Below are 288,358 nucleotides of genomic sequence, written 5' to 3'. Positions count from 1 at the left end.
ATGACGATTCTCAAGGTTCTAGCCGGGCTCGAAAAAGGCATGGAAGATATTAGAGAAACCCTCTCAGGAGATATAAAAGCCCTTTCTGGAGAAATAAAAGAACTAAAATCTAACCAAGTTGAAATCAAAAAAGCTATTAATGAGGTGCAATAAAAAATGGAGGCTCTCACTGCTAAAAAAATGAGGCAGAAGAAAGAATTAGCAATATAGAAGACCAAATGACAGAGAATAAAGAAGCTGAGCAAAAGAGGGACAAACAGCTACTGGACCATGAGGGGAGAATTCGAGAGATAAGTGACACCATAAGACGAAACAACATTAGAATAATTGGGATTCCAGAAGAAGAGGAAACAGAGATGGGAGCAGAAGGTATATTGGAGAGAATTATTGGAGAAAATTTCCCCACTATGGCAAAGGGAACAAGCATCAAAATCCAGGAGGTTCAGAGAACCCCCCTCAAAATCAATAAGAATAGGTCCACACCCCATCACCTAATAGTAAAATTTACAAGTCTTAGTGACAAAGAGAAGATCCTGAAAACAGCCCGGGAAAAGAAGTCTGTAACGTACAATGGTAAAAATATTAGATTGGCAGCAGACTTATCCACAGAGACCTGGCAGGCCAGAAAGAGCTGGCATGATATATTCAGAGTACTAAACGAGAAAAACATGCAGCCAAGAATACTATATCCAGCTAGGCTATCATTGAAAATAGAAGGAGAGATTAAAAGCTTCCAGGACAAACAAAAACTGAAAGAATTTGCAAATACCAAACCAGTTCTACAGGAAATATTGAAAGGGGTCCTCTAAGCAAAGAGAGACCCTAAAAGTAGTAGATCAGAAAGAAACAGAGACAATATACAATAACAGTCACCTTACAGGCAATACAATGGCACTAAATTCATATCTCTCAATACGTACCCTGAATGTTAATGGGCTAAATGCACCAATCAAAAGACACAGGGTATCAGAATGGATAAAAAAACAAAACCCATCTATATGTTGCCTACAAGAAACTCATCTTAAACCCAAAGACACCTCCAGATTTAAAGTGAGGGGGTGGAAAAGAATTTACCATGCTAATGGACATCAGAAGAAAGCAGGAATGGCAATCCTTATATCAGATCAATTAGATTTTAAGCCAAAGACTACAATAAGAGATGAGGAAGGACACTATATCATACTCAAAGGAACTGTCCAACAAGAAGATCTAACAATTTTAAATATCTATGCCCCTAACGTGGGAGCAGCCAACTATATAAACCAATTAATAACAAAATCAAAGAAACACATCGACAAGAATACAATAATAGTAGGGGATTTTAACACTCCCCTCACTGAAATGGACAGATCATCCAAGCAAAAGATCAACAAGGAAATCAAGGCCTTAAATGACACACTGGACCAGATGGACATCACAAATATATTCAGAACATTTCATCCCAAGCAACAGAATACACATTCTTCTCTAGTGCACATGGAACATTCTCCAGAATAGATCACATTCTTGGTCCTAAATCAGGTCTCAACCATTATCAAAAGATTGGAATCATTCCATGCATATTTTCAGACCACAATGCTCTGAAGCTAGAACTCAATCACAAGAGGAAATTTGGAAAGAACCCAAATACATGGAGGCTAAACAGCATCCTTCTAAAGAATGAATGGGTCAACCAGGAAATTAAAGAAGAATTGAAAAAATTTATGGAAACAAATGATAATGAAAACACAACGGTTCAGAATCTGTGGGACACAACAAAGGCAGTCCTTAGAGGAAAATATATAGCGGTACAAGCCTTTCTCAAGAAACAAGAAAGGTCTCAGGTACACAACCTAACCCTACACCTAAAGGAGCTGGAGAAAGAACAAGAAAGAAAGCCTAAACCCAGCAGGAGAAGAGAAATCATAAAGATCAGAGCAGAAATCAATGAAATAGAAACCAAAAAAACGATAGAACAAATCAACGAAACTAGGAGCTGGTTCTTTGAAAGAATTAATAAGATCGATAAACCCCTGGCCAGACTTATCAAAAAGAAAAGAGAAAGGACCCAAATAAATAAAATCATGAATGAAAAAGGAGAGATCACAACGAACACCAAAGAAATACAGACAATTATAAGAACATACTATGAGCAACTCTACACCAACAAATTTGACAATCTGGAAGAAATGGATGCATTCCTAGAGACATATAAACTACCACAACTGAACCAGGAAGAAATAGAAAGCCTGAACAGACCCATAACCAGTAAGGAGATTGAAACAGTCATCAAAAATCTCCAAACAAAAGCCCGGGGCCAGACGGCTTCCCAGGGGAATTCTACTAAACATTTAAAGAAGAACTAATTCCTATTCTCCTGAAACTGTTCCAAAAAATAGAAATGGAAGGAAAACTTCCACACTCATTTTATGAGGCCAGCATCACCTTGATCCCAAAACCAGACGAGGATCCCATCAAAATAGAACTACAGACCAATATCCTTGATGAACACAGATGCAAAAATTCTCGCCAAAATACTAGCCATAGGATTCAAGAGTACATTAAAAGGATTATTCACCACGACCAAGTGGGATTTATTCCAGGGCTGCAAGGTTGGTTCAACATCCGCAAATCAATCAATGTGATACAACACATTGATAAAACAAAGAACAAGAACCATATGATACTCTCCATAGATGCTGAAAAAGCATTTGACAAAGTACAGCATCCCTTCCTGATCAAAACTCTTCAAAGTGTAGGGATAGAGGGCACACACCTCAATATTATCAAAGCCATCTATGAAAAACCCACCGCAAATATCATTCTCAATGGAGAAAAACAAAGCTTTTCCGCTTAGGTCAGGAACACGGCAGGGATGTCGGTTATCACCACTGCTATTCAACATAGTACTAGAAGTCCTAGCCTCAGCAATCAGACAACAAAAGGAAATTAAAGGCATCCAAATCAGCAAAGAAGAAGTCAAACTATCACTCTTTGCAGGTGATATGAGTCTATATGTGGAAAACCCAAAAGACTCCACTCCAAAACTGCTAGAACTTGTACAGGAATTCAGTAAAGTGTCAGGATATAAAATCAATGCACAGAAATCAGCTGCATTTCTCTACACCAACAACAAGACAGAAGAAAGAGAAATTAAGGAGTCCATCCCATTTACAATTGCACCCAAAACTATAAGATACCTAGGAATAAACCTAACCAAAGAGACTAAGAATCTATACTCAGAAAACTATAAAGTACTCATGAAAGAAATTGAGGAAGACACAAAGAAATGGAAAAATGTTCCATGCTCCTGGATTGGAAGAATAAATATTGTGAAAATGTCTATGCTACCTAAAGCAATCTACACATTTAATGCAATTCCTATCAAAGTACCATCCATTTTTTTCAAAGAAATGGAACAAATAATCCTAAAATTTATATGGAACCAGAAAAGACCTCGAATAGCCAAAGGAATATTGAAAAAGAAAGCCAAAGTTGGTGGCATCACAATTCCGGACTTCAAGCTCCATTACAAAGCTGTCATCATCAAGACAGCATGGTACTGGCACAAAAACAGACACATAGATCAATGGAACAGAATAGAGAGCCCAGAAATAGACCCTCAACTCTATGGTCAACTCATCTTCAACAAAGCAGGAAAGAATGTCCAATGGAAAAAAGCCTCTTCAATAAATGGTGTTGGGAAAATTGGACAGCCACATGCAGAAAAATGAAATTGGATCATTTCCTTACACCACACACGAAAATAGACTCAAAATGGATGAAGGATCTCAATGTGAGAAAGGAATCCATCAAAATCCTCGAGGAGAACACAGGCAGCAACCTCTTCGACCTCAGCCGTAGCAACATCTTCCTAGGAACATCACCAAAGGCAAGGGAAGCAAGGGCAAAAATGAACTTTTGGGATTTTATCAAGATCAAAAAAAGCTTTTGCACAGCAAAGGAAACAGTTAACAAAACCAAAAGACAACTGACAGAATGGGAGAAGATATTTGCAAACGACATTTCAGATAAAGGGCTAGTGTCCAAAATCTATAAAGAACTTAGCAAACTCAACACCCAAAGAACAAATAATCCAATCAAGAAATGGGCAGAGGACATGAACAGACATTTCTGCAAAGGAGACATCCAGATGACCAACAGACACATGAAAAAGTCCTCCACATCACTCGGCATCAGGGAAATACAAATCAAAACCACAATGAGATATCACTTCACACCAGTCAGAATGGCTAAAATTAACAAGTCAGGAAATGACAGATGCTGGCGAGGATGTGGAGAAAGGGGAACCCTCCTACACTGTTGGTGGGAATGCAAGCTGGTGCAACCACTCTGGAAAACAGCATGGAGGTTCCTCAAAATGTTGAAAATAGAACTACCCTAAAGATACAAACGTAGTGATCCGAAGGGGAACGTGCACCCAAATGTTTATAGCAGCAATGTCTACAATAGCCAAACTATGGAAAGAACCTAGATGTCCATCAACAGACGAATGGATAAAGAAGATGTGGTATATATACACAATGGAATACTATGCAGCCATCAAAAGAAATGAAATCTTGCCATTTGCGACAACATGGATGGAACTAGAGGGTATCATGCTCAGCAAAATAAGTCAATCAGAGAAAGACAACTATCATATGATCTCCCTGATATGAGGGAGAGGAGATGCAACATGGGGGGTTAAGGGGGTAGGAGAAGAGTAAATGAAACAAGATGGGATTGGGAGGGAGACAAACCATAAGTGATTCCTAATCTCACAAAACAAACTGAGGGTTGATGGGGGGAGGGGGGTTGGAGGGGTGGGGTTATGGACATTGGGGAGGGTATGTGCTATGGTGAGTGCTGTGAAGTGTGTAAACCTGGCAATTCACAGACCTGTACTCCTGGGGATAAAAATATATTATATGTTTATAAAAAATAAAATTAAAAAAAAAAAGAGAGAGATTTAGGTAGACATTTAATTCTTTTTTAGTTCTTACGTCTGATGGCAGTCCTAGGTTGAATTCAAGCTTTCTCTAGGAAATAAATGGATTGTCACTCTCTTGCTTAAAATTCTTCAGTGATTTTTCATGATCCTCAAGACATAATCCTCACTTTCAAAACTGGTGAACATTATCCTGTAGCTTTGTACCTTTCATCTGCCTTTATAGTGTGTCTTCACCCTCCTTCTCACAGTCTGTATTCCAGACCAGCTGCAGGAAGGGCTTAGCTGGCACTCTCTTCCTCCAAGCTCTGCACATGCACATTTACTTAGTTGAACTCCCTTCCTCAGGTTTCAGTTTAAATACCACCCCCTCAAGGAGGGTTCCATGACCCTAACACTCCAATTATACTTCATTACAACCATATTTTCCCTTTTAAAACATTCATCATACTCAAAATTATTTATTTATTTCAATCTTACAGTCTCTGAGAAGCTGAAAATTTTATGAGGGCAGAGAGGCATCTGTTTTTTTTATTACTGTATCCTTAGTGCTTCATGTGGGAAAGGACAGTTTTAATGGTGGGGTTATCAATCGCAAGGAAGTGCACAAGGTAAAATATGAATAACAACTAAATTATGGATACTTTGGGGGTAGAATTGGAATATGAGTAACTTACTATAAATAAATATGATCATAGTTAACACTTCAGTGATACTTATTCCATGCCAGATATTATTTTAATTCTCAACAATCTAGAACAGTCCATTTATGTGGAATGGATATAACAATCCATTATATTTCTTCAGACATAGGAACTAAACAACACAGGGTTAAATAATTTTCCTAATTTCGCATACTTTTAAAGTATTAGAGCCAAAGATTTGAAATTGGTTCCTATTCCAGGGCTCTTAATATAATATTCCATCAGACCATTTTGTACTTTATTTTGCCATCCATGCCCATGCCATCCATGGGCACGTAGTAATTACCCTGATCTCCTGTTAGCTGTGTCTGCCTTCTTTTATTCACTGAGGGACTGTACAGTCAGTATGAATGATTTAACAATGTCTTTTATCATTACATAACATAGAGATTAAAGTCATGGGATCCAGCAGAGGTCAACTTGGGTTCAACTCCCACCTATTTTTGGACAAAACGAATTTGAACCTTTTTTATCATTTGTAACCAGAAATAATGATGATGATGATAAAGCTTAATTATAAGATTACTTGACAGATAAATAAGTATGGTACTTGTTACAGAGTAAGAAATTGACAGAGAAAAAAGGCAATTTTATTTTTTCACTCTCATCCAAAATGTTTCCATGCTACTGGTTGTACCAACATAGAACTGCTTGTTGTAAAATAATAGTAGTTAGGTTTATGTATGGTCAGTTGCATAATGGAACTTGAAAAAAATTATCATCAATGATCATCAATACTATGGCTCTCTTGGCTTATGCTTATAAGTTTAGGGTTCAGTATTACAGTTAAGGGTTCACCTGAGCAATGTGGTTGCTAGTACTTTTATGCTTGAGGTAAAAATAACAAAGGTTGTCATAACCCTGTTTTCTATTCACACCTATCAGACTGTGAATCCAGTGTAACACTTTGGAGTTTCATTTGGTCTTGATTAGTTTCTTAAAATTTTTTTAGTATCTTTATGCCATAAGCCACAGTACCATATTTTTTTGTCAATTCTGTTCTAGCCTAAGGCCAACCATTCTCCCATCAGGGTCCATGGCACACACTGCTTATCATCCAGCTTTTCTTTCCAGCTGAGCCTTGACAGGTCCTCCAAACCCTTTTCAAGCAGCCAAACAACGGATTGGAGTTGGCTTGAAAACCATGTGTCATTCCAGGAATAGGAAATCAGAAAAGTGGTATTAGTAACAGATAGAATTAGGTAAGATCTTATGAGTGAGGTCAGAATTTACTTTGGCCTTGACTTGTAAAGATGGTGTAGAAAAGAAGAGCTTATTTCAATATTCGGATCCTAGTCTGTACCACTGTGCAACATTTATGTTTTAAAATATGCCATCCAATATTTTGGTTTCCTGTTCATATCTCTAATAAGGGAGTAAGACAGATTTTATACTAAATTATTATTCATGTGTTCCTACCCTAACCAATTTAATTTTGATTTTCATCTCCACCACATATGGGAATACTCATTATCACGGATTACAAAAGGAGAAAACATACATGGCTTTCTTTAACTAATTTCTAACATCTTTTTGAGCAGCCAGTTCATGCTTCCAATAGTGGGAAATAAAGACAGAAGACAAAATATGGGACTTTGGGAGGGCTAGATGTTAGAGATTTTAATTTTGTACTTCTTTAAGGGTCTCCTTTCACTCTGAAAGGCTGATGAAAGCTGTTGACTCTCATGCCAAGAAATACATACTTGTTGAGACTTTTAAAAGTGTGTGTATGATTTCACTGACCACCAGAGGCATCCGTGGATTACAACATTGTAACCTTTGCTAGACCTGTAGCTTCCCAGAATAAGAAAGCAGTTAACTAATGGCCAACATTTGAATAAGAATATGATTTTTCTGGTTACATAGCATCTTGGGCTATATGTTGGATTCTAGGTGAATTGGAGCTTCCTCAAACTATTAATAATTTTAGAGCACTATTTTCCACATTTTATCTATTTGTGTCCCACCTTAATGGTTTTTCCTGATCTGTGCAAAATAAAAACATTCTATAATTTAATAATCCTCTTTATTAATTTTCTAACAAATAACCTTAAAGTATAGATTTTGACAGTAGATCTAAAACATATTTTTTTTCCTTATGATTTTCACTCCCAAAGGGATATTAAGAAAGAGAAATAGGGGCACCTGGGTGGCTCAGTGGGTTAAAGCCTCTGCTTTCGACTCAGGTCATGATCCCAGGGTCCTGGAATCGAGTCCTGCATCGGGCTCTCTGCTCAGAGGGAGCCTGCTTCCTCTCTCTCTCTGCCTGCCTCTCTGCCTACTTGTGATCTGTCTCTTTGTCAAATAAATAAATAAAATATTTTTTTAAAAAAGAAAAAAAAAAACAAATAATTATCACCATGGTACAGATGTGCAAACTTGCATTAGTTTCCATTGCAAATAAGTGGCAGAAGTAAGATTCAAGTACAGATATAAAAGACTTTAAAGACTGCTCTCAACTACTGAGTTTGTTACTTCTTATGTTTTCAATAGGTTATAAAACTTAAGATATGTAAGTGAAGAAATTTAAAGAGTATGGAAATTTTCAGTAACAATTTGGCTATAATTTGTTTCTTTCTTTTAAAAAGTTAGGATAAGAACCCATAAGCCTGTTTATAAATATCTCAGCTAAGTTCAAAAATTTTAACTCTTTCATCCTTTTTCTTCCTTATTACAAAAAAAAAAATAAAATCAAAAGAACTTTAAAAATCTCTTATATTGCAAGAAACTTAAAAACTACTATCTGGGGATAACCACTATAACATATTTATTTCAGACTTTTTTCTCATCCATAGAAGTAGCTGCTATATCCTACTTCACAAATTAAAGTTGGGTCAGATTTAAGTTGAGGTGCTTTTTTATTTAAGTTATAATTATTCTCAGCTTTATGCTGTATAACTCCTGCATCCACAGAAGGAAGTTCCATTTCTCCATTTCTAAAATTTGAATAACTAACTGGCCAGAAAATACAGGTAGACGGATGATGTCAGGAAGATGGTGGGATAGGAATATCTAGAGTTTATCCCCTCCCAGAAATATCAATTTATTTTTATTTTGAAACCTTATGTACTTTATTTTTTTTTACCATTTTTTAAATTTAATTTCTTTTCAGTGTAACAGAATTCATTGTTTATGCACCACACCCAGTGCTCCATGCAATACATGCCCTCCATAACACCCACCACCAGGCTCCCCCAACCTCCCACCCCCCACTCCTCCAGAACCCTAGGATTATTTTCAGAGTTCACAGTCTCTCGTAGTTCATCTCCCCCTCCAATTTCCCCCAATTTCCTTCTCCTCTCCATCTCCCCATGTCCTCCTTGTTATTTCTTATGCTCCACAAATAAGTGAAACCATATGATAATTGACTCTCTCTGCTTGACTTATTTCACTCAGCATAATCTCTTCTAGTCCCATCCATGTTGATACAAAAGTTGGGTATTCGTCCTTTTTGATGGAGGCATCATACTCCATAGTGTATATGGACCACATCTTCCTTATCCATGCATCCATTGAAGGGCATCTTGGTTCTTTCCACAGTTTGGCGACCATGGCCATTGCTGCTATGAACATTGGGGTACAGATGGCCCTTCTTTTCACTACATCTGTATCTTTGGGGTAAATACCCAGTAGTGCAATGGCAGGGTCATAGGGAAGCTCTGTTTTTAATTTCTTAAGGAATCTCCACACTGTTCTCCAAATTGACTGCACCAACTTGCATTCCCACCAACAGTGTAAGAGAGTTCCCCTTTCTCCACATCCTCTCCAACACACGTTGTTTCTTGTCTTGCTAATTTTGGCCACTCTAACTGGTGTAAGGTGGTATCTCAATGTGGTTTTAATTTGAATCTCCCTGATGGCTAGTGATGATGAACATTTTTTCATGTGTCTGATAGCCATTTGTATGTCTTTATTGGAGAAGTGTCTGTTCATGTCTTCTGCCCATTTTTTGAGATGATTATCTGTTTTGTGTGTGTTGAGTTTCAGAAGTTCTTTATAGATCCTGGGTATCAGCCTTTTGTCTGTACTGTCATTTGCAAATATCTTCTCCCATTCTGTGGGTTGCCTCTTTGTTTTGTTGACTGTTTCCTTTGCTGTGCAGAAGGTTTTGAATTTTTTTTTAAAGATTTTATTTATTTATCTGACAGAGAGAGATCACAAGTAGACAGAGAGGCAGGCAGAGAGAGAGAGAGAGAGAGAGAGAAGCAGGCTCCCCGCCAAGAAGAGAGCCCAATGCGGGGCTCGATCCCAGGATCCTGAAATCATGACCTGAGCCGAAGGCAGCAGCTTAACCCACTGAGCCACCCAGGCGCCCCAGAAGGTTTTGATTTTGATGAAGTCCCAAAAGTTCATTTTTGCTTTTGTTTCCTTTGTCTTTGGAGACATATCTTGAAAGAAGTTGCTGTGGCTGATATCGAAGAGGTTACTGCCTATGTTCTCTTCTGTGATTCTGATGGATTCCTGTCTCATGTTGAGGTCTTTTATCCGTTTCGAGTTTATCTCTGTGTACGGTGTAAGAGAATGGTCGAGTTTCATTCTTCTACATATACTTGTCCAGTTTTCCCAGCACCATTTATTGAAGAGACCATCTTTTTTCCACTGTATATTTTTTCCTGCTTTGTCAAAGATTATTTGACCATAGAGTTGAGGGTCCATATCTGGGCTCTCTATTTTGTTCCACTGGTCTATGTGTCTGTTTTTATGCCAGTACCATGCTGTCTTGGTGATCACAGCTTTGTAGTAAATCTTGAAATCAGGTAACGTGATGCCCCCAGTTTTGTTTTTCTTTTTTCTTTCTTTTTTTTTGGAGGGGTCTCTTCTGATTCCATACAAATTTTAGGATTATTTGCTCCAGCTCTTTGAAAAATACCAGTGGAATTTTGATCGGAATGGCATTAAAAGTATAGATTGGTCTAGGCAGTATAAACATTTTAACAATGTTTACTCTTCCAATCCAAGAGCATGGAGTGGTCTTCCATCTTTTTTGTGTCTTCTTCGATTTCTTTCATGAGCATTCTATAGTTCCTCGAGTACAGATCCTTTATCTCTTTGGTTAGGTTTATTCCCAGGTATCTTATGGTTCTTGGTGCTATAGTAAATGGAATCGATTCTCTAATTTCCCTTTTTGTGTTTTCATTGTTAGTGTATAAGAAAGCAACTGATTTCTGTACATTGACTTTGTATCCTGCCCCATTACTGAATTTCTGTATGAGTTCTAGTAGTTTGGGGGTGGAGTCTTTTGGGTTTTCCATATAAAGTATCATGTCATCTGCGAAGAGAGAGAGTTTGACTTCTTCATTGCCAATTTGGATACCTTTTATTTCTCTTTGTTGTCTGATTGATGTTGCTAGGGCTTCTAATACTATGTTGAACAAGAGTGGTGAGAGTGGGTATCCTTGTCATGTTCCTGATCTCAATGGGAAGGCTGTGACCTTTTTCACATTGAGGATGATATTTGCTGTGGGTTTTTCATAGATAGATTTTATGAAGTTCAGGAATGTTCCCTCTATCCCTATACTTTGAAGTGTTTTAATCAGGAACAGATGCTAGATTTTGTCAAATGCTTTTTCTGCATCAATTGAGAGGACCATGTGGTTCTTCTCTCTTCTCTTATTGATTTCTTCTATCACATTGATTGATTTGTGAATGTTGAACCATCCTTGCCACCCAGGGATGAATCCCACTTGGTTATGGTGGATAATCTTTTTAATGTGCTGTTGGATCCTATTTGCTAGGATCTTGTTGAGAATCTTAGCATCCATATTTATCAGTGATACTGGTCTGAAACTCTCCTTTTTGCTGGGGTCTTTGCCTGGTTTGGGGATCAGGGTAATGTTGGCTTCATAAAAAGAGTCTGGAAGTTTTCCTTCTGCTTCAATTTTTTGAAATAGCTTCAGGAGAATAGGTGTTTTTTCTTTGAAAGTTTGGTAGAATTCCCCAGGGAATCCATCAGGTCCTGGGCTCTTGTTTTGGGGGAGTTTTTTGATCACTGCTTCAATCTCGTTACTAGGTATCAGTCTATTCAGCTTGTCAATTTCTTCCTGGTTCAATTTTGAAAGTTTGTAGTTTTCCAGGAATTCATCCATTTCATCTAGGTTGCTTAACTTATTGGCATATAACTGTTGATAATAACTTCTGATGATTGTTTATATTTCCTTAGTGTTAGTTGTGATCTCTCCCTTTTCATTCATAATTTTATTAATTTGGGCCTTCTCTCTTTTCTTTTGGATTAGTTTGTCCAATGGTTTATTGATCTTATTGATTCTTTCAAAAAACCAACTTCTAGTTTCATTGATGCGTTCTATGTATCTCTAGTTTCTATCTCATTGATCTCTGCTCTAATCTTGATTATTCCTTCTTGTTGTGGAGTTGGCTTAATATGTTGTTGATTCTCCAGTTCTTTAAGGTGTAGAGACAGCTGGTGTATTCTGGATTTTTCAATTTTTTTGAGGGAGGCTTGGATGGCTATATATTTTCCCCTTAGGATCACCTTTGCTGTATCCCACAGGTTTTGAACTGAAGTGTCTTCATTATCATTGGTTTCCGTGAATTGTTTAAGTTCTTCTTTGATCTGGTTGATCCAAGCATTCTTAAGCAAGGTGGTCTTTAGCTTCCAGGTGTTTGAGTCCCTTCCAAACTTTTCCTTGTGGTTGAGCTCCAGTTTCAAAGCATTGTGATCTGAGAATATGCAGGGAATAATCTCAGTCTTTTGGTATCAGTTGAGCCCTGATTTGTGACCCAGTGTGTGGTCTATTCTGGAGAAGGTTCCACGTGCACTCGAGAAGAATGAGTATTCTGTTGTTTTGGGGTGGAATGTTCTTTGTTTCTATAGATTGTCTCCATATATTTCTGTTCAATAATATTCTTGGGATTTTTCCTCTTTTATAGAACCCCCCTTAATATTTCCTGCAGTGTCGGCTTGGTGGTCGCATGCTCTTTTAAACCTTGCCAGTTTTGGAAGCTTTTTATCTCTCCATCTATTTTGAATGTCATTCTTGCTGGATAAAGTATTCTTGGCTGCATGTTCTTCTCATTTAGTGCCCTGAATATGTCTTACGAACCCTTCCTGGCTTGCCAGGTTTCTGTGGACAGTTCTGACATTATTTTGATGGGCTTTCCTTTCTACATAAGGAATTTCTTTGTCCTAGCTGCTTTCAAGAGCTCCTGTCTACAATTATGATTCATCATTTTCACTATCAGGTGTCTTGAGGTCTTTCTAGATTCTATGATCTTGGGAGTAGACCTTTCTGCCTCTAGTACACGAACACTAGTTCCATTCGCAAGATTGGGAAAATTTTCATGGAGAATTTGTTCAACTATATTTTCTAGTCTTCTTTCTTTCTCCTCCCCCTCAGGGATTCCAGTAATTCTGACATTGGAACATTTCATGGCATCATTTATTTCCCTAATTCTGTTTTCATGTTTCCTAAGCTGTTTGTTCCAGGCTTCCTCCTGATCCTTTTTCTCTATCTGTTTGTCCTCCAGATCACTAATTCTATCTTCTGTCTCAGTTACCCTAGCTTTGAGAGAATTTAGATTAGATTGGAACTCATTGAGAACATTGTGAACATCATCCCTGTTGGCTTTCACTTCTGTCCTAATCAATTGCATTTTGTCATCCATGGCTTTCTCCAACCTAGCTATTGCCTGGATAATTGTTAGCCTGAATTCCCTTTCTGACATATTGTCTATGTCCATATCCATTAGCTCTGTTGCAGAAGGCCTGGTCTCTGAATTTTTCTTCTGTCGAGCATTCCTCCTCCTAGTCATTTTGGTGAGAGATGGCTGAATGGATGTGTAGCTGAATGAATCAACTGTGGTGTAGGCAAGGTGCATCCTGGAACACTTCTGAGCAATCAAAAGTCCCCACCCAAAAGAAAGAAAAAAGAAAAAGAGAGAGAGAGGAAAAAAAAAGAAAGATAAAAGAGAAGGCCCAGCCCAAATGGGCCCCAAGGTAAGATTTATGAAGTATACAAACAAAAACAGACAAACAAAAAGACTGACAAAAGTAGATGACAAGAGAAAAAAATATGTATATATAAAAACAACAAAAAAGGAATCTCATCAAAAAGAACCCCAAGTATAAGATTTATATACTACCAGGACAAAAACAAATACACAGAAACACTGGCAGAAGAAAAAGATGGGAGAGTGGTTATAAATTCTCAGTGTGGGCGAGGAAGGTTATTTTGATTCTTCCTGAATGTATCTTGATATCTTTGTTAAAGGACTCAACTTTCCTAAGATAAAGGGGGATTAAAAACTGGTTTACGTATGGGGTAGAATTGATTGGGGAAGGGATTACCTTGAAGCTTAACTCTATATGAATATTTAAAAAAAAAGAATAAATGAAAATTAAATTTAAAAAATTAAAAAATTGAGGGGTGCCTGGGTGGCTCAGTGGGTTAAAGCCTCTGCCTTCGGCTCGGGTCATGATCCCAGGGTCCCAGGATCGAGCCCCATGTCGGGCTCTCTGCTCAGTGGGAAGCCTCCCTCCTCTTCCTCTCTCTCTCTCTTTGCCTGCTTGTGATCTTTGTCTGTCAAATAAATAAATAAAATCTTTTAAAAAAATTAAAAAATTGAAATGCAAAAGAAAAACACAGGTATATGTATCAAAAAGTTCAGGTTAAAAGGTTATTATGGAATTTGATGTACTGGACATCTCACTGTGATGGTAAATAGGTTAAAAAGTTATATATATATATAAACAAAATGAACCAGAATAGTGGGAACAAATTAAAAAAATAAAAGTTGTATCTATGAAGTAGTGGTGGTTGTCCTCTTGTTTTTTTTGTTTTGTTTTGTTTTGTTTTGTTTTTTTTTTTTTGGTTGGCTTTTTGGGAGAGGGGCCTGCCACATGGGTTTTCAGGGAGTCTTGCTGGAGTTAAGTCCTCCTGCCCCCATCAAGGGGGTAGGCTCGGAGGAAACCGGTTTTTCAGGCTTTTGTTCTCTGGAGGTTTTTTTGTTTCTTTGTTCATTTGCTTTCTCTCCCCTTGGCAGCTTTTGATGGTTTTTGGAGGTTTAGAGGAATGCAAACTGCACCCAGACCTCCCTCTCAGATAGAAGCCTCAGTCTGTTCCCCTCTGGGTGCTCCAGAGCACATAAATTCCCCCTCGGCCACTGGCAGAGCTCGTTCCCAGTCATACTCTCTGGGGTCACAGGAACTCCCACTGTATCCAAAACCACGATAGCCAGGGCTGTCTGGGCAGCTCCAGACCACCAGAGAGGTCCCAAGCAGCAATAGCACACTGAGATTTTCCTGCTGGCCTAGGCTGGGAGTGCTCAGATTCTCCGGGGTCCGCGAGATCCGGGGCTGGTGCCTGCACACACCTCTTTCAGGGGAGGGTGTGGGGCGTGACTCAGACTCTGATAGCCTGGCGCACCGCACTTGGGGAGTGCACAAGGCTATGGTTCTGCTGGCTGGTGAGGCTCCCTCTTCCTCACGGGAGCTGCCACCCAGAGGCTCTCAGGCGTGCTCATGGCTCAGGGACCAAGACCTGGTTTCTTTGCCACCCTCTCTCTGGCTCAGTGCCAGGGGTGGCTGTCCTGGGTCCGGTGACTTAAGCCCCTGTCCCTAACTGCCCCAATTCCCACAATTTCCCCCCATGATCCTTTGCTCTTTTTGAGTGCTTTCAACCAGACTCCAAATTAATGCTGGTCCCTAATCACAGGGCACTCTCGTATTGGGGTATTACTTTCCAATGGGTCACTTCTGGTGGCTCCCTCCCCCTTTTGTTTATCTTCTGATATCAGTCTGATGTTTCCACTCCGTTTTACCTGCCCACTGGCATCTTCTGCCCCCATAGAGATCCAGAAGTGTATAATTCTAATCTCAGGCTGATTTCATGGGTGATCAGATTTCTTTGGTAGGTAATCAGCTCACTTTAGGGTACCTGTTGAAACGACGTCTCCTCTTACTTTCCCACCATCTTGTCTCCCCCCCAGAAATATCAATTTGAATAACTATCTCTCATGAAAATACCTGCACAAAAGCTAAGAGTTCCAGGTAAGATTATAGGCCTTGGGTAAAGTACAGAAGTAAGGAAAGACATTGGAGAGGGTAAGAAAGACAATTTAATATTATGCCCATTGCCCCTGCCCCAAGCCTGGGCAGCTTAGTGTGGAGACACCTTCCCCATAGCAGAGGGAGAGATGTAAGCCCCTGACCATTGCAGACCCCAGTTCACTATAGCACCAGGTCAGCTGTTGTGACTCCCGATGGCTCCCATGGCTCCAGACTTTAGGTGGGCTTCCAGGAAACAAGGTTTTTAAACCACCCCAGCACCAAGGCAGTTCCCACAAACCCAGGGTCCTGGTGGGCTTCTGTGAAACCTGGTCCTCCCCAGTGCCTAGACTAGTGTCTTACGGACCTAGATACATGAATGCCAACAGGTACATGAAAAGTTGTTAAAGGTTACTAATCGTCAAGGAATGCAATGCAAATCAAACCACAATGAGATAGCACTTCCCACCAATTGGAATGGCTATTACCAAAACAAAACAAAACAAAACAAAACAAAAAACCCATAAAAAAACAAAAAAGAGGTAACAAGTATTGATGAGGATGTTGAGAAAAGAGAACCCTTGTACACTGTTGGGGGAAATGCAAATTGATATAGCCATTATGGGAAATAGTATGAAGATCCCTCAAAAAACTGAAAAGAGAACCACCATATGATCTAGCAATCTGGCTTCTGGGTATAGATCCAAAAGAAATGAAATCACTATCTTGAAGAAATGTCTTTACTTCCATATTCATTGCAATGTTATTTTGTAACATAGGTAGACCTTGAGAGCATTATGTTATATGAAATAAGACAGAATGACAAATGCTATATGATCCCACTCATATACGCAAGTTAAAATAAGCCAAATTCATAGAAACAGTAGAATGCTGGTTGCCATGGGTTGTGAGATAGGAGGACTGGATGGATGTTGGTCAAGGTGTACAAACATCCAGTAATAAGATAAGTACGTTCTACAACTCTAATGTATAGCATTGTAACTATTGTTAGTGATATATATTATGTATTTGAAATTTTCTAAGAGAGTAGATTTTAAATGTTCTGGCCACACACTCAATGTTAATTCGATGATGGAAGTGTTAACTAACCTTAAGGTGGTAATCAATTAACCATATATATGTGCATAAAATATCATCACATGTATACCTTAAACATATACAATGCTATATGTCAATTATATTTCAATGAAGATCAAAATAGATATAAAGAGAAAAAATATATAGCAGAAATTGCTTAAACTGTATGTTCGTACGGTACTTTCTCATAAATACATGCAATGACATTTAAACAAAAATTGGGTTATGCTTTCAGACTTATTCTGATTTTTTTAAATTGATGTTTTAAAGATTTTACTAATTTTTTAGAGAGAGACAGAAAGATCATGCAAGCAGGGGGAGAAGAGGGAAAGGGACAAGCAGACTCTGATAAGTTCAGAGCCAGAGACCAGACTCAATCTCACCACCCTGATATCATGACCTGAGCCAAAACCAAGAATCAGGTGCTTAACCAATGGAGCCACCCAGGTGCTCCATAATTTTTTTTTTTAATTATCTTTAGTATGGAGTTTTTTTTAGTTTTTTCATAACATTAGCTATTAGATATAAATTTTGAAAACTTCTTTCATGATTTCCCTAGATTATGAACCAAAGGTTGGTTTCTTGATTGAAGGAATGCTTATTTTTAATGTGTCTGATACAAGTGATGAGCCTCTATTTATTAGCAACAGTCTCTCTGCTTTTGGCATATATCCTTGTGAAAATGTCAGTTAAGGTTTCCTGCTTTGCCTTAGAAAAATAATGGTCATGTGACCTAAGGCAAGATGATCAAATGTTACCTCTTTGAAATGTAAAAATGAATAGTTGAGTCAAAAATACTGCTGCTTAGACATGGTTTATTTTATATTTCATGTCAGGTTCCCTAAGACACATTCATTATTCCCTTCTTCCTATTCCTCCACAGGGTGCTTTTTTGGCTCTAGCTGAACCTTGTCCCTTCAGTTCTATGAAGTTTGAGCTATCCTAAGATTAAAATCCTTATCTGCCTCTTTTGGTTTGAGTCCGTTTCTAATGCCTCAAACAATGATTCTGAAGGACAACATTCTTGTTTTTAAACTTCTCTCCAACGGGGTCAAACCAGCTTCCATTACCATCACTAGTATGTGAAAGTGTTCAGGCAGGATTTTGAAAGAAACAACAATAAAAAAATCCAGATGACAAATGTGAACTGGCAATGTTTTATTTAGAATTTGCTTGATCAGAAACAACATTCTCTCTTCTTTCATTGAAAGTAAATAATTCTGGGCTTACAGTTAATATCACAGTAAATAAATGAAATCTCAACCTCAAAATTAGATTCATTTTGTGATGGGGGCATAGTTCCTCAGCAAACACAAATGTCCTTATTATGCTCTGTGGAGATTTTCTTTTTAACAGTATGCTTGGATCTCCTTTGGAGTTACTTTGAAACCTGTCCAATCTTGCCAGCAAGTGATCATCAATTAGATGTTTCTGTGAATAAACATCCAATTTATTGCAATGATTTGCAGATATAATTTTGCCTCTTTCTGTGTATCTTTCTTTATTCAACTGTATATAGCAGCAATGAATGTATGAACATAAAAATAACAAGGTATGTATTTTAAGTGGTAATTAGGAAGCAAATTACCTGTGAAACTGATGGAATGATTGTTAGGGTCTAACGGGCTTGAATAATACCATTTATATTTGGAGTTAAATAAATCTAAATGTAAAAGAAGAAAGAGTTTAGCCAAAAGAAAATGAAGGTATTTAGGCTTGAAGATGATGTGGTTACTAACACTGAGGTTGAAGACAGTTGTTGAGAACAGATTAAGATATTACCTTCCTTGGGAATGGAGGCAGAGAAGGAAATCTTTAATTAAGTCATGTGTGGATATGTGCAGAGGGTACTGGGAGTCTCCAACAGCAATAAATCTTTTAAAATAAAACAAATTGACTGATTCAACTCAAAACAAAACAGATGGTGTTTAATCACAGTAGTATATATTTAGGATTATGAGAAATAAGTATACTTATAATTATTCGAAGGAAAAAGTATATATTAATTTGAAATGTTGGCAATATGGAGGCAGGGGGAGTTTACTATCATTTCAGTTAAGGAAATATTGAGCTACACAATAAGTTATATACTGAGATAATTCCATTGAAAAATATATTCAGTGTAGAAGAATATATGGTAGAGGGGATATGTATGTAGGTTTTGGCAACAAAGTACCTACATTTGAATACAAACTCCACTGGTTATTAACAAGTTAGCTAATCATCTCAAGTCTCCATTTCCTAAAATTTAAAGTGAAATCTAATGCAACTAATCTTTGTATTTTTGCAAAGTTTAAATGTACACAGTGGTTTAACATATAATAAGTAGTCTGGAATGGTAAACTCCTATTATCTTAAAACAATCAAATTATTTTCACTCAAGTATTATGTTTTACAATTTCTATTGCTGTGAATTAAACCACTATGTTTCAAACCAGATAAACTGCTAATTTACATCAAGATTTCTTATTAATGATACCATTAACATTTTGTATACTTACCTGTTTTGGAGTGTTGTCCTATGCATTACAGAATGCAGAATGTTTACCAGCCTCCCTGGCCTCTACCCACTCAATACCCATAATAAAGTTCCTTCCTTCCTTACCATTCCCTTCCCATCACGATAATCAAAAATGTCTCCAGCTGTTGCCAAATGCCCATTAGTTGAGAACCACTGTACTAGATCAAATGGTTGGTTGATGGTTTTTGGAGAGTGTTTTGAGGAATTTTTTAAATTATTTTGATGATCACATGAATCTGTTCATTCACATAGACGAGTATTCACTAAAATTTTCTAGTAAATAAAAAAATTTACTGAATTGTAATATGATAGTAAACACCTGTGGAGGCAGTTGCCCATCTTTGAGATACTATTGTGGTTGAAACTGAAATGGAGAGTCCAATGTGTATCGCATGCTTAACCCCTTCCATCCTCATCTTTCATGGTACTTGAGGGATCCTCTGTAGAACACAAATTGAAAACTACTGGCTCAGCAGAAGGACCTAGAGGACGGAAAGCTAGGTGATCATTAGAAAGCAACTGAGCTAAATCTTAAGTATATCCTACGTATAAATGAAATGCTAACTTTTCATTGTGAAACCAAGGCCAATGGATTCCTAGCATGATTGTTCCTATACTTGTTTATTTTTAGTTGCTGAACTTCTCTTACTAGAGAGGTCACCGCTGCCCCAAGTATTGTGCTAGAGATTATCAGTACGGAGAAATTTTCATCAAAATCTTTGATTAGTAGCATGGTAGGGGATTCATATATGTATCTTTTTTTACTATATCCAAAGGCACATTGAAGCCTGTACATGACACATTAAGTACATGAAAAGTATTTGTAGGATACATGAAATTTGAATTTAACTGTTCATCCTATATTTTTACCTTCCAGTTCTGGCAACCCTACCTGGAATCCTTAATCAATCTTCTCTGCCCATAAGCTTTCCCTCCTCCTAGAATCTTCTTCCCTCCCACTGCACCCTTTCTCTTTTCATTTACCTTTCCTTGTCTTCTCCTACTAATTTGTGAAGTCTCAGCATAAATACTCCAATCCCATGAAAATCTTTACTGCTTCACACCAAATTTGACTCTCTACATTATATGGCATAATAGCACCTTGTAGTCCTTCATGATATGTTTCATAATCAAAATTAAATGATTACATATGCATTTATTGGTTTACTATGTTTGTCTCAAGCTAGAGTTTAAACTCCATGCCAACAGGATCAGGATCCATCTTACTAAATGCTGCAGCTCCAACACCAATTTTTAGGAGCTCCATTATTAGTGGAAAGAATACTTTGATGCTGTTCATCTGGAATAGTTCTGCTATTGACCTGATATATTATTAGAGCAAAACAAAAGATTTTTTTTTTTTTTTGCATGGAATGGAAAATAATTTCTGCATAGAATGAGATACCCAGGGGTGGGTGGCTCAGTGGGTTAAGGCCTCTGCCTTCGGCTCGGGTCATGATCCCAGGATCCTGGGATCGAGCCCCATGTTGGGCTCCTCTGCTCAGTGGGGAGCCTGCTTCCCCCCCCACCCTCTCTGCCTGCCTCTCTGACTACTTGTGATCTCTCTCTCTGTGTCAAATAAATAAAATCTTAAAAAAAAAGGGATATCCAAATATTCATTAATATTTTGATGTTAGTGTTCCATATTGAAGCATGGAAAAGAACTGTTTTGAGTGTAAGATCAGAGACTATTCTCCCCACATGCTATAGAACAGAATGCCTAGAACTTTTTCCCTTGATTGATTAAAAAAGAGATAGATTCTACAAGAATCAATTTATTCAGTCAAATATGCATGGGAATTAGTAGCAGCTACGTATTGCACTAAAAGTGGGCAGTTTAATTTGGTATTCAAATAGTTGACCTTTTACTTGGGTCAGTCTCAGGTCCCAACAGCTATCTCCCTTACCACTGAGCATGAATCAATAAAAGACACTATTAGGGCTTGAAATACCAAAGAACCATAGTGTTTCCCATTGGAAGAAAACTTAGAATCATCTACCATAGCCTTTCCCAAAGGAGATATGGTAAGACATCCCTTCCAATGGGTTTTGTTAAAAGGTATCTGAGGGATGCCTGGGTGGCTCAGTTGGTTGGATGACTGCCTTCGGCTCAGGTCATGATCCCGGAGTCCCGGGATCGGGTCCCGCATCGGGCTCCCAGGTCCATGGGGAGTCTGCTTCTCCCTCTGACCTTCTTGCTCATGCTCTCTCTCACTGTCTCTCTCTCAAATAAATAAATAAAATCTTAAAAAAAAAAAAAAATAAAAGGTATCTGAGGCCAAGTAATTTTGGAAACACTCTACTCAAAGCCCATGGGGACATTCACTATGAACAATGATTAATGAGAATTCTGCAGCAAAGAAAGTTGTTTACCTGATATCAAACCCACCATTACTTAAGATTATGTCACTGAGTAATTCCTTTTTTTTTTTTTAAGTTTCTTTTTAATTTTTTTTTTAATTTGTTTATTTGACAGAGAGCTAGAGAGAGAGCACAAGTAAGCAGAACGGCAGGGAGAGGGGGAGAGAGAGAAGCAGGCTCTCCGCTGAGCAGGGAGCCCAATGCAGGGCTCGATCCCAGGACCCTGGAATCATGACCCGAGCCGAAGGCAGCCGCTTAACCAACTGAGCCACCCGGGCGCCCCAGTAATTCCTTTTTTTAACATTTACAAATGTCCAAAAAAATTTGTGAAATGTTTATCTGTGTGAGAAAATTGAGGCATAGAATGGGTAATTAACTTTTCCAAATTTATGCAGCTATATATAGTTAGGAAACAAGTCCCCAGATTACCTATTCCATACTCCAGCCATCCATTCAAGAAATTGACATTGGGAATTATTTGAATGTGAATATGTTTTTCTTTAAGACAATATTAACCATGATATTACTTTAATTTTCCCATGTGAAGTGCTTATGAGATGTATGGTTTTTGGTTTTCTCTTCTAGCATTACAGTAGAGATAAAAATAAAGCTAAAAATCTATTTTGGATGATCAAGCACAAATTTCTAGAGGGAAAAGACACTTAAAAATATTTCTTCTTCTTTCATTTCTTTCTGCATAAATGAGTCAACTCCAACAAAAAATAAGTATCTATTATGTGCAGAGCACTGTTCAAGAAATAGGAGATACGGTTTTAAGAAAGAGAGTCAAACTCCCTTTCCTCTCTAGAAAAGAGACATTTTTTAAGTGTGTGTGTGTGTGTGTGTGTGTGTGTGTGTGTGTGAGAGAGAGAGAGAGAGAGAGAGAGAGAGAGATTATCTTAGAAAATGTTATGACTCACAAAGACTATTAGATTATGGCAAAGGTAGCTAGTGTGTATTTGAAATAGCATGGTCAGGAATGACCTCCATAAAGTTAACATTTAAATAGACTCTTGGTTGAGTTTAGGCAATTAGTGAAGGTATCCTTGCTGAGGGAGCCACAAATGAAAATGCTCCAGAATGGGAGCTTCTGAAGATAAAACAGGAAGCTGATGTCTCTAAAGTTAAGTAGAAGAAAGACAGTAGTTGGTGATAATGTTGGGGAATTATATAGGAGCAGATCTTACAGGTCTGTCAGATCATGATACTGAATTTGAATCATATTTTAAAAGGGACAGTGAGCCATTTGAGTCTTTTGATCACAGAGTCATGGTCAGCCATTTCCTTGTTCTCTGCATCTTTTTTGTTAGAAGACAGTGTGCAGTCAGCAGTTGGTGTCCAGCTTGTTCACTGCTTAGACTCTTCTTATCTAGCATGGCACATATATAAAGCATCAAGCACTGATTAAGCATCTGTAGAGTCTAAATGAATATAAATATTGTTCCACAATGTTAGTGAAACTGTATTTCTGCTATGAAGGGGCAAATACTAAAGAGATTAGAATTTAGAATCAAAGACATGTATTTGTACCAAAATAGATGACAGGGGCAGTATTCTCTTTCCCACTTGAGCATAAGCCCTCCTTATTTTCATAAGGGAAATCAACCAAGGTGCAAATGCTATTACTTCAGGCTGTGCCTTTGTAGACTAAACTTTGTCCTTCAAACAGAGTGCTCTGTTTTTGTGTGTGTGTTTTTTTTTTTAATTATCATAGAACAGTAAGGAATATTAAAGGCTTAAGATATTCTGTAGGTTTACATCATCAAAATACATCAAATTGAATATTTGACAAGTTTCTCTTTATAAGTGAGTTGGCTCAGCTTTCATTGAAGATAACACATTAAATACAAAGTAAGAGACTTTGCTTCTGCCTGAAATCTGCAAAAAAATATTAATCTAGATTTTCACAGACAATATATAAGGGAACTTCATTAATCAAAATGAAACTGTTATTAAAGCCCCTCATATTTACATAGCTTTGTGCTAAATGTCAGGGAAACTCTTTCATGATTCTGTGCTGTTACTTCTGCCCAGAAATTTCTCTTCCTGACCCCTTCTCTAATTTTTATCCTAATAAACTGCTATTTATTCTTTAGAACCCAGGTTAAATATCTATTTGGGCAAAATTCATTGCCCATACTTTATGTCCTCAGAACCCTTTTTTTTGTTAAAAGATTATTTATTTATTTATTTGAAAGAGAGGGAGAGAGAGTGAGAGAGGGAATACAAGTAGGGGGAGTAGGAGAGAGAGAGAAGCAGGCTTCCCACTGAGCAGGGAGCCAGTGTGGGGCTCATTCCCAGGACCCTAGGATCATGACCCAAGCTGAAGGCAGAAGCTTAATGACTGAGCTACCCTGGAGCTCCTACCCACAACTCTTTATCCGTAGAACTTCTTATATCTTCCTGAATTCATCAGTTCACTAATCCATCACCTCCTCTTGATTGAGAGCTTCCCTAGACAATGGATTCAAATGCATCTTCTCCATATCCTCAAATATTAGCCAAGGTCTGGCATGTAATGTGCTCTCATTATATAGCAGCTCAAAGAGGGGCTGTGGAGGTTATGTGGTAAAGATACTGTTCTTATTTTCAGAGAGTTTCTATCATATTCAAGGATAAAATGCTGATGAAATAAAGAGAAAAACAGGTACTAAACATTCTGGCTACAGAAGTTCAGAAAAGAGATTATAATTACTGCAGAAAAACTTTATGAAGGAAGACAACTTGAGGTGATTGTCTCATTACAGAAGGTAGAAGAGATTTAACAATTATCAGTGAAGGTTGTTATAATAATTGTTACTTGCATGCAATGTAACTGAACAAGTAGGAAATGACTTTGATACTGGGGAGAGTAACAACTGATAGGAATGATACCTACTTGGAATTCACTGTTCTAATAATTAAACAGGGGCTCTTTACTGAGTCCATTGAGGGAGGAATTGGACTACACACATGTTGTATAGATATTTCAACAGATACTTTAACTGGGGCCAGTTTTACTGGCCACTAGCAATTATTATGCAGATTAATTTCTCTTGGGGAACAAAAAGGTGTTTGGAGAGAAAAGTAGCTTCAGAGCAGAACAAGGAAGTGACTTCCTGCCACATGATTCCTTTTCTTTGCATGGTTAAGAAGGCACTGTTTAGCAGCTTAGATTCAATACCAAAATTTAGAACCAAGGTACTACAAATTAAGTAAAGGGTTAAAGAAATCAATTGTGCACATTTGTATAACATTTTCTATTTGTCTAGACCAAGGTCCAGGTCTTTCAGTTACCCTGGAAGGATAATGCTTTTTTCACATTCATGGATAATTTTATTCTTAATCTGGAAATGAATGAACACAAGAGAATGAGAGAATAAGTTAGCATTTATTATGTTGCTACGTTCTATATTGACCATGATGGCTGACCAAATTAGCTAGAGATAAAGCTTTTTCAGAAAAGAGGGTATGAACTAATCTTTTATAGAATGAGATGACAGGGTGTTTGGTGCATGTGGATCCCTGTAGAAACTATCTTTAACTAGAGTTGAGGGTCCAGTTGTACTGTGAGGCTAATTTATAATCTACAGGATTGGAATAAATAATGCAGAGTTAAATGTTTTTTAAGGACAGGAAGAAAACAACAACTTAATCTGGAGATAGCACTTTTATATTCACTAGTAGAATTTGATTTAGGGTGGGGGCTCCATATAATTAGGCTGGGAAATAAAAATGTTTGAACCATTTGTGGAAAGGAGAAAAGATAAACTGATTTTTAAAGGTATTTTTTCTTTGTCTTTTGATTTTTTTTCCTTTTTCCTCTTCTTTTCTTTCTCTTTTTTTCTCTTCTTCTCCATCCTCTCAACCCTTCTCCTGGTTTACTTTGTTTTCTCCTGAAAAGTTATGATCAGAGCAAAAATACTTAAGGGCCAAATATCAATGTCAACTGCCTGCATGACAGATTTATATCAAATTACTTAGGGGAAAGATATATAATGTTCCTTTGACATAATGATAAATCAGATTTTGAGTGCTCTATGTAACATACTGGTAATTGAAAAAAACATATTTTTGAAGAATATTTTCAAGAAAATTCACTTTTTCTCTTAATTTGTTACGTAATTGAGAGCTTTGGTGATGTAAATTCGCTTCACTAATACAGCGTCATAAAGTTCCTTACCTTCTTACTCTTCACTCGGCTCCATTGGAAGGCTTAGCTGACAACTGTGATTTCCCTAAAAATGGCAACTGGTCAAGGAGAAAGTCTCAATCAGCATTGTTGCCATGACATGTTGTTATCAGTGAAGATTCATGGGGTGCTCTTTTCATGGGCAGATGAATATGTGCATGCTGAAGATTGGCCCTGAAGGAGATTGACATCAGTTCAGCACCTGCCCTTCAGCAACGTGCTGGGCCCTTTGATTACTGGAAATAGCTCCACTGAGTGGTCTGGGATAGCCTGGGATGAGCAGCTGCTGTGTTCTTTTCCTCCCTTCAGAAGAACATAGATGACTATGTTTTTGAGAGGGGTCTGAGTAGAAAGCAGATTTCTCACTTTACTTTTTTCTTTTTTTCATTAAGTTCACCATCATCATCTACATAAAGAGGTAGGCAAAATTGGCCATGACTTGGAACACTCTTAAGAGGTTTATTAAATTTAAAGAATTGGTTTATGACTTCAGTACCTGAAACTACAAAGGGTATGGTGAGAAGCACTTGGAATGATATTTGTTCTTCCTATTGTTATTTCTGATAAATTAATGAGTATCCAGACCTTCAATACCATCCAAACCAATTTTACATGTAAGGTACAATGCCTAGGACCATGAAGCTTTTGGAGGGCTCTGAAAATGTTTTAAATAATATATAAAACTTATATATACACATATAAAAACAAAAAAAATTAAAATTAGTAACTTAAGTTGTTCATAAATCATTTTCTGGCAATTAGACAAGTACAGTTCCAATGCAATTCTTACATAGATATAAAAATCATAAAGTATAATCAAATTTAATGAGGTAAAAATTATTAAAAATGATGTACTTCATAAGGTGAAAATTATAAAAATTAGAACATTCTACTTTGATTTATTTATTAAAATTATGACTTCTATGGGTTTGTGGGTATATTTTAATATGCCTAATACAATATAGGGTAAGACTCCCAGCATAGAAATATATGGACTAGAAAAGTCCTAAATGGCCTACTATCATCTATTCACATGGAAATTGAGTTCTTTTTCTTTGTCATTCATCCATTTATGCCTTTCTTTTCCCAAGACACCAGAGTCTACTTTAACACTCTGTCATCTGAATCACTCCAATTTTCTAGCAATAGTTCTTCCTGTTCCAATAGTTCCTCTCTCTTGAAAATAATAATAAAAATATTATTAAAAAATAATAACTACAGCTTCATGTGATCACCCATGAAACTCTCATCTTATTCTTTCTTTCAGTGGCTTTCAGTGCTGGTAGGGTAAAATCCAATCTTTTTAAAATGATAGAAAATAACTTCCCAACCAACCCACCTCCCCAGACTTCTCTTTTTCAACCTCAACCATTGTCTTCTCTTTTCCTTTCCCACATATAAACACTATCGTTTATTTCATCTTGAATTTCTTGCAGTTCTTTAAATAATCAACATTTTTGTCTCCTTTGGGCTTTTGCATATGACATTCTTTCTAATGGAAACATTTACTTTTTCACCTTCCACTATGCGAGTGGATAACATCTCTTCATCATTGAGATCTTAACTTATAAAACATTTGTTCTGCTTCCCAAGATAAATTGGGTGGTGGTTTTATTGGCTCCCAAATCTCTTCCCTTTTCCCTTCTTGAGCCCTCCTCTCTCCAACCATAATACTCTACTGATGGTTCTTTTTTGTTTGTTTGTTTCTTTCTTTCTTTGTTTTGGTTCTTTTATATGTTTTAGTTTTTTTTATACAGGTCTCTTCCTGTATATTTCTTTCATACTATTTTCCTCTTTGGAATTCCTTAGCTCATTCTTTTACTATTTAACTTTTATGCATTCTCAAAAGTCTTTAATTCATACCACCTCCAAGAAGCCTTCTCTGGTTACTGCTCTCCACTGTAACAAGAAATAATTCTCAGAATACGTAGCATACATAATGTATTTAATTTATCCAACACTTGCCATATACTTCTCCAATATATCACTGATGTCTTATCATATAGTTTATGAGCTGGTATGAACTGGTATGAACAGTTCTGATAGGAAAAGAATCAGTTGCAAGTTCTTATAAGGCAAAAATTCCGTGTATCCCCTGAAACACCTATCAGAGTGATCTATCTACATACTGGTAGTTGGTAAAAAAATTAAAATAAAGTAAAATAAAATGATTGAATGAGTAAGTGCATATGTGACAAAGTAATAATCTTGTTGAATAAATAATAATGGCAAATGGGAAGGGGTTATTTTATAACAGTTGAAAATCAAATTATGAAGAGTTGTTTAAAAATCCGATTATAAGAAATGTCAAGCTATGAATCTTTAATAAATGTAGCTCAGAGTAATCAGTAGTGATAACTTGCTATGAATTCTTAACCAAAATAAAATTGTCTATGGTGGGAATCTTAGGGAAAAAAATTTTGTATACAACAAATACAGTGTTCTGTGCACATATCCACATTTTCTTAGTTGCACATTTTTTTTCATGAGCTTAGTCTTCTTTTATATCCAGAATTGAAGGGATTAACATAATGCAACATCTGCTGATGAATTGTTATTTGATTTGCCAGTGTTTTAACCTCGGAACACAATATTGTGGTAATTGCCACCTGTTTTTACATTTCAGTCAGTAAAATACTGTTGTAACCTTTAGCCCTCATGTTTTGTGAAGATGATAAGTAGTGTACTGCTGTGTTAAACACACCAGAGGAATTAAAAAAGCAATTAATGAACATATTCTTGATACTTTAGAGCATAGGCATTGTGATTATACATGCTACTAATATTACTTTGAGTTTAACATTTAAAAGTACTAAGAAATAATAAAAGAAGAAATTGAGATTTGAGAGGGAAATCACAGAAGTCTGTTGTATCACTTTTACTATCCCTACCTGAGGTTTTCTTTACATATACTTTCAGAATAACAAATAACACCAGCAATAAGAAACAGAAAACAGAAACAGAACTATGAAAAAGAAAATAGGTCAACAGGTTTTAGTTTCTGTTCTTTTGTGTGTGTGTGTGTGTGTGTGTGTGTGTGTGTGTGTTGTTGTTGTTGTTGTTGATTTACTTTGTTTTGTCTTCACCAAAGAAAAAAATAAGAGTGCCTGTGTTGTTCATTTTTCTGCCAGTTTTGTTGATAAGATGAACCACAGCTTTTTGAATCGTAGAAATCACCTTATGGGAGATTTTGTCTACTATCTAAAATGGTACACTGAAAGAGATCTAGCTGTCCACCAAATATTTTTGCTTATTCTATCCATCATGTACAGCTATGGCTGACAAGTGGCTGATTAGCTAGAAGCTGCATCTAAATTGAGCCGCATGACCAGTTCTTGTAAATGGAATATGAGCTATAGTGATGTATTTCAATTCTGGACCTAGTTGGTTAACAAAAATGGGTATGCCTTCTCTATACTTTTGTTCATTTCCCATCTGATTGCTGAATGCAAAGTATCTTGAGGCCTTTGCATCCAGCAGAGATTGGAGATGGTTCAGCCAGAAGAGTCCCTGAATTTCCAAAGGAAAAGAGCTACTCAATGCCCAGGAACATCTGCTCAGAAATTATGTGAGCAAGCAGTAAACTTCTAGAAGTAAGCTTCTGAAATGTGGCAGTATGTATCTTCATGGTAACTAGAGTCATCCTATGATCATTAACCCTAGACCTGAGATCTAGATGGTACTGCTGCTATTCACATTTAGGTAGTTCTGCTGCCAAATTTAATTGCATACTACAAAGAAGTCTTACCAAACACAATTCTAAAGTTAACATTCTTTTTAATCATTTTTAAAAATTATCTGTCTATGATATTCAGCGCCTTTGATGATAAAGCACTAGCGATGCATAAATAAATAATTTAGGGAGTGCATCTGCTTCCAGTCTAACAGGAAAAACAAATATTACCCAATTAATCACAATTATAATAAGTGCTATAAAGGAAAAACAAAACAAAACAAAACAAAGTGAGCTATGATAAAGTAAACTCAAGATCTTATTCTAGTCTAGGGGAGGCAGAATCAGGTAAAAATTCTGAGAAAAATATATTTATGGGCCAGATAAAGAGGGGTAATAGAGAAGGGAAATGAGAGAGAACAGCATGCAAGAACTGCTAGAAATGTGGAAAAGCTTTTGGTGCTTTGGAATTTTGTGGTCATTCAAAGATATTCTGTGTATTCAAGTAGTATGGTAGTCCCATGGATTAAGCACTATATTGCCACTTAATCAGTAAATAGGAGTGTGTACAGATCTGTTACTACATACTTTGCCCACTCCTTGGTGAAATAGGGGATGTAACCATATGTAAGGAAGGTCTCTGACACATGAGATGATACAATCTGCCAGGAAGGCAGTTAACACAAATATAACATAATCATGTTTGACTTCCCATTTATTGCTGACATTCATATACAAACAGAGCTAAGGCGGGTACTTCCTTGGATTTATACACAGACTTTGGGACAAAAACAAACAAACAAGCGGCTGACTTCCTTCCAGTGGGGTAACTAAACTGAAATGCTGTGAGTTCTGATTTACTATTGGTTGATTGCCATGTAAAGGAGGCCAATGTGCAGAGGAGAAGTGGAACAGAGAGTTGGGGGCATAAGGAGAATAAACCAGATGATGGCAGTGTTTAAACTCCAGGATCCATGTGTACCTAATGCAAACTACCTAATTCTTAATTCCCTTCTTTCTCCTTCTCCCCGTTCCTCTTCCTTGTTTCCTCCCCCTTCCCCTTCTTCCTCTCCTCCTCCCCCCTCCCTCCTCCTTCTTCCCTCCCCCTCTTCTTTCTTCTTCTTCTTCTTCTTCTTCTTCTTCTTCAGGCTGGTTTGAACTGTGTTAATTGAAAGCATGCTCACTAAAACAATGACAGGCTCTATAGGGCCCCTATGCATCAGGAAGGGGATCTCAGGGATTGCAGTTAGGCATAGAAAAGTAAAGTTGGGGGCGCCTGGGTGGCTCAGTGGGTTAAGCATCTGCCTTTGGCTCAGGTCATGATCCCAGGGTCCTGGGATCGAGCCCCACTTCGGGCTCTCTGCTCAGCAGGGAGCCTGCTTCCCCCATTCTCTCTGTCTGTTGCTCTGCCTACTTGTGGTCTCTCTCTGTCAAATGAATAAATAAAATATTAAAAAAAAATAAAGTTGGTTGTCACTTAAGTGGGGGTTAAACTGAAGTATAAAATTAGGTCTTCAGGAGAATGTTCCCCATTTATGAAGTCCCATTAGTGAAAAAGTTTGGGATCAGAATAATGAATTTTATGAAATTTGTTGAGGCATAGCAATGTTTCATAGAAATTCTTGGATTTATTAATAGTTACATAAAACTGCATGCATCTTTTAATTAAAACTCAGAAAAATAGAAGTGCTGAGGCATTTGATCCATGAAATATAAATGAGTTACAGTCAAAAGTTTCTTTCATTCTTTCCCATTTTTTTAATGACCTACATATTGTAAAACAAAAATATATGCCTCCTGGAACCTAAGCCTAATGGACAATATTTCGATCAATTTTTGAGGCATTTTTAGCTAAGTTTTAATTATGACTCAAGCAGCAGTTGTGAAGGATTGAAGGCTAATGTACAGAGCCTTAAGCCATACCATAACAGGCTCTACAGAAAGCCAAACTTGGCTCACAGAAAGAATGATAATGAATAACATATCACACAGATTCAAACATAAGAAAGCAAAATTGAAGCACTAATACCTTGACTGTGAGTGATGCCAAGCGTTCTCTTCCAGTAAAATCATAGGTTCTAATCTATGTAGCAGGGATACAAGTTTTCCCAGTTAACTGATGCTCTTCTTACTGTTATATATAAAGTACTGATTTTCAGTTATCAGTACACTTTATGCTAAAGTTCTTTGGAACATTCTTCTCATCAAAATCACTCATTCATATATATTAGATATATTACATATCAAAGGTATACTATGAGGGACTATAGGTTTCTCTATTCAGGACATCTACCCTCAGTGAATTTCACTGGAATTAGCTCATTAGCCAAAGGTGAGTTGAAAGACACCCTCCTAAAGGCTCTGTCTTCAGGGAATCCACTTCATCTCCACATTTCAACCTTGCCAATGACTATTTCCTGGAATTGCTTCCAAACTCTAGCTGCAGATATAGTTTCCTTTACCTGCCAACTTCTCATATTTTATCTAGTGGAATAACCTTTTCTAAGTCAGAATAGCCCATGATGTGGACTTTTTTCTGTGCCTTAGTCCACATGGGCACCCTTCTCCATTCCTGACTCATAGAACCTTAACGTAGGCCCCTGTTTTTCAAAGAGGAAAGTTTAAACAATTCCAGAAGACTCCTAGAGACAGAAGACAAGCCAAAAGATTGTCTAGATAGATAAAAGAAGAATTGGTGATTTGTAGAATTTGAGTTTAAAGTCAGATAGAGTGATCTTCTAGGAAGACCAAAGTGATAATCTGAACACTGCAAAAACTCTTTTTCTCTTTGTTTTGTGGCTTTCCTCCATTGGACTTAGTCATTATCTTCCTACATGGAAAACCCAAACTCTATTAGGCTTATATGGGATCCTTCTCTCAGTAACCAGTCCCAAAGAATATCTAACTTACCCTGTGGTCAAAGTGTTATTTCTTCTTTATACTCACTATGTTTGACCCTAGAAATTGCAATGATTTGTCTAGAAATTGCAATGATTTGTAGAGCTCATTGTCAGCTAGTCTTTTTCTAACTGTACTCTCTATGGACCTGTGATGATTAATCCAAATCTGAATGTATCTCTGAAGGGGTGATGATGATTGTACATCAATCCTAAGAGAAACATTTCTAGTTTAAACAGTCCAAATAATCACAGTGCCATTTTCCTAAATTCAAAGAGCTTATCCATCAATAGTGAGCTGAAGCCAAACTCCTCCTGTGAGACTAAATGCAGAAAAGGAATTGATTTTGTTGGGTTTCCTATTAACACTAATTACCATTCTTTGATGTGCCTCAAATGTTTCTTGACAAGGAGATATTCTCTTTGTGGCAAGAAGCCAGTCATTTTCATCTGTAATGAAACTTGTCTTTGTCCTGTATATATATAGCCTAGTTAAGACAGTCACACTATTTGAAAAATGTGTCACCTGATTCCTAGGGATGTTGACAAAAGTGATCTTTTCATTTTTTTTTTCTTCAGAAGACAATTGGATAAACTTCAGGCATACCTTGGGAGTACTGACTGGATTGTAATGGAACAAAATGGGGGCACAATCAAATTATGGCTTGGGCTGTTAATTAGGATGTTAAGAGAACTAGTAGATACATAATTTATAATCTTCATAAGATCAGGAACCTTTGTGTTACCCGTGGTTGTACTTAGGTACTTAAAATGATAGTGACTGGTACATAATAAGCACTCAAAAATATTGGTGAACAAATAGGTTACAAGATAAAGTAAAAGAAAATTCTAAATCAGTCCAAATTATAAGTCCTATTTAATTTGGTGAAAAATGTACAGAAACTTAATACTCAATCCAAACTCAATCCTGAAATTCAATACAACATGGGAATAACAAATTACTTAAACAGGTCACATAGCTAGAAAATCAATGATTTGAGCCCAGGTATGTTTAATTCCAGAACCTACTCTATTTATTCTTCTATTCACTTTGTTGGCACAGAAGATTTTATACCTGAGGAGCATGAACTCCAGAATAAACTGCTGAGGTTAGACTGTGGCATTCCTCTGCTCACTAGTAGTGAGACCTTGCAGGAGTTGCTTAAACTAGGTTTCATCTCAACAATTGAAAACTGGGTATAATGTGACAATTATAAATACAATATTTTAAAGTGATTAGAAGAGTATATTGTGACAATTATAAATAGAATATTTTTAAGTGATTAGAAGGATTCTTGACTCATAGAAAATTCTAAACATTTTCTTAAATAAGTTCCAAAAACAACTGTATTTTTTTTCTTTCTTTTTTTTTTTTTTTTTTTTTAGAGAGAGAGAGAGCTAGATCACAAGTAGTAGAGAGGCAGGCAGAGAGAGAGGGGGAAGCAGGCTCCTCGCTGAGCAAAGAGCCCGATGTGGGGCTCCATCCCAGGACCCTGAGATCGTGACCTGAGCTGAAGGCAGAGGCTTAACCCACTGAGCCACCCAGGTGCCCCCCAAAACAACTGTATTTTTCAGAAAGAAAATTCCATAAGAATAACCAGAAACAAAGGTCAATTTTTATCAAGTTACCCTGTATGTATTTTATTAGATTTTACTCTAAATCAATGCCAAAGTCAAGAAATAGAAAATATTTCATGATCCCCATAGTCTTATTTATGAAAACATCAGAAGGTTTAATATACTTGAACAGATCTAGTCATGAATTCCTGCTTCTAACGATATTTTTTTTCCAATTACTTAAGAGCTCCCTGGGATGGTTCTCTACTCTCTTTTATACCTTTAATCTCCACCATTTTTCTTTGATATTCTTTTTTTCCCTGAATACAACAAAATTCCCTGAAAATTTAGTGCAGTCATATTTCCACAAATATTTTTTGATTTTGCAAAGGATTTTAAAGTTGAAACTAGAAATTTTTATATTTAGGATTTCTGTCACTGATTAATTTTCTCTGCCTGTTCTAGCCTTCCTTTGGCTTTGGATCTCAGCCCTCTCCTACCCTCAAGACTCCACTCACATTTTTTTCAAATCCTCTGTTTTGACACTCGCTCCTTCCCATCTTTATTAAGCCAAACAATTTGTATCTCCTTACTTGGCTCTGGACCCTCCTTTGAATTTCTGTAGACTCCTTAAAGTACTCACCTAAGAGCGATGAGCTTTGCATCCCACATTTTATGTCTGCAGGGGGGGTTTGACATTTCTGTCTTTCTTTTAACCCTTTCCTATTGATATCTATATATACAAAAGATCTAATTTGCCACTGATATGAATTATGCCACCAATTCTCACCACTTATGCAGACCCCTTACCTGGTAGTTTCAATTTTAAATAAATATGTCTCACTATTTGTGAAGGGTAAAAAGAGGGAGATACCATATCAATAATTTTGCTCTGAGAGGTTAAAAAAAAAGTTACCTGCAACATGTTAGATGTCAATACCTCCACTAGCAGAGGAAGTTCTTGGGTTATGCTCCTTAATATGGCAGCCATTGGCCACATGTGGCTATTTTCATTAGTTAAATAAAATTAAACAATTTAATTCCTCTAATAACACATATTTCATATGCCCACTAGCTATATGTAGCTACTATATTCAGTAGTGCAGACTATACAATATTTTCATCACCATCTATAAGAAGTCTTCAAAAAATGCTGATGATAGAATTAGTAAATAGATATTTTGAAAAATGGCATTTTACCATGTCTTTTCTTATAACTTGCACATAGGGATTTTGCAATAAAAATGGGTTTTTCATCTTACTATAATACTATTTTCAGCCAAGGTTTTATAGGGGAACATAACAGTTATTCAAATAATGTAGAATAATGGGTAATTTGTATTGGAATATTCTGATAATTAAAAAATGTTCTTTCCCACTCTACAATGGTATGTATAAATTGTACTATTCCTGCAATTTCTATAGTATGGTATTTTTCAGACTGCAGATTGTAGTTGATTAGTGAGTTATGAAATCATTTCATTAGGTGAAAAATGTTTTTTTAAAGAAAATGACTTAGAATTACATCAGAGAAAAATAAGCATGTATCAAACATAGATAAGGAAAGTATTGTTTCATTAAACCTCTTTTTAGTTTTACAACATTGAGTCATGATGTAAAATAATTGCTTACTCTAGCTCATATTTTAATATGCTTGAAATCCGTTATGGAAAAATCCACCAAAGTTAGCATGTCCACAAATATAAATGTTACATTTTTGTTTTTCAGCTTTCAGAGAGGATGCAAAGTGTGTCTAATTCCAAAGAAATAAAATTTTAGAGCTATTTTTTCACATTTCTAATCTAGACGTATATATTTGTACAAACTAGTAGAGAAAATAAAAATCGTGATATTTCTTAAGTCTTTTCTTGCACACAATATATTGTGAAATCCATCAGACAGCTCAAATCATACTGAATTTTTCTCTGACATTAACTTGTGTGTTCTAGTGAATCCTACAGCTTTCCTTATCACTTTACTTACTACACTTTTTAAAAGTCTCCATTTCTCTCTTTCTCATCTCGATGCCCATTATAAAATACAGTTACACCCTCAACCCAACAACATAAATCTCTGTTATGGGCTGAATTGTGTGCCCCCCCCAAATTCATAGGTAGAAATCCTAAGCCCTAGCATTTAGAATATGAGTGTATTTGGAGTTAGGGTCTTTAGAGAGATAACAAAGTAAAATAAGGTCATTAAAGTAGGCCTTAATTTGACTGGTATCCTTATAAGAAGAGTATATTAAGACACAGAGACACAAAGAGAAGACCACCTACAAGCCACAGAGAAGCCCCAGACACCTTGATTTCAGACCTCTAGCCTCCAGAATCATAAAAAATACAGTTCTGTAGTTGAAGACCAAGTACTAGTCTATGGTACTTTGTTAAGGCAGCTCTTACAAATAATAAAGTCTCCATGTTACTTGCACATTTTAATTTGTCCTTTTATGTTTTAAGTGAATGTATAAACTTGTATATTAGCTAAAGTTCTTTAGTTTCAAGTAACCCAGACTGGTTCTGCTCAATTAAATAAATTGAATTTATCAGAAGGATATGAATTAGATCTACAAAGAAAAGAAAAGGAAAGGAAAAAATTTACAGAATGAGGTCTCCAATAGGACAAGAAACAAAGAAGCTCTTTAGACCTGGGAAGCCAGGACTAATGGAGACTCTCAACTATTAGTTTTCTGTACCTCCTTCAGTCTTACATTCCAGGGAGAAGATATTTGTCCTGGCTTTCATGAAGTATTTATCCGCAGAGAGAAGTACAAGGTCTTTGACAGCCCCACCAAGATTTCATTTAATGAGGAAAGTGTTATACCCAAATAAAACAAGAATTTTCTTACCACAAGAAGGGGAAGTAGGAGTTGGGGCAAAATACCAGGTATATGTTACTTTGGGTTTAGTTGCTTAACATAGACCATTAATAATGTAGGGTGTATTATGTTGAATAGACCAAAATATAACATTTTCTATAATTAAAAAAAAAAAAGTGTGTAGTTTGAATTTTTCGTTTAAATGGCTTTAGGTTTCTACAAGCCAAACTAAATTCTCTGGTGTAATTACAGGTGTGGGGGTTGGGTTTGGGGGAGGGCAGGTGGAAACAAAAGCTGCATAGAGAAAAAAAATTTCAGTATAGCTAATTTATCCTAGATACCTATAAAACATTAGGAAATTTTTGAAATAGCCATTTTCATTACTTCATAGTATTATATTCTTGAGATTCAAATAATGGGGGGCCAGAATATTTGAGGATTATCATCTGTGAAAAGGGAAGATAACAATTCCCAATAGTTTCTTTTTCTTTTTCTTTTTTTTTTTTTTTACTAGTTTCCTAGTTGAAATTGTTATAGTGAGTATATCCTCTATTTTAATGATGTCAACTACTTTCTGTGGCTCGAGAAAAAAAAAAAAGTAACATACATATTTCCCTAAAGGCACTATAAATTGGAGGTTTCACTTTAGTATCTAGTATCTGGTGTATTTTCTGCCTTAACCTAACAAGCAGGTATGAGGCTATTCACTGATTTAGAATACATAAAATTACCATCTACCATTCCCAAATGGCTGGAGTGTCACTGCTTAGTTGCCATTTTTTCATATCTTGATGTTTTCACTAATTCAATTAACTGAGATGTGTTAAGATACAATAGTAAAATATCTGTTGTCCCCCAAGGAGCTTAAAATTTAACAAGACAGACACATTAAAGGAAAATAACAATATAGCAAGAGAAATACTCTAGTGGTTATCACAGGTTAAATATATATATATATGTATATAAGGTATGTAATGATTATTAAGGCTTAAAATATTTTTTAATGGGGACTTAGGAGAGAAAAAAAGTCCTATGAGGCAGTGCTGTGGACAATTTTTAAAAGAGATTAGACTGGAGCTTGGCCAGCATGCAATCAATGTAAATTTTTGCATATATAATTAAGCTTAGAGTATTTACACTAAACAGTTAAAATAATTCATTACTCAAAATCTTTGAATAATTCATCAGATCTTCACTTTATATACAACTTTTTGAAAAAGCCAATACTAAAACATGTGGTAGTAGGACTTCAAAGAATGGTAAGTACAGGTCCACTTTCAGTTTAAGGGCTTTAAGCAAATAAAAATACAGGATATCTAGTTAAATTTGAATTTTAGATAAATGATGAATAATTGATTTAGTATAACCATATCCTATATACTGTTTAGAATATACTCATACTAAGAAAATATTCATTTTTTATTTGAAATGCAAATTTAACTAGGTATTTTCTAGTACATCTGGTAATCCCAGTCAGGCTGGAGGGGAAAAAAAGAATAGCCTTTGAACGTGAGAAGAAAGCAAAACTTAGGAAAAATACTAACCAACATGTATATGTGGGAGAGGTAGTAGGAATATCTCTTCTTCAAAGTAATATTATTTAATATCTGAAGATATTAGGATATTTTAAAAAATATTTATAAGTAAAATGGGATATTTTTATGCCACACTTTATAAAAATGGTCTGTTTCTGAGAAACTTCAGGAAATGTATCTTTTTGCTATAGATTTAAAAAACCATCTCAACTATGGCACTAACCAAAATCAAAATCAACATAAATATTAAGTTTTCTGATCTTTTGTTTGCTTGATCTTGGAAAGATTGCAGTGTTTTATGTGGACTCAAATTCTGATTGCATTAATTCTGGAGCAATTAGGACTCTGAGAATTATGTCAGTAATTCACATTAAGCCTTAGAATTAATAATCAGAATGTTGAAAAAGTTATTTTGGTATATTTAGGGAAGCTCATAGGCTTTTCATCCCTGCCAAGTTTGCTCTTGTACATACCTTAATTTTAATCAACATTTTAAAATATTTATTTAAGTAATCTCTGTATCCAACATGGGGTTCAAACTCACCACCCTGAGATCAAGAGTTGCATGCTCATCTGACAGAGCACCAACGTGAGACCTTAATTTAAATAAGTTGTACACTGATATCTTTAGTAATAAGATGTTTGTAAGGAACTAATAGAAACTATTCTATGGTACTTTAATTAATGTAGTGTCCTTGCTTCAGATGTACATCATATATTATCACCTAACATTAAAACTCCCTCGGGGCGCCTGGGTTGCTCAGTCAATAAGCATCTGCCTTCAGCTCAGGTCATGATCTCACAGTCCTGGGATCAAGTCCTGTGTCGGGCTTCTTGCTCAGCGGGGAGCCTGTTTCTCCCCATGCTTGTGCTTGTGCTCTCTGTCTGTCTCTCTCCTTGACAAGTAAATAAATAAAATCTTTTAAAAAAATAATATTCATATATATATATGTATATATATATCTCACATCTTCTTTATGCATTCATCTATTGATGGACACTTGGGCTGCTTCCATACTTTGGCCATTGTAAATAATGCTGCAAGAAACATAGGGGTGCATTATCCCTTTCAATTAGTGTTTTTGTATTTTGGAGGTAAATACCCAGTAGTGTGATTATTGGATTATAAGGGTAGTTCTATTTTTAATTTTTTCAGGAACCTCCATACTGAATTCCACAGTAGTTGAATGTTTAAGCCACCAAGTCTATGGTATTTTTTTTTTAGCAGCCCAACATGACTATGGCAGCCCTGAATATATACTTTCAAATGAATGAATAGAAGGATTACTCATGAGTTCTTTTTCAGTTAAAAAATGTCATAGCTCTACAATAAGTTGCTTTATGATTTTATTTCCATTTGCCTTTTCCTACTCTCTCTTCCAAAGAAATCATGGAAGAAATTAGTTATTGCTTTAAATTATGATTGTGATATAACTATTTTACTAAAGGTTTTTTGAAATGCATTTGTAGGTACGTTACTTATAGTGACTTTTGTATTGATTAAATATAGCATATGAATAAATTATTTTAAAGTGCACAAGTAACAGCATAGGAGATTTTATTCTTATGCTATTTTCATATTAATAAGCATTTTCCAAAGCAATAAAATTAAAAACGACCTTTACATTTTTCCATATGACCCCTGAAGATTAAGCATAAGAGAGGAGAAGTAAACTGCTTTACTTAAATAGAGTGTATAATTAGGGACCTCCCTGAGCCGATAGTGAACAGAAATTATGGCATACAAAAATAATGTGTTTGTTCTATCCTGACTTTTATGAGGCTCTTAGTTAAAAATTGGGTAAAACAAATGTAATGGATACTTGTCTATAGTCCTTTCACTTACAAAGCCCATGCACACTTTAGTTTTTAGAGAAACTAAGGGAGTTTTTGTTTGTTTGTTCGTTTTTAAAGATTATTTATTTATTTGATAGAGACACAGCGAGAGAATGAATGCAAGCAGGCAGAGTGGGAGAGGGCTCAAACTCCCCACCCTGAGATCAAGAATTGCATGCTCATCTGAGCACTACCATGAGATCTTCATTTGAACAAGTTGTATACTGCTATCTTTAATAGTAAGGTGGATGTAAGGAACTAATAGAAACTCTTCTATGTTACTGTAATTAATGTAGTATCCTTGCTTCAGATACACATTATATATTATCACCTAACATTAAAACTCCCTTGGGACACCTGGGTGGCACCCACGTTCATGTATCCTGAAATTAACAAATAAATGGATAGCAAAAATGGAAAGGCATGTTCTCACTGTTGGAAAGGAAGTTTACAGATAAGCAGTGGGAAGAGGTTAAAATAATACATGTGGTAATAGATTAGAGGATGCTTCAGTAGGAAAGAAAAAGCCTAATACCCAGATTGTATTTCTACTGCCATTATCAATAAAAGGAACCAGCACTCCTTAGAGAAATTGGTGATTCTAAGACTGAGGCAAGACGTACACAAGGTGAGTCTGAAACATCTTATATAGCCAGAAAGTAAAGAAATGACTTTAAAAAATCAAGGGAATGGATCAAAGGAATGTAGGAGCCAACTACAAGAGCTATCAATGCAAAAGCTAAGTAAAAAAAAAAATGTAGAATTGGTTTATAAATCAAAGTATAAAATGAATATTCATAGGTCCATACTGACATAAAAATTGAATAAATAAACAGAAGGAGGGGGATAGATAAATCTTTTGTGAGGAAATATCTCATAATTTTATACATATTTTACCCTGAATGAAGTGGAATACAACTTCCCACTCTTTAAATATGGAATAAGCATAGTAACTTCTTTTTAAAGTGTACAGTAGTGAAGGAAAGAAAAAGAGTAATTTTGCATTAGACAGACCTGACATAAACTCTCTCAGCTATCTCATCAAGGTCAATATCAACAGGGATAAGTCATGTTAATAGTATGTACTCTTCATGTGCTGTGATGAGAATAGCACTTTACTCGTGATCCTCCTTCCCAAAGTCTGTAACTCTAGTCCATTAATGAAAAAAAAATCAGACAAATATCAATCGAGGGGCATTCTACCAAGTACATTGCCAGGACTCCTCAAAACTGTCAAGATTATAAAAAGCATGGGAGGTTTGGGAAACTTTCATGGCCAAGAGGAGCCAAAGGACAAATGACAACTAAATGTAATGCGATATTCTGAGTGGGATCCTGGAACAGAAAAAGTCCATTAGGTAAAACTAAGACAATCTGAATAAAGTATGGATTTTAGTTAATAGTATGTATCAATATCTGCTCATTAATCATACCAAATATGCTGTGTTAATATATTATGTTAATAAGGAAACTGGGTGTGGGATACATGGGAATGCTCTGTACAAGTCCCTATTGTTCTAAAAAACAAAATGTAGGTGTTTTTGTTTTTTTTTTAAGTTCTGTCCCTGTGAAGGTTACATGTTTGTGGAAAAAGAAACATAAATAAAAATATGAGAGATGGTGATAAATATCATGGAAAAAATAAGACAGACAAGGAATAGAAAAATATTGGCTGGATTGGAGGTGAAGAGTTTACCTCATTACTTATCCTCAGAACTCTATGCAGATTGAACTGGAATTTAAGACGACCTAGATATACCAGACTTTCTAGTGGTGACTGATGTCAACAAGATAAAAGAAATAATAGTCCTGGAAAATGTCAAAGTAAATAATATTAATAACAATTCTAGAAGGGGAGGGAAAAGTAGAAGTCTTGCCAGGAACATGTGGAATTCACCTGGACACTCCTTTCCTACCAGTGACAATAGGCAACTGAGGGAAGGAATGATCTATGATCAATGTAGAACATTGGGACTCTCTCTGTACCCTGATTCAGAAAACAAGTGTAATTTTTTCCTTTAATAGATGGGAAATATGAGACCAGGGAACTCAAAATAATTTTTTCCCATACTAACATAGTTACAAATTTGTGGGCCAGTACCCACGCTTTTGATTCCTAAACCAAAAAACTTCAATATACACAGAATGCTTTCTATTGATGGTAGTTAAATGTCCCAGAGGTGATTGCCATTGAGAATAGTCATATTAAGGAACTATCTAAAATGAATATACCAGCTTTCTATCTAAGTGATCAATAAGATCATATTTTGACTCATGTATTTTACTTGGGTTTCTTGGTTTTAGTATTAAAATTATTAAGAATATTTTTGTTATAAAATAGTACATACACTTGTGACTTTAACTTGTGCATTTCAACTTATAAACTTAACCCACTGAGCCACCCAGGCGCCCTCAACTTATAAACTTAGTTTAATTTTTGTTTCTTAGACTGTTTAGATTCGACTTAGATTGTTCTACCAGTATTTGGAATCAGCTTCTTGAATTATGTTAGATTCTGCCATTCTTACGTAATAGCCACTTGAGTACAAATAACCTCAAAAGGAAAACTGAAGAAGTAGAAATTAGAAGTTAGCTGATTCAAATGTCAAATGAAAATCATCTAATTGGGATATAGTTGAGATTTAAAAAACATAATGAGAACCTACTCTGTGCTTGAACTTATGAGTTGCAGTCACACATGACATCACTTTGATCCTCACCTCAATGCTTGCCCACAGTAAACATTGAATTAATATCTATTATTTGAATGAGTTGATTTTCCATACCATGACCTTGTTCTGAAGATTATTATGTACTAAATAAACTAACCCATTTTGTTAGTTCTATAATTCTTTCAGCAAAATAAATTCCCAAGGGAAAAGCAGAGATGAGTACATATCTGTAACATTTCCTTAAGTATATCGTATTTTGAAATTAGTAAAAAAGAAGAAATAATAAAACTTTGGCATGTAATAAGTTCAAATGAATAGAAGGAACCTGAATGGGGAAATCTGAGGAATTGAATTTTTGTTTAGTTTAGAATAAATAAGACAAAACTTCTGTGTTCCTGATTTTGATTGTGAGACAAAATTCATTTAATATTTTATACTGGGCAATTATTTAATCTCAGATTTATTATTCTGAGCTTCATTTTCAACAGAATGGAGTACTAGGTTCATATCTATCTATCTATCTATCTATCTATCTATATATATAGAGAGAGAGAGAGAGGAATTCATAGAATAGATTAAAACATAAGTGAAGATGTCAGGAAAGTTGTCCTTTGTAAGATGCGCATAGGTGCACTTTGTTTTTCATGCCATATTTCTGTTTCTCTTGTCTGAACTTACCTCTAAAAATAGACTGCCAGGGGCACCTGGGTGGCTCAGAAAGTTAAGCATCTGCGTTTGGCTCATGTCATGATCTCAGGGTCCTGGGCTCAAGCCCCACATCAGGCTCCCTGCTCAGCGAAGAGTTTGCTTCTGCCTCTCCCCGCTGCTTGCGCTCTCTTTCTCTCTTTCTCTCTCTTTCTCAAATGAATAAATAAAATCTTAAAAAAAAAAAACAGACTGTCAAAAAAAATCAACCTTTTCTCTCAAATTTCCAATCAACTTCATTTTCTGGGATTCAAGTTTTATTGACTATTAATAGTGACTTAATATCTAATAAGATATTTTTAGAAATCTATCTTTCCCTTTATTAATATGTGCCTCACACACTTAATCCCATAATTCGTGAAGGAGAAAACAAAATCTTTTATTCATAATACGAACTCATGAGGCATAATTAATTTCATTGTTGACAATCTGAGCATTCAGAAAACTCCAGAAATCTTTTTTTTTTTTTTTTTTTATTTGCCAGAGAGAGAGAGGGAGAGAGAGCAAGCACAGGCAGACAGAATGGCAGGCAGAGGCAGAGGGAGAAGCAGGCTCCCTGATGAGCAAGGAGCCCGATGTGGGACTCGATCCCAGGACGCTGGGATCATGACCTGAGCTGAAGGCAGCTGCTTAACCAACTGAGCCACCCAGGCGTCCCGACTCCAGAAATCTTGAAGAAAAATACTGACCATCTCTTTCTTTTACCCACACATACACACACTGTGTACAGAAACACATATATAACATTAGGTGGAGGAAATTTGGCTTGACAGAAATCCATAGTAACAAAGCATGAGCTTTTAGCTGAGGACAAGTCCATAGATATTGACAGTGTGGAATGATTCTGAAGACTCCTCTAATGAAACTTTAGGATGAATACACAGCAAGGGAGAGGATTATCACCTTGTGCTTCATATGGATCAAATGGCCTCTGGGGGCACAGTGCCTAATTCTCTAGAGATCTCTTTAGAAAGAATGTTGATAAACCAAACTCCTGAGAAAACCTGGAGATATTCTAGTAAAGAATAAAGTCTTTTCTAGCAGAGGGGCATTTAGTGGCTACAGACTCTACAAATCATTGCTATAAGAGAAATTAGATTGGAATGTAATAAGAAATCTGGCTTAAGAACTTCATATGTTGTTAGTCATAGAATGGTATAGTTTGGCATACAAATTAATGAGATCCATCACTGTTAGCAGATGAATGTTACAAATATTTTGGAAAGTGTCTTACACTGAAAAACCCTATCTCAACTAGATCCCTCAAGGTCCTTTGTAGACCTCCTTATCCCCAGTTGCTTCTATTGCCTAGGCTCTGATAAATATGTTTCTTAGTGTCCTCATTTCTTTGCAATAGCAGACATCCAGCCAATTGCATCTTGATGTTTTATCTTGTTTTGTTAGATCAGGTGACTAGCTTGAATCCTGGCTAATTGAAAAAGCACAATGTATGGTTTCCAAGAATAGGTTATCAAACCAGTGGTAGCATTAAATGTACTTAAAACAGAAGGCAGATTTTAGATTCTGATCAGAAGTGGGAGCCATGGTACATCCACTTACTGATGTATGAGCCTGCAATTAAATGAAAAAATCATTTTGCTCAGGACTCTGAATAAAAATATATTGCTGGTCAAACTTTTTTTTTTGGTATTTGAAACACTACATCTAATTCTTGTATCCAGCCATTATGAAAATTAAATCTTTCTGTATATGTAATCTGTCCTGAAGTTTCTGATTTTTACCATTTCATTAGGGCCATTACAAACCGTCTGTTGCACCTAACAGCAAATTGCAAGGATGATATTAATCAGAGCATTACTTTTAGGATGAAATCAAGGAAATACACGATTGAAATGTTCGGCACAGCATACATTTGGGAACAGAAGGTCATTTCACATTCCTAACAAATGCTGTTATTTCTCAATTTCTTAATGCAAGTGAGCCCTCCTTTAAAGTGTTGCTAGGTTGGAAAAGAAGTCCTAAAATAAACCTGTATGTTATTCAGGAAACTTACATTCAGCTATGGAATTATAGAAGACTCTTTATCTGTATTGTTTTACATATCAGTGTAATTGCAATATCAATATATGTATAGTCATGAAACTTCTATGTGTTGAATAAGCAGACTACAAAAAATAATAATAAAATAAATTAAGACCAAGACAATAGAAATGTAAGTGAGGACTGAAAGCATATTTGCAGAGACAATTTTGGGAGAAGCAGTTCTAAAAATAGAAATCTAGAAATTATTTCCTTGGGAAAGTGCTTCGCATCTTTTCAAAATACAGTTCTCCAATTTTTTAATCATAAGAATTCTCTTAGCTGACAAGTAAGAGTGCTGTATTTCCAGTTCCTAACCAAGGCAGACTGAATTTAATGTCATTCCTCTGTTAGTGTGATTTTGTTTTTCCTCGCAGAGAAACTGAAGCTGTGTTAACAGATTATCAAGTCTGTCTTGCAGGGAACCAAGTACTGGTCTGAGCCATGCAGTAAATAACAGCCATTTTAGTTAATACTTAAGAAAAATTTAAAAAGATGACAAATAGAGATGTCCATACATGTAAGTGGCATCATGAATATAAGGCTATTCATATGAAAAATGGTATTAACAGCATAAATGAAAGAACTTTGCTCTTACTGTGTTGAGAAAAAGTCAGAAATTTTATCTTTGCAGGTCATCCCAGAAATGTTCACTTAGCCATTAGCTTCTGTCACAATATAACAATAAAATGGTTTGGTAGACAAAACAACAGCTCAAATATTTTGTGCCTTCTGCAATGAAGTGGTGAAGTCAGTTTCCCCTTCGCTTGAATTGAGCTGAAATTAAAATTTGCTTTGACCAATAGAATATTGGCAAAGGGGCATCGTGAGTCCAGAGCTTAGACTTAAAGAGATCTAACATTTAGTTTCACCTTCTTGGAGTGCTGCTCAGAGCCACCACATAAGGAAGTTGATCTAGAATATTAGACGGTGGGGCATCTGGGTGGCTCCATGGATTAGGCGTCTGCCTTCAGCTCAGGTCATGATCTCAGGGTCCTGGGATCGAGTCCCGCATCAGGCTCTCTGCTCAACAGAGGGCCTGCTTCCCCCTCCCTCTCTGCCTGCTTCTCTGCCTACTTGTGATCTCTCTCTGTCTAATAAATAGATAATATCTTAAAAAAAAAAGAATATTAGATGGTGACAGACATGTAGAGAAGATTTGAGTTGCCCTGGTCATCAACCAGTGTTAATGCCAGAGAAGCCGTTGATACCATCTTGGTTCTTCTAATGCAGCCAATTCTTGAGCTGCATGAGTCACATATATGAGCCTAGGAAAAATGAGCAGAGAAGCCATCAAGCTAATGAAGAAAATGTAAAATAATGAAGTGTTGTTTTAAACCATAGGTTTGCTACATAGCAATAGATAACTTAAAAAATGGTTTATTAGATTAAGTTAGAGGTCATTTCAGAATTCTTTGAAAGTGGCTTATTAGATAATTATAATAATATCAATAATAATTTCTTCTTTTTAATAAATGTGTATTACATTTGATGAACAGAATTAGATATTTTACTGTTTTCTGAGGACAATATGTACTAAGTTGGTGAGGCCAGGAAACTAATAATAATAACCACCCTTTTTTTCATTTATTTGCTTTTATTTTATAAATTATCACACAGTGAAACTGACCATTATTTTAACACATGTATGAAATAATGCAGGCACCACCAAAATCAGGAAATAGAATAGTTCCATTAACCCCAAAATGTCCTTTTGCTATCCTTTACACTCACTAACCCACTCTTACTCCCTGAAAGTCTCTGATCTGTTCTTGATCATGGAAGTTTTGTTTCCAAGAATGTTGTAAGTGAAATAATGCAGAATATAATATTTGGCACTGATTTCTTTCACAGTGTAATCTTTGAGATCCACCCAAGTTTCTGTGTGTATCAACAGTTCCTTTTTGTTGCTGAGTATTATTCCATCGTATATATGTCCCATAATTTCTGTACCCTGTGCTTGGTTTATGGCATTTGGGTTATTCCAGTTTTTGATGACTGTAAAAGAGGAGCTATAAACATTTGTGTATAGGATGTTGAATAAACATTAGTTTTTATTTCTGTATGGTAAATACCTAGGAATGAGATTGCTAGATCATTTAAGTATATTTTTAGCTTAATAAAAAGCTTCCAAACCATTTTTTAAATTATCTGTACTGTTATACATTCCTACCAGCAATGTAAGGAAATTTCCATTACTTTGTACCATGATAGGATTGGGTGTAGTCAATATTATTTTATTTTAGCCCTTATAGTAGGTTTGTAGGAGAATATAACTATGTTTTTAATTTGGATTATCCTAGTGCCTAATGATTTTGATAGCTTTCTATGTGCTTATTTGTCTATGTATTTTTAATTTGGTGATCTGTCTGGTCAAGACTTTGGACCATTTTTTAATTGCTTTTTCCCCTTTTCATGAGATACATACAGTAAAGTTGCAGTGGAGAACACTGTTAGAAGTGTATGATAACTAGCTTCAAAAATGGCTACAACGATTCTCATCATGTGATATATTTACAAACTTAGGTGGTCACCTCTCACACTGTGCAATGCACATTGGCTTATGTGACTAATAGCCATAGTTTGCTGATCCTTGATCTTCTTAATTTTTTTCCATGTACTCTTGAAAAGAAATGCAATTTGCTCTTGCTGGAGTATTCTGTAAATGTCACCTAAGGCCAGTTTTTCTGTGGTGCTGTTTTATTCCTCTATCTCCTCCCTGATTTCATGTCTGCTAATTCTATATATTACTGAGAGAGGAGTATTGAAGTCTTCTTTATATGTTTGTGTATTTCTTTTTTTTTTTTTTTAGTGAGTTTTTGCTTCATATGTTTCAAAGTTCTTTTGTTAGCTGTAAACACACTTAAGGGTTTTTTCATCTTCTTGATGAATTAACCATCTTATCCTCATATAATATTCTTCTTTATCCCTGCTAATTTTCTTTGCTCTGAAAATTAAACTTTGATATCAATAGAACCATTCTAGCTTTCTTTTTGATTAATATCTGCATGCTATATCTTTTCCCATTCTTTTACTTTTTTTTTTTTTTTTAATTTTATTTATTTATTTGTCATAGAGAGAGAAGCGAGAGTGAGCACAGGCAGACAGAGTGGCAGGCAGAGGCAGAGGGAGAAGCAGGCTCCCCGCTGAGCAAGGAGCCCGATGTGGGACTAGATCCCAGGACGCTGGGATCATGACCTGAGCCGAAGGCAGCTGCTTAACCAACTGAGCCACCCAGGCGTCCCCCCATTCTTTTACTTTTAATTCACTTATATAATTATATGTGGAATGAGTTTCTAATAAGTAGCATATAGGTTGATAATTTTTAATTCATGTATCTCTTAATTCGTATGAATCAACATTTTGCATTTAATGAAATTAATGATACATTAGGGTTTACATTGTTATGAACCAAATTGTGTCCTTCCCCAATTTCATGAAGCCATAATGCCCCAGTGTGACTGCATTTGAAGATAGGACCTAGAAGAATGTAGTAAAGATTAAGTGAGATCATAAGGCTGAGACCTTAGTCTGATAAGGAAGAGGAAGAGACACCAGAGATCTCTCTCTGTCCTCTGTCTCTTCTTTTGAGTACAAAAAAAAGTCATGTGAAGACAAAACAAGGAGGTAGACATCTAAAAGGCAGGAAGAAAGATCTCCACACAAACTGAACTTCTAGCCTATAAGAAAACAATGAGAAAATAAATGTCTGTTGTTGAAGCTACTCAGTCTGTGTTACTTTATTATGGTAGTCTGAGCAGACTAACCCATGAGTTTACCATTTTACTATTTGCTTTTTGGTTTTTAAAAAAATTCCCACTGGTCTTTTTTTTCATCTAATTTTTGGATTATTTAAATGTCTTTTCGTATTCTACTTTGATGTATCCATTGTGTTTTTAACTATATATCTTTCTATACTTTTTAGCAGTAGTTGGTCTAAAGATTATAATACACATACTTAACTTCACAGTCTTTCAGAGTCAACATTTCACAACTTCAAGTTGAATGTAGAAATTACCAGATAGGTCTTTTTAACACTGCTTTGTTTCATAGTTTTCTTATATATTACATCTGTGTACATTAAAATCATCCCCCCGCCAAAAAAATTCTGACACCAACTGGTATACTATAATTCAATTCTGACACTAACCACCTGGAGTTTAGCACCAGACTCCACAGGTTTAAGGACATGGTCACCAACAAGACTGCCCCCATTCTGGTACCACCACACTTCAGAAAGCCCCAGGCTATCCACACTTCTGACTAACTAGCTACAAATTTAAGATTTCCCATGACCTTCTCAGGTTAAATAACTCACTAGAATGACTCACAGTATTGAGGAAAGTACTTTATTTAAAATTAGTGTTATTTTAAACGATATAAATCAGCAGCAGCCAGATGAAGGGTGAAGTCTGGGAGGGTCCCAAACTACATGGAATCAAGGAAAGTCACCCTACATGTTCTAACCAGGATGTTCCACTAACATTTGGTGTCCAGAGTTTTTGCTGATATTTTATTACATAGCTGTGGCTGATTCAATGGCCTATGTGACTATGGCCAATGGCCACATGACTGAACTCAATCTGTAGCACCCTTTCCATTTATATAGGTAAGACCACCTCAAAGACCCAAACTTCTAACTATATGTTTAGCCTTTTAGGCACTGTTACTCCAATTCTGAAATATTTAGGGGCCTATCATGAAGCATCTCATTTTTATAAACTATCAGGTAAAATCCAAAGAGGCTCATGAATCATAAATCACTCCTATTGCTCAGGAAATTATAAGGATTTTAGGAGTCTCATGCCAGGAACCTGGGACAAAGACTAAATAAATTCTTTATTATACTCCTGTAATCTTTTGTTTCAATAATCAAATGCACAAATCTCAAGGGAAGAATAAGCTAATATATTTACTCAAGAGTTTACCATTGTGATGCTTTTTTGCATTCATGGTATTCCAAGTTTGTTCCCCCCCAGTACTATTTCTTTTATAGCTTAAGATTTTTAATGAATTATGCCTTTACATCAGTTTCATTGGAAACAAATTATCTTAATTTTCCTTTATCTGAGATGTCTTTATTTGTCAAAGATATTTTTGCTGGATATAGAATTTGGATTGGTATTTTCTTTCAGGAGTTTAAAAATGATGTGCCACTTTCTTTTGAACTCTATGATTCCTGACAAGAAATCTGTTATTAAAATTCCTGTTATACTTTTTATATACATTATATATAAAAAGTATAACAGGAATTTTAACTGTCTTTTTCTGTCTTTGAGCATTGTTTTTGGGTTGCCTGGGTGGCTCAGTGGGTTAAAACCTCTGCCTTCGGCTCAGGTCATGATCCCAGGGTCCTGGGATCAAGCCCTGCATCGGGTTCTTTGCTCAGCGGGGAGCCTGCTTCCTCTTCTCTCTCTGCCTGCCTCTCTGCCTACTTGTGATTTCTGTCTGTCAAATAAATAAAATCTTTAAAAAAATTGTTTTTTATCTTTGGTTACATGCAATTTGATTGTGAAGTCACCATGACTCTTCTTTGAGTTTATCTTGTTTTGAGTATCCATGCTTCTTTAAATCTGTAGGTTTATGTTTTTCACAATTGCAAAGAAGTTTTCAGATATTATTTTCTTAAAGATTATTTTTAGTTCCACATTCTTCTATCTTTCTGGGAGTTTGATGACACAAGTTTTAGCTCACTTGTTATTGTCCAGTAGGTCCTTATATTTTTTTTCTCTGTTGCCCAGAGAATGATTGAATAATGCTGAGTAATTTCTATTGCTTTATATTAAAATATATTCTTTCCACTTCATCTCCATTTTTAACTGAGCCATTCAGGAGACTTTATATATTGAGCTTCCTAAAATTTCCATTTGTTTAGTTTATACCTTCAGTTATGTTTTTGCTCAGATTTTATATTTTTTAAAATATGTTTCAATAGTGTTCATAATTGCTTGCTGTAGCACTTTAATAATAATGGCTTTAAAATATTTGTCAAGGAATGCCAACACTTCTGATATATTATCATTGAAATCTGTTAATTGTCTTTTCCCCTATGATTTTCTTGTTCTTTTTGTGCCAAGTAAATCTGGAATGAATATTAAATATTTGGAATATTATCACACAAGATTGAGTTTTGACTAATTTCTAAAAATAATATGTTTGTTTTAATAGGCAGTAGACCAGTTTAGGTTCAACTACAGTTTCCAATCTGTGGTTTTCAAAGCCATTTCTGTACTCTTCTAATCTGTTCCACACATGTAGCACCCAGTAACCAGTCTGGGACCTTGGTGTTTGTGTATCTGTTAATTTAGCTCTTAGTATCTTTTATATGCTAAATAATGCTGCAACTATACATGCACAGCTTAGGGTGAGCCTAGGAGTTCATAAAAACTTTTCTTGGACTACTTTCCAAGCTCCTGCCTCTTTTCAGCTAACCTAGGTAATTTCTTTTTCCCTGGGACTCCTTTTCTTGGTCCTGTAGGCAGAAAGTTGAAACTCTCTTTAACTTGTTCTTTTGTGTACCTCACCAAATGATCCCATGTCTGGTGCCAAGCCGCAAAAGAGAGAGAAAGTAAAAGCAAGTAAAAGGATATACCCCAGCATCTTGGAACTGTAGCTCCACTGATCCAAAAGAAAGAGTCCCCTCAACCAGAGTTCTGGTTGGTGTTGTATCCTCTTGCCTATAGCTGTCACCAATATCACAGGAATTCTTGAGACCTGAAAGAAAACAAAGATCTGTGATATTTCTGAAATCTAATGACTTCCTTTTCCACTGTTGAACCAGAGCTAGAGAATTTTACTATGCCTTGTTGCTCATATCTGGTGCATTGAGTTATGGCTGGGGTTACTGAAGTGAAAAAAGAAAATGTAAACTCATGGACATATCAGTAGTATTTTGAATTTTGATTTTCCTCCTCAACCTTTGTGCTATTGTTTACTTTCAGAAAACTTAAATAACTCCTCTGTGCATTCTCTCCAGGTTTTATAGATATATTTAGTGGAAGAAACAGGATGGAGTGTTTATTTCATTTAGAACCAGAGCCTAGTTTCATTGATAACAAATATTTATAGAGTAGATTTCTTAGGACAGGCCCTGTGATAAGTGATTTATCTAGATGATCTCTTTATCACTGGCAATAAGCCACTGAGGTTGGTTAAGCTTTACAAATGATGAAACTATGTATTTGAGAGGCTAAGTAACTTGCTCACGGTCACACTGTTACTTAGAGCACTCTGTGCTTAGACTTTAGACCTACTGAGTTTTAGAGCATAAGCATTTTCCAGGAATAACCTCATCTGGAGCAATAACCCAAATTGAGAATGGGATTCTAGATATAGAGAAATTTGTATGAAAGCTCTAAGAAGCAAAACTCAAAAGAAATTGCATAAAGAATGCTGAAGACTAATTTGCTTCTCATTTATTTTTTTTAAAATATGTATGTATGTATGTATGTATGTATGTATGTATGTATGTATGTATTTTGGCTCTAGTTTTACTAGAGCCAAAGTCTTTCCAAGCTCAGAACTATGGTTTCCTGAGAAAATATGCTTGACAACTTCTTAAAGCTCTAGAAGTCTGAGGTCAAAAGAAATCTTCAACAAAGACTTGCAAAATAAAGAGAACATTGAGATGGAAAAAAACAATGAAATACTTCCTTGATAGCTCTTTGGCTTTTTTCACTGGTAGCTTAGATTTTTGTAATAGTTGCATATTTAATATGCAACTATTTTGTAATAGTTTGCATATTAAAGAAATGCTACTGGCATTGTAATAGCCTGGAATCTTGATATGCACACATAATATGTAAAAGCCAACAAAAACTTTTTATTGAGTTGATAAAAACTTAACATCTGGAATTTTGAAAAATATCTGAGATTTCCTCAAGGATATTTTTTGCTTTGCAAATGCCTGAGGGAGTCCCAAGAAATGAATGGTTAACATAATTTGAAAGACAGTGGAAAGATAAATACATTTTCAGATAATCTGATCTTGATTTGGGACCTAGTTAAATCTGTCATCATTTAACTTCATGAAACATGCAGTTTTGTACAGTGTTCTGTGGTGTTCTTTTTTCTGCACAATTTCTGGGTTTTTTCTTCCTTTCTTAAGTAAATAAAACTGCAAATTAAAAAAGCAAATTGAAACAAAGCAAAACATTGCCTAGACTCAGCAGCTGTGTTAAAAAACAGGGTAAAATGTTTATACCCTAATTGTAAAAACGTTTATACCCTAGTTCTAACCTCTTCCATTGGACTGAAGGATTACATGTGACTATTTTGGGGGTCCTCAAATTTTTATATATATATACAAAATAAGATTTAACTGAGGAATATATATATATATATATATATATATATATATATATATATATATATGATTTGACTGAGGTCCCCTTGCTTGCTTTATTTAATTTGTTAGCTCCTCGGTGTTGTTGGAAGTAAGTGTAGTCCTGTGGTAGAGACCATGGACATATATCAAAAATTAATTTCCTCATTCTGTTTGGTAATAGGTACATCTCCTAAATTAAAGCTTGCCGAAACAAGGCCATCTGACTTTGAGGCCCATAGGGAAGGGGTGATAGAAAGTTTGCCCTATTCTAAATAACATCCATGATTTCTAACTCAGTGATGACTTAGCTACTCAAATACATTGTTTTGTTTTACTTAGTAACACGATTTTAATTGAAAGGCAATTGTATTATTTTGATAGGGCTGCCATAACAAAATACTACAGGAAAGCTGGCTTAAACAACAGAAATTTATTTTCTCTTAATTCTGAAGGCTGATAATTTGATATCAAGGTGTTGGCAGGTTTGGTTTCTTCCAATTCCTCCCTCCCTGACTTCTCTCTATAACCACCTTCTCCTGTGTCTTCATTCTATGACTATCTGTATCTTAATGTCAGTTTCTTATAAGGGCATTGGTTATACTGGATTAGAGCCATTTTAATTTACTTATCTCTTTAAAGACCTTATCTCCAAATATAATCAGATTCTGAGGTACTGGGGAGGTATGACTTCAACATATTAATTTGGGGAACCACAGTAATTCAACCTATACTATAGATATATAGAGTTAATGAATTATCCTATATACCTATGTGTTATTGTGTTTGTGTGTATGATTCACGTGTATATGTTTAAATAAAGAATTAAAAAAAACATGCTAAATTATTTTCTCTTAAAGTGACAAGATCCAGTTGCATATGACTTGTATTTGCACAAGATAAAAATTGCTTAATTTTTACTTGGTTTTTAAACTTCTACTCCTAGTCTACCAAATCTTGCTCACATACTATGGCATTTAGAAAGGCAGACAGAGAATCCTGTGGCTCTCTTGTGTCTAAGGACAGATGCTCATGTGTGAATACCGTGCTCAACCGAATCACTTCAATTATTTAGTTTACTTACCTGGCCTTTAGGCATTTGGGTTTAGAACAGATGTTCTGACCACTTATAGACCATGTTAAGCTAACCAGACTGATTTCAGGCCTTCTCTTCCTGGAGGGAAGGAATGGTGTTTTGATTATATTATTTAACACTCAGAAGCTTCTGAGAGCATGGCTTAAAGTTTATAGCTCAGCATCAAGTAAAAAAGATTCAGTATCTTTGATGTTTCCTTCTTTGGTTGGTTTTCTTTGTAAATATATTTTCAAACATAGATTGGATCTCTGATGCAGCTCTATCAATTCAGTTCAATTAAAAGTGTGTCTATATGACAACAACTGAAGTGGTATCTGAGTGGTTCAGTCAGTTAAACTGCTGACTCTTGATTTCAGCTCAGGTCATGATCTAGGGGTCCTGGGATAGAGCCCTTCCTCTGGCTCCAAGGGAGGGAGTCTCTTTGAGCTCTCTTCCTCTCCTTTTGCCCCTCCTCTTGCTCACTTGTGCTCTTTCTCTCTCTTTCTCAAATAAATAAATAAATAAATCTTATTAAAAAAATCAAAAAGTGAAATTTTCAACCTAACTTCTGTGGTCTTGTAACTTACAATATGCCATAAAATTAACTATTTTATTTATGCACTTTTCAATAAGTTGACCAAGGTTATATGCATAATTAGCTATCTTTTTAGAAGGAAATGAAAAATGCCTCTAAAGTGTGTGTGTGTATGTGTGTGTCATATAATTCTGAAAAAGCTGTTTAGATGATTGAATTTTTTTTTTTTTTTTTTTTTTTTTTTACTCTTCACTGGGTCGGTACTCTGGGATAAACAGGAGCACAGATATCTAAATAGCGTATGTTCTATGAAAGCTGGAAATTGGTGAGTATGATGACCAGTTATAAACAGAAACAGATTATCATCACAAGAAGAGGTTATCCAAGTTCTAACTCACACAAGCACTCAAGTAAATAATAGTAAATGAACCTCACTGTAATTTCACAAAATATTTATTACACACCTAATTTCATGGAATTTCAGGTTTTATCTGCTTTGAATGAATTTCATACAGACCAATTTCACTCTTCAAGTGATTTACATATCAGGATACATTATTCTAAGTTTCTTCATGTGTTAAACCACTTATGCATTTTAAACAGTCAAGGGGCTGCCTGGGTGACTCAGTCGGTTAAGTGGCTAGCTCTTGATTTTGGCTCAGGTTGTGATCTCGGGGATGTGGGATGAGCCCTGCGATGGGCTTCATGCTCCATGGAGAACCGGCTTAAGGGCTCTCTCTCTTCCTCTCTCTCTGCCCTTTCCCCTGCTCACATGCTTTCTCTCTATCTCCCTAAAAAAAAAAAAATCTTTGAAAATAAAAATAAGTCAAGTGATGCATACACAGCCAAGGTCCCCTCAGTTCATAAAAAATGAACATACTCGGATATTTTCCTTCCTAACTGCCATCTTTTTCTTTTTATTATTACTATTATCACTGCCTTCTGATAATTTCCTTACAGCAGATACTAGAAGGCCAAGCCTCCCCCTCCTATTCAGCGCCTGTACACCTCCATGTTTCTAAGTATATAAGATTTGCGTTGTGACAGAACACCTGGGAGAAAATCCACTGGAGATTCTATTTATCCTGAGCCATGGTTTGCATTTTACTAGCATCCACTTCTATTTTTGTTTATTAATTTTCTCATTCTGGTTACACAGATTTGCCTTAGCAAACTGTGAGATAGAGCGAGGCAAACAACAAAGCCAACCAAGCCTTTGGTTAAGTTTTCCACTTGTCACTTCCTGCAGTTATGTTGTGCCTCAGGGACAGTCACTTCTAAAAGATCTGTGAAGTGTTCCAAAAATGCCATGTGAATTCTACAGTGACCTATTGTTGTTAGTCTTATTTTGAGTATTCACCTGATGAACTTCACATGGTTTTGGGATACAGGAACACTACCAGGACCCCAGAGACCGTCACCTTATGCCTGCCCATCTTGGCAAACTGAAAGTTAACTCGGTGTCTTATTTCTGTATTGTGCCGCTGAGCTGAAAGCTGTTAGCTCAAGCACACTCCAGCAGAAGACTGGAAGACTAAAGCCCAGGGCAAATTTTTTTTTAAGAGATAATAGTGGAAGATAGGGTAAAGAGTAAGATCCAGCTCTAGCTTGAAAGAAAGCATTTCTTAGTGATCTTGACATGAGCCCAGAGGCTCTGGCAAAGAACAGAAGTGTGACCTTTGTGATTTGGTAAGCAGGCTGGCACCTGTCTTGGCATAGTCTAGAGAGATTCCCTGGAGAAGTACAAATACTAAACTTCCCTTGCAGGACTGGCTGGAAATGAAAGCCTGCACAACTGACTTTCTGCTGGTGGTCACCTGATTTTATTTTTGCTGATTAATTAACATCCAACTTAATTGCCCACTTACTGTTCTTAAACTTATTTACAGCCTTATACTGTTTGATTTCTCTTCTAAACCCTCAGAGTTTTAACCTCTTACTAGTTCCATCCCCAGCTGACAGTTGTTTTTCTCCCTAATCCCCACATTTTTTGTGAAGCTGGTGGTTTCAAATGAAAGGTGATCTTGAGAGAAGAGACAAACTTCTTTATAGTCTCAGCAGCACCTCCAGTCAGCTCTTCATTTCTGATTCAAGGTGACTGCTTTTTGTGTTACATTTCTTATCTTAACATTCTGTTTCAGGAGCTGCCAGAACATTCATTTCATTTTCAAAATGAATGCAAAAATCCCCAAAGCCTCTATAAGACCACTGAGGCTTACTAATTAGATTCGTTAAACAGTACTCAAAAGCAAAGGGAATTTGTCTCTTACTCTGTTATTTTTTTTTTCTGCCCAGACTACCTCTCCACACTGCTTTATTAAATAATATGCTGTGTTTAATGGTCCCTTTTGTTAAAAACGTTGGGTTGCAAAGTGTTGTTTCATTAGACTTCACGTCAATGCAAGTTGGTGTATTTTCCCTCCTATGGCTGCATCTGGTATGCTGGTATTCAAGAGATTATAAAGTAGTCAAAAATATGATTGGCATGTATGTCTAATTTTGGAGCTGTGAATGTGCTAGAGGAAATAGCATAGAAAACCTTTTTGAGGATTCTTTTTCTTTTAAACCAGAGAAAAAAAGACTATTACTGCAGTGGCTTTAAAAATTGACATGAAGTAAAATTCACATTTTTATTATATATTTCTGAGTTTTAAACTCAGAATCTGTAAACTTACATAACAACCAATACAACCAGGACACAGAATAATTTCAACACTCCAAAGAATTCCCTTTAGCTGCCCCTTGGCTATCAAAACATTTTCCAACCCTAACGCTAACCAATGACCTTCTCCATTGTGGTTATTTTGTCTTTCGAGAGTTATCTATAAATGAAATCATTCAGAATGTAAACTTTGAGAGTGGCTTCCTTTAATTGGTATGCCTTTGGAACTCTTTCATGTTATTATGTGTATCAATTGTTAATTTCTTTTATTTTTGAGTAGTATTGTGTCATATGTTTGTGCCAGAGTCTGTTTATCCGTTCTCTCATTCAAGGTCATTTGAGTTGTGTTTGGTCTTTTGGTAATTATGACTCGACTGTTGTAAATATCCATGTACTGCTTTTGTGAGATTGTGATGGGTCATATGGTAAGTGCAAATTTAACTTCCTAAGAAATGATTAGACTTCTGCTTTCTGGTCGGGAATGTAAGGAGTTTAGCAATTGCCACTGTCCTAACAAGTAAAAAGCTGAACAAATGGAAAAATCAACAACTCAACTTTTATTCCTCACAGAAGTGAGGTCACAGGGCAGACTGCTACTCTAAAATTAGAGAGACAGACAGGTAGATTCAGAGACTTGCAGCTCACTGGAATTGAAAACTCCATGGGATCCAACCAATTCAAAGTAAAATTGAGGGATTTCTGGAGGCTCACTGTGGGCAAATCAGAATTAAAAGCTCCAGGGAATCCAATCATAGTGGGACCCCCAAGCTTTTGTGAATTTTATATGCAGGAATTCTTCTAGGTTCTCATGGAGAAAAATCCCCTTGTACTTTTATGCTTCCTGCAGGCGTAGGAGAAATCTAACCATTTTGAAATATACCAGAGCATTCTGTTCATAACAAGGTCTACTTCAGAAAAAAAAAAAAACAAAACAGTTTTTCTGAACCAGTTTCAGGGAAACAAACAAACAAACTCTAACCTGCTAGAGTTTTACCACTCTAACCTACCTGTGTTTAGGAAAATACCCAATATACCAGCCTGCTCCAGCCATCTTATCTCACCTGAGTGAGGTGGTAGTGAGAAAACTGAGAATCACTGGCGGAATTCACAATGCAGGGGCACATGCTTACCCAAAGACTGAGACCTAATCATGGAACTGTAGAGAACCTCCCCTCCTGTGACACTTTACCACTACCTTACTAAAACCTTATTTTCTACAGTTACTTGTATCTAGAACATCTAGAACTTGTATCTTGTCCATCTTTCAACAGAAATTACAAGACATACTAAAAGGGAAAAAAAATTTTTAAATATCTTAAAAATGCAGTTAAAAGAGACAGAGCAAGCATCAGAACCAGAATCAGGAATGACAAGGATGTTGTAATTATCAAAATGGGAATTGAAACTACTATGATTAATATGCTAAGGTTTCTAAAGGACAAAATAGACAGCATGCAAAAATAGATGGGCAATGCCAGAAATTATAAGAAAGAAAGGAATGCTAGAGATAAAAAAAATATGTAACAAAAATAAAGAATGCTTTTGATGAACTCATTAGTAGACTGGACACAGTTAAGGAAAGACTATCTGACCTTGAGGATATGACTTTTCGAAGTAGAAACTTCCAAAATGGAAAGGCAGAGAAATAAGACTTAAACACAAACAAACAATAACCAAGGACGGTGTGACAACCACAAAAGGTGTGACATATGCATGATAGGAATATCAGAAGAAGAAAGAAAGAACAGAAGTAATATTTGAAGCAGTAATGACTGAGAATTTTCCCAAATTAATGTCTAACATCAAATTGCAGATCCAGGAATTTCAGAGAACACTAAAGCAAGAAAATGCCCCAAAATACTACACCTAAACATATCATAATCAAACTTTAGAAAACCAAAGATAATAAAAAATCTTGAAATAAGATGGAGGGAAAAAAATCTTTGCTATAGAGTAATAAAGATAATTTCACTTGACTATTCAGAAACTAAACAAGAAGAGAGGAGTGAAATATTTCATGTTGAGAATAACGGTGAAACTATTTTCCTGCGTAGCTCTACAATTTTCCTACCAGGGATACATTTCTAGTTGTTCTACTTCCTAGTGAACATTTGGTATTTTCGGTGTTTTTCATTATAGACATTCTAGTAGGTGTGTAGTTGTATGACAATGTGGTTTTAATTTGCATTTGATTAATGACTAATAATGTTGAGTGTCTTTTCACATGCTGATTGACCACTCATATACCTTCTTTGTTAAACTGGCTATTCAGATCTTTTGCATGTATATTTATTGGGTTGTTTGTCTTCTTATTCTTGAATTGTAAGAGTTATTTATATATTCTGGATATCAAATCTTGTGTTGAACATTCAGCTGGAATATGTTTAAGAAGTCTTTGTCTAACTTAAAGTTTTTCCCTATGTTTTCTTTTAAGGGTTTTATAGTTTGACATTTTATAATTTATTATAGAAGCTATTTCGAGTTAATTTTGTGTAAAGCATAGATTGTGGTACTTTTTTTTTTTTCCAGGACAGAAGGATAAACAAATGTCCAAGTGTTCAAGGACCATTTGTTAAAAGAACTATCATTTTTACATTGAAGTGTTTTTTTTTTGGTTTGTTTTGCTTTTTTTTAAAAGATCACAAGTAGGCAGAGAGAGACGGGGAAACAGGCTCCCTGCTAAGCAGAGAGCCCAACACGGGGCTCGATCCCAGGATCCTGAGACCATGACCTGAGCGGAAGGCAGAGGATTAACCCACTGAGCCACCCAGGCACCCCTGAAGTGTTATTTTTGTTTAAAAAAAATCAATCATATTTATGTAGGGGTTTGCTTTGTTTTATTTTCCTATATTCTCTCTTCTATTTCATTGCTTTATATGTCAGTTCTTTTCCCAATAACACACACTTTTGATTGTTATACCATAAATTTTTTGGTTGGTTCTTTTGCCTTTCCACATAAGTATTAAAATTAGGTAGTCTATGTCTACAAAACATATAGGATTCTGGTTGGGGTTAACATCTTAATTATACTGGACTTTCCACTCAATAAACATTAAATATTTTTTCATATAGTGGACATTATTTTATACCTTTCATCACCATTTTGTAGTTTTCAACATGCCAATACTATGCAAATATTGTTAGATTTATACCTATGTAATTCCTTTTGGGGGGACTCATAAATGGCACTTAAAAAAATATTGGTATGTAATTGTTTATTAATAGTATACAGAAATAGGATTGATTTTATTGTGTTCACATTGTATTCTATGACCTTGGCAAACTCATTTGTAAGTATTAGGAGCTCTTCTGTAGCTTTTCTGTTTTTTAAAAAGAGGGGAAGTTAACATTTCTATCTTTCTATTTCAATGATTTTTATTTCTTTTCCTTTCTTCATTGTGATTAATAGGATTTCTGTACCATGTTGACTAAGAGTGGTGAGAATAAATGTCCTTGCCTTGGTCTTTATTTTTAGGGGAAGTATTTAATCTTTCACTATTAAGCATGAGGTTACTCATAGATTTCATGTGGCTGCCATTTATTAGGTAAATGAAATTCCCTTATATTCCAAGTTTGCTAGATGTATTTTTTTTAAGTCATGAATGAATGTCAAATACCTTGCCACATACTTTCTTTCATCTACTTATGTGACCCATGTGGTTTTTCTTTTTAAACCTGTTGATGTAGATTACATTGATTGATTTTTTAATAATGACTTTTAATATTACATTAAATATTAATATTATATTCCTTAGATTAAGTTCACTTGGTCTTGATATTTAATGCTTTTTGTTTATTGCTGGATTAATTTTCTAGTAATTTATTGAGGATTTCAGCATCTGTATTTATACTTCATATTGTTCTATGGTTTTATTTTCTTGTTGCTTTTGTCTGTATGAGGACAATTCCCAAATCATAAAATGAGTTGGTAATCATTCCTTTTTCTTCTGTTTTCTGAAAGATTCTATGCAAGATTTGTATTACTTTTTCTTTAAACATCTGATAGAATTTAGTGAAATCATCTAGACTGGACATTTTTCTTTCAATAAGGCTTTTATCTATGAATTCAATCTCTTTGTTAGATATAAGACTATTTAGATTTTCTATCTCTTGAGAGAGTTTTCTCAGTTTATATGTTACAAGAAAATAGTCCTTTTTCTTTAGGGCAAATTTATGTTCATGGTGTTTATGATAGACTACATGGTTATGACTCTTTCAGATTCTTATCTTGAAACTTTCATTCCAATGTGTTGGTATTTGGAGATGGGGCCTTGGGGAATTAATTAGGTCATAAGGGTAGAACCTCCAGGAATGAAATTACTGCTTTTAAAAGACCAGAGAGCTAACTGGGTCTCTCTTCATCATGGGATGATACAATAAGAAAACAGTCATCTGTAAACCTGAAAGAGAGCCCTTACTAAGAATCTAACCATGGTGGAACCTGATATTTCTCAGTCTTCAGAACTGTGAGAAGTAAATTTATGTTGTTGATAAACACCCACTCAGTACTTTTTTTTTTAACAGAAGTCCATCCTAAGATAGTGCTGTTCATAGTATTCCCTTGTTAAATTTTAACATCTACAGTTTATAGATAGTTCTCTTTTATTCCTGTTACTATAACTTTATATTTACTTATTTTCTTGGTTTTATCAACTTTATTGATGTTTACAAAGAACCAGCTTTTGATTTTGTTTTCTTTATTGTTTTTCCATTTTCAATTTCTTTGATATCTGTTCATGTCTTTAATTCATTTTCATTCATGCTTTGGGTTTTATTGCTCTTTTTTTCCAAGATTCTTAAGACACAAGCTTAGTGATTTGAGGTCTTTATTCTTTTTTTTTAATATATGCATTTAATGCTATAAATTTCTATAACTCCTGACTTTGGTGCATCCTACAAATTTTGATATGATACATTTCATTTTCATTCAATTCAGAATATATTTGAATGTGTCTTGAGCCTTTTCTTTTTTGGCACAGTGATTATTAAAAGTGTGTTGTTTAATTTTCAAGTATATAGAGGTTTTCCAGATATTTTTCTGTTGTTGATTTCTAGTTAAATTCTATTACGGTGACAAGACAAATTTTGTATAACTTTATTTTTTTGGTTAATCTGTCATTTTTTTTTCCTGTGACCTAGAATATGTTGTATTTTGGTGACTATTTTATAAGCATATAAAAAGAATGTGTATCTCCTGCTGTAGGGTTGAGGATTCTTTATATGTCTTTTGGGTGAAAAGAGTTGATGGTTAAAGTGTCTGACTCTGATTCTATGTCTGATCACCAACTAAAAGGTTCTGCACCCAATTCCAGTATTTGTAGGAGTGGCATTTTTTCTACACCAAGCAATTCTCCAGAAACCAGCATGGTATCCTGCAATGCAACTGAATTCTGACACTATCTACCTGAAGATAGTATCAGATCCCACAGGTTAAAATAGCATCAATCCCACAAACATCACTCATGCTAACTGAAAGTCCAGATTTTCACCTGGGCTTCTGATCCACAAGTTATAGACTGGAAGTTCCAACAACCCCCTCCTTATACCCAAATAACTTGCTAGAGCCACTCACAGAACTCTGAAACATTATACTTATTAGATTACTGGTTTATCAGGAAAGGGTATAACTCAGGATCAGCAAGATAGAAGAGATGCCTACCTAGGACAAAGTATGGAGAAAGGAGGAAATTCTGTGCACTCTCCAGGTATACCACTCTTTACAGATCTCCATGTGTTTACCCATCCAGAAATTCTTTGAATTCCCTCCTTTGGATTTTATGGTGCTCCCAATTACATAAGTATGATAGATTAAATCAGTGGCAACTTGCAATTGATTGACTTTTCAGCTCTCTCACCTCCCTGGAGTTCAGGGCAGTAGGACCGAAAGTTCCAACCTCTAATCATATTCTTGGTTCTCCTGGCAATGAACCCCTATCCCTTAGATGTGCTTTAAAATCACTTATTAATGTAACAAAAGACACCTTATTGCTCTCAATTCCTAGGAAATTCTAAGAGTTTGGGGAGCTCTGTAACAGAAACAGGGATAAAAACCAAATACATTTCTTATTATAACTCACAATATCACAAAAGAATTGTTCAAGTCTTCTACTTCCTTGGTGAGTTTCTATCTACATGTTCTATCAACTATATTCATGTGAATGTTGATGTCTCTAATGTACTCACAGGTATTTTTAAGTTCTTTTGTAAGACACATACAATTTATACTTAATATATCTTCTTGGTGAACATTCCTTTTATCACTATATAATATCCCTCTTTATCCTGTTAATTTCCCTTTCTCTAGCCACTTCAGCTTTCTTTTGATTAGTACGTGCATGGTATAACTTCTGCTCTTTTTTTTTTTTTTACTTTATTCTGTCAATATAATTATATTTAAAGTGAGTTTTGCATAAACAGAAAATGTTTGAATATTTTTAATTCAACCTAATATTCTCTGTTTTAAATTAGTGGTCTTTTTTATGTATTTATTTTTTAAGACTTTGAGAGTGAGATAGTAAAAGACAGAGAGATCACAGGCAGAGGGGAGGGGTAGAGGGAGAAGCAGACTACCCACTGAGTGGGGATCCTGATGTGGGACTTGATCCCGGGATCCTGGGATCATGACCTGAACCTAAGGCAGATGCTTAACCAAATAAATCAGTGGTCTTAAATAATTTTTTTTTTTTAAGTAGGCTGCACACAGAATAAGGGGCTTGAACTCATGATCCCAAGATTAAGATTTGCTCCACTGGCAGACAGCCAGTCATCCCTAGATTAGTGGTCTTATATTTTTTATATTTAATATAATAACACATTTGAATTTAGACTGCCTTTTTATTATTTTCTATTTCATCTGTTCCTTGTTTTTTCTCTTTCTTGACTTCTTCACATTATGAGAATGACTTAGAATTCCATTTTAATATAGCAAATATTTCACTATATATATTTTTTGGATTCATTTTACTGATTGGGGTTTATGTATACACTTGCCACTGTTCATGCTTAATACAGAATCAATACTTTACATCTTTCGTGAAATGTGGAGCCCTTACAACCTTTTACGTCTCCTTACCCTCCTTATGTTATAATTGTCCTGTGTGTTGTATCTGCATAAATTGAATATCCATCAGCTAGTCTTAATTATGTGTTTTCCACTGTCACACATACTTAAAACATTTTAGAAGAGAAAGATGGTCAACTATATTTACAAATATATTTACTTTTTTTTTTAACTTTTCTCTTATTTTGTATTTATCAAGTTTTCTTCAAGTATCATTTCTCTTTCACCTTGAAAAACTGTCAGCATTTCCTTTAGAGCAGTGTTGCTACAAACAAGTTATTTTAGTTTTCCTCATCTGAGAATATTTTTATTTTACCTTAATTTCTGAGGAATATTTTTGCTGGATATAGAATTCTTAGTTAAGAATCTTTTGCTTTTGGCACTTAAAATAGTTCAACTGTCTGCTAGCTCCCATGGTCTGTGATAAGAAATCAGCAGTCATTAAAATTACTGTTTCCCATCAATATCACATACCATTTTTATGGCTATTTAAAGCTGTTAGTGAGGTTTTTATTGTTCTTATTGTTTAAATCTTTGGTTTTAAGCCATTTGATTAGGATGTGTAAGGAAATTTTTTTTAAGACATACTATTTGTAGTTCACAGAGGTTCTTAAATCTGCAGATTTTTATCTTTCATCAAATTTGGGAAGTTTTAAGATACTATTTCTCCATTTTCAGAGAAGAGGGCACAAACCTTCTTCTGTCCTTACATGACTACAATGACATATATATTAGGTCTTTTGGTATTGTTCCATAAGTCCCTAAGGTTTTGATCATTATGCTTTTCAGTCTTTCTCCTCTCTGTTTAAATTGGACTATTTGCATTAATTTACACCCAAGTTCACAAAATCTTTGCTTTATAATTTACAATCTGCTATTGAGTCCCTCAAGTGAGGTTTTTATTTTGGTTGTTGGGTTTTTCAGTTTAGAATTTTCACTTTTTTTTTTTTAAAGATTTTTTATTTATTTATTTATTTGACAGCGAGAAATCACAAGTAAGCAGAGAGGCAGGCAGAGAGAGAGGAGGAAGCCGGCTCCCTGTTGAGCAGAAAGCCCGATGTGGGGCTCGAACCCAGGACCTGGGATCATGACCTGAGCTGAAGGCAGCGGCTTAACCCACTGAGCCACCCAGGCGCCCCTAGAATTTTCACTTTTTAAGTAACTTTTACTTCTAAAATGTTCAAGTTTCCCATTTGTTGCAGGAGTTCTTACCCTTATTTCAAGAAAGTTGGTTATAATAAGTGGTTTTAAATCTGTGTCCAATCATTCCAACATATCAGTCTGTATGTTTGGCTTGTGTTGATTTCCTTTTACCTTGGATATTGTTGAAATGTTCATGTTTCTTCTTTATGTTGATTAATTTTGTATTGTGTTTCAGACATTTGAAATATTATTTTTTTCAAAGTCACATTAAAATCCTCTAGAGAATTTTGACTTATTTGTTGGTTTTAACAGATAATCTTGTTTCATTTAGGTTTTAACTCTTGTTCTGTCTTACATAAGCTGTGGTTCTTATGTTCGTTCAGTTTTTAAAAGAGTTTGGTTTGCTGTTTGAATTCACCCTACTTATGGGCCATTCAGGGACTTGTCTGGGACCTGGATGATGGCCTACACAATACATTAGTTCTCAAAGCATTTGGTTTGGGGATCATTTCCACAGTTGCATAGATAGAATTTAATATGTAGCTCTTATTGATCTTTTGGCCAAATTTCCTTTCACCATCATTTGCGAATTTCATTGCCTTTCAGAGCTTACTGTTCTTGTTCTCTGGCCACAGAGGCAGGATTTTAAGTTCCCCACACTGTTGTAAATTTCCCACAAGTATTTATTTTTCCTCCAGGGCAAATAAGTGAACCTGGTGGCTGGCACCAATTCCTACATCACAGAATTGATGTAGGCAAAGCTGGGAAAGAAAAATGAAACAGAGTATACTCATCATTTTCTCTGTTTCTGAAATTCACTCTCCCAACACTCTAGCCAAAGAGAGAGAGGGGTTTCAATAGCCATACTTCATGCAGTCACACATTCAGACTGCTCTGTGTCCAAAAACAATTGTAGAAGGGTAAAAGGGGGGAAAAAAAAGCTGGCTACTGTGCCAGTCTTTCTTCAAGTTTTTATTTTCCCCTCCAATATACCAGCTATTATTTACTTTTCAGGGTTTTGGAATCAATGTTTTATATACTCCATCCAGAGCTTTAATTGTAATAAATGGAAGAGGTAGGATGTTTACTCTACCTTAACCTTAGCAGAATCTTGCTGTATTGACATTCAAATATATATCTTAACAATCTTCTTTTCCCAGAAACTTTGAGAATTAACTCGAAACTAACAAGATAAGCAGGGACAGACAATGTTTAATTCAGTTACACGTCTATATGAAGAAAACTGGAATTAATTGATCTCCATGATCTTTGGGTTCCTACATTATATTTCATATTAATGCTAAATGAGGTGAGGGATCACCAGGGTTATTTGCAATCACAAAATTAATTAAAATTCCGCTACCTGGATTTCAAAGATATCCTTTTGTTTTGCCATTTGCATAACCTTACCTCCCCAAATAGATTCAGTCCCCACTGCGGTGGAAAAACACAAACTGGACACTTTTGTGTTTAATTATGAAAGAGAGCACCATATCCAATTACTTTTCTAAGCAGGAATGCCCATTTTCCTACCATGGAAGCTGCTTAACTTTGTTTTTTCCCATTTCTTGGGTTTTCCAGATGAGATTGTGTGGGGGATTGTCAGTTTCCAATACAGGGAACATCCCCAAATAGATTCCCATTTGAAGGAGCTGCAGGAGGCTGGTGTCAATCTAGCATTTATTAAGGAGGCAGCATATGTGAATTGCTATATAGCAGATGTATGTATATATGAGACTCAATTCAGTAGAACATTTGTACAATTTTTTTCAAGGGGTGAAAAAGATGAATTTTTTAAAAAGCAAACAAACAAACAAAAAACAAAAAACACCCTAACAATTGTTAAACTGAATCACTAAAAATAGCAACCCAGTTTGTTCTCCAAAAGCCTCCAGAAGCTTTATTTGGAAAATCTTACTGAAAAATGCTTTTCAGACAGCATTTCTCCCTTAGAGTATGATATCTATATCAATGTAGATATAGATATAGATATATCTTATCTACTCAGGTAAAAGATCTTTAGTTATTCATTTAAATAATAAATTTTCACATATAGATCTCAAGTGATTTCACATACAAATCTCAGGTTTATAGGAGAGGCACTTGGGTGGCTCGATGTGTTAGGCCTCTGTCTTCGGCTCAGGTCATTATTTCAGGGTCTTGGGATCGAGCCCCGCATCAGGCTCTCTGCTGGGTGGGGAGCCTGCTTCCCCCTCTCTCTCTGTCTGCTTCTCTGACTACTTGTGATCTCTCTCTCTCTCTGTCAAAAAAAAAAAAAAGAATTAGTTTATAGGAAAAATGATCCCAAAGACTTTGGTCTAGAGTAGGAAGCAACCTTGACATTCTTTTTCAAATCTTCATAGAATATATTCATTTTTCTGAGATTCACAGAATGACATGCTTGACACTTATGTTAATAACTTATTGGTGTTATCATTTTTGTTAATAACTCTTATGAAGCACTTTCTATTATGCTGGGAACAGAACTAAATCCTTTATATACATTTAGTTCTCATAATAATTGCATACATTGTATACTATTGTTAATTCCACTTTTAAGAAAAGTATGTGAAGCTTAGAGAAGTTAATTGCCCAAAAACTAATAGATATAGAGCAGCAAAGCCAGGATGTACATAAAGTTCTATAGGATTCCTGTGTTCATGCTCTTTTAACTGCAATAGCGTTCCTCCTTTGAATTAATATAAAGAAATTAGACTAATAACTTAATTATTGACCTACCAATAACATGTCTTTAAGCTTATACCAAGTTCTCAATACTGAAAGCCTAGATGGCCTGGTTATTGAGGCAATTTCAAGCAGGTTGGTAGCTGATACAATTTAAGTTAGAGGTTTTTTTTCACATCATAAATACCACAAAGTTGACAATTACGTTTATGAATAGGTTCCATCTTGGTACTAATACTATGTCAAATCCCCAGAACTGTGTGATATTGCACAGGAAATCTATCCCAAATCAATGTGGTTATTTCTATGGATATAAATTAATCATACTTGTGTGGTTGAGATTATACACATTTAGTCAAGAATTTATCAAATATGGGGGCGTCTGGGTGGCTCAGTGGGTTAAAGCCTCTGCCTTCTGCTCAGGTCATGATCCCAGGGTCCTGGGATTGAGCCCCACATCGGGCTCTCTGCTCCACAGGGAGCCTGGTTCTCCCCCCCTCCCCCGCCTGCCTCTTTGCCTACTTGTGATTTCTGTCAAATAAATAAATAAAATCTTTAAAAAAAGAATTTATTAAATATGAATTTTAACTTAGCAATATGTTCAGTAAATGTGATTTAGTAAATTATACCAATATTTAAAAATGTAGGAAGGGAGAGAGGGAAAGAAAATAATGAGAGAAGAGAAAATATCAGTATGCATTATTAGAGCTCATTACTGTTTCATGAAATATTTGTTTCTATTTTAAGTACTAATTTTCAATCGCTTTAGCAAGACCAGCTGAACCATTTGTTACAATAATGAAGTATTTTTCTATAGTTGGTAGAAGTCAGGGACTCCAAAGACCCTTAGAGCCCTTTGACCCCTGGACACAGTAACAACCCTGCCCCCCCCCCATTAAAATCCTTCAGAATTCAAAAGCTAAAGGATTTTCCTGATGTATTAAGGTCTTCTAGCAATACTACTACTGTCTGTTTTGACTCATCAGTGTCCATGCCAAAATATTTCATATATATCCTCATTTACATCTATATGTGCTTTTGGATACCAAATTGTGACTTAAAATGTATATTGTACTAAGCATCATGGCACACACACACAAAAAAAATTAGATCCTCCATGTTATCCATGTTAGTTAATATAGTCTGTATCAGTGATTCTCAATCAGGAAGAATTTTCCCTCCAGAGGAACATTTGGCCATGTTTGGAGACATTTTTGGTATACCACAACTAGAGATGGGAAATGGAGAGAAGTGTCACTGACAACAAGTGGAAACAGGCTAAGAATGCTGCCAAAAACCTACTGTGCACCAGAAAGCCTCACGTAACAAAGGAGTGTCAGAACTCAAATGTCACTAGTACCAACAGTGGAAAACCTTGGTCTATCAATACAGAAATGCAGTCTTCCATTTTCTTATATATAACATTCTATAATTATCATTCTAAATTGTGGGGTTGAAATAAAATCACAAATAGATTTTAATTTTCTGTGTGTTCTAAATTACCCTCCTTGAGCGAGCCATTTACTCTGAGATTTGGAAAATTTTGTTCTTGACTTGTATATAGTTTTAATTTTATTTGTATCTAAATTGTGAAATGTCTTTCTTCTTGATTGAGTTCTGATTTTCAGGACAGTTCCCACAAAATTATAGTTATTATAATCTGATTGGTTTCAAAGGATTTTCATCACCTGGATGGGGAATGAGAGTTTGTTTTCCTGATAAGAACTGTGAGTAACCATGCCAAGGCCACTTCTCAGTATATTGCTGAATTTATAGGCTATGACTGGGTAAATATTCACAAATTGGCAGTGGATTACTCTATTCTACTATGCAAATTGTAATGTTAGGTTTAGTTTAACTGGCTATTTTATTGTCCTGTAGTTTCCATTTAAACATGTCTTATTTTTTTTTCTGAAAGTAATTGAAATAAGCAACAAATTTCAAAAAGAAAATTAGTCTCTGATACCTCTGTTGTTTATGGTATTACGGTTTTGTTGCCAACATGCTTCTTTTAACTTAAAAAATAAAATAGTGTAAGTGATGGACAAAATGCAAACTATGCCACTAGTGAATTTCTAGGTAATTGATAGTCTACAAGTTGAAAAATTACATTTATTTTACAAAAACAGGTTCATACTTTTAGAAAAATGTTTTTAACCTTTTTGAGTTAATACATCTTAGAGATTTTTTCATATCAGCATTATACATCTATCTTACTTTCACATTGCAATTATATCATTTAATCACAAGTTAATCACAGCGTGAGCATATCATTTTAATATACTATGTCTCTCTTATTTTAAACAATGCCTCATTAAACAACCTTTTACATTTATTTTTTATTAGTTAGACATATTTATAGAATGTTTGTAATAGTGAAATCAATATGTGAAATGGGATACACATTAAATTTTGATAGGAATTGTCAAGTTGATAAAAATAGGATTTTTGTCACTGAAGTTAGTTAAAACATTAACAATACTAGAGAAGGAACAAATGTGTGTGGTTGAAATAAAGAAAAAGTTGAGAATTAGTTTCTTTATCTTTAGATCTGAGAGAAAAATTGAAGTCTAATAGGATAATAATAACAAAGAACATAAGGCTCTGAGAGGCTTTTTGTAGTTTTAATTTTTATGTTAAAATCTTGTAGTATCTAAGTTTTCTACTGTTTTTTCATTTCCTTGTTCTAAGCTTGTTCTAAGCTGTGCTTTTTTGAATAGGTACTGATATTTTCGTTTACTATTCCATTAAATGGTGTTAAGTAGAAGAAAGGTAATAAATTACAATCATACACTCAAGTTAAGATTCACTTATTTGAATATGAATTGTATTCAAATTCAAACCATTAAGCCCTACCCTGGGCACCATTGTTCTCTAGTTGACAACTTGACCAAATTATACAAATAACATGCAGGAGGAAATGAATCACCTCATGTATGTCAGAATATTAAGTGATAGCAAGCAGAATATTTAGTGATTAAGTATTTTCTTTTCTAATATCAGTGATGTACAATTTAACAATTGACTTCTAATTTCATTAATGGTTGCTTAGTATAAGATTTGTTTTTAATAAAATGTTTTCACAGTTTGGTATGTAGGAGGTATATTTACTGGAAACTAAACTAAGATAAACAAGACTGCTATCTTTTTTCCTCTCCTCTGACTCAAATATTTGATAGTGTTTGATGACTGAGTTTAGTCCCAATTTGTTAAAAAAAATTATAAATCTATTGACAAATTTATCAATCCAAATCAAACGTACTAAGGAAGTTAGGGATAAAGGTTAGATCTGTATTCCTTCTAACCATGAATGGAAGGTACAAATGCGTTGAGTCTCAAGGATGCAAATTCTTTTTCAAAGCAAGGGGAACTACAGAATGACTCCGAGTGGTGTTTATCAGTGCATTTTATTCATTTTCTTTACTTGATGTCACAGGACCAGTCTTATTCTTGCTGGATTTGTGAATAAGACCTAGATTGTCCTTGATCATCCTAGAGTTTTTGTTTCATTTTTACACTTATTTTTCCTTTTTCTTTTGCATTCTAATCTAACTATTATACTTTCAGGATCTGATTTCTATTCCTTATTGGCTTTTTAAAATAATCTCTACATATTTATTTCAGCAGTCCAGAGTTTATATTCATTATTTTACTGTACACTTTTTATGACTGAAATCTCTCAATGGGCTACAGTTTTGTTGCTTTAGATTTTCTGCTTTGTGCCTAGTTTTATGTCCTTTATCAGTTGGCACTTCATTAATTATATTTCATTATGAACTGTTCACAATTCTCGAAGAGAAGGACAAATTAAGAGGTATGATTTTTTAAATTAATGGTGTAAACCACCACCTTGAAGATTCTGAAAATAGAGATTAAGTTGAAATCACAAGGAATGTAATATTTTTTCTAAAGACTTTATTTTTTGGAGAAGTTTTAGGTTCAGAATAAAATTAAATCAGAGGTACGGAGTTTTCCTTATATCCCTTGCTCCCAGTCAAGCATAGCCTCCTCACATTGCCAGCACCCTCCCACAGTTGCTACAATTGATGAACCTACACTGACACATTATTGTTACCCAAAGTCCATAGTTTTTGGTAGACTTCACTTTTGGTGTTGTGTATTCTATGGGTCTGGACAAATGTAAAATGACATGTATCCATCATTATAGTATCACACTCAGTAGTTTCACTGCCCTAAAAATACTTGTCCTTGGCGTGTTTGTCTCTCCCTCCCTCCTAACCCCTGGTAACCACTGATCACTTTTACTCTCTGTATGGTTTTATCTTAACTAGTGTGTCATAGAGTTGGAATCATATAGTACACAGTCTTTTCATTGGCTTCTTTTACTTAATAATATGCATGTAAGTTTCCTCCATGCCTTTTCATGGCTTAATAACTCACTACTTTATAACCCTGAATAATATCTCATTCTCAGGATAGATCACTATTTATCTGTTCACCTACTGAAGGACATTTTGATTGCTTCCAGGTATTGGGAATTATGATAAAAGCTGCTATAAACATCTGTGTGCAGACTTTTGTGTGAATGCCATGTAGAGTCTTTTCATGTACTTATTTGCCTTATGTATATCTTCTTTGTTGACATGACTATTATGATCCTTGTCCACTTTTTAATTGGGTTGTTTGTTTTTTTATTGTTGAAATTGAAGCATTTGTTGTGTCTTTTTGACAGCAGTCCTTTATCATGTGTGTCTTTTGCAAATATGTCTTTCAGTATATGGCTTATCTTGTCATTATCTTGATGCCACACTATTTTGATACTATAGCTTTGTGGTAAGTTTGAAATCAGGAGTTGTGTCTTCCAACTTTGTTCTCCCTTTTCAAGATAGACATAATTTTTTTTCTTTAAATAGTGTGGATTTTTAAGGTGCAGATTGCAGCTTTAATTTGTTTAATGTGGTAAGCCATTAAAATATTGACCATAAAAATGTCATAGACTGTAATTTTGAGTGACGAAGGAGGCTTTAAATAAGGTAGAGAAGGAGATGAGAAAAGATATAACAAAAACTAAAGCAAAGATGATTGCTTACAGAAATTCTTTGCTTCTTTTTTTCTGCTAAAATTACTGAAATATTTATGGTAAGGTAAGGTTCACCGTAATAAAACACTACTTAATATAACCTAGGGAATCATTAAGACTTCAGTCTTAATTCATTTCTTAGAAAAAAAAGAGAGAGATTGCTACCTGAGAGTGGCAGGTGATTTTTATCAAGATTTTTATCTTCTGCAATTCTTCAGAAGAAAGTAAGAAAATAAGATAAAAAGAAGTAGGCACAGTATAACCTAGTTATTATTGGGACAACGTTGTTTTTGTCTCAGAGTTTCTTTTAAGATTCATGTGAACCATTCATGAGATTATGGAATCATTAAATTGGAGGACATGTTGAGTTCCCTTATGTTTTCCTTTTTGAGTGTATTTTTCTTTAACTCTGTAAGGGTAAAGGAAGGAGTCCTGGTGTCAGCCTCAAAATTTAGCTCCCCAGGAAGACTGGTGAAAACAGGGTTAGAAAATGGTCCAAAGATAAAACAAATGTCAGGAAATCGAAAGTTGCCAAATCAAGGTAGACAGCCGACAGAAGTTGATGTCCAGGAATCTGCAACCCAGGATAGCCAAAGGTTAGATGTGGGTTTGAGAGAATTAACAAAGTGGAGCAAACAGAACACCAAGGAATACTTATATCCCTATTTTTTGTTCCCATCCAGGAGGGCATTTTGCTTATGAGTAGATATTGAGACAATTTATATAATAGCCTTAGAAGTAAGGCATCACTTTACATTTTCACAACCAGTCAAGCAATCTGACACTGTGTATTAGAACACAATAATACAATACCACGTGAGTCACAGATCTACCACTCCTTTCTGACTTAAGTCTCCTTAACACCTCCTTCCCATCATTTATTCACGTACAAAATGGGATCCTAATAATAACCTTATAAAATTTTTAAAAAATTAAATGATCTTGTATCTCCAGAGACTTTAGCTTTTTGTCTAACATATATAAAGCACTTTATAAACATTAGCTCTTACTTGCAGTCCTACCATATGCTTATATATGTTCCAAGTGTAAGCTCTGTGAGTATGGAGGAGAGGAGGAAATGCAAAATACCTTTATTAGTTTATGAACCAAGAGTTGAGTTGGAGAAGGAGCAATATTAAGTATGAATGGGATAACCCCTATTCTCAGTGTGGGCATCCTAATGCTAGACCCACAACAAAGTCAATGCTCAATAAATATTTATCAAATGAACATACAAAGTTACATATAATAAAGATGCAGACTAACACACACACACATGCACACATACACACATATAACCAATTCCCAAAAAGATATAGATAATCAACAAAGGATACAAATAACAAAGTATATATTGTTGGGTTGAGCTAGGGGGTAAAAAGAATGGATCATTCAAAAATTTAAGATTTGAACTAGGTGTGAAGTGGTATAAAAATTATAATAAGAGATTATTGTGATAATGTATTGCATCCCAAACTCTGATAGCTATTGGTTATCTATAAGTATGTTGCACAGCAATCTCTGCCCTTTAGTTGCCTAGAGAGGCAGACATAAAAACAAAAATTGAAAATATAATGGATCAGTTTAATAATCCACATGTTCTTTTTTTTAAGATTTTATTTATTTATTTGAGAGAGAGTGTGCATGAGTGAGAGTATGAATGGGGAGAAGGGAAGATGAAGAGGGAGAAGCAGACTCCCCACTGAGCAGAGACACCCTTAAGGGGCTCGATCCCAGGACCCTGGGATCAGGGCTGGAGCTGAAGGCAGCCATTTAACTGACTGAGCCACCCAAGTGCCCCAATAACTCACATGTTCATTGCTATTTATTTCTTACACTTATTAAATGTCTGACACATTGTAGATGTGTAACAATTTTTGATGCATGAATTTAAATAAATATATAATTAAACAACAAAACCAAAGCAAGGAATGACTAACTCTGTCTGAGTTAGGAAAGAATTCACAGGGGAGGTGATGTTTCACCTGGGCCTGGTGGGTCAGCAAGCATTCAGTGGATATGCTAAAAATAGTGCTCAGTTGGCTTTGTATTTTTTGCTTTGTCTCTAAGTGGTGAGTTGAGCATAATATACCACTAAGAAAAAGTCATAATGCCAGTCCCTAAATATGTTATTGAATGTGGCTCTTTCTCCTTTGAACTACATCTTTATAAAATAGTAGTATTTAAGACTTAGGCTCTTTCTCCTTTGAACTTCATCTTTATAAAACAGTAGTATTTAAGACTTCTAAATCATTACATTCTTTACTGCTAATATTAAAGATCAGCTATTAATTGTCTTCATGTAGCCCAGATTGTTGGTTTTGTTCTCTGCTGCTATAGTCTTTCTTCTTGGTTAGCTATAATTTAAATTGTAAATTTTCATTTTGCCACTAGGAATAGGAGTTTAATCTCAGTTTATTAGTAATCAATTTCTCTAGGCTCCAGGATGCATTTAACAATAGGTAGTGGGATCAATTATTCAGTCTCCTTCTTCAGGAGTTGGACTTGCTAAGTAGTCAACTACCTAAGGCTTTATGATTAGGAAGATTTATGTTTAGGGATGCTGCTGTTCCCACATCCAGTCCTTTTCCTCAAGTAGATGATTTGGAAGCCTGCCCCTTTCTCAAGGAACATCTTCCTACTTTAGACACTTAATCCATTCAGTTGTCTTTGATTTATTTTCTGAGTCTCATAATCATTGACATTCTAAACTTTAATTCCCTCATATTCTTACTGATAAGCACGTACCATGATTATAAAAGAAAACCTTGAGTACAAAATTTGCCTTCATTAACCATGGTTACAAAAAGTTTCTCTCCTAAGAATTTTCAACGAAAACCCTCAAACAGCTACTCATTTGTACTTTTAGCATTTATGTAAATTTCAAGTTATGTAATACCAAGTGCTCATGGATTTTGTTTTTCCCCATTGAAGATAGTAGAATGAAGTTGCTTGCCCAGAGTCACAAGGATGAGAATCCATGTCTTGAAGATCTTCCACTGAACCTCAAAATAACCATCAACCCAAGCTCAAACTCACCCAATCCTGCATGCTCCAAATTTATGCAACTCAGTGTTCATAGTTACATAGATCTAGGCTGGTTTCATTTTTCTTATGTCTTCCTAAACTTAGCTTTTCTAGCCTCTGAATTTAGTTATCAACTTCTTATGCAACTGCTTGTGTTACTGATTTCAACCAGAGAAGATAAACTGGGTCTTGCATAATCTTTACCTTTCTAGGAACAACTTAATATCCTGGCTGTCTCTGAAATCCTAAAACTGTTGATTATGGTTGACTGTCAGGTGACTTGTTAACTATGGTAGAATTTGTGGTGACTTGTTAACTGTGGTAGAAATAGTGTCAATGACTGTTTCCAAGAAAAGAAGCAGAAAAGGATTTAGAGGAGACAGAATATTCAAAGAAAGGAAAACCCTCTCATTTAATGAAATATAAAATTTTATCTGTAATTTGCATTTTTAATCAAATATTAATTATCATTTGAAGGGGGAAAAATCCTTTGGGGAGGTAACTGTAAGATGATGGTGAGGATGATCCAAATTAAATACTGAGATGGATGATTCTATTCAAGGTTTTTTGTTTCTTTCCCTTCTTCCTTGCTGCTGCTTTCCTTTCATTTTAAATTCTAGAGGTGTGTGACATTTCACTGTATGGAAAAATGAGGAAAAAGAAATCTTAAAAAGAAATTTTCCATTCAAGGGGAAACAACCCTGAAGATCTTAAAAATTCTTCACAGTAAAATTACTATATATATAATTATTACTGATGTATCTTCTGGTGATTTGTTCCTTTAGAAACACTGACTATATTTATCTGTTTAATTTTCTGAACTAAACTCTCCCTTCCCTCTATTTATATACTATAAGCAATTTAATTTGTATCTTTTCCTTGATACATGTGTCTGAGCTTCTGACTTGTTTGTTTGGTATCCAGTGGCAAAGGTACAAATATCTGAGATATATTTTTCTTAAGAATAATTGAAATTTTATAATTTTATTGTTTATTACTATGGAATAATAAGAAATCAATGAGTCCCTTCAGTTATTTCACAAACTCCATTGGTAGTTAGGTAAGATCAATTAATTTGGATTACCCTTTTGCTGAGTTACCTCTTTATGGGAAAAACAATAAAAATTTGAAAATAAAACAAAATGTTGCTTATGTGACTTCAATATGGTACTAGATAATTTTCCAGTAAGCTTATCTGGACAATATCTGATGCTCAGAAAATATAGCTTTGGCTAATGAATGGAGCTTGGATGTTTTACAACCCTCTTAAGTTAGCCATTAACTTGTAGAAACTGGTATCACATAATGATTTTTTTCATGTCCAATAGAGATGATTATCCTAAAATCATGGTTTACTGTTTTATAGGATATCAATTATTTTCCATTAGAGCAATCATATCTGAGCAATGCTTTCCCCACTAAACGTATATGCCACTTTCTCAAAACCTTTCCACATTATCTTTTCTTTTCTGTTGATTCCCCCCTTAGTGACTCAGAGAAAATTTTGGTATATGCTTAGTCTTCATTTGTATGAAATTTATGTATTTAGCAATTTGAAAATCAATATCTAATATCTTTAGACATTGTGGTAGAGTACATAAAGTTTTTCAAAAAATGTAAGCAGTTCATGTAAAAGACAGTCTCCGTGTTTATAATCTCACATTCACTTGGAGAAGCTGTGATAGAAAGGTTAAGCATGATTTTTAAAAATTGTTTCTACTTTTGGATATGAATTTAGTATGCTGAAGGGTCTGTTTTTTCAGATTTCTGGTCTTAGGTAGGTAATATAGATAAAAATTCTCCTGCTTCTAGATCACATAGGGCCAGACAGCAGAGTTATTACGTTTCGTACGCACACCCATCACTACCTGGTGGCTGTACATAGTAGATATTTTGCATGTATTAGGTTTTTTTAAATTATGGGGTAGTGGTTAAAGAAACTATAACATTCTTATTCCATGGTCTCAGAGCAAATTTTATTTTAGTTGAGAGAACAGTTTCTCCATCTGTTAAAATCTGCCATGTAACAAATTAAAAACAAACTACTTGATATCTCCCTAAAATTGAAGGGCAGGTTAAGTCTCTGTCCTGTGGGACTGGCTGAGTTGAAAATGATTCAATAGGGTAGACTATAACTTATATAACCTATATAGTTATATAAGTTATATAACCTATAGGGTGGCCTATAACCCTATAACCTGTATGGTTATAGGGAGACAAACTAAGAGTACCACAAATGTGTGTGTACCACAAATGACCTTTTAGTTTGTCTCCCTATAACCATATAGGCCACCCTATTGAATCACTTTTGAATTATGAGAGAAATGAGCTCATTAATCATTATACTTTCAGTGGATGGGTGTGTTCTTGTCTAAGTTAACTCAATCATTCTTATGCACATAGGGCCTCTGATTACAGCTATAATATCCTGAGACAGGGGATCAACTAAAGAAATACGAACAACCCATGGTAGCATAGCCAATGACAAGAACATAATAAAGTCAAGTGGTCAGGGGTACCTAGGTAGCTCAATCAGTTAAGCATGGGACTCTTGATTTCAGTTCAGGTCTTGATCTCTGGGTCATGATTTCAAGCCCACATTGGGCTCCACTTAGAAAAAAAAAATGTTGAGTGGTCAGTTGAGAGAGGAATACTGCCATTGACTTCCAGTCAATTCTGTGGTTATTTCAGGAGTGGAGGTTTTTAGCTTCTATTCCTATACTTTTGATCATTTTTAATGTTTTGCTTCATTACTCAGGAGTCTTTCCATTTTAAGTTACACTAATCTACCTCAAAGCAGTTTAAACCAAAAAGTAAATGTGTGTGCCCATTGAACAGACAGGTCAAAGGCAAGTTCTTTTGACATACTTGGATTAGTGAGTTCAACTAGTGACAACAATAGTGTCAACAGGGTTCTCTCTTTGTCTCTTAACTCTTCTGCTTGATTTCTTTCTTCTTAGGTACATTCTTTCCATTTGTCAGTAATAGGATACAGATAGCCACAAACCTCCATTATCCAGACAGTTCTTTATCTGAAAAAGATACCATCTTTACTGACAGCTGTGGCAAAAGTTTCAAGAAGAACTCTGATTGGTCCACTATGGGACCGGCAGCCATCCTAAAAGCTATAATTTTGGCTAGAGGGCTTAAGCTCTCTGTATGCCAGAACTATGTACCTAGCTGAAAACATACTTATGGAGAATAAAATTCCAGAGAACAATCCATGCAGACTAAGGTAAATAAAATAAAAAATATTTTAATAGGAGTTTTAATTTGAGTAGTTATAATATTAATTCTGGCTCTGGCAACTTTCAAAGGTTTTTTTAAAATTAATTATTTTTATTAACATATAATGTATCATTTGCCCAGGGGTACAGGTCTATGAATCATCAGGCTTACACATTTCACAGCACTCACCATATCACATGCCCTCCCCAATGTCCATAACCCAACCACCCTCTCCCTATCGCCCTCCCCCGCCAAACAACCCTCAGTTTGTTTTGTGAGATTAAGAGTCTCTTATGGTTTGACTCCCTCCCAATCCCATCTTGTTTCCTTTTCAAAGGTGTTTTGAAAGAGGACCATTTCCTAGTTGAAAGTAAATAGATAGGGGCACCTGGGTGGCTCAGTGGGTTAAGCCTCTGCCTTCGGCTCAGGTCATGATCCCAGGGTCCTGGGATCGAGCCCCACATCAGGCTCTCCGCTCTGCGGGGAGCCTGCCTCCCCCTCTCTCTCTCTGCCTGCCTCTCTGCCTACTTGTGATCTCTCTCTATCAAATAAATAAATAAAATTTAAAAAAAAGAAAATAAATAGTTAAATACTTTTGTGAGTCTGTGTGTTATACAGATATATCCATTTACACATACATGTACATACACACACACACACACACACACACACCCCTACAGATATCTCTAGCATCACCTGGTAAATAGTAGGTATTTCATAAAGATTCAGACTCATTTTTACAAAAGAAGTCTGAGATCATGGTAAAAGTAACCATAGCATTCTTACTTTACCGCTTTTCAGGAAGAAACAGATCTTTTCCTTATTGTCTGTGTGATCTTGAACAGGTCACATAACATTTATAAACCACCATTTTCTCATCTGTAAAATGGAAATAACCATATATGCTTTACTTTGATCCTAGGATTCTCTTTTGGAACTGCAAAGTATTACATAAATGTGAAATGATAGTAAGTTCCTTTAAAAAAAAAAAACATTTCCTTAATTCCTTTTAAGAATTTAAGAGATATTCTGCTGTGGCAAGATTGAATTTCTAACCTGTATTTATTTTTTGTGTCCTCACTCAATTGGACTTACATGAGACTAAGTAAAGGCAAAAATAATTGGTGAGTATACAAACACATTGAAATTATACTTTGAGATGAAGTCAAAGAAGATAGAAAATGCTTCATTTTTCTTGTATAAAGTTACCCTCAAAACTCTACAAGACTTTTACTACATCCAAAATGGAGGATAAAGATGTACTTCTGCCTTTCCAGGCAAAGCCCTAGGGCAAGAGTCCAAGGGAAACTGAAGGGAGTAAAGAGAATGACATCAGAGAGAGAAGGGGTTTATTGAAATTCATATGAGTTAGGCTTCTATGGACTGTTTCCCATCCAAGTACTAACCAGGCCCGACCCTGCTTAGCTTCTGAGATCAGACGAGATCAGGCGCGTTCAGGGTGGTATGGCCGTAGACCTATGGACTGTTTCTACACCATCTGTACTCTATATGCAAGACTGCCTCTCACATATACAGTGCCTTCATGGATTAGGAAAAGGCGTTTTTCTGCCTCTTCACTTCATGAGTTACAAAAAGGTATCTCCTATTGGTTTTGGCAGGCCCATGAATTACAGGTGGTGCAGGAGTGTGAGCCTGAATTTCATCCCTCATTTAGTCCCTTGGCCATGCAAGTGCAAAATCTACTGAAGTTTGTGTGAGTGTCTCTGATTGACTAAAAAATACACTGTCTTTTTAATGCAAAGGATCTATACTTATTTGCTCTCCCAGATGTCTTAGAATAGCAGGAAGGATTTGTGCAGTAAACAATTTAATCTTACCCAAGGAGAAATCTGGACTTTGCCCTAGGTTTCTGGGAAGTATCATGCTTGATAGATTTTTGTTTTCCTGGAGGCCTGGGTCACTCCAGAGAGTTTAAAGGTGTGATTGAGGGTGGAGGCTAAAGGTCATGTTGTATCAGCTCAACCTCCAAAGGGACTGGAGACTGAGAACAGCCACAAGGAGGGTGGTGGTCAATCCTACTTAAATGATGGGGCCCCAATAAAAATTCTGGGCTGGGGCGCCTGGGTGGCTCAGTGGGTTAGGTCTCTGCCTTCAGCTCAGGTCATGATCCCAGGGTCCTGGGATTGAGTCCCGAATCAGGCTCTCTGCTCAGCAGGGGGCTTGCTTCCCTCTCTCTCTCTCTGCCTGCGTCTCTGCCTACTTGTGATCTCTCTGTCAAATAAATAAATAAAATTAAAAAGAAAAAAATTCTGGGCTCAAGGCTTGAGTGACCATCCCTGGATGGCAATATGATACACATATTGTCACATGTCAAATACTTGGAAAGTAATACTGTCCATGACTCCATGGGCATAGGACTGGAAGTTCTTCATTTGGAGCGTTTTTGGACTCTTGAGCTCTGGGCCTCCTCTCTTGCTAATTTTAATCTGTATCCTTTCACTGTGACACACTGTAACTGATCATAACAACTTCAATGAGTCCTGTGAGCCATTGTAGCTAAGTTTTGAAGCTGAGGGTCATCTTTGGGACCCTCAAACATGTAAATAGTGTCAAAAATGATATGAGTCTTATGGATTATGCTCCCTCTAGCTTTGCAAGATTTTACTTAGAAAATGGAACCAAATACTTTTTATGGCTTATTTGCTCTAATCCTTCCCTTGCTTATCTCCTATGATGTTGCACACTCTAGATTTTTTATGCATACAAGCATGTGTAAAAGGTATATGTGTGTGTGCGTACATATATGTGCAAATGTATATGTATGTGTGTGAGAGTTTACTTCTTATTTTTGTAAATATTTCAAAATGGTATCAGTGGTCTGTAGCTTCCAGTATCCCTGCACTCTTTAAACAAGTCAAGTGTAGGAGGGAAAGCACATGGGAAATTTTTAGTGGGGGGACCTGGAAGGACCACTCATGACTTCTGATCACCCAACACTGAGTAGAACTTAAACCTGTGTTCATACCTAAGTGAAAGGTAGTCTGGGGCATAAAGTATGTCTGTGTGCCCAGGGGAAAAAAGAAATAGATGTGAGAACAGCTAGTCACTGTCTGCCTCACACATTCATATTTTGTCTTCTCCAGTCTTCTCGGACTCACCAGGCTATCAGTGGTTAATATGATAAATAGGTTAATAGTTATGTTTTAATTGATGATTGTGTCTTATTCATATATTGCACATTTGTAATATCCTAATGTCTCAACTCACAGAAACAAACATTTTTAGACATACAGCTGCCAGCAGGGAGGACTTTGGAGACTAGTGTCTAACTGTCCCACCTCATTAAAGGATGGCTGCAAGGTCAATGTTTGGGCCACCCAAATTTTGTAATCACACTGTTGAGGATGACCCCATCATTCTGCTCATAAGAATGAAACCTCTTAAATGTAAGAAATACAGTAATAACGACCATTTATTTAGTACCTACTATGGAAAAGGCATTATATGAAGGGTTGTGTAGGCATGATTTCATTTAATACTGACAACAACCCTAAATAATAGGTATTACCTAGGAATTGTTGGTGCTGGAACACTAGTCAGTGTAGCTGAGCTCAAGAACCTAGCCACTATACTCTGCTACTTCTAAGTTCATTCAATGGCCTATGGGAACTTGGCTTCTCTTAACTTTTCTCCAAGTTAGACAAAGTCTGCATTTTCTGTAGTGAATACATACCCTGTGTTAAGAACAGTATTCATCTACCTCTTCAGTTTCCATTCCTCTGTTGTTTTTTTTTTTTTCCCTGCATATCCTACATCCTTTCAATTCCCTTGCTTCAAGTGCCACCTGCTCTCCTGAAAATGAAACGTGGCATTTGCCATCTATATTTGCTATGCTCAGCAGTGTCCTGGAAAACAAATATAAAATGACAGCTCAACTCCACGCTATCTCTGGGCTTCACACTTCTGTTTCCCTTTGCAAATTTGGGGAAAATTCAGAATTCTTGTGAGAAAAATTGTTGATGGAAAATGCTGCTTCCTATTTTCTGACCTTTAGAAGACTCCTGAAGTACCTATCTCTTGAGCAACAAAAATGCAAAATGAAACAAGTGCACTGTTCCCTAGAGAGAAAGGGGAATTTTATTATGCCTAGTCTGTCATCATTATCATCACCAAATAGTGTTTGCTAAGCCTCCAGGAGCACGAGGCAGTGGGGTGGTTAAATTGGCATCTTTTCCTCTTCCCAAGAGCTTGCAGTTTAAATAGAAACTGAGCGGCAAAGACAAACATATACAAGGTCAGGCTGAGACCAATACTAACACATTAACATACTCATTAAAATAGAATAGGGCTCATTATAATTCAATAAGAATGGAAGGCAGTAAGATGAGATATGAAAATGCTAAACTAGGAGTCCCAAGGGACTTTGCAGCCTGCTGGTGTATGGCTTTGAGCAGGTCACCTCCCCACCTTTGAAATGGAAATGCTGGGAACCTTGGAGGAAGGTAGTTTGGGAGGTGAAACAAACTGACTCTGGGGTCCTGAGGCCACCCAGTTTCTGTAGGCATGACAAAGTGATTGAAGCACCCTTTATCAGTTTGTCTTCCTTGCAAAATAAAAGACTTGACTTTTAAAAAGGAAAAAAAAAACTGGTGCTACAGAAAGACAGGCACTTATTGAAGCATCATTTGATTGGAAAGGGCAGAGGCAAAATAAAGCTAAGGACAGAGGGGAATTTAAGGGATGGAATTACAAGAAGTTGGCCTCAGGGAAATTGTGAAGTGAATATATGTATATTCACATATATTCAGCCTGATTCAGATTAAGCACGGGCCAGAATAATTATTCAGGATATTCCTCAACAATTTGTAACACTTCCCTTTCCCCAACTCTTTGAATAAATAATACAACAAATAATATAAATATTCTGGATCTTAAGAATGTTAGCATGTCCTCAAGTTGTACATTTTTAATTATTTAATTTGGCCCCCAATTGTAAAGAGGTCCTACATGTGTTACTAAAAAGCCATCACTCTGTAATGGTCATCACCAGTAAAGCCTTTTTTATCTTTAGTTGCCTATAGAGATCGCCATGTTTTTTTAGGATGACTATGGTATGTGATCAGAAACATTATCTCTAAGAAACGATAGGCTCGGAATTCCATCTGTCCTTCTGTCTAAATGTCAGAAGAAAAATATTAGCTATTTCTCCTTTTTTTACCATGACTATTTCTATAACAGTTTAATTCCTTACCATCACCTTGACCCTATTCTGAGGTAACTGGATGCTTTGGACTCACCAAGGAAAGTGTCAAACGCATGGAGATGTGAATGGAAAATGCACAATGATATGTTTTTAAATATACAATAAACTCTTCTGTTTCTCTCAAGAATGGCCTGAGAATATGGGAAATTACAGCATAAGGTTACTCTTTCCAGGCAGTGGACAGGCAGGTCTTCAAAAAGGGGATGCTTGTGGGGAGAAAATGGTGGGTATTCGAGGTTTACAGTGTGTTTTTCTTAATAGGGCCTAATATAGCCAAGTGATTGGAAAACTCATAACCCTAGAAATCATCACATCTTGTGCTAGATTTTGCTATTAAAATTTGAATCTCATAGGAAAATGTCAGACCATGAGAAATTTGGGCTTATCCCTGTATTTATTAATAGACAATCATATGTAATTAGAAGTTTAATTAAGAGGTTTCTAGAGCAGGATCAGTGTGGAGGGATAAGAATATATTGGAAAGGGTTGGGGTATCCAAAAGAAGGACAGAAGTTGAATAGTTGACATTCATATAAAGGATTTTGCTTACTTCACAGTTGAGAACTGAGCCAACTGAGCACCAAACTCCAGGATTCTGAGCAGTAGCCTTCCTGTTGGTGTGAGAAAGTTATCAGCAGCAATATTCTTCCTCCAAAGAAATTAGAGCCAAGGGACTATCTGATAAGAAGTGGAGAATGCAAGTCCCTTAGGCTAGCAGGAGCAGACCAATTAGCATCTCATTTTCTACCACAGCTAATTAAGCCATGCCTGCTGCCTTCTGCCTCAGCACCCTTCTGTCTCAGAACCATGTGCCTGTTGAGCCTGAGGCTGAAGGTTGTGCTTTACACTCACACTCGGCCTTTCTTCAGCTAGGACTCACTTTCCTCCTTGAAATTAATGGGCTGAGACAGGTTCCTGTAGTGCCGAGAAATTTATGTGAGGAAATCCTTTCCTAAGGGTGCTCGTTCCACCAGAGATTCAGAAATTCAATTGAGAATGGGGCAAGAAGGGAGATAAAGGGCAAATTTGATGTTTAATTCTGGGAGACCACCTAACCCTTCAACAGCAATAATAATAAAAATAAAGTTGATTGAATGTTTAATTAATAGGAATTAAACACTATACTACTTTACATTTATTATTTTATATGACCCTCGTAACCACCCCATGAGATAGGCATTTCCACAATTTCACAGAGTAGGAACAAGTTCACAGAGCTAGGAAGTTATAGCCTGAACTCAGACTCAAAACAGACTGAGCCCAGAGCCAGTGCTCTATCCATTACAATATGTGATCTTGGAATAATTATGTGTTAAAATACTTTTCTCCCAGTTTTCTTTCTTCTTATCTCCTTTTCTCCCTTTCAGTTTCTAATTAATAAATAGCTAATATTCAAAAACTAGTAAGCCTACTCTATCAAGGCTCTCTCTATATATATTTATTTTTATTTTCTATATATATAGAAATTTACTATATACATTGTTATACATTATGTAAATTATATATTATATGATATATATATATATAACATAATTTTTTTTCCAGTCAATACATTTTTAGAATTAAGAGGTGAGAAAATGGGGGCACCTGAGTGGCTCAGTCAGTTAAGTGTCTACCTTCAGCTCAGGTCATGATCCCAGGGTCCTTGGATCAAGCCCATGTCAGGCTCCTTGCTCAGCAGGGAGTCTGCTTTTCCCTCTCCCTCTCTGTTCTCTCTCTCTCTCTCTCCCTCTCTCTCTCTCAAATAAATAAATAAAAATCTTAAAAAAAAAAGAGGTGAGAAAATGGCAGTAACAACAAACACAATTTTCACATAAGTAGAAAGCCAGTTCATTTCATTTCACACCTCTTCTTCAGAATAATCCAAACTCACCTTCATAATGATGAGTCTCTCCCAAATATTCAATCATCAAAGTACTAGATTTCTTTGAAGAAATTCATTATGATAAGACTATATGGTTTATGAAGATTTTCAATTATAATTATTGAAAACATATTTATCGTTTTATCTTCAATACTCTTACAGTCTAATTCCCACACTCCATTCCTAAACCATTCTAGAAAATTAGAGTCTTCTGCATATAATTTCTGATGTGTTTAAAAGTCTTTCATCATTGCGTGCCTGGGTGGCTCAGTCGGCTAGGCGTCTGCCTTTGGCCCAGTTCATGATCCCGGGGTTCTGGGATCGTGCTCCACATGGAGCTCCTTGCACAGGAGAAAGCCTGCTTCTCCCTCTCCCTCTGCATGCTGCTCCCCCTGCCTATGCACTCTCTCTCAGTCTGTCCAATAAACAAATAAAATCTTAAAAAAAAAAAAATCCTTCATCTTTGCTCAAAATGTTTGTGAATACATACACATTAATGCATGTATAAAGAAGTACATCTATGTGCACATAATAATTAACAGCCTCAATTCGAGACCATCAGATCGCAGCATAAACCCTACTTATTTGCTGGGTAAACTTGAGAAAATTCCTTAAACTCTCCAACCCTCACTTTCCCATATCTGTTAGAGCTGTTGGAAGGATCAAACAGAATAACTGCATGCAAAGCACTAAGCATACCGCCTTGGCTCATGATAAGCAAACCCTGTGTAGTTGCTGCTCTTATAAGTCTCCTCTGGAATCACAGCTTGCTCAATTTCTCCATCTTATGTATAAGAAGCTGGAGAGGATTACAAAGCTTTCTGAACTTTTTTTTGAAATTTCAAGAGTAATGGTATTCAATTTCAGGAGGATGGTATCACTCCTCTTTTTTACCTTCATCATCATTTAAATTATTGCCAGTTCTCTACCTGTAGGGATAATGAGTTTTGGTATTGAGCGTAAAGGAAAAAAGCAAATTAGGTATGAGTGTATTAATCATATCTTTGATTTTTTTTTTGTATTCTGAGGCTTTGACAGCAGGTGCCTTGTTGACCTTGCAGGGCGTGCCTCTCCCAGGGTTAGCCAATTCCCAGAGATAGTAAAAAACTTGCTCAAGATCACCTGTTTCAAATGCGTAACAACCAATCCAGAGACCACACCTTTAACCATCTCCTTTGTGGGACTCTCACACTGGTCCCCCTGCCCTAATTATGCCAGAGCCAGGGACCAGACAACTAAAGTCAGCCCCTATACCCTGGAGTCCACTGAAATTATTCAAAGTAGCCATTCCTAAGCATGCAACTCTGCCTCACCTTTCCTTCCCATAGAAACCACTGCAGAGGCCTTTGCCCACATTTCTCTCCCCACTCCCTATGTCTCCTGACTGATCCCAGTGCTTCCTTATGTGCTACCCATGGTGTGACATCCTCATTCTCATGGGGTCTCCGTGTTTCAGAGATTGCTTCTCTGAAGCAATTATCTTCTGATTGTTGGCTTTACCGTACCTAAATAACACTAAAACCCATATTTTAAAACAATGAGTAATTCCAAACCGAGTTAGCAAATATAGCTCTTTTTCATTTGACTGTAGAGGCCCTGAGAACAGAGACCATGTCTGCACCAACCAAGTGATGCTCGGTAATTATTTGTTGAATGAATAATTTATTGTATCTCTAACACGTGCTTTTATGTATATTTAGAGAAATTGTGTGCATTGTTAAAAGTTGAATGAATATATACTCTCATATTATATGTCTCCTAGCATGTTTCCTAACAGGAATTTGTTTGGTTACTTAAATGCACATAAATATGCTAATTTGATATACCAATGGGAAAAACATGACCCAGAGTAAAAGGACAGTCCTTTTAGGACTCTGGAATACTGCCCAAATAGGTTAAAGAAGGGGTTCAAGGTTAGGCGTCCTTAACTTTTTGATGGAGGACAGAAGATACATCATATTCCATCAGCTACCTAATGCTGTTGGCAAGCTTCCTGAGGCTTCTTTTTTACTAAGATGTGATTTTTTTTTTTTTGCTTTAACAATTTGCATGCCATTAGGCAGCCTCTTTGGCAAGAGACAAGCATTTCAGATGAATCCTTGGCTCAGGGAGTATCAAGGATTTAGAACGAGGGTGGATCTTGCCTTTCTGGAATAGCAAACAGTATGGAAATAACCCAAATTCTAGTTTGGGGGAATTACCACAACAGGCGACCCTTGGAAATATTAAAGACTAAATCCAACATGTCTTTCTGCTTTGCCTAACATCTGCTCTGGCAGGCTGAAAAAATAATATTAAATGAACTTACTTTACCCAGACTAACTCTGTTTCTGCCTTAAAGAGCTTTATTTACAAACTGAATTCAATAAATATGTTTAAAAAAATTATGCATTTAACACATGAGTCTGTGTTTAGATGCATCTTTTCTGCTAAAGTCTCCGAGGAAATACCCAATCCATTAACCTTCTCTTGCTAAAATGTTGGAATTTTTCTAAAGAAGCCAAATTTATATTCATTTTTTTTTAAATCTCACATGTACATCAGGTCATTTCCATAAAACTATGAGCTTCATTTAAAAACAGATTCTAATATAGGGAAGAATTATGAAAGACTTTGGAATGGACTAAAAGATTACTTACTGACTGGGCTGTCTAGTACTCCTCTTTGTTTTTCATTGTTTTTGAGCTATTTTACACATCTTGAAGTTACAGAAAATGAATAATTATGCAAAGACTCTTGTCCATAACAGTGTGAATAATGTCCAGTGGAGATCCAGTTGATTGTTGCCCTGGGGATATTGACCCGTTGGGTCCGTTCTGCGTCTCTCAAGCACATTTACTTCAATATTCCCAAGGGGCTGATGGTCAGCTTCCCTTTAAAGATTTTCTTTAGAGAATCTAAAGTGACATCTTGCTGGTCTCTCTTGGTAATTAAATACAAGTTTTGACCTATGCTCCTTTTATATCTACATGATTATACCCTCTTTTGAAAATGTTATCTTTAAATACTAGTACTCTAAAAAACAAAACAAAACAACATCCCTGGGGTGGGGGGGGAGGGTTTAGATAAATAGCAAAGGCATCACCTCTGGAACTCCTGCCTATCTAAAGGGCTAATTTGATAAATGCATGGCTTCTCCTAAGGCTCAGCTCAGGAGTATTTTCTAGTACTAGATAGTGAAGCTTTTCCTCATTCCTCCAAGAGAACTAAATTATTTCTTCCATAGTTTCTTTTCAAGTGACTCCCTGGAGCTGAGCCCTACAGCTTCCTTCCCAGACTGTAGCAGTTTCTTTGGTGCTTCTTGAACCACTTCCTTCCAACCATATGAACAATTTCTACAATTACCTTGCACTTAGACTTTCCAGTCTAAAAAAAAAAAAAAAAAAAAAAGTATACAATGCATTGCATTGTTTTGTGCATAGTACCCTTACACTTAAGCACATAAGGCAACAATTACCAAATCAACTTCTCTAGCATATGAGCTTTAGAAATGGAACATCACGGCTTTTGTTTCTGCTTTTTATGGAGTCTTTTAAACCGCTGTTGTATTCCACTCAATTGTGCTTGTGAGTGCCTATGACGATCATTAATGCTTTATGAAGTGGTGCATTATTTGTTCAATGAAACTCAAAATCTGTTCTAAACAATTTCAAATCAGAGGTGACTGACTGCCTGGAACACTGACAAGTATCTCTGTCTTAAGCTGGTTAAATGAGCAATGAACTAGACAGCAACCTCTGGGCAGAATAAACCACATTTCTCTCAAGTAAGGCAAGTGTTTGCCTTAAATAGACAAATAATTGAAGTAAATTTAAATCCAAACCAGCTAAGAGGGAGACGTACTGGCAACTGCCAAAATGAAATCCCAGATAATGTGATTTATTTGCTATATGCTGGTTGGGAGATAGAGGACTCTGACATTGGATAATCTTAGATTTTGTTTATACACCTTGAACTTACTAGCTGTGAGATATAGACCAGTTTCTTACTACTTCAAGTATCAGATTCTTCATTGTAAAATTAAGATAATGATATTCATGAAGTTTTATGAGGGTGAACTTACATAAGGCATGAAAATGCTTACTGTAGTGTTGACATATATGGAATATAAAATAAACACCAGCTATTTTTGTTTGATGTATTAATGAAAATTTCAGAGCTTGAACTGAAGTCTCTGATTAGGTATATGCATTGATTTCTAATGCCAAGTACAGTGCCTTGCACACAGTAGAACAATCAATAGTATTTCTTGGCTGAATGATTTATTCCATTCCTAAACATAAGAATGAATTCCATTCCTGAGTACAAGAGGTTTAATCAATGATGATAACATTAAAAGAAGAAGTAAAGAGAAAATGAGACTAAATCCAGGTATGAAAAACAAACCTATAGGTTTGCATTGGGGCTGGAGGTTGATTTTCCCCAATTATTTATTACCTCAGGATGATTACATGTGTCAGAAGTCCTTTCAGAGACAAGATAAAAATGTGAGCAAGAAGTGGGTAAAAGAGAAAACAAGGAATGAAATACAAAGTATTTCTATTCTCTGGGTGAAATGCTAAACAGAAAATGGCTAACTAAATTTTTATGGACTTCACTTGGAGCAAAAATAAATAAGTCTATTAGGTAAATGAGTCCTATATGTTAAAGCTGGCAGGGTTAACAGTGACCTGCCATGCAGGCAGGCTGGGTCTGAGGATGGGAGTGTCTGGGAGACTGGAAAGGAGAGCAGAATGAGTCTCATCGTTGTTGAGGTTGGAGGTTTATATTGGAAAGGGCTCTAGGGTATGTGTTCCTTTAGGAATCCAGGGTAGGGTCTAATCAATAGCAAGTGTCAGGTGAACAATAGGTGTTATTTTATAAATCATGGAGGATAAGAGGTATTGATGCCAATGTCAGCCAACGTTTGTTGGCAGCTAATATCCTGGATCATGTTTGGGATCTGGCTCTTCTTAGGTGTTACCAGGTGTTTGGGGCTTAGGACAAAACTCAGTAACTAATTTTTCTTGATTTCCCCCTTGAAAGGGGAATATGGCTTCTTGGGCTTATTCAGAGGCAAACTGTGGAACATGAGTAAATAGGGCATAGCAGAAAAGCAGCAGAGACTGAGCCTTTCTGAAATGGAGTCCCTTCAGCTTCCCTACCTCACCTGCAAATTCTTCTGCTTATTGAGTTTGTTGAAGGATGGTCTCATGTTCCCTATCCTGATGAGAACACAAAGGTAGAACATTAAGTAGAGTGTTAATAAATTAAAAAGCAAAAAAGCAAAGCACTTAGAGTAATCAGGAGCTTGTATCATGAGATAAACTTGATAGAATAACAGATATTTAACTTGAAGAAGAAAACACCCAAGGTGATATAACTATCTTGAAAAGGTTCTTATTGAATAAAACTTGATTATACTTATTCAACAAGACTCCTGAGAGGTAGCTGAGAACGATGGATATAATTTAAGAACAGATGAACTTATAAAAATAAGTGCTATCCAGCACTGTAATAAACCTACTCATCAGAGAGATTCAAACAGAAGTTGGACTATCAAATCTTAGGGATATTACAGACTTGGAATAAATTTGAAGACCAGTCCAATCCCAAGACTCCGTGTTTTATGATGCTTAGTTCCAGCCATCATTACCAAATTTCCAGACTCAACATTGGTACTGCATGCATCAGAAAACTTTGAGACAAATTTAGAGCCCAGAAGTTATTCTACTTACTCTGAGATGACAAGCTGACTTTTCCCTTCTCAGTCCACCCAGACCACAACAATTTTGTTCTTATAACTGTTACTGGTTCTTCCAGAGAAACCCACAGATTCCTTTTCCCCATGACTGATATTACTCAATTTTATATTTAGACACATTCTAGGCTATCTCATAAAAGTTTTCGAGCCTGGTAAGAGTGGAATCTTACCAGACATTAGCTGCTAATAGGGAACAAGTTTGGGACAGTTGACAAAATAGAGAGTGATAGATTCAAGAGAGAGTCCTGACCCTAGCTATTTGAGCAAATTTAGTGTCAGCAACTTCAATTTTCTAAACTTCAGCTTCTTTCTCTGTGCCATGTGATTGTTTCTGCCCTGATTTTTAGTGAGTAATTTTGATGTTTAAATAAGCCAGTATATTTGGGAAAACGTCCTGTAAATACATGTTATTGCTGAATATAAAGAGTGCAAAAGATAACAATGATTGTTTGGAATATCAAGTCAGCTCATGAATGTGTTCTGTACAGCGTACATGAGACATACCTCAAAGTTATATATGTGTGATTGTTCTTGTTCCTTCTTTTGAGTTGAGCTTGTAAGGGTTTGCATTAGGAGAAGTGCCCTCCAATCCTAGGTCTGCTACTCTGTGATGTTGGACAGATCCCCTACTGTTTCTGGACCTTAGTTTTCTAACCTATATTAGGTGTTACCTTACTGAATTTTAAGAACGGTTATGAATGTCAGTAATGTGAAACATTTAGCACAGAGCCAGGCATATAATAAGTGTTTGGAAAGTAACTGTTAACCCTTGAATCTGCAGTTTTAGCAGCAGTGCATATCATTTGTAGCAGTAGTTGGTTTAAGTCCTTCAAAACCCCAGCTTGTTTTTGATTTTTTTTTTTCATTTCACTAGAAGCAGGGTTATGTACTATTCCCTTAACTATTCTTTCCAGACATCACTAAGACACTAAGTATTCTGTTGCTGGTTTTTTAATTTGGTCAATAAATGATAAGATGACTTCTTAGATGCACAGTGAACTAATGAGGTGGCTTGTTGCGTTCGTAGTTTCCAAAAGACGGGGAGAGACTTTTTCCTGGTCCCTGAAGACACAGTGCCAAATTTGCAATGTAGATAAGTCTTCCCTGTCCACTCTGCACTTCTTTTCCTTAATATGCATTGATTTCAGGGAAGATCCTGGCAAACATCAGGCTGTAGAAAAGAATGATAAAAGGCAACCATAACAAAGAAAATGATGTCAGGAAGTAAAACTATGTCCCCTTCTGTGGGTGGGGGGGGGCTCCTCTTGCTCCATCCTTTTTCAAGAATACCACAGCCTGTCAGGGAGAAAATTTTCAGTGTTAATAATAATGGCATTATTATTCCTGTGAGGTGTTTTGATCCTTTGGATTTCTTCTCTTTCTTTTATTGGGGTAGGTAGGCAAAAAAAGAACAAAAAACAAAATACAGCCTGCCTGGTTCTCAGTTATATTTCCATTGTCCATGTCTAGGTCCTAGTAAGAATGCAATACTATTGAATAAGTGAATGAGTGGATTGGCAGTGCTTTGTCTCCAAACAGATGAAGCAAAAAGCAGGAAACCATGGGGCGCCTGGGTGGCTCAGTGGGTTAAGCCTCTGCCTTCGGCTAAGGTCATGATCTCAGGGTCCTGGGATCGAGCCCCGCATCGGGCTCTCTGCTCAGCAGGGAGCCTGCTTCTCCCTCTCTCTCTCTGCCTGCTGCTCTGCCTGCTTGTGATCTCTCTCTCTCCATCAAATAAATAAATAAATCTTTAAAAAAAAAAAAGCAGGAAACCTGTTCCAGATGGACTCCAATAGTTACTGTTAGAATCAAGGTTACTGCCTGGGACTTTTTGTCAGATTTGCAATGCAGAGAAAAGTAGGGGACCTGGGCAAATTATATATTACAGTCCACAAGCAAACAAACGAACGAACAATAAATAAAATAAATCCTTCCATCCTGAAGAATCAGAGGAAGACTTTGTATCTAAAAGAGATTTTGTTAAAAACAAGAGGAGATTATAAAATATGTCTAATCTAGGATAGTAAAGGAAGCATGTGTGAAGTGGGGGAAACCTAAAATGAGAAAAATACATTTGATGAGAAATACAATGACTAAATTACAAATGAAGATAGAAAAAAAGCAAACAAATATAGAAGACAAAATTTAAATTTTTTAGATTTATTTATTTGGGAGAGAGAGCACAGAGAAGGAGAAGCAGACTCCCTGCTGAGCAGGGAGCCTGATGTGGGGCTCTCCCAGGACATTGGGATCATGACCTGAGCTGAATGCAGATGCTTAACCGACTGAGCCACCCAGGTGCTCCAAGAAGACAAAATTGGGATATTTACTGAGGTCGCACAAGATAAGGATAAAGTATTATAATAGTTTAAAGACATGGATAAATTCAGGAGTTTCAGTTTCCATGTATGAGGATTACTTGATTTTGGGAGAAGGTCTACAGTGTTGCAAAGAATGGACAGAGAAGAAATATTCAGTGAAATAACAGAATATATTTAAAATGTTCCTGAAAGCAAGGTTTGAACATGCAGGTCAAAAAAATTCACAAAGTTAAAGCAATTCAGAACTACATAAGTTATTTCAATTTTGCTTAACTCAAAGAAACTATAACCTTTAGATATCAAGGATATAGGGATAGGGGAAAAATCACTCTCTTAATCTTTGAGGCTGTAGTATGAAACACCAGAAAGGATGAAATCATGCTGACAGTTTTGAAGAAAAACAATTGTAGCTCAGGATGTCTGTAGGGGGTTTAAGTTGTCATATGCAAATATGGGCATACAGAAAACATGTGTTTGCTTGCAGAAATATGTGTGTTTATTTGCAGAAATCTTTGGGATAAACAAAAGTTTTTTGAGGAAAACTCTGTATCTGTTATAAATCCTTTATGATGGAAATACACATACGCATACACAGCTTTCTAAAAAACTAAGGGATGCGTGGGTGGTGCCTTTGGTTAAGCATCACACTCTTGGTTTTGGCTCAGCTTGTGATCTAAGGGTCGTGAGGTGGAGCCCTGCTGCAGGCTCTGCTCTCGCATGGAGACTGCGTGGGTTTCCCTCTCCCTCTGCCCCTCTCTACTGCCTCCAAAATAAATAAATCTTTTTAAAAATAAGTAACTTAAAAAATTAATGAAAAAATTCAAAATTAGGTAATGACAGTACAAGCATTTCATAATGCCCAATGAAGCTAATTATCTGAAGTGCAATGTTGTAAAACTGAATCTTCTCTGAATACAACTGTTTGAAATTCAAGGGAATGAAGGAGAAAGGTTCATTTCAACTTTGGGCTTAAGCCAACTTCTCCAACATTCAGAAGCCCTTCATTTATCAAATCAGAGAGGGCTGCTCTAGATTAATAAAGTAAAATTCTTTATTTTTATTTTATTTTTTTAGAGAGGAAGGTGGGGCGGGCAGAGGGGAGGGAGAATCTCAGGCAGGCTCCACACCCAGGGCAGAGCCTGAGGCAGGGCTCAGTCTCAGGACCTTGAGATCATGACCTGAGCCAAAATCAAGAGCCCATGCTCAGCGGGCCGAGCCACCCAGGTGCCTCATAAAGTAAAACTCTATTTCCCATTTGGATATTTATTCTTGATTATATGTTCACCTAGTCTTACAGGCCCAGAGGACAGAAGGATTGAGTGGTGACCCACTTAATTGCTAATATGCAATTAAAATGGGGCTGTTCTTTTGGAATACAAGGTCCATGTCATTATTGAGTGAAACCTCTCTCCATTTCCTCCATTTCATTTCCAATGTTAAGAATAAATCATCAACATTTTTGTAAAATAGATTTTTAAGTTACGCATTTTGAAAATACAATTTCCTCAGCCTCCCTGAAACTTTAGGGGTCTTGTCATAAGTAGAGCTCTTTAGAAGGATAGGAGGCATTAAAAATGCCATCTTGACCATGCTTTGGCAGCTTTGTGAAAAGGGGCTTTTAGATGTATTTAAAGTAAAAGATTGCTGTGAGAAAGCTTTTTCACTGTACTCCTTAACTGGGACATTTGTAAGAGGTTACAAAACAGCCTAGCAACTTTTCCAAATGTTTTGCATGCATGGCAACACCATACCAGCCTACAGAGTGTGAGATTTCAATCTTCCTTGGTCATGTAAAGAAATTTGGGGTTATTTTTGAAGAGCTAAATAAATAGGGAGAGGTATACTAATTTTGGAATCCTGAGAAAGCAATTACTGCAAGGCTTCTGTGTTTTAAAAGAATTGCTCTTTAGAAAGAAAGAGAAGGAGAGGGAGTGGCGGGGAGAAGGGTCCCATTGGTAAAGGTATATATACCTTCAGTTTATTACCAGGCTATGCTTGACCCAAATCCAAAATAAGTACTTTAAAGCTGGGTTTCATTTAACTCTATGAAAACCAAAACTTACTGAACAGAGTACCCTAAACAAAATGTGGATGGAGAAAAATTACATTTTGTTTCATATACTTAATCTTTATAGTTTTAAAGGGAATCCTGAGCTGCTTCTTCATGAGTCTTTTAATAAACCAGAAGGTTACCTCTTTCTAATAATGTTTCTTGGCATCTGCTAAATTTAATTATGGTTGAGCAATGCTGAACTCATTGACAAATGATACTGATACTCTTCAATGTGAGATCACTGATTGAATTGCTCAGCTGCTTTAACCAGATGGGTTTCTTCATTGTTCATCCAGCACCTTGTCATCATGACACTCTTGGAGTGACCCTGTTCTTCCTCCATTTGACCAAATAGTAGCTATTTTTTAAGGTTCAAGTACCTATTCCTCCATAAAGCTGTCTCCTACTTTATCCCACATGGACTTTTACATTCTCTTATCTCTTAGTTGCAGGTATCATATTTTAACAATTAACTGACCTCCCATTAACTCAAGAGAACTATATCCGTACCCTGGATTTGAACTTAATCTCTACCACTTACAAGTATGTGATCTTTGGCAAACTACTTAATCTAAATGATCTTCTATTTTTTTATTTTTCCTCACATTATTGTTCTTTGAAATTGCGTTATATTTATATTTATGTATTGTCTCTAGTCCAGTACATGCACAAAACCTTCTGGTTCTCAAACTCTTCCTCAATGAACAAAGATACTAATTCATGTATTTTATTGCTGGGTAATTGGGTTCTTGACAGTTAAGTGCATTTGCAGATTAAAAGCTAAATGAGAAAAGAGTAATGGCATTTTCTTTAGAACGGGGGAAAAAAAGAACCAGAACTAGAAAAAAGTAACTCTTCTGTTTTCATGATAGACTTTATATAAAAAGAAACAGAAAAGCAAATGGTGAGACTGCTTTTGTATTAAAACAGTTGTGTCAAGAAGGTGTAATCTAGGAGACTAGGCTTTCTTTCCCATTCTGTCAAGCTAACCCACGAACTAAATGCCCTACTACAGCCTCATTTAAATGTATGGTTAAAGAAAATCAATAGAGTTAAGAATATATTTTGGGATTTTAAAGAGTTTTAAAGTGTTTTTAAAATAAATTAAAGAATTTCAAAGTATTTTAAAATACTTCTGGAGTTCTTTAACAATGTTTTTCCTTTTAATAAATTGTCACGTTTTTATGAAATCTGAAATGGAGACTCTTAGTAATGGAACTCCCTTCTCTTGTTTTCCCACAGAACAAATAATTTTTAAGGGGACAATAGTTTGTCAAGCTGCTTGTATGAGAGGAAAGTTCCTGAAGGGGTTTGCTCAGGTAATGATGGATGGTCACTAAACTGCCCTTTTAAGAGGGTGAATGGTTAACTACAGAGATTTAACTTTGCTGAGCAGGATAGGTCATCAGGGGCCAGAGAAGACATGCTTGCAGAGGAGGTTTATTGGCTGTATGAGGAGGGTTGACAAGGAGAGTGAGACCATTGTGGCTGAGGGCAAAGAAAAAAATTACAAAGCGAACAAACATACCTAAACCATATTTTTAGTAAGTGGTCAAAATATAACATGAGTCTTTTAGGTCATCTCCTTAATAAACCTTTTTTCAACTCTGTAGGCACTGTCATGGGGGTTTTAAAGCTGACATCCAAAGAAAGACGGCTCTAATATAGGAAAATCATGACTCTTGCAGTCTCCTTTATGTCTCAGCTTTACAAGGATGTGACAAAATTCTACTACTTCAAGGTCAGGGCAATCAAAAGTAGAAACTGACAGTGGGTGAAAACCCAGTGCTAACAATAGTTTGCTAAGGTCCAAGGGAAAAACACAATACAAATGAAAAATTTTATAGGGTATTTTCCCATAAGTATCTCTCCCAATATTCTTACCTACCTTTTTTATATTGTACTACAACTGAGGATGCTATTGATGAGTACTATAATTATTATTATAATACTTTTACTTGCTACATGCTAGGTACTTTTCTAAGTATTTTCCATGTATTCAAATGGTTAATCCTCACCATTCTTTATAGAGCTGAGCATCCATCCATGGGATTTGGTCTTGCACTAGAACCTATTCCCCACCCTCTCCCATCTCAACAGGAAATCTATGAAACACACATACACACATGTATACACACACACACACACACACACACACACACTAGCAACCAATTCCATCATCCAGAAATACATTTCCCTAAGGTAGGGTTATTTAGAATAATATCATGGAATAGTCATGTAAACATCTAAGGGACCTTTGCACCTAAGGTCTTACAGACAGACCAGGATGTTAAGACAGGCAATAGACTTCCATTAATACTTCTAAGGAAATTCACAACCCGGAAGTTAATGATTCAGATGAAACTTTTAGGCAGAGGAAATAAACTATAAAACCAAAGTTTTGCTTCAAATTTATAGTTACAATATTCCTACAAAGAGCTGGAAAGTACAGTTATAAAAAACACATGATAGCAAACATCTCCATGTCAAAATTTTCCCAATGTTTCCTATCCTCAGTGCTTTCAATGACTCATTCATTGAGTATTTTCTAGAACTTTGTATTAAACCTAAATAAAATAAAATATAAGAAATGTTTTAGTGGGAGGTAGAGCTGACCTTATTTGAATTTTCTGAATGAGGTACTGGCTCCTCAATAAATAAAAATAACATCTCTGATTTACACTAAAGGTTAAGCTGTAATTACTTTATTATAATAAAAAATATGATAACCCAGGGTAAAGATATAAAAATATAAAACAAAAAGAATAGGTGTTAAAAAGAGACAAAAATCTACTATGTAATAGCAGTAGCATTTATTTTGTATTTATTATATGCCAGGAACAATACACTGAAATCAGCTTATAATCTGAGTGGAAACTAAATCATCAGTGTGGGAATGGGAAATATTGACCACCTTCTCATCCAGTATAGTATCCCTTTAAAGTCCGTTCATAGTGTTAATATTTTCTAGAACCAATGGGAGAGTGTCTGACTTTTTATTGAAATCTATCACTGACCATCAAATGTGAGACTGGCATTATGTACCTTGAAATTGGACAAGGAACCAGTGGATGAAGACCAAATGTAGGATCTCAGCGTTAGCCAAAAGAAAATTTTTCCTGGCTCCAGTCCTAGTATTTTTCTTGGCATCTATTATTCTTCAACCATTGAAAGTCTCCATTTAAAACTACCTGGCTTTCGTCCTTGAACATATAACATCTAGCGATAATACTAGCTGTGCTAGATCAGTTTTATAGGGCTATAAAATGTTTCCTGATGGTTAATTTTATTGTTTGGTGAGGTCTATGGTATGTTTTGCTCTAACATGATAATTCTACAGAAGAGGAGAGTAAAACTGACTCTGTTTATCCAATGATATCCCTGGTGGTGATAAGTAGGTTTAAATATCTATAATATGGATTCAGGAGAATGAGAAAGGTATAATAGAACACCCTTCGCTGTGCATATGCACACACATGGCAGGAGGAGGGAAGAAGAGAAAACTCTTTAACTGTAGACATTCATAAATGTCTTTGGAAAGATTTTCATAGGCAGTGCTATTTTAAAGGTTGAAAAATAACTAAGTGGATGCTTGTGATTTAGTCCTCTTTTTGATTCATGAATTACCACTGAATAGCTTTCTCAGGCCCTCTAGATTATCTTTCCCTATTAGCCTGCTCTCTGCTTCCCAAAGGCTGACCATTATGGACCCCTTGCTCTCTTCCATTGGGTTGACAACTAGCAAAAGAGAGAAATGGTGTTCAGGGTATTTATTTTCCCAAGTCTGTGGTTTCTCCTTGGCCTGGCTGCATCGTTTAACTAGAGGTCATATCTCCTCTCCAGGTGGCCATCTCCACATGACTCTCTTTAAGAATTTCTATAAATGCTCTGTCCACTCACCCCTTCAGGGGTGCAAACAGTCCTGGTGTTGACCTGGTCACATCTTTGTAAATAGTTCCTTTATTAAACTCCCTTGAGTTATCCTAATTTGAATGTGCCATCTGTTTCTTGCTGGCACCCAGACTAAAATATACATGACCAGATCTCAAAAATTAGTAACACTAAGTACCTTCTGACAATTGAATAGCTTTGTTTGACTAATTCAAAAACTAATTGTAAAAGGTTACTTCTATTTCATGTCACAACCAGTACAGCAAGTATCTGCTAGCCTTCCTGGCTACAATTAGATAGTATCTTCATGTTCTCCTTATTTTGGTTTTTATAGGTTTTGTGAAAGCAGCTCCCTCTGAAACGAAGAAGAATTGAAAAACCTACTTAATGTCTTCTTACACAATACATAGGCCCTACACCCATCCTTCACTCTTCTTTCTCTTCCTTCTTCATGGTCAGTTTGAATTTTTCCACCTTCGAAAAACCATGCCAGGTAGCATGGTATTGAGAGCTGTGCCACTTTTCTGTGTTTCTTTAATACCTTACATTTACCCCAACACAGAGTATACTACAAAATGTTGAAATTGTCTATTTAGGAGCACCCCAGGTGGCTCAGTTAGTTAAGCATCCAACTCTTGGCTTCAGGTCAAGTCTTGATCTCTGGGTCCTGGAATTGAGCCCAGTGTGGGGCTTAGCATGGAACTTGCTTGTCCCAGTCCCTCTGTTCCTCCCTGTGCTCACTCACTCACTCTCTCTCTCTCAAATAATTAAAAACTCTTAAAAAGAAAAAAAAGAAATTGCCTATCTAATTGCTATCTATATCCACATATTTAAAATAATATCTTGAAAATAAGAACTTTATCTTGTTTGATCATCCATTATAGATGTATCTATTATACAGATATATCCATTATAGATATAATGGATGGCACCCCAGTGCCTCACACATAGTTGGCACTCACTATTGTGGGAAAGCACCATGAACATCATATGATAATGTAGGAATAGGTTCACCTAGCATTGTGCCTACAACCCAAATTATTTCCCCAGATTTGAGAAGACACAATGGGGATTATAAAACAGCCCAGTTCTCTATGAAGTAATCTCTCAGACTCCTCATGACTTGTATAATAATCAAATAATAGTCAATGTTTATGTGTTGAGGGTCAAGGCTAATATTATGAATATAGTTTATTGAACTGTTAAAGCAACAGGGAAAGTATAAAGTTTAAATGATTTTAAAATAAGATGGTAATTTTATTGCTGCTATTCCAAAAAGTATATCAGGACTCCTAGATCTATTTTATTTCAAATCTCCACACAATATATTAAAATATATTTAATCCTTAATGGAATTTCTTCTTTCAATAGCTCAACAGTTCATTCTGACATGTACTTGTAAAATCCCTATTATTTAATTCACTTCGGGGAAAGCAAAAGATTATGTGTTCTAAGAACAATAATATTTTGCATTTAGATGATTTTAAGAAATGGCTTATAATACTTAGGATCTTGAAATTATTTCATAAGTCCTTATGTACCTAAGAAATTATTTAAAACCAACCTAAATATATGAATAAAAACATATAAGTGGAATGAATGAATGAATGAATGAATGAATGAAGTTTATAGATGAAAATTTGCAACAGCAGATTCCTAGCAAGTATTAATTTGCCAGGTTATGTAGGAACAGAGTGAGACATTGATATTGTGCTGGATGAATATTTAGACACCTCTTGAGTCTGCTACAGTATCAATTATGATAATTCTCTACCCTCTAAATATCTCCAGCTGAAAAGAACCCATAGAAAAAGCTTGCAATTTTTATAGTGTTCTCTAACATAATAGATATTATAATAATGTGAGATTCACATTTACAAACATTTAGTAAAGAAAAAACACTTTAGTAAATATCATGTGGTACAGAGATAAGAATGTATAGTACTACCCTTAAAATGGAAAATGCCATCAGACAAATAAGTGTTTTAATAATTACTCTTTGAATGAATAAAAAAGCAAAGAAATATCATTAATAACAAAACATGTTAATTACACCTATAGGTCTTACATTATACATGTATTTGTTTTATTTTTATTCTTAGAACTTTATAAAGCAGTTATTATTACTTCAGTTTCACTAATTAGAAAACTAGAATTAAGGAAGCTAGTAATTCTTTTCAAGGAATACTGATTGGGAGCCATAGTATCATGGTTTGAATTCCTTTCCATCTGAGCTCAAAGCCTGTGTCTTTTTTTCCATATTCTAAATCACTCCTAGAGGGCCAGAAAGGGCCCATATGCAAATGAAGAGGTCCTGATACCTATCCAAACAATAGGTAAAAGTAGTTGTTACCCAAAGGGTAGATTTGTTGCTATTTAGTAGGTTTGGTGGAAAAGGACGTCAGATTTCAGAGGTTTAAAAACAAGAGTAATGATGAAAACAGCTAATTTCTTCTCATTATCTTACTATCTCCAGGATGTTAGATTCTTTGATAAGAATCCAACTTGATTAGAGGTATAAAAATAGAACTAATTACAATAATCAATGTTACCCATACGCTTCCAGCTGATTATAGCACAGGAGATTGAGGTTGAAAGGAAGAAAAATGACATTAATTTTAATGTTTCTTCACTCATCTTAGCAGAAACATCTCTTCCTTCCATAACACAGTGTGCAAGAAGCCATAGAGTCAGGTGTTGCACAGGGAATTTAGAGTGGCTGTAGGGTGGGAGATAAGTGGCAGTCAGCAGGAGTCTGTGCTGGGCCCCAAGATGATATTGTTTAGCTGGGAAATCTGCAGAAGAGGTTGTTTAAACTTTTTGCTGGAAGCAGTTGAATAGGTTAAAAGACAGAATATCACAATCACCTCTGGAAAAAATGAACCACACTGCCTAAATATCAATGACATCTGAGACAATTTTGAGTACAGCTGGCTAGGGAATAACTTAGGAATCTTGGTTGGTTGCCCAGCTTGAGTTAAGGAATTGAAAATTATTGCTGGGCTGGAATAGCATTTGGGTATCTTGTGAAAAAATTAGCACAAATAAGAACCAGCAATTGAGGATAAATACATTTGGAGGCATGCCTACTGGCTGGGACTTCCTCTCACAGTAGACCCAGGATTAAGATGGTGCAGTTGGGGAGATGTGGCAAAGAAATTGTGGACAAGAAAATTGGGTTAACAGTGTGGTTGATAGAACTTGACAATGATGTCAGTGAATATATATGCTGATTTTATTTATCATGAATTGCCTTTTTTAAGTGCCAAATATATACTGATTATAATTTAAATAAGTTCTGTTGCCATTAAATTCATCTTTAGAAAATGTGCTAAGGTCAGTAATTATTAGGTTGGAAGATGCCCTCCTTCTTCTTGAAAATATGACAATGCCTGACTTGTAGGGTTTTTCAAAATTATTTTTTTCAGGAGAAATAATTTAAGATTTACTTGAAATCACCACACTGTGAGCTTTAAAAGATAGAGAATGATTTCTCATTATTTGCTCCTCAAAGCCTTACACAGTGTTCAGCATGGAGTAAGCTAAGCCCCCAATAAATGCCTTATGTGGTGTTTGTTTTGGATTCTATTCTGAGGAGGATGGTGCTATTCCTCCTCCTTCTCTACCTATAACTTCTTTTTTTTTTCTTTTTAAGATTTTATTTATTTATTTGACAGAGATCACAAGTAGGTAGAGAGACAGGCAGAGAGAGAGGAGGAAGCAGGCTCCCTGCTGAGCAGAAAGCCGGGTGCGGGACTTGATCCCAGGATCCTGAGATCATGACCTGAGCCAAAGGCAGAGGTTTAACCCACTGAGCTACCCAGGTGCCCTACCTATAACTTCTTAACATTTATTGAACCCTTACTGTTAACCATGTTGTATAGTCTATTAATCTCTTTATCTGCAGGGTCTCCTTTTATTTTCAAACAACTATATGAGGAATGTTATGTTGTATCTAAACATGTGATAAGACAATCCATGTTTAGAAGAATTAAGTACTAGTCCATGGTAAATCATTCGTAAATGGCAGATTAGTCTAAAAACCTCAACCACCAAAGTGCATCATCATATTTTTTATGCTGTAATGCTTACTCTCTAGGTTTCTTGGGGCTACTCTCTCCTACAGCAGCAATGGGCTTGGCTTCAGTTTCTCTCAGACTTCATTTGTTTGTGTACAACCTTCATACTTTGTGTAGGAATCATTAATATTGCAAATAGTTAACACTAATATACCTTGGCTACACTATTTCTATCAATATTCTGAGCATTATCTGTATTAATAAATTTAATTGTCCAGTAGTCCTATAGGTAAATATTAGCATCCCTACTTTTTACAAGTTAAGACCCAAAGAAATTAAATGGCAGAGCCAGAATTTATACTAGAATCTGGCCTCAGGATTTAAGTTCTCAAATATTATACAAATATTATTATTCAGTATTATCAAATTACTGAATGCTTTTCTTAACTAAATTCACTGTGCATACATTTATTTCTAAAAAGAAGCTTTATTCACTGTCATATAAATACTAGTTATGTATTTTCCTAATACATCTTATGGTAAAATATTTGTTAACAAGAATTTTTTTAAAAAATTCATATTATTAAAAATCTGCATTTGTGGATGACATGAGTTTATGTGTAGAAAATCCTAAAGACTCCACCAAAAACCTGTTAGAACTAATAACTGAGTTCAATAAAGTTTCAGAGTACAAAATCAACATACAAAATCTGTTTTGTTTCTGTATACTGACAACTATCAGAAAGAAAAAAAAATTTTTAAATCCAATTTACAGTTGCATCAAAAAGAATAAAACACCTAGGAATAAATTTAACCAATTTAACCTTAATTTTGTCATAGACTCAACCAGCACAATCCCAAACCCCATAAGAAGTTACATTCAAATCCTTTTACTGAGATGTCCCATCATTCTTTCATAGTAATTTTTCCCTCACTATAAGGTAAATAAATTATTTAAATATTAAATCTATACAACTAAACTTAAATATAACTTAAATATAAAAATAATATAATTATAGGTATATACATAAAATGAATTTATAGAATTTTTGCTGTGAATAATTTTTATCATAGAAACTCTTGCTATAACACACATATAGTGCCAAATAATTAATTTAGATTGGCTTTAAGTTAAAATTTCATAAGTAGATTTTTTTGTTAAAGAGTCACAGAAACATGAATCCATAAAACTCATTCCCTACCCCTAAGTAAGGTGTTAGTCAATAATTTTTGGTGCTGCTTCTCTTGGAGCCTCTCCATATGTATATAGTACTAGCTTGCATTTTTTTTTAAGATTTTATTTATTTATTTGACAGAGAGAGAGACAGCAAGAGAGGGAACACAAACAGGGGGAGAGGGAGAGGAAGAAGCAGGCTCCCCGCTGAGCAGAGAGCCCAATGCAGGGCTAGATCCCAGGACTCCAAGATCATGACCTGAGCCAAAGGTAGTCGCTTAACAGCCACCCAGGTGCCCTAGCTTGCATTTTCTTTCTACCTCATATATTACATGACACAAATTAGATACTAAGGTTATAATTGTAATCCATAGCATGCAAGATTGATATTTAGAATATTTTGTGCCATAGATGTGAAAGTACAAATACGCACTAATGAGCATTAATCAATAAAACTATAGTAATGACTATTTAGTTGACAATTTATTTCTCAGGATTTCTTAATTTCATTTACAGCAAGGATAGCAAATGGGCTTCAATTCCTATTTCGGTGCTGATTACTTTGATATTGTAAGCTCATTTTCTCTTGTGTGCTGTTCCTAAAACCAGTATTCATTAACATGCCGAGTACATGGTATGTGCTCAAGAAATACTTGTCGAATGAATGAATGGATGGATGAATAGTGCTTAAGACAGAATTATCTTGAGAAAGATCCTTTTTTTTTTTTTTTTGGGCTGTCCTCTAGTATCAGTGTAAAAGAGTGAACTTACCTTGTTACCAATGCAGAAATAGTGAAATATGAACCCCACACATTTGTCAAATTTGTAAAGTAATGCTTTTCCAACACATATATACAAGTAGGTAACTTGGCGATCATATTAAAATGTAGATTCTGAATCAGTAGGATTGGGAGGGGACCCAAATTCTATTGATCTAACAAGTTACCATGGGATTCTGATGTTGTTAGTTTTCTGGCAACACTTGAGTATCATGGAGCTAGACTGAACAGTGGTCTTGTTAAAACCCAGATTGACCACCCACAGAATTTCTGACTCACTAAATCTGCGGTGGAGCCGGATACGTTGCTTTCTTTCTTTCTTTCTTTCTTTTTTAAAGATTTTATTTATTTATTTGACAGACAGAGATCACAATCAGGCAGAGAGGCAGGCAGAGAGAGAGGAGGAAGCAGGCGCCCCGCGGAGCAGAGAGCCCTCGAATAATTTGCAGTTCTAAGAATATACTAGGTGATTCTGATGCTGCTTTCTCCATTACACTTTGAGAACCACTGATCCAGAATATTCTCCACCCCCCGCCCCTCAGTAATGAAACATGAACTGACAGGTTTTAAGGCACGTAAAGTCACTTTGTGTTTTAGAACAAACTTGAGTTATTTCCCAGTGATGTTGCTTCCTTCTAGAAAGAGCCCTGGACTGTCATCTATTTAAAACATTTTTAAGAAACAGTAACCTTTGCAAAATAACTACCGGTGTATGTCATGCGGGATAAAAGAGGAATTATTTTCTCCCTACCTCACATATTTAAATATTATAGAAATTCTCTGGGGTTTGAAGCTGAACCAACCTGTCCCTATAAAGAGAAAAACTAGCTGATACTATAGATGTATGTCAGGCACAACTCACAACACTTTTCCCTTGCTGAGAAACGTAAAACAAAACAAAACAAAACAAAACAAAAAACAGAGTCACGAGCATGATTATACCTGGCAAGTATTCATAATGACCAACGTACAGCTGAATTGAGGTATTGACTAACCTTTTATAAAAGTTTCATTTATCACTCTCCTATGAACTGTGAAATCACTTTCAGAATTTGGTGAACCTAGCTCTATGATGTATCATTGATCACCATGATAGTGGGGAAAGAAAGACTACTTTGTACCATTTGAGTCCCCAGAAAATATATTATAGACCAAAGGAGAATGGGATGATTTCTGAGAATATAATTAAGTAGGTCAAGAAAAAAATACCAGTTCAAAACTCAGGAAGCAAAGGATTGGAGTATGTCTTATTCTTGTCAAATATGGTGTTTATAATAGAACAATTAATCTAGAATGAAAAGAAAACATCTGACTTTCTAGAAGTACAATTCTGGTCTCTGTTACCGTTGTTAAAAGATAAGCTGAGGCACATTAAATTTTTCAAGACCTTATTTGAACCTGCACTGATTTGAATTAAGCAGCACCAGAAATAAGGGTGGCTAGACATGCTTGCTCCACTGACAAGGAGTTAGGAATAAGGTTTTGGCAGAGGAGACACTGCAGCAAGGCAAATAAATTAGTTGATTGGTTAAGCTCGAACAGTGCCTGATTTGGTAAAGCCTATATGCTGTTTGTGATTATTTGTTCTTGAGTTTTACTTTCTCAGATTTAAGTGCATTGATTCTGGCTTAGGGTTTGGTTTGTTTACATAGGTTAGTTACCAAGGCATTAGAATCATCCCAGTCTAATAGCCTCCTTGTTTAAATACTTTAACAACATTATCAACAGCTAATTTATGTGAAGCTCATTCCATGACTTTAAAAAATAGCTTTGAGTAGTCAGAAATAAATAGTACATTAATAGCTATAGAGTGGATGGCATATAACTGGACTAAAGAAAATATTTTTATTCAACTACAATTTTCTTGATGGCTAGGGATATTCTTAATCCCAACTTTATCTCAAGATTTAATGAGGTGTCAGTATGGTATAGACACTCCTTAACTTTTGTTATATAAACTTCAGACAGTGTAATTTCCTTTGGTATGCTTCACTTGTTCTATATATATATTAAACATCTGACGGATACCCCATAACATGGAAAAAATGATTTTGAGAAACATGATGAGTTATCACATATTTTCCCCTAATTGCTTGTGGGTTTAAAAATAATAATAATGTATTTTATTCAATGAGATAGATTAGCAAATGGGAAAACCGAGATGTAAAAATAGATCTTCTGATTATATACTAAATTTTCTTTCCAAAGTTATATGTAAAGAAGAATGAAAAATTTTAAAAGTTCAGATTTTTCTCAAAAGGAAATTATTCATTGAAATCTTAATTAATTTCTCACAATATCTCATAAGGTTATATTAATTCTTAAAATGAAAAAGAAACACAAAAATAGAAACTGATTTGAAAATTATATTATTTAGGATGCTCACAAAAAACTTAAGCACAGTATGTGGCATTTTAGAATAGCCAAACTAAACATTATTGAACTCTAGGTTCATTGTTTTAATAAATACATATTTATTATTTCTGTTACACATGTTCCATAATTAGTATAACTGCTATATTTCACAAAGAGAAGGCAAATGTTCTTCAAAATGGTTTTTGCTAACTCATTACTCTTCTCAGAAGCGTTCAGTGACACACTGTCTTCAAAAACCTGGTTACCTGGGGCGCCTGGGTGGCTCAGTGGGTTAAAGCCTCTGCCTTCAGCTCAGGTCATGATCCTAGGGTCCTGGGATTGAGCCCTACATTGGGCTCTCTGCTCAGCAGGGAGCCTGCTTCCTCCTCTCTCTGCGTGCTTCTCTGCCTACTTGTGGTCTCTGTCTATCAAATAAATAAAATCTTTAATAAAAAAAACAAAAACAAACAAACAAAAAACTTGGTTGCTTAACATATCAGATCATCCCATATTGTATGCCTAACATTAAAGATTCAGAGTACTTCTTCAAATACCCTCTATTTCTCAACTTATCCTCACGTCTTTCAACATCCTTTATTCCCACAAAGCTTATTTACACCTAACTTCACATTTTGTTCATACAGTCTTCTTCCTCTACCCGATTACATGCTCACTATTTATTTTGACACCTGGCTAAAAACTTGCCCAATTTGAGATGAATTTTTTGACTAACCTTTTCAGCAGACTCGTTTCAATAGCTTAGAATTCTCTGCCTTTCTTGGAAAATCCATATTCTGATTGCCAGTGTGGAGCTGAACAATTCACTGTTCTCAATCCATATATTTCTGGTAACCAAATGTGGTGATCCAGAAAGAAACTCTAGAAGAAGTAATACTTAGTTTGATACCTGAATGATAAGAACAGTAAGTTCCCTGGAGATTTAAGGAGGGCATTCCATGCAGGCAAAAAGGAAAGGGCAAAGGCTCTGAGGCACGAATGGAATTTGCAGTTTTGAGCAACCAAAGACATAGTAGGTAAATTATGTAATGAATGGTAGGGGACTGGTGTGGTGATGAGGTTAATGTTTGCAGGATGAGACCCCAAGAGGATGCACAGTGTTTTCTGTGTTTTTGTTGTTGTTGCTATTATGAGTTTTTTGATGTTACAAGTACTGAAAACTACTGGAAGACTTCAAATAGAAAACCTATAAGATCAGTGTAGTTACCATCTGTCACCCTACAGTTATTACAATATTATTGATAATATTCCCTCTGCTGTACTTTCCATTGCAATGATTTGTTTATTTATTTATTTATTTCTGTTCTGTATTTTAAACTTTTTTTTAGTTTTTTATAAACATATAATGTATTATTAGCCTCAGGGGTACAGGTGAACAACAAGTAATGTATATAATTACTGAACCACTATGTTGTACACCTAAGACTAATATAATATTGTATGTCAACTACACATTAAAAAAAAAAACTTTAGAAGAAGAGAATTTTCATGATTAAATGACATGTAGTATCTTCAAATGATAGCTATAACTCTCAGCTTGTTTGAACAAATTCAAAATGGATCAAAATGTCCATTTAATTAACCATGAACATGAACTACATGAACTAAGCATCATGATTTAAATTCCTGTTTTGGATAAACTTTCTTTTTCAAACTAAAAAAATTTAAAAAAAGAAAACCTATAAGATCAGGTATGGATTTAAAAAGTCATTTTGGCAACTGAGGGGAGGACATGTTGTAAGTCTGCTCTGTGACCATGAGTGAGCCCTTTAGTTGGCATCTTCAGCTATCAAATGGAGATAACATCTTCAGTGAATAAGGAACAAATAGGGTCTTTTATGAGAAATAGTTTAAGAATGTGGTAAAAAAAATAGATATATTAGGAAAAAAACTTGGGACTATAGGGGGAAGAGCCTAAAGTTAGGAAAGGAGCATAGTCTATTCAACAAATCAAGCAAGTAGATAACAACGGGAATAAGTTATTCAGAATAATAGAGAAGCAAAGGAGAATAGTATTTTCCATTGAGCCACCTACCTATCTCAATGGTTTCCATTGTCCTTGCTTTTTTCATTCTCTGACTTCAAGAGTTAGTTTTGGCTATTTCTTGCTCCCAGTGTCACCTTCCTTATTTATTAAATTATTCATTAGATATGTTCGGAGACAAATACAGTGGAAGTGGGGAATTGGAGTCAAAATTAAAAGAAAGAAAACTGGGTGCCTGGGTGGCTCAGTGGGTTAAGCTTCTGCCTTTGGCTCAGGTCATGATCTCAGGGTCCTGGGATCCAGGCTCACATCGGGCTCTCTGCTCAGTGGGGAGCCTGCTTCGCCCTCTCTCTCTGCCTGCCTCTCTGCCTACCTGTGATCTCTCTTTAAGAAAAGACAAAAAAAAAAAAAGACTAAAAACTAGAACAGAGAAGAAGAAAAATGGTTATAGTAGCCTTTTCAAAATTGCTTGAGATATTCATCTAGCAATTGTATTAAATCTCCCCACTTCTCCCTTTGCTGCCCTCATTCATGAATCATCAATGGAATGTGCATGGCAAGGAGAAGACAGTGATGCAGCCGAGTTGATCTGCTTACAAAAGCTCATATTTTGTGAATTAGAAGTGAGATATTATAGGGGTGCCTGGGTGTTTCAGTAGGTAAACCTCTGCCTTTGGCTCAGGTCATGATCCCAGGGTCCTGGGATTGAGCCCCACATCTGGCTCCCTGTTCAGTGGGGAGTCTGCTTCTCCTTCTTCCTCTACTTCTCCCCACCAGTGTGCTCTCTCTCGTACTCTCTCTCTCTCAAATAAATAAATAATCTTTGCGAAAAAGTGAGGTATTACTATAGGCTTTCTTTGACACAAGTGATATACAAAATATCACTAGAGTGTTTTTTAAAAATTAACATTAATTTTGCATATTTACCCTAGTGTTGAAGTCATTATGTGAGAGAGAATTAAAATATCCAATCAGAAATGACAATAAATTTGGATCTCTGTGTCTGAGGAAGCAGAGGGTGTGTTTGTCTAAATAATGGAGAATACTTGTCTCTTAATGACCATTAATACAGGAAATTTTTCAGATTTTCTGTTCCTCCTTTTGGCACATGATTTTCAACTGTTTTAACACAGTGAATCAGCAGTGTTATAGAAGTTTAGATCTAAATGTAGAACCATTCGTTTGACTTCAGATAGTTTAGTGATCCTCCAAACAGTTTTCCATTCTGTGTTAATATTTTGTTTCACAAGTAAAAGATAAATAGATTCTCCTTATAAGAATATTAATTTGTTTCCAGGGCTACATTTTACTTCCCCCATTATTTACAATATTAAGCACCTCTCTTCACCTTGAGGTAACTACTTGTCAGTCATTTCATGAAAAACTTCTAGCCATTTTTTTTTAAGATTTTTTTATTTATTCATTTGACAGATAGAGATCACAAGTAGGTAGAGAGACAGGCAGAGAGAGAGGAGGAAGCAGGCTCCCCGCTGAGCAGAGAGCCCGATGCGGGGCTCGATCCCAGGACCCTGGGATCATGACCTGAGCCGAAGGCAGAGGCTTTAACCCACTGAGCCACCCAGGCACCCCGCCATTTTTTAATTTATATTTATACTCATGCATTATATTCATTTATATAAATAAACCTACTAAATATATAGTACTTTTCATATAAATGTTTTTTCATATAAATGTTACCAGTCCATACATATTGTCCTGAAATTTTATTTTAATTTAACACAGTCTCTTGGAAATTACTCTGTATTCATACAGGTTCTTTTTAGCTATTTACAACAGTATATTATTATATGAAATTTTTTTAGTGAGAAGAATTTAAATGCTTATAACTAGGGTAATGAATAAATATTTTCCAGACCAAGATGGACTCATCTCTCTAAATGGGATTTCTGGAAAAAAAAAAAATCATTTGACAAAGGAAAATATCATACTTAATGTTTATTTCCCAATGATATATTCCTAATGATAATGAATTAATTCAGGGTCCTAATTTAGGTTTAAACCATTTTTTGCTTCTATAATGGAGTCATGAGAGTAATCCAAAAAAATGCAATGAATTTTGCAAAACTTCAATTTTCTCATCTGTAGAATGGCTGTGCTTTTGGATCTGCTGCCTTCATTTTATTATTGAGAAGAAGCATTGGAATAGTAGATATGAAACTGTTTGGAAAGTTATTATAGATTATACCAAAATGGCTAGGAAAAACACAGGTTTTTGTTTTTGTTTTTATTTTTACTCTTTACTACATGATTAGTTAAGCTATTGCTGATTTCCAAACCTTCTCCAAACTCAGTGGTTCAAAATATATTTATTATTTCTTGTGCATCTGTATCTTGTCTGTGGTTAGGGAGATCTAGACTGTTCCAGCTGAGGTGGTTTTCTTCTATATGACTCTTATCCTCTTAGACCATCACACTAACTAATACATGTTTTTTCTCACCTTGATGGTAAGCATGCAGAGTGAGTGAAAACATGCAAGTTCCCATGAGCCTTAGGCTCAGTGTATGTACCCTGCCCTTATGTCTTTTTCTGTTGGAAAAAGAAATCCCACAAAAAAAAAGTCAAGAGTTAGACAAGTGGGAAGAATTGCAAAATCACAAGTAAGAGTGTGAGTACAGGGAAAGAGGAATAGTGGTGGCCAAATGTGCAATCTACCACACCAGGTTGGTTTGTCTTTGTGTCTCGGTGTCTTCAAACACCAATCACATCTTAGCACACTTATGGAATTTTTTTGTATCTGCATAGGTTGATAAATTGTTTTATACTTAGTATTTTAACCTGTTTTGAAAGGAATTTCAACACCATAAAGATGACCATGAAATAAACATATATCAATATTTATCATATGATTCCATGTTAACACTACCATTTTGGGTAGCATCTGTGGTATACTACTTGAGAAACTCTTCATCTATAAGAAGATCAGAGAGTGGTAAATACTAATGTAAGTGTTCTATTTGCTGGATTATTCATAACTAATTCTTCGCCACAATTCAGCATAATCCTGGCTATAGAAAATCATGAAGAAGAATTAGTTAATAAAGTCATTATACTACCTCAGGCACGAGCTGTCTCAAATGCTAGATTGTCATTAGTTCATTGTTGAATTCTGTGAAGACACCAGATATTCTCTTCAAATAAATTACATTTCTAGAGGGAAAAATATGCCTGTCAGCAAAGTTTCTTTGTGAAAATACAGACAAAATAAGGAACATGATGATAACTTGGTTCATAATTTATCTTCTTGAATAACAGTAGGACAGGGAACTTTTCCAGATGGCAAAATGGTTGGAGCAGATACCTTTTTAAAACTCTTCTCAGAACTCATTGTAATTAAAATAGCTGAAACTAATTTCTTTCTGATAAGAATAAGGAGAACATAAGACAACTTTTTCCAATAAGTTACTCTTTTGCCTTTCTATGTTTGGGTAATATACATTAATATCTAACATGCTACATGATTGGAATACTTTGAGAAATCACCTATGAAATAAACTGTTCTGATTAGAAACTGGAGACTGAAACATTCTCTTACCAGATCATACTTAGCCTTTCATCTCACTGGACACACTCTGGGCATGCAGCTCTGAGCCCTTACAAAGAAAAACTGAGTCAGGGGTGGTTTCATGATGGGTTTACTAGAACCTGGACCAACTTACTTAGTGTTAGGTAGAGGAGAACTGTTTTATGCTGGTGCTCTCATGACCTTGTACAATATAAGCCACATAGGCAAGACTCAACCACAACTGACATAAGCCTTATCAGAATGCCCTCTGAGCTTCCAACATCAGTAAAGATAAACAGTTTTGTCAGGAGCTACTGCAAGGCAATTTGTCACTTAATTCCTTATCTTGAGAGATGTTTTCGTGGGGAAGTTTCTCATCTCTCTAATACTGATAGGATAGGGAGCTTTCTGCCTTGTCCCCTCTTAGGTTATAGCTGCAGATTATGAAATTGCTTAATTGAAGTATGTAATTGGCTCCTCAGAACCAAGGTGTCTCATAACTTATTTGCATGTCAACTGGTCCCTTTTGCTTCAGTGTCATCCTGTGTCATGGGGAGCTCACATCATTGCTGATCTTGTTTTTGCTTGATTTTACTTATTTACAAGTAATAAATTGTGAATCTAGACTTAAATTTTCTTTACTAGTTCAATTTGTCAGCATTCTTGAAAAATTTGTTCCCGGCCTTGGCTAGTAAAGTCACAATGCTCTTTTGGAAGAATAACAACTGGAGTCCTTTGCGTTCATTGGTCAGGTATGGTACTGTGTTGGGTAGAAGTAGATTTGGTTGCTGAAGTGTTCAGTAACAATGGAGACAACCTGTTCTGAATAATCTTCCCTGAGATGACTGATGAGTTGCGTTGGTGTTTAGAATTAGAAATAAAGTAGGTAGAAGACTCTGATGCTAATGAGAGAGTATGGTGGTTGTTGCTCACTCTTCTGCACCACTGGCAAATCAGAGGCACTTTCCTCCAACTAGTGGTTGTCTGAAGATGAGATACTTCCTGGAGTATGTTAAAGCAACTAGTTTTTCAGAGAGTTAGTTACTGTCTGTGCTTGTAGTACTAAAGGATAGAAACTACAGATCAATCTGGGCAAAAGCCTCATGAGACTACAGAAATGTGACTCTTTCTGGTTAGCAGATGTGGGAGCTACAGCTAAGTTTGCTGGATAAGAAGAAATAGAATTCTCTTAGTTAATGATCAGCCCTATGTTCCAAGCCACCCTGGACACAACTGCCTTACTCAGTGACATGGACACAGACGAGGAACCTGCAAAGACAAATCAGGACTTATTAGAATGAGTTTTCACATATATATGAAACAGTGGCCTACCCAGGATGTGTTTTTATTCTGTGATAACTACCCATGGAAACTTGTAAGAGAAGTTATAACCTCCCTTAGAACCACTATAGCTTCAGCCTGGACTAAAAATAGAGACCATGAACCTCTAGATAATGAACTAGTCACCTAATAGATTATATTATTCCTCAATTTCAAGTCATGAGAAGGACACACAACTTGAAGATCTGGGAAGTAGCAAAAGAAAATCCGAGCTAGCTTTGCCATTTCCTGTGGGCAAACAGGAAGTGAGCCAGGAAGATCTTGAACCCCTTTGACTGAGATACGTGCTATTCAGGCGAGCATTGACCTGATGCTTTTGATGTCACCTCTCTACCTAGATTTTATCCTTTTTAAAAGCAAACAGGACTAGGATAGAGACTAAGGTTATCAAAAGAGGTCTAGAGGCCTTATTCACTGGTTAAGTGATGTGTTGGGGATTTTATGGCAACAAAGGTTGCCAAACCTTTTTATTTAGTCCTGTGGTGCTGGGAAGCATCTATGATTTGATTAAAAATAATAATAATACTTAATTTGAGAAAACTCTGATTGGACAGTAAGCTCATTAACTTTGTGGGTGGATCCCTTTGTGGCAGTACACAATTAGTAACTGATAATATTGAATATATTGTGGCATTTAGACATATTAAGGATGTACAGTCTGTTCTTGATTATAAGAAGTGTTCTCAATGGGGAAATAACAAAATGAGAGCAGGGGTAGTAGAAAATTTCATAACTGGGGGCCCATAAGTCTTCCCCTGTCTAGTCATCTGGTTGCTGTGAAACAGTATAGGATAACCAGAAGGGCATGAGTGGGAGGAAATCATGGCCTTGATCAAGGTGCTAGTTGAGGAAGAGCTGCTTAAAGAAACATTGTCAACTTATAATAGCCTTGCGTGACCAGCGAAGACTAGTACTTGCTTCTCTTTGGGTTACTGTAGTAAGCTCATTGTGGCCATAATCCCTCTTGCTGTTGAAGTTCCAGTTAGAACAATCTGAGTCCTTTGTACAGACTGAAGATATCGGTACACAGTTGTGGGCATTCCCAATGCCTTCTTAAGCACCCAGTGCATCCAGATGATCAAAATCAATTTGCCTTTTCATGGTTTCTGTTACGACATAATTTTACTGTGCTCCCTCACAGCCATCTACTCCCCCATGACTTGTCTCCAAAAGGCACAAGTGTAGAAAAGCTTAAGATCCTACCAGAAGTGTCTAGGTACCATCATACTATATATAGTGGCATTTAGGGTTAGAGACAGAGTCTAGGCTGCCTTAGCTAAAATGTTTCAAATTGGAGTAACTAGGTCTGGAAGATTAATACTGACAAGTTAGAGGAACCAGTCACTTAAGTGGAGTTCTTGGAACCATACAGGCTAGTGCTCAGAGGAAAATTCCCAAACCAGTTAAAGTTTGAGATTAAGCTTAAATATTGCAACAAACTGAAAGAAGCATCCGCACATTTAATAGGCCTGTTTGGTATTGGAATTAGTTGGTACTTCATACGGGGATATTAGTCAGTTGCATAAGAACATTGAATAGAAAGTCACTTTTGAGAGGAGGTATGGGCCACTGCAGGACTCAGGATCTATCTACCAAACTGTACACACTCTAAGGAGCCTTTGAGATAAAAACATCAGTGACTAACAATTATGTCGATTGGAACCTATGGTGAAAAGTTGTTGCTACTAAGGCCCCGGTGCTCTCAGTTTTTAGACATGCCATTTACCCTACTCTGTTGCCTGGTGTACCTCATTTGAGTTGCAATCGCTGGTTCGTTAACTGGGTGTTGGCAGCACTGAGTTAGTAAGCAGCAGCAAATTTATGCCCTGACATCCCTGTCCTGAAATGACTCACAATGAAAGTAGTAATAAAAAGGGTACTGCCCAATAAGCGTCTATTTTTAAATGAATACAGTATGTCTAGGAAAGAAGTAAAGCAAAAATTAGTTTGTTATTTATAGTAAATAATTTATGTGTGTGTATATATATATATATATGTGTATATATATATATATGTATATATATATATATAATAGTAAAACAAAAATTAAATAGCTTCACAGCTACACAAAAATGTGGTCAGTTACTCTTAAATGTGACGATCTCAACTTTGGGGTCTGTACCAATATCTTTATTTTCTGTGCCTTTCTTCTCCATTTGTATGACTCTCCTCTGCCCTATCCCTCCCAGATGAGAAATTTGCAGGTATACTCCTTGACCCCATCTGCCTTTCCTGATGGCGGGGGCCTGTCTCTGATAGTCCTACCACCCCCACTGAGGTGATTCTTTCCCTGTCCTATTATCTCAGGGTACTATTCTTTGTTCCCTGGTGAGTTGACTTAATTCATGGCAATTTTCTTGGTAATGAATGTTAACAGTTCCAATGTGTCACCCCATCTGTCAAATCTGTGCCTCATTAGGGCCCTTAGGACTAAACTAAAGTACTAATGTGGTACATTTTAGGTCTAGTTACAAAGCTGTAAGAAATTTTTTTTCTCCCATCCATAGAAGGAGACAGGAGTACCTTCCTCTATTCCATGCCTGTTTTCTATTATATAGCTATATGTATAGTAAGAAAGAGGAAAAAAACAAGAAATTTTATAGAGAAAAACCCTGGATAGAATTATATTCAGAGGGAAGGGGAGGAATATAGTTTTCATAGGCAGAGTCAATATTATATTATTGCTTTGACTTCTTTTTAGAAAGAATATTAGCATGTATTCAGTAACAATAAAGGAAAGCATGACATTTTAATGATTCTAAAGAAGCCAGGGCATGTGTTTAAAAAAATTCTAAAAATGAAATAAAACAAACTGAGAAAGGCTCATTCTGAAATGGCTAAAGAAAGAATTGAAGAAGGAAGGATTAAAATGCCCTGTGGACAGAACAATTTAGAACAATGTATAGACATTAAACAGATGGAGAGTGAAGTGTCTGGCTAAATATTAGGTCTTCGGATATTGGTTACAACACTGCTATTGTAGGGAGTCCTTCTTTGATTATAACTCTAGGACAGACCCCTATCTTCTCTCCTCTCATGGAAGCCTTCATTTTCTTTCCTAAGGTTCCCCCTAGTTTGTAATTATATCTTGATTTGTCTGATTATAACATCAGTGTCTATCCTTCCCATTTGACTGGATGCTCCTTGAAGTTAGGAACCATGTTTTGCAGACATAGCGTGGTGCCAGGAAATGCCCTGGGCATTAATTTGATACATAGTTGTTAATGATTAAATGGGAGCTAGTTCACCAGATTTCTGGCCTTACTCTACTGCTTGGGATAGAAAGAAATTATTTGGATTATTGGTGGTGTGTTTGCATCATTGGAAATGCTCATTTTTCCTTTTACCATCTCAATCAATGATTCCTGATTTGGAACAAATTTACCCCTACCTCAATGGAACATTTTGGAATATCTGGAGACATTTTTGCTATTATAACTGGAGGTGCTGAAAGTTGTTCAACATATGACATAGTGTTTATATGTGTGTGCACACATACATAAACCTGCACACATACATACACTGTAGTCCACGCTGAATATATATGTCATTCTAAAAGCAGAATGTGGAAACTAGTAGTAGTCACTTCCAGGAGTAACAGTGAGTATCAATTAAATACAGGTTAAAGAACTGCCCAACTGTTAACCACTGTATCGGTCTTGTGGTGTCACTGTATGGGCACAGCCTCCTAGTGAGGGCATGCTCTAATTATACTTTAATATGAAGCATTTATCACTGCTTATAAAGTGTAAGCTTAGTATATAAACTCTACTAATAATGGTTTTTTAGCTATAGAATGTAGAGTAGTAATTTTGGTAGTTGTTGTAGATGGAATGGTAGTATAATATCTAATAATGCCTAAGGGAGCCACTGGCATGGACAGTTAATGGGGAAAGTAGTAGTTGTGGTTGTTGTAACACTCCTAGTAGTAATACTAATAACTCTTACTCACTGAATGCTTATTGTGTACGCTACAGTTTGAGTTCTAGAAAGCAACTCTGAGATGGAGTTTAGGAGGCCAAACATCAATTTGAATTAGTACTTATGCAAAGGAAGAAGACAAATTGGGGTGGAGAAAAAATGTGAGATATGATGCAGTTTCAGCATATGCCTCCCCCAAAGTAGGAGGCCTGTTTAGCCCTGAGATGGCCTTTAGGAGTTGCCCTAAACTGGGAAAAGGGATTGGGCCTATATACCCATGTTGATCCATCACTGATGCAAACTACCCTAGGGAGGCATAACCATGGATGAGCAGCCTGCTTCAACTGAGGCATTCTCCTAAGGCCTGGAAGCTTTGCCAGCTGTCTTCAGCCAGCAGCTCAGGGACTAAATCCATTCTTTCATCTTGAAAAGCCTCAGGGAAACTACAACAATGTACAAGAAACTAGTGTGCATTTTCTTAAGCTTTCACAACATACCAGGAGGTTGGTGTTATTATCCCAACCATACATATGGAAGATAGAGTCTAAAGAGATTTCATAACTTTCTCAGGAAACACAGCATGACATGATTCATTTTTATAAATAAATTTTAGAGTGTGGATAAGTGTTCCTATTTACCCAGATAATCTCAACATATTTATTACTTGTGTCTCCTTCACTCTTAAGAATGTCCAGTTGAGATGATAAAATAAAAGGTCACCCTAAGTAGGGCCAGCACTGAAGATACCAGAGGGCAACTCACCAAAACTCAATGGCAAGGTAGTGTCAGAGGCCTAGGCCAGAAGAGGACTCAAAGAGGGTGAGAGTAGAAATTAATAGAACAGACGGGAAATTCTTAAAGTCAAATCCCTTCAATCAGAAACATCAGCATATCTTGGGAACTTATTAGAAATGCAAATTATTGGCCTCCACCTAATAGCTGTTCAGTCAAACAAGCTGGTACAGGGCACCTCTCCACCACATACAGTTTCAAGGAACCTTTCATGTAATTCTGATGCTTTAAAGAGTTTAAGAATCACTGGGATAAATTCGTAGACTGGTCTTTCTTTTAATTTTGCAATGCTTTTGACTGTAGTCAAGTAGGATTAGTTTCCAGCTAATAGAGGAGAAATTCCAGGAAGAAATGCTGGTTTTAAAGCTAAAAATTTTCCACACTGATGTGACTTCAAGCCTAATATTCTTCACAGGGTTTTCCTCTTTCCTCTTATTTCACATAGGAGCTTTTCCTTTGTGTTAACTTTGAGACTCAGCTGTGTCGCCTCAGAAGCCTGGTTTCTGGTGTAGTCTGTCTCTCTGTCTCTCTCATTATGTAATGGATATGTATACTAGAAGGATTAATATATACATACATACATATGTATGTTATATATATAGAGAGAGAGAAAAAAGATTAATACCTATTTTATCTCTCCCACAGATCTTTCATGAAACTGAAATAAAATCATACATGCAAAGTTATCTATAAACTATGAAGTGCTATGCAGTCATAAAATGGGAATAGTAATAGTATGATACTTAGCTAGACTTTTATCTCCCAGAAAGCACAGTATTTACCTGATCAATCCATGTGCAATTTTTGTAAGATCTCATTAAAACAGGAGTTTTTACTGTCAATATCTTCACATACTGAGATAGAGAATACGTATAATTTAAAAAGGCATTCTTATGTAATAAGTCTAGTTTTCCTTCTGCCTTTGAGACCAGGAGCTACAGTGTTATCTTTGGTTTTTGTTTCTTCCTGGGCACCTCAGTTTCCTCTGGGGGATTCAAAAAATGCCACTTGGGAAAGGCAAGGATGAACAAATAAAGGACTGAAAAACAATCTCATCATATTTTTGGATTGTATGAGTTCTAGTGAAACCATCCAAGAAAATGAAAACTGGTCTCTTTGGACTCTTGAATCCATGTCAGTACTCACCAGGCCCTTCCCAAAAGGCAGACTTATCTGTTGGGTGCTGGGACATATATTTCAGCAACATTAATTGAGTTAGAATATAACTGATCCTGGCCCTGGCAAGAGAATGGGTAAGTTAGTTACTGCCAAAACCAAACTTAGGATCCTGACTCCTCCCCCCAGGATTAAGTCCATCTGTAATGGTTTTTAAAAATATGTCCATTAATTGTTTGATACTTGTCCTTGAATTGGTCTTGACTCAGTATTTTGCTTCTCATGAATAGAATAGTTACTGGTGTGTGACTCTGAGGTTACCCACAAAGGCTTTAGAACTTCTTTCTTGGGTCACTTTCTCTGGGGAAGCAAACTGTCATGTTGTAACCAACCTTGTAGAAGAGCCCACATGACATGGAACCAAAGTCTCTAGCAAACAGCCAATGAGGAACTGAGCCTGCCAACAACCTGTTGAGCTGTGAGATTTTAAAAGTGTGTTGTTTTAAGCTACTAAGGTCTGGGGAAATTTGTTACACAGCCACAGATAGCTAATATAATTTATCTGTCACAACCAAAGGATTGTTTATCTTTTGCTTTCAGTGGATCCCCAGATGACTAGAGAGATATTTCATAAAGAAAATAGAGATGGAAACTTGTTCTTATCCAGTTCAGGGGTTTTTTTCTATAAAGTGTTTGTATTGATTTGATTGTAAAGATGTGAACCTTCAAAACTAGCTTAGGACTATTTTTAGATCGATATTAGGTTCATAGCAAAACTGAGAGATCTCACATATACCCTCTACCTTCAAACATGCATAGTTGCCTGCATTATCAACAACCCTCACCAGAGAGCTGAATTTATTACAGTTGGTGAACCCGCTTTGATGTGGCATAATTACACAAAGTCCATACTTTCTATTGGAGTTCACTGTTGTACATTCTATGAATTTATACAAATATATAATGACATGTATCTGTCATTATATAATCATACCATGTAGTTTCACTGCCCTAAAAGGCCTTTGTGATCTTCCTTTTCATCCCTCCCTTCCTACCCCCTCAACCCTTATAACTACTGATCTTTTTATGGTCTCTGTAGTTTTGTCCTTTCCAGAATGTCATATAATTGGAATCATTCAATGTGTAGCCTTTTCAGATTGGCTTCTTTCACTTGATAATATGCATTTAAATCCCTTCAATGTCTTTTTGTGACTTGAAGCTCATTTTTTTTAGCATTGAATAGTATTCCATTGTCTGGGTGTACTAAGGTTTATTTACCCATTCATCTACTGAAGAATATCTTAGTTACTTCCAAGTTTTGGCAATTATAGATAAAGCTGCTATAAACATCTATGTGCAGGTTTTGTATGGACATAAGCTTTCATCTGCTTGGTGTATGATCACTAAATTGTATGATAAGAATATATTTAGTTTTTTAAGAAACCACTGTACTGTCTTCCAAAGTAACTATACTATTTTGCATTCCTATCAATGATGAATGAAAGTTCCCATTGCTCCACTTCTTGCTCAGAATTTGGTGTTGTCAGTGTTTTGGATTTGGGACATTCTAATAGGCATTAGTAGTATCTCATTGTTAATTCACATTTCCATGATGACCTATGATGTGAAGCATTTTTCATATGCTTGTCATCTGTAAATCTTTGGTGAGGTATCCGTTAAAGCCTTTGGCCGATTTTTAAATTGGGTTGTTTCTTATTGATGAAGGTTAAGCATTCTTTGTGTATTTTGGATACAGTCCTTTCAGATTTATCTTTTGCAACTATTTTCTCCCAGTCTGTGGCTTCCTATTTTCTTGATAACTAAGACTTCAAAAAACATTCTGCTAACTAGTCAAAGCCAAAATGTGGGTCTGGGAGTTCATAGTTACATTGCTGCAGCAAAGATTTTTCTGAGCACATATTATGTGGTGGGCATGCGTGTAGACTTAAGGATCAGAATGAATAAGACAGCTTCTACCATTCATTCACATCAGCCATCTGGTCTGAATTGCCCTTACCTGCTCACTGAATTCCTAGAAATTCCAAAACAATTTTGAAATAAAATCTCTGCCAGATCCTTCCTCCATTTCTTTTACCCTTGCTTTATAGGAAAATAGTCTTAAGAGAGGAAAGGGGTAATATTTCTATTAACTAGGGAATATGAGCATCAGATAATAAAAGAAATTGTAAAAGAATGACTTTTTTTCTGAATGCAAATGAAATAATGATTACATGCTTATTTTATTACAAAAGCAAGTATGTATGTTGCTCCAGAAAAACATGATAAGTACAAAATCAATTTTCATATATAACCATACCAAAAATGAGAATAATTATAAGGCGATTTATAATCGGTATCTCTTTGTCTTCTCATTCTTAATGTGTGTGTCTGTGTTACGTATATGTATGTATATATGCAGGTAAAATATTCCAGTGAATGCTTATATTGACATAATCCTTGACATTTGAAATTTTTGCTTAAATAGGCTCCAGTTGCTCAGTAAGTAGATGGACTGTGAAGTTGTTAGGAACGGAGAGAGTATCTTGAATATTTTCCATGTCTATCATGGTGCCTAAAATGGAGCATGGATCTAATAATTGTTGACATTATTCTATTTTTTATGGTGTAAAATGACTCAGAGAGACAGCAAAAGGCTTACTCAAGTTACATGGTTGGTTCTCAATAGATTTGGGATAAAGAGCCACTATAATGTAAGTGTAACTTTCTCTTCTATAAGAAGATACATGGCCATCTTGGGAAGGCAAAACTGCCCTCTTGGGAAATGGATGGGTGGAGAGAATGACCAGATACTGAAGACCAGAGTGCAGTTTTCCTTCAAGCCTGGCTTTCCCTTGTAGTTGTGAAAACCACAGTTTTGTTTTATCTAGAGCTGATGAAGGACCAGGTCCACTGGAAATGAAAGAAGGTGATAGGTGGACCACACCATTGGAGTTTGCAAAAAGCGTGGCTTCTGGAAAAGTATGCTTTTCATTTCCAAATTGTTGTCTTCAGACAGTACAGAGAAACTTTGACTTTTTAATATTTTCCTGATGAAAAGACTATTTCAGAAACCAACTCAATGCTGCTTGCTCAGTCACTCATCCACACTAGGCAGAAATTCTGTCAGAACTTGTCACATTTATTTAAGCAAGGCCCTAACGTAGAGCAACTTTATTCTAATCATACTCACATTCAATTTGACAGTTTCAGATATCTTGTATATCCATTGTACATGCTCAGATAGATGATTTATCACCAAACATTTCTCTTTTGGCAACTCTGATAGATTCTCACCTTCTTTTAGCCCAATTTCTGGGGAGCAAAAAAGCCTATATTAAAAACATAACAGTTTTCCAGTTCTCTATAGACAGTGTGAGAAGTCATATTATAGAAACAAACACAATTTATTTGTTAGGAGAACAACACAAAGCCAGTGGAAAGTAGTATTTAAAATAGAACATTCACAGGGAATTGAATCCTGAACTTTTTTATTTTTTTCCTTTTTAAATTTTTTTTCCTTCTCTCAAAGGAAAAGAAGACCATCAGGCAGTTAGTTTTGTGGGATTGCAAAACACCTTAAAATGAATTTTTAATTTTAATTATAATATTAATAATGACATGAAAACTGAACCTTCTAGCCACATCTAACATACTAACCTTAAAAAGATTAAAGGTCAAAAAAAAAAGATTAAAGGTCAGAGAAGGACATTACTGAATAATCTGCTTAAATGGTACTGCATGAAAAACTGTCACAATAATACTATTAGCATTTCTCATTTCTTGAATGTGTATTATGGCCTAAGCATTCTTTTTGCTGTGTATACACTATTTCATACAACCCTATATCAGCCCTCTAAGGCACTATATCTTTTTGCAGAAGAGGAGGAGTCTCGTGGTAGGCAAGCATTTCATTCAAAGTCATCGTAAAGAGATCAGTTCAGGGAAAAGACCATCTATGAATTTTTTGTAAGACAATTAGGTAACTCCATATTATTTTTAGGATATGTGAGAGCACAAACTTGTGTCTCAGGGTGAACTAGGGGAAAATGATATAAATGGCCTTTGACTATTGGCCTTTTCAAAAAGTCACATCTGTTGAGACTTTCAGTAGATAAGGAGAGTGAAAATAAGTGATTTCACAGGTGTGGCAACACCCAGTTTGCACAGGTTGTTAGAAATCAGAGTCCTCTGGCTAAAGGCATGGCTGGAATCTTTGGAGAGGTGAATTTTATTTGGGCACATAACTGTCTAAAGAAAATGATAAGCAGAAGTTATTTGTTCTCACAAAATATTCATGTCCTCTCCTCATGACCTAGTCCTCCTTGCATTTGGTTAGAGTTGTATAATGAGTTCTGGGTCTGAGAAGTGACCTGTGTCAGTTCCAGACCAAAGCAGTTTCAGAAAAGGACATTATTGAACACATTGATGGAATTCTGGTAAGACCTGTAGTTTAGTTAGTAATATTGTACCTAAGTAATTTTTATTTTAAATTTAAAACAAGGTATGCCTAATAATGTTAGAGTTAGTAATGGTAGTTATTAGTATTGGGAGAACTGGCAGCAGCAAAAGAGTATCTCCTAAGTTCCAGACACTGCAAAATACAACATGGAAATTATATTTTTAAATTCTAACGTACAGCAACCCTATGAGGTAAGATAACTTTTAATATGTGAGAAATTAATAATTCCTTCATGTTACTGAAATACTCTCAGTGGATCTACCCAAACTTCTAGGGAAAAAAAAAATCATTAGATTTGGCTAACACTGACATTCTCCAAGTTTATATAAACAGTGGACTTACAATATTTCTCCTGCTTTTCTGCTTTCTGTAATTTGCTGGTTAGAATAAGGTTCTATCCCATTTCTCTAATTTGTCAAATGAGGGAGTTAGATGAGATAAATATGTGAATTTCTCTTCACAACTGAGTTCTCTAAGATTATTGTTATAATGATCCATAAATGATATTTTTTTTTCTTCTTTGTGTGCCTGAGTCCATTTGAGAGTTGAGCTGATGGCCACAATCCCTTCTGTGTAAGAAAAGTGTGACTATAAATGAAGACATGGACAGTAGTCAGGGTTCTATATGTGGGTTGGCAACAATAATAGTAATAACATAACACATACTCTGCCATATAAAAATGTGCCCATGGAAGCTGAAGTTCCATTAAGACCTTGCCAGTTGTCTGTGTCATGGCAAAGTGAAAACAAAAAGCTATTAAAAAATTAGCTTCTTGACTTAGAATTATGTCCTACTACATAGACTTCACATTCATTTGGAATATGGGTGTTCTGGAAATAAGGTCTCAGGAAGAGATGGGAAGGGGATCGGGAATATCCATAGCCTGCGATAGCATATGTTCAAATACTATTTTTCTAGCATTTTCTCTAGCATTTTAAATTATTACTTTTAGATTTTTCTCTAGCATTTTAAATTATTACTTTTAGACTTTTCAACCTGAGAATTAATGCCCACTCATCCATTGAGTGTAATATCATGGCACTCCTTATGTACATTGTGTTCTGCCAAACATAGGGAATATTTTGTTTAAGACAGAGTCTAACTCCATTTTTGATGCATGACTGCTGAGGGCTTTTAAGCCAGTTCTCTTTCTGCATCACATCTGGGAAATGTAGGGGTAAAGCTTGGGTACTCCTTCCTTTGGGGCCAGAGAGAGTTAGAATCATACAATACTTGGCCTCTGCATCTTAACCCACATCCTCCAGCCTCACTCACTAGCCAGCATTAAGCCAGTCTTTCCCTACTCTCATTTTTGGACCAGTTGGAAATCTACTCCTGTTCTCCTCAGAAAGACCCATTATGTGTAGTAAAGCTTTTCATGCCATCACGGTGCATATGTAACATTATCAGTCTCAAGACCCAAACCAAAGTCTGGGGTGGAGGTGGGGGGTCCATCCTATCTCTGTGAGATAATTAGAACATCTTATTTCTAAATGGGGGTGGTTTATTTCTAAAATGGGACAATAATATTCCTTTACAGTTATTAAGAAGGGGAATAGAAATTCAGAAGAGATTTACACATTGTCTAAAAAGTCCCATTTCTTACTGCAAAGTGGCATGGACATATGCAAGATCTTTGGGCTTTCAGATAATAGTCTCCTAAAAGTAAATTACAAAGAAATAATAAAGGAAATCGAGTATTTATAAAAACGTTAACTGAAAAGATTAACAGTAGAACAGTTGTAGACTATTGCTAGTTCTACTTTAATGCCACAGAATAGAAGCAAAGTAAAAGTAATGAGCAAATTTCCAAATTACATCTCCATATCCATCATTTGTGAAGCCTTAAACTCTAGTGGTTGATTTTGGCCTTTCATTAAATAGAAATTATGTGTGTATTCCATTGTTTTTTCCACTGATTTAATTAAGAATCTTCATGAAAAACTCTCTTGTTAAGAAAAGCACTAGAATGGTATGAAGGGAACATAACAACCAGATTTTACATAGTTAAAAAATTAAATCCTCATACCTCCTTTTTATTGCATTGTTTTACTTATTTTATTTTATATTTTATTTTTTTTTCAGTATAGTTAACCTACAGTGTTATATTACTTGCAGGTGTATGATATAGTGATTCAGCACTTCCATGCAACACTTAGTGCTCATCACAAGTGCTCTCCTTTTATCCCTATCACCTGTTTCACCCACCCTCCCATCCACCTCCATTCTGGTACCGTCAGTTTGTTCTCACTAAAGAGTCTGTTTCTTGGCCTTTCTCTTTTTTCCTTTGCATGATTGTTTTATTTCTTAAATTCCACATATGAGTGAAATCATATCGTATCTGCCTTTTTCTGACTGACTTATTTCTCTTAGCATAATACTCTCTAGCTCCATCCATGTTGCAAATGGCAAGATACCATTCTTTTTACGGCTGAATAATATTCCATTGCATATATAAATATGCCACATCTTCTTTATCTGTTCATCAATTGAGGGCCCCTTGGGCTGCTTCCATGACTTAGTTATTATAAAGAATATTGTTGTAAGCATAGGGGTGCATGTATCCCTTCAAATTAGTGTTTTTGTAGTTTTTTGGTAAATACATAATAGTGCAAATACTGGATCCTAGGGTAGTTCTACTTTTAACTTTTTGAGGAACCTCCATATTGTTTTCACAGTGGTTGTATCAGTTTGTACTCTGACGAGCAGTGAAAGAGGATTCCTTTTCTCCACATCCTCGCCAACACTTGTTTCCGGGGGGTGCCTTGGTGGCTCAGTCATTAAGCATCTGCCTTTGGCTCAGGTTGTGATGCCAGGGTCCTAGGATCGAGCTCTACATCTGGCTCACTGATGGGTGGGAAGCTTGCTTCTCCTTCTCCCACTCCCTCTGCTTGTGTTCCTTCTCTTGCTGTTTCTTGTTCTGTCAAATAAATAAAACATTAAAAAACAAAAAACAAAACTCACTTGTTTCCTATGTTTTTGATTTTAGCCATTTTGACAGATGTAAAGTGATATCCCATTGCAGTTTTGATTTGCATTTTCCTGATGATGAATGATGTTGAACATCTTTTCATGTGTTTGTTGGCCATCTGGATGTCTTCTTTGGAGAAATGTTGTTCATGTCTTCTGTCCATTTTTTAACTGGATTATTTGGGTTTTGGGTGTTGATTTATATAAGTTCTTTATATACTTTGGATGCTAATCCTTTACTGGATTACAAATATCTTCTCCCATTCAAGAGGTTGTCTTTTAGTTTTGTTAATTGTTTCCTTTGCTTGTACAGAAGATTTTATTTTGTTGTAATCTCAGTAGTTTATTTTTTCTTTTATTTCCCTTGCCCCAGGAGACATATGTAGAAAAATGTTGCTATGGCTGATGTAAGAGATGATTGCCTGTGTTCTCTTCCATGATTTTGATGGTGTTCTGTCTCACATTTAGGCCTTTGATCCATTTTGAATTTATTTTTATGTATGGTGTAAGAAAGTGCCACGTTTCATTCTTTTGCATTATATGACTAGTTTTCCCAATGCCATTTGTTGAAGAGACTGTCTTTTTCCTACTGGACATTATTTTCCTGCTTTGGAAATTAATTGATCCATATATTTGTGGGCTCTTTCTGGTTTTCTATTCTATTCCATTGATCTGTGTGTCTATTTTTGTGTCAGTACCACACTGTTCTGATTACTACAGCTTTGTAATATAACTTGAAGTCTAGAATTGTGATACCTCCAGCTTTGTTTTCTCTTTCAAAATTGCTTTGGCAATTCAGGATCTTTAGTGGTTCTGTATTAATTTTAGGATTTTTTGTTCTAATTCTGTGAAAAATGCTGCTAGTATTTTCAATAGGGATTTCATTAAATGTATAGATGGCTTTGGGTAGTATAGGAATTTTAACAATATTTGTTCTATAATCCACGAGCATGGAATGTCTTTCCATTTCTTCACACCATTTTCAATTTCTTTCACCAGTGTTGTATAGTTTTCAGAGTACAGGTTTTTTCCACTTTGGTTAAGTTTATTCCTAGGTATCTTATTAGTTTTGGTGCACTTGTAAATGGGATTATTGTCTTCATTTCTCTTTCTGATGCTTTATTAGTAATGTAAGGAAATGCAACAGATTTCTACACATTGATTTTGTATCTTGTGACTTTACTGAATTCATTTATCAGTTCTTGTGGCTCTTTGATGGAGTTCTTAGGGTTTTCTATATAGACTGTCATGTCATCTGCAAATGCTGAAAGTTTTACTTCTTCATTATCAATTTGGATCACTTTTATTTATTTTTGTTGTCTAATTGTTTTGGCTAGGATTTCTGGTCCTATGTTGAACAAAAGTGGTGAGAGTGGACATCTTTGTCTTATTCCAGACCTTAGGGGAAAGCTATTCTTCACCAGTTCTTCACCATTGAGTATGATGTTCACTGAGTTTTTCACAGACAGCCGTTATTGTTGAGGTATGTTCCCTCTAAACCTACTTTGTTGAGGGTTTTTTCATAAATGGATTTTGAACTTTGTCAAGTGCTTTTCTTATCTACTGAAATGATCATATGGTTTTTATCTTTTCTTGTATTGATATGATGTATCACACTGGTGAATATTGAACAATGTTTGCATCCCAGGAATAAATCCCACTTGATCATGGTAAATGATCTTTTTTTAATGTATTGCTGGATTATGTTTGCTAGAATTTTGTTGAGTATTCCCACATCTGTGTTCATCAAAGATAGTGACCTGTAGTTCTCTCCCTCTTTTTTTTTTCTTTTTTTTCTTTTTTGTGGTGTCTTTATCTGGTTTTGTTATCAGGGTAATGTATACCACCTTCCTAACACCCTTGGGAAAAGTATCATAAACTGCTAAATTATACAATGTCTTTTAACAGTTATCTCTTTAGAATTTATGTACTAATAGTGTAAGACATGTACTAGTGAGGCAACATAGTTGAAGTAAGTGAAGAAACTTAACAATTTTAAAAAGTGGGCTTGTGATTTTACAAGAAGTAATTTGGTAATCCTTACAAATTTTACCCAGTAGCTCACCTGTTACTGTAAGTTCATAATGCCAGGCAATATATTTCACCCTTGAACAACACAGAGGTTAGGGACACAGACTCAACTGCCCCCCTCAACACACCATGCAATGAAAAATCCATGTATGAGGGATCCTGGGTGGCTCAGTCTGTTGACTTTCTGACTCTGGATTTCACCTCAGGTCTTGATCTCAGATTTGTGGGATCAAGCCACATGTTGGGCTCCACACTGAGCATGGAACATGCTTGGGATTTTCTCTCTTCCTCTGCCTCTACCCCCACCACCCCAGTTGTGCTTTCTCTCTCAAAAAAGAAAAAAAAATCCATGTATAACTTTTTAATAACCCAAAACTTAACTACTAATAGCCTGCTATTGCTCAAAAATCTTACCAATAACATAAAGAGTTAACACATATTTTATATATTATATAATTATATATTATATTCTTACAGTAAAGTAAGCTAGAGAAAAGAAAATATTATTAAGAAAATCACAAGATTTTCTTAATACTGTACTCTATTTATAAAAATAAATCCACATACAGTGGACATACACAGTTCAAACCCATGTTTAAGGGTCAACTGTTTATTTCATGCTTTATAGTTTTAAAAGGCCAGGAAAACAACCAGATAAGCAGGAAAAATATTGTAAGAATAACAGTCTTTTTATATTTATTTCTCCAATTTAGTTAATATACTTTGTTTTAATTGTAACAGAGATATACAAAATTATTGGATATATGGTTAAATTAAAAACCAAGAACATTGCAATCTGGCAAATGAAAATATGCCTTGCTTTCTTGAACTCTTCATCTTTGAAATTGCTTTTCTCAATGAAATTACATCTAATCCATCAATTTGATTAAGCCATCTGGTGTCACATTACTTGGACTGAAATGAAAACCGTTTTCTTCAAGGAAGTTAACTCTCAGTGCTCTACTTCTAAACTGGTGTAGTCTTCTGAAGTAGGTGGTTTCTTGCAGGTTGTATGCAAAATCCCAAAGTAATCTTGCCATATCTTCCTGGAAGTTTCAATTCCATTCAGTTTTGGGAAAAATAAACAAAAGAACCACAAGGAGATGCATTCACTAGAATGGCTAATATTAAATGACAACAAATGTTTTATGGATACAGAACAACTGGTATCCTCATACTTTTTTTATGGAACTGTTAAGTCTTATAACATATTTGGAATACTTCTTTTTTTTTTTTATATAAAATTAAGCATATATCTACCTTATGACCTAGCAATTCCACTACTAGAAATATACCCAAGATGTATGAAAGCATATGCCCACAAGTGATTTGAAAGACAGTGTTCACATATACTTTATTTGTAGAAGACTTAAACTAGAAAAAAATTAACTTTTCATCAAAAAGTAGATTAACAAACTTAGGTATATTTTTATAAGAGGGTACTATTCAGAAATATAAAGGAATAACTAATGTATACAATAACATGGATGAATCTTAGAAACATTATCCAAGTGACAGAAGCCTTACACAAAATAATATACATTGCATATTTCCTTTTATCTAATATTCTAGTAGTGGTGGAACTCAACTATGGTGAATAAAGTCACCAAAGTGATTGTCTCTGGGGAGATGATGGATAGAATTCCCTGGGCAGGGACATGAGGGAACTCTCTAGGGGTGATAATGTTGTATCTCTTGAAATTGGTTTGCATTACACAAGTGTATGCATTTGTGATATAATGGCACACTCATGATTTGTGCATTTCCCTGTTTAGAAATTTTACCCCTGAAAATGAGTATGGATTAAGATAGTGATGGATAGATGAATTATAGGTTGAAAAGTAAATACAAAAATATATAAATCATATTAATGTACATTAATTGAAGGGGAAAGGGAAAGAAGGGGTATGACTTTAAATAGTTTTCAACATGAAATTACATAGAAACATTACTAAAAGTTCTGTCTCTTGTGATCTTAATGTCAAATTAAAATTAAAGTACAATAACTTAAAATTATGTTTTCAATGAGAAACATGGGCCAAGAGTTTGATACAAAAAACTGGGGACTATTAGTTTAAAACCAGCAAAAATTAAATAGATAATATGCTAGGAGAAAATTCAGATATTCTCAATAATTTTGGTAAGATTCTCTATTATAAAGATAAATTGAGAAGAAAGGATATCATAACAGTGTTACACTAACAATAAAATAACTGGTCTTTGTAGCACTAGTTTAAAACAAAAAACAAACAAAAAGCCTGTGTTGTTCTTGTATGCTTGCTTACTTATAATTTGATTTTAACATTGTAACATTGCAAATGAACCTAGATTTTTATGTCCCATGTATATGAGAACATACTATTTTTCAATTATACAAACCCACTGACTTCTAATTCTGACCTGATCATAGCTACAAACATCTTGAAATTCTGAATAACATAAATTACTTTGGAGGCAAAGTCAGAATTAAAAGAAATAAAAAATCTATAGGTGACATAAAGAGTAAACAATAGCTACACAGCAAGAGGGGAATGGGGACCAGAGTTATCTATCATTTTAATCTAGGACAAATGACCCAGGAATAAGAGAGAAGTCATTGGTCTAAATAGGAACTAAGACCCCTGCTTAAAGTCATGTCATAGGATGGACTATTTTTCCTAGCTGCTTGGGATACTCTGTGGAAAATGTGTACGTCCCTGAATGATCTTAGACATACTAATTTTCCCCTTCTGAGTCTCCCAATTTCCTTATTCTCAAAATGGATGTTGTAGTTACCAATAGTTGGGCAGTTTTTATCAACAGTGGAATCTCTTATGTTGGAGGATAGAAAGATACTAGATTTAGTAGGTAGTCCTAGAATAATCAGCAGTAAACTCAAGAAAGCTTAGGGAGAGAAAAGAAGGCTGGACAGAATATTGAAATCCTTATAACCACAGGAGTGAGGTAAATGAGAGTATAGACAAACGGCTGGTTCTTTTGAGTGGCTGGTCTTTTATAGGCTACCAATCAAAGTTGGTGGCTCCATACCACCTGCCTCTATGAGTTACTTGTTCTCATATTTTAGTCTCCCATTTTATGCCTTTGAATTTCCTACCAGTGTCTTAAATATTTTTATTATCTTTTTTCCCCATCCCATCATACTTGTCCAAATGTGTCAACAAAAGATTAAGGTCCAAAATCCTAATGGGTTCAAGTCCCTTCCTCATATAACTAATGGTTCCCTCCCTGCTTTGCCTACTGCCCTCAGCCATACTGCACCTGGAGTAGCCAAAGTCATAGACCTTGCTCTTTCTGCTCCCTCTGCCCTTAACACTCTTCCCATGGATTTACTGCAAGACCCTCACTCCCACTCAATAAAGGTTTTTACTCAGATGTCACCTCATCAAAGAGGACATTCTGATCACACCAGCTTAAGTAACATCTCCATTGCCTTTCAGTACAGTTATCCAAAATTAATGGAGTCAATGTTTCAGCATGTATTCTATTAACGTAAGAGGAGAACTCATCTTTCTTGGTTTTTACTTGATAATAGTTACAGCCATGTGTGTGATTATGAAAATTGAGATATACCCATCTGATTATATAGATGGTTCCTGTCTTCCTTATGGTACAAATAAATCATGCTTGTTGTATACTATTAAAGGCACATGTACTAGTAGAAAGAACAAAGTGAGCATTCCTCTTCTCACTGAACCTCTTCCCTCACACCCATCTATCAGCCCTCCTCCTTCCACCCTCTTTCCTTTATTCCTCTCTCATTTGCCCTTCCTCTCTTTCTTCCTCATACCTCAAAGATGACATGTAGTGATGAGATCAGCATTCTCAAGAATTTGTGTAAACACTTCCGTGTTTTAAAATTTAAATTTATTATGTATCTGTATATATATGGCTCTTATATGTATGCTTTTTTTACATAAGGAATACAAACACCAAATGCAACTTGGTGACTAAATCTGCATGTCTATATAATTTTGCAATGTGCTTTTCTCACTTAGCAATATTTTATGGATTTTTTAGAATTTTTTTATATATCAATGAGCTTAGATCTGTTTCACTATTTCAGCTGCTCCATGGTAATCTATTACATGGATATATCAGGCTTATAATAATCAGTTTATTTAAGGTTGCTTTCACTTAGGTTATCTCATATATATATATGTGTGTGTATATATATATGTATATGTATATACATATATATATCTGTTACATATACATATATATCTGTTACAATTAAAATTAGGTTATCAAATATATATATATGAGATATCTCATATATATATCTCCAATCTTATATATATATCATGTGTATATGATATATATATCCAATATTATATTAAAAAATGCAGCAGTACATACATTATATATTATATAAAATTTTACAGGTCCTTTACAAAATTATATTATGTTGCAGTACTACAATAAATGGATCAGAATAGAGATTTCTGGAAAGATCAGATAGGTAGATAGATGGGTAGATGATAGATTACTTTATGGCAGAAGTAGCAGGCACTTTAATGTGACAAATAACTGATTAGGGAATCATTTTTGTTGGGTTAATTTTAAGCATATGAAATAACTTGGGTCCTACTTTAAATCACAGGAAGTTAAATTCCAACTAGAATAATGACTTTAAAGTAAAAAGAAAAGTATAAAAGTATTGCAATAAGATACACAAATGTGGTTTTAAACTACTGTTTAAGGAAAACTTTTTGAAGGAAAAGTACACAAACAACAATTATGAATTAAAAACTTCTGTATGCTTTAGTAATCATGAAGTTTAAAAAACAGTGGGTAAACTGAAAGAAGGTAAATACAACATCTGTGCATCGACAACAGAGGCTAAATATGATCACCGCAAAATAAACACTTACAAATGAGTAAGACTGAAAAAGAAAACAGAAAGAATGAAAGAGGTAAAGGGTGAAAAATATGCAGAGGATATGAATAGTCAATTTACAAAAGAAATGTGAATGATCACATAGGTAAGGAGAAATACTGAACCTCATGAACATGAAAAATGCAGTTTATTTTTATTTATTTATTTATTTTTAAGATTTTATTTATTTATTTGACAGAGAGAGATCACAAGCAGGCAGAGAGGCAGGCAGAGAGAGAGGAGGAAGCAGGCTCCCTGCCGAGCAGAGAGGACCCTGAGATCATGACTTGAGCCGAAGGCAGCAGCTTAACCCACTGAGCCACCCAGGCGCCCCGAAAAATGCAGTTTAAAGCATGGCAGCACAATTTCACACCTAGAAGATTAGAAAAAGTATTAAAAGTCCTAAAGTAATATGTATCAGCAGGAATAAGAAAAACATTTTTCTCTCATATTTTTCTTGTGGGAGCCTAAGTTGATTTAGCCACTTTGGAGACAAATGTTAGTAGATAGGAAATCTAAGAATAGGAATAGGATGAACACAACTACCCAGCATTTCTTTCTGATTATATACACTGCAAGCAGGTTCTTCTTTGATTTATCTGAGTTGGAAAAAAAAAAAAACACACATCAGTTCAAAGGATTTATAGAATCCCTGAAATCTCTTCATTAATATTCTAGGTTGTCCATTAATGTCTGCACCAGTGACCTCTGGTGTAGAACTTTCTTGTTTGCAAACTAACATCATGTAATTACTATCCAGTGACTAACAGAGCCCTCATAAGAGACTGAGAACAACTTAGATATCTCAGAGCTACTTGTAGAGCAAGAAATGGGGCTTTCTCTGTTAAAATTTCACCCTTGGTGAAATTCTAGATGAGAGGTCGATGATTGACTTGGGCTATCCCTAGTGTTCGTGCCCCTCCAAAGTTCGTATGTTGAAACCTAATCCCAAATGTGATGGTAATTATAAATGGGACATTTGGGAGGTGGCTAGATCATGAGGATGGAGTCCTTATGAATGGGATTAATGCCTTTATAAAGGCATTAGGTTTGTGCGTGTGTATGTGTGTAACACCTATTCTTTAATGCCAACTAGGTCATTGCTTCTCAAATGCTTCATAAATTAGATCTTCTTTTTCATACTAATTACTTAGAAGATTATAATTTTGGGCCCGATATTCAAAGATTCTGATTCTACAGATCTGGACTGGTATCTGGTAATCTGTATAATTTAGATGTATTCTGTGACCTTTCGCTATAACCATCTCCATCAGGATTTACCCCTCCCTAGACCTTTTGGTCTATCAGGCACATTATAGTCTTCATGATGGACCACCTTCACATCTCACCACATCTGCACCAATCTTTTGCTCCTTTTATCATGATATTAAACATGTTTTTCCTTCACCTATGGATCTCATTGCAGTTAGTCTCATTAAGAATCTGGATCATGGGGCGCCTGGGTGGCTCAGTGGGTTAAGCCTCTGCCTTCAGCTCGGGTCATGATCTCAGGGTCCTGGGATCGAGCCCCGCATCCAGCTCTCTGCTTGGCAGGGAGCCTGCTTCCCCCTCTCTCTCCCCCCTCTCTCTCTAACTGCCTCTCTGCCTACTTGCGATCTCTATCTGTCAAATAAACAAACAAACAAACAAACAAAAAAGTCTGGATCATTAGTGATACAATTTATTTTCTTTGTCTTCAACTTTTTCTTGATGACTCCTTTCCAACAGTATTTAAACATGTAATATTCTCTCCCATCTTTAAAAGATAAAAACTTCTCTTCGCCTCTTTTAGACCCCCTGGAGCTTTTTCTTATCTCTCTCCCTCCATTCACAACCAAGTGTCTTAAAGGAGTTGTCTGCAATTGCTGTCTACATTCTTTCACCTTCTATTTGTGCTTTAGACAACTACAATCTGACTTCTGCCACCTCTACTCAGCTGAGACTGTTGTAGATAAAATCACCATTGACTTCTTTGCTACTAAATTCAATGGAAACTTCCCAGTCTCAGGTTTAGGTAAACTTGTGTGGAACTTGATCTGTTCATTACCCTCTCCTTGCATTGCACTCTATTTCAGAGGAGGTGGGTGCTGTGACACAGCACACTTCTTGCTGAGTCCTTCTGAGCCTTTTTTGTTGGATTTTCCTTTTGTTTTCCTCATATTTATATCCACTTTTTTTTTTTTTTAGATTTTATTTATTTATTTGACAGACCACAAGTGGGCAGAGAGGCAGGCAGAGACGGAGAGAGGGGGGAAGCAGGCTCCCCGTTGAGCAGAGAGCCCGATGCGGGGCTCGATCCCAGCTCTCTGGGATCATGACCTGAGCCGAAGGCAGAGGCTTTAACCCACTGAGCCACCCAGGCGCCCCTATATCCACTTTTTTTTCTTTTTTTATTCTGAATGTCATCCCTCAATAATCCTGTCCAGTCCCTGATCTTCATGTACGGTTTTCTAATAATGTAGACAATATTTCCAGTCTGTATCTCTCTCTTTGACTCCAATCTAAATATCTGAGTATCTATTGCAAATCACAACCTGGATGGTAATACTGCCACTAAGTATAGAAATCATAATAATTGAGAAATAACCGCAAATCAGGGTCTCCATTAAACCCATCTCATGAATTATCACAGCCTCATAAAGTAGGTTTAAAATAATGTCCCTATTTAAAGATGAGCAAACTGAGGCTTAGAGTTATTTAGTAAATTATTCAACATGTACAACTAGAATCCTAGAATCCAGGTGTGTTTAATTCTTAATCCCACACTGCTAATCATTTTTTTTTCCATAAGGTTAAATATGTAAGAGATTCTCCACAAAATCTCAAATCCAGCAGGTTCTAACCTGAAATCTTCCATTTGGCTTACTATCACAATGATTTTCCACTTCTCCATCAATTCATACAAGCAAGAAACTGGACTTCTTGGCTTATAGAGCATCTCTAATAAATAACAAATTTTATAACTTCTGTTTTCTTAATATCTTAAAAATGTAGGAATTTCTATCTACCTCTCCTCACTGTTTAAAACACAATTACCGCTCTCCTGAATCAGGGGAGTAGCTTCCTAACTGGTGTCCCTGCTTCAGGTCATGACTCCTCCAATCTATTTTTCACAAGGCAGTCTGAATGATTTTCTGAAGTCAAATCCGATCATGTCACTTCCTTGAAGCCTGTCACTGCCATTCCACTGCCCTCAGGATAAACTCCTTACCAGGGCAATGCAAGGTCATTAGAGAACTAACATTTCCTTACATCTATGGCTTCTTCCATCCAAACTACTCTCTTTATTCTCAACGCCAACCCAAGCAGGCTGTGCTTCATTTCAATTCTAAAATTTTAGCAGATTTTTTTCTCCCACTTAAAAACTATATCCTTCTTTCCCCATTCAGTGGGCCCTTCACAATTCAACTTTGATGGAGCTTCCTCTTGTAAGCCTTCTCTCTCCTACCAAGATCCTACTACATTCTCCCAGAGTGCATGGTTGTTTCCTTATAGAATTCATCACACTGCCTTATCATTAGTCATTTTCTTAACTGACTCTGTCACTGAACTTTACATCCCTTCAATGGTGGCATCAGGACAGTAGTTTAGTTTAGTTTTCCCCAGAAGCAGGGTCTGAGGGAAGGAATCAAGTACAAATTTTGGAGGTGATCTCTGGACACACTGGAGGCCAAGTAAAGAAGTGAGAGAGGGAAGGGAAGGTAGACAATGAAAAGCTCAAGTGCATTACCATTGTAGGTTAGTGGAGTTTAATAATCTGAGGTCCTCTGGGAGCCATTGTAAAATCTGTATCTCAGAGTTATCCCAACCTAGGAGAGAGTTTGTGTATTTACATACTTTCATAGTTTCCCTGAATGTGAAGTGGTAACACTGACTACCCCTCAATCCTAGACAACCCAGAGTGGTTAATCACCCTGACCACCAGCTCCTACCAGATAGTTGTTGAAGGCATCTAAGGGAATGGCAGGTGAGTGGAGGAGCGAATATTAACTCCCTGACACTTCTAGCTTGTTGTGTAGACAACAAAATTAATTCCACTGATCCGAAAGCCCTCAATCAAAGAAATTTAGGAGCTGGCAATTGAGGGTAGAACCATTACACACTGGATATGGGTGATGAATAGGACTCTCCATAGCAATTGCTTCAGCCTTGTTTACTATTCTAGACTTAATGCCTTCCAGTATCTGGCACATAGTAGGTACTCAAAAATATTTATTAAATAGGTTTATATATAAATAAGTTACATATATGTGTGTGTGTGTGTGTGTGTGTGTATTTATATATATAAATTTAACAAGGAAGCAAATTTCTGTGATTTGTTTATTGTTCTGTCCTCAGTATAGAGCATTAATTCTAGTTCTTAGCAAATGATTAATGTTTTGAATGAATGAGTAATTAAACAAAGGTCTTACTGAGTGAAGCAGATGATCCTTAAGGTCCTCGTAAGCTGTGAGATTCTAGAATATTTAAAAAACCAATATGTACCTTCCACAGTATCTTCTTCAAACACATCACGTTATCTCTGTGGGTACTGTGGAGAGCAAAGCACACTATTTAATCATCCTTAACCAGTTCACATTAGGGAAGTGGAATGTTGCAATGTTCTTTCATCAGCCTCATAGTGGAGTGACTGTGACTAACTGAACAATGACCCAATTTTTGGGCCCTGCCACTTCAGAAATATTTAAAAACACACTGTGGGATGGTGGAACATAGATCGACTGTTGCCACCTGAGCTCCACTAATGACAGAAGTATAAAGAGAATTCCAGTATCCAGAGCTATTATTCTGGTGCTTCCTATGAGCATTTTCTGTATTTTAAAAAAAAAAAAATGGAATTGAAAAGGAGGGGTGGATGTGGAAGAAGCTGAGTCTTCAAATAGCTTTCTGAAATGCCATCTGAACAGGAAGGGCTTTGAGGAAAGGACTGTGGGAATGTGTTTAAACAACAGTGGAAAGTGGGTGCACTCTATTTCTGTTCTTTAGAACATTTAGCGTTTTAAAAATATTTTTTGTTTATTTGTTTTTTGTTCTGGTTTATTGTCTATGTACCACTGTCCTGTGCATTCCTGGTAGGGATTTTTTAGGTAGAATTTCTTGTTCTCTAGGAAAGCTCTTTCTTACCCTGACCACATATAATGTATTCTAAAAGTTCTGATTTTTATCATAGCAATTTTCTAGTTTAATAACATATCCCTTTCCTGATTATTAACTCATGTGCACAGCTAAGGATTTTAGAAAACTCAGAGGGTGATTTTATTAGCATTTTTTTCTTATATCTATCATCTACCTATCCATCCATCATTTCATAATTATATATTCTATCTACCAAATTTGGAAGTTATCTTCAGGATTTTCTGACTTAAAATACACTACAGTACATACTAAAAATTTATTTTGGGGACCAAGAGTTAGAATCCCAGAGAAATTGCTGGTTGTGAGTTCCTTTAAAAGTAGTGACTTCGTAGCTCTTCTTAGATGGGTGGCAAAGCACTTGATTCTTATTGGATAACACTTTGGGAGCTGGCTTTTAAAGCATCTGAGATCTAGTCACAGCTAGAGGGTCGAGTGACTCTGGTCAGAGGACATGGACCCATAGCTACTAGAACAGTGAATAGAGAAAACAATTTCAGGTCACATGTCAAAAGGCAATTAATTATTATGTACCTAGTTCTCTGTCAGCAAATGTATATAGCACGCATGAGGGAAAATAGCATTTAGAATTTCCTCATTTGGTGGTGCTTGGCTGGATCAGTCAGGATGACTCCTGACCTCAGGGTCATGAGTTCAAATCCCACATTTGGGGTAAAGATTACTTAGAGTAATAAAGTAAAGTGGCAAAGGTTATGTATACTTACCCCAATTTTTAAAAAATTTTTTTAAAAAAAAAATTTCATTTGGTGAGGGTTCATGATTCTCTCCTTTTTTTTTTTTTTTAAGATAGAATGCACATGCCTCATGCATATACACATGAGCTGGGGTGGAGTGACAAAGGGAGAAGGAAGCAGACTCCATGCCCAGTGTGAAGCCCAATGGAGCCTTGAGGCAAGACTCAATCTCAGGACCCTGAGATCATGCCCAGAGCCAAAATCATGAGTCAAGCGCTTAACCAAGCCACACAGACATACACGATTCTCTTAAATTAAGAAATGAAGGCTACTGTGTGAGTACAGATATACATATAGGTATATTTTCCACAACAATTGGATTATTCTGTTCATACATCTTATGGAATATTTTCCAACTATTAACATGTAAGTTTTTCTACTTGCAATTACATAGTTAGAACTTCTCATGCACTTAAAAAATGCATTTAGTAACGTAACCAATATAAACTTAAATAAACATAACAATGGGTCTACTGATACTCCAGAAAGTTTATCCATTCCCTTCATTTTTTTTTTTTTAAAGGCAGTGTTTATACTTGGGATGTTATGTGAAATTCTACTCACATCTTATATAAGTTATAGAAAGTAAACCTGGAATTAATGTGGTCCAAATTTTTCCTGAGTATATTCTGAGTCTTTTTCTCTTTTCCTTGAGGTCACAATGCTGATTAGTTGCAAAAACAGAGTTAGAATAAAACTGATTTGATTTTCTTTGAAGAGTCTTAATATTGTGCCTCTGGCTTAAAATCCAACAGTTACATTTTATTTTGATGATATATTAATATCTATAGATATAAATGAACATAGAAAATGTATATATGTAATTATATCCCTTTAGGTATTTTTGAGTCTTTCCTAAAATAACTACATAAACTGAAAAGGACACTGATCAAGTAATTTTCACAAAATGACCTATCCATGTACCCAGAATACAGAGCAGAAAATTGTATTATCCATTCCCAGAAGCCTCTCTTGTGCTCAGGAATCTTCTCCTTTCCCATCCCCATAAGAATTTTCCTTCATTACTATAGATTAGTTTGAATTCTTTTTTTGAAATTTATATAAGTGAAACTCAAAATATTCTCTTTTGAGTTTGGCATTTTGCTCTATATTATACATGATTATACATGTGGATTCATTCATGTTGTTATTTGTAATTGATCTGGTTGTCATAAATTATGTAGTATAGAATATGCTGTTGTGTATATTCTACAGCTCTTTTTAGTCATTCTGTAGTTGATAGGCATTTGAGTGGTTTCAAGACATAAGCTCTGAGGGGTGCTTGGGTGGCTCAGTCAGTTAAGCGTCTGCTTTTGGCTTAGGTCATGAACTCAGGGTCCTCGGTTTGAGCCCCATGCAGGGTTCCTGCTCAGCAGGAAGTCTGCTTCTCCCTCTCCCACTTCCCATGCTTCTGTGTGTGCATGCTCTCTCTCTCTAATAAATAAACAAATCTTTTTTTAAAAAAATAGTGCTCTGACTAATCTCTTTCAAAAATAAAAATATACACATATGTACATATATGGGTATTTTAAATGAAAATTTCACAAATCATAGTGAGTAGCATTCATTTTACAGGTTTTATTTTGAAAATTCTCCTTTATCTCTCAACTACCTATTATGGGTGAGGGCTTCTTTACACTTTAATAAAAATTTGGAGGTAAAAACTGTAGCCCCCACTTTTAAGATGTTTATAGCTTTACAAGGAAGGCCATATCATGTATACATTTTGTAAATTTGGGAGGGGTAAGGATTTTGCTACCAGATCTTTACTTCTGAATTAATGGTTTTCACTTGCATAGTAAATTTCCAATTTAATACCTTTTTGGCATTATTTTATATGTGGACCATGTGCATTGGTTTGTAATGTAAAATAATTTTTTAGCATAACTCATTGCAAGCCTGAAAGCCATAACTTTCATGGCAGTAGAAGGAATTTTTTTGCTTTAATAAATAGTGCCAATTCCCTACTGCCAAACTAGGGAGGTGAATAATATATTTTTGTGTTTATTCATTTTTTTTTCTAGTTTTCATTTAAATTCTAGTTACCTCACATACAGTGTAATATTAGTTTCAGGTATACAATTTAGTGAGTCAACACTTACATACAATACCTGGTGTTCATCACAACAAATTCTCTCCTTAATACCCATCATCCAAGTAATCCATGCCATGCTCACTTCCTCTCCAGTAACCATTGTAAGGGCCTATTTAGCCAGGGTGGCTCCATCTTGGTTGAACAGCCATTTTGTTGTTTATGCAGTAAAACTTAAACTGACCCTGTACACCCCCCCACCCAGGGGACTTAAAAGCAAGTCCAGGAAACCAGTAAAATATGGTGGACCAGTCCCTGATAACAGAGCCCAAATACAAGGGTGGGTCAGGTCAGGTGGAGATAACAGAGCCCGAATGTAGGGATGAGTTGGGCCAGGTGGAGACATCCAATCTTTGGAGCGCACATACTGTCTCCCTAGCTACCAAGGAGTGTGGGCCCCACCTTTTGGGCTCCAGTTCTGACCAAGGTGATAGGCTAGGCCAAATATCTACTGTAGGGTAAATTGCAATTCAACTGGCCACCCGTGTGTGACCTAGCATGACTGTGCAACTTTCTCTGTGTGTTACAATCTCAGTGGCCACCTGTGTGCGGCCAGGCTCAACCACATGGCCTTTGCCCTATAAAAGTTAGTCTGTAAGGCTGGGAGGGGTCGATCTCTCTGTAAGAGGCAGCCCCAACCAGTCGGTTTGATTCTCGATGCTTGGAGTGGGATAAAGCTTTGCTTGACCTTCACTTTGTATCAGCCTCGCTCCTTTGATCATGGACCCTAACAACCATCAATTTGTTCTCTGTAGTTAACATTCTGCTTCTTGGTTTGCCTCTCCCTTTCTTCCTCCAATGATTATCTATTTGGTTTCTTAAATTCCACCTATGAGAGAAATCATAAAAATATGGAATGTTTAACAAATTTGTGTGTAATCCTTGCATAGGGACCATGCTAATCTACTAATCTTCTCTGTATCGTTCCAGTTTTAGTATATGTGCTGCCAAAGTGAGCACTGGAAGTCAATAATTTAATATAAAACATCCTTCAGAGCACTTTAAGATTCTCTACAGTTTAGTTGCTAGGTAATGTCACTGTGCTTAAAAACCAACACATGTCAAAAGAAATGCATGTTGGCTATGTAACTTCATATAAATGACAGAAATGACAATTTTGAAAGAAAAACTGATTTACTACTCTATTAGGTACTAATAAAGATTCTCTCCTTAACCAAACCTTGGTCCAGCTTCTCTGAGCCCTTTATTTCAAATAGGCTCAAGTTTTGGACTTGTGTATTCATCTTTGCAGTGCCCAGTTTCAAAAGAATCCTGTTGAGTCAGTCTAGCAAAAATTTCCTCTAAGCCTTGATGTGTCCTTTTTGTAATTTTCCATCCACTGAGCCCTACTGTACTCCATGGCCATAAATTCCTACTTGTCCTTGTATTTATGTTTGAACCCAATCTTTTCCCCCACTGCACAGCCCCCACTGCAATAGTCTCTCTTGAAATAGACTTTCACGGGGCGCCTGGGTGGCTCAGTGGGTTAAGCCACTGCCTTCGGCTCAGGTCATGATCTCAGGGTCCTGGGATCGAGCCCCACATCAGGCTCTCTGCTCAGCCGGGAGCCTGCTTTCCCCTCTCTCTCTGCCTGCCTCTCTGCCTACTTGTGATCTCTCTCTCTCTGTCACATAAAAAAATTAAATTAAAAAAAAAAAAAGAAATAGACTTTCACAATGTTGTTAACAAGTGTCCTGAATAATTATATTCTAGTGGGGATTTTTAAATGAAAAATGTATTATCCTGGGGAAACCCAATGATCCACCACCTTCTAGTCTTAATTTCTGTCTATATGTTATAAATACAAATAGATATAGACAGAAAAGATATAAATACAGTTGAAATTTGTGTAACACAAGTTGGTTCTGTTCACGTCCACTTATACACAGATTGTTTTGATACAGTTCTGTAAATGGTGTCTTATGATTTTTAAAATAACATTTTTCTAGCTTTTTTCTAGTAAAAATACAATATAAAATATGTATGCAAAATATATTAATGTTTACATTATCCGTAAGACTTATTCAACATTAGTAGGCTATTGATAGTTAAATTCTGAGGGGGTTCAAAGTTATATGTTTATTTTTATCTGCACAGAGAGTCAGTACCTAAACCCCTGAATTTTCAGTGGTCAACTGTATATTAAAATTAATGAAAGAAACTAACTTAAGTCCTCCTCCCCATATATATATGGGGATTTTTTGATTAGCTCTTTCCTCTTACATTAATAATTCTCAACACTTACTGAATTTCAAATATAAAGTGGTTTTATTTGCTTGTTTGTTTGGCAATACAGTGTAAACTCTGTAAGGACAAAGCCTTGCCAATAGTTTTCACCATGGTATCTCCAAAGCACAGTGCAGTGCTTGGTGGATGGCAAGTACTCAACATATGTATTGAATCAAATCATGTCTGCATTACTTTACAAAGGCATCAAGTGTTTGGGGGGAAAAAAGTAAAAGATTAAAAGAGCAGAGACAGAGTCAATAGAGGCTTAAAAGAGAAAACTAAATTTAAGTACGAAATTTAATGGCACTACTATACAGCAAGGTTCAAATCTGGCCTTCATGAGGATTCAGTTCCTTCTCATTTTCAAGAGAGCCAGAGCACTGTTCACTAAGGAAGTCGTAGTCTTGTACCCTGTTGGACACTGGGTTCAGAGAGTCTATAAATTGATCCATTTTCCATGTGGTTTTATTTGTAGTCACTTTAAGTTAAATTGTATCCAATAAAGTCTCACTTATCCCTATAGTCATTTTATTTACAGAAATAGGACTCTGGGTTTGCTAATTTTAGCTTCAATCCAATATAGAATTGTACCCTTGGCATACCCCTAACTCAGAAGCCATGTCTCTTTTTAAAGTGAGCAATAGCAGATGAGAAATATTGCCTCAAAAGGTCCACATTTTGTTAAAATAGCTCTAGGCTGCTTTACCCTATAAATCTCTTACTGACTTGGACATTTGCCATCAGGCTCACCAGAGGGCCATAGCTATTAGCCCACATTAACTCCCCAAAAGCAGTTTCCTGAAAGCCACTTCCTTAACTGTTATAAAGCCAACTGGAAAATTGTTCATGGTGAACAGAATACACAATGTAAAACACATCAGTTTTTAGTACTCCAATGTGATTCCATTTAGAGTCTACTTTTTTTTTCATGGATTAGGTATCAATTGAAAAGACCTAAATTTAACCTTTATAATCAGAGTTTTGATGACTGTGATGCAAACAAAGAGGCTTTGTCATGCACTACATGCATTAGTTTTTGGAGATTTGCTGGATAACTTCTTTTTCTCTAGACCCGTTCTCTAGCCTTCCTTATCTTGAGGTATATCCCATGAGGCTAATCTCTCTAAGCCACACTGTCTGGGTTTCCTTGCCCTCTTGTTTCCATTTAGTTTGACCAGTGGGATGCTTTAGGTAAGAGAGGAGAGAATTCTGGGTGTTTGTTCCCACCCTCCCTCCCTGCCTGGTCACTGTTTGGCAGTGGCTGTATCATCTATCTAAAATCACAGATCTTGTTAGGCGGCTTCCATTCTATGGCATTTTCTATGTTCCAATACTCCTTCCTCTTGCACTTTCAGGACTAAAGTGGCAGAATAATGACACCCCAAAGATGTTTATGTTCTAATCCCTGGAACTTTTGAATATGATGCCTTACTTCAAAGGACTTAGAAGTACATCGAAGAACTTTGATGATGTGATTAGGTTTAGAGTCTGGAGATGAGAGGATATCCTGGATTATATAGGTGGGCGCAGTGTAGTCACAATATCCTTATAAGTGGGAGGGCAGGAGTCAGAACTAGAGGTATCATGCAGGAAGCAGAGGTTGGAGTGATTTAATCGCTGACTTTGAAGGTGGGAAAGGGCCACTGGCCAAGGAATGAAGGAAGCTTCTAGAACCTGGAAAAAGCGGAGAACAGATTCTCCCTTAAAGTCTCCAAAAGAAACTTAGCCCAGAGAAAATCTTTAGTTTAGCCAGTGAGATTACTGACTTTGAGGTATGGTCATGAATTTGTGTTGTTCTAAATAACTGAATTTGTGGTAATTTGGTACAGTGGCAGTAGGAAACGAAAGCAGATAAAAATGGTTTTTCCATGGTACTACACACTCCTTTCATTGATGAACCTTAATATTGCCTGCATCTTTGTGAATAACCCCTTCATTAATTTTTCTTCATTTATTCTTTAAGTGTACCATCTATTTGTGCCAAGACTCTATTAAATGCATTTATTTTATGTAGTAATCCACTTCTAGAGAGTTATTCTAAATAGTGGGAGATATACACGGTATAGTGGGAGATATACACGGTGCCTGAGGTAAATAGAGATATTCATTGTATCATTATTTGTAACAATAAAAATAAGAGATAATGTAAATTTTTCAAATAGGAACTGGCTAAATAAATTATGGTACAGCTGTATGATATAACAGAATGTCAGAAAATGTTTGTTACATATGTACATACATAAATGTATGACTGTGTGAAAATATTAGGCTATTTATAAAACAGATCTGTATCCATTACTTATATCCATATCATGTTTATACCTCTATTATCTATCTCATTATATAAAGAAAAAGATAAATGATGCTTTTAGTGGTTAACTCTTGCTAGTAGATAAAGGTTATTTTTTTGCAGTTATTCATGTTTTTCAGAATTTCTAAAAAATTTTCATTAGTGTTCAGAAAGTTTTAAAGCAGTAATAGGTCCTCTTCACATATGGTGGAATGCTTTGTATTACAGAGAAAATCTTTTCTAGTTTTCACCCAGTTAGAATAACAATTTCTTCTACCTGTAACTATTTAGTGCAGCTCCATTATAGTTACTTGTATTCTTATCTGATTCCCCTATCATATTATGGGCATTTTGAAGCAGAGAATGCCTTAAAATTTATTTCTTCCTATACTCACAGTCCCCTTTGCGAAGCTCTTGATATGTGTTTACTGAAAGCTTTATATTGATTTAATTGATTTTATAGATGCTTAATCAAAACTTCTTTGATGAGGGACCCATAAAAAATACAAGTAACAGAAAAAACTAAAAGGCAAATTTATATGGCAGGGAGATAGAAGATAAACAACCTGAGTTGAGATGCAAATGGTGCTGAATTATTTGTATCAGGTTCTTGTCACAGAATTTTTCATAAAAAATTTGTTTACTAAGAGGATTGAATAAATGTAAGTAGTTAGCTGAACTGAACATTAGGATTAGGCTACTCAACAATCCCATTAAGTACTACAAGAAATAAAATAGCCTATCACACTTTAATCAGATTGGAAAGGCTTCATGGACTAGGTAGAATTTTTAATTAGCAACTGTTCATTGTGTGAGCAGAGAAAGGCATTCTAGTATTATGGCACTATTTTGGAAAAGACTCAAGAAGGAAATAGACAAATGAATCAAGACAACTGTGTGGAGAAATGACACAGTTTAAGAGAGTCTGAATGTTAGATGGTATCAATAACATTAGCAGAGTAATAGAATTAAGATGAGTTAGGAGGGAACAAAATTGGAATAGTCAGGAAAACCCTCAGATGTGGACCTGGGTGGCACAGTAAGTTAACCATTAGACTCTTGGTTTTGGCTTAGGTAGTGATTCCAGGCTTGTGAGATTGAGTCCTGCTTAGGGCTCTGCTCTCAGTGCAGAGTCTACTTAAGATTCTTTCTCCCTCTCCCACTACCCCTCCCCATCAAGTTCTCTCCCTCCCTCTCTCTCTTTCTCTTTCTAAAATAAATAAATAAATCTTAAAAAAAAAAAAAAAAAGAATCCCCAGATGTGACTTGAATTTTCTATCCCTGGCCCTGACATTTTTTTTCTTTTTTATGGGAAGGGCCCTCAATTATGAATGGGAGTCCTCCTGTTCATTTCATTAAGGATCTTATAAATTTAGCTACAAAATAATTTATTACCTTAGTTATGTTGGAAAAACATACTATATTAAAATGTAACTATACAGCTATTGATAATGTCACTTAATTTATTTAGCAGTCCAATTAAGCATTTCCATTTTTTTTTAAAGATTTTATTTATTTATTTGACAGAGAGAGATCACAAGCAGGCAGAGAGAGAGGAGGAAGCAGGCTCCCCGCTGAGCAGAGAGCCCGACGCGGGGCTCGATCCCAGGACCCCGAGATCATGACCTGAGCCGAAGGCAGCGGCCCAACCCACTGAGCCACCCAGGCGCCCCAAGCATTTCCATATTTTTAAGCAAAAATTATTTTTCAGTTTTTAAAAGATATCTACATGTATATCTTTATATGTATCATCTATGGCAATTTAAATGATACTGTTCCAATTGGAAATAGTTATTCACCAATACTTGCCTCTGTAATTTTCTTTATGTACATGAAACAAGCATGGTATATCAGTAAAGATATTTATTGTTTAGGGATGCCTGGGTGGCAGTCACTTAAACATCTGCCTTAGGCTCAGGTCATGATCCCAGGGTCCTGGGTTCGAGCCCCATGTTGGGCTCTGTTTAGCAGAAAGTCTGCTTCTCTCCCCCCCTGCCTGCCCCTCCCCTGTTTGTGTTCTCCCTCTCTTTCTCTGTCAAATAAATAGATGAGATCTTTAAAAATATATTTATTTATTATGTTTATTCCCAGAAAGTGGGAATATATAGTAATTCACTTCATAAGTGATAATTATTATTCTTTTTAAAAAACATTATTTATTTGTCAGAGAGAGCACAAGTAGGGGTAGCAGCAGGCAGAGGAAGAAGTAGGCTCCCCTGCTGAACAGGGAGCCTGATGCAGGACTCAGTGCCAGGACCCTGGGGTTAGGACCTGAGCCAAAGGCAGATGCTTAACTGACTGAGCCACCCAGGTGTCCTGATAATCATTATTCTTAAGCAAGGTAAATTATGACCCTGTGACTTTTCTTTTCTGACCTTTCATATATGTGCTAAGGAAAATTATTAATATCCACTCTTTCTTTGGTATTAACACAGTTACTCCTTATAATAAAACTGAGTTATAAACCATTATTATTCCCATTCTCAGGTATAATAGGTCTTGACAAGGCCTGGATTTGAACCTAGGTAAACCGGAACAAGAACCTCTTCTTTGCCATTTTGTTATACAAATAATAAGGGAAAACCCTTATTTATATCCCAAATATGGCAGAAGAAAGTTACAAGTGAATTTACAATTGGTCTATGATTTGGTCAGAACAAGTAATAATAAATCCTACCACTTTCTTGGTATAGTAGAAATAATGAGCGTGTAGAGACTAGTCATGGGAAACACTTTTGTTTTCTATTATCTCAAACCCCAAGGGGCAAAGGCCAACTCTGGGTCTGGAATTTTTCAACTGGAGATCTCTTTTTTCAAACAGAATTCTAAAAGCAGTAGGTAACACTGACTATGGATTGATCATTACTTTAGATAGAGAATAAAAGAAATGCAAAATTTATAATCTCTTTTCCTGGGTATTCTAAAATTTCTGTCTCCTTGCGATAAAATAAAGTGAGGACAAGATCAAAGAAAGAAAGCATCTTCAAGTTTGGCAGATCCTAAAACATTAACAGAAAAAGTATTCCAGAATTTTACTTCCAAACCCTGGAACACTGTAAGACCCAACAGAAAAAGCAACGGTCAGATGCCTCTCCCAGGTGTGCCATCAACTTGCTTTGTGACCTTTGGGCAATTTAACCAGCACTAAAAAATACAGCAGAGCTTTTGGTCTAGGTCATTCTCCCTTTCTCCTACACATTTGACAAAAATTCATAGTGACAAAGCATAGAGACAGCAATTTTTGACATAATCCCCAAAGACCGCATCATTTGGTTAATTTAATTTGACCTTCATCACAGACAAAAATTGTTGCTACTAGTCAGAATAATATTGAGCCTTAAAAAGGGGGACCAAGGCCATACAATGAATATGCACTCAGCTAAAGATAAGGGCATTGGGTTAGACAGAAGTCAAAACCTAACTGAACGCTATTTTTTTTAAACATGTCTAGAAGGTGAGAAAGAGATGTTTAAATTGGATGCAGGCAGCCATGAAGAGCCAAGAGAATGACAGGCAGAGGAAGGTTAGGGCAGCTGTGCTTGTAAAGGATTATGGTACTTTCTTTTGAGAATTTCAAAGGACTTCAATAAAATATGATACTGTCTCTGGAGCATGTCTCCCTATGCCTTTAAGTTTAGGTGTTACAGATAAAGGTTCTTTTTGGCCTTAAAAGTAATTAATATGTAAGATTTCCTCAACAAGAGAGTCTCAGATCTTCAACCTATAGTTTAACAGAATATTTGCAATACAAATACTCCTTAAAATGAAACCTCATGCTGTGGAATCACATTAAGACATATATGAGTATTGCTGGATTTTTTAAAGAAAAGCTGATTTGTTGGAGGTGGGAGGATCATGGCAGCAGAATATTAGAGGCCCTAGAAGTGAAGGAAGACACTTCTGACCACTTGCTGAGTGCCACTACATGGGGTGGCATAATTATACCTTTTAGCTGGTAAAATGGAGGCTTATAAAGGATGAATTGACAATAGTCAAACAACAGGTAAATGGTAGAGTTGGAGTCCCCATTATGTCTGACACTAGTGTCCATGTTCTTAACCACACCACAAGTTTTGGGGTTTAAGCTTTACTTACTTGGTGACATTTCTTCCTTCCATTTCCATTCCATACCCCAAATATATCAATTTCTTTGAAGTGAGGAACATCACTGCATAATACAATCATACTGCTCACAAATAAAGCTCACATAAAGGGAAGGCAGCATTGAGGAATGCTACAAGAAAGTGGAGTCACAATCTTTACAACAAACAAGTCCAGCCAGACCACTGACATGCCACCATCAAATAGAATGCAGCATTTTTATTGTAAAAGTCCACATATTAGGTAATTCCCTTTGTGAAAAGGTTTTTCAAATACATAGATGGGGAGCAGCTAATAATTAAGAATTAGATTACATATAATATATATTCATATTGCCAGTACTATGCACACATTGGAAAGCTAGCTTTTTTTGAGTGTCCCCATTACAGAATACATTTCAAGTTGACAATAATGTGTTTCTTACCATTGAAAATTTGCCAACAACTCTCCCAGAGTCAACATTAAATGTTAACAATTCAAAACATGAAAAAATCCTATTTACATGTGTTTGAGGTTATATACTAGAGCACTGATATATTAAAGGTTTGTAAAATTGGCAGCTAAATGTGTTTCAAGATTCATCCAGATGACTCAATGAGGACCTTACATAGTTTTATAACAAAGCCACTCTTTCTTTTCTACTCTTTTTAGGTTACCTATCTAGTTAATACTGGTTATGATTGAGGTCTTAGAGAAATGATTGGCATAAGAAAGAACCGATGAAGGGTGCTGTTTTAGAAAAAATAAGGATTCAGGATGAGTACATGGAGGTGGAGCTCAGTTCATTGTGTTTGAAGTCGGGACAACCTCTTCATGTGATTATCACATAGTTGAATGAGGCCACAGTCATAGGATCAACCTCCATGTAAGTTGTTTATTCTTTCAATTTTTAAAAATTAATCTTCAGTACTTTTTTAACAGAGTGTAGAATACAACATTCTGAACACCAGTCAGGTATGAATCCTGCTCTTGCCTATCATGTCTTCAAGTGGAATTGTGGATGGGCCAAAGCTAACTCATCTCGAAACCTGGAAAAAAAATATATAAATCCTAAATAATGCCTTAGTAGGCCCATTTCTGTGCATAAACATAGGACTTCAGTATTGTTTTAAAAGAAGTATGGACTTTGGTTACTTTTGTTAATTATCATAAATTTATTTTAGGCCAAGATCTTTGGATCCTTCTGTTAATTTTCACAAGACCAGATAACATTTGACAATGCCTATGTGAAAAGATGAATCACTGGTTCTCGCTGGCTCAAAGAGAGTCACAGAAGCATATGAAGCCAGTTCGCTTCAAACCGTATCTATTGAGCACCAACTACGTGCCAGGCACTATATAAGGTGCTGAGGATCCAAAGAGGAAATGATAAGGATTCTGCCCACAAGGCACTCACAATCACTAGAAGCAGATCTTGAGATGGAGAATAAATTCTGTTATAATCTATCAGTCATCCTAAAAGGAAGAAAAAATAGCTGCAAGCACATACAATTATATTCTATGAAATTGGGCATATTTAGAGGTGGCAAATGTCAATTGTTCAGTCTATATTTTACTTAAAGTGTTTTAATATGTCCTAATGGAAAAAAATAAGCTCTTCGAATCTTCATGCGTGAGGGAGAAGATAGAGAAAATTCCTCCCTCCAATTCCAAACCCAAACCCTTATAATTACATTCATGATTCTTTTATAGCCCAAAGACACAGAATAAAGACAATGCTTTATGATGTTAACTTCATTCCATTTATTTTGGCTCTAAAGAGATGCATGCATTAAACTTGAAGCAGTCTACGTTACTGAAATATTTACATCATTGTACATGTGAGGTGGAGGAAATTTTCTTCCTATCTTGAGATAGAGGTGTAATAGATTTCTAGTCTAGACTCATATTTAAAGTGACTTGTGATTTTTCTCAAATGAGGGAGATAGCCTACTGGGACCAAATTTACTACAACCTGCCCCCAAATGAACACAGGGTACGGTTTTGGACCTTTTGCGTCTAATTGTATCTTGAATTGATTAAGGACACCACCACTGTAAGTAGTCATGGTTTCCATGATTTCAATCATTGTAGCTGAAAAATATCTTGTTGGGTTTCAGTGTTCTTGCTCTAATTTCACTTTGCCTTATAGGTTTGAAACACAGCAAACATTAAAGTTCAAATTACATTTACCACAGGAGAGTTGGGCGCAAACAATATGACATCAATACAGTTTAGCAGGTTAGAACATAGAAACAAATTCAAATTATCATAAACCACACAGGGGATTCTTTAAGTGGACTTAGAAAGGACATCTTCTCTCCATGAGATTTAGTGAATAAGACCCACATCAATAAAACCCATACCTCTTTCACAGGTAAAGGTAGGAAACCCAATAAACCAGATTGAATAAGCAGAAGGCAGTGGGGAAGAAGATCCGTGCATATGAGTCCATTTTGGCGATACGAATATGTATCCTCCCATGTCTCCAAGCTCCTGTTCGGCAATCTTCAAAACAGCAGAAGAAACTGGCACAGTCCTTGCCATCCAGACACTCATACCCATATTCTTCATCTCTCTCTTGAAGGTGAGTGGCATTGTTCATTTGAATGGTTGCTGATCTTGGGCGGATATCAATGGTAGGTGCCTGAGACAAGGGTTGGGAATAAGAGTTAGTTATACTTGATAAATCCTAGATTAGGTCTCCACAATGTCACCAAGGTGAATGATGAATCTGAAAATGAGTACTCAGGAATTGCTATGAAATCGTGATCTACAATGGTAAAATTGAACTTAGAAGGAGAGCACATTTGCAGATTTCAAATTTTGAGCTTAAGCGGTGCAGCTGAAAATAATACCATAAGCTAATAGCTATAGCAAGAAGATTGAACACCAAAAGAACTCAAAGTTTAAAGATTTAAATCAAACAACTACATGGAATCTTAGTCTAGTAAATATTAGATGTGAGGTTGGTTACATGAAGGCATTTAATGGTGTTGCATGTGAGTAGAACAGAGAAATAAAATGCATCAATTTTGAACTCAAATTTTGTGTCATGCTTACCTATAGGCAAATAGTAAACCCCATTACACTGAGCAAATGCACTAAATGCTATTAAAAGAAAATGTTAAAATATATATAAATATAGGAGTTTTCTGAGTTTATACCACAAGTAGTATGGCTTATGTTTTAAAGATATATAGTGTTTTGTCTATCATTCAGCAGCTAGAAGCTTCAGAATGTCAGCAATGTTTATTCAGAAAAAAATGCTACCACCTTTTTACTATGTGAGAAGAAACAAATACCAATTAATTGAATGATAATTTAATCTTTGTTGCCACATTAATTATGAAAGTACTATAAATCTCAATGATTAATTTGGGAGAGTTAATTTTAGGATATTATAAATATGAACCCCAGTGTCTCTGAGTAAGTTATCCCAATTCAACTGGGAAAAGAAATATCAATGCATTATTGAGTGATAGAGCCAAAAGGTCCCTGGATTACCCTAGGAGGGAGGGATGGGTATTTTAACTTAAAGCATTTCAAAGAGAGTATTACTTTTAAAGAACTGGTAGGTTCAGAATTCAGAACAATGGAGATTATTAAAGTTACTTATCAAAAAACAATCCCGTTTTGCATTAGGATTTACCAAATTACATTTTAAGAGCATTTATGGTATATATGGTAGGTGCAGTCAGTGAATTTTATCTGAGAAGGGAGGATAAGTTTTGACTTTGAAGTTTAAAGAAGACGTTTTTCCTAATGACATGTCCTAGAGCTTATAGCTTTATAAGATTGAACCTCTGAGAATTAGTGTAGGGTTGATGACTCAACTCTAGAAATCTATAGAACTTTCTTCATCTTACCTCTCATAGAATGCTTAAATATCTACTCACTAAAAAACAACAACAAAAAAAATTGAAACACCATGTAAGCGTTAATAATTAAATTCAGCAGTTGCATGCAGTGAATTTTCATTCCAAAAACATTATACCTTGAAGGAAAACATCCGAAGAAGCTTTGGGTTTGTAGACAGAAAAGAGAATTGCATTTTTTTTTAATTAAAAGAAGAAAAAAAGAAAAGAAAAAGACAAAATAAGATAAAAACACAGTTTAAAAACATATTAAAATGAACTGAAATTATAAACACAGAAGGACAATTCTGGGCTTGGAACAAAGTACGTGCCTAAAGTTGGAAAATGGAATTTGGAGATTTCAATAAATTAACCCACAATTCTCTAAATGCAAAAGCCAGTGTTGTCCATTTGTGAGGAAGCTTCTTTCCATTGCCTGACTGCCCTGTATGAAAGTACTTTGATTTTATTTTCTAATTAACATCAAGGAAGCCTTACTAGGTAAGTCTTAACACAATGAACCAATAGGCATATTTAATGGAAAAATGAAATTTCAGCTTCTCATTCATAGCTTAGGCTCTTTCTAGTTGTGATAAATCATCTAATTGGCTTACAAGAGGAAAATCCAAAAAATTTTCAGGTAATTTGATTTTTTCAGTTTCTTTAATCCCCTCGGCAATGATATAGCTATTAGGGCATAAGGGCTTTTTACAAAGGACTCTTGTTTAAAAGCTCACCCTCACATTCTTGTTAATACTGGCATGTAATAACGCTGAGTGTCACAGAACCCTCTTTTTGAGGAAAAATGTGATGGAAAGTGAAGGATGGGGAGAAATAATAATTTTTTAAAAACACAATAAGGAAAATAAAATAAGGATAGAAAAAATGCAAAGATAGAGAGGCAAACAGACAGGGAAGGAAAGGACTGCATAAAGCATAATGAATATTTGGGAAATTAAGGATAAGCATTTCTTTTTGTATTAATCATCAAAATTAATGCTTTTTTTCTTTACCTGTTACAGATTCTTACATTCAGATAAATATATGCCATTTGTAGAATTTCACCAGGGTTCTTGGAGATCCATCAGGATACAACCTAGAATCATCTGTATTTCCTCGTTAAAATATAGTCCCCGCCAAAATTGGTGGGTCAGAGAGCTACCACTATCAAGGACCTCATGGCCTTTATGACAGACCAGGAAGGTCTATAAATTCAGGAAGCTAGGGTGACTTCCTTTGCCCCTCTGTTAGAAAGGAATGGATCTTAACTTCCATGGAGCTTCCTAGAAGCCAGACAGCCACTACACTCATGTGTGTAAATGGGTAGCTACTCGTTCTCTTCAACATCCATTTTAAAGGATAATTGCATGAGACCTGTATATTTGTGCCTTCGCATCTCTACTTGAAGTTTGGCGGCAAGATGAAGTCATCTTACCTTTTCCCAAATCACTGAAATCAATCCAAGTTGGTAACTGTATAAATCATCAACATCAACCATCATCATCACTATTAATGGTAAGGACTTTCATTTGTAAGGTGCCAGGTAATGCTTTTTACCTTTATTACCACAGCAGCCCTTTAAGATATGTATTTTTTATAATACTAGTCTTATATATGAGAACATAAAGACATAAGGAGGCTAAGTAACTTGCCCAAACAATAGATGATCCATTTCATTTAAAAACAAAATAATACATTTTGAGTATGAAACCAGTCTTAGTCCTCTGGTGGTAAAACACACACACACACACACACACACACACACACAATTACTTGCAAAAGTGTGGTGATCTTTTGAAACTTCAAGAACATTGTGGCTGCCTAATGGAAAGCCTTGAATGAAAACGTTAATTTAAAACATCAATCATTTAAGAATGTTACAGTAAGGGAGCAGAAAGAGGACAATCAATGAAACCTAAAATAACAGCAACTAGAAAATAAATGCATGTCTCAACAGTGTTTGTAACCCCTATGAAATAGAGTAAGAGTCTGCCTTAGTGAATCAGGCCTCTTCCAAGTAAAAAATGACCAAAATTAATTCTTATGGCCTGGCCAAACTCATACACTGTTTTCATTTTGGAGCCCAAAGTGTTGAGCCTTAGCCTGCAGACAGGCTAAGACCAAACAAAAACAAAACCAGGAGCCCTTTTACATAAAAATTTCAGTGGTCCCAATGGGAAATGATACATACAGGGTTTTTCTTCTTTTTGTCTTTATCCTTGCTTGGTTTCCGGTTGCTGACAAAATAATGCAGGGTGCCGTATTCCACCAAAGCAGAGAAGACAAAGATGAAGCAAACAGATACAAAGAGATCCATTGCTGTAACATAGGAGACCTTGGGGAGTGACTTCCGGGCAATAGTGCTGAGGGTGGTCATTGTCAGGACAGTGGTGATACCTGAAGAAAGGTACAGTAAAACAGACCTCATCAGCAAGTTGGATAACTGACTCACTACTGAAACCAACATTATTTTGTGACTTCTGATAAGCAACCTCAGTAATGAAGGAGACATAACTGTAATCCATTCACTCTGTCCACAAATATTTATTGCCTGCTTGCCAACTATCAGTTACTATGACAAACACTGAGTGTATGTTGAAAACTATCCCTGACCTTACATACCTTATATTTTAGTGATAGAGAACACTACAAATCAAGTGAGCAAAGAAAAGTATAATCACAAATTATGGTTTATGTGATGGAGAACAGCAGGGACAGTGAAACCTAATTAGAATACTGAGGGAAGACATCTTTGTGGAGGTGATATTTAAGAAGTTTAAAAGTTAGAAGACACCAACTTCTGACTAATTCCAGAGTATATAAAGGAAGACACTGAAGAAGGGACACATTATCTTCTTTAAAAAAATTGGAATACCTAGCATCTGGGGATAGACCAGGGTATCAAGGTGATGCTAAGATAACAGAAGTTATATCATGCAGAGCATGCAAAGGAGTTTACACTTTAAAGTAAAAGGAGAATCCTTTTAAGGGTATTAAATAGAGGAGATGAGCTAAGTGACATGTTCTGGTTAATGAACTTTTTGAAGACTATTACAGAAAGAGAGAAGATGGTGTTGTAGAAGGATCCTGAGCTCACCACCCCCATAGCTATATCGAGGTGTAACAACTACATATATTGCAACTCACTCTGAAAATGACCTGAAGATTGGCAGAACATATCTTCTGTAACAGGTAACGTCATAAAAAGAAAGCCACATCAAGAAGGGTAGGAGGGAAGAGGCATGGTTAGGAACCAAAGTACTGCTGTAACTACCCAGAAGTGGGAGGGATAGGACAAGCATGGAGGCACAAGGGGGTGGGCAACCCTATCCCTGGGTGCCTGCACTGAGATGAGCTCCCATAATGTCTGGCTTTAAAAATCAGCAGGACCTAACTCCAGGAGAGCCAGAAGGTCATAGGAAACCAAGTCTCCACTTTTAATTGAAGAGCCAGCATGCTATATTACTCACTGTGTATGCCAGCACAGAAGAACCAGTTTGGTAAGTGCCTGGGTTATACAAGGAGATTTGTTGACTGATTTTTGAACATGTGTCAGAAGGGCAAGAATCTGCAAAAGCTTTCTCTAGGAACAGAAGCGCTAAAGGGTACCCTTTTTCTTACCCTATTTCAGCCTAGATGGCTATATGCTTGCAAAAGCCAGTTCTGAAACTCTCCACTTGCTAGCAGTACTTGCCTCACCTCATCATTCTTCAACAGATCCATCTTACATATTCTGGCCTACCCAGTACGCTCCAAAGGACTCCTGTCTTGCTATAATTGGCCAGGTTACCTCAGTTGGGAACAGCAACCCCTCAAAGAGACTACTGCCCCCACAATACCTGGCAGGTGGCATTTGCTGGAATCAGTGTCCTTCCAAAGCAAACCCTGCCACAGGGACTGGGGAGATAACCCCACACATCAGCATGCCCAGAGGTGATATAACAAGGCCTCTCAGCTAACTGCACTAGGGGCAAACCCTACCCATCACTATGCCCACAGCAGTCACAGCCACAACAGGAGGGTGCACACAGCCTACACGGGGGACATTCCTAGAGCACCTGGTTCTGGTGACCAGGAGTGGATTGTGCCATAGGGCACCACAGGATGCCTTCAACTTAAGCCCACTACTTTCAAGATCAGGAGATATAGTTGATCCACTTGATAAATAAAAGCACAGAGACAAAATGAGGAGACATAAGAGTATGTTCCCACAAACAAACAAGACAAAACCACAGAAAAAGAGTTAACAAAATGGAGATAAGCAAATTATCTGACAAAGAGTTGAAAGTGCTGGTCAGAAAGATACTCACAGAACTTGAGAGGTAAGTGAATGAACTCAGAACAAAGAAACAGAAAATATAATAAAGAACCAGTCAGAACCAAAATACAAAAACTGAAATTAAAACTACACTAGAGGCAATCAACAGAAGATTAGAGGATGCAAAATGGATAACTGAACTGGAAGACAGGATAATGGAGAACAAGTATGCTGAACAGCAAAAAGAAAAAGAAATTTAAAAAATAAGTTAAGGGATCTCTGAGACCACATCAAGCATACTGACATTCATATTTTCATCTCCAGAAGGAGAAGAGAGAAAGAAGAGGGCAGAAACTTACTTAAAGAAATGATAATTTGCGAGAGGAGTCAAGATGGCGGAGAAGTAGCAGGCTGAGACTACTTCGGGTAGAGGAGATCAGCTAAATAGCTTATCTAAAGATTGCAAACACCTACAAATCCAACGGGAGATTGAAGAGAAGAAGAACAGCAATTCTAGAAACAGAAAATCAACCACTATCTGAAAGGTAGGACTGCCGGAAAAGTGAATCCAAAGCGATGGGAAGATAGACCGCGGGGAAGGGGCTGGCTCCCAGCGAGCGGCAGAGCAACGGAGCAACGGAGCAAAATCAGGACTTTTAAAAGTCTGTTCCGCTGAGGGACATCGCTCCAGAGGCTTAACTGGGTTGAAGCCCAGGCGGGGTCAGCGCGGCCTCAGGTCCCGCAGGGTCGCAGAAGGATCGGGGGTGTCTGAGTGTCGCAGAGCTTACCGGTATTGGAGCGGGGAAGCCGGCTACAGAGACAGAGCCGAGGAGTGACTCTCAGCTCGGGGTTCCCCTGAACCGGTCGCAGGCTCGGTCAGCTTGGAGCGCGGCCTGAGGCCAGGGTGACGGGAGTCATTGGGCGCTGTTCTCTGAGGGCGCACTGACGAGTGGGGCCCCGGGCTCTCGGCTCCTCCGGGCCGGAGACCGGGAGGCCGCCATCTTCATTCCCGTCCTCCGGACTCTATGGAAAGCGCTCAGGGAACAAAAGCTCCCGAAAGCAAACCCTAGCGGATTACTCAGCGCGGGCCCCGGGTAAGGGCGGTGCAACTCCGCCTGGGGCAAAGACACTTGAGAATCACTACAACAGGCCCCTCCCCCAGAAGATCAACGGGAAACCCAGCCAGGACCAAGTTCACCTACCCAGGAGTACAGTTTCAATACCAAGGAGAGCGGCGGAATTCCAGAGGAGAAGAAAGCAAAGCACGGAACTCATGGCTTTCTCCCCATGATTTTTTAGCCTTGCAGTTAATTTAATTTTTTTTTCTTTTTCAATTTTTTTTTCTTTTTCACTTCTTCTGCTAAATTTTTTTAACTTTTACCGTTTTCTTTTTTAACGTTTTTAAAATAGTTTATCTAATATATATATATATATTTTCCTCTTTTTATATTTTTTCTTTATCAGCTTTCTTTTTTTAAATAGTTTCTTTTTTTTTTTCTTTTGAACCCCTTTTTATCCCCTTTCTCCCCCCTCACAATTTGGGATCTCTTCTGATTTGGCTAAAGCATATTTTCCTGGGGTTGTTGCCACGCTTTTAGTATTTTACTTGCTCCTTCATAAACTCTTATCTGGACAAAATGACAAGGCGGAAAAATTCACCACAAAAAAAAGAACAAGAGCTAGTACCAAAGGCTAGGGACCTAATCAATAGAGACATTGGTAATATGTCAGATATAGAGTTCAGAATGACGATTCTCAAGGTTCTAGCCGGGCTTGAAAAAGAAATGGAAGATATTAAAGCAACACTCTCGGGAGATATAAAAGCCCCTTCTGGAGAAATAAAAGAACTAAAATCGAACCAAGTTGAAATCAAAAAAGCTATTAATGAGGTGCAATCAAAAATGGAGGCTCTCACTGCTAGGATAAATGAGGCAGAAGAAAGAATTAGCGATATAGAAGACCAAATGACAGAGAATAAAGAAGCTGAGCAAAAGAGGGACAAACAGCTACTGGACCACGAGGGGAGAATTTGAGAGATAAGTGACACCATAAGACGAAACGACATTAGAATAATTGGGATTCCAGAAGAAGAGGAAACAGAGAGGGGAGCAGAAGGTATATTGGAGAGAATTATTGGAGAGAATTTCCCCAATATGGCAAAGGGAACAAGCATCAAAATTCAAGAGGTTCAGAGAACCCCCCTCAAAATCAATAAGAATAGGTCCACACCCCGTCACCTAATAGTAAAATTTACAAGTCTTAGTGACAAAGAAAAGATCCTGAAAGCAGCCCGGGAAAAGAAGTCTGTAATGTACAATGGTAAAAATATTAGATTGGCAGCAGACTTATCCACAGAGACCTGGCAGGCCAGAAAGAGCTGGCATGATATATTCAGAGTACTAAATGAGAAAAACATGCAGCCAAGAATACTATATCCAGCTAGGCTATCATTGAAAATAGAAGGAGAGATTAAAAGCTTCCAGGACAAACAAAAACTGAAAGAATTTGCAAATACCAAACCAGCTCTACAGGAAATATTGAAAGGGGTCCTCTAAGCAAAGAGAGACCCTAAAAGTAGTAGATCAGAAAGAAACAGAGACAATATACAATAACAGTCACCTTACAGGCAATACAATGGCACTAAATTCATATCTCTCAGTACTTACCCTCAATGTTAATGGGCTAAATGCCCCAATCAAAAGACACAGGGTATCAGAATGGATAAAAAAACAAAACCCATCTATATGTTGCCTACAAGAAACTCATCTTAAACCCGAAGACACCTCCAGATTTAAAGTGAGGGGGTGGAAAAGAATTTACCATGCTAATGGACATCAGAAGAAAGCAGGAGTGGCAATCCTTATATCAGATTAGATTTTAAGCCAAAGACTATAATAAGAGATGAGGAAGGACACTATATCATACTCAAAGGAACTGTCCAACAAGAAGATCTAACAATTTTAAATATCTATGCCCCTAACGTGGGAGCAGCCAACTATATAAACCAATTAATAACAAAATCAAAGAAACACATCGACAAGAATACAATAATAGTAGGGGATTTTAACACTCCCCTCACTGAAATGGACAGATCATCCAAGCAAAAGATCAACAAGGAAATCAAGGCCTTAAATGACACACTGGACCAGATGGACATCACAGATATATTCAGAACATTTCATCCCAAAGCAACAGAATACACATTCTTCTCTAGTGCACATGGAACATTCTCCAGAATAGATCACATTCTTGGTCCTAAATCAAGTCTCAACAGGTATCAAAAGATTGGGATCATTCCCTGCATATTTTCAGACCACAATGCTCTAAAGCTAGAACTCAATCACAAGAGGAAATTTGGAAAGAACCCAAATACATGGAGACTAAACAGCATCCTTCTAAAGAATGAATGGGTCAACCAGGAAATTAAAGAAGAATTGAAAAAATTTATGGAAACAAATGATAATGAAAACACAACGGTTCAGAATCTGTGGGACACAACAAAGGCAGTCCTGAGAGGAAAATATATAGCGGTACAAGCCTTTCTCAAGAAACAAGAAAGGTCTCAGGTACACAACCTAACCCTACACCTAAAAGAGCTGGAGAAAGAACAAGAAAGAAAGCCTAAACCCAGCAGGAGAAGAGAAATCATAAAGATCAGAGCAGAAATCAATGAAATAGACACCAAAAAAACAATAGAACAAATCAACGAAACTAGGAGCTGGTTCTTTGAAAGAATTAATAAGATTGATAAACCCCTGGCCAGACTTATCAAAAAGAAAAGAGAAAGGACCCAAATAAATAAAATCATGAATGAAAGAGGAGAGATCACAACGAACACCAAAGAAATACAGACAATAATAAGAACATACTATGAGCAACTCTATGCCAACAAATTTGACAATCTGGAAGAAATGGATGCATTCCTAGAGACATATAAACTACCACAACTGAACCAGGAAGAAATAGAAAGCCTGAACAGACCCATAACCAGTAAGGAGATTGAAACAGTCATCAAAAATCTCCAAACAAACAAAAGCCCAGGGCCAGACGGCTTCCCGGGGGAATTCTACCAAACATTTAAAGAAGAACTAATTCCTATTCTCCTGAAACTGTTCCAAAAAATAGAAATAGAAGGAAAACTTCCAAACTCATTTTATGAGGCCAGCATCACCTTGATCCCAAAACCAGACAAGGATCCCAACAAAAAAGAGAACTACGGACCAATATCCTTGATGAACACAGATGCAAAAATTCTCGCCAAAATACTAGCCAATAGGATTCAACAGTACATTAAAAGGATTATTCACCACGACCAAGTGGGATTTATTCCAGGGCTGCAAGGTTGGTTCAACATCCGCAAATCAATCAATGTGATACAACACATTAATAAAAGAAAGAACAAGAACCATATGATACTCTCCATAGATGCTGAAAAAGCATTTGAGAAAGTACAGCATCCCTTCCTGATCAAAACTCTTCAAAGTGTAGGGATAGAGGGCCCATACCTCAATATTATCAAAGCCATCTATGAAAAACCCACCGCAAATATCATTCTCAATGGAGAAAAACTGAAAGCTTTTCCGCTAAGGTCAGGAACACGGCAGGGATGTCCGTTATCACCACTGCTATTCAACATAGTACTAGAAGTCCTAGCCTCAGCAATCAGACAACAAAAGGAAATTAAAGGCATCCAAATCGGCAAAGTAGAAGTCAAACTATCACTCTTTGCAGATGATATGATACTATATGTGGAAAACCCAAAAGACTCCACTCCAAAACTGCTAGAACTTGTACAGGAATTCAGTAAAGTGTCAGGATATAAAATCAATGCACAGAAATCAGCTGCATTTCTCTACACCAACAACAAGACAGAAGAAAGAGAAATTAAGGAGTCCATCCCATTTACAATTGCACCCAAAACTATAAGATACCTAGGAATAAACCTAACCAAAGAGACTAAGAATCTATACTCAGAAAACTATAAAGTACTCATGAAAGAAATTGAGGAAGACACAAAGAAATGGAAAAAATGTTCCATGCTCCTGGATTGGAAGAATAAATATTGTGAAAATGTGTATGCTACCTAAAGCAATCTACACATTTAATGCAATTCCTATCAAAGTACCATCCATTTTTTTCAAAGAAATGGAACAAATAATCCTAAAATTTATATGGAACCAGAAAAGACCTCGAATAGCCAAAGGAATATTGAAAAAGAAAGCCAAAGTTGGTGGCATCACAATTCCGGACTTCAAGCTCCATTACAAAGCTGTCATCATCAAGACAGCATGGTACTGGCACAAAAACAGACACATAGATCAATGGAACAGAATAGAGAGCCCAGAAATAGACCCTCAACTCTATGGTCAACTCATCTTTGACAAAGCAGGAAAGAATGTCCAATGGAAAAAAGACAGCCTCTTCAATAAATGGTGTTGGGAAAATTGGACAGCCACATGCAGAAAAATGAAATTGGATCATTTCCTTACACCACACACGAAAATAGACTCAAAATGGATGAAGGATCTCAATGTGAGAAAGGAATCCATCAAAATCCTCGAGGAGAACACTGGCAGCAACCTCTTCGACCTCAGCCGTAGCAACATCTTCCTAGGAACATCACCAAAGGCAAGGGAAGCAAGGGCAAAAATGAACTTTTGGGATTTTATCAAGATCAAAAAAAGCTTTTGCACAGCAAAGGAAACAGTTAACAAAACCAAAAGACAACTGACAGAATGGGAGAAGATATTTGCAAATGACATATCAGATAAAGGGCTAGTGTCCAAAATCTATAAAGAACTTAGCAAACTCAACACCCAAAGAACAAATAATCCAATCAAGAAATGGGCAGAGGACATGAACAGACATTTCTGCAAAGAAGACATCCAGATGGCCAACAGACACATGAAAAAGTGCTCCATATCACTCGGCATCAGGGAACTACAAATCAAAACCACCATGAGATATCACCTCACACCAGTCAGAATGGCTAAAATTAACAAGTCAGGAAATGACAGATGCTGGCGAGGATGCGGAGAAAGGGGAACCCTCCTACACTGTTGGTGGGAATGCAAGCTGGTGCAATCACTCTGGAAAACAGCATGGAGGTTCCTCAAAATGTTGAAAATAGAACTACCCTATGACCCTGCAATTGCACTGCTGGGTATTTACCCTAAAGATACAAACGTAGTGATCCGAAGGGGCACGTGCACCCGAATGTTTATAGCAGCAATGTCTACAATAGCCAAACTATGGAAAGAACCTAGATGTCCATCTACAGACGAATGGATAAAGAAGATGTGGTATATATACACAATGGAATACTATGCAGCCATCAAAAGAAATGAAATCTTGCCATTTGCGACGACGTGGATGGAACTAGAGGGTATCATGCTTAGCGAAATAAGTCAATCGGAGAAAGACAACTATCATATGATCTCCCTGATATGAGGGAGAGGAGATGCAACATGGGGGGTTGAGGGGGTAGGAGAAGAGTAATGAAACAAGATGGGATTGGGAGGGAGACAAACCATAAGTGACTCTTAATCTCACAAAACAAACTGAGGGTTGCTGGGGGGAGGGGGGTTGGGAGAGGGGGGTGGGGTTATGGATATTGGGGAGGGTATGTGCTATGGTGAGTGCTGTGAAGTGTGTAAACCTGGCGATTTGCAGACCTGTACCCCTGGGGATAAAAATATATGTTTACAAAGCTGTAAAAAAAAAAAAAAAAAGAAAGGATGAATACCCAAGTTTTGTAGCAACATGGACGGGACTGGAAGAGATTATGCTGAGTGAAATAAGTCAAGCAGAGAGAGAGTCAATTATCATATGGTTTCACTTATTTGTGGAGCATAACAAATAGCATGGAGGACAAGGGGAGATGGAGAGGAGAAGGGAGTTGAGGGAAATTGGAAGGGAGGTGAACCATGAGAGACTATGGACTCTGAAAACGATCTGAGAATTTTGAAGGGGTGGGGGGTGGGAGGTTGGGGGTACCAGGTGGTGGGTATTGTAGAGGGCACAGATTGCATGGAGCATTGGGTGTGGTGCAAAAATAATGAATACTGTTATGCTGAAAAAATAAAAAATAAAAAAAAATAAATAAAAAAGAAATGATAGTTTGAAATGTCCTAATCTGAGAAAGGAAACCCCCAACAAGTTAAACCCAAGGAGGTCCACACTAAGACACATAATTAAAATGGAAATATTTAAAAATAAATAATCTTAAAAGTAGCAGGAGTGGTACCAACAATTACATAAAAGGGAAAAGCCTCTACAGCTATCAGTTGATTTTTTTTTTCTTTTGTAGCAGAGAGTTTGCAGGCCAGAAGGGATTGGCTGCTGAAAGGAAAAAAACCTACAAGCAAAAATACTTCACCTGGCAAGGCTATCATTCAGAATTGAAAGAGAGAAACTTTCCCAGACAAACAAAAGTTACAGGAGTTCATCACCATTAAACTGGCCTTACAAGAAATGTGAAATGTAAAAGGGACTTCTTTAAGTGGAAAATAAAAGGTCATAACTAGAAATGAGAAAATTATGGCAGGAAAAAAATAATGGTAAAAGCAAACATACATTAATGTTAACAAATTAATCACTTATTTAGTTAGTATAAAGGGCAAAACACAAAAATTGTATAGTTGATTATATCCACAGAAATTAGTCAAGGAATACATAAAATAAAAAAGATTAAAACATGACATCATATACATAAACACGGAAAGGAGAGTAAAAATATAGTGCTTTAGACTGTGTTTGAACTTAAGCAACCACCAACTTAATCTAGACTGCTATATACTTAGAATGTTCTTGGTAACCACAAATCAAAAACTTCCAATACATTACCCCCTGCCCCAAAATAAAGTGAGAGTAATTGAAGCATGACACTAAAGAGAGTCCTCAAACTATAAGCAAAGAGAGCAAAAGAATATAGGAAGAAGAACTATAAAACAACCAGAGAACAATTTTTAAAAATGGCAATAAGTATGTATCTACTTATAATTACTTCATAAATGGAATAAATGCTTCAATTAAAAGACAAAGTGAATAGAATAAAAAAATAAGACACATCTATATGCTATCCTACAAGATAATACTTGAGACCTAAAGACACATACAGACTGAAAGTAAAGGGATGGAAAAATATATTCCATGCAAATGAAAGTAAGAAAAAAAAGCTGTGGTAGCAATACCTTTATCAGACGAAATAGACTTTAAAACAAAGACTGTAACAAGAGACAAAGAAGGGCATTATATAATGATAAAAAGACCACTGCAACAAGAAGACATAACATTTGTAAATATCTCTACACCCAACATAGGAGCACCTAAACATATAAAGCAAATATTAACAAACAAAAAGGGAGAAATTGTCACTAATACAATAATAGTAGGGGATTTTATCAGCCCATTTACATCAATGAATAGAATATCCAGACAGAAAATCAGTAGAGAAACAGTGGCTTTAAATGACGTATTAGACCAGATGGACTTAAAGATATATACAGAAAATTCCATTTAAAACTAGAAGAATACACATCCTTTTTCAAGTGCATATGGAACATTCTCTAGGATAGAGCACATGTTAGGCCACAAAAGAAGTCCCAATAAATTTAACAAGACTGAAATCATCATTTCCAACCACAACAGTATGAAACTAGGAATCAATTACAAGAAAAAAAAAAAAACTGGAAGAAACAGATATGGAGTCTAAAAGGCATACTACTAAGAACAAATGGGTCAAGGAAAAAATCAAAGAGCAAATAAAAAATACATGGTGGGGTGCCTGGATGGCTCTGTCATTTAAGTGTCTGCCTTCGGCTACGTCATGATCTCAGGGTCCTGGGACTGAGCCATGTATTGGGCTCCCCGCTCAGTGGGGAGTCTGCTTCTTCCTCCTCCCACCTCATTTTCTCTTTCTCTCTAATAAATAAAATCTTTTTTTTAAAATGTGGAGACAAAAGAAAATAGAAATATTATGGTTCAGAATCTTTGGGATACAGGAAGTTTATAACCAATATAGGTCCACCTTAGAAACAAACAAAATCTCAAACCTAATAATCTAAATCTAACCTTACACCTCAAGGAACTAGAAAAAGAACAAAGCCTAAAGTTAGTAGAAGGAAGGAATAATAAAGATCAGATTGGAAATCAATGAAAATAGACTAAAAAAGAAAGATTAACACTAAAACCTTATTCTTTTAAAATAAAATTACAAATCTTTTGGTAAGACTAATCAAGGAAAAAAATAAAGTGGGGGGCGCCTGGGTGGCTCAGTTGGTTAAGCGGCTGCCTTTGGCTCAGGTCATGATCCCAGGGACTTGCTTTGGGATCCTGCTCAGCAAAGAGAGAGCCTGCTTCTCCCTCTCCCTCTGCCTTCTGCTCTGCCTACTTGTGGTCTCCTCTCTCTCTCTCTCTTTCTCTCAAATAAATAATAAAATCTGGAAAAATAAAAAAGAACTCAAAATCAGGAATGAAAAAGTTGTAAGTGACAAGACAAATATAAAAAATAATGATATAAAATTATATAATAATATAAAAATTATATGCAACAAATTGGACAACCTAGGAAGAAATGGATAAATTCCTAGAAATATACATCATCAAAGACTGAATCAGGAAGAAATTAAAAACTGAACAGACCAATTACTAGTAATAAAATTGAAGTGGTATTCAAAAATCTACCAACAACAAAAGTCCAAGACCAGATGAATTTCATAGATGAATTCTACCAAACACTGAAAGAAGAGTACTACCTATCTTTCTCAAACTATTCAGAAAATGGAAGAGAAAGGAATGCTTCCAAATCATTTTATGAGGTCAGCATTACCCTCATACCAAAGCCAGAAAAAGATACTAAAAGAGAGGGACCAGAGAATTGTAGACCAATATCTCTGATGAATATAGATGTAAAATTCTCAACACAATATTAGCAAACTGAGTTCAACAATACATTAAAAGGATCATTCAACACTATTTAGTGAGCTTTATTCCAGGGATGCAAGGATGGTTCAATATGTGTAATCAATCAGTGTAATACATTACATTAACAAAATGAAAGATAAAATTCATATGAACATCTCTATAGATGCAGAAAAGGCATTAGACAGAATTCAAAATCCATTCATGATATAAGCTCTCAACAAAGTAGGTACGGAAGGAACGTACCTCAACAAACTAAAGGCCATTTTTGAAAAACCCACAGCCAACATCATAGTGGTGAAAAGCCAGAAAGTTTTTCCTCTCAGATCAAGAACAAGACAAGGATGTCCACTCTTACCCTGTTTTGTTCAACATAGTATCCAAAGGTCCTAGCTGCAGCAATTACACAAGAAATAAATGACATCGAACTGGTAAGCACTAGGTAAAAATGCTATTTTGCAGATGATTGATATTAATATATAAAAACCTAAGACTCACCAAAAAACTATTGGAACGAATAATGAATTCAGTGAAATTGTAGGATGCAAAATTAATATACAGAAGTTTGTTGTGAAATCTCCAATTTCATCATAAAGAATAAAATACTTAGCACAAATTTAACCAAGGAAGTAAAGACCTATACTCTGAAAACACAAGAAATGGAAGACAACACAAATAAATTGAAATATATTCCATGAATATTATTTGGAAGCAATATTGTTAAATATCCATATTATCCAAACAATCTACAAATTCGGTACAGGTCTCTATCAAAATACCAATAGCATTATTGCAATCCTAAAATTTGTATGGATCCATAAAAGACCCTTAATTGCCAAAGCAATCTTAGGACAAAGCTGGAGGTATCACAGTCCCAGATTTGAAACTATACCAGAAAGCTATAGTAACCAAAACACGTATGGTACTGGCATTAAAACAGACATATAAATCAATGGATACAGAATAAAAAAAAACAAAATAAATCCATGCTTTTATGGTAAATTAATCTATAAGAAAAGAGGCAAGAATATGCAATGGGAAAAAGACAGTCTCTTCAATAAATGGATGTTGGAAAAACTAGACAACTACATGCGGAAGAATGCAACCGGATCACTTTCTTACATCATATACAAAAATAAACTCAAAATGGATTAGAGACCTAAATTTAAGACCTGAAACTATAAAACTCCTAAAAGTAAACATAGCTAGTAAACTCATGGACCTTGACCTTTGCAATATTTTTTCTGAATATGTCTTTCCAGACAAGGAAAACATAAGCAAAAATAAATAATTGGTACTATATCAAACTAAAGAGCTTTTTGTATAGCAAAGGAGACCACTACCAACAACAAAAAAGACAACCTATGAATAGGATATTTGCCAATGACTTAACTGATGGGGTTAGTATCCAAAAGAGATAAAGAACTCCTACAACTCAATACCAAAGTAAATAACTCAACTAAAATAGGCAGAACACCTGAATAGACATTTTTCCAAAGACTCACAAAAATAGCCAAGAGACTCATGAAAAGATGCTCAGCATCACTGATAAATTAGGGAAATGCAAATCAAAACAACAGTAAGATATTACCTCACACCTATCAGAATGGCTAGTATCAAAAAGATGAGAAATTACAGTTGTGGCAAGGATGTGGAGATAAGGGAGCTCTGGTACACTGTTGTTAAAAATGTAAATGGGTGTAGGCACTCTGGAAAACAGTATGGAGGGTTCTTCAAAAACAAAAAATACAGGGGAGCCTGGGTGGCTCAGTCCATTAAGCCTCTGCCTTTGGCTCAGGTCATGATCTCGGGGTCCTGGGATTAAGCCCTGCATCAAGCAATGCATGGGGCTCTCTGCTCAGCAGAGAGCCCGTTTCCTCCTCTCTCTTTCTGCCTGCCTCTCTGCCTACTTGTGATCTCTGTCTGTCAAATAAATCAATAAAAAAATCTTTAAAAAAATACAAATACTGGCGGCGCCTGGGTGGCTCAGTAGGTTACGCCTCTGCCTTTAGCTCAGGTCATGATCTCAGGGTCCTGGGATCGAGCCCCACATCAGGCTTTCTGCTCAGCAAGGGAACCTGTTTCCATTCTCTCTCTGCCTGCTTCTGATCTCTCTGTCAAATAAATAAATATTTTTTAAAAAATACAATACTATATGATCATTTCACTTCTGAGTATTTACCTGAAGAAAATGAGAACACTAATTCAAAAGTGATATGCACCCCTATGGTTACTGAAGTAACATTTAGAATAGCCAGGTTATGGAAGGAACCCACATGTCCACTGATAGATGAATGGATAATACGGTGTACACACACACACACACACACACACACACACACACAATGGACTATTTCTTGGCCATAAGAAAAAAAATAAAAATCTTGCCTTTTGTGACAACATGGATGGCCCTAGAGGGTATTCTGCTAAGTAAAACAGATCAAAGACAAATGAATCTAAAAAATAAAATGTTCAAATGAGCAAACAAAAAATAGAAACAGACTCCTGAGAACTAACTGGTGTTTGCCTGAGGGGAGACAGTTAAGGGTAGAGGCAAAATAGGTGAAGGGTATGTATGAAGAGGTACAAACTTCCAGTTACAGAATAAGCAAGCTCCAAGAACCATTTGGCTTTTTGGGTCGTTGTATCTTAGTTTATTATCAAGTTTCCTCAGTGTTTTTTCTGTTATGAAACTCCCAAGAGAGGAAAGATTGGTGTTGGTTGAAATGACTTCACAGAAAAAAGTAGCTTTTCATTGAGGAGAGGGAGAATCAAGGAAACTGCAGCTGTAAATTATAATCATAGCCTCCTTCCTATATTATTATTAGGGAAGAGCTCATCTCTCTTTCTAATCTGTAAACTGTGACAACAGGAAAAGACTCTATCTTAGATTCCTTTGTGACTTCATAGATAAGTATAGTGCTGGGACTCCATCAAATACCCTTTCGAATGCAGAAATGAAGCACTCAATGAATAGTGTATAAATGATAGGTCAAAGAGACTCATCCTGATCTGAAAATAGGAACCCCTATGGTGACTTGTGGGAGAGAGAGTTTTAACTGTATGTAACAATAGCTAACATTTATGGATCTCTTTCTTTGACCAGGTACTGCCTCAAGTACTTTATATGTTATCCCACAAAGTCCTCACAATGAGGGTTATCACGGTTATCCTTTTTTTGCAGGTGAAAAAAACTTGAACACAGAATGAATAAGGAGTCTGTCCAAGATAGAAAGTGAAAAAGATGAGATACAAGCCTACAAAGTCTGACTTAAATGCCTACGTTTCTGACCCACACTGTTATATTCCCTCTCTATGAATATGTACCTAATATGCAGCATGAAGCACCAGCCACTTGGAAGCTAGTGTATTTTCCTGATTCAGCATAATAAGGACTGTGGGTCTTCCATATTGTCATTGTAGAACCTTAGCAATGGTCAAGTTTCTCACCTACAAACTGGGAGTGGTGTGGGGAGGGGCATACCTCAGCAGGTTCTTATGAAGATTAAAATATGTAATGTTCATTAAGTATCATTTCCTAGTAAAATATCAATAAATGTAAGATATTTAGAGAAGAACAGTCTGTTTCTTGAACTAAAAAAACTTCACTCAAGTTGTCCATGCAATAATTCATGAACAGTTATAACTATTTGTAATTATACTTGATAATATTTTGGGGGGAGAATTTAAAAACTAAACTGGCCCTTGGCCTTCACTTCACATTCAGGCCTCAAACCACACTTGACCTATGGAGGAGTGAAAATGTCATCATTTACGGTAGATACCATAGACAAGTTTACTTAAGAAAATCTGACATATCTAACATGTAACTTAAACATTTATCTAGCAAGTTGGGACGATGGAAGTTCATCACAGCCGTGTAAAAGAAAACTCATGAAAAACCGCTTCATGGTATTTTCAGGTTTCTGGTTGGAGCCGCAGGGAGTGAAAAGTGGGTGGCAGACAAGTGATAGTTATAACTGATCCACCCACCAACAACATGATAGCTGGGGGTGGTTTTTAAGTCCAGTTTTGCTAAGGAAAGAATTAGACTTACCTGGGGTAGATGAAAAATATGCATAGGTTTTATCAATTCCTCCAGTCTTAGCATCAAGTAAGCTTTCAGGCATGCTAGCTTTTACTCAGATTACTCAGGTGAAAAATACCAACTGGTGTTTTTATTGTTTCATCCATCAACATTGAACCATGATTAAAGCTTATCAGCTACCACCTGTGTGCCAAACTACATTCAAGCGTTAGAAGCCCCACGATGACTGCTTCCCATGCTCTTGTGGTCTGAGCTCAGAAAGCAAAGTCTGAGCCATATAGGTATATTTATTTCACTCATCTAACAACTTGGCTTTATTCTGTGACAAGAAACTTTAGGTCCACAGGTGTTTAGGGTCATCTGGTTTTTTTTTTTTAAAGATTTTATTTATTTATTTGACAGAGAGAAATCACAAGTAGGCAGAGAGGCAGGCAGAGAGAGAGGAGGAAGCAGGCTCCCTGCTGAGCAGAAAGCCCGATGTGGGGCTTGAACCCAGGACCTGGGATCATGACCTGAGCCGAAGGCAGCGGCTTAACCCACTGAGCCACCCAGGCACCCCTAGGGTCATCTGGTTTAACTCTCGATTGTAAACACTGGAAAAGGTAATGTGATCACACATTAGAATCATCTGGGGATTTTTTTTTTTAAACCTGACATGCAAGCCAAGCTCTCAAAATTTAAATAAACATCTTCTGGGATTGGACTGAGGCAGCTATATAAATGTGCAGTTGAATTTAAGACGCACTGATCTAGAGAAGGGAGACAACAAAGTTAACACAGAGAAGCAATCTCAGCGCCTACCTTTCCCCACAACTGGCCTTCAACAAGGCCTCACACACACAGCAAATCTAGGCCCCATTAACCAAGGTGCAGATGGACTACCCGTTGGGTGTGTGACCTTGCAAATGTCATTTAACCTTGTAGCACCTCTGCTTCCTTAGCCCTACAAAAAGAATGTGGTAATATTTTTTATTATCACTACAACTTCTACATGTAGTTGTAAAGAGTAGAAAAGGCATGGGGACTATATTAAACATGTGTGACGTATAGTAAAAGATCAACAAACAGGAGCACCTACCTGTTACTTGTTCAGGGGCCTCTCCCTCATTCCTCATTCTCTAGCTCACTCACCTTGATCCTCTCTCCTACAGCGGTCTCTTGCAGTGCCCTCAACTGGTTGAAATGAATTACCAAAGTAGCCTTAAGAGGGGTTTTGACCAGCAGAATTCTGGACTTCAAGAGAAGACTGACTTGAAATCTTTTCCTTGAAATATTTTTGGTATGGGTAGATTGGAATGTATTAATGCATTTGTTCCACCCATTCGTAAGAGCATACATTACTTGAATAATCAATGAGGTACCAGCTATGTGCCAGGCACTATACTGGGAATGAAAAAAAAATCTACATTATGATGTGAGAGACAGACATATAAGCTTATAATGCAATACATTCTACTCACAGTGACAATTGTCCTAAAGTAATAAGCTCGACATACTTTGGGTTTGTTTCAGCTGGTAGCATTAAACTAGATATTCTAATTGTTGAATAGGACTTGTAACAATGTACTGCAAATAATAGAAAAATCCAAACAAAATTATTTTGAAACAGATGGGAGACTAAATTAGGTTTGGAAGAGGACAAACATGCAAATGATGCCTTATTCCCAGCAATCTCTTTGCCCTCAGTTTTAATAACCTGGTTCAAAGCATTTTGTCAGAAAATGATATATAGTTGACCCTTGAACTACATGGGTTTGAATTACATGGGTCCACTTATATGCAAATTTTTTCAATAAATAAAGCACAGTACAATAAATGTATTTTCTCTTCCTTATGAGTTTTTTAATAACATTTGCTTTTCTCTACCTTACTTTATTGTAAGAATACAGTACATAATGCATGTGACATACAATATATATGTTACTAGTAAGGCTTCCGGTCAACAGTGGCTATTAGTTTGGGGGAGTTCAAAGTTTTATGTGGATTTTTGACTGCTCAGGTGGAGTTAGAGCCCCTAAGCCCCACATATTTCAAGGGTCAACTGCAGTTGCTAACATTTCTAATGCTTTACTATGTTTTCATGCATGTTGCATGGAATACCTTTTTTCTTAAGTATTTTCTATACTTAACTCATAAAGCATTTTACAGGAAAATGCTATGTTTCACATTTTGAGGAAAATATGATTTACATAAATTAAAGAGCATTTCCAAGGCCATACTATACATGGAGGATGAAATCTAGATTTATTGGATTTCAAAACCTGAGCTCTTCACTACTGCATTATATTTACTCATTAGCCAAAGAGCGAGCAAGAGATGGTGTTCTAGTTTTTCACATAGCTGATAAAAGAGGACTGTGATTATATAATTCATCTTTCAACAGCTTTGTTTTAAGTATTTAACATTCATGGACCTAGACTCCCATGTCCCTCTGAGTCTATAACTTTTTAATACTTTCTGGGGATATTCTTCCTCACATGAGGAAAAAGTTGTGAAAATCTAAGATAAGTGTCTCTGTATACATCAAGAAAGATGCAAATAATCTTAAAAGTTATATGTTTGTGGTGGAGAGGGCTGGTGTTTCCAGAGCATCACGGGTATTTTTCCAAAAATATTTTCAATGGTTAGAGCCAATTGCTGTGTATGTACATCTTCAAATGTCATTATGAATAATTACGGATGTTGGAATTAATCAACAGCTAGTCATGTGCTGGTAAATGTGTAACAGTTGACTCTAGGGAAAGAAAGGCAGTCTCTTGGTTTTCTAGTGTTTGCCTATTTTCATGATGTTTAATACTTTCACCTTGGCGGACTTCAATCTATCAATGTGACATCTCTCAATATATTGGAAAGTATAAACAACAATAGCTCTCATGAGCTTGTGTGAGCTGCTCCTGCATATAACTACCCAGAGACCAAACACAAAATCTACTGAATTAGAAGTTTGGTTTTTTTCCTCCTTAGTCAAACTTAAAATTTATTAAAGAATTTACTAAAGAAAGCAAATTGAGGTAATTAAGGAGAACTAGAACTGGAAACTTTTTAAACACTTTTTTAATATGCTAGTTTCTTTAAAATGAAATAATGACATTCTACATAATTGCTGACTGAATTAAAAACAAATCAACTTAGAAAGAGGAATGAAGATTCCTGATACTGGATACTTATCTTGGAATACTTAAACAAAAAGAAATGTGTCTTACCTAAAGAAGTTCTGGCTGGAACAGCATCCTTATTGATCCAGAAAGATACCCAGGATAGGACAACAATGAGCGTGCAGGGGATGTAGGTCTGGATCGTGAAGTATCCCATCCTTCTGCTCAGGTCAAAGTAGACAGACATGACCACTATAATCTCCTGGAACGAACAAAGATAGCACCATACGTACCCTTATCAACCTGGAAAGCATTTAGAATAGGGAGCCCAGAATATAAACACATGTTTATATGGTCAATCAATGACAAGGATGCAAGAATATACAATGAGGAAGAGACAGTCTCCAATAATGGTGTTGGAAAAGTTCGACAGCCATATGCAAAAGAATGAAACTGGATGACTAAACTATATACAAAAATAAATTCAAATCTATTAAAGACTTGAACGAAAGACCTGAAACCAGGAACTCCTAGAAGAAAATATAGCAGTAAGCCTCTTCGACATCAGTCTTAGTAATATATTTTTGGACCTGTGTCAGGCAAGGGGAACAAAAGCTAAAATAAACAAATGGCATTTATATCAAACAGAAAAGCTTTTGCATAGTGATGGAAACCATTACAAAATGAAAAGGCAACCTACTGAAATAGGAGAAGATATTTGCAAATGATGTCTTTGATAAAGGGTTAATATCCAAAATATATATAAAGAACTTGTATAACTTAATATTTAAAAATCCATTAAAATGAACAGAGGGAGGCCGCCGGGATGGCTTGGTAGGTTAAGCATCTGTGTTCAGCTCAAGTCACAATCCCAGGGTCCTGGGATCTAGACCTCCATTGGGCTCACTTCTCAGTGGGCAATCTGCTTCTCTCTCTGCCTGCCTCTCCCCCTGCTTGTGTTGTCTCTCTCTCTCTCTGAATAAATAAATAAAATTAAAAAAAAAAAATGAACAGAGAACTGAAAAGACATTTCCAAAAGACATACATATGGCCAACAAGCACAAGAAAAGATGGTCAACATCATTAATCATCAGGTAAATGCAAATTAAAACCACGGTAATATATCACCTTATACCTGGTCACATTTTTCTATTATCAAAAACACAAAAAAATAACAAGTGTTGACAAGGATATGGAAAAAAGATATCATCCACAAGCTCTGTTGCTGAGAAAGTAAACTGGCATAACCACTATGGGAAACACTATGGAGATTCCTCAAAAATTATTAGTAGAAATACCATACAATCCAGCAATTCTACTTGAAGATGTTTACCTGAGAAAATAAAAAGACCAGTTTGACGAGATGTATGCATCCTGTGTTCATTACAGGATTACTTACAATAGCTAAGATACGGAAGCAACCTAGGCATCCACCCATAGATAAAGATGTAATATACATAAAATGAAATATTACTTGGGGCATCTGGGTTGCTCAGTGGGTAAAGCCTCGGCCTTCAGCTCAGGTCATGATCCATGGGATCCTGGGATCCTGGAATCAAGCCCCGCATCAGGCTTTCTGCTCAGCGGGGAGCCTGCTTCCCACTCTCTCTCTCTCTGCTTACCTCTCTGCCTACTTGTGATCTCTGTCTGTCAAATAAATAATAAAGTCTTTAAAAAAAGAAATATTACTCTGCTATAAAACAAAGAATGAAATCTTGCCACTTGTGACAGCATGGGTGACACAGAGGGTATATGCTAAGTAAAACAGAGAAAGACAAATACTGTCTTCACTTAACATGTGCAAACCAAAAAACAAAATGGAACAGACTCATAGATACATGGAAACAAACTACTGATTACCAGAGGGGGAAAGGGCTGAGGATAGGTGAAATATTAAAGGTGATTAAGAGGTACAAACTTCTAGTTATAAATAAGCCATAGGGATGTAGTCAATAATATCATAATAATTTTGTATGGTAACAGATGGTACTAGACATTGTGGGGATCGTTTTATAATGTATAAAAGTATCAAATTACCTGACATATGCCTAAAAACAATAGGTTTATGCTTCAATATGTCAATTATACTTCAATAAAAACTGCAAAGCACTTGAAAATAAGCATATATTCAGTTCTCATGTTCACACATTTAAATTGAGAGTTCATACAAGGAATATGTTGAAAGCTATCTTCTACCCCTTTGGGTTAAAAAAAAAAAACAAAACCCAAACTAAACTGAATTCTGATCCTTTTATAAGTAATGTGACTATCAGATGGGAGGAAACATTTTGAGTATATTGATAATATTTTCTTCTTTCAAATGTTCTGGAGGGTGCCTTCTTTGCCTGCTTAATATACACAATATAAAACTTTTTGTCTGGTGGGAATAGAGGGAGACAGTGTGTCTACACTGTGCCTCTCTTACCTGCAATGACCCTAAAGTTTGTAACAATTTCCTCCTGTTCTCAGGACCTTTCTCCATACAAGCCACAGAGGAATATACTGGTGCCTAACACTAGTAAATTCCTCTTTTACTCCATTTATAACCAAATTCCTATGCTGAGATATTTTTCTAATGTTTTCATTGAATCATACAGTTTTCCTTCATGGCACTTAACTACGATTCTTAATTTCTTATTTGTGTGGCTATTTTCATAAACTCTCTCCCATTAGGATTTATCTACATGAGTTCACAAACAGTGCCTATTTTAGCATCCCATTCCACAACTAGTACTTAACATCCTCTTTGACTCCCAATAAGTATTCAGTAATATTTGTTAAAAAAATGATCAGAAGAAAGAATGCATTTATAAATTTAAACATGGGGGAAAAAAACACAAAAAAATCAAGAAGAGGTGTTCTAGAACACCGGGTTAAAAAAGGAGTTTATGTAAATAACCCCTGATAGGAAAGTGAATAAAGAATAACCATATGGCTATGCATGAGAACAATTTAATGTGACAGTAAGTACCTATTATTGAGCAACAACCCCTGAAAATTTAAAGGTGGGAATTGCTTGCTGGGATTAAGTAGATTTTGATTGGTTCTCTGATATTATGCTTCTCTGTGTTGATTTAGTTGGACTTAAGCTACTTAAAATCATGGCAGTTCATAAATTAGTTTGGTCTCTGCTTTTCTTCTAGTTTAGAATAGGCACAGGCTATAATTATAGAATAAAGACATTTAATTTGAGATGATCCCTATTAATGTCTGTCTGTTTCTTTCCTGTTTCTTTGAACAGAATACTACAGACAAATTCAAGGTCTCAAATTCTAGATAGGGAAAAATGAGAGGTTTCTTTTTAAATAATAATATTCAGTGCACTTTTTCTCCCTATTTTCAGAGTCCTTGAGAGTTTTCTGCATATTTTTAACATGTGTTTGAGACTTTACAAGTTATAATATTTTCTATCTAGATAATTTTAGTAACTTCTTTTTACTTCTTATCACATAAGTGAATGAGAATCTACACTTTGGCATTAATGATCTCTTTTAAAGGTGAACTTGAATTTTCTCTCAAGTTAACAAGATAATTATCTCAATTCAATACTCCACTTCCTTTCAGGTCAGATTCTAAACTTCCATAGCCTATTTACCCATCAATTTCTATTTTAAGGTAATAGCTTCCAAGCATCTTTCATCTTTGCCAGCAAATCCAAAGCTTTTCTACCACTAGATTATGAATTCAAACTTGGAAAGGCCATTTAAAAGCAAAGCAGCTTCACTGTGACAGCCTGATGCCTGTCTTATCTCTAAGGCCACATCCTTTTTTGTATTTTTAAAAACTCTGGGCCAACGAACCTATAAAATCAAATCCCCTGAAAGTACCACATCAGTGATTCCTAAGTCCAAAAGGTTTAAATGCCAACCAAGTCAAAAGGGGTTATTCCAGTCACTTCAAATATATTCCTTCTATTGATTTAGTCTAACATATGATATTTAAAGTCATAGCATTTAATAAATTAGTTGGGTCCCTTTTTGTGTTTTAATTTAGAATGTCATGGTCACAGGTTATGATTAAAAAGAGAAGACATATAATTTGAATAACACCCACTAATGTCCATTTTTCTTATCTTTTATAAGCTTCTCATGTGTGGTTTTCAGAAGAAACACACTGCCAATATTAATGACCAATGAATTCCAATTTTTTTAAACTGTGGTGTGAAACTATTTCCTAAAAATTTCCAATGGTAGAAAAGTCTTCTACCCTGTGAACACCTGACATAATGACAAGAAGAATTTTCTGGTTACCTAGAATGAGAACTACTATATACAGAGACTAGGGCTGAATGGATGTATGCATATATTACCCCTTATCATCAATACCTGTCAGGTTGGTGGAAAAAAAAAAAGAAAGAAAGAAAACAGATTTCACTTTGTTCCTCACTCATGATTCTTATTCTACTTAACTATAAACTAGAGGATGTATTATTCTACTAGGTTGACTTGAAGGCAAAATATTGTTTATGCTCTCCTCATGCTCATAATAGTGTTAGTGTTGTGCCCTTCTTTACATTTGTCTAGTTTCTTTGTTTAAGTCAACAAATATTCTGAATCACTGCTCTGCGTACAGCCCTCTCGTTTAGGGAGTATGGATATTAAGACCTATGGAATCTCATAATTGATTCTAGATTAAATAGATTAAGAGGGAACAAGATAATTTTCTGACTACAATTCAGACAGAGACATGTGTTGAGACAATCCATTAGATCTAACTCTGTCAACACTTATTAGAAATACTTGAATCTGTGGTATACTTCTATGAGGTTGCTTTGGACCACAGGAAAGTAGAAGAGTTGACTGGCTCCATCTTCATTTGGGGGAACATAAAAAGCATAAAGGAAAATTATTTACACATTTAGCAATGGAAAACTTAGAACTCCTTGGTAGAGCATGCAACTCTTGATCTTGGGGTTGTGAATTCAAGCCCCATATTGGGAAAAGAGTTTACTAAATAAATAAATAAATAAACATACAGCTTTTTAAAATGTTGAAAGAAAGAGACTGCTTTAGATAATTTTAAAAGGAAAATACAAATATCTACAAAATACATAAAAATCATTATAAATAATTAGTACAGACAAGATGTGAATGAAGAGCTATACACTCTTGGTAGGGACATACACTGACTTTTTGAAAGATAATCTGGAAATCTCTCTATTTTGTTTTTTTTTTTTTTTTAAGATTTTATTTATTTGAGAGCGAGGAAGTACACAGGGGGAGCAGGAGAAGGAGAGCGGGGAGCAGGCTCACCACTGAGTAGGGAGCCCAGTATGGGACTTGATCCCAGGGTCCTGGGATCATGACCTGAGCTGAAGGCAGACACTTAACCAATGGAGCCCCCCAGCTGCCCTTGGAAATATCTTTTTATTTTATTTTATTTTATTTATTTATTTTTTTTGGAAATATCTTTTTAAAGATATATTTAACTTCAAGATATCTGGAATAAACACTGCCCCCAAAATGCTTTGTAAATACAACCTTTTAATTGGCACCACACTTTTCTCCAAATTTGCTGTGTTCCCAAAAGAATGCATAGAATACCTAGTCCTTGGGCAGAATCACAGTTTCTGAGTTTATGGAGTCTAGAGATATGGGTAAGTAATGACTTTCAAGTTTAATCAGTTGCTAACTTCTATACATGCCACTCCCATGTGTTTCTGCACCAGTCACCTGCCCACCATTCCCAACAGTGTCTGAGGCTCCTATTAACTTTTCTAAAATTACATTCAACATTGTTCCAACAACTAGGTCCTGGGACGTCAGAAGGGAAAACAGCCAAACTCTAATTCTTGTCATCAAGGTGTTCTCAAACTAAGAAAAACACAAGGCTATAGCATCATTACTCAATGGCACAAGGGCTCTAACAAAAAATATAGATGCTAATTTATCTTATATACCATAATTAAATGAAGTTTCTGACAAGCACATTTCTGAAAATTCTGCTTAAATAATTCCAATCTTTGCAAATCTTAAAGGGATCCATGTTCCTCTTCACAAAAAGTCCAAGCCCCTTAGTCTGGCATGGGAGGTGGTCTATAATCTGAATTTAAACTAGACCTTTCTCATTATTCCTTTCATGTAGACAAAGTAAATTAAATATTTTCACTTGTATGATTTTTCTGTCTTTATTCTTCCTGACCTCTCTCTCCCAGATTCCTAGCTCATCTCCTTTTCCTCATTCCAACTTCCAAATGTCCCAGCACCACCACACTATCACACATACATACTCTGTACTATTACTAGATTTGCGCTAAGATGATAGTTACCTTAAGTAAAATACAAAATTAAATAAGATTTAAAAATCTATCCCTCCAGGGACGCCTAGGTGGCTCAGTTGGTTAAGCGGCTGCCTTCGGCTCAGGTCATGATCCCAGCGTCCTGGGATCGAGTCCCACATCGGGCTCCTTGCTTGGCAGCGAGCCTGCTTCTCCCTCTGCCTCTGCCTGCCACTCTGTCTGCCTGTGCTCACTCTCGCTTCTCTCTCTATGACAAATAAATAAATAAAATCTTTAATAATAAAAAAAAAAAAAATCTATCCCTCCAGTTCATCAAGAGCACTTCAAGTGCTCAGTATCCACATATGGCTAGTGAGTACTATATTGTGATAGTACAGATTACAGAAAAGTTACTTCACCATAGAAAGCTCAATTGGACAGTGCTAGTTTAGACCAATCTTTCTGAAGTGCACTTCTGCTCATGCCATTCCCTTCAAGTTTCTCAGTATAAAATCCGTACTGCTTACCATGTTTTTTCTGGTCCATTTTACCTTGATCCATCCCCGCTCTATCTCACACTGTTTATGATCTCCCCCCTTTAATGCCCATCCAACCTGATTTACTCTCTATTCTCCTAAGGGGTACTGCTCATTCTTTTGTCTTCATTTGCCATGTTATCTCCAATTTTAGGAATATCCTCTGTTCCTATGTTCGTGCCACACACATATACACTGCTCCAAACCCTTCAATAAGTGTCCATTGATATAGGGATACACTAAAACCCTTTAACTTTTCCTTTAAGATTTTGTACAGTCTCTCCTAATTACATCTCTAGCCTCATCTTAAATAGTATTTCCTCACACTCCAACTGGTATTCTTCCGGTTCTTTAATAGTCCCTGTTGCTTCTTGCATTAGGATCATTTCACATGCGATTTCCTTGGCTGAAAATCTAATACCCTCATCTTTACTTTTAACTCCATCTTTTTTCAGATATCAATTTATTCCATCATCAAAGAAGTCCTTGAGTAGACCTAATGTCTTCAGTAAAACCTCATAGTATATGGTATGACAATTAGAGAGCTGATCACAGTTTAAAGAATACGACTGGTGTGAATATTAGATTACAATCTACAATTAGTTCATGAGTTCCATGAGGGAAGTAGCTATACTTAGTTAGCTAATTTACTCTCAGCATCTAGGACAGTGCCTGGTATGCAGGAGGAGTCCAGCAATTATTTGTTAAATGAATAAATGTTTTAGCTTAAAAAGCAATGAAGAAAACCCTGGGAGAACCCTATACTAAAAACATTTAAGACCAAGGCAGAGAGCAACATGAGTTTATGAAATATTAAAACTTCGCTTTAGAAATTATTGCTTCTGGAAATATTTTTATTGGATACCTTGCTGAACTTAATCCCCAGAGGTGTGACTATAAGGTCACAGTGAGCTGTTAGCAATCTTAACTGCTTGCCAAGGGGAAAAAAAAAAAAGGGAAGGGAAATCAGCCATATCAGAGTGATCCATTATGCTTATTAAAGAATCGATTGGTAATTTGAGTTTCTCAGCCAGATCCAATTAATGAGAGGATAAAACAAAGGGGCTTGGCTGCTGAAAGAGATCAATCAGTCTTTCATCTTATGTCTAATAGGTAGGTGTGATTTTGTTTCAAAACCACCATTTTTATTTCATCTGTTATTTCTTTAAGCTCATAGGTTGAAAAAATAGCAAGTGGAAAAATTACAATGGAAAGTTAAAAGTGTAATTTATAATTTTTTTCTAGGCCAAATCTATCTTTTAAAGATTTCCTCTGACTTCTCCACTGAGCAAAGAGAGCATAGAATTGTGGTGAAGACCAGGAGCTGCAGTTAGTTAGGTTCCCTAGAAGTAGAGGTGGAGTTAAGAATTCCTGCAAGGGTGGGCGACTGGTGGCTCAGTGGGTTAATGCCTTTGCTTTCGGCTCAGGTCATGATCCCAGGGTCTTGGAATCGAGTCCTGCATCGGGCTCTCTGCTCAGCAGGGAGCCTGCTTCCTTCTCTCTCTCTGCCTGCTTCTCTGCCTGCTTGTGATCTCTGTCAAATAAATAATAAAATCTTAAAAAAAAAAAAAAGAATCCTGCAAGGGTGAGTGACTTATTGGGTTTAAACTGTTAGAAGAAAGGGAGTGAGGGAAGGAAGCAAGAACCAGCAGTGGAAAAAAAGCTAAGCAAAAGTAGGGGAACTTCTAGGAGGTTCTGGAACAAATCGTACCACAGAGTAAGTGCCACCTTGAGGCAAGAGCAGCAGTCAGTTGCGCTCTGTAGGCTGTGGTGAGTGATCTTAATCTCTTAGTTGTGATGGTTCTATTTTGGTCAAAGCCAATCTGTAGAGAAGGAGACAGTGGTGGGCTGTCAGCAGCCACCTCTTATAGCACCTGGAGGATGGGTACTCCAGCTCAGAGAAGACGGGAAGGTGGGGTCATCAAAAATGTCCACTACAGGAATGCCTGGGTGGTTAAGCATCTGCCTTCTGCTCAGGTCATGATCCCAGGGTCCTGGGATGGGGTCCCCAGGCTCCTTGCTCTACAGGGAGCCTGCTTCTCCCTCTGACTGCTTTGCCAGTCACTTCCCTTGCTTGTGTGTGCTCGCTCTGACAAATAAATAAATCTTAAAAGAAAAATGTCCACTATAAGGACTGTGATGTCAGACTAGCTAGGTTCAAAAGTCTTACTTCTATCACTAATGGGTTGTGTGATTTGGGGAAAATGTTTAATTCTCTGAGTCTCAACTTCCCTATCTGTAATAGGAATAATAAAAAAACCCCACCTCACAGGGTTATTGTGAAACTAAACTAAAAAGAATTAATATATGTGAAGTGCGTAGTATAATTCCTGGCCCTTAATAAAAGGCCCATTAATGTCATATATTATTAAAAAGTAGCATATCTTTGTAATATTATTAACACCATTCTGGCATATATAACCATGGAAGAAATAGTACTCCACATCCAAAGGAGAATCCATTAGAAGGGTCTTAGAATTTATCCATACCAACCAATTTTATCCTCTTAAAGACCATCAAAGATTATTGGTATTTTATCGAAGGACACAGAGCTATCTAGTGGCAGACCCCTGACTCTTGCCTCCCAAAGCAGTACTCCTTTTGTAGTAAATACCCTGTTCATTTTAAGCCAGTGGTTAGGATCATGGAAATAAAGGTGGGGGCGAGGGTGGGGTAAGGAAAGCAGAAAGTTGAGCAATTACTGAATATAATTAACACAGAAAGCTGGTTTGGATAACTGGGGGCCCCAACCATAAAGAGAAAAATTCTTTTCATTTGCTCTTGAACCTTATGTGATAAGCGTATTACTTTTAGGAAGATGGAAACTCAACTCTACTAGAGTTGTCCTCCTGGAGAATAGCTTTAGATAGAAGGAAGCTTAATATTTGTAAAGCCTCCAGAGATTAGTGGTTTCCTCTAGGTTTACACAGTGAACCTAACTGTTTGCTAATATTTTAGTTTTCTGCATTTCTGTACTAGAAAATTCTCTTACTAGATTTACTAGTGTAAATCACTTCTCTTTTCCCCTTGCTTTAGAAACAAGTTTCATAGCTTATTGTGACCTTTTGTAATACAATTCATTATTTTAGGTTCATTACCAAATTCCAACAGTGTCCAAATAACTTCACCTTGAGATTTATATAAGCAAAACAACTCTGTCTCAGAAATCTAAAGCTGAAGATACAAATGAACGCATTTGCCACTTTGATCCATCCAAAAGGAATGCAATTTCTCAGCATAATTAAATCTAACTCCTACAAACATCTGACTAGATACCAAACATGTTTTATATCAGTGCAGAATAGATTGTAGTAGCAGAAAATACACAGACTGCAGTTCCAGAATTCAAGTACTAGTAATGACACAAACAAGGTCCAGCAAGTAGGGTAAGTTGTTTAAGTTCTTCCAGGAAAATAGGGATAAACACACTTATTACTAAGGTTGCTGTGAAAACCACATTTGCTAACGGTAGAAAAAGTGTTTTATTTTTTCAGAGAGAATGTATACATGTAATATATTATTACAAAATAGCATGGTTCTTTGCAATATTATTAACTCTATTCTGGCCCATATAAGCATAGAAGAAATAGTACCCCACATCCAAAAGAGAATTGGATAGAAAGTCCTAGAATTTATCCCTATCAACCAATTTTATCCTCTTAAAGACCCATCAAAGAAGATTGGTATTGGTATTCTATGGTATTGGTAAGTAAGCTTCCTTTCCAGTGAAATGTTTTTATCCTTTGTTAAAAGGCTACCTGCAACTATCAGGAACAATAGTCAAGCATTCATGAACATCAGTATATCCATGAACATCATTAATACCATCATTTTAGCATAGTTCACAGATGTGTGTCACAAAAATCATCTCTTCTTTTCAACATGACCCTGAAGCATGGGCTATTACATATCAACATGGCTTGGTAGTCAAAGGTAACAAAATATCCTTTTATGTATGGTTACTCCTTGTGTAGAGTATTACTACACCACCACCAGATCTTCCAATTTATCTCTTTGAGAAGTCCCATTTCAGGGGTATTTTAAAATGTGAATTCATATTCCACTCTTTGCTCTCTTGGCTCTAAGTTGTTGAAGTATTTTCAACAGCTCAGGAGAGGGAGACCAATAAGAAGCACATACCATAGTATAGTTAAATCTGTCACCTTTGATAAGAAAGCTAAACTGGCTTAATAGAGGTATGGCTGTATATTTGAGAAATCCAAAGAAAAATAGTAGTTTTTTACGTCCAGTCAACCATAGGTAAGTGCTAGATAAGGAAGTATTTATTTATTTATTTTTGCTCTTTGTAATTACAGATTATAACTGATTTGTCACAGTTGTAATCCCAGAGCCACAGAAAATGGGTCAATGTTACATTTTTGCCATTCTGACATACACATGATGAGATTGCCCTTGCCAGAGGAAAAGAATAGAAATCCTATTTGAGACTTGTAGAAAGAAACCAGACTTCCCAGCATGAAACGACATGTCCATAGTTGTGTCCATGAAAATGGAGTCTTTGGCCATGGGCAGCCATGGTTCCCTCTATTTTCCCTCACCTATTATACAGGAATTTCCACCCTTTTATAAGTACCTGAAAAAGGAGATTCCACTCTGACTTTCTCCCACTTCATTCTGTTATCTGATGGGCAAAATTGGATGCTTGCCCACTTATGTGTTTACTTACTGGACAGATCTAATAATCTCTTACATCTGTTCTCCACTTGGTAACATCAAGCCATGGACTGATTTTAGAGGTTAATCTAGAAGTTTGTCTCACTCAGTCCCTACTTTAGGTAGTTGATTGTTGCCAGCCTGCTATTCCAAGCAACTAGATGGTCTTGTACACCAACTTCTCATGAGTTGGGTAATACCAAAAATTAGATTTTGATGAGAAATAGTACCAATCTTCCAAATCACTGCTATCAGCAATAAAGACGGTATTTGAATTCTAGCTGTTGAATTTATGAATGTATCTTACAGATGGTTTTCCAAATCAGGAGGCAAAGAGAAAAATGTTATTAGTGATTTTAATTCAAACCCAGAAAACTTTCCTAGAGAAATAACCATGTCAGTAGAAACACTGTAATTTCTTATTTTATTCATTTGACGGGCCTGGCATAATTTTGTGTTTGAAGCCAGACCTGATTAATCTAACCCAGGCACTGACATTTTCTGAAAGAAAAGACTCCACAGAAGTTGAGAAACCTAATGTTATCAGAATACCAAGCTTTCTAAAACAGCTTTTGAAAGCAGCTGGAAAAAGAACATCCAAATTCAGGCAACTGCAGGGCATGGTTGGAAAAGGTCAAATCACAAAATGTTCCCCACGACGTCAAATCACTCCTGGGGATACTCTGCAAAATTATAAACTTAAAATCTTGACCTCACTTGCTCTTTGCTCTATGCCCAACCACTCAATTTTAAAGCTTTCTTCCCCTGCTGGAATTCTCTCACCCAGGAAGTTTTGCACTTTGTGGTATTCAAGATAATTTTTAACATGTCTGTTAAAAATTGTTACTAATGTATTTTTTTTAAACTCCGCAAATTATATCAAACTACATAGAGTTTGCTCTAAAAAGCTCGACTTCTCTGAAAAAGGAAGCTATATCTTTTGGTAGGGAAAGCACTGGACTCAAAGTCAGCAGACCTGTGCTCTAATTCCTGCCTGTTTATGATCTTCTTGTGTAATCTTGGGTAAATCCTATTTCTTTTCTGGTTCTTTTTGTCTTTTTTATAAAACAAAACTACTTCACTTAGTGCATTTTGTGGGGACCCTACACAAAATGTTAAATATGATTTTAATATTAAATTTATTATTAGTGATATTACTTAAACCTGCATATTTGAAACACGTCCAAATTTTGCCAACAGCTCTAAAACTTATGAAAAATGAAGAAATGAGATATATGACCAAAAAACATGGAAATTTCTTAGTTTGTCATTAATTTGCTCTATGACCTTAAGCAGCTTGCTTAATTTGTCTAGTCTCAGTTTTAGCACATAGAAAAAGAGGAATAATAGTCATCCCTCCTTACTAGAATTCTGGTGAAGTGGAAGAATTCCTGTTGAGTGTTTAGAACAGGGACTGAGACATAGTAGGTGCTTAATAAATGTCACTGAAAATTATTACCATTATTTTTTCCTTTTCCTAATGTTTCCATATAACTCAGAGGCTCTTGTGACCTTGAGAATCTAGTTTATATCAGAGCTTGTTCATTTTGATTTGTATCTACAATAAACATCCATTTTTCTCCACCTGTCAGGAAGTCAGAGCTTAGCACCATTCCTTTCTCCTTGGTTTTAAGACTAAGAATTCTATAGCTGTACACCTGACAGAACCTCTTTTATTGTACTGGAATGGCCCTGCAGTCAAAGACAAGAGAGCACAACAATCTATCCTTTTCCTTCCCCTGACAAGACTCCATTACAGATATGAAAACATGAGAAGACCACAGCATCGGGGGGATTTAAGAATGCCCCCTCCCGGGCATCTGGGTGGTTCAGTTGGTTGGACGACTGCCTTCGGCTCAGGTCATGATCCCGGAGTCCTAGGATCGAGTCCCCCATCGGGCTCCTTGCTCCATGGGGAGTCTGCTTCTCTCTCTGACCTTCTCCCTTCTCATGCTCTCTCTCACTGTCTCTCTCAAATAAATAAATAAAATCTTAAAAAACAAACAAACAAAACATGTTAAGAATGTCCCATCCTGGGGGTCAGCAGGCCTTTTACTCAATACATGATACTGCCCACTCAAGAACACCTCAGGGCTTGTGAGGTGACATGTGTCCTGCCTCTACTCAACTATTAGACACAAACACCTCTTTTTACCCACCAAAAAGCCCTAGCTGTGACTTGAGTAGTAAAAGAAAATAATATAAAGATTTGAGAAAAGCATGCAACCACATCCATTTGCTCATTATGTTCGGGATTCACACCTCAAGGCTTTTCGATTTCTATATCAGAGAATGAGTTCTAGCATTAATCTGTCTGCCACATGGAGTCTTGTTTCTCTTTCATTTATAAAGGACAGTCTAGATCGGAGGCTGACGCTCAGCATTCTCTGCCCACAGGGAAGATAAGGACTTGTGCTTTTGAGCTAAACAGACTTCTTGGAATAAGCGTTCTGGGAGAAGGATCATATGAACCAAGGTATGTAGGTATCTGCCTCATATCTGGCTCTGCTATTGCATGATTGATATAGGAGATTATTAAAGGCCCTCCAAATCCTTTTCTTTTTTCTTTTCTTTTTTTTTTTTTTAATTGGCACTTGCTTTATTTTCACAGATGGTATTCCATGTCTAATCAGCATCAAGAACAATGGTTTAATGCTCTGCTCACCAAAACTGAAAGTGTCTTTGGCCTCATTATATAGGGAATTTTCAGTACTTTCACTGCTGAATTTGGATTTGATCCTAGGGTGTCATAGCTGAAAGAGAATTCAGAGATCAGGCCAGTTTCTTCATTTTCCTGATGAGAGAGTAAAGCTCTGAGGAAAACTGGAGCTTGCCAAAGGTCACACCACAGAACCTTCACCAGAAGCTAGGTCTCTCAATTTACCCCTGAGAGCTTTTTTGTTTTCATTAATACTGTCATTTGAATAACTAAACTGTGAGTTATAAAATTGAAGTATGGTTTTATGCATTAAAGATTTAATTAGATGTTCTGTCTCCTTTCCCATCCTTGAGTTCCTAAATAAACTTGAGTTAACCAATTCTTTGCAGAATAACTGCATTTAGATTAGCAAATAAGAAGGGAAAAATTACACTAACTGTAGAGAGCTGTTATTTGCTAAGCACTATTGTTCTCTCAGCATTGAGGCAACAGCCTCTTAGCAGCTGATCACAAGAGATCTCTCAAGGAGAATTTGATGTTAACATCATTAAAATTAAAGCCACTTGGAATCTGGTGTTTAAATAATGGTAAATTGAAGTGCCTTGCTTCTCCTCTACAGCCTTCTTGGCGGGAAGAAAAAAAAAAAACTCACTTTTTTTTTTTGTTCCAAGCCATTTCTAAAAGACATGCACTTTGCAGAAGTTGTTAACATGAATCTATAGCCCCTGTGGCCCAACCAGTTCTTTGATAACATATTGGATTTGGTGGCATGAAAGAGTAATTGGAAAAATGTATATATAAAAACCAGGAAAAACCTGGTTTTCAAGGTTATAAATTTTCAGTGACATTAAAGAACTGAAAATAGCTGCTTTAAGCTCAATATTTAGCATATCTAATCTTCACAATGCTAGGGAAGAAACTCCATCGTGTTTTAACACTTGTGTGTCTTTGGTGAACCATTTGCAATCTACCCCGATGTCAAATTCACCAACCCTGCATAGCTCATCTTTTTTTTTTTTTAAGTTAAAGGATTTTACTTTTATTGATAATTAAGGGTATACGAATATGTATATCTCAAATACACTTAATGATTTAAGACATACTCCTGTTGTAGTCATACAGTTAATAGGGAACAGGAACTAGTCTGCTGGACGAACACATCTGTATTATACATCAACATCAATGGCAATTATTTCCCAATTCTTCTTTTTATTTTTTTTTAAAGATTTTATTTATTTATTTGACAGAGAGAAATCACAAGTAAGCAGAGAGGCAGGCAGAGAGAGAGGAGGAAGCAGGCTCCCTGCTGAGCAGAAAGCCCGATGTGGGGCGTGAACCCAGGACCTGGGATCATGACCTGAGCCGAAGGCAGCGGCTTAACCCACTGAGCCACCCAGGCGCCCCTCCCCAATTCTTCTTAAGAGAAAAATGTCAGACAAGTTAGAAGCAAAAAAATAAAAAATAAAAAAATAATTTAAAAATTTTTTTTAAAAAATGCCAGACAAGTTAGAAGTATTTTTTGTTTGTTTTTTTTGTTTGTTTGTTTTTTGCTTTTCTGTTTTTTAAAACCCTGTATGTATAAGATAAGTTTAGGCCCACAAAAACCAGATAAAAATTGGCAAAATAAAACAAGTGAGAAAAACTGGTTAAACTTCTCAAACATACTAAATTATATCAAATACATTATACCAGGCATTTTAACAAAATAAAGCATTAAACTGTACTTGGTAGACATATCCATTTATTTTCATAGCTACTTCATTACAGATTGATTGACTTTAATCTACTTGAATAAAGAATGATCTGAAAGCTATCCTGACTGAATGTAAAGTGAGGAAAGCAAATATCCCCAGCCATTTTTTTTTTCATGAACATGGATTCTACCATTTAATGAAGCCAAAAAGTTTTAGTGGGTATGTTTTACTTCCAGTATAGATTCTCTTCATGTAAGATCATAAAAATGCAATATGATGCGATGAGCCCCATTTAGGGACTACGTGAGGCAGCCCCTGTTAACACAGACAGCTCCAATGAGGGGATGAAAAAAGCTAAATTTGGTGTCACTGGGGCTCATTATGGGAGTAGAATAATCAAGCACAAGGAACTAGAGCAGACTGAAAATAGGAAGCATCATGCCCTAACAGTCACTCAATCAAGGTTGATTTGATTGTTTTGAAGACCAAAATAACCCATGTGAGAAATCCACAATGAGTGTGAAGAGTTCAGTGCCCTATAAGCACACACAGTGCTCAAAGATTAGCCGTATGACCCATCTCTGCAAAAGCGGAAGAAAACATTGCTTGAAATGAAAGATAGGGGAAGATCTGTTTTCAAAGAACATGGATACTTATAAAGGAAATGTTGACATTTAACTTTCAAAACTGAAGTTAAAAATGAAGTAGAGCCTGGTATGGGATATGTCTAAAGGGCCTAAGAGCCTTGATTTCCCAGTGGCATATATGAGCATATATGAACTTAAAAGCTGTTCAAGATTTTATGAGCACCCTAAAAATTCTGGTACAGAATAGCAATCCTAAAATGACTTTGGCCAAAATGAGCTACCAAAGACCTGCACTAAAAGAGACCCCAGTTGGCTGGACCTGGATATGTAGACGAGAGGAGCTCAATGACTGCCTGAAAATCCTGTTGCACATTGACTTCACTATCCAGTGAACCTAGAACATTTCTAGTAGGAAAGGATTTTAATTATTGGGCAATACAGAGACAAAGTGAAAATTTGTCTATGACTACACTTTAAAGGTCTTTTAGGCATTTAGGGCTATTCCTTTACTTATTTTTAGCTGTTAACACAAAGTTACCAAATTAATATTTCTGAAAGAAAATAACAGATTACTACAGTTCCAAAGGTGTCTTCTATAGCTCATCTTTTGTAGAAAGACCTTAACTGTGGTGACATAAACCTTCCCACATTCCCTCATCACTCCTCTATGTAGTTTGACCATTATTCTTATTAAGAAAAGACAGTGATAAAGAATAGACTACAAACAGATTCCCTTTGCTCCTGGTTCTAAACTAATTCCTTTAAACAACTATCACGTTAAAGTAAGTGAAAGGTGTATTGCTAGAAAAAGAGAATGCATATAGTTTAGACTTTAGATTTAGAAGAAATCTCAAGGGTCATCTAATCCAGCTGTAACTGAAGTTCAGAGTCAAAATGATACATCCAGGGTCACACAATTAGTTAGCATGGATCTAAAATAGAGAATTCCAGTAGTTTGAGTCTCAATTTGAAATTCTCTCATGGTAAATTTTCACTAAAAGTTTTATACATATTTTTTGCTACATGCACTGACATAGTAATGCAAGAACCAAAACCACAGAAATTTTCAATTCTAAATATCAGCTTGTCCAATACCTGCATCTTAGAAATGAAGAAAATGTAGCCCTTACTCCTCAGTCTTCCTCCCAGAGAACTGAAAGCTATCCGCACACATTACCATGTGTAATATGGTCTAAGAGGGAGAGGAGAGGAGAGAAAGTAACTGTGCATTAGAGAAAATTGATTATCTGCCAGCTGGGAGCTAAGCTTGGAGCAACAGCATTTTGCAAGTACTGATGTTTCCTCCCTACATGTCACGAGAAGGGAAACCAGGGTAGTGCCTAGCTTTGTTCCTTGAAGAGTTGTGGCATGCTGTTATGTAAAACAAACGCAGACAAGGGAAGGGATGCCAACAAACAGTCTCTCTGAACTTAGTCGACTGTCCTCCAGGGAGAGACTGACAGTGTCTCTCTGCCTCCAGGAGTAAGATAATGCCACTTCCTGAACGTAGGTTGAATGACCGAGATGAAAATCTGAGGTGAAATCAATACACCACCTCACTGTATCTCTGCCAGGGAAGAAAACTTGGGATAACTAAGCAGGAGAGATAGTTGGCTTGGCATGTAGCCATGTTCTCTAATACCCAGGAAAGGAAGAACTTTCAGAAAGCTGGACCAGCAGTACTAGGAAAACACAATTCCCTCCCCCTTTTTCTCATTAATTATGAGGATCTAAGCAAAAGCATGGTAAAGGCTGAAATTACACCTCATGTTTTCCATTTCTCTGGTTTTTTCCTCCTGAGGCTCTCTGTCCTATGTGACCAGAGATCTCCTTCCTACCCCCTGCCCAACTTCACATAGAGCCCCTGCCTTACCTGCTTGTCCTGAGCAACAACACTCTTTGCTCTAAACAAGTTTATGCAATGAACATGGTGTGAGCTTTGAGATTCAGTCTGGACCTCCACCTTAACTTTAGTTCTTACTAGGTAGTCAATTTAAGGCAAGCTACTTAACTCATTGGGATATATTTCTACATCTACCCTCAATTGTCTTTGTGTCACATTTCCTCCCTTCTGACTGATCTGGTGGAAAGGAAGACAACATGATAGACCAGGAATCTAATGATTATCTTTCCTAACAGCATTGCATTATATAGGGAAATCCTGTAGTTACTACTTTAATTCAGTGGACAAGATTCTCAATATTGTGATTTCTGGTGTTGTGGCATTTATGAGTCTAGCATCATAAACTAAAACTACACTGAGAAGACGGATGGTCTAATCTACCATTAAGGCCAAACTTCAGTATTGCTCATGTTTGGTGATGTGAGCTTCCAATGGATTAGAATTGGATTACATGAAAATAAGGGTACTCCCAATCCTATACTCTTACAAAAATTTTAGATAAAGTCGTAAACCCTACAGCAGATCATACAGATGATAAGATAGAGAAGAGAGACTAAAACATGCTAATACCAACCTAGAATAGTCTTAATTTTTTTGAGCATAGTTTTAATTTTAGAGGAAAATCCATTTACCCCCAAATATCTAATGTGCAGGCAATAGTGAAGATTTTCATACCAAAAGAAACGATTTCTATTTAAAATACACACTTTGTCACTGTTGGAGATTTGATTACTGTTAAAAATAATCCTTAACACCAATCAAGGAGCTTCAGGCAATCATGGTCTCTTAATCTCTATTATTTATGTGTCTGTACTTAACTTTTTTTTTCTCTCTCTCTTATCATCCCTTAATAGTGCAACTGTTGAATTCTAATGACAGCAGGTTTGCAGAGGTAATGATATCTGGGAATTTCCTCTGAAATTTTAGAATTGTAAGTTTTAAAAAAGTTAAGGAAGATTGATTACTATAAAAAACTAAATAGATTTATAGTAACCAATGTTTATTGATCATCTGCTATAAGCCACTCCCAGTGGAACTGAAGATACAAGGGTAAATGAGAAATTCTCAGCTCACGAAGTGCCACTCATGTACAAAGAGAGCTAAATAGGCAATTCATAGCACTCTTACAAGTGCCATGAAAGAGAAGAAAGGAAGAGAGATGCAAACATTCTCAGAGGTTGCTTCATCTCAACTGAATCATGAAGGACAGAAAGAGTTATCAGGTGAAGAATGAAAGTAAATGATATGTAGAAGAAACAGCAGGTACAAATTCCCTGAGGCATGTAAGAGCCTGAAATATTTGGGAAATTACAAACAGTTCTGTGGGTATACCGTAGAGTGTCAGGACTAAGTGAAGGAAAAGATAGAGAAGGCATGCTTGGAGAAGTAACATATAATGCTAAGGAATTTGGGATGCAACCTGGGAGCAATGCAAAGCATTCCCTAGGCATTCTACCATGATTATCAGAGTGAATAAGGAAACCTCATGATAACATTTGCCTTCCTCCGAAGTTTCAACTTTATTTAAAGGTGTCAGGTAAAGTTTCACACTGGTATAATCTCATCTACCCATAACAGAGGTCAACAGTGAATCCACATACTAGTCTAAGACAATAATTTCCCTAGGCTTTTCCAGTCATCAGGGAGCAACTGGGAAGGGGCCTGGATCACAGACTGGGTAAACATCTGATTCTGCAGAATGGTTTTTCTCATCTATGAGGGTGAAGATAGAGCCACAGATACCCTCAACCTATCCTCCTCCCCAGTCATACTCTCAACAACCCCAGCAGTAGCTGTGCCTAGAATGTTGCATTTTGAATCCATGTGCTCAGATCATTGTCCGCTAATTAAAAATGTTAACTCTTGGTTCACTATCACACTCTCTGACATCCCTTATATAAATTCTCAGAATTTTCAGGAATCATTGCATGATCTTCACAAAACTCGGTTCTGCGGGTTCCTTGAATTCCTCTAGTCGGCTGACATTGCTGACATTGATTTCATCATTACTTTATGCACCCACTTGTGTGGTATATGCAACATTACTTCTTTAAAATTAACTTCAACCCTTTCATAATTTCTATTTTACGAATCTTACTATGTGACTAACATCTCTTGTTTCTAGCTAACTTCCTCTGGTACTGTGGTCTCCAAAATCTTTTGACTCAACAGGGACCTTCAATCTATTGTTCCTACAAGCATTTTATTTTCCCCTGCCCCCTCATATCCTCTCTCTCCCTTCCTCTCTATAAATTCTTGGGCCACTCATACTCTCTCAGCTTTGTTGCCATTCATCACATTCAGCTGTCAAAACCACCACCTTGGTGAAACTCAAATTCCTGTTCTTTATGCCTATTTCCAGTTTAACTGATCTTGATGTTTGAGACAGTCCAAGCATCTTCTTGCCTTAGTAAGTTTGTAGTTATTAGGTAGTAGTATCTAGAAACCTGAGAATCCTAACTCCAGAATGGTGTATAGGACCCCAATGAACCTTATATATCAGGTCTTAAAGTGTAGTTGCTATGTACTTTTGCACTTAAATGCCTATATCACCCACAATCTTGGTGTGAAATGGTGATTACTAGAACCCAGATGCCTATTATTTTACCTAAATAATAAAATTTATATTTGTTCATAAAATCATAAGTTAATGATAGAAAGGATACATGAAAAGACAATGAGATAATACTGGATATCAGATGATTAAAAAGCATTCTAGCACCAGAGTTGGGCAAAGATTCAAATGGAAACAAAAAATATATATAAATTCTAGGACTTAAAAAAAATACATATAATCAATAGATTCCTCTAGTTGTTTCTTTACCAGAAAGTAAAAGTCTTAGGATATAGCATATTTATCCCAAGGTCTTATTTTTTTCAGATTTAATTATTTCAACTATTGAACACATATGAGGTACAGTTAAAAAGATACCATGATCCAATCTGAGAAACCTTGTCTTCCATTCAGTTTTTCATATGCTTAGGAGACATGTCCCTCCATTCCAAAAAGAATGTGTCCCTCCATTCCAAAAGGAACTGAGAACAGTGTACCTTATTTATTCCAAGATTGTTCTTACATTTTAAACATGCCTTTTCTGCGTGACTTATGATATCTCCCTTGAGCTACTTTGTACAGGAGTATTTCAGTTCTATTTCATTGCTTTTGGGAATATTTACGGGAAACTAGGAATGAAGGCCTGGAACTCTAGCATTGTGTGCCAGGTAGAAAATTTTAAAAAGGAGTCAATTCTTATGATTTTTAGATATAGATTTTCAAGTTTGGCCAAGTTGGTGGTATGCTTCATCTCCACTCCCAGTGTTTCCTGACCTGTGAAGGAACTTAATTAGAATAACTCTCTATTGGCCACTCTACTTCCTTTAAGTCCACCCCAGGGAAGATGAACTTGCTTAGATGAGTGATGAGCTTTAAGAGAAACTGGACATTAACTGCCCAGTTCCTTCCTGTTCTTCTTAGGAGCAAGTGCTTAAAGGACATACATGTTTCACGCTGTTATTCTGCACATGGTAATCTTAATTCTTCTAAATGGGTAATTCTAGTTCTGGGATTTAGTATTGTAAAGCTCACTCTCACACAGGTATAACCGAGATTTTCAAGAACAGCTTTGCCAGTAATGAAGAGGATGCTTTGGTCAGTTTTAATTTACTCTTTTAATTTTTTTTTTCCTTTCCAAATTTTTTATTTCTAATAATTTAGATTTACAAGGAAATGGCAGATTGTATAGAGTTCCCATGCTCCCCAAACCTAATTTCCCATATCTTATATTAGTATGGTATAGTTGTTACAAATGATGAAACAATATTAATTTATTATTATTAACTAAATTTTGTTTTTTATTAAGATTTCCTTCGTTTTTTCCTAAGAGCCTTCTTCTCTTACAGGATCCCACCCACTGAGATCTATAGCATTGTTATGGCTCTATAGCATTGTTTGAGCTGTGAAATTTTCTCATACTTGCCTAGTTGATGATGACCTTAACAGTTCTGATGAGTATTGATCAGGTATTTGTTTTTAATTTTATTTTTTATTAACATATAATATATTTTTATCCCCAGGGGTACAGGTCTGTGAATCGCCAGGTTTACACACTTCACAGCACTCACCATAGCACATACCCTCCCCAATGTCCATAACCCCACCCCCCCTCCCAATCCCCCTCCCCCCATCAACCCTCAGTTTGTTTTGTGAGATTAAGAGTCACTTATGGTTTGTCTCCTCCCAATCCCATCTTGTTTCATTTACTCTTCTCCTACCCCCTTAACCCCCCATGTTGCATCTCCTCTCCCTCATATCAGGGAGATCATATGATAGTTGTCTTTCTCCGATTGACTTATTTCGCTAAGCATGATACCCTCTAGTTCCATCCACGTCATCGCAAATGGCAAGATTTCATTTCTTTTGATGGCTGCATAGTATTCCATTGTGTATATATACCACATCTTCTTTATCCATTCGTCTGTTGATGGACATCTAGGTTCTTTCCATAGTTTGGCTATTGTAGACATTGCTGCTATAAACATTCGGGTGCACGTGCCCCTTCGGATCACTACATTTGTATCTTTAGGGTAAATACCCAGTAGTGCAATTGCTGGGTCATAGGGTAGTTCTATTTTCAACATTTTGACGTTTGTATTTTATCATTCATGTTGCTGATTTCAACAGTTTATGAATAACCGGTTGGATAGACAGTTTCCTTCTTCTTTGGCCCACATTCATCTCCACTCCACATTTCATGCTGTCACTGACACCCACAGAGGTTACTCATAAATTGTTCAAGAATTTCACTCTTGGGGTAGAAATTTCCCCTTGAGCTGTATATGACAATGTTCACGAGTGTATCCTTGTTTCCTATCTGCAGCTATTTTCCTAAGAAAATAACCCAATCCTAGAATGGGTTGAAGAGAGTTTTCTATTAAATGAAATACAAAATGCCAAACACTATAGTTTGCCCTATTACTCATTTTGCCCAAATAAACTTTGAGGTAAATATTTTTTTCCATTTTATAGATGAAGAAATGGCCATTTAAAATCGCCAACATGAGTGATTCAGTAAACCACCAACTGTGGGTTTTAGGCTTAAACCTCCATTTATCCAACTATTGAGACCATATTTTCCCCATGCTTGTCTGAAGAAGCAAGGCCAGTTTGAAGTTATAATTCTAAGTTAAATTAATGTCTCCCTAGATATTGATCTTTAAAATACTTGAAGCTTTATAGTATTATTTGACCATTGGGATTCCCACATCATCACAAAGCTCTTAATAACTTCAGTCAGATGTTGTAGTGAGAAAGAAGCCATACCTTTTGTTACATTCCTACCATTTCTAAAAAAAAGGAACAAGAGTTTCCCCAGCATCCTTTCTCTCTTTGGCTTAATTTTCTGAAGAAGGTCCATGTATTCTCCTTTTCTAGGAGCTGTTCCAAGACCTGTACTTAGAAAGCCCTGGTGGCAACCATAGGCAATAATAAAGGTACAGCTAAGTATGCCAGGGGACTAAAGGGCTCATCAAATATAATAGAAGGGACTTCAAATGATAGCAAATGGGAGGTAGAAATACAGAATGCATTACACAATCAATGTAATATGGGAAGAAATGTGTTAGGGTTGGAATGAATCACTTATGCAATAGGAAAAAAAAAAGGGGGGGGCAACTCATCCTTCACATCTGAGGCAGCTCTTCTCAAACTTTACTATGCCCAGGAATCAACTTGGGATTCTGTTTACAATGCTGAGTCTAGGTCCACACCTCTGGAGATTCTAGTTCCTCAAATGTGGGGAGGGAGTCTGGAAGTTTGTATTTTGAGTGAGTATTTCTATTTCTATTTCTATTTCTGTTTCTTTTTGAGTGAGGAGCAATGCTGGGATACCGATAATGTGGTGTGAGAAATCATGCTCTAAAAAGATCAGAGGGGTGAAGGACAAGTTAACAAGACAATTCTACTTTGTTTTATTTCAGAGCCCTTTCTTTGCTGTAAAGGGGGTAAGAGCCAGTTGTCTTTGTAAGTCATTTTAATGACTGACATATGAGAAACACAATCATCTGGATCAACTGGAGAGATTTAAGTAAAGACATAAAATCCTCCATACCTCTTGGGGAGAAATGTATTTCTGAAGCCATTTTCTGAAAAGATTTTACAAAACGAACACTACGCAGATGACGTGGGTTGTGCAACAATTCAGAAGGGACTGGGGTAGTAGCCAGGATCAGACATGTTCATGTTTCTGCAGGAAAATGTACGAATATTCATGCTAAATGGAACTTGGTCTATATCAAGCTCCATGTCTTTTCTAGTCAGTTCTTTCAAGCCAAATGAGTTGAGATCAAGTTGTATTACTTTCGTGATAATGAAATGAAAACTTCGACTGTCAAATTAATACCAGAACTTAAGATCAAATACTGTGAATAAGACCCTGTGAACTTTAAAAGCTAGACTTCATTGAATACTTAATATTTGCCTGCCATTGTACCTAGTATATTACATATGATTTTGTTGTTGTTTTCACTATTTTCCTATGAAAAACATCTTAGTCGTCTTATTGTAATGGTGAGGAAACTGAGGCCCAGAGGATTAATATGATCAGCTCAAAGACAGACTAATGAGCAGCAGAGCCAGGAGAGGAACACGGTTGACATGCTAATGATACTATTCTTTATGCCATCCTAAATTGCTTTTCTCAAAAATTCTCTCATTCACAACTAAATTAAAAAAGACAAATGTGCTTCAGTGGCTATATAAATACAACTTTGAAATCCTTTTTCATTAATTCCTAGAATGATTTACTAAGTGTCTGTTATGTGTTTGCATAGTTTTTATGTAGTTTCCAAATATTCCCATTCTCCTTTCCTTCTGAACCAGGATAGAAAACCACTCATTCACCTGCTTTGAAACTAGACATAGCCATGTGATTTTTACTGTAGTATAATCTAACCTCTCTGGATTGATACAGCACTCAGAACCTGCTCTTATCCAGCTTTATTGCTTTGTATCTATATTATTGGCTTCAGTTGTCATTCCTTCTTTAGACAAGGACCAAAGTAAACATTGATAATGCTATGTAATAATTTTGCTACTGATAATACCACTCTTTCCCACCTTGGACCATTCCACCAACAATGCATTTTTGAAGGAATACAAGCAAATACATTCTGTTTAAGATTTGATACCAAAGATTGTTCTTAACCTCAAGGTTTAACATTAAATGAGAATTAATAAATTTGATGTTAACACATTTTTAAACTGATTTTTCTTTTCACCCATTTTTCTTATGACTGGGATTTTATTTTAATATTATCTAGGTTTAAGAAAAAGAACATCATTGTAATGGATGTTTACTAATCTTTTACTAACTATCTCCTCCCTCCTTTCTTCTTTGACCAAAGTACCTTACTTTCCTTTTGGGAATTTGCTCTTCTTTTTCAGCCTCTGAATTTGGGTGGTACTCATCCCATTCTGGATCCTTAGGTGGGGATTAGTGTGATGATCCTATCCTCATGGCTAGAGCAATTGGTTCAGCGATGTTAGCTTGATCAAATTTAAAGTCAGTAGAAGAAAAATATCAGGAATTCCAAGGAGAGATTCTGTCTTTGACAATGGTAGAAAGATATGAAGTCTGGTCTCAATGCAGCCATTTACTAGTACAAAGTGAAGAGTCAGATCTCCATCATGGCACTAGTTAAGTCTGAGGATAAAGCCAATGGCCATGGATAGAAGATAGAAGACATGAAAATAACCCAGATCTTTGGCAAACTTTTTTTTTTTTTTGAGTAACTGTATTTGATACTCATGATTTAAATAATCCTGCATGACATGTATTTGGGCTATAAAAGTAAATTTTACTTAGACTATGTTGAGACAAAGGAAACAGGGGTGTCATTACATAACTTGGAAATATGGATTGCTCTTTCTTGAATAGAACCAGTATCCAACCAGACTTTAGACATTCCCCAAATATCCCCTGAAAATTGTGCCACAAAAGGAGGTCATTTAATATATCTGTGTTTTCCATGGATTTATAATCCTTTTGGAGAGCCAGGAAATGTGTGTAATAATTAAACATAAAGTGCTTGGCTGCATGGTGGTAAGTACGATAAAATTATTGAATATAGCAGTATGTGCAGCAATAATCAGGGAAAAACATCATGCACAAAAGTATCACTAGGTGTTGGGTTTGAAGGTTGTAGTGGTTTGGCCATAGAGAAAGGGGCTCAGTATTTCAAGAAAGGGACTAGGATTGTTGTGGAAGGAGAGTGGAAAAAAACAGATACTCCTCATCATTTGCTCAGTCAGTTATGGGGCAAGGCCCATTTCCTGTAGCATAGCCCTTTGCATCTTATGATAATCATGCGATGTAGACAATATTAGCTCCATTTTATAGAAGAGTTGTGCAGTTAGTTTAGTTTGGGTTTGGTTTGTCTTGATTCTTAGAGGCATACTGTAGCAGAGATCTAACTTGTAGTTATTAGAATATAGGGTTTGTGAATTACACTTAAATATTCAACCTCCCCCTTAATTTTAACCAGTTCAACTTTCTCTTAACTCTGAATAATTCAAAATTACTTCAAAATATGTAAGTACATACTTTGTCAGATTTTAAAATAAGCACACACATCAGTGTGATTGTGTCTTTATGTTCCTTATAAAGTCAGAATACTTCAAGCTCTAATCTAGTGGAATAAGGAAAGATGCATATTAAACTCAACCCATTCAACTCCACAAATTCTATTATGCTTCTTTACATAATTTTAAAACTTTTTAAAATCTGACTTTTGCCTTCGGTAACACTAAGATACTGTAAAGTTAGCGAGAACATTAATTTATCCATGCAAGCATGCATGTTTCTACATGACCCTTTGATTTCTAGCTCTTCCACATTTTCAAACACAGACATTCAAATGCCAAACCAAGATCTTTCAGCAAAAATAGGAATTAATTTTCCTGATGTCATACTCTCAGTCTCTGTTGAAGACCAATAATTCTGAGTACAAGCCCAGAATTCTGAATCATTTTCTAAAATGTGCCTATAAATCTTAAATTACATTAAACCACAATCCTTTACTCTCAAGAAGATACATTTTTAGTCTTTCTGTTCTGTCCACATCTTTGTCAAACCTAATTTCTTCCTGTTTTCAAGTTTCAGTTCAAATGCTCTGTCTCCATGATTCATTCTTCTAGCTGTCTTCCTTCAATTGTACAACATTTATGAAGAATCTAGTCTATGTCAGGCTCAGGGCTAGTTGTTAAGAAGATGACAATGAAGTCGGACTTTCATGACATTTTATCTGTATTCACTCCTTTTTTTAAAGATTTATTTATTTGAGAGACAGAGTGCAGAGTGAAAGGAAGACAGAGAGCACGTACTGGGGGAGGGGCAGATCCCTCGACATCAGGATCATGACTTAAGATGAAGGCAGATGCTTAACCAGCTGAGCCATCCAGGCACCCCTGTATTCATGCTTATAAAGAAGAAGCCATCTCATCAAATATAAAAAGCTTATGGTAGGTTGTCTTAAAATGCATTTTAACCTAAAAATCTCCAAAAAGTACACTTCATCCACCACTTAAAAAAAAATAGACCCAAGCCTCTTTTTTCTTTCAACAAGATTCTGCCAATTGTTTATCCATGTGTCACTTTTCACACATAAATAAACTCTAAATTTATAGGTCATAAATCTAAATTCCTTTACTTTAAAAATTTGAAGTGTAAAATTTGTTTTAGTGTCTCTTATTTTTATAATCTTTCACAATTAGCCCACCCCTAAATATGACTTCATATAATGTCTAATATATCATGAAAATAGTAGTTTGACATTCATAAACAGATTGTGGCAGAACAAAACTATGGGTAAATATTAAATTCAGAAGAATTATAGGGACATGTCGTAGAGCAATCCGTGAGCCTCAAGCATTCAAGTTGCTAAGGACAAGAGGGAATAGAAAAAGTAGCTCTAACTGGGTGTGGTGCATAAACAATGAATTCTGGAACACTGAAAAAAAATTAAATTAAATTAAATTTTAAAAAGAAAAAAGAAAAAGCTCTGAGGACTAGTTTGAAGTGACTTCAACGAGAGTAAAAAGTTCCTCTATAGTTTTAGAATTATTAGAATAACTAAAATAACTAGATTTTAAGCTGCTTGACAGTGAGATCAATGCCTCATGTAATTTTGAACCTAGTATCCCTCAGTAAAATGTTTTGTTTACATATGTGCTCAGGAAATACCAAATGAATAATGAACAAAGTAACTAAGTGAATTTGTAACATACTGTACAAATGACCCTATACAAGTACACAGTGCTTTGAATTACAAAGTCATTTTTATATACTTTAATCTCATTTAATTATTAGAGAGATTCTGCATGGTTGACTAAATAGCGTATCTTAATCCTTTTTTACGGGCATGGAAGCTGTGGCTCAGATAGGCTAGAAACTTGCCCAAGTCCCATGCAGCCTGCAGAGACAGTGCCAGAGCTCAGGTTATCTGACTTCTCGTCCAGAATTCATCCAACCAAATGCACTAGTAATGCACTAGAAAGATGCATTATTCACGTGAAAGCTACAATCTGAAGTGCTAACTGCAACTTCCTAACATATATCACGACCGTACAGAGAATTCTAGTACAGATGATATCATGTTTAGACATGAAATTGCAATGTTAGGGCTATGGGTCTCAAAGAGAGCTTGATACAGTCTTGCTAAGATCTATTATATTCTCCTCAGCCACAAAAAGGAATCCTGAGGGACTGAATGTGGATTGAAAGGTTAGATACAACATTAAATGACTATCATATCTGGAGCTGCAGACAGATCAGACTTTTCTGGTTGCAAAGTTAATGACTGGTACTCACGTGGGTCAAAAACTGAACGTAAAAGACAAAGAAAAGCAAATAAAACCAAACAGCATTTCACTCAGCCTTAAGCCAGCATAGTTATTGAAATACCAGACTGGCTGATGTGTTAGCAATGGCTCCCCAAGAAAACTCCAGCTCTCAATAGCGCAAGGCTGACAGCTAGCTTCTGCAGACACCTCTCTCCCACCAGCCTTTGTCTGGGAGGCACTGAGCATCGTAGGCATGGGGGCAAGCATTCCCACCGCCAGAAAGAGCGGTGGGTGGAAATAAGGAGCTCGCTAAATTAAGCCCCTGGAGCAGTCACAATTAAGAACTACAATAGCTCTTAAACGAGATAATGACTACTGGTACTTTCAAATTATATTCCAAACATATACTAAGGTATTTTAAGAATTTGAAATATTTTTAGGATAATGGTTTCTTTATTCGTGGGGGTGGGGTGGGGACTAAGGTTGACATGGTATTGAAGCATGTATGCATTAATGTGCTCTGATGTATTAAAAAGTATGGATTGTTGTGTGTGATATTTCATTAGTCTTGTCACATAGAATTTCATGTAAAAATACTTAAAATTCAGCTAGATTCAGCTCATTGTCAGTCCATTGGACTGTGGGCTCCCCAAGGGCAAGGACCATGCCTAATTTATCATTTTGAACCCTATTAATGGTGCTGGGAACATAGGAGGTCCTCAATAAATAACCAATACACAGAACTTAGCTGACCTCAAAGAGAGGCACTAACCAGACAGAGCTAACAGGGAGCGACCTCTTGTAGATGTAAGCAGCATCACACAGATGTACATGGGCAGGCTGTACGGTCTCAACTGAGTCTGAATGCCAGCTCTTCCACTTACTACCTGGGTGACCACTTTAAGTTACTTATCCTTTCTGAGCCTCAATTTTTCCATTCATAAAATGGCTTTATGGCTTTATTAATGTATCCACTGCATTTGGTAATTGAGAGCTAAATAACACTGGTACTAGGAATCAATTATTTCAATAGCCAAAAAAAAAAAAAAAAAAAAAAGTCTTTTTAGATTTTTAAAAAATTTTCCCAAAAACATGAGGTACAGTTTCTATACAGGTTTGAACATTCTGGGCCAATTCAAAACAAAACAAAACAGTAAAGAAGCTACCTTTCTAGGCAATATGTCTTGAGTGGGTTTTCCCACTAATTTCCATGAATCCCTCATCTACATTGAGTTTCTGACTATTCCTAGTGTTGGTGAAACTCATTAGTAAAGAGCATTTAAGAAAAAAGGAAGCTAACATATGGGGGGGGCTGTCTGGTGACCTTTAACCTTTTTTCTTTTCATCCATTATGACAGGATGAGCTATGCTACTGAGAAACTAAAGCAGCACTGTTGCACTGTTGAAGTTGCCTTTGGCAAATTCTACTAGCATTTTTTTGGCAAGTGCCCCAGAGGCATGCTGATCTCAATTTACACTGATTTCTAAAGTAAATTTTAACTACGGAATTAGTTTTCCTTTTTCTATCCCCTACCACTCTCAAAAAGTAACCTTCTAAGGAATTCTACAGAGCAGAATGTTTAAGAACCTGGGATATGTGGCCTTTTGAATCTGATTTCAAATCCCCTATTTCTCTTACTGGCTGAGGGCTTGGACTAGTTACTTAACTTCCTTGAGTTACAGGTTTCCTCTCTCTGAAAGCATGGTAGTAATCACAGCTACTTGGAGGTTTTTATGGAGATTAAAACAGAAATCTCACAAAAATTGCCACGGGCAATTTGTTGTACATAGTATGTTTTCAATAAATAAATCATGTTATTAATTATCACACTGGATAACTGTGATGTCTTAACATAAACAGCAATTATCCCAAGAGAAGTGTTCAGTGAGGATACTAGCTGTTAAGAAGAAATAAGTTTCTGTTTTTGAGTCCCAAACAGAATGGAGACGAGCTCTACTGCTGACTTCATCATTTTTCTTGCACCCGCTCTTAAGAGTCAAGAGACTGCATGGAACGTTTTGAAATGAAAAGGTAATTCTTTTGAAATATGTTTCTAAATTTCTACATGCATTTTAACTTCAAAATGTTTCCCATCCTACATTCCCTATCTAGAAGTTTAACTTTTAATCCCCAGAAAAGTGAAAACACTGAACTTAATCCGCTCAGTCCTCTTGGCAAACCCCCAGCAACTCCCAAGATTGTCAAATGCAGCAGGTCTCTTACTGACTTCAGGTGAAAATACATTAATCCTAGGCAACAGCCAAATTCCATTTTCCTGGGTCTTCCAGTGAGTATAACTTTCATTATCCTTTCATTTCTACATTTAGCCTTGATCTTTTAATAGCAGGTTCCCTCCAAGAGTAGCCCCCCGCAAAAAAGTCAGAATTTTGCCTTTTGTGTTGCTTCAACAATACCCTTATTTTTTTATCATCTTATCATCCTCATTAAGTCCTGATGACAAAATCTGATCACAGGGACCTAGGAGTGAGGGAGAACTTGAGTCACACTCCCAGGCTTGCTCCATGTGGAGCTGAGATCAATGATTCTTTTTTTTTTTTTTTTTTTTTTTTTTTAATGTTTCAGTTTCTTTACTGGCACTGAGATTTTATATGCCTTTAAGCCTTGCCTTCAAGCCATGACTTTGGAACTTCAGATCTAAAGGGAGCCTTAGGGGTAATTGTTAAAATAACGACAATGATGCTTTGGATCTGTGCTGCACTCCCACAAGTTACAAAGCATTTCCACATCCATTATCTCATTTGATTCTCCCCACACCTCTCTGAGGAAGGACTCCTGATAAAGCCATGCACTCCTTACTGACAGCAACTAGAGCACAAAGGGATAAAAGGATTTGATCACAGGCATGCAGCAAGTTAGAGGCAAGCCTGCAAGTGGAACCTGGGTTTTAAGGTTCTTATTCTCATTTTTTCTGTCTCCACTCCATGATACTCCAACTAATAAGGTACAGGTATAACCACTCTCAGCAATGCTAAGCCACATATGACTTGCTCCTCAGCACTGACTGCAACATCTTCTAGCCAACATAGAAGTAGAAATCGCTCATCTGGTCAACTCAGTATTCTCTCCCTCTTCATTTTTATTTTTCTTCATTTTATTTTACTTCAGGATCTGATAAAAAGGAAAGGAACTGTCTAAACTTTGAGTTATAGAACTTTACAGAGAGGCTTGAGAGAGGTCTGTTGCAATGCAATCTGGAAACTCATTATTAGATGCTTCATTTCCTGCAAAACTAGTTAGGAGAGCTTACACTAGTCATTTCACTTCCTTGGGCTTTATTATTATTTTTTAATCTGGGAAATAAAGGCCCTTGACTAGGCAAGTCTGAAGTCTCTTTGACTTGCAAGTTTTTGTCTTTATTACATAACTGCTGCATTGAGTATTGTTAGTAGTATAGAATAGAGAAGTAATTGTTCTGACACATCTAGCAAGTGTGTGTATGTGTGTGTGTGTGTGTGTGTTAGAGACCCCGAGCTGGTCATGGTCAATCAACAAGTCAACTTAATACCCTTTTCTCAAATTCTTCCTAAAGTCACTTTATGGGACAGCTATTAAAAGAGTGTTCCCACGCACACATCTGCCCTTTTTGAACTAATTTCAGGTTTCTTCTCCCTTTTTAGTCTAAATGTAAGGTTACAAAGCAAGCAGAATCAGTTACTATCTTCTATGAACTTTCAATCAATTATAAATCACTTCTCTTTTCTTAGAGTCATTAAATATGCCCGAAATCTACTGTGTCTGTGTGTATGCGTGTGTGTGTGTGTGTGTGTGTGTGTGTGTGTGTGTGTGTGTGTGTGTGTGTTAATTTCAAGGGTTAGGGAAAGGAATGAGAAAGAAAGGAAAATACAATTACTTTATGATCACATTGCTATCTATTTCCATAGTTATTCACAATTTCCTAAGCATTTTCAGATATTCATAGTAACTCCGGTAGGGTAATTGTAAAATTCTTCCATTTTACAGGTAGCATGAGGTCTGAGAGGTTAAATGACTTGCCTAGATGTATACACCTTTTTATAAGATCCGCTAAGACTTAAGGCCAGCTTGTCTCACCTCTAGCCAAGTATCCTTTCAAATTTTACCAGAAGTCATGTCTTACTAATATACTACACATGTAATTTTATCCAAAATTTTGAGTCATACATAGATAATCCTTCCAGTAAGAGAAAGCATTTTAGTTAGTTAGCCTTGTTCAAGATACTTCTGTTATTTACTCATTCTTCTCTTTTAAAAGAAAACTGACTCTACTTGATATATCCAGTTATCAACACTCTAAATTGTGCCATTGACTTGAACGACACAATGTATTAGATTTCTAGTGGCATGAAATCTCTTGAAAACATGTGCTCTTTATTGTGTTCTATACACACACACACATATCTGTTCATGTGAATAGCCTTTTACCTTGATGAAAAGAAAATCACTGTTGCCTACAAATAAGACCCAACAAAAATGCTATGGCTTAGTCTCGGAGCACACGTTCAAATCCTGGCTCTGCCCCTTACCAGCTACATGATCATGGAAATAAAAATACTATCTACCTTTTAAAGTTGTTGCAGGTTTATAGAAATAAACCTTGTAAAATACTTAATTTAACATTGTGGCTGGTATACATAAAATGTCCAAGAAAACCTGACTTCAGCATCTTGTCATCATCCTCATCCTTACCACCACCACCATCACCATCAGCTCATCGTTATCAACACCACTTACCTGTGTACAGATTAACAGGAGCAGATTTTTAGGACCAAAGTATCTCCTACTCTTAACTTATTCAGCTTCAGCCAATAGAATGAAAATTCCTTTTTATATTAGCTTAGTCTTATATAGGCAAGTGGCCAGGAAGGAACAGTAGACTGGGGACACAGATGTCTGTTGATTAGTTCTAATTCTACTAATAACTAGCCATGCAAAAATATTTGAAATTATTGGTAACCATATGCTTCATATACTTCACCTATAAAACAGAGATGGAATTAATTTAAGAATGTTTCATAGAGGAAAGGGTTAAAATTATAGCTTATTATTAAGATTAAAAGAAGGGGTTTAAACTTTACTGGAAACTATACTCTTTTCTTACACAAGACTATTAGAGACTTTTTTTTTCCCTCATGAATAAGTAACAGCAATCAAGATAGCCTGACCTTTTCATTATTTTGTGGCTTGCTTTATTAAATCATGTTCAATTACTTCCTCCTAGTGACAAGAGGATGATGCTGGTTTATTGTTTCTTAGAAGTTACACTGCCTAATATCTGTAAAATTCAATTTAGTACGGGACCAATATTTACAGACCTGTTTTTCAATGTAATTAATAAAGCTGTCCCAGAAGTATATCAGGGAAAATCTTGCCCACGTTTATAAAATGTGACAGTTCCTATCACCCTACAATCATTTTCATGTTAATATTGTGTCTTTTCATCTGTTCCTTCTGAAGCCACCTTTACATAGAAAAAAGCCAATAGGAAATCATGGCTATAGGTCATTGACAAAGCAAGCAAGCTTGCCCCGAAACAGTTGCTTTTAAAGAGAATAATTCTCAGAGTCAGAGACATTTTAATGACTGGTTTCTGTTTTCTTTGAGAGTAAGTCGTTCCTTTCTCTTACTAGTGGTGGTTTTTCCGGACCTGTTATCTCAAGCTACACTTACTTATTTGGCCAAGGAGATGGGCCATGTACACCATAAAGGATTATATTAATGGTAAGTTTTGATTATGATTTTGAAGTTCCAAATACTTGAATCTCTTCCTACCAAGTCCATCCCTACAAAGGCCTTTCCCAGTGGCCCTTCGTGTAAGAGAAGCATGCATCCCGCCCCATGGGCAACTGGCTTCTCTATGTGGTTTGCTTTGGCACATGGAATGTGAGCCAAATGAGTTATGCCTATCAAAGCAGAAACTTTAAGAATCATTTTATTCTTCTACTATTTCTCCTTCAGCCATAAGAATAAACATGCCATGGAATGCAATACAATTTTTATTGAGTTTTAAGCCACTGATATTTAAGAGCTCTTTACCACCATAGCACAGTCTAGCTTAAATTAACCAATATGGTCTGATTCTGCCATAGTAGTACGCAACTATCTTTAGATAGATAGAGGATAGCTGGATAGATAGCTAGACAGCAAAGTAGACAGATGCCATCACACTAAAGAGAAAACAAATTACATACGAGATAAAGAAATATGGCCAGGAGCAAGTCTTTCTGCAAACACAAATTCAAAAACAGCCCTGGTATTTGAGTCACCGCTACACTAGAAAATGAGCGTGTCAGGACACATGAGTGTCTGTTAAGTGACTTACTCCATGATCTTGGAAAAGGCCTTTACCCTCTCTAGATACTTTTCTACAAGACTGGTTGTACATGATCATCTTACCTGGAAAATGAGTATAGCATTATAGAAATACTGTAAAAAGTAAATGAGACGATTCATATATAAAGAGTTTTCAAATGCTAGTATGTCATATTATTATTGTAGAGGTGCTAGATCAGTACTATTTTAATGGACTGCCAATTCTCAGCACTATCCATCAGCTAAATTTATACAATTAATCTATTAAAAATAAAATAATAAATTGAGGTCATACTAGGCACTCTTGATTACAAATGTTCTTTCTATTTGAGGATATAGAGTGTGTGTCCTTTCTCCTTTCTGAAAGCCATGTCAAAGCCACTGTCCTATCTTTGCCCTCTCCTAATTTCTCATTTAGTATAAACGGGGTTAGCATCCACCCTCGTTCCTCACACCCACCATGGGCCTATTTTTCCCATGCCAGATTTTCTCAGACCTTAACTAACTAACCAACCATCTCTATGGCAACACTCTGGGCCTCTTGCCCCCACAGTTGCCACCGAAGTTCTCTATACATGACAGAAAAAATAGATCTGTTAATTTCTAAATTTTATAGGATAAGGTAACGTGAGGAAGTTTCTGTTGGGAACTTGTGGGGACATAGGAAACCTAAATGCCCACCAGAAGTTTGCTTTATAACCAATTTGCCCAGGTATCAGGAAACATAGCACAGCATTTTAGAGGTGAAAGGAGCTTCAATTCAATCCAGTCTGATTTTTTTTTTTCTTTTTTGAGACAAAGAAATCAAGGGTCAAGTCCTAATATGACTTGTCCAAGTTCATTCAACTATAGGGTAGCATAACCACAAAGGGAACTGTTAGGTAGGAATCGGTTTTTGCTCTATAACCAGCTGTCTCACCTCATCAAAGAAAATAAAGAGCGGAGCTTTATTGCAGAGCAAGAATTGTATCAATCTTCAGAGAAGTACACCAGGGCAAGTGTCGACTGGCTACTTAAGACTGCTAATAAGTAAAGTACAGGAAAATTGCAACCAAGCTTTTGCCTGCTTAGATGGGAGCTGGAAAAGACAAATGCAAACAAGGCTAGCTGCGCAGATGTCTGCAGATATAAATTCATAATTTTAAGGTTGTTGAAAATCCATCTCCCATGAAAGTGGATCATAGAGATAAACTGAATAAACTTAAAATCAATTGGCCTTGCACATGCTAGATATTTATGACAAATAAACCCAGTTGTAGAACGTAAAAATGCAAGTGAAGCATAGGTTGGCCTCATTCTGGCACTTCCCTGCAACTCATTATCTGTTTTCAAACAAAACCTCGATTGTTTGTTTTTCAAACAAACGTTGGTTGAGTAATATTCACATTCATTGCTTTTTGCCTATAAAAAAGTAAAAAAAAATAAATACATTCATTTCCACACATACATATATACATATACATATATATATATATATATATTCTGCAAAGATATAGGTGTACTTAGTTTTTCAAAATAAGGAAACAGTAATTCACAAAGAAAGACATATAGTCCCCCCTCCCAAAAAAAAACAGGAAGTGGTAGGGACTTTGGTAAACTGTAGATGATGTGCCTCACCTATTCAGTAATATCGTAATTCAGATTTTTTTTATTATAAAAGATTTTATTTATTTATTTGGCAGAGAGAGATCACAGAGAGGTAGGCAGAGACCCTGATGCGGGGCTCGATCCCAGGACCCTGAGATCATGACCTGAGCCAAAGGCAGAGGCTTAACCCATTGAGCCACCCAGGTGCCCCCCGTAATTCAGATTTACCCAATCATTTTCAAATATGAATGAAGACCCAGATGTTCACGATGTTAAGATATTTAAGATTTGCATATGGAAATTTTCAATTGTTCGGTACTGACTAAAATAAATAGAATTAGACTCATCCATGTCTAATGCCCCATGCTCTACTGGCTACCAAGTTACAACCACTGACTTCACCTCTTCAGAGTAATTTCCCTATCAGTAAAATTACAATTGGGCTTGATCTTCAAGATTTAGCCCTAAAATTTTATTTTTCTCTCAATCTATTTTCACTCTCAGGCACTGATACTGGTAACAAGAAATTACCAGCTGAGAAAATGTAATCCTTAGGTGGTTATAATTCATATCCATGATTGCATTGTCTCTTTAACAAGGAGCTATTACACAGCTCATGAATTACACACTGGCTCTTATATTACATAGCTTTTCACCACTTAGTGCTCAAAAGCAAGGTGCATGGTGCTGTAAGTCATGTGAGTATAAGCATATCAGAAGTCATGTTTGGGAACTATTCCAATAAACTCAGTTGTCTCAGCTAAAGCAATGTCACTTACTGTACTTCAGTGTTCTTACAGAGCTGAGAGAGAAGCATTTACGGGCAATACAATTAGGTTTGTGATGGGGATGGGAGAACAACTGTAATTTAATTTTAAGAAATACTATTTTTTTATTATTTCTTTTTGTCATTCTGAGAGATAAGACATAACAAGGAGAAGTTAATTTAGGGGTAGACAAATTGGAAGACAAATATGAAAAATTAAACATTTATGATGTGACTCATGCTAATGAGAAGCACTGTCAATTTCTTAAACAGCAGAGATATCCATATATAAAAGTAAACAAAAACTAAGTCATATTTAACCTATTTGTCAATTCTCTTTTCCTTGGGCTTTTCTGCCCTTTTGGAATGGACTAGTAACACTAGCTGTTCTTGATTTTTTTCTTTCTTTTTTTTTTTTTTTTAAGATTTTATTTATTTACTTGACAGATAGAGATCACAAGTAGGCAGAGAGGCAGGCAGAGAGAGAGAGAGGAGAAAGCAGGCTCCCCGCGGAGCAGAGAGCCTGATGTGGGGCTCAATCCCAGGACCCTGGGATCATGACCTGAGCCGAAGGCAGAGGCTTTAACCCACTGAGCCACCCAGGTGCCCCTGTTCTTGATTTTTTTCTAAATGAATTAGATTATATGAGATACAGGTGAGAATGGTAAACAAATTCTGGTCAGCCCCAGCTCGTCTGCCCAGCAAATTCTTTTCTGGGCTGTGATGCACTGCCATGTGCTGTGACCTTCATAATAACTTCATTTGGAGGGGGGGGGGAAGGAAAGTTAAATAATTAAAAGAAATCATTTTCCTCATTGCTGTTTGTTTCCCTTTTCAGTCTCTGACAAACTTAAATTTGCATATCTGCCACACTGAATAGCATTATTTTCTGAAAATGCAAAAACAAGGTGAAGAAATTATTCAATTGCATCAAAGTGAAAGGAACTGTCAATGAGCTTGTGTTTAGAGCATGATGTCTGTTGACTCAGTCTCTATTATCTCACCTTTTTTTATTTTTAAAAATTATTTGACGTTTTACATTTATTTGGGGCAGCAGCTCTACAGGAGGGCTCCATTAGTCATATCAGTCACATGGATGAACATGTCTTTTAAATACAGCAAAATAGGATTTTCAATTGAATTAGGAAACACCAAAGACTTGGATAAAAATTAACATCTTGACCTGGTTGGTTTTGATAGATTGTCAAAATAAGGTATTAATCTCCAAAATTACTGTAAATAGTAGTCATGCTAACCTTTTATTTGGTTTTCTTTCTGATGAGAGTTTTGTGTGAGGAACCAATTTATGCAAATGCACTGGATCTGACCGTTTCTTAATTAAGGCCATATTTGGAGGGTGACCGATAGGTCCACTTAGCAAGTGAATAGTACTATCTCATAGACAGTAAGTATGTTTTTGAAAAAGGAAAGGGATATCATTGTTAAATTGTTTTTCACTTGTTATTACTACATATAATTGCTATTCCTATATGTTAACATTTTGTTGATGCATGTATAGGGTTATATTAAGTGATATTACTTCATTGCATTGTGTAATATTACTTATTATGAAGCTTAAGAATTAACTTTTACTTCTAATTAATTCATTTCTTTACCTAATATGTTTATGAGAAGCAATAGGGTATAAATTTGGTATTTGGATAAACAACTCTACTTTATTGACTATCCTTGAACAAATTACTTAGCCCCTCTAAACTTAAGTTGCTTCATCTGTCAAATAGCAAAAGAATGTATTTCTCATAGACTTGTTGTGAGAAATAAAATGAGATCATGCATGTTGCACAGACCCTAGAAAGTCATAAAACCCACTGTCCCTTCCTAGCACACAACTGAGCTATATTTCCCAGTTTCATTTTATCTCCATGGGAACATACAACATTTTTGCCAATGGAATATAAGCAGAAACAAAGCATGTCACCTTAAAGCCAAACAATTTTCCTTACATTTCATATGACTTCTCTATGCGATCACTCTGTGTCTCTAGCCCTATCTCCCTACTAGGTAATGTCAGAGCAACTTTGGAATTTAAAATTCTGATGTGGGATTTTTATTTTATTTTATTTTTAAAGATTTTATTTATTTATTTGACAGAGATCACAAGTAAGCAGAGAGGCAGGCAGAGAGAGAGGGAGGGGGAAGCAGGCTCCCTGCTGAGCAGAGAGCCGGATGTGAGGCCTGATCCCAGGACCCTGGCATCATGACCTGAGCCAAAGGCAGAGGCTTTAACCCACTAAGCCACCTAGGCACCCCTGATGTGAGATTTTTAATTGTAATATATAAATATTCTAGTACCACAACTGAAAGAAAATAACACATAAAATCTTGGGTTAACATTACATATAACATCATGTGTCACTAAAAACAAATATATGGGTGGGACGATCATTCCCCTTAAAATTAAAAATCTAAAGGAGTTTGTTTTTGCATTTGACTTTCTTTGGAAACATATTGAAAACCTGATGAAGGAAAACATTACCAAGAAGGCCACTCCTACATCTGTACATTAGGACATCTGTGGTATAACTGTGGTTACATCAGAGGTTCTGGACAGGTCTAAGAAAAAGGACTTCAAAGAAGCATCTACTCAAGTGCATTCATTTTCATTTTATAAACAAGGAACTTTCATTCCAGAGAAGGCAAATGACTTCCCCATGACTACTCCTGGCCAAGCACTCTTAAGTTGTTCCTACATTTTCTTCTCTTGAAACCAAACTTAATTGTTTTTCTGAATTGAATTTTAAAAATAAAATAAAAATCAATTACTATAAAGTCATCCACTGATTTATTTAAAGACACTGCATTGCTTCAAGTAGTTTGGAAATTTATTGATGAAAATGAGCTCACAACTTACTTACTGTGACTCCAAAGTCACAGGAGACTGTGGGATGAGTGCCCAGTTGCTTATTTCTCTCCTCACACCTAGTTTCCTTAGTATTTTTTTTTAAAGATTTTATTTATTTATTTGTTAGAGAGAGAGAGGGAGCGAGCATGAGCACAGGCAGACAGAGTGGTAGGCAGAGGCAGAGGGAGAAGCAGGCTCCCCGCTGAGCAAGGAGCCCGATGTGGGACTCGATCCCAGGACGCTGGGATCATGACCTGAGCCGAAGGCAGCTGCTTAACCAACTGAGCCACCCAGGCGTCCCTCCTTAGTATTTTTTGTTTCACCCTCTTCAGTGAAAAATATATATATATATATTGTTAGCTTGTATCTTTTTAAAAAAATTATTTTCCCTTTTCTTGCCCTTAAAAGAGTTCACCTCTATGACGAGGAAGGTTTTAAAGAGTCTCCCTGGTTTGCCAAAGACATCTAAATTAAAACACAGCCTAGAAGGTAGGAGCTATTTCTTTTTTCTATTTGGAGAGTTATTTGACCAGTACATATACACAGATACACATAGAGAAAGTTGGAGTTGAGCTTGGTATCAAATAAGGAATATAGGATACAAAACCATGAATTGGTACACTGTACCCAGAAAACCTCAAGGGGGTAAGGAGTATGGTGAGAGAACCATGGACAAGGTTTAAAGATACAAGGTAGATTACAAATACTTTAGAAATGAAGCAAGGAACATGGACTTGATCCCACAGACCTAGTATTTCTAAAACAGCAGTCTGCCCAGTACTATTGGAAATTAAGGCAAATTCAGTGGTATGTGGACTTTTTATTTTAATATTTGTGTATTTCTTATAATAAAAATCAGAAAAATGTAACTAGCATATGGAATCCTAGACTAAAAGATAAGTTAAAGACAAAAAAAGTAAATAATTTTTAAAGTTCACGGGTTTACCAAAAACTTATGGAGATATTTCATGAAACACTGATATTTACACTCCAAAAGAAAATATGGAAGCTTTACAAGTATCCTGACAGAAGAAGAATGTGATCTATTCTTTTCGATGCAAGATGATGGCATTGGATCAGAGGCCCCGTACAAAATTTACTTGCCACTTTTCTAGCCCACATTTCAGGATGAGAACATGAAGCAACAAAGTTCCTGTACTAAAAATCATGTAGAATATTTGGTGAACTGGCAATGGCAACATGATCAGAAAGAACAATCTTCTACTTGAGGGGAAACAATGAGTAATGGGAATATATGTAATAGAATTCTGCATTGCTTATTAAATTGAGAGAAATTTTACAGTTCTAGCAATATAATTATCACAAGTAATCAATTCTATAATTGCTACTAATCAACAACTTCAAGCAAGCCACCATTCTAATGTCATGGATACAAATATGATTAAAACAAGGCTTCTGTTATGAAATTTGTGATTTATTGGAATGAGGGGGCAGAAATTAAAAAAAAATGCCTAAGCAACACAAGGCAGAAATTATGTTTTTATAAGGTGGGTGAAAATGCTCTGAGGGAGAATTAATAAAATGGTGATGATGATAATTATTATTATTAATAATAATGCTTTCCAATTACAGGGTCCTTTCTATGTGACAGGTAAAATCTTAAGTATTTTTAATGGAGTATTTTACTTAGTCCTCAGAGAAACCCTGCAATACTGGTGATATTGAACTTAGATATATCAAATAAATACAAGCCAAAATTCAAACTCGAGCAGCCTGACTCCAAGAGTACACATAATAGAAAAATTGCTCCAAATATTTCAGTGGTAAGGTAAGTAATGGCCTTGTTGAAGAAGTGCTGTGCTTTTAAGCCTTAAAGTCATAAAGAATGTAGGGATCAGTTGAGAAGCCATTCAAAAGAGAAAGACTAGGATTGGCTTGTTACATTCAGGAAAACATAGATGGATTAGTTCTGTCACCAGGTGGGAAATTATGGAAAACAAAGCTGGAAAGTTCCTGAGGTCAGGTGCTTGCATTTTAGGAACAATGTGGTAACTGACCTAATAAATTCTTGAAACATGGTGAAAGCTGTGTGCTCAGAAGACCCACTGGGCCACGGTGGGAACAAAATAGTGTAATAATTAAGAGCACAAGTCTAGGAACAAGGCATGTGAACCTACAGCCTAGCTTTGGTAACTGATCCCTGCAATAAATGAGCCTCCAGAAATCTGTTTCCTCATCCACAATGACACATTGGGTATTGATGTGTAGTAAACAGGACCAGGGCTACGAGAATTCAAGTCGGTTGTTTAGATAAAAGGTTTGCTACAGTGTGTGCAGTTAGTGATCAGTAAGCGCTAGCCTTTATGATTAATGTGTAAAATCAGACTGTGGAAGAGAGAGACTGACAGCAGGCATATAACCTTAATAGGCTACCAGCTCAGTCCAGATGAGAACAGACAAAACCCTCAACTAGGACAGAGGCGACGGCAAGTGAAAAGAGGACAGTTACGCAAGATGCTTCAGAGGCATGAGCGCCTTTGTGATTCATTAGAGGTGGGAGGTAGAGACATGACTCTGAGTGTTCATGCCTGGCTCACCAAGACAATGATGGTGCTATTCCCAGATACTGACCAATTATAAAGACACGATGGTTTGGAGGAGAAATCATGGATCCAGAATTTGTTTGGATATTGACTATGAATGAAAGGTATTGGGGCGCCTGGGTGGCTCAGTGGGTTAAGCCTCTGCCTTCAGCTCAGGTCATGATCCCAGGGTCCTGGGATCGAGCCCCGCATTGGGCTCTCTGCTCAGCAGGGAGCCTGCCTCCACCTCTCTCTCTGCCTGCCTCTCTGCCTACTTGTGATCTCTGTCAAATAAATAAATAAATTCTTAAAAAAAAAAGAATCGATTTTGAACTAAAGGTATTCTTCAAGTCTTATCAGTATACCCTCAAGGCAATATTTTTCTCAAATATGATACAGATATGACTAGTGGTAAACAAGATGGTTCAGGGGGTGGATGCAAAGATTGTCAAACAGCACTGATTTACATGGTGAGAAGATTCTTCCCTGTGAAATTATCATTCTACTCTTCTGTTTACATTAGTGAACTGTTTTGCTTTGGTGGCAGCTGCACTGTCCCATTTCTCTTAATACCTTTCTTTCGCTCTTTTTCAATATATTCCATCTGTAGAGCACAAATACATGCACTTAAAATTTAAGAACATTTGTTTGCTTTTCATTATATTTTTGTATCAACTTCTATTGTGTCAGATGCTTCTGCTTTTCTAATTATGGTCCTAAGATAAGGAACCAGCAGTAGAGTCACCACTTGGATCTAACGAAAGTCCTAAGAGGTAGGCTTAAATGAATGGAGGTTAGAAATCCCTGCAGTAATCCAGGTCAGATTTTAGGCAATATTCTCACTCAGTTTTGACCAAGGCTTTTTAAAAGGTTACACATTTACTGTAAGTCTATGAGAAAAATCCCATTGTAATAAGACTAAGATTTAAAAGGAGTATAAATTTGATCTTTTGATAATTTCCCAAGAAAGTTGTTTTAGTAACTTCCTAGTAGGTAATAACTAGTTATGGAGCTCCGCTTTGAAGGTAAGAATGCCATCAGAAATTAAACAAAAAGTCATGGAGAAACTCTTCCCAGTTATTACAAAATCAACTATCACAATAATCAGGCTGCCTCTTACTTAGCATTGGTGTTAAGTTTCCATTCAGTCTTTTCTTTTCACAGATACAATTAAAATGGTACTGCACACACACAAAAATTAAAAACAACAACAACAAAAAAAAAAAACAGCAAGAGCAGGGAGTGCCCAAGAAGACCAACAGGGAGGTTAACCATCATATTAACATTCACAAAGAATTGATGCAATCAATTAAAAGATGCTACTCAATATCAAATCTGATATCAGTGAAGTTTTGCTTTGATTTCCTCAGAAGATTAATAGCTTCACGACACCTTGGCAATTTTTCTTGCCATGCTTTAAGTAAGTAAATCATTTTCTTCTGGAAATATCTCTTAATAGACAGTAAATATTCTAGATCATTCTCAGTATGAGTTATTGGGGAGGGAATGACTTTAAGTCCTGTAATATAAAGCCAACCCATCCCTCACTGCCATTTGATTTTATGGCCGCTCAGGGCTCAAATGACTAAAAAGACCAGCTAGTCATCAATTTTTGGGTTCTGTTTTAGGGTGCTGGAATAATTACAAAAATATGAATATACCACACAATTTAATGGCCAATTTCTCTTTCTGGAAGCATACAGACTTAGAGATTATTTTTACACATGTTCTTCCTTTCACAGATGGAAAACCAGTTCTAAGGCAATCCTGCATCTTTTTTGGGGACCAAATAAAAGACTGTTCTAGTACTTGATGTTCAGGATTTGCAGCGAATAAGGGAACAGAAGGCCACTTTTCAAAAATATACTCAAGCATTTATTTGACCTTCTTTTACATTCTTTTTGCAAATTAAGAGAGCTGAGAAACCCTCAGTGTTAGGATCAGATAGGTCTGATTTGAAGGATGATGGTTATGAAAAGATAATCTTAAATTTCTATTTTTGTGTCGATCCTTAATTTGCTTCTCTTATGTACAGTAGACCAAGGCCTTATTCTAAATCAGTCAACATAAAAATATGTCCTATGAATTTCAGGGAAAAAAATCAGGTATGTGCAAATAAGTCAACAGAAAACAGCTCAACTCACAGAAATACATCATCAAAATAGATGTCTTGATAGTAAGCTGAGAGCACAATGTTTATGTTTGAAACAGGGACATAATTAGAGTCACATAATTTTAAAAGGGGTAGCTGGAATAATCTGTATGGAGGGTTTTGCAGAGGGTTTATACTGACCACCCATAACACAGATCAGGTTTGGAAATATGTTTAAATTACACCACATTTTTTTTTAATCAATTCAATTAATACTATTAAAAATCATGATATTTGATATAAAAATAAAGATTTTTAGCTTCTTGGGTGCCTGGGTGGCTCAGTTGGTTAAGCCACTGCCTTCAGCTTAGGTCATCATCCTGGAGTCCTAGGATGGAGTACCACATCAGGCTCCCTGCTCAGCGGGAGGTCTGCTTCTCTCTCTGACCCTCCCCCCCAACAATAAATAAAAACTCAAAAAAAAACACATTTTTTTAGCTTCTTTTAAGAAATCTGAAGTCCTTACCACATTAAGTCCCATGCACATCTAAGAATTATAACTAATACTAATAAAAGCTACTATTTATTGAATGCTCATGAAGTGCCAGGTATCATCCTACGCATTTTCTTTGTTTTTTTTTTTTTTCCCCTTCATACACATAGTATGCCTGTGATACAGGTCTTTTTGTCCACATTAGATATCTGGGAGTGTTGATCCCTGAGAAATACAGTAATTTTCTCAATATCTATAGGTGGTAACAGATAGAGTTGGTATTTGAAACAAGGCCTGTACCATATCCATGATGTAGGTAATTCAAAATATTAAATTACTGAATGGTGAATCAGTATATCCATTATGATCACATTTCTGTATTTGTAGAAAGCTAATTTTCCCTGTGTGATTACTTTAAATGTTGCTATTTCAATATACCATGAAACCTATTTCCTAAAAGAAACATTACACCTACATCTCATAAATATTTTCTGTTTTTAAAATAATTGCCACTCATTTTTGCTTAAGGAAATTACACAAATAATGTCCTAATCCAATTTTAATCCATTTTGCTTCAAATTGGTAGAATCCATTTATATTTATCTATTATGCTAAAATACCAATTATAATTTTCTCTGATAAATTAAAACACTTAATTTTCTGCATATCATTTGTAGACAGGTATCCAAAAGCCTTCTGCATTATATATATCCTAGAATTTTAACTCTGGAAGGGGTCACTTAAAATTCAAGCACATCTTACCAGAAGTCGTCTTCACTACTTCCGTGGTATTTCTCAGTCCAACAAATGAAAATTGATAAAGCCTCCAAGACCTTGTGTCACCCACTTCAACAGAACTACGCTTCCATTGGTAGACAATTTCTTCACGTGGATAGCCATCTGCCGTAAGATAGGAAAGCACACATTTAAAATTATTTATAAATGAACATATGTAGCAACCACTTTCTATGAACAAGACACTGAAGTAGGTGCGAGAGAGACTGAGTTATTAGAAGAAGATCCTGAACTAAAGAGCATCACAACAGAAGAAATAAATACAATGACATCTTCTCCCAACAGAAGTTTAAAAACAATGAGGTCAAAATTACCCTTGAAAGTCACTCAATTTGCATAGAAGTTATACTAGACATGGTTTTATGTATGCTAAATGCATACTCCACATTGTCTAGGGTAAACATAAAAAGTAGCCAGTCTAAAAGCAACAGTACATATGCAAGGTATTATTTCATGATGAAGGGGAGTTAACAGGGCAAGGTATTGAGAGTCATGAAGAAATAGAAAATAATTAGAGAGAAGCAGACTCAAATGCCTCTCCAGGGCATGCACTTGGAGTGGAAGGTGCCTGGGAAAAATAACCTCAACTACTTATGTTATTCTCCCTTTCTCAATTTGTTAGGACTTCATTTTAATATATGCAGAAATTTTACTTACTACAATTAAGACTAGTATAGTAAGTAGAAATGCCCAGAGGAAGATACCCATGAGCACTACATAGAGTCTGAAGAAGTCAATCATGTTCAGCCAAGAGAACAGAAAGTCTTCATGAAAGAGGTATTATACTGACAATGTAGTGATTATCAGTACCATTTGCTGGCCATAATACTATAGAAAAGTGTCTTCTTTTTTTCCCCTAAATTATTTGTTTCCTTATGAGGATCATGGTAGTACTTATTTCATGAACTGATGGTCAATGTATATTTGTGAACAGATAAATATTAAGTTAATTGTAGAATAAACTCAAATATGGGTACAAGGCTGGCTCAGTCAGTAGAGCATGTGACTTTTGATCTTGGGATTGTAAATTCAAGCCCCACATTGTGGGTAGAGATTATTTAAAAATAAAATCTTAAAAAAAAATAAGCTCAAGTAAAAATAGGTCAATAATAGATAGATAGACAGACAGACAGACAAAACTAAACACCATCTCAACAATGTATCTACTAATAATGTTATATAAACCTAAGTCTTAATCATGGAGGGCTGATTGACTACTTGGAATAAAATCCCTATGTGTCTCCCTTTTCTTTTCTTTTGGTCCAAGTAGTTGTGTTACATGTTTATTAACAAAGGTGAAAGAAAAAAAGAAAGCATAATCTCCAGATTGGCATGGCCCAGGAGTAAGGCGGCAGAATGTGCTGAAAACTGAGAAAAAGAATGATGATGTTAGGGAACTTCCTATGGAGAACATGTTCGGTGATTTAACTTTTTTGAGAGCAATAAGTAACATTAAGTTGTGTTTGAGTTCAGAAGGCATTTGTCCATCAGTGACCTAACAAGACAGAAATCACCAGTGCTTAAATTTTAGCAGACTCAGAAATGGAGTAGTCCCAGCTGGATATTAAAAGAAAGTAAATCTAATCTCCTAAAGCTTAGGAAAGATTTTACTTAAAAATATTCTATTCTTGGATAAAGTAAAACATATGAAATAAGATTTATAATGGGAACTTTTGTAAACAGAAATGATATACATTGATATTTTTCCTCTAGTGCATTCTGGAATTGATGTAATGATGAACAGATGATTGTTTCTCTCATCATTGTTTTTTTAAGTATAGTTATTATGACTTACTTGGCTCTTAAGAGTCTCTGTCATGCCCTGCTTGAGAAATTCTATTTATAGAAATATAAACTTAAAACTCATAATCAGTTTTTCATTCTGCCTAGTATGCAGGGTTGGCAGATCAAAAATAAGGAAGAGGTGAGCAACCTAACATGAGTGCTGAACAAACAGTGAGGCACACACCTGGGGGAAACTAAAGCTTGGCTTTGGTTCAGGAAGGAAATATCTACAAAAGTTACTAAAGCTTAATTTGTTTCAAAATCATCATGGATCATCTTGGTATATAGTCTATTATCTGGTAATAATAATAATTAATAAAAATAATAGAGCTTTTTACTAAATCTTATTGTGTGTAAGGTAGCATACCAAGCATTTTACATATATTACATCAACAAAGCAATATTGTGGTGAGGCAGGTCTTGTCATCTCTATCTGAGAATGTGGACTAACTGCAAGATTTAGTAATTTGTTCAAGTCCACAGTGATGAAGTGGGGATTTGAACTAGACCCATAAGGCACCAAAAATTGGTCTTTTACTCACTGGTAAACAATTTGTTCTAGATATTGCTTGAACTCCAGATGGAGAAGGTAAGTTTCGATGTTGCTATCTTTAACAGGTATACCAAAATTGAAATAAGCAAATGACACTGTTGATTCTATGTACCTCCTGGTGTGTAAGGGAGAAAATAAGTAGCAAACATTTTGCTACTCTCTTTTCCTACGCCGATGGGGGTACTGGGGTGGGAGGTGGATAGGGGCAGGGAATAAGGATGTAAAATCCACTTTATACCTTTCCATTGTGGCCAGACCTGGTTTTACAACCCTTCTTGAAAAATGTCTTCAGGCAGCCACTGTGAATTTTTTAAACATTTAAACACTAGTGAAACCTACTTGTAATTTCTGATAAAATAGATCCTTTTTGCAGGAATCACTCTAATACAGATAAACGACAGTAACTGTCAAAATCTTCAAAGTCAACAAAGTTGCTTGATTCTGCATTCTCGGAGTCTCCCAATTAGTTGGCACTGCAATTAGAAAACTGTTGGTGAGAGAGGATACAGAATACAGAATGAGATTACTTACAGCTGGAGAACTCCAAGGGGCAGGAATGTTCATCCATCGGAAAATTGTGTAACTGCAGTTGGCACTCTGCATCAATTGTCAACCTAAATAGAAAGATACGAAACCAAAATAGAAATCCTTTAGACATAGTTTTAAGAATATACATTAGTAAAATTTTAATGACTATTCTTCATCTTTGTTCCTGGAGAAAACATCTCATATTCTTATTGATAACACAAGATGATTCTCCCTGAAGAAACCCACCAAGTCCAGAAGAAAATTACTTAAGGCTTAATGTAGACCATTTTCACAGACCAAGCAATAGGATCTCATGGATGACAATTGCATTTTTTCCAAAATTTATGATCATGTAATTTTTTTGGCAAATTAATTGCACACATGAGATCATTTGGTGAGTATATTTAACTTAATAGAACAGTTTTAAGAACTTAAGTTCATCTACTGTTTGCATGTAAATGAATACTGATACATTCTCAGACCTTATCTGCTAATTAAAGCAGAACCTTCTGTTTGTAAGTATTTGTTAGCTGTTAGATGTAAATTACTATATGTGACTTAAAATACTTATATTTCCACAACGGAGTATTATGCATTCTTATAATGGAACACTATGAAGCCATAAATAGGATGTTATGGAGTAAAAGAATATTTAATGGCAAAGAAGAAATGTTAAATACACATACACAGGCATATTAGAAAAATGTTTGCCAGTGAATCTCAATTAGTTTGCATCTGGGTGCTTATTAAAGATACAGATTTTCTGGATCTCAGTATGGCCTAGGACTCTAGGAGGGAGAAATTTAATGGAGTTCCAGATGTTTTGACCATCTTTGGAGAAGTATAAATATATTCTAAAATTATAATGGGGATGGGCCAATGATTTTTAAGATTTCTTATTTGTTAGCTATATACCTTATAAGTATTAATCTTGAAATAAAAAACTATCTTATAAACATTTATTTTAAAAGATTTTACAATTCAGCATAATTTTTAATGGGAGAGATGTCATTTTCCTATGGTATAATAGGATAATCACTGATCTTAAATTTAAGTGATAATATTGAGCCTTTAATCATCCATGTGGGACATTGGGGAGGGTATGTGCTATGGTGAGTGCTGTGAAGTGTGTAAACCTGGCGATTCACAGACCTATACCCTATACCCCTGGGGATAAGAATATATTATATGTTTATAAAAAATTAAAAAAAAATCATCCATGTGGTACTGGGTATGGTAAATTGTTATATATATATATATATATATATATATATATATATATATATATATATATAAAACGTTATATATAACGCTTATATATAAGCATTATTATGACTTTATTGTACTTGAACTTATCCAAAGTCACAAAGCTAACAGCACAGTTGAGTTTGAACCCAAGATTATTTGTCTCCAAAGCCAAAGGTTTTAATCAGTGTCACTCAATAATTATATGCTCTTCCAAAGAAAAGGTTAGTTCTATTCATAAGTGAAATTATAATTAAATACTTTATTTTTTCAAATTAAACTGGAACTATTAAATTGAAAATAATTTAAAGAGATTACAGATACAAAGACAGATACACATAGATATTATCTCTGTACACACAACTATTCATAACTTATTATAGATTAGCAACAAGAATAAAATCTTCACTCTGTATAGGTTTGCAACTCATTTAAACTTTGAGTCTCATGACTGGCATTTTTGAGGTGGTTTCTCTAATTAAATATTATATAGAGATTCTACAAATTAATAGAAATGAAAACATGAGTGTAGTTATGAGAACAATCAAGGAACTTGGGATAGTGTGAGTGACTTAATATTTCAAAAGCAAGACTGGCTCTGATTTATCAAACTTTGATTTCCACTAGATTCTAATTTCAGTCATTACCTTATCTCTCACAGTTAATGAAATCCATGATGAATACAAACTATAGGCCATGAAATTCTTTTGTAATTATGGCCATTTTTCCTAGTTACTGGCATAACTCTGATAAAGGTTTTGGAGCCATTTTAAAGTATTTTATTTTGCATGCCAAATGTTATATAAGGAATAAAGTATATACCACAAGAGTTTTTAAAAGGAATCATTTTGAAGCTAGAAGTTCCAAGATACTAAGATCTAGAAGAATCATATTATCCATAATTTTTACTGAAAATACATATAAATAATTTTAATATCTGTTGCACATTCTATATATCAGGCTGCATGTGAAGCACTTTATATACCTGCCCATTTGGTCCTTATAATAATACTGTAAGAATCACTATCTCTATTTGATTTTATTTTTTATAGATATTAAAGAAATGAAAAGAGTTTGCTCAGACTCTCTTGGGTGGGGGCATGAACCATGGGGTGTGGTGGGTGCCTCCTTTCCAATAATCTCCATCAATGCCTACCTAATTTCTTTAAATAAAGATGTAACTGAGTAAAAACATCAAACTTACTAATAAAACTCTGAGATACATCTAGCACCAAGATCCCTGCAACCAGATAGCTGCCCCTAAGTCCTCTATATACAAATTCTTGAAAATTGCCCTAATTCATGTAGATAGTAAGATACAGGTCTAAGAACCAAAGCCAGATTTGTCTGGTTCTTAAGACTTTGTACTTATCTACTATGTTGTTTAATAATATACTCTCACCCATGAGAAACCTCAACATCAAAATATTTTAAATGCATGTAAGTATTATTAAGTGCTAAGATAATGGCATACAGTAAGTAGAAAATCTCCCAAATGTTACCTATCATTTAAGCTAATAAAATAAAAGATAAATTCCTTCAAATTATCCCTAAAGAAGTCTATTCCCAAAATAGCCAGTAAATTAAGTCAAATGGCCTATCAATGTAGTGTAGAGTGGGTGCTGGGAGATAGAAATCATTGTACTTGCTATTGTGCAGCTAAAAGAAAAGGAGGTACAGGAGACCTCCACACCAAAATTTCTCCTTTAGCAATGGTTTCCTTGGAAACAGAGACATTTCCAAGCTTAACAACCAGTGGTCCCAAGGATAACTGACTGTGTTTTCATTTCCTTATTTTAAAGTAGCAGGAGACACATGCAAACACCAAGGCTGGTGCAAATATCAGGTAGCCTTATAAAGGCAAGTGGAATTTCACATCCCTGTGAGAAAACAGCATTCTCACAGCCGTCACAGAAAATAAAGTTCTACCTATGGCTTTGAAAAAGCTCATTGTTAAGAGAAAGAAAACTAATTTTGTACGATCACATACTATTTTGATCACACATGCCCACCCTGATGTAGGTTTGAAATTGCTTTCATTCCTCTTGTTTTAAGGGCATATAGTTGAACTTTGGTTTATTCCCAGAGAACAAAACTTGCCTTTTTCAAAAGCATACCTTAAGGTGTAGAGCACTCGACCATCGTTCCAAATTCTCAGCATCCTATTAGGGGTGGTTATCCAGTGTGCATCAGCCTTTTTGGAATTTCTGAAGAAAGTGTCTGGAATCCAGATTTTCCCTACCATGTTGCTATTCAATCTGAGGACTTTAATGGTGCTGTTAAATTTCAGACGTCTGTCATACCATGTTTGAGCAAAAAATATGTCAATTGTGTATTCCTGTTTTTATTAAAAAAAGGGGGGAAATAGAACATTTTTAACACAATTGTATTATTGTATTACAGAGCATTTGTTTCTATTTATCATTTGTATTCTCACTGCCAACACAAAGCAAAGCTACTTTAGTTTTGAACAATCTAAAAGAAAGCGAAAACTTTGCTAAGGAGACACACCCACCTTTTCTAGACAAATTTATATTTTTATGAAAAAATAGACCCGTTTAGATGAATTCTAGCAAAAGGCCATAGTTGTGATAGCATCATTTGCATCCAGTGTCTCTAGAGCAGTTTCTCCTGTTACTTTGGGCCAGCTCATTCTCTGTTGTGGGGGCTGTGTTGTGTACTTTAGAATGCTTAATAGCATTCTTAGCTTCTACCCACTAGATGCCAGTAGCACCAACACCTCCACCACCAGCTCCAAGTCCCGGCACATTGTGCCAGCTAAAAATGTCTCCAGACATTGCCACACGTATCTCTAGGGAAACAATCACCCAGGTTCAGAATTCACTGCTAAAATGTGAACAAAGTCCTGAACTGGAGCTCTGGAGGCTCAGTTGTGTCATAATAAAATTGGGATCTTGAAGAACCTGTCTTGTTGGGATGCCTCGGTGGCTCAGTAAGTTAAGGGTCTGTCTTTAGCTCAGGTCATGATCCCAGGGTCCTGCAATCAAGCCCCTCATTGGGCTCCTTGCTCAGCAGGAAGCCTGCTTCTCCCTTTGCCTGCTCCTCCCCCTGCTTGAATTCTCTCTCTCTGACAATAGAATTAAAAAAAAAAAAAAGGACCTGTCTTGTTAGGTAGTGTGAAGATGGATAAGAAGGAGAACACACATCAAATAGTGTGTGCTATGTCTGGCAGATAGCAAACACCAAATGTAAGCTAAGTTTTCAAAATTTGTTACTATTATAGTTTTCCTTTTCTCCAAATAAGAGGAAATGAACCCATTAAAAAATAATCTTTAATACTGTACTAACTGCATCACAAAGCACATTCACAACATACTGTGATGAGAAATGACTTTGTAATGATAACCTTCAAATATATATCACTACAATGGTGAGTGACTGACTTTAATTAAAGAGAAGTAAGTGTGATGTGAATTCAGACCATTATATATGGAGTCAGAATAGCCAAGTTCTGATTTGTTATATTTAGGTATTATTTAACATTATTTTGTAACTTGATTTTAATGATGTCTATAAATGAGAAAATTGAAGAAAAAACTCCGTGTACTTAGAATATGGGATCTGGGCAATGGGAATCATCCATATTACACATATTACACATCCAGAATATACAGCCTGTCACAGGATCAGACCAGAATCTTCTTCCTCTTCCTCATTTGCATTGCTCTGCATTATTTCTTGGCACCTCCTGCTGTGTTATCTTATTATAACTAACTACATTTTCACTAGGGTAAGCCTTATCACTTTGTTCACCACTTAGTTCCGTATTTATAGTCTACAAACAGTAAGAAGGGAAGCTATTTTATGAAATTCTTTGTCAGTTAGTTAGTGATGTGCCAGTAGATAAAGTTACTAAGTAACTTCTGATTCTGATCTACATTGCGCAAGAAGAAAAAGTTTCTCATCTCCCAGACTCAACAGAGCATCCTTACTGCTAGCTTCATAAACACTATTTCAAAATTATACTATGACTATGTTATGTTTGTTAATGTGGTTATGTTATAGTATGTTCTACTCTATTCTAGACTCCATTCTAGTTTCTTATTTCAGATTTAGACAGAAAGAGCCATAAGAACAAGAACAAGAACAAGAACAAAGCTACATTTGTTACATCTAATCCACTATTTCCCCTGATAAATAATTCCAGTTTGAAACAAACTATGCCCTCATCACACCATCAAATTCTAAAAATTAGTGGATTATTGTATTTTATTTTCTAATAAGCTATACTTACCAAGTAAGCAATGATTGTTGAATTTTAAAAGTATAGCATTTTTCAAAAAATAGTATACATATGATCACATTTAATTCTCATAACAAATAATAAAAAATAATTATCTTCATATTACAATAGAGAAAAAAGAAACTGAAAGATTATTTCTCCCTTATGAATTTTCTTATTGACATATTCTTTGCTATTTTTATGATGCCACATCTTCTAATATGTTAATAAAATAGACAGACTATTAGAAACTTACCATATTGATAGCATTCACTGGACCGATGCTATTCACGTACATGTCTGTATGAATTAATGTTGGTTTCACTGTGAAGAGAATGACAGATACATGCATGTGGAGAAGCACAACATCTTAATGTTTTAGTCTGTGTTACTCAAGAAATAAATTTATTTTGTTACATTAGAAGTGATTTACTCACAACTAATTTGGTGTCAGTAACTAATTCACTACCTATAAATAACAATTTGTTTTCCAAAAAAATCTCCTTTTAAGCACATAAATGCAGTAACTAAGCATATTAGAGTTTGAAACTGATTATTCTTTACAATTGCATTAAAATGAACAAATAAGAAAACACTGCTCAGATTTTCTTCCACCTTCTCTCAGATATCTCAGATAGATCTTTAAGCCCTAGAATCTATTTGAGCATGGTAATCTGAATTGACCCATGTAGAAAAAAAAAAACTATTTAGTGATCTAGAAAAAATATTCATTACAAACATGAAGAGCAACAACTATTATGAGTTGTTTTTGAAACATTGCCCTCTGTTGATTCCTGTCATGACCACTTTATCTGCATACACCTCAGCCCACACAAAATCAATCTTCCTCAATGACTTACTCAATTGTGTGACTCATCAAATAATATGAGGAAACCATATGGAAACCCAATACACACCTATTTGTCAAAGAGGACTGATATTAAAAATCATGTAGTATGCCATCCATGACCAAATGTACGTTCTCCATTTTCATTTAAGATTTAATGAACAAGAATTCCTAACACCATTCTGTGCTTCAACTCAACAAGTATGTTTTTCTCGTCTTTATTCACTCTCCCTTAAAGTGCCATGCTGCAATTTTCTCTGTTGGATTGAATTCTTCACTAGTCCGGGCATCTATGCCTCTGCCTTTACCCCAGTGAGGCTGCTTCACTGCCTCTGAACTTCAGGCTGGACCATCTAACTTGTGTTGACTAACATGCACAAGTGAGTATGGTAGTTCTAATCCCAAACATTAACTCTTACGTATGAGCCTCCACTTTCTGTCTTGCTCTTTGTTATTTTCATGAGAAGGATACTCCTAGATAGTCTCCTGGTCCCAGAAGTAGAATGAAAATACAGGTTTCTTAAATGAGCAGCCCAAACCTGGCTTAATTTAGATGAACTGCTCCTGGCAAAGTGTTAAATAAATGCATATTATTATATGCCACTGAGATTTGTGATGTTTTGTGACACCGAAGTAGGTAACTAATATATCCTTTCTTTACCATTATTTGGTTGCTTTTGATGTGACTTCATAAAGAAGTTGTCACATTCCTTCCACAGCCTATGTCTAAGATATCTAGGAGAATTTGAATTTCCAACTCTCACACCTCACTTGAAGATTATGGATCCTCTTTCCTCATTTTGCATTTATCAAGGCCCCTCCCACCCCCACGCCTGAATGCTATTTACACATTCTTTATTTTTACAGCATATAACGATCATTTTAAGTATTTCTGGTTATTGAAAACATACTAATGTTTTCTTCTAGTGTGGTAGACATGTTTGTTTCTATCTCTACTATATCACAAATTACTTGAACATACCTCCTATATCAGGCCGAAGTTTATTGTCATATCCTTCCAGGAGATTATTTAAAATGACAGTGACATCACCTTCAGGAACTTTTGGAGTCAAGACCCATGTTTTGTTAGAAGCATAATCTTCATAGTCATCATCAGATTTTTGGCTAGTGAGGCTAAGAAAACAAAAATGTTGGTCAGGAAACAAATAGACTACATCCAAAAGGATTTTTTACTCACAGACCACCAGGGAGAAAGGAGAAATGAAATAGGATTACAGGAATGTATTACAATGGATGACAGTGAAATTTTTCACTGAGGCTCCATCTAGCTAATTAAACCTCACAGATGTAGATTTAAATTTATTAAAGTGTACTCTACAGTTTTCCAGAATGCTCTGTCTTCCCATCTGTCAGTATACTATGTTTTACAAGTGATTTTTGCCTTTTCCATTGTTGATGTTCTTCCTGTCCACCTAGCCAATCTCATGAAGGACTTATTAAGAAAAAAACATTTTTGTGAAATGTTGCTTAAATTATCATAATGTAGTCTCAGAATTCAGACATAATGTCTACTTCTTCCTCCCTTAAGAACTTAACTTGCTTCAACCTATTAATGAAAGTAAGAGACTGATAATTAGATTCACTCCCACAAACCGCCAGACAAGCCTTTCCCCTCTCAATTGAACTACTAAGAACTTAGTCTTGCTGCTTTTTCTTCCCCCAGGGTGTGTGTATGTGTATTTTTCCCCCTCACTTGCGCTGAAAGCAAGGGCGGTTCATTTATCTTTGATTGTTAAGAACCTGGTACTATGAAGAAAAATGTAGTTGTAGACTTTAAACCACTCTTTATTATAGCAAAAAGTTCCTAACCCAGAAACTCATGCTAATAGTTAATATACTATCATTGTGTAATTGAAATCGCCTACTTTGAGTTATTGAAAAACTGCCTAATATCCTGTGACTCAGTTTTCCATACCCAAACCTGTCTGAAAACTCCCACAATTAGGGCCAGAAGTTAAGGCTGACTTTGGAAAGATACTGGAATTTCTGTATCTTGCCTCTCCCCCTTGCTCCAAATTCCATCTCCCCTCTTCCCACCCCACCCCCACTCAAGAGGATTATAGGATTATATTTTCCAGATCTAGGGGCAATGCAAACCTTGCAACAGCTGCCATTTTTATCAGCATTCAGTGAATATTGGTTACTTCTGTGGCTTATGGTAAAATTTAAAAAAAAAAAAACTTAAAATATGAAGTTTCCCATCCCCATTTCAGTTTATTTACATAAATACATGCTACAGAATGGATCTTATCAAAAATGAAACCACTGCCATATTACCCTAAATACACACACACACACACACACATGCACAAGCCATATTTATCATCTTTCTTCAATCACACTCATTCAGTTTATATATATAAAGTATATGTACATAAATGTGTGCATATATAGATAAGTAGATGACTCCATATGGTAGAAGAAAGCCGATTGCATGGTTAATCTGGCTTGAGAATGAGCACAGGAGATGAAATTTTAAGAGTAATCACTGGCATGGATCAATTTAGTAAGCAAGTAATCTCTTTTATTCCTTTAAAGCTTTATACAGAAGAACCATTATAAAAACTGAGCCACACATCTGCATCAAACCTCACAGAGCCAGTCTAACGTCTGGCACTTCACTTAGCAGAATGACTTTAAACAGCATTTAAATTTCATAAACCACCCATACAGGGTATAATGGGCCGGACAAAACTTCAAGAAGCTCTCCAAGAGAAAGGCGCTGGTATTGGCAGAGGCCAGTTCTCTTCTAGGAAAATCCTTCTTGGGCCTCAATTCATGGTTTCTCTAGAGCGTTGCTGAACACTGCCTAATAGAATTTTCATTCTGTGACCTAAATCTCACTAGTTTAAGAAGGGGGAAAAAAAAAACAGCTCTCTGACCAAGAGATTTTCAAATCCCTCCAATAACTGAGAAAAGAATGTGGTTGGCCCACTGGATAGCATCATTACAGAATTTTACCACCATTTAATTTGTTCATGCAAAAGTGTCTTTAAAAAAAATCTTTCCCTCTTCCATTCCCTCCCCTCCTCTGTGTCTCTCTCTGTATCTGTCTTTCTCTCTCTCCCTCAGACAAATGCACCCTATTAAAGTTTCTTCAAGGGAATGGGATAGATATTAAATCATTTGGTTCACACTTATAGCAACTCCTCATACTACCAAGTAAATCATCCCAGCATGATGGTTCTGTTTTACTGTTGTTACCATCATCTGGCAGAGTAGGAGGAAAAATACATTAAGTGAAAATAGAAGAGATACTTGCATAGAAGTAATACTACTTTCCAGAACTGCATCAATAAATCTTTAAGAATCATCATCTATTAGAGGCCAAAATAATAAACAAATGGATTATTTCATATAAAAGTATCCGTGGTAGATTTTGTCATAATTGGGGTTGCCTACTTAGCCTGAGAGAGGTAAAAAAAAAAAAAAAAAAATAGTTAAAAAAAAAAGAGTTGAGAAATTAAGAGTATATACTTTGGAGTTAAAAAATACTAGGTTTGCTTTCTGGATTCATCATGTCGTATCTCTATCATCTACTATTTTATGACCTGGGGCAAGTTATTTAGCCTTGCCAAACTTCACAAAGTTTTCATCTTTAAAATAGAGTTAATGCTAGTTTGTTTGTTTTTTTAAATTTTTGTGTATGGTTATATTTGTGTGTGTGTGTATGGTTATTTTTTTAATCTTACTTTTGTGTATGGTTAAGATAATGGTTGCTAAGTGCTTCACACAATGCCTGACACATAGCTCTGAAAATAGGTCCATTATAATTATTGTTATAAAGTGACCACTGCTAGATTTATAACAGCTCCAACCGTGCAACTAAAACCTGAATCTACAGATTCTGCTTTCAGGCTTTTATCTAATACGTGCTGAGAAAAACTAAAAACAGATATTTTCCAGAAAGAAAAATAATGAAGCCCTACATTATAAATAAGTGAAGTTTTTATTCTCTGGAGTTTTCCCAGCTGAGTTCTAAATTAATGGGGTGATGCATAATCTGGGATTGTTTCCAAATTTGTCTTAAAAAGAAAAAAAAAAGCCTCTCTCATTTAACGCTGGCTGTTTTCTCTAGAATTCCTTGGAGTCAAGACCTCCTCATTTGTAGGTAGACTGTTTAGGAATAATGAAGTCTGATCATTAGACAAAGCATTCTGTGGCATTGTCAACCCCACAAGAAGGCCTGGGCAGAAACAGATTGATAATGATGCAAGAAAACGGACAGTTGAGTGCACCAAGTGCAAACATAAAGTTGAATTTCTAGCTATAGCCACCTATCTGAATTTAACAGCCTTTACAAATAGTTATTTCTTGTGCCCTTTCGTTTAACAAAGTAATCTTCTAAAAAAAGAACTAAAACTGAAATTGATCTTAAAATACCTTACCATAATGAAAAACATGTTTTCATAGTCTGAGTGAAAAGTTGTCAAAGACAGTACCAGAAAAGATTGTAAAGTTTTAATCTTTGAAAGCTTTTTTAGAAATGCTAGAAAGACATATGCCTGGGATCCTTGGACCTGCAGCATGAGCACTGCTAGGATATTACTAGAAATGCAGAACTTTGGGCCCCCTGAGACATCTGAATCAAAATCTTTAACAAATCTTCAAGTGATTCATATGCATATTAACATTTGAGAATCTCAGTCACAAAGTGTTTAAACCAGTGCTGTCTGTGTGTATGTGGCAGAGCAGGTGGAGGTGAGTGTGGGGGTGGGGAGGAGGGAGTAGGTTTTTGAAAATACATATTCCCAGGTTCCCGCTTTAAATCCTGTGTCTCCATGTTGTAAATTAGATTTTTACTTTCATGTTTCCACTTTCAAGCATGATTTGAATTTATGCATGATTACAACATGTAATAAGCTCATGTTCAAAATCAGAAACAAAAGCTGATTTTATTTAGAAAAAAATGGCTCAGAAAAACAAAAAAAAATTTGATAGTTGCTCAGAGAGATGTTGTTCTCAATTACATAAAAGAGTCTAAATATTTGAATTTCGATACATATTTTGTATGTTTGACACTGAAGACTAATCATGCAGTTTATAGAATTTTAAGTTTTATTCCATGTATCTCAGATTCCCACAAATTCGATAAAGATCAAAGTTTTGTTGGCGGGAAAAAGCTAGCCACCTTACCATCTCAGAATAGTATAACAGCAAACATTTGGGTGAGATATAAAAACATTTGTCTTTTCGTTCAGGTATTTTAGAATCCATTAGTACTTGGCATCATAAAGACAGAATATATATTTATATATATATTTTTTTTTCTTTCTCTGACATAGGTAAGTAGAATTAAAAAAAGAAAAAATTATTTATCTTTAAACTTTTTAAATAATTAGTGTTTCATTCTTTCATAGTTTTAGTAATATTTTGTTGGTACAAGTTTTATTTTTATTTTATAGGAGCAATGAGTTAAATGCAAGGCACTGTATATGTCAAAATAAATCAAGATATATAGGTCAGTAAAATGAAAGCTTTTGGATCTTTTCTATTAAAAATTCCTATGCATTAGATTTTCTGCTTTGTTAGTATTACCTCTACTTTGAATCTCCACTGCTTATATGACCTAAATCTCTATTCCTTCCTTTTACTGCTTTCACAGAGCTACCCTTCTACCCCACATTCTCATCAGACCACAGATTCCAGTGAGAATCCTCACACTTCAAAAGCATCAGTAAGAGAAGAATGTGTTGTCCCTTATGTTGTCATGTTACCTAAGTTTGCTAAGTTCCAGAAACTTGGCCAAACTCCAGTCTAATTTCATGGCTTGTCCTTCCTGACTACAATTTTTTCTTCGCTTCACCTTCCACACCAATATTTGGCATGTCTTCTTCTTACATCTGAACACAAATATCACCTTCACATAGAGGTCACCCCTTACTGTTTTATCTAACTTTGTCACCCACCCATCTTTCATATTGGCTCTGGCCAGTCCCTTGATAGCTTCATAGCATTTGTTACCATGTCCATGTATTGATTGGTTTATTGTATGTCTCCATTCCTAGACTATCAATTCCACGAGTGCATGCTTAATTGAGAATAAGTGTTCTTGCTAACCAGTTTTCCTAAGGTAAATAATAATACCAATGATAGATACTTTTCAATATTCACTATGTCCTAGGAATAGCTTTAAGGACTTCACATACATTCTCCCACTCAGTCCTTAAAACACTGATATTCCCGTAATTATCTGCATTTTGCCAATGGAGAAAAACAATGATACTAACCAACAGTCACTTCAGTTTGCCAAAACCAAAATGTTTAACCATCATGCTGCAAGGTTTTGAAAAAGAAATTGGGTCCAAAGAATCTGCTACTGTACATTCATCAAAAAATAATATCATCCAAAATAAATATTGCTCAAGCTCATTTTCCTTTAGGGCAATAAATTCGTTTATGTCCGAGCTCAATAAAAGTATGGCACCTTCAGCACAAAGTTAGAAACATTCGAATATCGTAAGCTTTCTGTTACAGATACCAATAATTTGATCTCTCCGTACTGAGGAATAAAAGCAGAGCTCACAGTTTAACTTCACGCATGTGATAAACTGTCTCACAGTCTTTCTCACCTTGGAGAGCAATGTACACTTCAGGGGCAAGGCATACAGATCAACCAGTTAATTTTAAAGGACGTCCTCTAGCCACCGCAAAAAGCAGATTTTGGTAGAAAGTGTCAAAACAGGTATGAAAAGTGAGTATATGTCTCAAAAGACACAGGGAACTCATAATCCGACCATGGGAGGAGGGGACTCCACTCTATCATCCGAGGACTGGGAGCTCTTGAAGGATACTGTGGTATTCTGTGAACAAAAACACTGGAGCGCCAATTACTCTTTCACACAGGGTCTTCAGAGGCCTCTGGGATTCTCTACCTCCCAGTAAGGACATGTAAGTAACCAATGCAGAACCTGTTGGGAAAGGTGCTCTCTGCCTGTGTATGTACATGTGAGTATGAATATTCAGAAAGAGGAGAGATACAGCAAGGAAATAAATCCCCAAGCATCAGTTCTGATTATGAATGGTCCTACTTATGATGACTTCCTTAGTTCTTACCAGGTCAATTTTTTAATATTAGGTTCACGGTTATTGGTAAATATGTTTATTTGACCAAGTCAGTTATGAGACACATATATCCAATGTGTAAATGCAAACTGTTTATTTTATTAGCAGCCACCAATGACCCATATCAAATAACTGTCTGTGCGGTTTTATTAACCCAAGTTTCATGGCAAGTATCAGAACATTCAAACCAAATTGGGAGGCACTGACATAAATAATCACAAAGCTTAATGTAGGATCAGCTTCACAGTGCTCTAGATGGCTTCACAACTATGTATTTGAAAACTCAGATTCTTTCCAGCTCACCCTTCTATCCTTCACAGTGTCAACTTCAACCCAAACATGGCTTGACTATGCAGTCAAGAGATGCTAACAACTCCTTACACCTCTATGCCTCCTTATTTACATCTATGAACACAGAGATAAATTCTTCCAGAAGTTCTCTCCATAAAGAAAAGTCCTCAGAGAGTCTAATTTTGTTCATCATTAGCCAAATACATACGAATTCATACAAATAAAACTGAAATCTATGGCTAGAGGATGAGATTATGTTAACTATTTTCATCTGATTATCTATCCTACCATTAGTATCCAAGATGGAACAGCTTCACCAAAAGCATCTGGACTTCACAGACACACAATGAAAACTGGGATAATTAATAAAGCAGGAGGGGAGTTGTGGAAAAGGCAACCACAATATTCACTGGGGTCAAGCGCTTTACACAGAAAAAATCCATCAGTGTGAGGTCTAGGATTATCCCTGAAGTCCATTTTCCTTGGATTATCCACCTCAACATACTTGTGTTGTTTATTTTATCTTTCTTAAATAAAAGTGGGAGAATGAGGAGCATCTAGGACTCATTCACTGCTGGAAGGAAAACATTTTGGTATTATCTGGTAATGATAATCACGATCCTCTATTTCATATCCCAAAAAGTCCATCTTTAGATTTCAAAAAGAAACACATGTGCATTTCTACTCTAACACATGTATAAGAATGTTTAGTTGCTTTATTAGTATTATTAGTAATAGATATAAGCATAAAATAAAACATAACACAAACAGATGTGAACATAACCCAGTACAATAGATTAATAAAAGATGGTATATTCACAAATTTAAATATCACAGAATACAAACTGGTGAGCTACTGCTAAATTCAGCAACATGAATCTGAAAAAAAAATTGAGCAAAAGATGCTACGCATACACCCACATGCACACATACATGCTATGTTTCTGCTTATATAAAATTTAATAAAAGGCAAAATTAAACTATACAGCTGAAAGTCAGGACAATGGTTTCTTTGGGGGAAGAGAAAAAAGAAAATGAGGAAGGAAGGGAGGAGGTTTACTAGTGTGCTAGCCATGTTTTATTTACAGTTGTGGTTTGAGGTTATATGGATTTTGTGATGAATCATTGAGCCATATTTAGGTCTTTTGTACTTTTCTATGTTTTACTTCACAACAACAACAAAGCACTATAAAAAATTAGGTTTAGGTGTGAGCGTTACCAGTAGAACATTAGGTTCCTAAGAACAAGAAATATTTCTGTCTCCAACAGTATCATTTTCTGAAAATTTGCCAAGTGTCTGGCACATACCAAGACACACAGTGACTACTTTCTGAAATACTGGGTGAATCAATGAGAGTATGGGTTATTTTTAAAAATGTAGTGTTTGTGGAAATTTACATGGAAAAATTCACTCTTTAAAGGTGTACATGTGTAACAATTATAGCTAATATTAAAATGAGCTGCCTATATAACATGCCATCACATGACTGCCATCACCTAAGCTATAATTCCTTGTGTGTAAAATCTCAGGTTACATACACTGAAGATATTTTTGAGAGTTAAAAATAAAACAAGGCCAAGGTTAGCCCCAGAAAGCAACTGTCTGTAACTGTTGGATAGAATAGAAATAAAAGTGTTGATGCTAAATTGTTGTAAGAATGTCAATGGATACAAGAATTCTTATGGTATAAATAATGATATTTATAATGATAATTATGATCATTAAGCTGACAAATTCTTTATGTATTGCTTTATATATAAAGTTCTTTTATGTGATTTTTTTTACTAAGTAATAAAGGTAACATTTGGTTTCTTGTTTATATACACTTTGCCAAAGGGTAGAAGCTATGGCTTCAAAACCTCAGTGATCTTGGGAAACTGAGACAACTCATCTTACATACTATATTGAGGTGGAATTTTTAAAAGGGAAGTGGAGCCATAACTATGTTAGTCCCATGAAACATTTTTTTTTTTCTATGAGGTAGCAGAACTTAGCCACTGCACTTATGTTATTATTGGACTGTGACAACACAGTGATGATATACTAGACCAATACAATTTGGAGGGTTGCTTTCCCCCATTCTAGAAACATACATGGAGTTCACACAGAGTTGCTAAGTTCTGACCATGGGAATCCAAGACCAACTTTAACCACAGAAATATGTAAACTGTAAGCTAATGTCAGAGAAGTTTGTAATTTTATACTGTCAAGAAATACTCTAAGAAGGAAATATTTTGTATTTCTTCCTTTATCTAATAACTAATCATTTACTAGGAATGCACAATGTTGAGCATATACTAAATGCTCAATGCATTGTATAGACCAGTCGCCCTTACCCTGACTGCATGTTATAATTACCTCAAGAGCTTTAAAAAAAAAAAAAAAAAAACAGTGCTGAAGGCCTGCCTCTTAAGATACTGAAGTAATTGATCTAGGATGGGACCAAGACATTGGTATTCAAGGAATTCTAAGATGAAGTCAGAATTAAGAGCTAGTGCAAGAGAGTGTGATAGAGCTCTCAGACTTTTTCCTAAAATAAGTATCACTTTGGTGATTACTCTCAAGAAAGTCAAATGTCACTTAGTAGTGTTTCATTGTGCACTGGACGTTCAAAATAGCCTCACCCTCAAAATTTATGTCCTATTAAAATTATCCCATGGGGCACCTGGGTGGCTCAGTGGATTAAAGCCTCTGCCTTCGGCTCAGGTCATGATCCCAGGGTCCTGGGATCGAGCCCCCCTTTGGGCTCTCTGCTCAGCAGGGAGCCTGCTTCCCTTCCTCTTTCTCTGCCTGCCTCTCTGCCTACTTGTGATCTCTGTCTGTCAAATAAATAAATAAAATCTTTTAAAAAAATAAAATTATCCCATATCAGTGGTTCCTGGAACTTGGGACACCTGTCCCTGGTAACCAAGACAGATTTAAGTGTCACGTAAGAAGAGAAGTAAGACATTGAAGCACATAATTTGAAAATGTTTCCCTTTTTAATTTTAACACATTCAATTATATTAAGGACAACATCTCGGTTTATTTATAATTTGTTTTTAATCACATTCTCCAACTTGCTAATCTACTTTCTAAGGAGACCATCAAGCTCAGTACTTCCAGCAGAAAATTTGGTATTAAGATATAATAACATTGTACTGGTTTCATTGTATTTACTTTGCAGTTGTCTTATATTATGAAAAGTAAACCTGATTTTCCAGATTTTATTACTTTAATTATTAAAGGCAGTAAATTAAATAATTACTTTAAAAAGATACTGGTTTTATGAAAAATTTAAGTAAAATAAATGATCAGGTGTCACTTTGATGTGGCAAAAACCATGAAGGTGGCCAGATTTGGGAAATAATGCCTTATAGGTTTAGATTTCTTGGTCCTTCAATTAATTACTTGAGATTCTTTTGTGCAAAGCGCAGTTGCAGTTGGAAGTAGGAAGTTCAATGCTGATATCAAAACACCTTTCATCTACTTGAGGAAACAAACACCTCAGCAGCTATAAGCAAGAAACACTAAACTAACAATGTGAGACAATAATAAGAACATTGCCACATGGTAGACCATGACTAATCTCTGTCTGCAGTAACTCCACCTTGATGTTAAGTTTATTTCCATTGACATGCCTCTACATTTACTATGAAATCTCAATTTCCATAGTGAGAAGGACAGTTTTCTCTAGAACATAAAACATTTTGAAGAACTGACACAACTTTTCATCCCTCTTCTAGCAAAATAAAAGGTCACACATATAAACATGCAAAATTGTTCTCATATTTGCAAGGAGGCCACACATGTGAATAAGAAAAACTTTGTGTACTTACTCCCAAAGGTTAAACTGTCCCAGGTTTAGGATCATTTTCAGTTCAGTACACTGAAAAGCAGTGTACAAAAGAGAAGTCTGATTCTATTGCATGTAATATCTGTATATATTCAGATGTTTATTCAAATATATTCAAAATATATTAAAAATTCAAATCTTTGGAGTCTGTTCTGTGAGAGCAAAAAATGAAATATTTCAGTTTTCTTTTAAGATTCATATGTTTAGAAACATAGAGCTAATTTATTCAGGTGGCTGATTGAATTTTGACTTTTATGTGGAATTTTATCCTCATGTATACATACCTCTGAGTGACCATGAGTCTAGGAAATTTTCTTCCTCTTCTTTGTTTATTTTCTAAAATTGCACTATAATCTTTAAATTCAAGTCAACACAAATTTCAAATCTGCCCTGTGGTCGTGGCTAGTTCTAGACTACTCTTAACATTTTCATTACTTGGCTCTTCCTGCCTAAAACATGTTCTCAAGATCACTATTAATCACTTTAAAAAGTTAATCAAGTCCTGTTGGTGGGAATGCAAGCTGGTGCAACCACTCTGGAAAACAGCATGGAGGTTCCTCAAAAAGTTGAAAATAGGGCACCTAGGTGGCTCAGAGGGTTAAGCCTCAGCCTTCAGCTCGGGTCACGATCTCAGGGTCCTGGGATCAAGCCCTGCATCAGGCTCTCTGCTCGACAGCGAGCCTGCTTCCCCCTCTCTCTCTGCTTGCCTATCTGCCAGCTTGTCATCTCTCTCTCTCTCTCTCTCTGTCAAATAAATAAATAAAATCTTTTAAAAAAAAGTTGAAAATAGAGCTACCCTATGACCCAGAAATTGCACTACTGGGTATTTACCCTAAAGATACAAATGTAGTGATCTGAAGGGGCATGTGCACCCAAATATTTATAGCAGCATTGTCCACAATAGCCAAACTATGGAAAGAACCTAGATGTCTATCAACAGATGAATGGATAAAGAAGATGTGGGGTATATATAGATGTGTGTGTGTGTATGTGTGTGTGTGTGTGTGTGTATGTATATATCCCTCTTCTAGCAAAATAAAAGGTCACACATATAAACATGCAAAATTGTTCTCATATTTGCAAGGAGGCCACACATGTGAATAAGAAAAACACATACATACACAATGGAATACTATGTAGCCATCAAAAGAAATGAAAGCTTGCCATTTGCGATGATGTGGATGGAACTAGAGGGTAATATGCTTAACGAAATAAATCAATCAGAGAAAGACAACTATCATATGATCTCCCTGATATGAGGAAGTTGAGATGCAACGTGGGGGGTCTGGGGGGTAGGAAAAGAATAAATGAAACAAGATGGGATTGGGAGGGAGACAAACCGTAAGACTCTCTTAATCTCACAAAACAAACTGAGGGTTGCTGGGGGAGGGGGGTAGGGAGAGGGTGTTAGGGTTATGGACATTGGGGAAGGTATGTGCTATGGTGAGTACTGTGAAGTGCGTAAATCTGGTGATTCACAGACCTGTACCCCTGGGGCTAATAATACATTATATGTTAATTAAAAAATTTAAAAAATTTTTAAAAAGTTAATCAAGTCCTATCTCATCTTTCAGATTTCTTCCTCCTCAGTTTCCCTACTACTGTTTTATGAATAGTCCATTTTCATCTCAATATAATGTAAATATATATAACTAAGAATTATAAATACTTGACAGAAATTCGTGTTTATTCATTTCTATTCACAGGCATCTTCTATGAATTAAACACTATCCTCAGTACATTTTGCTTGTGAAAATATGGTAGATGTTAACAAAAAAAATTCTGTATTGAAAATGAGCATAAATAAGTGCTCTATGGATATGTTTTAGTGAGTCCAAAATTAGTTTTGTACTTAGAATCCTGGAACAATGTTAAAAAGGTGGAGGGCACCTGCGTTAAGCATCTGCCTTCAGCTCAGGTCATGATCTCAGGGTCCTGGGATGGAGCCCTGCATCTGTCTCCTTGCTCAGCAGGGAGCCTGCTTCTCCCTCTCCCTGCCACCCCCCCTGCTTATACTCATGCTGTCAGATTAATAAATAAAATTGTAAAAAAAAAAAAAAGACCCAACGGACTTTGAAGTCATCCTAACGTCACCCCAGTTTAAGTGCATTTTAAATCATGTTGATTTTTAGGCAAATCAAAAATTTTAATAGAAAAAGGCCACTTTGTATCATTTATATATTTATAATTGTAGATCCTGTACAATGCAGTTAAGTTTAAAAGCTTTAAAGGACAAGGAATTCATACCATGTAGAGAATGCCTTAATGGAATAACAAGGTCCCTTACTGCCTTTTCTAGGTACTATGTCATTACTTTTTCTAAGAGACTGCAAATCTAACACACAGATTGCAAAAAGAGGCTCCCATAGAATCCATGGTTCTTCCTGCAAGTTCCCTATCAGTATTCTTTCCACCCTTTCCAGTATCCTCAGATACCTTATTACCACTGGTGTCAAAACAGATCACATTACTGATTACCATTTCAATTGTATCACTAATAATGAAATGGTCCTAATTCAACCAAGAGTACAATCTCAAGTCAAAATAGAAGAAACTTCCATTTGTCTGGAAAAACTCTATGATCATTTGGTGTAAGCATTCCAGGGGGGAAAAAAAAAACCTAGATAATCAGTTTTTTAAAGTTATTATTCCAGAAAATATTTAATTCTCCAATGCAAACATAAGTGAGATTGCCAAGTAGTATGTATGCAGGAGAGTATGTTTAACTTTATACAAAATTGCCAAGTTTCTCCCCGTTTTTATTCCTGTTAGCAATGGAGAAGTCTAGTTGCTTCACATCTTTACTAACACTTAATCTTGCCACTATTTTTTATTTTACCCATTCTGATAAATGTATACCAGTATCATAATGCACATTTTCATTTAGGGTTAATAACTTTGAACCTTGTTTTGTGTGCTTACTAACACCTCAATAACTTGGATGAACCTCAAAGGCACTATACTGAGTAAACTAGATGAGTAAACTAGATGAATAAACTAGATGATTCTACTTAAATATTCTTGAAAAGAAAAATAGCTACACTGATGAATAACAGAGCAGTGTTGCCTGCTGGGGGAAAGGTATGACTACAAAGGGCAGTAGGAGGAAGGTTTTTGGGGAGACAGGGGGAAGGGTGGCATGAGGTATGATAGGACAATTCAGTATCCTGATTAGGAATACTGAATAACAAGAATTTATGTGTGTGTTAAAATTCATAGAACTGCCTACCAATAAATGTCAATTTTATTCTACATAAAGAATAAAGAGTTACTATGCTATAAACTAAAATCACTGAACTTTTGGAAATATTCTTTGATATAAGATTTTTGTAAGATTTCCTGATACTAAAGTATGAGATAATTGAGCCTAAACATTTAAAAATCTCCTGAGGGGGACACCTGGGGGGCTAGCATCTGCCTTCGGCTCAGGTCATGATCTCCAGGTCCTGGGATCAGGCACTGTGTATGGCTCTCTGCTGGACAGAGAGTCTGCTTCACCCTCTCCCTCTGGCCCTCCCTCCTGCTTGTGTACTTGTGTTCTATCAGATGAATGAAATCTTTAAAAATTAATTAATTAATTAATTAATTCCTTTCTCCCCAGGAGATACTTATCACTGAAATGGTACTGTGGTTTCCTTTTAAATTGCTACAAAGATGTTTGGATCTCTTTCAGCCTTTTAGACGGAATATTACCTTTCATGGCTTTGTTGTTCAGAGATTAAGTTCAACAACATATTTTATGGATAGGAAATAAGTACACTTTTGTTAATGCTCTCTGAGAATCCCTAAAATCTAAAACTCAGTCATCCAAATAACTGCTCCTAAATCACATTAATCTGTAAGTAAGAGACTATCTTTGCCAGTTCTTAGATATAAAGTACTCATCCCTGTAAAAACATATCTGTTTAAACATATTAGTTAAATGCAGTGCAATAATTTCTTAACAGTGCCATAAAATAATTACTACGCTTCAAATAATTGACATAATAGCCGACTGATTCTTGATCCCACTAAGATTTTATAGCAAAATCTAGAACAATACTATATATAACTCTAAGGAAGCTTAAAGGCAAAAATTTAGTTAATTGTAAGCAATTGAGAGTTGGTAGGTAAATTGCAACCCTCACCATTCCCCAAATCATAGAGGCACATGTCTTCCTTAAGAAAAAAATTGATGGCATTATTAAATGAGGCATTTCTCCTGACACAAACCCCTTATCTGGAATAATATTCAAATTCTTCACTAAGGCTACAAGGTGCTGTAACAGAAAGCAGCTTTCTGCATCCCAAATCCTACAGCCTGATTTTTTTTTAATTATATTTATTTAGGGGCACCTGGGTGGCTCACTTGTTAAGTGTCTGCCTTTGGCTCCAGTAGTGATCTTGGGGTCCTGGGATTGAGTCCCGCATCAGGCTCCTTGCTCAGCAGAAGGCCTGCTTTCCCTCACCCACTCCCCATGCTTGTGTTCCCTCTCTCTCTGTCAAATACATAAATAAAATAAAATTTAAAAAATATTTTATTTATTTGACAGAGAGCCAGAGAGCACAAGTGGAGGGAATAGCAAAGGGACAGGAAGAAGCAGGCCCCCCACCTAGCAGGAAACCTGATCATGGGATTATGGCCCCCTGGGATCATGATCTGAGCTGAAGGCAGACGCTTAGCCACTGGAGCCACCCAAGTGCCCTGCTATGCTCTGACTTTTGATCCTTGCCCACTCTCCTGCCTTCTGGGCCTTTTTTTAGTTCCTAAATCACACCAAGTTCTTACTCTATTCAGGGCCCTTGCACCTGCTGCTACCTATGATGAGAATGGTCTTCCCTTGAATCTTTTCATGGCTGATTTTTTAAAAATATTCATATAACCTCAACTTTTCATCCATTAGTCAGAATGGCCTTTCCTGACCATTCTATCTAAAATAATTCTTTTCTTCTCTCCATCACATCCGACTTTCAATTTTTTCTTCAACTTTTACCTTTATTTAAAGTCTGTTTACTGTATGTCCCTAGACTGCAAGGTGTGAGAGGATTAAGAAGATGTAAATTTCTCTCACTGTTTTATTGCCAACCCCCACGATGCCAAACAAGTATCAGGAGTGCAACAAATATTTAATTATGGCAGGAAGGCAGGAGACAAGGAGGCAGAAAGTTGTCCACTGTGCATTTATTTTCATTCCACACTCAACATAGCACTTTAAAGCTCAACAAGAGTGGAATGACATCCCACGTTAGCCTATTTCAAGGAGAAAACAAAGAATCACATGGGTCCATGAGTTTAAAAAATGATTGAGTGTGAAATGTACATCTGGTTATACAATTTCTTTAAATCAGAGGCAATAAGTAAAACAAATCAATATAAAGTAGAACACTGTCTATAAATAAATTTATAAAAGAATGATTATATGTAGTGTAGTGTTTTGCTTTTAAAAGCACATCTTTATTCTAGAAAGTAACTTCTGTAAGAGCAATGATTAGGTTTGCCTCATTCATTGCTTTTCAGCATCCAGCATAGTGCCAGGAAGAGAGTGGCTAGAAACTAAACAGGATTCCCCAAATAAATAGGAATTAATAAGGGCACTGTTCAGATCACCTAAATCAGAGTATGCAACCACTATGTCCAAACTCCTGCTTTATGTGCATTTTTCTGATAAACTTCATTGATACTTGAGCACCTACTAAGCATCTGTTTATGAGATTACTTGGAGTCTGAACTCCAACAGAATAAAATTACTGAGAAATTATCTCCCTCCTTATGTGATTCTCTAAAAAGTTCACTCTGATATTCATTCATCAGAGAAATTGACCTGCATATGGAAATGATAGCAGATCTACAAAAAGGAGCCCCCATCATGGACCTTGGAAACTGCTAATGGCCTGCTGACCACAAGGGTACTTGAAAAAAAATCACATGTTTCAAGGAGTATCTGATGGCTAACATAGCCCTGGTTTTATGGCACCGAGTTGATTTTATTTGCTGCTTATTTTATTATATAAAAGATTTTGGTGATGTGACATGGTTTTGACTGGGAAGTTTTGATTTGCTTTTCCCTGTCAGTAGGATTTTATTACTGAAAATTTTTTCATGCTTTCACATATAATGATTAGCCTAGTTAAGTATTATCCATATACTCCTTTTTAGTCATGAAATAGAAAAGGTTTATAGGGGTGCCTGGGGGGCTCAGTGGGTTAAGGCCTCTGCCTTCGGCTCAGGTCATGATCCCAGGGTCCTGAGATAGAGCCCAGCATCTGGCTCTCTGCTTGGCAGGGAGCCTGCTTCCTCCTCTCTCTCTGCCTGCCTCTCTGCCTACTTGTGATCTCTGTCTGTCAAATAATTAAAATCTTTTTTAAAAAAAGAAAAAAAGAATAGATTTAATAAAAATATCTCTCAATCCTAAAACATCTCTCTGAAAATTCTGTATTAAAGGATTTCAAAAGAATTTGAAAATTTTCAAAAGAAAATGGAGGAGAGGTAAGAACTCTGAAAGTGGTACTCTAAAGGAGGTAGGACAAGGAAGCCACCATAAGGAATCGAATAAAATACAGCATGACAGTTGAGTTAGGTCCAATGAAGAATCAGGAGCTGACATTGGAGAAGTTGTCAGGGATCAATCAGATCATGAAGGACCATACTGGGAAATCACATGCCCAGTTTGCCTGGGAAGTTCCAACTGGCACCTGTGATACTGACACAATTATCAATAATTATACCCTCTTTCACTATAAAAATGTCTCCATTTTGCATAACAAATATATGGCATATTACCTCCAACCTAGCTCAAACAATTGGATCTTATGGCAGAAGGGGAATTATTGCAAATTTTAATATGGCAAATAACAACCATATTCGTATTGTAAGAAGTCATTCTGAAGTAAAACTACTTTTATTTGCAGATAACGAGATTGTATATGAAAAATCATAAGGGATCTACCAGAATAAGTTCTAGAACAAATAACACAGGATTTAAAATTAATATACAAAATAAATTGCTCTTCTATATAATAGTAATAAACATTTGGAAAATAATTTAAAAGTATATAATTTGAAATAGGACACAAAATACTTAATAAACTTAAGAAAAACGTACAAAATGCTTACACTGAAATATACAATAAATTAGTAAGAAAAAGTTAAGAAAACCTAAACATATGGAAAGATAAACCATGTCCATGGATCAGAAGACTTAACATTGTCAAAATGTCAATAATTTCCAATTTGATCTATACTCAATACTATTTCAATAGAGACACAGCAGGACATTTTTGTTTTGTGTTTGTGCAAGTTGACAAATTTACTAAAAATATGTAAGGATATAAAAGATGTAAAATAGACAAATAGGGTCTTGCAAAAAGAAGAACACCTATGGTTTGTGTTTCATATTTGTTGCCTTGTTTCAGGATTTACTGTAAGGCTACAATGATCAAAGTCATATAGTCCTGACAAATAAATAATCTAGTAGATCAATGGAATGGAATAGAGATTTCAGAAATAGACCTAGACATATATGTTAATATTTGGACAAAATTCAAAGGAATATCAATAGGAAAAAGAAAATCTCCTCAAAAAAATGGAAATGAAGCAACTGGATAAACGTAGTGGGGATTGAATCTCATTCTCTAACATATTATATGAAAATAAGAAAACACTGAGACAGATATTAGAGCTAAAAAAGAAAGCTGTAAATATAAAGCTTCTAGAAAAAATAATGAAAATGTTTTTGCAAATTTGGAGGAGGCAAATCTCCTAGGACAGAAAAAACACTAACCATAGAAACAATGACAAATTGTACTTTAAAATTAAACATCTTGCTCACCTAAATAAATTAGTAAAAATAGGGGCACCTGGGTGGTTCAGTCGGTTGAGTGTCTGACTCTTGATTTCAGCTCAGGTCATAATGTCATGCCCAACATCAGGCTCTGTGCTTGGTGGGGAGTCTGCTTGAGGTTCTCTCCCTCTCCTTCTGCCCCTCCCCGCTCAAGTAAATAAATAATTTTTTAAAATAGTAAATAATAAATCCAAAAACTAAAAAAATATTTTTATTGCATCTGACGAAGGGTTTTTATATGAAATTCATAAAGTACTCCTACAAATCTAATAATAAAATCAATCAAAACAAAAAAACCGGGGCGCCTGGGTGTCTTAGTGGGTTAAAGCCTCTGCCTTCGGCTCAGGTCATGATCTCAGGGTCCTGGGATCGAACCCCGCATCGGGCTCTCTGTTCAGCTGGGAGCCTGCTTCCCCCTCTCTCTCTGCCTGCCTCTCTGCCTACTTGTGATCTCTGTCTGTCAAATAAATAAATAAAATCTTAAAAACAAAAAACAACAACAACAACAAAAAAAAAACCTGAGAGGGACCTGGGTGGTTCAGTTGTTAAGCATCCTACTCCTGATTTCAGCTCAGGTCATGATCTCAGGGTTGTGAAATTGAGCCCCATGTCAGCACTAGGCATGGAGGCTGCTTAAGATTCTCTCTCCCTCTCACTGCCCCTCCTCCACACCCATTCACAGGCAAGAGCTCTCTCTCTTTCAGAAAAAAACCACAACCAAACAAAAACACCAAAAAACCGAAGAGGCACAATTTTACTTCCACTGTAATGATTTAAATCCAAAAGACTTCAGTTACCAATCTCTGCAGTGTCCCCAGTGATCTTTATCTTTCTGGTATTCATCTAAACCTTTCCCACTATGTATCAGGATTGTTCTATGTTACTAATACCACATGGCAGTAGTGATGGTACGTAATTATAAGATTTTATTACAGAAGTCTACTGTTTCTATATTGAGTCTTCTCTCTCTCCCTCTCACTTTAAATCTTTCTTTTCACTCCACCTCTCCATCACCATGGAGAGATCACCAGTGAAGAAAATGGAGATTCCTGCCAATATAGATGTGAGCTTGAGAATGGCTAGTCCAGCACCTTCAAAGAACTGGAACCCTGTTCAACAACTTGACTACAACTTATGAGAGGTCCTGAACCAGAATCATTCAGCGAAGTCACTCCTGTATTCTTGATTCTCAAGAGATTTGTGAGGTAAGACATAGCTTGCTTTTGGGGGAGGTTTTTTTGTTAGTTAATTTTGTTTTTGTTTTTGTTTTTGTTTTTTTAATGTTTTGGATAACTGCTTATATAGAAATAGATAACTAATGCCATGGCAGATAATACCTAAAGGTGTAAGGATTTGCAGCAACTTGAACTGTCACACATTAGAAAATTGTTCTGATAATTTATCATAATATGAACAATAATTCTACATTCTAGCAATTTCACCAAGAAAAATAAGAAAGTGCCCAAAGAAACACTTGTAAAGTAATGTTCATACCAGCTTTATCCAAATCATCTCAAATTGTATACATCAAGAGGAGAATGGGTAAACATGTTACAATTCATACTATGGGATTCCTAAAAATAAAAAGGAACTCATGATATGTGCAGCATCATTGTGTGTCAAAAACATGTTTGGTGGAAAAAAGCTAGACATAAACTGTTAATTTCATCAATATAAGTTCTAGAACAGAAAAAAATGGTCTGTTATGAGAAAAATCACAAGCAAGGCCATCAGCAGAAGGGAGGAAAGAGAGAGCAGAGAGGTAGTTAACTGGAAAGGAATATTAGAAAACCTGCAGGTGTAATGGAAACTAATATATACTGAAAACTATTGTGTATTTGTATGTAAATAGGAGTGGTGGTTATACTAGGGCATACATTTTGAAAAAATTTCTTCTAACTGTACACCTAAATTCTCAACAGTTTATTGCATCTCAATTATGTCTTCATTTAAGAAAATATTTGAGGAATGCCTGGGTGGCTCAGTTGGTTAAGCGTCTGCCTTCGGCTCAGGTCATGACCCAGTCCCGCATTGGCCTCCCTGCTCAGCAAGGAGCCTGCTTCTCCCTCTGCCTGCCCCTCCCCCTCTCTCTCCCTCTCTCTGACAAATAAATAAAATCTTTAAAAATAAAAAAGCAAATATGTGATAGGAGAAATGTCTCTCTGCTGTGTGGTAAATTAATAAGACAGCAAAACTGACATCAGAAAGGTACTTAAGGTGACTGATTTAGTAACCTGGGTGACAGATGATATTCAGTTTAATTCTATGATCAGACCTATTAGGCACAAAGAAAAAGATAGTCATGACCTTGAATAGTAAAATATCAGCTTGGGTTATCTCCTTATTATTCTCCAGGTTCAACCCATTGCTTCCATTTCAAATCTAATATAGATGTTGCAATCAAGAGTAACAACATGGATTTGCTCTGAATAATCGGTTGAGTAATTTTGCTAAGAAACTCAAAGACAGTGGTTTCACACTATCTCTGAAAAAAGATCCTTATTTGCATATCATTAAGAAATCTGTCTTCAAGGAGTTTCATGTGTTAGCATTTATTTTCTTATTATACTAGAATCTAATCTACATCTGTTAGAAATACTAAGTTTACAATAATGATCTAAAATTAATGACCGGTATAGGCATTTTACAAACTTAGGGACCTCTTCCCTATTTTCTTATCTTACACAACTTAAGGTAGGGAATTGAAGACTTAAAGAATTTTTATTAAGAAACCCTCTCATGGGGGTGCCTGGATGCTCAGTGGTTTGGGCCTCTGCCTTCGGCTCAGGTCGTGATCTCAGGGTCCTGGGATCGAGCCCCACATTTGGCTCTCTGCTCAGCGGGGAGCCTGCTTCCCCCTCTCTCTGCCTGCTTCTCTGCCTACCTGTGATCTCTCTGTCAAATAAATAAATAAAATCTTAAAAAAAAAAAAAAAACCCTCTCCTGCACTTTCCTAAAATTTGGATTTTAACAGATGTGGAGAAGATGCTTCTGCTTCTAGGAATATCCCAGGAAATAATGACCCTGTACTAATACCAAAAACAATGACAACATATAAGAGATGTTTACCATGTGCCAAGCAATTACTACTCAAACTTATGAATAATTATTATCTTTCTTTTTTGTGTATGAAGAGATTAAGGCTATATGACGATAACTGAGGGCCAGCAAGTAATGATAGGGATAGGAATTTAAATGCTTGTCAAGTGTGGCTCTATAGCTTATACTCTTTAAGGGCCACACTGTACTGTAAGACCTGCTTGCTCTTTTGTTTTTGTTGGCAGCTATACATGCTGAACTTAGAGTGAGATACTGTCAGGAAGACAAAAAGGTTTTTCTTTCTTCCTTTTTATAAAGAAGACAAATTTCAGGGAAAACAAAACACAATTTCCATTAATTAAAAAATAATTAAGCATTTTTAGAGGCAAAGCACTTCTCTAAAAGCCTGGGTTATATAAGTAGACAAAGCAGTGTCTGCTTTCACCAATCCTGGCTTCTACTGAAGCAAACAGAAAATAAAAAATAATAAACCAGTCAGCAACATAGTATAAAATCATCTACCTGATTACTGAAGGCTCCAACTATAAGGAAGGATAAAAACATAGATGAGAATAAGAGTAATTGTGGGTACAAGGTTGAGTGTTGTTTGCAATATTACACTGAATGATCAGTCTAGGCCAGTGAGGAAAGGTAATATTTGAGCAAATCCTAGAAGTTAAGTGATTAGCCAGTGGGTATCTGGGAGAAATACATTGCATAGGAAACAGTATATTAAGTATATTAAATATACTTGTCCTATTGGTATCAGAACCAATGTCTCAGAACAGGGAAAATATAGGCGAAGAGTGTCATACTTTCATTTAGTACAAATGTGAAAGGCTGCCAAAGGGAGGCAGAACTTTCTAGAGAAGGCTAAAAACCAGTCTGGGTTCCTTTTTCTTCGCCTACCTTGTAGCCACATAATAGAAGTTTAAGGATTCAATGAGAGAGGCATTCTTGTATAAGAAGTTAATTGGCCTATGAGTAGAAAGAGCTGCCCAATTTCTTATCCCCTCCTCCTACAGAGATACTTGCACTACCTCTAGCTCAAGGCAATTAAAAAAGGAAGTCAAGGGGCACCTGGGTGGCTCAGTGGGTTAGAGCCTCTGCCTTCAGCTCGGGTCATGATCCCAGAGTCCTGGGATCAAACCCCGCATCGGGCTCTCTGCTCTACGGAGAGCCTGCTTCCTCCTCTCTCTGCCTGCCTCCCTGCCTGCTTGTGATCTCTCTCTCTCTGTCAAATAAATAAATAAAATCTTAAAAAAAAAAAAAAAGGAAGTCAAGAAACCCACTCATAGATGTCTACCATGATGGAAAACTAACAAGGGCAACGGCTATCTCTACCACAAATAGAAAACTTGCGTACCAGCTTCTTACTGCTCTGGGAACACCAAGTGGATAGATAACTCTTAGGTAAATATGCCCTGAATTCTCTGTAAACTGAGTTGTCCAAATGACTACTTAAGCCTGATTATTTCCTGAAAAAGTCTAAAGGTAATAGGCAGGTTTGAATAACCCTAATAGTGAATCAGAGTGAGAAAGACCTTCACTTCCAGAATCTGACAGGCAGTTTTGCTGAGTCCATCCCTCAGTCCATTCATTTTTCCTTCCTTCCCTCCCTCTCCTAAGCTAAATGGAGGTAAAACAAACAGTCATGTTGGAATCATCTTTAAAAACTGTCTCTTTCTAGAAAGAGATAATGCTGGCAGAGAAGCGGGGTGGATGTATTTTGGAGTGGAGCTGAAGGGGTGTCATCTGACATCAGCCATCATATAGCATAACTCATGTCAGGGAGTAGTGCAATGCTTGAGGTCCCCAAAAGTGGAAAGGAGAAAGACGGTTATCTTCAGGGAACCCATCCAACACCCCCATGAAAGAATAACTCAGCATTTAGGTATCTGTCACCCAGGGAACACAATTTAAGATGTGTCTGCTCCTTTAATTATCTTCTTTCCCTCCACTCCAATCTCACAAAAAAGTCAAGAATTTAAGAGAGAAGGAAAGGCCTAACAAAAAAGTGAAGAAATAGTGTCAGAGTAAAGAAATCTTGGGTTAAGTTTGATCAGAGAGTAGAAGAAAAGCAAAACAAAACTCAATGGGAGACTAAAAGATGAATTTAGAGGAGAGTTTAATGCTTCAAAATGAGATTATTCTAAACTTTAAAATGAATAGAAAATTTATGGGATTTACTTTAGATATTGTCCAGGTATGGGGAAAAGAGATTCAGCAGCAGATGAGCTTTGAAGAGAAATATAACTTCTAGACAATACCTACCTATGTATGTTCAGTACTTAGTGTGTTCAATAAATCTGTTATTGGGAAATTCGAACACATATTAAGTATCCTCTAATAAAAGACATGAAATTAAAGATCTACAAAAATCTTTAGAAAAAATTAAAGATGCAATTGAAGGAGCTATACTAAATATTAAAGTAGAAATAATACTACTACTTCAATATCTGGATAGCTCTGTCTTCAATATGTATTTTTTTAAAGATTTCATTTATTTATTTTAGAGAAAGACTCAGCAGAGGTGCGCGTGCGTGCACGTGCGCGCGCGCGCACACACACACACACACACACACACACACACACACACGGGAGCAGGGACATCTCAGAGTTGGAAGAGAGGAACAGGCAGACTCTGCACTGAGTGTGCAGCTCGATGTGGGGCTTGATCTCCTAATCCTGAAATAATGACCTGAGCCAAAATTGAGAGTCTGAGGCTTACCTGACTGAGCCACCCAGGCACTGCTATCTGCAATATATAAATATTTACACTTGATATTTTTAATCACCTCAATCATATAAGCAACCGCTTGATTAACTTTGGAATTCAGTAACAACCAAAGTGCATATGCTTTAATGTTAAAGGAACGTGAAGTTACAACTAGAAATTGGGGCTTCATTTTCTTCTGAGAATATCTGCATGCACATTCTTATTATCTCTCTAGTCTCATGAGTCTGATAAGGAAGATAGTATGATAGCCGTAGGAAATGAGATGTGGAGAAAATAAGGCACTAGTTCAAGTCTTCTTGAATATTAGTTGTAGAACAGGATTAAGACTCCCCTAGTCAAATTCCTAGGGCAATAATCCAAATTACACAAGTATAACCAGCCCTCTTCTTTCCAAAGGTAAGAAAATACTTGGATTGTTTTGAGATATAAAAGGCCTCTCCAGTTGACTTTACTGGGAGGGTTATTTGCTATTCATTTCTCCCATTTTCTAGAGAATAAATAACCTTTAAAAGAAAATAAAAAGCCTTATTTAAGTTACACATTAATGGCTCAGAGTAAAAATAAAATTTAACTCCCAATCATATTAATCCCTATAATATTATGATAAGAGTGCAAAATATGGTAATAATTCTATATCATTATAAAAATCATTGTATTACTCTACAAAGTGCAATGTAAACACTAAATTTATATTACACACTCCACCCATTAATAAGGAAAACCATACGAATACCAAATAACTTAATAATGGGGAAAACAAGAATGTTTTTTAAAGCAAAGATCCTTTGTAATAATTGAAACCCTGCCATGAACTCAAGTTTGGTTGTAGAACCAAAGTCTATGTAGTGAGACAAAAATATATACCTGTTCCCCTTCAACCACAAGTATGTGTCATTCCAGCAAAGCCTACCTGTATTCAAACTGTGAAAATCCTGTCTTGGAATGAGTAGGAATTGTGATGGTGACAAGAAGCCATAGCCCTACTATCATTTTTTTTAATTTAAATTTTATTATTATTTTTTTAAACATATAATATATTTTTATCCCTAGGGGTACAGGTCTGTGAATCGCCAGGTTTACACATTTCACAGCACTCACCATAGCACATACCTTCCCCAATGTCCATAACCCCACCCCCCTCTCCCAACCCTCCTCCCCCCATCAACCCTCAGTTTGTTTTGTGAGATTAAGAGTCACTTATGGTTTGTCTCCCTCCCAATCCCATCTTGTTTCATTTACTCTTCTCCTACCCTTAACCCCCCATGTTGCATCTTCTCTCCCTCATATCAGGGAGATCATATGATAGTTGTCTTTATTTAAAAAAAGGTAAAGTTAGTCTTAATTTCAACTTGAAAAATTCTTGATATGGAAGCAGATTTTCAAGTATGTAGAACAGAGACCTTGATCATTAAATATTCCATAATTCAATTATTATGAGAAGATTATTCTAAATGAAGCCTATGATATCAGAGAGACATTTATGTAACTATTTAAATTAAAAGCCAATTCTTAAATTCCTGCCTACAATCTAAATGTTTTGTCTGGAGGGTGGTGGGCAGTTGGATTCTGAGAAATACTGGGTGATAATATTTCTTTTTTTTCCCTCCCCAGGTAGATGCTTGCCTCAGGGGAGATTATTAGAAATGGTGTACTTACAACCAAGCAATTAAGTATGCTGAGGAAATTATTTTTTTCTAGATAAAGCCAAGTGGTGCATTTGGAAAGATAGGACAAAGTAAGGTTGTATGTAGAGACTAATTCTGTTAACTAACAGGTTTAGAGTGAAGAATCACAATGTCCCCTCTACATGAAGGATCATAGCCTGTTTAAAGTTAAAAATGATGAGAAAAGTGGTTATGGGATAAAAAACTTCAACAACTCACAAAAAAGTCTCCTAAAGCATTTTAGAAGTTCAGGCAATAGCAAGAACAGAAAATATTTATGAATCTTTAACTTAATTTTTTTTTAAATTCAGTTGTTAGTACTTCAAAGTTAGGGTTACATTAAGGATCAAAAAGTCAATCAAATTCATCTCCAATCTATCCTTGAAAATAAATTCATTGTTATAAAAATCTTATTTATTCCAATAGAAATAACAATGTATTCTACCACTTAGTTCCAATTTATTCTAAAAACTTTTATGTTGTATCTCCATTTCTTCTTGTTAGTGTATTTTTACTATAAGACAGAATGTAGTTGCATTGAAAGAGTTTATAAGATTGTGAAATTTGTTTTAAAACCTATATGTATGAGTAGTTGTACATAGGCTGTATGTAGTTTGTGAATATAATTACACACTTTCATACGTATATGCATATTTTATTTTTTCAGCGAATAGTTACCTCACACATGAGCTGCATTTATTAAAATTCTTTATAGGTATTCCCTATGCTTTGTGGTTTGTATAATATGCCCAATGACTTTCAAATAAAACATTCTATATATGAAATTGACTCATTATGCTCAGTTGAATAATGAAGAAGCAATAATCAAAGCACTTGTAAATATTAAATATGGTGGTAAATAAACTTTTGAAATCAGCAAAGTAAATTCCACTTTTCTTCAATGTGTGGTCTAGGGTACTTGTTGAAAATGAATATTCCTGAGTTCCATCCCAGACATAATGATTCAGAATTTTTCAATGTATGGTTCAGGAATTTCCATTTTAGCAAGTTTTCTAGGTAATTCTTTTGATAGCACTATATACAAGATTCAGGACAGTTTATATAACTTTGAGATTCAGAAATTAATATTCCACACATAAGAAGAGATACTAGCTATTAATATCCTCACCTCAATGCTTTATATCCTTCCTTTACTTTTGTATAAGCACAATATAATAAATTTAATCAATTTAATGAAGAAAAAAACTTATTCTTTGCAATTATGGAAATGAAAAAGTTAGTAAAATGTTTAGGTTTTTCAAATTCCTCTTCAACTTTCTAGGTGCTTCTACTTCCACTATTTACCCCCAAAGCCTCTTTTAATTTGGCTCCCAGTATCCCACATTTTCGCAGATGATTTTTGTCCTTCTTTAGAATCAGCTTTAGACATCAAAGCTTCTATTTCCATCCAGCCCTATTCAGCCACTCAAATGGCTTTTTTTTTTTAATGGGGTTGCAGCAAACTGAAACTCTGATCACATTCTCTGCACTAAACTGCAATGACTCCATTCCCTCTCATTACTGACAAAATGTGAAAATCTATTGGAGCGTTTACATGACACATAGTTCCCATTCTTCAGAGCTATTTATAAAATCATCTAAGATAGTATGCAAAGAATTAAACATTAAAATGTAACACTAAGTTTTACTTTTTATATAATAATTGGAAAAGAAAAGTCAGAGCTGTGGCAATGAAAAGACATCTTAAACATGATACCATCATGAATAATAATAAAATTACATATTTTTCATTAAAACAAGGCCATCAGAAATAAATAATAATGTATTCATCTATTTAGCTAAAAACTGTTTACTAAGATAGACATGAATAGGAAGGAAAGACCTATTTCCCTGTCTTGTCTAAATTTCAATCCACAGGTTTCATAAATGTTAGGAATGTGAGAATGATTTTCTATCCATAAACAACTACCAACTTTGTAACTTCTGAAACAAATTAAGGGCTATACATAACATTAGACAGAAAAACATATGTGCAAATTTTAAATAGAAAAAATGTTTTTTCAGGATTCCACTCAAATGTATTGCACATGAAACATTTCCAGTAAAAGGCTGTCTCCACTTTTGAGAAAGCTACCTCATCTCATACTCTTAATGAAAACACATTCTATTTTAAAGTAAAGGGAAAAGGTATGAAAAGTGCTGAAAGAATTAAGCAGACCCTGTCTCTGTTTAGAAACTCCAAAAAAAAAAAAAAAAAAAAGCTTTCATACCTTATTTTCTCTGAGTCTCTTCTTAATCAGAAATCTGGCATCTCCCATTACCTACCCTAGAGAATGGAGGACCAAAGAATATTTGGTCCTTTATCAATATTTATCAAAATATTTTGATAAAATAATAGCTTAACTCCTCTCCCTTTTATCTCCTTTTGTTACAACTACTACATAAGAGTGTCAACTCCCATGAACACCTTAGGGCAAGGGCTTGATTTCTTCTATAGATATTTTTTTCTCTTATTTGGGGGGAGGGCAGTATGAGAATAATTCTTATAGAGTTTACTTCAAAATGACAGTATGGAAGAAAGCAAGAAATGTAAATAATCAACCTCTAACTTGCCTTTGGTCCTGGCTGGACATCCTGAGGGAATGTATATGTGTGGCATTAGGGGCTAATTAGGTATGTAGATAAATAATGCTTTTAGGTGGAGGAATATTCCCTGATACTTTTGGTGCAATAAAGTTCAAGAAAATTTAGGTGCAAAACACTTCAGAGCACACACTGGCTCAGGGTTTGGGGAAATTCATCTCCCCTCTTCCCATCTTTTCCATTTAGTGCAGCAAGGCTTTAAGGCATCAGTGCCTAACTTGACAATTTTGGCTTAACATTCACCTGGTTCAGCTTATTTTTTTCAACACTGCAGCAAGACCAAGTGTTTTCTAATCATATATCCTCCCTATGCATTCATCAACTAAATTCTCCACCCCGTGCCCCCTCCCATCTTCAAGGAGGGGGTAAGGAAATCAGAACAGGGCTCCCAGAGGTCATTAGTACTCCTTGGCTCCTTTGGCCTTCCATCTGTACTATAGGGATGTCCTATATAGAATTAGATATCCTATGGGGCTAGATAAGCCTCTTTCCTTTTGGCCCTAACTGGGACTGCTGTCCCTGGTGCTGAACCATGTTTGCCCATCAGGGAATCCGTTGCCAGGTCAATGGGGCTGAATAGAAAATCTGGCTGACTGATCTTAAAGAATGCTCAGGTACAGGAACAAGCAATACTTTGGTGAACAGGAACAGAAACCCTCCCCCCCATACACACACACATCTCCTGGGTATTCTCCAGGATCCCGTTTGCAGTTTTCTCCTCCAGACCCCCACCCAAAACGCCTCCAACATGGCCTCAAATGCCGGCTTGTATCAGCACAGTCCACCTCAATATCAGATTGCAGTATTATGAAAATGCTACCCCCTAAACACAAAGTCTTTATGACGTTAGCTTTTCTACTCTAAAACAAAACAAATAAAATCTAATAAATTAATAAATAAACCAAAGTGACCTTCTTCTTTCCTCTATCTTCTACCCTGTATTTTCACATTCCCCTAAATTATAACCCCATATCCTAGAACAGGGTTTAAAATCTGGGTGGTCTTCCTAGTTCCACATCCCCACCCCCTCCCCCACCCCTCCGGAACAAAACAACGCTGAAAACAGCACATCTTACCCAGGGTAGAGCGATAGCAGGAGCAGAATCCACACCGTCATTTTCTGTGAAAATACAGGAGTCGAGTAGTCTGAGCTTCCTGTGCTCCATGTATTTGTCGAACTCATCGTTTTTGGTTTTTTTTTTTTCTCCTCTGCCTCTAGTCTCTTGGTTGCAGAAGAATCCCTCCCCTTTGTATTATTATTATGCTTATGATCTGATGGTGGCTCCCCCCACCTGCCTCTAGTAGGTCCCGACAGTGGGGAGCTGTATTGCCATCAGCTTTGGGAATTAATATTCAGGGGGCAGAAATAAGATCGGCACAAACGCTTGCAGATACCATCAAAGCGTCAGCTCTGGGAGCGGCTTCCAAGTCTGGGGGAATAATGTATTTGAGGCAGGGGGAGGGTAAGGGAGAGACGCACACCGAGACAAATAAGGGAGAGAGATGTGCGCACACTCTACACATACTCATGCCCCTCACACTCTCACATACTTCCCCAGGTCCATCATTTTAGGTCTGTTTATTTGTTTGCTCTGTTTTGATTTTTTTTTTTTTCCTTTTTCTTTTAGAGTGGGAAGGCAGGGCTAGGGCTGTGTGTGTGTGTGTGTGTGTGTGTGTGTGTGTGTGTGTGTTTAAAAGAAATTTTAAAAAGATCAAAGAGTCTCTGGGCGGTTAACTATCACGTAGATTAACTCTGAGGTCAAAGTGGAAGAGATGCTCGCTGCTGCAGCACGAATTAACACATGCGTGGTGTCTTCCAAAGCTTTTAAACTCCGTACTGCACACACAAGCATGGAAGGACTGACTTTCATGGGGACAAGAGATGCCTTAACAACCCAGTAAATTGTATCACCAGTGACAGAAGGTTTTGTCTCATCAGATCTGCCAAGAATCCTTATTAAAATCATGCAGTCTTAGAAATCATGGTTACACTGTAGTGGGAGGAGGGGCAGACGGTGGGGGAGGAATGGCTCTTTGTAACATCCTGTAGGGAACCAGATTTGGTGAATTTTCAATTTGAATGAAGGGAGAAAACATTAATAGAATTAAAAGACGTGAAAAAATTCCATGCTCCCTAGGATTCACTCCTCCATTTTCTGTTCCCCATCTCCATGAAAATATAAAGACAAAAACTACTTGAAGGTTGAAGAATATAATAGCATTGACATAGCTGCTTGAGTAAAGAATACAGAGCACAAAATAGGGGCTGCTTTGGGAAGAGAGTTGGATAGAGGGGGAAGGTCAAGAGGACACTGAATAATAAATATAAGGAGATTCCTATTTGCTATGTGGAAGTTGACTTTTTTTTCATTCTGCTTGGTGACAATCCTTAAAATTTGTGGGGTAGATGAGTCGTGTTAGCATGCTTCCCTCTTGCCTACAATGTTACCATGGATACTGATACATGGGAGATATCCCTCTGTGCCATCCTAGTTCGTCTGCCACAGAGGAAACCCCATTACTCATCATCATAAAGAAGAAAGTGAAAGAGTGTTTCAAGTTTTCTGTAGAGTCCAGGCCACAGCAAAGATGTACATGGAGAAATACAGGTGAAGAGGACAAATCAGACCCTTGCTGGTATATATAGCAGGACGTCACTTCAAAAGCTGTATCTTTTCTACAGGAAGAAAGTCTTCCAGTTGGGGAACTTTAGTATGGAGTCCAGGAGGCATACGAATCTAACAGGAAACGAATAGGTCCACATTCCACCTGCAATCCTAAGGACTGCTCAAGGACAGCAGAATTCCTGGTAGCTCCTGCCAATGACAGAAGCTGAGGAGACCCATTCTGAAAATGAAACAAAAAATGCCTAACAGACATACTTGGAATGCTGCACACCTTCAGAAACTGCCCTACTTTACGGCATTGGAACAAAATCTAATCAAAACGACACTATTCTTCGCAGGCCGCGATTGACTTCTTTGTATTGTGATTAAAACAGAGGAAGAACTAATGCAAATCACTATCTTTGTAATTCTCTTGTTCCTTGCTGCGCTGTGAGGAACTTGGGCCCTCCTTATATTTACATTTATTTACGAAAAGATGCTGGGTTGTTAATAGCTGTATCCTTGTTTTTAGTGAAGAGACTCTATTGTGTTTTTGTAAACTAGGGCCCAATGCCTACCAAAACCAAGCCAGGGAGAGAAAAGAAAGGAAAGGGCTGTTTCTGAATAAATCAAGTGGTGGAAACATAACACACTTGAAGAGTTACTATACCCCATTGGAATGAGTTTCCACTGCTCCTTCCACTTAGAGTTGCCAGAGGAACTGGGAATAAAAGTATGATAAGTATCCTAATTTTTAAAACACAAAGGAGGGCATACCAAACACAGGCAGGCCATTAGGTTCAAATACGGTTTCATACCACCTAAAAAATTGATGTGAAAATTCGGTCTTCTTGCAGTTTTGCAACATTAAGTTTTTTTCCCCAAGTTTAGTGACAAGCATATTCCTGGAAGAATGAATGCTTTCACGTTCACAAAGTAGTAATTCATATACTAATCCTTTATCAATATCACAATGATCTCCATAAATTCTAATCTATTTTAATAATGGAATACCTCTCAGCATATTAAGAGAATCCGTGGAGGAAAATTTACTTTGTATAGTATTTGGGTACAATTTTACTGGCACTATTCCTGGTTATACTTCGTTTTGCCTCTGTGGGTCTGTGGGTGCTCTGAAGAAAATTATTTTAATGTATTTTTTAAGATTTTGCAATACACATTAAATTCACTGGTAATTGTAAGTTACCTTATCCACTAATTTTTTTCTAATTTTTTAAATTTTTAATTACCTTTTAGTTACATCCTTAAGAAAGTATGTTTATAGTGCATATTTAAATAACTATTATGTAGTAAGTATGATGGCTATACTTCCATTGTAAATAATATATGTATTTATGTGTATATATTTATATTAAAATTTAAAAATTATTGTAAAATAGAAAGGAAAAAACTACCACCTACATTGTGTCATCCAAGCAAGCTGTTCTCAATATCTGAGAAATTCATTTCGCAGTTTTTTTCTAAATAAAGTTTTATTTTTACTTTTAATTTGACATTTTATTATTGTTACTATTATTAAAGTATTACTATACTCAAAAGTGAATTATGAGGTCAAATGTTAGACCAGTTTGGCTGTTGACACTGTAAGGGCCTATTTAGCCAGAGCAGCCCCACCTCGGTTGAACAGCCATTTTGTTGTTTGCATTATGCAGTAAAACTTAAATTGACCCTGCCCGCCCCCCAGAGGAACTTATTTAAAAGCAAGTGCGGGAAACCAGTCCCAGGTATGAAAGCCAAATACAATGGTGTGTCAGGTCAGGTAGAGATAACAGCCCTAATGCAGGGATGAGTTGGGTCAGGGGGAGACATCCACTCGGTAAAGTGTGCATACTGGGTCAGGTGGAGACATCCAATCGGTAAAGTGTGCATACTGTCTCCCTAGATACCAAGGAGTGTGGGCCCCGCCTTTTGGGTGCCAATTCTGACCAAGGTGATAGGCTAGTTCAAACGTCGACTATGAGGTGAATTGTAGTTCAATTGGCCACCCGTGTGTGACCTAGCATGACTGTGCAGCTTTCTCTGTGTGTTGCAATCTCATTGGCCACCTGTGTGTGGCCAGGCTCAACCACATGGCCTTTGCTCTATAAAAGTTAGTCTGTGAGGCAGGGAGGGGCCGCACTCTCTGTAAGAGGCATGGCCCCAGCCGGTTGGTTTGATTCTCGATGGCGCGAAATAAAGCTTTGCTTGACCTTCGCTTTGTATCGTCTCACTCCTTTAATCACGGACCCATTATTGGGGGATCCAACAATACCAAATGTCTCATCACTTAAGGAATTAAAACATTTTACTTAGGTTCTAGTTCTGATAATGATGAAATTGACTAGCCATCCTGAATATAATAATTTTAAATGGTAGACAAAATAGAAAATAAACAACTATGTAAAATACTAGAATGTTGAACACTTGATCACAGAAAGACAAAACTGAATTGGAGGAGATCTAAGATTATGTGGCTTTTCCACTGAGGGTGGTTAACGGATGACCAATTTTTCCCTATTTGCCATGAACTTGCCTGGAATTAGCATGGGAAGTCCCACATCCCAGGAAAACCCTCAATCCTACAGGGACAGGATGGCTAGAATCCAAAGGCAGCTATTTTATGGTTGGAGATTTATCGTGTGTGTGTGTGTGTGTGTGTGTGTGTGTGTCTGTGTGTGTTTGTGTGTAAAGATTTTATTTATTTGACAGAGAGAGGGAACAAGCAGGGGAAGCACCAGAGGGAGAAGTAGGCTCCCCTCTGAGCATGAAGCCCAATGTGGGCCTTGATCCCAAGACCCTGGGATCATGACCTGAGTGGAAGGAAGACACTTAACCAACTGAGCCACCCAGGCACCCCCTGGTCTGAGATTTAAAAAGAGGGTGTGGGCCTGCCAGAGCCTCTCAAACTGAGAGCAGAAATCACAGAAAAGAGTAACAAAAGGAGGTACGACTCCAAATCTGTATGTGAACTTCTCGTAGATGGTTGTTTTGGGGTAAAAGGGGGAAAAGACACCAAGAAGCCTGGAGAAAAGCAAAAACTGAAAGACTGAAAAAGCTGAACCGTAGTTCAGTGGCCACTCACTGCAGGAGATACCGAGTTTGGAGTCTGAATCCACCAAGTTAGAGGATCATAATAAATACCTACACTTTCCTTAGAAACCCTAGGAGGACCAAAACCCTTCTCTATTCTAGGACTAAGGATTTGCTCTAAACCTAAGGACAAAACTGAAACTAACCTGAAAACAGTATAAACTAATCCTGCACCAGATGAAAGTCCATTTGCTAAAAACTCCTAATAAAACAAAAATCAACATTCTTTAGAGGATTATTAAAAATCAGAATGTCAATAATATATAAGTTGTATTGATACATGGTACAATTCTTTGATGCATGGTTAAAAAAAATAAGATACATGAAGCACAGGATAATAGGACACTTTTTCTAAAAAAATAGCATTCAATATAAACCAACAAAACCTGAGATCCAATTAGCAAATAAGGGATACTCAGTCAACTGTATTAAATAGTTCAGTGATTTAAAGGAAGATATGGTTATGATGTTTATGTGGTCAATGAGTGTAGACTAGGGACTCTCAGCAAAGAAATGGAAACTTTTAAAAAATGGCAAATTCTAGAACTGAAATTTATAATGACTGCAAGGAAAAGTTCATGCATGAGTTTTAATAACAGATTGGCAATTGCAGGATAGTAGAAGAAATAACCAGTAGACTTGAAGATAAATCGATAAAAATTATCTAACATAAAAAACACAGAAAAATGTTGAAAAAACTTAAAAGAGCTACTAAAAACCTGTGTGACAATATCAAGCGTCCTAATAAAGTAGTGTAGGAGGAGAAGAAAGAGAGAATAAACCAGAAACATATTTAAAGTAATAATGGCCAAAAAATTTCCCCAAATTAATGAAAAATATTACATTAGACCCAGGAAGGTCAGAGGACTCCAAGCAGGGTAAAAATAATGAAAACTACTCCTGGAAACTTTACAGTCACACATCTAAAAACTAAAGATTAAATGAAAGCCTTAAAAAATATTCAGAGAACAATGAAACACATTAATTGCTAGAGGCTAATAATGCAATGATGGTTGACTGATGAAAACAATTAGGGTCAGAAAACAGTGGGTGAGATCTTTAAAGTGCTGAAAGAAAATGTATACATCAAATTCTAAATCTAATAAATGGATCTTTCAAAACTGAAGAAAAAAGAGACATTTTCAAATAAAGGCTGAGAGAATTTGTCACCAGCAGAAATGAGATAGAAATAAATTGTTCAGGCTGAGGGAAAGTGATACTGTATGGAAACCCAGATCTATACAAATGGAGAGCATCAAGCATAGTTAATATCTTAGGAAAATAAACCACATATTTTATTGTGTTCCCTTTAAAAGAGATCTGACTTTTAAATGCAAATATTATAATAGCTCATTTTGGAGTTATAACACATATATGTATAGGAGCACAAAGTATCCCAGAGCTGGAGTTAAGTTATACTCTTCCAAATTTCTTCTATTTCATAAAGCGACATAATAGTAACTATAAATAGACTTTGGTGAATAAAAAATGAAAATGGCAATCCTTAAAGCACCACTGCAAATAATATAGAAAGGTATAGCTAAAAATCACTAGAAAAATTAAAACCAAATACTAAAAAAATAATTCATATATGAAAAAGAAGGCAGAAAATTACAGATGGGGAGAAAACAATGAGACAAGGAGAATACAAATAGCAAAATGCTGGCTGCAAATAGATATAAATTTAAAAAAAGAGTATTAGAAGAGATAAAGTACTATTTCTTACAAAGACAAAAGGATTGATTCATCAAGAGGACATAGATATTATAAATATTATAAAATTTTACACACCTGATAATAGAGTTTAAAATGAAATGAAGCTACTGTGAGTTTTCACAGTAGAAATAGATATATCCCACACAGTTGGCAATATTAAAAGTCTTCTGACTTCTCATTTACAGAACACTATACTCAATAATTGCAGAGTAAATTAACAGATGTACATACTTTTCAACTGTTCATAAAATAACCCTCAATACATTTCAAATTTTGAAAGCTCACAGTGTATATTCTCTTACAACAGAATTCAGTTCTAAATCAATGATAGGTAGAGAAATTCCAAATTTTTTTTTTCATTTATTTATTTGGCAGACAGAGATCACAAGTAGGCAGAGAGGCAGGCAGAGAGAGAGAGAGAGAGAGGAAGAAGCAGGCTACCCCCTAAGCAGAGAGCCCAATGCGGGGCTCGATCCCAGGACGCTGGGATCTTGACCTGAACCGAAGGCAGAGGCTTTAGCCCACTGAGCCATCCAGGCGCCCCCCCAAAATTTTGAAAATTGAACAGTATAGGTCTAAACAATTCATAGATCAGAAAGGAAGCCACATTTGCCTCAAAACAAAAGAAAATACAACATTTCAAAATTTGTTTTGTGGAGCTAAAGCAGAACTTGGAGGAAACCTTTTTAACTGTCAGTATATAGAAAAGAAGAAAAAATCAAATTTCTATGCTTTTCTGGCTTTAGAAGCTAGAAAAAAACTGAGTTCTACATATACATAATCATTTAATTTTCAATAAAAGTGAGGCATTTCAAATGGACAACTTAATATTTTAAAACAGTGATGTTGGAACAGATGGGTAATTTTTATTTTATTATTGTTATTTTCTATGTAGGCTCCATACCCAATGTGGGACTTGAACTCAGACCCTGAAATTAAGAGTCACATGCTCTACTGACTGAGCCAGCCAGACACCTCTAACTAGGCAATTTAAAAAAAATAATAATAACCTTTGTCTTTTACTCCATCATACATGCAAAGGCTAAAAATTACAGTTTTTAGAAAGAAGCACTACCTTCATGAATTTAGGGTAAGCAAAAATTTCTTAGAGAAGTTATAAAAACTAAGCATAAAATATGACATTGATAAATTGGGACTTCAGAAAAATAAAAATTTTTGTTTATCGTAAGAGTCTACTAAAAAATAATGAAAAGGCAAGTCACAAACAGGGAGAAAATATTAACAATGAAAATATCTAGCAAAGGACTTATATCCAGCATACATAAAGAAATCCTTTATCTAATTAGTGAAAATGCCGACCACTTAATAAAAATGGTCAAAATACTTGAATAGACACTTAAGGAAAAAATGTATATCTAATAAGTACATGAAATGTTTCTCATTGTCAGCATTCACCAAGAAGATATGAACTGAAACCACAATGATACCTCTTCATATTAACAAAACCGGCAATACCAAATGTTTTGAGTGTAGAGAGAAATTATAATTCATACATTTTCTGATGAGAATGTAAAATGGTACAACCATTTGCAAAAGATTTGGGCAGTTTCTTACGATGTTAAACATTCATTTGTCATATGACAAAGTGATTCCACATCAAGGTATCTATCAAAGAAAAATAAAAATAGGTGTCCTGCCCCCAAAAAAGCTCTGTACAAGAAGTTTGTAGAAAATTTATCAGATTTGGAACAATCCAAATATCATCAATAGGAGAATGGATAATCAGATTCCATGCCATACTTATAAAATGGAAAAATGCATTAGTTAGTGTTCCTAAGAGTAACTTACTCACATGCAGCATACATACACACATATAAATATATACACACATACACATACATACATGCATTCGAGAACATAGTTGAATTTCAAAAAATATTAAGTAAGAGAAGCCAGGCCGAAAATAAATAAATAAATAAATAAATAAATAAATAAATAAATAAATAATTCCAGTTACGTGATCTTCAGGGGCAGCAAAAGAAGTCCCTGTGACTAAAATCAGAATGGATCTTCCCTAGAATAGATGTGAATTAACTGGTTGAAGTACAGGAGAAATCTCTGGGATGAAGGAAATCTTTTCTATCTTGATTAGGAAGGTTGTTAAACACAGGCTTATCTCCTGATAAAACTTTCCAATTTTACACTAAGATCTAACCACTTCACTGTATGTTAATTTCACTTTAATATTAAACTTTATTGATAAATAACATCCTTATCAATGAGCATAATTTGCCTCAGGCACAGTGCTGTGTGACAGGCATTATTTTATCCTCCTTGAAAAACTATAAGGCAGGAACAATTCCCTGGCAATTTTCCACATGGGAAGATTAAAGTTTAGGGAGATTAAATTATTTGCCCAAGGTAACCTGTAGAGTTGTTATATAGTCTATGGCAGAGCAGATTTTAAAGACAGGCAATATGTTTTAAGAAAACTGAACTCTTAAGCATGCGTATGCAGTTTCTGAGTAACATGATGGTGGTTAAGAAAAGTTATCATCTTCTCTAATTATGAGCTATAATAAAACTTTAGGGGCAACATGATAGAATATAAAGAACAGAGTCCAGAGTCAGGTTCTGTCATGAACTCTGACTTTAGGAAAATTACTTCCTGTCCTTAGGATTTATTTTCTCATCAAAAAATGAGGGATGATACAGGTGATATAGACAGATCCTTTCCATGCTAACATTCAGTAACCTAAGATTCCAACAGCATTTTAGAGATAGTGGAGTAGATGGAGTGTCCATAGTTCCTCCAAATAGGTTAGCTCCTTTCATTACAGCATGACGTTAACAGGGTTGATGTCTTTGTTATTGCACCGTTGGCTTGGTTATCTCAATCTTGGTCTCCTTCTGTCTCATGGGAAACTCAAAGTATTTCATTGCTCAGGGTACTGGATGAGCCAGGTTTACAGCTGGAGTCTATTTTCCCATAATTGAATCTGTACTGACCTTGAATTTGCTTTGTCCAATAGAATGTACAGATGTGTGAGTTTTTAAGTATGGGCCTCAAAAGTCATCTCCACTTCTATCTTCCTCTCTTCGGAATGCTCTTGCCATCATATAAAAACATCATTTTTCCCTAACCACAGGGCATTTACTTTAATTTTCAGTGCACTTTTCTAAGCACTTAAGAAGAGGGCTTGGCGCATAGTATGTACTCACTGAGTATTTTCTAAAATCTAAAAGTTGATCTTACCAAGTATCCTCCAGAAACAAGTCAGTTTACATTTGCCATAACAGTGGATGAAGGCCATGTTGGCATTCTTTCAAAAAAAAATTTTTTTTAACTATCAAAACTGTGGTCTGAAAATTGCCCACATTCTCAACATTTACTTAGCATGGCACATGATGTAAGAATTTGATCAATGCTGTCAATTACCTTGTAATGATTCTCAGATGTTCCAGGCAATCATGACACAGTAAAGCAGATTTCTCCCAGGCTAATGTTTCTAACCATTAATGATGTGCCTCCCAGGGATTTTCTCTTAGCCTCTGGAGTCACAGGAGTGTCATTTAGTGTGACAATGTTAGTGGATAGGACTGTTGGGACAGAGGCCAGGAGCTGTAGTATGAACTCCCCTCCTACTAGCTCCAGAATCAAGTACCCCATATAAGAGGATTATAAACCACAGGGGAAAATAAGGACAAATGAAAATGACAGCAAATGATTACAGTGATAATTTATGGCATTCTTCAGATGCATTTAATTTCCCTTTATTTTTCTTTTTGTTCATTTGAAAGGTCAGTCAGCTTTTAGATGGTTGATTTCATTTTTAAAAAATTTTATTTGTGGTAGAAAACACAAATACAAGTACAATAATTACTGAAACATATCAGTAATTTGACACAGTTTGCATCAGCAGAAAACAAATGTGAAAACTTTGAAAAAACTCAATATGGATCAGTTTGGTAAGCTGTAAGAATGTTCAGCTTAAAATTATCAGACTCTTTTATTGAGGAAACTAATTTCAGCACCTCAAAATTAATACTTAAAAGAAAACATGGCTTCAAGCTACAGAAAAATATGTGAAAATTTCTACTGTCCTTCTCAAAAAGTGAGAGGTTTCAGCAAGAAAAATTAATCCATGTTTTAAGTCTTATTAGAAATTTTACCAATATGCCTGGGGCACAACTGATAAGGATTTTTTTTTTTTTTACTTTTGTCTAAATCCAATGTATGGGATGATAATAATAATGCTGTATGGGTTACATAAATTAATATACATAATTAATTTACACAATCTATAGCTTATATTGTAAGTTCAATAATTATCTCTTATGATCATTATGTATTTTCCTAGTATTTAACAACATTCATCAAAATTTATTAGAACCTAAGAGTTACCAGGTCTCAGTCTAGGCATCATTTAAACAGTTACTTTAAACCCATTTTGTGCCCTTGTGGAGATTACACTTCAGCCACTTAACTCTACCATGCTCACTGTTAGCACACAAAGCAAGCCCTTTTCCTCTCCTCCTCTCTGTTTCATACTATCCAACTGCCTTAGCACAAACTCAGCCTATCTAATACATAGGTTCTTCTAAGATCTTTCTCACAAAAGTTCATTTCAAGTCTCTATATGCACTCATTCTTTTATCTTCCACATGAAATTCCAGGCACATCTCACAGCTTTTCCTGATGCTGTCAGCTAATAAATGAATAGGTATTTGCCAGGTATCAACATGTACAATTCAACTTAACATAAAACTCCAAACACTTTCCAATGTAGAACATTGCTACTGCAGTGAAAAGACTTACTTCAGGAGGAGAAATCTGAAAATGACAGGGGGGAGACTAATGTACATTTCTGCTTTTTCTTGGTATACCTTCCCTCACTCTGTCCCAAACAGGGAAACCCCCATAAAAACACAGCAAACACATGCACACACGTTATGGTTGTTTTTTTGTTTGTTTTTTTAATGGCTTTTTTTTTTAAGATTTTATTAATTTGACAGACAGAGATCATAAGTATGCAGAAAGGCAGGCAGAGAGAAAGGGGGAAGCGGGATCCCCACCGAGCAGAGAGCCCAATGCGGGGCTCGATCCCAGGACCCTGAGATCATGACCCAAGCCAAAGGCAGAGGCTTAACCCACTGAGCCACCCAGGTGCCTCTGTTTTTTGTTTTTGTTTTTGTTTGTTTTTGTTTTTAACAAGGGCCTTAGATACACAGTTACTGTCTCTTTCTTATGAGGCACTTTCGAGGGTTCCTAAGAGATACCCCACAATGAGCTGCCAAAAGTTTTCTGGGACGCACAACTCATCTGAGCAGTAGTGATGATTCCGTCAGTTTGTACATCGCCGGGTAGAGCTCAGTCTCTGTACCGATCAGAAACGCTTTATGTGGAATCTTTCAAGACAGCCCACAGCCAACCCTCTTTCCTGGGAGCCATATCTGACTCACAGAAAACACAATTTTGTTGCCAAGCTCTGGAAGTACAGAATGTTTCCAATGCACGCAGTCTCTTCTCCTGCTACCAGAATGCTCTAGTCATAGCCTCTTGTCTCTAGACTGGTACAATTCTGAGTCATATGCAGATCCCTCTGTCCCCCTAATTTACCAGGGAACTTCTATCATTCTCTTTGACTGGTTCCCTTGAACTCCAGCCCCATGGCCTAAAATGAAAGGAAGAATTCATAATAGCTAAAAAGTGGAGGCATCCCTGTGTACATCAATAGATAAATAGATAAGCAAAATGTGGTGCCTATATATATTGGAATATTTTTCAACCTTAAAAAGGAAGGAAATTCTGACATATGTGATAACATGGATGAACCTTAAGGACATAGTGCTAAGCGAAATAAGCCAGTCACAAAAAGACCCAAAAAAAAAAAAAAAAAGTGCACGATTCCACTTACGTGAGATACTTAGGGCATCAAAATCATATAGGCAGGAAGTGGGATGGTTGCTAGGGGAAGCAGTGAGGAGGAAATGGGGAGTTATTGTTTAATGGGTATAGCGTCAGTTTTATAAGAAGAAATGCATTTTGGAGATGGATGGGGTGATGGTTATACAACATTATGACAATAATTGGAAGAGAGAATTCTTTTGACATTAACTCCTCAATTCATATTAGTGAAGCAGTTACTTCACTTATTTATAAAGTTTATTCCAACTCGCTTGAATCCTTTTTCTAATAGAAAATACTTTCGAACTTAATTCTCTAGACACCTAAGCAAACCAGTATGTTTTCAAGTTAGTTTATCAGTGCATGCATTCATTCCTTTAATGAGAACTTTTAATTGTCACCTAAGGTGTCAGACACTGGGGTGTCTAGATGGCTCAGTTGGTTAAGCATCTGACTCTTAATTTCAGCTCAGGTCATGATCTCAGGTTTGTGGGGTCAAGCCCCCACATCTGGTTCCATGCTGGGTGTGGGCCCTACTCAAGATTCTCTCTCCTCCTGCCCCTTTTCTCCTCTCTCTCTCTCTCTCTCTCTCATAAATAAATAAATAAAGTAAGTAAGTAAGTAAGTAAGGTGTCAGACACTGCACAAGGTACTGGCAATATAAAGGTGACTAAGCCATGATTTTTTTCTTTAATCCCTATACAGATTCTTTAGGAGGGCAGCTTGGTGTTCACTTTCAGTCAGATACATTTTGGAAAAATGCTTTAAGAAGATGAGCATTTGTTGACATTCTAAGATTACACAAGGCTGGTTGTAGGAATTTGATACTGAATAGAACACCAGCTACAACTTGCTGAAATTGCTGTAGTTCATTAACATTCTATTTATAAAATTAGATAGTTTAATACTTTTATTACCTTCCCATATTTGCATTAATTGTTATCAAATTACTCAGCAAAAAAGTCATGAAATATAATGTGGGGCCTGAAATTGATTTTAGATAATATCCAACTAATGCTTCTCCTGTACAAAAAAGATAAATTAAGCCCAGAGAGGTTTAATGACTGATCCAAAGTTACCTAGTTAATACCAGTAAGGATAGGACATTCCAAACTGCAAAACCTCAAAATTCCTCTCCCAACCCACAAGAAAACAATTTTATAGTTTAAGACAAAGGTGGAGATTGTCACCATAAAATATTTGTGTTTCAGTATTTCTTGAATATGCTGCAATATGTAAAATTCTTTCCTGTTTATTTTATCCAGTCTTCAAAGGATAATTTACTTTTCACTGAGTCTTGCCATTTAATTCTTCAATATAGTAGGCCAGTTATCATCTATGACACTGGGGCTGCAGAAGGAAGGAGTGCTTACAGCTGAAAGGCAGGTTGTGGGGGTGTTCAGTTAGGTTGTTTTGTAAGTTGTTTATAAGTATAATTTATTGATACAACTTGGTTTGAACCACGTGTTGGTAACATTCTTAACCTCCTACTCTTCCATTCAGATAGTCTTATTTCTTTCTCGGAATCTTGATTCTACACAGGTAATTACCCAACTGACAACCAACTATTTTATTTTCATTATTTTTTAAAAGTACTTTGTATACCTTAAGTCTACAGCAACGTAAACAATGATTAAAAGTTTTATTTTTACTTGAGACAAATTTGTTCATTTCAACTAGGCTAGCGTTAAGTTCTTAGTATGAGCAAAGAAATATGAAAAACAAAATGTTCTTTCTGAACGTAAAAATCTATGCTTTCAAACATTTTTCATTTTCCTTTAGACCATATTAACCTTGTCATCTCCAGATGCGAAGGGAGGAAACACTTGACCACTTACCATTTTATTTTAGATTTTGCATGTCAGTCTTTAAATGAATGAAAAATTCCTGGAAAATTCAAACTCTAGTGTATATGTACCTACATAAAGGGGCTGTTTTATTTTTGCTTTGTTTCCTCTTAAGCATCTTTAATTAATGAATACATAATTATATTGAGAGCCACATTTTAGTTATTTTATGAATAATTGAGTAAAATGCCATGCCCCTTGAATTTTTAAAAAAGCTTGATTTGTGTTGAGGCACAGGTTAAGTAACAAGAAAATAAAAGCAGCACAATTTATATTTGCAAAAGATAAGTCCATGTTAAAAACAAAGAAATATATATGTTTCATAAAGACTATATTAAACTATTTAGTGACATGGAAAATACTGGGGACATTTTACTGAATAAGCAGGATTAAAAGGTATGTAATTATATGATTTTGACAAAGTTAAAAAATAATTCATAGTTGAGAAAAAGAGATGAGTGAATGGTAGACAGATAGCTACTTTCAAGGAATATATTTTGGCTGCCAGAATTAACTGATTGGATATAGGCTAAAAACTCATAGCTCTGTACTAATTATATTTTAATACCTGTTATTTAACCTTTCTGGGCCTTAGTTTTCTCATTGTAAAGGGTAGCTAACACTGCTAACTACTTTGCAGGAGTAAAATAAGGTAATCCCAATCAAGTACTTAGCATAACACTAAGTATATAATGAGTAATACCATAATAGTGAGCACTTACTGCTAATATTACAACTATGTATTTTCATACATGATTTGCTGTGTGCAAAATTTTATATTAGACATTAGATTCTCACTGTAAACATAAAACATTAAAATTCTTAAATTTGATTTTTTTTAATAAACATTTATCAATCACCTATTATTATGTGTAGGTTTGTGAGAAAGATATGGACATATACATGATCTATGAAGTCATGGAAAATGGTAATCACAGTGGGTAGAAAATGCAAATAAGACAGAGTGAGTACAAATCTGAGAGCCAGAAAAGGAAAGATCAAAAATGAGAAAGTAAGGGCCAGGTGATTTCTTTCTCCATGACTTCTATTGTTTTTTGGTTTTTTTTTTTGTTTTTTTTTTTTTTTTAAAGATTTTATTTATTTATTTGACAGAGAGAGATCACAAGTAGATGGAGAGGCAGGCAGAGAGAGAGAGAGAGAGAGAGAGAGGGAAGCAGGCTCCCTGCTGAGCAGAGAGCCCGATGCGGGCCTCGATCCCAGGACCCTGAGATCATGACCTGAGCCGAAGGCAGTGGCTTAACCCACTGAGCCACCCAGGCGCCCTCCATGACTTCTATTGTTAAACATACTATACACCCAAAAGGAAGCAGACGATGAAGTAAATGAATTCTTTATGGCCTTCTTTATCTTCATTTCCTACATGCCACTAAGCGTGTGAACATTCTACCAAGTTTGATGTGATATTGTTGAATAAAATGAATTTCATGGACTATTTTGGTATTTTCAAGTTTATTTTAATTATTCTCATTTTTACCTTACATGCAGAACTGAGACCCTCATATCCCCACAATTAAGGAGAATGAAGTATAAAGTATATAGTATTGTTTTCAAATACAGCCACACACAGTTACTTATTGAATGAAGCTTAGTGACAGATAATTCAATCAACTTCTTCATTTCACTAAAAATAATTTGAAGTCTGGAAATGCTAAGTGACTGCTAAATACAATATCATGAAAGGGCAATAGAAGCAGGCCAACAGACTTCTAATATTTCTGTGTTTTTCTCTATTAGAAAAGACACATTTCTCAGAGGGAGAAAAACTGGTCTGGCATGTATAAGATATATGCCCTTGTTAAATCAACTATGACCAGAGGACAGGGTCACAAGGTGCCGCCATGGACATGCACCCTCTCTTTCGCTGCCTCAGAAGAGTAATTAATGAGTGTTTTGTGTCAAGGACCAACTCAGCTGGTTCGTATGTGTGACTTCCTTCAATCTTCACAAGTCCTTGAAATAGGGAGTACTGTTTTGTCACTTTCACAAATAAGTAGAAAACTAAAATTTAAAGAGATTAAATTATATTTACAAAGCAACACAAGTGCTAAGTGTCAGAACTTGGCTTGGGAACTAGATCTTCTCGATACCAGAGACTGTGTCCCCATACACTATTGCATGCTATTACAAGAAATTCTTTCAGATCCTCTGCCACCCATGCCATGTCTCTCTTCTTTCTTCCCTCCTCCACCCTTCCAATTATGGCCCAAGTTGGCCCTTAAGAAAAACTTCAAGTCAAAAGAAATCTTTGTATTTCTCATGTAATTCATCTATTATGCGTTAAATGAATGGCCATTGTAAAGTTAAACTGAATCATCAAGGTGTATTTTATGCTCCATATACTTTAGTACTCTATAGATGTCATCAGAAATTCTATAAATACACTTTAGAGGGGTGCCTGGGTGGCTCAGTCAGTTAAGCATCAGACTTGATTTCAGCTCAGGTTATGATCTCAGAGTCCTGAGATGGAGCCTCATATGAGCTTCCATGCTAAGTGGGGAGTCTGCTTGAGATTCTCTCCCTTTCCCTCTGTTGTGTGTAAACCTCCCAACTCACCCATGCACACTCTTCTTGAAGAAATAAGTAAAAATTTTTAAAATAAATAAATATACTTTAAAAAGATACTTATTTGCAGAAGCTTTCAGTCAAGTTTTTGGGTACTTATCAGACACTACACAGTTTAATAGGGTATTAAATTCTAAATCTCCAGCCCAGATAACTGAAAGGTTAGTGCACTTATAATCCTTCAAGTTTTGAATTCTATTTTGTTTTTGAAAATTATATGTTTCAGTACATATGGACTGTGCCCCCTTCAATGAAAAACCTAACCTCTATTTATGTAAGTACCTCCATTCTGCCTTGGGTTATTTATTGTCCCCCGCCCAAAGACATTAACAAGTGGAAAAGGTTATTGCTGAGTTAAATTCCTACATAGAAGTAAATAGGACAAGACGAGTAGGAAAAGAGAACATTTGTGAAGTGTAATAAATGAAGTTAGATCCAGTTCTGATGAGAAGTTTATAATCTGAAGCCCTTCCTCTATTGTTTGGATTGATACATTAGAATCTTTTCAAGTCTACCTAGTATCTTTCTCCCCCTCTCTCCCTCTCTCTCTTGCTTTCTTGTAATCTCTATATTGAATGTGGGACTTGAACTCACTTGAACTCACTTGAACACACAAACTTGAACCCCAAGATCAAGAGTTGCATGCTCTACCAACTGAAACAGCCAGGTTCCCTGTGTTTTTCTTTCATTTAGTTTAAAGTGAGAGAAGCAGGGACAAATTTATAATAAATGTTTTCAGGGTCCTAGAACTATTGGGAATATCTTAGAGAAAATAATATACGTGAGTAAAGTGTTATACTTGGTGTTTTTGTCTTCAGAGGTTGTCATCTCTTTCTCATTCATCAGATACAGCTATTAGAAACAGAATGATAAAGGAACTATATTAAATCCCAGTCACAATGTGAGAAATGATATCACTCCTTGGTAGGAGATTGAGGAGATACTAGTAAACTGAATTTCTGGTTGTAGGGGAGGAAAAAAAAAAGCTTGTAGAACAATTAAGAATAATTTACTACCTTAGAAATTAACTGACTATGCCAGCATTACTTCTGAGAAATCTTAATATTCAATTTTTTATAATATTCAATTTTTTAAAATAATATTCAATTTTTTATAATATTCAATTTTTTAAAATAATATTCAATTTTTGCTGATTATAAAAGGAATTGTGTTACAGGTATGATATTTGGAAACAATAAAAATTATAAAGAAAAGTAAAAATTCCCAAAATTCCCCTTTAATGATGGCTGTTTGCTTTGGTTGTCACATATTCTTTAAAATCGCAATTGTATGATAAGAAAATATTTCATGAGGTTTTAACTTCCATTTTTTTCATGAGTCCTCTTTTGGGGGGCATCAACATTATTTCCCAATATCTGCCTATGAAGAAATTAATAATACCTATAAAGAATAATACCTATAAAGAAATAATACCTATACCTATAAAGAAATAATACCTATAAAGAATAATACCTATAAAGAAATTTTGTGTGTAAACCTATTATTAAATCTCTGCTTAGTTCTCTGGAATCACTTCTTGGCATTGAACTATCAAGTCAAAGGACTCAATTGTTTTTATAATCCTTGCTTCCTCATCAATATTGTCAAACTTCTGAAATTTGGTAGCAACCAGAATTTAAACATTGAATCTCCACAGTACTAGCTCCTTTCTTCTGCTTATATGACAATTCAAAGCTAAATCTTCTCTTATTCTCTTTCTTCCTGAGACACCTCCCTACTTCACTTTGTGTTAACTAATTTATTTAATACAACACTGTGTACTTCAGTGTTACGTGCGAGCAATGTATTCTATGTCTCCTGAAGATGTAGCAGTGAATAAAACAGGGGTGGTCTTTTCCTCCTTTGAGCTTATTTTATAGATAAATAGATATAAGAAAATAGATGTTAAACAGAAAACCACAGACTAATAAATATGAACTAACCAGTTGTGGGAAGTGCTATTTGGAAATTAAATAAATTGTAGTGAGAAGTAGTAGCAAAGAGAGCATGTTTGTATTGCCATAGAGCTCAAGGAAGGGCTCACTGAGCCCTCAACAAGTTCTGCCTTGTGATGTTTCATTTATTCTAATAAATAAGTGCTTTATATCAATTTTCCCTTCTTTTTATCATAATACATTTATACCCAAATCAATAAATAAAGAGGTTAGATTTTACTCGAAAAGTCACAAGAAAATATTTTTACAGACTATAGTCTCTTAAGACAAAAATCCAAAAAGGTGGGAGTCAGGAGAATGGAAACCTTCATAATAAAAGTGATCTATAAAAGAAATCAAAGTCCAACTATAGACTAAGAATTTTTTAAAAAAATATTTTACTCAAAAGGTGTTAATACATTCTTCTGCCACGAGCTTATATAGCTGACAAGTATTTCATTCCAACAGAATGCAAACATGATATAATAGTCAGTGAACAGAAGGTAAATTACAAAAAGCCAGTAAATACATTGGTGGGGGGGGACAATCACACTGGTAGCCAAGAGAATTCATATTAAAACAACTATGGGAAATCCTTACGGCTGTCGGATTAGAGCAAACTCTGCCCTTCTAAGACTGAAAATAACAGACTTGCTGGTTGCCTAACCACAACCAATTACTTCTTTATTTCTAAAAACAACCAAATTTATTTAGCTTTTCATCCTTTTCAGTACACTCAGACACTATAGAATATGCAGGCCCCACTTGCAGTTCTAGGGTTGAACCTTGTTGAGCCAATCCATTTCTGGTGATTGGTTTAAGCGTGGATTTCTCACATAACTCAGGCCAATGAGACAGGAGGAAAAATCTAGTAAAATTCATATTTGTACACTCTTTAAAATACAGATCAAGAAGTCCATTTCTAAACTTTGGCATAGTTCAGGAACCAACAACAAAACAAAAAGTCAACCTACTATATTTGCAAAATGATATATCCAATAAGGGGGTTAATACCAAAATACATAAAGAACTTTCAAAACTCAACACCAACTTATCATGGAAATGCAAATCATAACCACGATGAGCTATCACGTTATACCTATCACAGTGGCTAAAAAAAAAAGACAAGAAATAACAACTATTGGTGAGGATGTGGAGAAAAAGGAATCCTTGTACACTGCTGGTAGCAATGTAAACTAGTATCAGCCACTGTGAAACACAAAATTAAAAATAAAAATTAAATATTAAAAAATTAATTAAAAATAACTTGTAAAGAAACCAAAATGTTTACTTCATTTTGTCCCAGTTAACAAGACTAGAAATCTTAGGAATATGTCCCATTTAAATAAAGTATATATATTGCAACCTTACATGTAAAAGCAAAAAGAAACAAAGAAACAAACAAACAAAACCCTAGAAATAGAAAGGTCCTTACACAGGTATATGACTAAATAAATTTGGCACATTATAGAATAGCATGGAGTTCTATGGAGTACTATACAACATTTAAAATGGGTAAAGTAGATCTATAATATTTAGTTGGAAAATGTGTTAATGTTACAGCAATTTTGTTTTTTATTTATATAATCTCTACACCCAACATGGGGCTCAAACTCATGGCCCCAAGATCAAGAGCTGCATGGTCTTCTGACAGTCATATCCAGGTGCCCAGTCACAGTATGTATGTATGTATGTATGCATGTATGTGTGTGTGTATATAAATAATAAACATATATATTTATTTTTAATTATTCTATGATCCTGTATGAAAGAGTTATATATTGACAAAGTTTTAAAATCATATTCTCAGACATTAAAGAGAAAATTGTGATCGAATTTTGAACAGTGTTCAACCCGAAGGGGGTCTTTAAGATCATCTGTTGTAATTTCCCTATTATATGAAAGGGGAAACTGGGTTCTTAAAAGGGTTTGTGATCTACCTTGATTCTTCCAGGTAGAAAAGAGTACCCACATCCTGAATTTCACATCTCAATATGGATAAATTTGTGCCTGTTGGTAAGATACATAAGTGGGGGAACGGTACCAAACTGACTTTCCACAGAGGGTAAATAATAGTAATATCTCAGGGCTTCAGAAGAGCCCTCTACCTTAAGAGATGTTCCTGATTTATTTAGGGACAAATGCCTTAATGTTTAAGATATCAGGTGCTGGAATCAGAAACATTTTAATTGGAATTCTGAGTTTGTCATTTCAGGTGTTTAATCTTGGTTACTTTACTTAACCTGTCTGAGATACAGCTTCCTGTTCTACATAATGGGAATAATTATCAGAGTAGTCTCTAAGAGCGGTTTCCAAGGCTTAGGAAACATAAACATGAAAATAATGGATTCACCATTTTTTTTTTTTTTAAGATTTTTATTTATTTATTTGACAGAGAGAAATCACAAGTAGGCAGAGAGGCAGGCAGAGAGAGAGGAGGAAGCAGGCTCCCTGCTGAGCAGAAAGCCCGATGTGGGGCTCGAACCCAGGACCTGGGATCATGACCTGAGCCGAAGGCAGCGGCTTAACCCACTGAGCCACCCAAGTGCCCCTGGATTCACCATTCTATAGTGCCCAAGTTTACCTATAGTGTCTATAGTTTACCACTTTGTAGTGCCCAAGGTCACCTAATCTTTTTCAGAAATATACTTTACCACCAAAAATTAGCTTCTGGTTCTCAGTCTACAGAGCAGTTTCAGCCCAAGATAAGGAACGAAGATAAATCATTTCTCTATATTTTTTCCATACTTCTGCTGATACTTTCATCTCAACATCTGATTACCCCATGCTCCTGTATACAAATAATCCATGTGGAATTTCCAAGACTCTTTACCAAATATAATTGCCATTGAAGTTCACCTATTAGAGGACATTACCACCAAACTTCATTTTCTGGGGACGTCAAAGCACAAGCTTGAATGAATAATTAATAAAATACAGAGGGGTCATTTTGAATGATAGTTTTCCAGTTCTACAAAACTACAAATCTCATCCGATCCATGGAACAGAAATTATGGAACAAGGAATTCGATTATTTACTTCATGTGGTGTATTTGTTTCATTTCTTTAATCTATCCAGCCTCTGAATTCCCTTTTGTCTTATGTACTAGCAACAGGCAGGATTCCACATTCCTCTGTTGTAGAACTGGAGGCCTGTAACATCCCTCTTCCCATGCCTGGGGAAGTGCACAAGCAATGGACTCCAGCTCAATCAGCACATGGTACCACATTTGACCCCAAATGAATGGCTGACTTAGAAATTAATCAAGGTGATACATGTGGCTAGTATCAAGTAGCAAGACTATTCCTGAGATATGACCTTTGTTGTGTTCCCTGTTGCCCTATCTCCTTGATGTTCTGGTAGAAAATTATGACTAGAAAGAATATTGTCATGGTATAGAATCCAACAATGTTAAATCTAGAACCAGTTCTAAAGGTTCATTGAATCCAATCCTCTCAACCTCTTTATCCAGGTTATCTATATTTGCTATGTCTTTCACATTTCTAATTATTATATAGAAAGAAAAAAAACAAAAATAATAATTCTACATATGCACAACCTTGGTAAAGCTGTGGAATAAATTGGTATGTGTGAAACAACTTTTCAAATTCTGAAACCCCAAAAGGCACTAACAACAGCATGACAGGTTATTTTTCTCCCAATTTCACACTTAAATAAAACATAGTTCCATATGGAGTGTTAACTTTTTATTCCATTCCATTCAGAACATTCACCTGACTTCTCTCACCTCTTGGTCTTATCCTCTTATGAAGACTAAGAATCTAAAAACAGCCAAGTAGGATGTGGGCTGTAGGATATTTGCAGAGAAACTTGAGTGAGATACACTTCTATATTTAAAGTGAAAATTCTTTGGCCTGATTAAAAAGAAGGTGAATATAGCCAGAGACCTCTGCTCCCATTTATTATATTTTTAACCCTAGAGTCCAGATTACTATTTCAGGGTTTAGATCACTGTGGGAGGTGGGTAGGAAGAACAGGATGATGAGGAAATATTAAAGGCAAAGGAAATCTTCAGTAGCAGCTTAAGAGATCAATAGATAAAATCTAAGCTTTTATAAAATATTTTTCTAATACTTTTATGGAGTATAACTTCACTTCAGTTTGCTTCTCTGCCCATTTTGCCAGCCCATAATAGAAACTCATGTCCTACTGGGATATCCTCAATTTTCTAATTACTATACATTTTTAAGAAAAGGTAGAGAACAGAACCATCTTTGGCAGCATTTCTCAAAGTCTATTACACAAGTCAATAATCCCATGGAATGATCTTCCAAAGGGGAAAAGACATCAGAATCAAATTTGAAGAAAAATGTGTAAGAGGTCTCCCACTTAGGAGAATCACACAGCTTAGTGTTTTACATCCTCTAAAATACTTGCAGAAAAGAAACCTATGGCCTTTGTTTGACAATGCATTTCCCAAACCTACTTGCCCATGAATTATGCAGAACTCGTGTTCGGTGGAATCAGCTTTATGGTAGTTAGAGAACTGAACATTGCTTCAATCTCCAGCCTCAGGCTAGATGGGGGTGTCGAATTTGAGCTGTAATACAGGAAGGACAAACCTATGTGAGCTGATTGTACTACTCTACTTTCCATACCTCTTTGGAGCCCAACAGCTTTGACTTCCATTGTGATGGACAAGCCACCATGCAGTAATAGTGATACATCAGTTTCCATTCAATTCATCAAAAGTACTTTGCAGCTCTTGAATAGAAAAATGGGGTCTTGAATGGATGAAAGCTTCGAGCTGGTTTAAGCGCCTTGCATGTGTGTAGAGTGTGTGCATACACACAAACACAAGCACACACATATGCACATCTATTCCAAAAGATATACAAACAAATTTGGCTAAGGATCTGGCTTCTGTGAGAGCCAAAATGATATCAGTTCTAGTTCTTATCAGTTAGCAATTCTAGTTCTTGTCATTTTTTTGTTTTTGTTTTTTAATGTTCTCTATGCCAAAAGTAAGATCTAGGGATAGGCAAAGTTTGATTCCACAGCTCAAGCACACCCTGGGAGACAAACAGGTAATGAGAGTGAGTAATGCCAGGGGTCCCAAGTAACACTGTTGGCTTTGGTCTCTTTAAATTTTGTTCTGAGTCTTAATTTTTACTCAAGGGAAAAAAAATACCTTTTTGAAACAGAAATATTACACAGTTTTCTATCATTCTTCATTTAATAATTTTTTAATTGAATAATCAGTAGATAACAAAAGAACATGTATGCAATACAAAGATATGGCAATCTCCTGTGGGCATAACACTCGTTTTAATTAAAACATTATTAGCATCAACCTGAAGTTCACTATACACCCACTTTACCATCTCTACATCCTCAGAATAG

At 36.1% G+C, this 288,358-nt stretch overlaps 1 protein-coding gene, 1 long non-coding RNA gene and 1 pseudogene across 5 annotated transcripts; 1 reads left to right on the top strand and 2 right to left on the bottom strand.

The window, feature by feature from the left end:
- The first annotated feature begins 126,774 nt into the window (after positions 1-126,774).
- On the top strand, positions 126,775-175,777 carry LOC125100817 (uncharacterized). Of its 2 annotated transcripts, XR_007127666.1 has the most exons (5): positions 126,775-126,852; positions 131,184-131,329; positions 154,005-154,218; positions 155,710-155,919; positions 174,553-175,777. It is a non-coding gene; the product is annotated as an uncharacterized LOC125100817 (long non-coding RNA). The 2 variants fall into 2 exon arrangements; XR_007127667.1 differs by lacking the exon at positions 131,184-131,329 and having other exon boundaries at positions 126,782-126,852.
- Positions 145,579-145,693, bottom strand: LOC125101391 (uncharacterized; annotated as a pseudogene).
- On the bottom strand, positions 154,204-264,881 carry GABRG2 (gamma-aminobutyric acid type A receptor subunit gamma2). 3 transcript variants are annotated; one of them, XM_047731263.1, is made up of 11 exons: positions 264,425-264,881; positions 235,251-235,402; positions 233,678-233,745; positions 231,296-231,516; positions 227,937-228,019; positions 225,035-225,172; positions 212,702-212,707; positions 178,620-178,763; positions 159,381-159,586; positions 157,330-157,353; positions 154,204-155,979 (listed from the first exon to the last, which is right to left on the bottom strand). In XM_047731263.1, exons 1-11 carry the CDS (start codon positions 264,529-264,531, stop codon positions 155,704-155,706), a joined length of 1,425 nt encoding a protein of 474 aa, XP_047587219.1. In that variant the 5' UTR covers positions 264,532-264,881; the 3' UTR covers positions 154,204-155,703. The 3 variants fall into 3 exon arrangements, with proteins under 3 accessions (XP_047587219.1, XP_047587220.1, XP_047587218.1); XM_047731264.1 differs by lacking the exon at positions 157,330-157,353 and having other exon boundaries at positions 264,425-264,879; XM_047731262.1 differs by lacking the exons at positions 154,204-155,979; positions 157,330-157,353; positions 159,381-159,586; positions 212,702-212,707 and having other exon boundaries at positions 178,623-178,773; positions 264,425-264,879.
- Positions 264,882-288,358: the final 23,477 nt, after the last annotated feature.

Source organism: Lutra lutra, chromosome 5 (genome assembly GCF_902655055.1).
Source record: "Lutra lutra chromosome 5, mLutLut1.2, whole genome shotgun sequence".
Taxonomy (NCBI): Eukaryota; Metazoa; Chordata; class Mammalia; order Carnivora; family Mustelidae; genus Lutra; species Lutra lutra.
Note: the sequence above shows the minus strand (reverse complement) of the source record. Positions and strands in the feature narration are given on the sequence as shown.

Excerpts from the sequence above, each read along its gene's own strand:
- GABRG2 (XM_047731263.1), bottom strand. The coding sequence starts at position 264,531 with ATGAGTTCGACAAATACATGGAGCACAGGAAGCTCAGACTACTCGACT. Across the intron at positions 159,587-178,619 it reads TCCAGCCAGAACTTCTTTAG|GTATCACCACTGTCCTGACA; the intron begins GTAAGACACATT and ends ACCTTTCTTCAG. Across the intron at positions 157,354-159,380 it reads ACAAAAAGAAGAAAAACCCT|CTTCTTCGGATGTTTTCCTT; the intron begins GTATGTATCATT and ends ACAAACCCAAAG.